The 257,704-nt window shown below is 39.5% G+C and overlaps 2 protein-coding genes, 2 long non-coding RNA genes, 1 other non-coding gene and 1 pseudogene across 9 annotated transcripts; 4 read left to right on the forward strand and 2 right to left on the reverse strand.

The window, feature by feature from the left end:
- The first annotated feature begins 11,618 nt into the window (after positions 1 to 11,618).
- Positions 11,619 to 12,498, forward strand: LOC117097986 (annotated as a pseudogene).
- Positions 12,499 to 42,409: 29,911 nt separating this feature from the next.
- LOC117098233 lies at positions 42,410 to 42,518 on the reverse strand. The gene has a single exon (XR_004443274.1). It is a non-coding gene; the product is annotated as a U6 spliceosomal RNA (small nuclear RNA).
- A 26,039-nt stretch (positions 42,519 to 68,557) lies between these two features.
- Positions 68,558 to 158,019, forward strand: DCBLD1 (discoidin, CUB and LCCL domain containing 1). 4 transcript variants are annotated; one of them, XM_033234399.1, is made up of 17 exons: positions 68,626 to 68,910; positions 91,616 to 91,828; positions 107,302 to 107,436; positions 109,014 to 109,065; positions 112,847 to 112,919; positions 119,497 to 119,630; positions 124,564 to 124,604; positions 125,846 to 126,061; positions 126,484 to 126,608; positions 127,868 to 128,015; positions 128,120 to 128,227; positions 130,281 to 130,368; positions 131,685 to 131,734; positions 132,638 to 132,757; positions 135,068 to 135,626; positions 156,949 to 157,118; positions 157,239 to 158,019. In XM_033234399.1, exons 1-15 carry the CDS (start codon positions 68,658 to 68,660, stop codon positions 135,598 to 135,600), a joined length of 2,289 nt encoding a protein of 762 aa, XP_033090290.1. In that variant the 5' UTR covers positions 68,626 to 68,657; the 3' UTR covers positions 135,601 to 135,626; positions 156,949 to 157,118; positions 157,239 to 158,019. The 4 variants fall into 4 exon arrangements, with proteins under 4 accessions (XP_033090292.1, XP_033090291.1, XP_033090290.1 ...); XM_033234401.1 differs by lacking the exons at positions 156,949 to 157,118; positions 157,239 to 158,019 and having other exon boundaries at positions 68,558 to 68,910; positions 131,689 to 131,734; positions 135,068 to 136,949; XM_033234397.1 differs by lacking the exons at positions 156,949 to 157,118; positions 157,239 to 158,019 and having other exon boundaries at positions 68,629 to 68,910; positions 131,667 to 131,734; positions 135,068 to 136,949.
- On the reverse strand, positions 147,410 to 189,694 carry GOPC (golgi associated PDZ and coiled-coil motif containing). Of its 2 annotated transcripts, XM_033234402.1 has the most exons (9): positions 189,146 to 189,694; positions 167,557 to 167,721; positions 166,108 to 166,131; positions 162,767 to 162,942; positions 161,064 to 161,229; positions 158,449 to 158,544; positions 157,191 to 157,355; positions 154,185 to 154,365; positions 147,410 to 150,517 (listed from the first exon to the last, which is right to left on the reverse strand). In XM_033234402.1, exons 1-9 carry the CDS (start codon positions 189,428 to 189,430, stop codon positions 150,387 to 150,389), a joined length of 1,389 nt encoding a protein of 462 aa, XP_033090293.1. In that variant the 5' UTR covers positions 189,431 to 189,694; the 3' UTR covers positions 147,410 to 150,386. The 2 variants fall into 2 exon arrangements, with proteins under 2 accessions (XP_033090293.1, XP_033090294.1); XM_033234403.1 differs by lacking the exon at positions 166,108 to 166,131.
- On the forward strand, positions 158,801 to 167,291 carry LOC117096983. The gene is made up of 2 exons (XR_004442742.1): positions 158,801 to 158,896; positions 167,022 to 167,291. It is a non-coding gene; the product is annotated as an uncharacterized LOC117096983 (long non-coding RNA).
- Positions 189,695 to 218,045: 28,351 nt separating the features above from the next.
- On the forward strand, positions 218,046 to 237,968 carry LOC117096984. The gene is made up of 3 exons (XR_004442743.1): positions 218,046 to 218,144; positions 223,831 to 224,731; positions 236,365 to 237,968. It is a non-coding gene; the product is annotated as an uncharacterized LOC117096984 (long non-coding RNA).
- The last annotated feature ends 19,736 nt before the right edge of the window (positions 237,969 to 257,704 follow it).

Genomic DNA, 257,704 nt, shown 5'->3' on the forward strand with positions numbered 1-257,704 from the left:
ACCCCTGCCTCCCAGGTTCAAGCTATTCTCCTGCCTCAGCCTCCAAGTAGCTGGGACTAGCAGGCACAGGCCACCACGTCAAGCTAAGTTTTGTATTTTTAGTAGAGACGAGGTTTCACCATGTTAGCCAGAATGGTCTCTACCTCTTAATCTCGTGATCCGTCCACCTCGGCCTCCCAAAGTGCTGCGATTCCAGGCGTGAGCCACTGCGGTACACCAGGCCAACCTCCTTATTTGCTTAAATAAATTATACTAAATGTAACTTAAACTTTTCTTAATGATATAAGGTTCTCATTAGGAGTAACACATGCATGAGATTTTGTTTTGAGCTGAATGTCTTTTTGATTGGATTTTTGTTTGTTTTAATTTTTATGGGTACATAGTAGGTGTATGTATTTATGGGGCACAGGAGATGTTCTGAAACATCCATGTGCGATGTGAAATGAGCACATCATGAAGAATGGGGTGTCCATCCCCTCAAGCATTTATCACACTGAGTTGCAAACAATCCAAGTATGCTCTAAGTCATTTTAATATGTACAGTTATTATTGACTATAGTCACCCGTTGTGCTATCAAATAGTAGGTCTTATTTAATCTTTCTGCATTTTTTGTACTCATTAACTGTCCCCATCTCCCATTCCCCACCTCACCCACCACTACCCTTCCCAGCCTCTGGCAACCATCCTTATACTCTCTTTGTCCATGAGTTCAATTGTTTTGATTTTTAGATCCCACAAAAAAGTGAAAACATGCAATGTCTGCCTTTCAGTGCCTAGCTCAATTCACTTAACGTAATAATCTGCAGTTCCATCCATGTTGTTGGAAATGACTGAGTGTGGCTGAATAGTTCTCCGTTGTGTATATGTACTACATTTTCTTTATCCATTCATCTATTGATGCACACTTAGGTTGCTTCCAAATCTTAGCTATTGTAAACAGTGCTGCAATAAACATTGGCATACAGATATTTCTTTGATATACTGATTTTCTTTCTTTTTTTTTAATTACCATATGTAATTTTATTTTTATTTATTTTATTTTTTATTTTATTTTATATTATACTTTAAGTTCTAGGGTACATGTGCATAACGTGCAGGTTTGTGTCATGTTGGTGTGCTGCACCCATCAACTTGTCAGCACCCATCAATTCATCATTTACATCAGGTATAACTCCCATGCAATCCCTCCCCCCTCCCCCCTCCCCATGATAGGCCCCGGTGTGTGATGTTCCCCTTCCCGAGTCCAAGTGATCTCATTGTTCAGTTCCACCTATGAGTGAGAACATGCGGTGTTTGGTTTTCTCTTCTTGTGATAGTTTGCTAAGAATGACGGCTTCCAGCTGCATCCATGTCCCTACAAAGGACGCAAACTCATCCTTTTTTATGGCTGCATAGTATTCCATGGTGTATATGTGCCACATTTTCTTAATCCAGTCTGTCACAGATGGACATTTGGGTTGATTCCAAGTCTTTGCTATTGTGAATAGTGCCACGATAAACATACGTGTGCATGTGTCTTTATAGCAGCATGATTTATAATCCTTTGGGTATATACCCAGTAGTGGGATGGCTGGGTGATATGGTACATCTAGTTCTTGATCCTTGAGGAATTGCCATACTGTTTTCCATAATGGTTAAACTAGTTACAATCCCACCAACAGTGTAAAAGTGTTCCTATTTCTCCACATCCTCTCCAACACCTGTTGTTTCCTGACTTTTTAATGATTGCCCTTCTAACTGGTGTGAGATGGTATCTCATTGTGGTTTTGATTTGCATTTCTCTGATGGCGAGTGATGATGAGCATTTTTTCATGTGTCTGTTGGCTGTATGAATGTCTTCTTTTGAGAAATGTCTGTTCATATCCTTTGCCCACTTTTTGATGGGGTTGTTTTTTTCTTGTATATTTGTTTGAGTTCTTTGTAGATTCTGATTATTAGCCCTTTATCGGATAAGTAGATTGCAAAAATTTTCTCCCATTCTGTAGGTTGCCTGTTCACTCTGATGGTAGTTTCTTTTGCTGTTCAGAAGTTCTTTAGTTTAATTAGATCCCATTTGTCAATTTTGGCTTTTGCTGCCGTTGCTTTTGGTGTTTTAGACATGAAGTCCTTGCCCATGCCTATGTCCTGAATGGTATTACCTAGGTTCTTCTAGGGTTTTTATGGTATTAGGTCTAACATTTAAGTCTCTAATCCATCTTGAATTAATCTTCGTATAAGTAGTAAGGAAAGGATCCAGTTTCAGCTTTCTACTTATGGCTAGCCAATTTTCCCAGCACCATTTATTAAATAGGGAAACCTTTCCCCATTTCTTGTTTCTCTCAGGTTGTCAAGATCAGATGGCTGTAGATGTGTGTATTATTTCTGAGGATCTGTTCTGTTCCATTGGTCTATAGCTCTGTTTTGGTACCAGTACCATGCTGTTTTGGTTATTGTAGCCTTGTAGTATAGTTTGAAGTCAGGTAGCGTGACGCCTCCAGCTTTGTCCTTTTGACTTAGGATTGTCTTGGCAATGCGGGCTCTTTTTTGGTTCCATATGAACTTTAAAGCAGTTTTTTCCAATTCTGTGAAGAAAGTCATTGGTAGCTTGATGGGGATGGCATGAATCTATAAATCACCTTGGGCAGTATGGCCATTTTCACGATATTGATTCTTCCTATCCATGAGCATGGTATGTTCTTCATTTGTTTGTGTCCTCTTTGATTTCACTGAGCAGTGGTTTGTAGTTCTCCTTGAAGAGGTCCTTTACATCTCTTGTCAGTTGGATTCCGAGGTATTTTATTCTCTTTGAAGCAATTGTGAATGGAAGTTCATTCATGATTTGGCTCTCTGTTTGTCTGTTACTGGTGTATAAGAATGCTTGTGATTTTTGCACATTAATTTTGTATCCTGAGACTTTGCTGAAGTTGCTTATCAGCTTAAGGAGATTTTGGCTGAGACGAGGGTTTTCTAAATATACAATCATGTCATCTGCAAACAGGGACAATTTGACTTCTTCTTTTCCTAACTGGATACCCTTTATTCTTTCTCTTGCCTGATTGCCCTAGCCAGAACTTCCAACACTATGTTGAATAGGAGTGGTGAGAGAAGGCATCCCTGTCTTGTGCCAGTTTTCAAAGGGAATTTTTCCAGTTTTTGCCCATTCAGTATGATATTAGCTGTGGTTTGTCATAAATAGCTCTTATTATTTTGAGGTACGTTCCATCAATACCGAATTTATTGAGCATTTTTAGCATGAAGGGCTGTTGAATTTTGTCAAAAGCCTTTTCTGCATCTATTGAAATAATCATGTGGCTCTTGTCTTTGGTTCTGTTTATGCTGGATTATGTTTATTGATTTGCGAATGTTGAACCAGCCTTGCATCCCAGGGATGAAGCCCACTTGATCATGGTGGATAAGCTTTTTGATGTGCTGCTGAATCCGGTTTGCCAGTATTTTATTGAGGATTTTTGCATCGATGTTCATCAGGGATATGGTCTAAAATTTTCTTTTTTTGCTGTGTCTCTGCCAGGCTTTGGTATCAGGATGATGTTGGCCTCATAAAATGAGTTAGGGAGGATTTCCTCTTTTTCTATTGATTGGAATAGTTTCAGAAGAAATGGTACCAGCTCCTCCTTGTACCTCTGGTAGAATTCGGCTGTGAATCCATCTGGTCCTGGACTTTTTGGTTGGTAGGCTATTAATTATTGCCTCCATTTCAGAGCCTGCTATTGGTCTATTCAGGGATTCAACTTCTTCTGGTTTAGTCTTGGAAGAGTGTAAGTGCCCAGGAAATTACCCATTTCTTCTAGATTTTCTAGTTGATTTGCGTAGAGGTGTTTATAGTATTCTCTGATGGTAGTTTGTATTTCTGTGGGGTCAGTGGTGATATCCCCTTTATCATTTTTTATTGGGTCTATTTGATTCCTCTCTCTTTTCTTCTTTATTAGTCTTGCTAGCGGTCTGTCAGTTTTGTTGATCTTTTCAAAAAGCCAACTCCTGGATTCATTGCTTTTTTGGAGGGTTTTTTGTGTCTCTATCTCCTTCAGTTCTGCTCTGATCTTAGTTATTTCTTGCCTTCTGCTAGCTTTTGAATGTGTTTGCTCTTGCCTCTCTAGTTCTTTTAATTGTGATGTTAGAGTATCAATTTTAGATCTTTCCTGCTTTCTCTTGTGGGCATTTAGTGCTATAAATTTCCCTCTACACACTGCTTTAAATGTGTCTGAGAGATTCTTGTATGTTGTATCTTTGTTCTCATTGGTTTCAAAGAACATCTTTATTTCTGCCTTCATTTCGTTATGTACCCAGTAGTCATTCAGGAGCAGGTTGTTCAGTTTCCATGTAGTTGAGCAGTTTTGACTGAGTTTCTTAGTCCTGAGTTCTAGTTTGATTGCACTGTGGTCTGAGAGACAGTTTGTTATAATTTCTGTTCTTGTACATTTGCTGAGGAGTGCTTTACTTCCAATTATGTGGTCAATTTTGGAATAAGTGCGATGTGGTGCTGAGAAGAATGTATATTCTGTTGATTTGGGGTGGAGAGTTCTATAGATGTCTATTAGGTCTGCTTGGTGCAGAGATGAGTTCAATTCCTGGATATCCTTGTTAACTTTCTGTCTCATTGATCTGTCTAATGTTGACAGTGGGGTGTTGAAGTCTCCCATTATTATTGTATGGGAGTCTAAGTCTCTTTGTAGGTCTCTAAGGACTTGCTTTATGAATCTGGGTGCTCCTGTTGGGTGCATATATATTTAGGAGAGTTAGCTCTTCCTGTTGAATTGATCCCTTTACCATTATGTAATGGCCTTCTTTGTCTCTTTTGATCTTTGATGGTTAAAGTCTGTTTTATCAGAGACTAGTATTGCAACCCCTGCTTTTTTTGTTCTCCATTTGCTTGGTAGATCTTCCTCCATCCCTTTATTTTGAGCCTATGTATGTCTCTGCATGTGAGATGGGTCTCCTGAATACAGCAGACTGATGGGTCTTGACTCTTTATCCAGTTTGCCAGTCTGTGTCTTTTAATTGGAGCATTTAGTCCATTTACATTTAAGGTTAATATTGTTATGTGTGACCTTGATCCAGCCATTATGATATTAACTGGTTATTTTGCTCGTTAGTTGATGCAGTTTCTTCCTAGCCTTGATGGTCTTTACATTGGCATGTTTTTGCAATGGCTGGTACCGGTTGTTCCTTTCCATGTTTAGGGCTTCCTTCAGGGTCTCTTGTAAGGCAGGCCTGGTGGTGACAAAATCTCTAAGCATTTGCTTATCTGTAAAGGATTTTATTTCTCCTTCACTGATGAAACTTAGTTTGGCTGGATATGAGATTCTGGGTTGAAAATTCTTTTCTTAAGAACGTTGAATATTGGCCCCCACTCTCTTCGGGCTTGTAGAGTTTCTGCCGAGAGATCTGCTGTTAGTCTGATGGGCTTCCCTTTGTGGGTAACCCGACCTTTCTCTCTGGCTGCCCTTAAGATTCTTTCCTTCATTTCAACTTTGGTGAATCTGGCAATTATGTGTCTTGGAGTTGCTCTTCTTGAGGAGTATCTTTGTGGTGTTCTCTGTATTTTCTGAATTTGAATGTTGGCCTGCCCTACTAGGTTGGGGAAGTTCTCCTGGATGATATCCTGAAGAGTGTTTTCCAACTTGGTTCCATTTTCCCCCTCACTTTCAGGCACCCCAATCAGACGTAGATTTGGTCTTTTTACATAATCCCATACTTCTTGCAGGCTTTGTTCATTTTTTTCTTCTTTTTTCTTTTGGTTTCTCTTCTCGCTTCATTTCATTCATTTGATCCTCAATCGCTGATACTCTTTCTTCCAGTTGATCGAGTCGGTTACTGAAGCTTGTGCATTTGTCACGTATTTCTCGTGTCATGGTTTTCATCTCTGTCATTTCGTTTATGATCTTCTCTGCATTAATTAGTCTAGCTATCAATTCTTCCACTCTTTTTTCAAGATTTTTAGTTTCTTTGCGCTGGGTACGTAATTCCTCCTTTAGCTCTGAGAAGTTTGATGGACTGAAGCCTTCTTCTCATCTCATCAAAGTCATTCTCTGACCAGCTTTGATCCATTGCTGGCGATGGGCTGCGCTCCTTTGCAGGGGGAGATGTGCTCTTATTTTTTGAATTTCCAGCTTTTCTGCCCTGCTTTTTCCCCATCTTTGTGGTTTTATCTGTCTCTGGTCTTTGATGATGGTGACTACTGATGGGGTTTTGGTATGGGTGTCCTTCCTGTTTGATAGTTTTCCTTCTAACAGTCAGGACCCTCAGCTTTAGGTCTGTTGGAGATTGCTTGAGGTCCACTCCAGACCCTGTTTGCCTGGGTATCAGCAGCAGAGGTTGCAGAGAAGATAGAATATTGCTGAACAGCAAGTGTACCTGTCTGATTCTTCCTTTGGAAGCTTCCTCTCAGGGGTGTACTACACCCTGTGAGGTGTGGGGTGTCAGACTGCCCCTAGTGGGGGATGTCTCCCAGTTAGGCTACTCAGGGGTCAGGGACCCACTTGAGCAGGCAGTCTGTCCCTTCTCAGATCTCAACCTCTGTGTTGGGAGATCCACTGCTCTCTTCAAAACTGTGAGACAGAGTCGTTTGTTTCTGCAAAGGTTTCTGCTGCTGTTGTTGTGGTTGTTGTTAACTGTGTCCTGTCCCCAGAGATGGAGTCTACAGAGACAGGCAGGTTTCCTTGAGCTGCTGTGAGCTCCACCCAGTCTGAGCTTCCCAGCGGCTTTGTTTACCTATTTAAGCCTCAGCAATGGCGGGCACCCCTCCCCCAGCCTCGCTGCTGCCTTGCGGTTAGATCGCAGACTGCTGTGTTAGCAAAGAGGGAGGCTCCGTGGGTGTGGGACCCTCCCGGCCAGGTGTGGGATATATTCTCCTGGTGTGCTCATTTGCTTAAAGCGCAGTATTGGGGTGGGAGTTACCCGATTTTCCAGGTGTTGTGTGTCTCAGTTCCCCTGGCTAGGAAAACAGATTCCCTTCCCCCTTGCGCTTCCCAGGTGAGGCAATGCCTCACCCTGCTTCAGCTCTCGCTGGTCAGGCTGCAGCAACTGACCAGCACCGATTGTGTGGCACTCCCTAGTGAGATGACCCCAGTACCTCAGTTGAAAATGCAGAAATCACCGGTCTTCTGTGTCGCTCGCGCTGGGAGTTGGAGACTGGAGCTGTTCCTATTTGGCCATCTTGCTCCGCCCCCCTGATTTTCTTTCTTTTAGGCATATACCCAGCAGTAGAATTGCTGGATCATACGGTAGCTTAATTTTTCGTTTTTGGAGGAACCTCCAAACTGTTCTCCATAGTGGTTGTATTAATTTACATTCTCATCAAAAATGTACAAGGGTTTCCTTTTCTCCACATCGCCACCAGCATTTGTTATAGCCTGTCTTTGGATATAAGCCATTTTAACTGGGTAAGATGATATCCCATTGTAGTTTTGATTTGCATTTTTCTGATGATTAATGATGTTAAACACTTTTCATATGCCTGTTTGTCATTCGTATGTCTTCTTTTGAGAAATGTCTATTCAAATCTTTTGCCTATCCTTTGACTGGATCATTAGATTTTTTTCCTATAGAGTTGGTTGATCTCCTTATTTATTCTAGTTATTAATCCCTTGTCTGGTGGGTAGTTTGCAAATATTTTCTCCCATTCTGTGGATTTTCTCTTTACTTTGTTAATTGTATCCTTTGCTGTACAGAAGATTTTTAATTTGATGTGATCTCGTTTGTCCATTTTTGCTTTGGTTGCCTGTGCTTATTGGGTACTGCTCAAGAAATTTTCACCCCAACCAATGTTCTGGAGATTTCCCCAATGTTTTTTGTAGTAGTTTCATGGTTTGAGGTCTTAGATTTAAGTCTTTAGTCCATTTTGATTTGAATTTTGTATAAGGATAGAGATAGGGGTCTAGTTTTATTCCTTTGTATATGGATATCCAGTTTTCCCCACACATTTATTGAAGAGACTGTCTTTTCCCCAGTGTATGTTCTTGGCATCTTTGTCAAAAATGAGTTTACTGTAGGTGTGTGGATTTGTTTATGGGTTCTCTAGTCTGTTTCATTGGTCTATATGTCTATTTTTATGACAGTACCATGCTGTTTTGGTTACTATAGCTCTGTAGTATAATTTGAAGTCAGGTAATATAATTCCTCCTATTTTGTTCTTTTGCTTAGGATAGCTTTAGCTATTCTTGGTCTCTTGTGGTTCAATATAAATCTTAGGACAGTTTTTTCTGTTTCTGTTAAGAATGTCATTGGTATTTTGATAGGGATTGCACTGAATCTGTAGATTGCTTTGGGGAGTATGGACATTTTAACCATATTGACTTTTCCAATTAATGAACATGGAATGCTTTTCCATTTTTTGTGTGTCCTAATCAATGTCTTTAATCAGTGTTTTATAGTTTTCATTATAGAGATCTTTCACTTCTTTGGTTAATTCCTAGATACTTAATTTTATCTGTAGCTATTGTAAATGGAATTACTTTCTTGATTTCTTTTTCAGATTGTTCACTCTTGACATATAGAAATGCTACTACTGATTTTTGTATGTTAGTTTTGTATCCTGAAACTTTACTAAATTTGTTTATCAGTTCCACTACTTTTCTTGTGAAGTCTTCAGGTTTCTCAAAATGTAAGATATGTCATCTGCAAACAAGGATAATTTGACTTCCTCCTTTCCAATTTAGATGCCCTTAGTATCTTTCTCTTGTCCGATTGCTCTAGGGGGGATGTCCAGTACTGTGTGGAATAACAGTGGTGAAGTGGGCATCTTTGTCATGTTTCAGACCGTAGAGGAAAGGCTTTCGGTTTTTCCCCATTCAGTATAATACTAGTTGTGGGTAGGTTATATATGACTTTTATTATGTTGAGGTATGTTCCTTCTATCCCCGGTTTTTTAGTGGTTTTTATCATAAAAGGATGTTGAATTTTTTTTTTTTTTTTTTTTTTTTGAGATGGAGTCTCGAGTCTCGCTCTGTCACCCAGGCTGGAGTGCAGTGGCGAGATCTCGGCTCACTGCAAGTTCCACCTCCCGGGTTTACGCCCTTCTCCTGCCTCAGCCTCCTGAGTAGCTGGGACTACAGGTGCCCGCCACCTTGCTCAGCTAGTTTTTTGTATTTTTTAGTAGAGACGGGGTTTCACTATGTTAGCCAGGATGGTCTGGATCTCCTGACCTCGTGATCTGCCTGCCTCGGCCTCCCAAAGTGCTGGGATTACAGGCTTGAGCCACCACGCCTGGCCTGGGATGTTGAATTTTACCAAATCTTTTCCAGCATCAATTAAAAAGATGTGCTTTTTATCTTTCATTCTTTTGATATGATGTAGCACACTGATTGATTTGTATATGTTGAATCATCCTTCCATATCAGGGATAAATCCCACTTGGTCATGATGAATGATCTTTCTAATGTATTGTTGAATTCATTTTGCTAGTATTTGGTTGCAGAATTTTGCATCAGTATTCATCAAAGATTGGCCTGTACTTTTCTTTTTTGGTGTGTCTTTATCTGGTTTTTTGTATCAGGGAAATACTGGCCTCATGGAATGAGTTTGGAAGTATTCCCTCCTGCTCTGTTTTTCAGAATAAGTTGAGTAGGATTGGTATTAGTTTTTCTTTAAATGTTTTCTAGAATTCAGCAGTGAAGCTATTAAGTCTCAGGCTTTTCTTTACTGGGAGACTTTTATTACAGCTTCAATCTCATTACTTGTTATTGGTCTGCTCAGGTTTTGGATTTCTTCCTGATTCAATCTTGGCAGGTTATATGTATCTAGGAACTTGTCCATTGCTTCTATATGTTGCCATTTATTAGCATGTAGTTGCTCGTAGTAGCCACTAATGATCCTTGGAAAACCTGCAGATATCAGTTGTAATGTCTCCTTTTTCATTTCTGATTTTATTTATTTTGATCTTCTTTCTTTTTTTCTTAAACTGGCTAAAGGTTTGACAATTTTGTTTAACTTTTCAAAAAATCTTTGTTTCATTGATTTTTCTGTTTTCTCCATTTTTTTCTGCTCTGATCTTTATTATTTATTTTCTACTACTAATTCTGGGTTTGGCTTGCTCTTGCTTTTCTAGTTCTTTAAAATACATCATTAGATTGTTCATTTGACGTTTTTCTTTTCTTTTTGATGTAGGCACTTAGAGCTATAAAAATCTCTTTTAGTACGTCTTTTGCTGTATCCCATAGGTTTTGTTATATTGTTTTTTCATTATCATGTGTTTCAAGAAATTTTTCAATTTCCTTCTTAATTTCTTCATTGGCTCACTGATCATTCAGGAGCATATTGTTTAAATTCTATGTGTTTGAATAGTTTCCAAAATTTCTCTTGTTATTAATTTCTAGTTTTATTTTATTTTGATCAGAAAAGCTACTTGATATTATTTCAATTTTTTAAATGTTTTAAGATTCGGTTTTTGACCTAACATCTGGCCTATCCTTAAGAATGATTCATGTGCTGAGGAAAAGAATGTGTATTCTGGGCTGGGCAGGGTGGCTCAGGCCTGTAATCCCAGCACTTTGGGAGGCTGATGCGGGTGGATCCATGAGGTCAGGAGATCAAGACCATCCTGGTTAACATGGTGAAACCCCATCTCTACTAAAAATACAAAAAAATCAGCCTAGCGTGGTGGTGGGCGCCTGTAGTCCCAGCTACTCGGGAGGCTGAGGCAGGAGAATGGCGTCAACCCGGGAGGCGGAGCTTACAGTGAGCCGAGATCACGCCACTATACTGCAGCCTGGGTGACAGAGCGAGACTCCCTCTCAAAAAAAAAAAAAAAAAAATGTATTCTGCAGCCCTTGGATGAAATGTTCTGTAAATTAGATCCATTTGGTCTATATTGCAGATTAAGTCTGATGTTTCTATGTTGGTTTTCCATCTGAATGATCTGTCCAATGCAGAAAGTGGGGTGTGGAAGTCTCCTGCTATTATTGTATTAGAGTCTGTCTCTCTCCTTAGCTCTAATAATATTTGTTTTATATATGTGGGTGCTCCAGTGTTGGGTGCATATATATATTTAAAATTGTTGCATCCTCTTGCTGAGTTGACCCCCTTTATCTTTATATAGTGACCTACTTTTCTTCTTATTGCTTTTGTCTTGAATTCTATTTTGTCTGATATAAGTATATTCCTGCTCTTGGCATGGAATATTTTTTTACAACGCTTTATTTTCCATCTCTGTGTATCTTTATAGGTAAAGTGTGTTTCTTATAGGCAGAAGATCAATGGGTTTTTTGGTTTTCGTTTTTTTTGTTTTTTGTTTTTTGTTTTCATCCATTCAGCCAGTATATGTCTTTTGATTGGAGAGTTTAGCCCATTGACATTTAAGGTTATTATGGACAAGTAAGGACTTATACCTGTCATTTTGTTGTTTTCTTATTGTGTTTTGGCCTTCCTTCTTTCTTTCATTCTTGTCTTCCTCTAGTGAAGACAATTTTGCCTGGTGATATGATTTCAATGTGAGGTTATCATGATGCTTGCAAATACTATTTTAAAACTCATTATTCAGGCATATAAACCAGCCAGAGTGGCAGTGGCAGAGGCAAGACCCCCATAGCACCAGCAGTAGCAACTCAGAGAAAGCACAGAGCAACACCGACTGCAGAGACCTGGTGACAGCATAAGAGGTACTAGGTTTTAAGAAATTTGTATCATGCTTGAGTATAAATTAGTCATTCTTGGCTCAGGAGGTGTTGGAAATTCTGCTTTGACTGTACAATTTGTACAACGAACTTTTGTTGAAAAACATGATCCTACAATAAAAGATATTACAGGAAGCAAGTTGAAACAGATGCACAACTCTGTGTGCTTGAAATATTGGATACTACAGGAACAGAACAATTTACAACAATAAAGCGTTTGTACATAAAAAAGGAAAAGGCTTTGTATTAGCTTATACCATCCCAGCACAGTTCACATTTTAAGATTTACAAGATCTGAGAGAACAGATTCTTCAAGTTAAAGACACTGATATTGTCCCAATGATGGTTAGTAATAAGTGTGACTTGGAAGATAAAAGAGTTGTAGGGAAGGAACAAGGTCAAAATCTAGCAAGACAATGGAACAACTGTGCATTCTTAGAATCTTTGGCAAAATAAAAAATAAATCTTAATAAGGCCAGGCATGGTGGCTCATGCCTGTAATCTCAGCATTCTGGGAGGCCGAGGCGGGTGGATCACCTGAGGGCAGGAGTTTGAGACTAGCCAGGCCAACATGATGAAACCCTGTTTCTACTGAAAACACAAAATTAGCCAGGCGTGGTGGCACATGCCTCTAATCCCAGCTACTCGAGAGGCTGAGGCAGGAGAATCACTTGAACTCAGGAGGTGGAGGTTGCAACGAGCTGAGATCATGCCATTGTTTTCCAGCCTGGGCAGAAAGAGTAAAACTCTATCTCAAAAATAAGGTAATGAAACTTTTATGACCTAGTGTGACAATTAACAGAAAACCTCCAGTGCCTGGGAAGGCTTGCAAAAAGTCATCACGTCAACTGCTTTAATATACTAAATGCACTGTAGCTCTGAGCCAGGTCTGAAGAATGTTGCCCAATTCAACAGTGCCTGAGCAATTCCAACTTTGTTAAACCTACCAACATCTTAAGTGGACTCTCTTGTGGTGGTACCCTTTAAGAGACAGATGAAAGATGCCATATCAGTTTGCACATTCTAATAACTTTCCAGTAGCACAAGAGAGATTTTTACTTGTCTAATAGTTGTAGAATATGCAGCTGCTAAAACCAGAAGCTACATCCAGTATTACTGCTAAGAGACATTCTTCATCCACCAGTGTTGTACATGTATGAAAATGGTGTACTGTATACTTGAACATGCCCCATGCTTTGTATTGGAGAGTACAATAATGCAAATTCTAAAACCACCACTATTTTAGCATAATAAGAGAAAGTCCAAAGAGATCCTATACAGACTACTCTAGATACCTTTGTTTTGTTGATACTTGTAGCTTATCACACTTTTTTTAAAAAAATTCAAGATCATTATCATTGTACAAAATATGCATTTTGATTAACACAGCTATATAGTTTTTTAATTTTTTAAAGAGAAACTATGAAGCAGTGATCTTGTCTTTAAAATATGATAGTCCTTTCAGTATAATATCTTAATTTGAAGATGTTGCCTTTAATATCTGTTGGGAAAGAAATGTTCAGACTTTTCAAATCTCTTATTATATTTTTCCTTTTTTGTTTACATAGGAAAAATGTTACTGTACAGCTGTGTGTACAGTAAGAGTCTACAGGCCGGGCGCGGCGGCTCAAGCCTGTAATCCCAGCACTTTGAGAGGCCGAGACGGGTGGATCACGAGGTCAGGAGATCGAGACCATCCTGGCTAACACGGTGAAACCCCGTCTCTACTAAAAAATACAAAAAAATTAGCCGGGCGAGGTGGCGGGCGCCTGTAGTCCCAGCTACTCGGGAGGCTGAGGCAGGAGAATGGCGTGAACCCGGGAGGCGGAGCTTGCAGTGAGCTGAGATCTGGCCACAGCACTCCAGCCTGGGCGGCAGAGCGAGACTCCGTCTCAAAAAAAAAAAAAAAAAAGAGTCTACAATAAGAAGTGGATATTTTCAAACAATTTTTTAATGGTTTAACAATTTTTCTAAATCTTTCAGGCTTCTGCAGCTATGGATTCTCACTGTGAATCCCTTGCTTGCTCATGCATAGTGTATTTGCAATACAAAACATACAGGTTTAGTATTTTTGCCTGTTATTGATTGTTTCACATGTGTAATATTTTGGTTTACATGTTAAATGGTGGATGAGTACTGTGGACTTGAATGTGGGAAGAAATTTTAATCATGTGTAATTGGTCACAAGGGCTAATTTGCAGTAGCTGTTGTTGTTTTACCTAACAATGCCTTGTTGACTTGTATGCATTAATGTTTGGATGTAAAGGCTGTATGTCTATCCAACAAAGAGCCACAATATTTAAATAGATCAACTTAATGCTACAACTACTTTGAAATGCCCAAATGTAAAGTAAAAGCCCTAATTAAGGTGGTGCAACTTTCCATAACTTAGCATCAGTAGTTCAATAAATTTGGATTGCCATGCAAGGGTTTGCATTATTAAAAAATAAAACACACACACACACTCATTATTTTAACCTGATAACAACTTAACACTATTTGCATAAATAAGCAAAAAGAAAGCTAATAAAAAGTCACCTTAACTTTATCCCCCTGCTCTTTAACTTTTTGTTATTTCTATTTCTATTTTATTGTACTATGTCTTGAAAAGTTGTAGTTATTACTTTTGATTGGTTTATTGTTCAGTCTTTTTTTGTTTTTGTTTTTGTTTTGTTTTGCTTTGTTTGTTTGTTTTTTGTTTTGTTTTGTTTTTTGTGACAGAGTGTTGCTCTGTCGCCCAGGCTGGAGTGCAGTGGTGCAATCTCGGCTCACTGCAACCTCCACCTCCTGGGTTCAAGTGATTCTCCTACCTCAGCCTCCCGAGTAGCTGGGATTACAGGCAGGCGCCACCATGCCCAGCTAATTTTTGTATTTTTAGAAGAGATGGGATTTTACCAGTTTGGCCAGGCTGGTCTCGAACTCCTGACCTCAGGTGATCCACCCACCTCAGCCTCCCAAAGTGCTGGGATTGCAGGCGTGAGCCACCATGCCCAGCCCTATTGTTCAGTCTTTTACTTAGGATAAGAGTAGTTTACATACCACAGTTACAGTATTATAATATTCTGTGGTTACTATTATACTTACTATTAACAGTAAGTTTCGTACCTTCAGGTGATTATTTATTGCTCATTAATGTCCTTTTCTTTCTGATTGAAGTACTCCCTTTAACATTTCTTGTAGGATGGATCTGGTATTATCGTAGGGTAAAAGGTTTTTTTCCTTCAGCACTTTAAATATATCACGCCACTCTCTCTTTGTAAGGTTTCCACCAAAAAGCTTGCTGCCAGACAAACTGGAGCTCCGTTGTATGTTGTTTCTTTTCTCTTGCTGCTTTTAGGATTCTGTCTTTGTTTTTTGCTTCTTGTTTTTTGTTTTGTTTTGTTTTTTGTTTTTTGAGGTTTTGTTTTGTTTTGTTTTGTTTTGTTTACACAGAGTCTCACTCTGTCACCAGGCTGGAGTGCAGTGGCACAATCTCAGCTCACTGCAACCTCCACCTCCCAAGGCTCACTGAACCTCCCTCCTGAGGTTCAAGCGATTCTCCTGCCTCAGCCTCCCAAGATGTTGGGACTACAGGCACTTGCTACCACTCCCAGCTAATTTTTGTATTTTTGGTAGGGACAGGGTTTCACCATGTTAGCCAGGATGATCTCGATCTCTTGACCTCGTGATCTGCCCGCTGTGGCCTCCCAATGTGCTGGGATTACAGGCATCAGCCACCGCACCCAGCCTAGGATTCTTTCTTTATCCTTGACCTTTGGGAGTTTGATTATTAAATGCCTTGAAGTAGTCTTCTTTGGGTTAAATTTGCTTGTATAACCTTCTTATACTCAGATATTGATATCTTGCCCTAGGTATGGGAGGTTCTAGGTTATGATCCCTTTGAATAAACTTTTTACACCTATCTCTTTCTCTACCTCCTCTTTAAGGCCAATAACTCTTAGGTTTGCCCTTTTAAAGCTATTTTCTAGATCCCGTAGGCATACTCCATTGTTTTTAACTCTTTTTTCTTGTCTCCTCTGACTGTGTATTTTCACAGTAGCCTGTCTTCAAGCTCACTCATTCTTTCTTCTGCTTGATCCTTTCTGTTACAAAAGACTCTGATGCATTGATCAGTATGCCAATTGCACTATTTAGCTCCAGATCTTCTGCTTGCTTCTTTTTAATTATTTCAATCTCTTTGTTAAATTTATCCGATGAAATTCTGAATTCTTGCTCTGCATTATCTTGAATTTCTTCGAGTTTCCTCAACACAGCTATTTTGAATTCTGTGTTTGAATGGTCACATATCTCTGTTTCTCTAGGATTGGTTCCTGGTGCCTTATTTAATTCATTTGGTGAGGTCATGTTTTCCTGAATGGCGAACATTGAGGCTAGCAGATATTCTTTGGTGTCTGAGTATTGAATAGTTAGGTATTTATTGTAGTCTTCATTGTCTGGGCTTATTTGTAGCTGTCCTTCTTGGGAAGTCTTTCCAGACATTTGAGAGGACTTGAGTGTTGTAATCTAAGCTGACTTTAGGGGGCACCCCAGTCCCAATCACACTGCTGTTCTTACAGACCATAGAAGTACTGCCTTGATGGTCTTGGACGAGATCCAGGAGAATTTTCTGGATTACCAAGCAGAGATTCTTGTTCTCTGCCCTTACTTTCTCCCAGACCTACAGAGTCTCTCTCTGTTCTAAGCCGCCAAGCACTGGGGGTAGAGTGACAAGCGCATCCCGGTGGCCACCAGCACTATGACAGTGCCACGTCAGACCTGAAGCCAGCACAGCACTGGGTCTTGCCCAAGGCCTGCTATCACCACTCCCTGGCTGCTGCCTATGTCTGCTCAAGTTCCTGAGGCTCTACAACCAACAGGTGGCAAAGCCAGCCAGGCCTGTGTCCTTCTTTCAGGGAAGTGAGGTTCCCCCAGGATCCAGGTGTGTCCAGAAGTGCCATCCGAGAGTCAGGGACTAGAGTCAAAAACCTTAGACGTTCACCTGGTGTTATACTGTATTATAGCTGAGCTGGCACTCAAAGTACAATATGTAGTCCTTCCCACCTTTCCCTTCCCTTTCCAAAGGCACAGGAGCCTCACTCCAAAGCTACCACCACCCTTGGCCATGAGGAGTACCGCCAGACTAACACTGATGTTCTTGTAAGGCGCAAGGTCCCTTAAGTCACCTTGTGGTGAATGCTTCCTGGCCTGGGGACTCACCCTTGAGGGTACTGGGCTCCCCTCTGTCCCAGGGCAGGCCCAGAAATGCTGTCTAAGAGTCAAGTCCTAGAATCAAGGACCCCAAGAGCCCACTTGGTGCTCTGGCCATCTATGGTGGCATTGGTACCTAAGATGCAAGACAGTCTCCTTTACTTTTCCCTCTGCTTTTGTCAAGCAGAGGAGTTTTGCCCTGTAACCACCATGACTCATAAAGTACTGACTCTGACTTGAAGCCAGCAAGTCTCAGAGACACAGCCAGGCCCCTGATGCAGTACCTGGGTTTCACTCCTGGTTATTCAGAGCCCAAGGACTCTTCAGTTAGGAGGTGATTAATTCTGGCAGGACTGGGTCCTTTTCTTCAAGGCAGTGGTTTTCCTTCTGGCTGTGTATATAGAAATGCTATCTGGGAACTAGGCCCTGGAATGGGGGTCTCATGACTCTTACCAATCCCCTATCTTGTTGTAGCTGAATGAGTATCCAAGATGCAAGACAAAGTCCTTTCCACTCTTCCCTCCCCTCTTCTGAAGCAGAAGAAAGGGGTCTCTTTTGGAGCCATGAGCTGTGCAGCCTGAGGAAAGGGGAGGGGTGATGCCAGCACTCCCTTGGCTGTCCCAGCTCATGTCTCAGAACATCACATACCCCACCAGTCCACTGTCTTTGGGCCTAGTTCAGCCCTAGGACTCACCAGGAGTTGCAGTCATTATGGACTAGACTGCCTTTCAAAATTACTTAGCGATCAAGAGCACTTTGGCCCTTAGTTGTGAGAATTGTGGGCATTCAAGTTGGACCACTGGGATCAATGACTCCCCTCTGGCTAGCACTCGTTTGTGCTAGCTCTTCTGTGGGCTCCTTCTGTGGGCAGGTGTCAGCTGAGCTCGGTCTGGTTTTCCTTTCTGCTTTAACAGAACAGCACTGAGTTCACTGCATCACAGTTGCTGTGTTCTCCCTCCTCCAGAGCTCAGATGCAGCATCTGCCAGGGGTCGGGGAGTGCGGTGTCAGTGATTCAGGACTGTTTTTTCTATCTCTTCAGCGCCTCCTTCAGTGACATGAAGGTAAAACCAAGTACTGTGAGTGCTTACCTGATATTTCGTTCTTATAAAGGTGTTTTTCTGTGTAGACAGTTGTTAGCTTGGTGTCTTCACTGGGAGCTTGATCAGTGGAGCTTTCTATTCCCCTATCTTGTTCTCCCTCCTGAGCTGAACGTCTTTTAGTAAAGGTTGACAAAACTATTGTAAAACTAGATGCTGAGATGACTAGATACTGACCCCAGAATTGATCCCTGAAACTTGTTTTCTTGAAGAAAATGTTCTGTTGCCTGCTTGTTCTTCGCCCATTTTTTGCATTTTTGGGAATATAGATGAAAGAATACGCAGCTTCTCAACTTCTAGGTCAGAGGAATGTGGCCGTCTTTCTACAAAATGCCTAAGAGATTTTCTCATCCCAACAAAATGTATCTCCTCACTTTTGCCTTACTAATATAAGAAATAATTGTAGCTTTTACTTCACTAACAAAGTGGACTACCAAATATGTTTTTCAAATCCTAAATTCATTCTTTATCTCACTTGACCTAACTTTATTTGTGGGTTGTGAAAAAGAAGTATCCTTCCAATTATAAGATTCAATGTTTATTCTGCTTTTTGGAATTTACTGGCACACAAATTTGCACTTGTGCAAGATGAAGTGGAAAACAAAATGTGTTTCAAGATACTTGCTGCAGAAACATTCTTATCACGAAAATATTGAAAACAGACTAAAAGTCCAATAATGTAATACTAGATCTCATAATTCACTCACATAATCTCCTCCATGTGGCTTTTCCACATAAGTTTGTTTGGCCCTCCTTGCAGCATGATAGTCTCTGGGCAACCAGACTGTGTACCTGGTGGCTTAGAGCTTGAGGGAAGTATTCCAGCTCTCGAAGCATAAGCCATATTTTATTTTATGACCCAGCTATAGAAGGCACAGTTACATTTGCTGCATTCTATTTATTACAAGAGAGTCACAAACCTGCCCAGATTTAAGGAGAAAGGAATTAGAATCCTATCTCTTGATGTGGGAAAGGCAGGATTCTAGAAGTACATGTAGGATGGAAGAGATCATTGCACCACTTTTGGAAAATCTAATCTGCCATCACAAAAGTAGTCATCGTTTGCGTGGTTCTGATATGCAGATATTTACAATATCACAGTTTATTTAAATAACACATTTCCCAACAACACATTTCAAACTTTAGTTCCCATAATATATTAACTGTGAATGACTACCTAACAGTCAAACTTCTCAGCTATCCCTTGGTCACAGATTAGCTCTAAATAATAGATGGGCATTGTGATCAGAAGCCAATCATGTCACTTCTTTCAATGTCTGTTAGTGATTGGTCATGGCACATCTGTCATTTAGTTCATGCACAGACAGCAAAGCAGATAGTTGTGTTGCCTCCTTGTTTTCCAGTGGTAAATCCATATGACATTTTACAAAATGATATTAAGAAAAATAGATAATTGAAAGGAGAAATTGATCAACAAAGATAAAAATGCAGCAAATAAATGAAAAAATAATAAAACTAAAAGTGAGATTTGAATTAAACACAAATGGAGTTATATTCCCTTAGAAATTGCTGACCATGACAGTCTTCATATTGCTACTTTCTAACAGACTCTAGACTTGCAGTCAGAAGAATTAAGTGAAGATAAATTGATGAACATAAATGAGGAGAGTGGTTGTGATGAAAAGGATGAAGATGTTCCAGAGGAAGTCATGCTGGCAAAAAAGTTCACATTAAACATACCTCTTGGAAATATTTTATGACATTAAAAATGCAAAGGATAAAATGTTGAACACTGATTCAAACTTAGAAAGCAGTTGACAATTTGCCAAGACCTAGAAAAGAGGTTCTCTCTGAATTAAGTTGTAGGATGAGAAAAGGATAAAGGACAATTGTAATTTTTCCTACCCATTATTAAGATTATTAAGATCACTTTGTACGGTTTCAACTTACAAGTTTTTTTTGTTTTTTTGAGACGAAGTTTCACTCTTGTTGCCCAGGCTGGAGTGCAGTGGCATAATCTCAACTCGCCACAACTTCCGCCTCTGGGGTTCAAGCAATTTTCCTGCCTTAGCCTCCTGAGTAGCTGAGATTACAGGCATGCACCACCACATTTGGCTAATTTTGTATTTTTAGTAGAGACGGAGTTTCTCTGTGTTGGTCAGGCTGGTCTCGAACTCCGAACCTCAGGTGACCCGCCCAACTCGGCCTCCCAAAGTACTGGGATTACAGTTGTGAACCACCACGCCTGGCCAGGTTACACATTTTGGATAAAGATTGCCTGTATAGTAAACCACCATTGGGGTAGAGGGTCATAGTTTACAGGCAACTGGTGGTCTCCTCAAGGGACAAAGAAAAAGATTTACTGACTACCTAGTATTATGGTTGAATTTTGTACTATGAGCATTAGAGATTCAAAAATAAATTGAAAAATAACAATTTTAAAAATATTCTGCACTACGATTTGAAACAATAAGACGTATAAGCCTCCTAATTTATCTCAAGTTAGAATAAGATATTCTAAATATATAACAAAAGTTCAGACCAAGCAAGTTCCTCTGAAGTGTCTGAACAAAATTTTAAGTGAAAGTATTAAAATGTCCTAACAAACAAGATTGAAACTTCTGCACAATCCCTTATAATAAATCAAATTTTCCATAGGATCAATTCTACAATTAAGAGATTACATTCTGACACAATGGCCTTTTTCATAAACTGCATCAGCGAGGTAGCTTTGTGAAAGAGCAAATTGTTAAAATGGTTCCCATCATCTAATTCTAATCTTGCTTCCTTGAGATGAGCACTACAACTGGTTAGCAACAGAATCGATTTTATGTCATCAGATACATTTATGAATTTTGAAATTGTATGCATTCAAAATATAAAGTGTATATCCTCAGACTCAGTTGTATGCAAGAAATATCATGACCCAAGGAAAGTTAAATTTTACAGTCATAAAAAAAGAGCACCGCATATGGACCCACTGCCTTTTTACCATTAGGCTAGAGAGGAGCCATGTCAATATTCAAGAACTAAGAATTTTACGTGCAAGAAAATTCTTACTCAAGCACATACTTCTGCCATCATTTCTCTCTCTTTTTTTTGAATTGACACAATTTATGGGGTACATAGTGATGTTCCCATGTGCATAATGTGTAGTGATCAGATCAGGGTAATTAACATAATCATCATCTCAAACATTTATCATTTCTTTGTGTTGGGAACATTCAATATCCTCCTTCTAGCTATTTGAAACTATGTCATATATTGTTGTTAACTACAGTCATCTTAGAACGGTATAGAACACTAGAACTTATTCCTCCTATCTAGCTGTAATTTAGTATTCTTTAGCAAATCTCTCTCTATCCCTCTGTTCTCCCTACCCTTCCCACTCTCCCATATCTTTCTTTCTACTTTTTACTTCTATTACATCAACTTTTTAAACTCACTTCCACATATAAGTGAGAACATACAGTGTGTAGCTTTCTGTTCCTGGCTTATTTCACTTAACCTAATGTCCTCTAATTCCATCCATGTTACTGCAAATGACAGAATGTCATTCTTTTTGTGGTGGAATAGTACTCCATTGTGTATATATGCCACATTTACTTTACCTATTTATCTGTTGTTGGATACCTAAGTTGATTTCGTAACTTGGCTATTGTGAATAGTGCTGCAATAAACACGTGGGTGAAGACGTCTCTTTAATATACTGATGTTCTTCCTTTGGATAGATGCCCAGTAGTGATACTGCTGGATCATATGGTAGTAGTTCCATTTGCAGTTTTTTTTTAAGAACCTCCAAACTATTTTCCATGGTGGCTTTACTAGTTTACATTCCCACCAATTGTGTACAAGGGTTCTCTTCTCTCTACATCCTCGCCAGCCATTGTTATTTTTTGTCTTTTTGATAATGGCCATCCCACCTAGAGTGACATGATATCTCAATGTGGTTTTTATTTGCATTTCCCTAATGATTAATGATATTGAGTGTTTTTTCATATATTTGTTGGCCATTTGTATGTCTTCTGTGAAATGTCTTCTCAGATCATTTGCCCATTTTCTAAATCAAATTGTTTGATTTTTTGCTGTGGAGATGATTGAGTTTCTTGTATATTCTGAATATTATTTCCCTATCAGAGGAATCGCCTGCAAATGTTTTCTCCCATTCTGTAGGTTATTTTTTCACTTGTTGATTGTTTCCTTTGCTGTGAAGTAGGTTTTTAGTTTGATATAACCCCATTTGTTTACTTTTGTTGATTGTGCTTTTGAGGGGAAGAGATGATACCACAGAGTACAAAGAACAAAAATAGTTTCTGGTCTGCAATTTGTTAATATAAAAATAGTTTCTGGTCTGCAATTTGTTAATATAAAAATAGTTTCTGATCTGCAATTTGTTAATATAAAAATAGTTTCTGATCTGCAATTTGTTAATATAAAAATAGTTTCTGGTCTGCAATTTGTTAATGCTATATAATTTTTAAATTAAAATGTTATTTTAGGCTAGGAACTTGGCTGTTGAAATGCAGAAGTGGGCTATTTGACATTCTTGTTCTCTGCATTCCATCCCTGAGGCTTGAAGATGAAAATGGGATCAATCACAGCATGCCTTTTGCATTACATGATGAAAAATAAAATCACATTGTAAAAGGCATAATTTAGGGCCTTTTTTTTTTTTATCATCCTCAAATATTTACTTCTGAGTGCTCAGGGGATGTTTTTATCATTGTCATTGTTATTATTATTCAGAACATTTTTCCCTGCCACTTTCAAGTCTGGAGCTTTTTCAGAAGCCTAAAGTTCTAAAAGGCTGAATTTTAAGTGGTTGCTTTTTCTTTGAATGAGTATATTTAATAGTCATTGAAAATCAGTGTCTGGGAAGCTGAGCTAGGAGGATCACTTGAGCCCAGGAGGCAAAGGGTGCAGTGAGCACTCCAGCTTAGGTGACAGAGCGAGAACTTGTTTTTAAAAAAAAAAAAAAAAAAATCAGTTTCATGAAGAATTTTTAATGACTTGAGGAAATTAATACTATGATATTAGGTAGAAAGAAGTGCAGTCATAAGCCACTTAATGATGTTCCAGTCAATGACAGACCAGATATATGGAGGTGGTCCCATTGGCTGTAATGGAAGTGAAAAGTTCTTATTGCCTAGTGACGTTGTAGCTGTCATAACATCGTAGTGCAAAGTATTACTCATGTGTTTGTAGTGATGCTACAAACACATGGTGTAAATAAACCTACTGCACTGCTAGTTGTATAAAAGTATTACACATACAATTATGTAGAGTATATAATACTTGATCATGATAATAAAGGACTATGCATTTGTTTATGTGTTTACTAAACTATACTTTATTATTTTAGAGTATGCTCCTTCTACTTATTAAAAAAAAAAAAAGTTAACTATAAAATGGCTTTAGGTAGGTTCTTAGGCAGAAGGTATTCCAGAAGAAGGCCTTGTTAAAAGAGATGGCCGCTTCATGTGTGTTATTACCACTGAAAACTTTTCAATGGGACAAGATCTGGAGGTGGAAGACAGAGATACTGGTGATCCTGATCCTGTGTAAGCCGAGGCTAATGCGTTTGTGTTCTAGCTTTTAACAAGAAAGTTTTAAAATAAAGAATTAAAATTTAAAAAATTAAATAGAAGAAAGCTAATAGAAAAAGGATATAAATAAAGAAGATATTTGTGGACAGCTGTTCATTGTGTGTGTTTAACGCTGTGTTACTATAAGAGTCAAACCTTTTTTTAAGTTTATGTGGTAAGCTAAGGTTAATTTATTATTGAAAAAAGAAAAATATTTTATAAACAGTGCAACTGAAGTATACAGTGTTTATAAAGTCTATAGTAGTGTACAATAACATCCTTTGCCTTTGTATTCACTCACCACTCACTCACTGAATTACGTAGATCCACTTTCAGTCCTGCAAACTCCACTTGTGGTAAGTGCCCTGTATAGGTATATATTTTTTTTATCTTGTATGCCATATATTACTGTACCTTTTCTATGTTTAAATATATTTAGATGCACAAATTCTTATCATTGTGTTACAATTGCCTACATCTTCCAATATAGTAACATGCTATATAGGTTTGTGACCTAGAAGCAATAGTCTATACCATACAACCTAGGCATGCAGTTGGCTATACCATCTAAGTTTGTGAAGGTACACTCTATGATGTTCACACAAAATTGCCTAACAATGCACTTCTTAGAATGTACTTCATCATTAAGTGATGCGTAACTGTATATAAAACCATATATTTTTATAATGATCTCATCTATGTAAAATAAAATAGAAAAAATTGATAGAAATATATCAAAATATTTTTCTCTGAGTGGTTTAAAAAATGAAAACTTCTGTGTCTTCACATGTTTCCCTAGTTTACATATTTTCTGCAAGACAAATGCTACAATAACAGCAGTAGTTTTATTACTTCCAGTATCATCTTTAGAGATTTGTTTATACAAATTTCATAAAATCTTTTGTCTATTCCCCTGATTCCCAGCACACATAGACCCCAGCTTCTCTCGAGTGACACCTCCAACAGGTAACTCATGTGTGCCTCCAGGTTTGGGCTCTCACTGCTGCCATTGGTCAGAATTTAAGGCACCTTCACTCCATAGATGAAGACTGTATTGGGTCAGTTTTGCTCAATTTCTCATTTTAGCCTTGTGACTCATTTCCAACTGTTGAGTCTCTGGCCAGAGTCAGGGCTCCATAAACTTCTGTTAGACACATCTAAATTTGTATCTTCACAAATAATCTGCATACTGATGACTGGTTCTCATTCACTGGCTACTAGCTGAATTTTCTGCATCACAACCACTCGTCTCCAACAATATTACTTGTGCCTCATGCACTGATATTCCTATGGTTTATCTCGACCCTGCTGTCCATAGCTTCAGTGCAACCTACCACCGCTCCTTCTAGAGATCCATTGCCATTGCCTTCTTAACTCCTCTTCTTAACAAAAGCATTGCCTTTTATTTAATTATCCCAAGTATTTGCATTTTTGAGCCTTTTAAATGTAATAGTAGACTAAAAGACATTGGGTGTCTTAATGGAAACTATTTCTAGAAATTGAGACCAGATATTGGATGACCCTCTACACATTTTACCTAAAGTAGCCCTGAAGTGAAAACTGCTCTAGTGGTAAAGGTAAGAGATTTTCAAAAGCAAAGCCAGGCTTCTGAGCCTTTTCTTTTTCTCCCAGGCTCCAGAGATACAGGAGCCAAAGTTGAAATAGGGTTTTCGTTGTTTTTCTTCCTTGTGAATACCCCCAACCATGTACTCTATGCAGTTTCTCCACTCCCAGTATACTGAGGCCCATGAATCCTACACGATACCATTGCAGCACCAGTCACTGTGGTAGTCACTGTGCAGACTACCCACCTCATGGAGGCTCATGGAGGAAGAGAACCTCAATGAGAGATGGGATTAGGTCAAGGGGGTGGGGACAGAAACTTTTACCCTCGAGAACCAATTCTTAGGAGAAGAAAAGGAAACACTACTAAATACATCACTTATCGTTGTTTACCATTTATGATTGATTAGTCTGAGCAAAAAATCAACTCTGAATACTGAGTTCAGACTAAAAAACTGTCCTTCCAAGTTACCTTAAAGTTCATCTAGGAACAAGAAGAATGAGAATCTTTCAGGTTTCTTTGCTTCAAAACTTATTGCAGTGTTAAAGTGAGGTTCTTGACAAATCAAGAAATGGTTTTTGAACTTTAACATGTATGGAGAGTTTATCAGGTGATAGAACATGTTGTTAGATACTTTGATGCACTTTATTTTTCTTATCCCCTACATCAGGCCTGTGGCACTAAAGCCTTGACCGTTTCTATTGTTAAAAAAAAAAAACAAAAGTTAAGACAAATTAAACAAAGTTTATTTGAGCAAAGAATGATTCATGAATCAGACAGCACTCAGAACCAGGAGAGGCTGAGAGAGCTCCACCTAGCAGCATGAGCAATGAGCTTTTATAGGCTGAACACTGAAGAAAGTATATAAGTCATCTGGTTGGCTACAGCTAGACAGTTGCCTTATTTGGGCATGGTGTGATGAGTCTTTTGACTTATTGGAGCATGGTCTGATCAGTTGCCAGCCCATGACTGGCTGAAGCTCAACTGGTTTTACAAAAGTGTGCTTCTAAATTAAGTGTTTATTTATTTAAGTACTAAGCTATGCTGCAGTTTATTACATAAAAACTTAAAGAATGGAGATAGCCTCAGGCCAATGGCCTCCTGCTTATTTATTCTGATACCATCTCCTAGAAATAATACAGTAGTTACACCATGGACTCCCATACTAGTCAATGTTCAACCCTGATGTCACCACTTATAAGCTAAGTGACCACGGGAGTTAAACTTAAGTTCTGTCTGCCTCAATTTTTTCATCTGCAAATGGAGGTAATAACTGATTCAACCTCAAAATTTTGGTACCCGCCACTTGGGAAATTCCTAATAAATTACCTCACATGTTTTAAAATTTTGTACTTTTAGAAGTTCATGTCGTTTAAGTTAGAAGTTAAGTTAGTCATGATGATTTGTCACATAAAGATTTAACAGTTATTTAGTGCCTGCTATTTGCCAAAGACTATGCAAGGCACTGTGAAGACAACAGCGAACTAAACAGATAAAAATCCCTGTCCTCATTGGGTAGGGCTGGGGGAGGAGAGGGCAGACATAAGCAAGTAAAACATATAAGTTATTATATGGTGAAAAGCATTAAAGAGAAAAAAGGACAGGCTTGTAGGGATTGAGGGCCAGGTGTGCAGGCTGCTGTTTTAAATATAATATTACTTACACCTTACACAATTTTATTTATTGTTAGTGAGATATTAAATTTATGATTTTAATTAAATCCGTGAATTAGTCTTTCCTAAGTTAACAAGGTTATCTGCTCACAAATTCAAAACATCTACACAAACTTTTGTAGCTATTTATATTTAATGAAAAAGTTTATCAGTATTTCTCACATATTTTCAATGAGAGCACTTTGACCACTTACAGATGACAAGTAAGCATAAAGTGTCTCATTTTAGAAGTTCTATCATAATGATAGAAATACTATTTAAACTCATAGAAGGTGGAGTAGGAAACCACGACTTCAGACTTAGCAAAGATCCGCATTTCTTTGTTCAATCAGCTAGCATGCATTTGCAAATATTGCGTAATACATTTCAGACAAAGTTTTCAATTGTGCCCTTTGATACAAAATTTCCCAATGCAAAATGGTTGCAAAATTCCTCCAACATATAACAACACAATATTTACTTTACTCTCAAAGACTGGGCTTCGAAAACAGGTTAGTGCAAACCACAGGCATCAGAATATTAATACGAGAGAGTCTAGAGAGTGGACCTCAGTGCAGAGCTGCAGTATCATCAAGAAAGCAGGCTTGTGTGCCCATTGCCTGCCTAGTCAGTGGGAAGTAAACTGCTTTGGGAGCTTCTTTCAAGATTCCTATTTAAAAAGGTCATTATTAAGGTAAAAAGAGTCTGCAGCAAGAATTTTGAAGATATGCTATTGTATCAGCCTGTTTTCATGCTGGTGATAAAGACATACCTAAAACTGGGAGGAAAAAGAGGTTTAATGGACTTACAGTTCCACATGGCTGGGGAGGCCTCACAATCATGGCGGAAGGCAAAGAGGACCAAGTCACATCTTACATGGATGGCAGCAGGCAAAAAGAGAGTTTGAGCAGGGAAACCCCCTCTTTTCAAAACCATCAGATCTCATGAGACTTATGTGTTATGATGAAAACAGCATGGGAAAGACCCGGCCCCACGATTCAATTACTTCCCACCAGGTGCCTCCCACAACACGTGGGAATTCAAGATGAGATTTGGCTGTGGGGACACAGCCAAACCATATCAGCTATTTAAATGTTTACATAACATATCAAAGTTTAATTCCCTTGTTTTGAAATAGACATGTAATTCAGAATGGTTCTGATGGTTTCTGCCTTTGACATAGAATCATAGTCATTTTGAAACAGACATGAGGCATGTTCTCTTAAACTTAATGAGTGTTTACTACTCACTGGAGAATGGTTTATGAGTATTATCTTGTTCCATTCTCTTAAGATTCAATAAAATAACTGTTACCATATCCATTTACAGTTGAGAAAATTGAGGCATAAAGAGGTTTAAAAGTTTATCGGGTACACATAGATAGGAGGTAGCAGACTTGGAAATGAAACCCAAGTTTATGTGACCCTAAAGTTCATAACCTTATAACCTTAACATCAAACTGCCATTAGCCAGATAATGTTTTAAATGAGTCATTAGTATTCTTTTCATTTTAGGAGGCTGGAATGTGTCATTTGAACAGTTCTGCTCCTTTTAAGAAGGAAATTTATTTTATGTATAACTATGACTTCAAAGTTTAGAATAACCCCTACCACCATAAAAAATAAAAACAAAAACCAATGAACAAACACAGTGGAGAAACAATCCCTGAACTACAGGAAATTGTATTCTAAGGGTTGCTATAACTAAACATCTCTCGGTTTTGAACTGCGAATATCAGGGGTAATGGTAATATTTTAAGTCTATTATTATCCATTGTAATAATAATACTTCTTAAATAAATATTTAATAATAGGCTTAGATTCCCAGAGTCACTGGCACATTTCTTGTTCTCTTCCTATAATCTAGTTTCTAATCTTCCTCTTCAATTTTTAACCTTCTAGAGCTGCCCCTGTCCAGTATGGTAGCCACTAGTCACATGTGGCAGCTGAGCATTTGGCAGGTAGCTAGTGTGAATTGGTACATCCTGTAAGTGTAAGCTATCTCAATTGTTAATATTGATTACATATTTAATGATATTTTTGATATATTGGGTTAAATAAAATTAATTTTATTTAATTTACATTGTATTAGGTAATTCTCAGAAAACATGAGATCTACTGCCTATATTTCAAAGGAGCTACTAAAACAGAGATCTAAGATAGAGTAGGTCTTGGTTAGTATGCTAAGCTTTGGTTTTTGGGGAACTAAAATTATCCCTATGATCTTGAATTGGGGCTTTCTTATTTACCTAAAAACATATCATTTGGTCAATCAGTTTAATCAGGCTATTCTTCCCTGATCTCTAGAATTCTGAAAAGTTAATCCTAACTAAATCACTTTAACATGTGTGAAAAACTAGACTTGAGTTGTCCATTCTAATCATGAAGACCACTGTGTTGACAGGATTATTGAGCACTGTGTCTTTGAATCTTTGCCCTGGGAGAACCCTGACAGTAGAAGAGCATTAAGGGTTAAGTGGAGGTGATGCCCATCTCTAGATGTGGGCTTTGAGTTTTGAGCTTTGAGCTTTGCAGGAGCTCAAATTTTCTTCATAGCTCCAGTTTTGGTTTTAAATTCATGCAAACTTAGGGTTTTACTCTAAACGTTTTTAATATTAAAATTAACACTGGATCCACTAACTTCCAGACTTCTTTAAGTGATCTCAGGTTTGTGTTAAGACATTTTCAGTTTGTTATGTTAATTCTTAGTCAAGAACCTCTCAATTGATATACTATAATAGAAGCAAGAAGAATATAAAATGTTAACAACAAAAGATGAAGCCTAACACCTTGGATGTAGTAAATGTTCCAAAAATGTTCATGGATGATAAATATAACTATCAAATGAGAAAAGATTTAATGTCAAAAATATCCCCCAAAAAAGTCTGTTTTTCTGGGAGCTTATTTCACTAACAAATGCAGGATATATCCCAATTAAACCTCAGGAGCACATGGCCTTTATTTACCAGTAAAGTTTGTCCCAGATACTACAGTCTCGCTCAACTACAGTTTACTCTCCACAACCAAGACACCTATATTTTCCCATAGTGTATGTAGTGTGGATGACACGGTTAGTGTAGGCATTTTTGTGCTTTTCTAGTTGCTTTTATATCTGCCCTGAATTTTTTCTGTGATATTCACTCCGAAACCCTTGCTCAATTGATTTCAAGAGGATTTCTCAATAGCTGGTATACCCCAAGCCATTTATTTCAAGTTACAAGAAAACTATGTTCTCTTCCTAACCCCACTTGCCTCCTAAACTTCTGCTTCTGTCTCTTCCTCTGGGAACTGAATAGTCAGGGGTTCCCAGGGGAGTAAGAGAGCCTGGAAATGGGTCTCAAGAGACCCAACTGTGAGGGCTGTGTTAAGATAACTGGCCTGCGGTCCCCAGGACAAGCACTGGCCTCATCAAGAGTGAATATTCTATCTAGAAGGAGAGATACACATTTTTTTTGCTCTCCGAAGACTTGAGTTGCTGGACACCAGCTCAAACTCTGGACACGTCATTCTCTTCAGATCTTACTGCAACACATGGAAATGTCAACATGGCAGTCTACCAAATCTAATTCTATACCAACACACTGTGTAAAGATCAGTTGTTCCCCTTCTTAAAACATTTTGGTTCCTTTCCATTTTCCTTAAAACAATCTCTGAAATCCCTAAAGTTGATGTGGTGTACAAGGACTTCCCCAGCCTACCTGGTCATCCTCTCCCTCTCTGACCTTCTTCTCCTACATCACCCTTCAACCAGCCAGACTCCTTCTGGTCTTTCCCTCCCCCATGAGCCTTTCCTATAAATCTCCACTGCCTGGAAAGCCCACGCCCCCCATCAGATTCATCCCACCCATCCCTCACATCACTTGCCCAGGGGCACCTTTTCCAACCCCCAGGACTAAGTTCTTTCTTCATTGTATGGTCCCAGGGCTCCTTGCATGCTTTTTTTGCCTACAGTTGCCACACTTATAATTATTTTGTTGTCTTGTATAACTTTTGATTATTTATTTAAAGGCTTTATTTCACACTAGATTGTAAATCCCCTGAGATTAAAGAAGGTTTCACTGCTGATTCCTTGAACAACAATTTTGGCTGATAGATTCAACCATGCGAAATGGCTGATAGTCCAACATCTTGACCTTAAAAAAGTCAATTTTAGGCTGTGTGCAATGACTCATGCCCGTAATCCCAGCACTTTTGGAGGCAGAGGCAGGTGGATAACTTAAGCTCAGGAATTCGAGACCAGCCTAGGCAACACAGCAAGACCCTGTCTCTAGAAAAAATAGAAAACATTAGCCAGGCATGGTGGTGCATGCCTGTGGTCCTAGCTACTTGGGAGGCTGAAACGGGAGGATTACTTGAGCCCAGGAAGTCAAGGCTGCAGTGAGCTGTGATCATCCCTCTGTACTCCAGCCTAGGTGGCAGAGTAAGACTCTGTCTCAAAAAAAAATGTCAATTTTATATGATCCAATTCAATAACCATTCAATAAATATTTATCAAATAAATGCATTAATAAACCATGCACTGTGGTTTTAGGTGCTGTGTGAGTGCGTGTGTGTGTGTGTGTGTGTGTGTGTATGATCAGCTATTAACGTAAACTTTTAATTTTAAAAGAAACTCCTTAAGTTCTGCTAACTTTTTAAATGTATTTCATTGGGTTTCATAGATATTTCTCAAAGTCAAACACAACAACAAATTTCAAAAATGGTCCCTACTAGAAATACAAGTCTGGCAATTTCCCTCAGCTCCTTTGATCTTAGGTTAATTTTCTGTTCTCCTGAGTTTTCTTCATTCTTCTGTGAGATTAAATTCAGCTGCCTGTTGAGCTCTCTGAATCCCTTGCAGGTGAGTTCTGCATGACTTCCTTCCGACCTATGGAAGGAGGAACAAGGAACATTTCCAAACTTTGCACCGCCATCCCCTTCCCACCCTGAGCATTAGGCTAGACAATAGTGGCCAGAAGCACTTCTTGATTCTCTCCTCCTGAAACTGATTCAGCCTTTTAAGACTATAACTGTTCTCCCACACAGAAACTCCTCTCCAGAAATGCTTTGGCCCAAACTCCCATAACATTTGTAACTGTGTATAACTCTTTTCATTCAAGCACAACAAAAAATGAGTGGTATGGTGATGCCAGTTTTGAGGTATCATAGTTGAGCCATGCTAAGGCACTTTAAAAATATTCCATTTTATTCCTCCCACAGAGTCACCCCGTCTGAGACTCTGGATGAGGGGAATATTGAGGGAGGAAAACATACAGAAGAACAGGAAAAGGCAGTGACGTAGGATTTGAAAAATACTGCACAGAATTCTGCCTTCACCCCAAAGGCTGATTGTTATAAATTAAACAGTTTGCCTACCTCAAGCAAGCATTCAACAGGCACATCCTATGTGCCAGTCCTGTGATAATCAGCACCTTAGAGGCACTGGCATCCCGGCTCATGAAGCCCAAGGAAGGTAAAGAAGAGATGATTTTCCAAGCACGGTGGCTCACGCCTGTAATCTCAACACTTTGGGAGGCTGAGGCAGGAGGATCACTTGAGCCCAGTAGTTGAAGGCCAGCCTGGCCAACATGGCCAAACCTCATCTGAACAAAATATTTAAGAAACTAGTCTGTCATGGTGGGTGCATGCTTGTAGTCCCAGTTACTTGGGAAGCTTATGTGGGAGGAATGTTTGAGTCCAAGAGGTCGAGACTGCAGTGAGCCATGATCGCACCAGTGGACTCCAGCCTGGGTGACAGAGGGAGACCATGTATCAAAAAAATAAAAATAATTTTAAATAAGAAAAACAGATGATTTGATGATACAGAGAAAAATAGGAATGATCTAAAAGAAAGCAACTGAAATGGCTTGCTGCTAAAACTAAAACCTTTGCTAAGTGCCCATGCTTTGGAGCACTAGAGAATGCTTGCTTTACATATAGGACAAGAGAGGTGTTATGCATCATGAAATAAAATGATGCCTGGGGTTAACCAGAAGTAAAGAAAGATGAAGGAAGAACAAGTGGTATAAGAAGAAAGGAGCAAGTCCTTCAGAAAGAAGGTTCTTGAAAACATCACACCCTGTCCCTCATCCCACCTCAGGAGCTGCTTGCGATCCAGGACGCCTGAAACCCTCTCCAGGGAGCTCAGGGTGGAAAGCTCTCCCAGTAACAATCTGCTGATTTGAATTTCTGATGAATAGCAGCTCTGTGGAACTTATCAACATAGCCAGACCACAGCCACTCTCCAAGGGACAAAGAGCCAACATCGCCTGAGAGGAGAAGCTTTCTCTCCTTCACCCAGACTCAGCACTTGGTCTGTACCTGGCAACAATAGGAAACAACAGTAACAATAGGAAAAGGAGAGTGTGCACGCACCACAGTCACAGTAATCCTGCCTTGGAAGGCCAACCACATCGCTCAAGATCCCCACTGCTTTAATCCTTAACGCTCAATTCGGTGAGCACAATTACCAAATCTATTTTACAGGTGAGAAAACTGAAGCTTGATTGATTGAGCCTGAGGTCAAACGCAGATGTGTCTGACACTACATCTCCAAATCTCTATATCTGCAAGCATTGCATCTGAAACTCATGGCTTCCTTACTCTCTTAAATCATTTCTAAGTTAATTGATTCCACTGTTTATAGACCTGAAAGTAGTTAATCATGGAAATGTTGAGAAATAAAGTAGTTTTTCATACACTGTCTTTCTACTCATCATCCCTTTTGCTGACAGTCTGCTGCATTGAAAACATGACACCAAGGATCTATTTACTTTATTTTTAAACAGCTGTATTGTGATATAATTCATATACCATACAATTCACCTATTTAAAGTGTGCTATTCAGAGGCTTTTAGTATATTTACAGAGTTGTGCAACCAGCACTGCTATCGAATTCCAGAGCATTTTCATCATCCAAAAAAGAAACCCCGACCCATTAACCGTCACTCCTCATTCCCCCTCCCCACAGTCCCTGCTAACCACTAATCTACTTTCTGTCTTTACTGCCGACTCGGGACATTTCATATAAATGAATCATACACTATGTGGTCTTTTGTGTCTGGCTTCTTTACTTAGCACAGTGTCTTCAGGCTATATCCAGGTTGTAGCATGTCTCAGTACTTCATTACATTTTATTTCTGAATAATACTCTATTACATGAATATGCCACATTTTCTTCACCCACTCAACAGTTGACATTCGGATTGTTCTCACTTTTTGACTATAATAAATAATATTGCTAATAACATTGGATCCATTTGCTTTTAATTCATCAGACTTTCCTTTTACCCTAAGGGTTACTGTGAGTTCCCATAAGTCTGTAACAAATTGCTAGAAGCAAAAAAGGCTAAAATCCCTGGGCAAAACAGTCATATGTGTGTCATATGTATCACCTGTGCCCAGTTTGCCCACAACTTTCCCATTTTTAGGCTTAAAGTCCTGGGAAAACTTTGTCCCAGGAAAAATGGAACAGTTGATCATCCTAGACTGGGATTTAGCTCAGAAGACAATTCTAGAATATCTATTTCCTGGGATGTTTTGTGGTTTCTGATAAAGGTGTAGTTATATTTAAAGAAACTGGCTTATGCAGTAACCCTCATTTTGCATACTTTCATTTAACAGGAAACAATTATTTTTAATTCTTACATAGTGATCAATGCCTAACATTTTCATGTATACTCATTTTAGAGTTACAATCGATGAGGCTATTTGCCTTGCATATTTTTTAAGTGGAATATACTAGTTACACATTAAATGGCCTTGTTGGGGCTGGGCACAGTGCCTCACACCTGTAATTCCAACAGATGGGAGGCTGGGGTGGGTGGATCGCTAGAGCCCAAGAGTTTCAGACCAGCCCGGCCAACACGGCAAAACCCTCCATCTCTACAAAAAATATAAAAATTAACCTGGGCTGTGGCACGGGCCTGTAGCCCTCTCGGGAGGCTGAGATGACAGGATCACTTGAGCCCAGAAGGCGGAGGTTGCACTGAGCAGAGATGGCACCACACTTCACTACAGCCTGACAGAAGCAAGACCCTGTCTCAAAGAAAGAAAGAAAAAAAAAAAAAAAAAAAAAGCCTTGCTGGAAGCTGAAAAACTTATGTCCACAGGGTGGCAGTGTAACACTCTACAAACTTGGAATTGAAGTAAAAGCTAGATTAATCAAACTTCCATCTTTTATTTGAACTATGTGATTTTATGGGAAAATGAGTAAGAACAACCAACTACTTGTGAAACCAGTGGCTTTATTTTATATTGATAAACAGCCACCTATGGCTAACTATTGATATATCTGAACCACAGGGTAAAGACAAGAAATACAAATTGGATGCCTTTTTTGAGCTTGTTTTTGAAAATGCTTTTGACAGAATTATAGAATCATAGAAACCTTAGAAATCACACAACTCAGTATTTTCAGACATTTTCTCACCAAAAAAAACACAGGTCACATTTTCTAGTGCTATATACACCTATAACATTTAATAGAATGCAACATCACCTCTTTCCCTTCACTTAAGAAAGAATATTCAAATTCACATGAGTGACTTTAAGGGGAATTATAAGGGTAATCTCAACTCTTTATTTTTAAATTAACGACTCCTTGGCTTCCATCCTTGATTTTTAGAAATAAATTACTTCTATATGGTTTACGGCGGTCAATCCCAACACATGAGTGTGTCAAACTCCTTAAAGTGAGAAAGTATGATCATAGCACAACCTCTTATCGAATGCTGGACCCACTCCTACAGCATCCTTAACAGATATCTACCCTCAGGGAAATGGGCATGAAAGCAATGACTTTTAATGTGCATTGGCACCATTAGCATAAACCCAGTGTTTGCAAGCCGGACATTTATTTTGCATATTTTTTTCTTCTAAATTCTTTTTTCCTTTCTTCTAGACTCTTTTTTCTCTCCTGGGGAAATGTACACATTTTCTAGCAAGCAGCAACAGACTTGGAATTTAGAAGTTATTTTAGTTAGTTCATGTGATTAAAGGTAAGGGAAAATGTATGCAGCAGCCACTTACATGATTCAAAAACAACACTGAAATCTCTGAGAAAAACAGCTTCTCTGTTATGGTTTGTAATTGGCACCCCAGGCCAGCTTTCACCTTCTGTTAATAATGAGGCACTATAAGCTCAACAGCTGAGCAAAGATAATTTAGCAAAAGAAAGATAAACACAAACTAAATTTGAACTCAGTGATATATATTTGTATTTTCTTCCCTTTTTGTGTCAAATCATGATGTCCATGGAATAAAAAGCAATTTGATCTCAGGGCTATTTCTGCTATTTTCTGTTTTCTTCTAGGAGTCTTCAGTTCAATCTTAGTCGTGTTTTATTTTAACTACGTTGATTCAGACATTTATGATGGCATTGCTGATATCCAAACACGTAGGCAATGAAAATCTAATCTAGGAGAGACTAAAATAACACATGTTTAAATTATCTACCCTGTTCTGTCTACGAACTTTTGTTTTGACAATCTAAATGCCTACTTCTATAACTCTTCTAAACAAAACTACTGGATAATAACAATTAGATTGATCTGAGTTGTTTTTGTTTGTTTTTAATATTAACAAGTGCCCTCCAGGACTGCAATCCTCTTGCTGCAGAGGATCTTTGAGGCATAAAATATATACCTAGGAGTGTGAAAACTCCTGTATTCGTCTGAGTTAAACAATCTTTTCTCTAAATAGTATTGCCTGATATGTGTGAAGTGATCCTTTGCTAATTAGTTAATACAATTACTCTCTTTTCCCACAAGGCCAGGGTCTTCCCACTTGGAGAGTTTCTCAATAGATCCTGAAGTTTGCATAATAACATCCTGTTTGGTAGAATAGGCAATACAAGCACTCTTCTGAGATGAATGATGCTTTTGAAAACTAAATCTTCAATGTTTCTTTTTGGGATGGTTGCTTCCCTTTGTAACAGTTTTCAAAGGCCCATGAAGGCAACCTGTCCGTTGTTGGTTGCTCTGGCATGCAAAACCAGCTTTCTGAGCTCATTAAGGTTTGTCCACAGGATCTTCCCCTAGAGCTGCCTGTGCTGACTTCTGAAAATCTGGGTTACTATTTTTGAGGTCCTGAAGTTCAAACTAGAACTACCTGACGGTGGCAATCACAATAGCTTCCACTTACTGAACTCCTTACTACCAAGGCTAGCTGTCTAATCCTTGCAATACCACACAGCGGTTTTTATCCACAGGTGCACATGAAGAAACAAACTGGAAAGCTCAGTGACCTACTCAGTGCAGAGCAAGGTTTGAACCTGGGCCTGATACTGACTTTGACCTTTTTCCACCGAAGCATCCTGCTGTCCTGGGCCTCTTTCCACAAAGGAGGACAGAGGCTAATACGGGAAATACCTGTATGGCTAACCCAAGAAGCAGTAAGGCCGTGACTTGGGTCCTAACGCAAGTTAGAAAGCTGGACAGCTTTGGCCCCTGCCTTAGAACTACTGAGACAGAACTACTTGACCTCCATCAAAAGGTCATCAGTGGTTTTTTATTATAGATATCTCGACTCTTATCCTTCCCTAACCTTGCCTCATTTCAAGGCTTTTTCTGCTTTACTCATTTTTATGTTGTTTGGAATTTCCATATATCTATTACTTTTGTAATTTTTAAGGCAATGAAGATACTCTTTTTGAGACAGTCTCACTCTGTCACCCAGGCAGGAGTGCAGTGACACCATCTCAGCTCACTGCAACCTCCACCTCCCAGGCTCAAGTGATCCTTCTGTCTCAGCCTCCTGAGTAGCTGGGACTACAGGTGTGTGCTACCACACCTGGCTAACTTTTGGTGCTTTTGTTTTCTGTAGAGACAGGGTTTTGCCCTGTTGCCCAAGCTGGTCTTGAACTTCTGAGTTCAAGCAATCCTCCTGCCTTGACCTCCCAAGGTGCTGGGATTGCAGGTATTGAGTCACCTGTGCCCGGCCGAAGATACAGTTTTAAAGTGTTGCAACAATGTTGTCCAAAACTAACATTATAGAGGTATTTGATAGCTTTAAGTGTGGTGTGTGATACAAAGTACTGAGAGAAGTTATAATTATAATTATAATAATTATGATTATTATCTGAGATGGAGTCTCACTCTGTCACCCAGACTGGAGTGGGGTGGTACAATCATGGCTCACTTCAGCCTTGATCTCATGGGCTCAAGCAATCCTCCTGCCTCAGCATCCCAAGTAGCTGGGACTACAGGTGTGTGCCACCACACCCGGCTACTTTTTTTATTTGTTGTAGAGACAGGGTCTCACTATGTTGCCCAGGCTGCCCTTGAACTCCAGAGCTCAAGCAATCCTCCTACCCTGGCCTCCCAAAATGCTGGAATTATAGGCATGAGCCACCACATCCAGCAATGAGAGAAATTATGAAATTGAGTCATGGCTTCCTGAGCAGTTTGAAGTGAAAATGGGAATCAGCACATTGTGGTCCAAACATCCCTCCCACCATCACCTGTCTTATCTATAATAGACATTGTTAGGTTTCCTAACAATGATTGAAGCAGGTATGGTGAACAAAGGACCGCTGGTTACACATGCTCTGGCAGCAAGTGTCTGTGCCTCACTCACCCCAGCCCCTCCTTGATCCTAACACAAAGGTGATTTAGTTATATACAGGATGACACTCAAGTGTGTTGCACGCATTAGTTAAAACTAAGAACAGATAAAAGTTCAATAACTCATTTTTTAGGACTCTAAAATGGTCGCATGTCAAAACAACTGTCAAATTATCGTATGTTCCTGCCACTCACTATGTGACTTTGGGCAAGTCACTTAACATCTCTGCTATCGCTTCCTCCTCCAAAAATGAAAGGGTTGGAATGGATAATGGTACATTCTCTTGTAGAGTTAACATTCTAGAATTTTAAGGTGCACTTTCAAAATTTCCATGGGCCCTCAGGTTGATTGAGAGAATCAGCTCCAGAATGATCGCCAGCATGAAACAATCTATGGTAAGGCCAGCTCTGTACAGCTGCCACTCCACACCATCTCTCACTGCCCTCTCCTGTTTTCTCACCCCACATTGCAGCACTTTCTTTCTCTTCTGTCCACCCTTCCTCACTTCCAGCACTCTTTCCTATACTAGAATCAACTAGACCAAATATTTAGATATAGATTTATCTTGGCTTACCAACATTGACTAATTTTACATCGTGCAAACACAATGGTTGCACGAAATAAGGAAAAGTCTTCCGTACTTCTGAAAATGTGTCTTTACCTCACTGAAATACGTGTAAGCTGGGCATGGTGGCTTACACCTGTAATCCCAGCACTTTGGGAGGCCAAGGTAGGAGGTTGACTTGCATCCAGAAGTTTGAGACCAGCCTGGCAACATAGTGAGACCTTGTCTCTACAAAACATCAAAAATTTGCCTGGGTGCGATGGCTCACACCTGTAATCCCAACACTTTGGGAGGCCAAGGCAAGCGGATTGCTTGAGCCCAAGAGTTCAAGACCAGCCTGGGCAACATGAAGAAACCGTGTCTCTACAAAATATACAAAAAATTAGCTGGGTGTGGTGGTGCAAGCCAGTAGTCCCAGATCACCTGAGCCGAGGAGGTGGGGGCTGCATGTTAAGATTATACCACTTCATGCCTGAATGGGCAACAGAGGGGGTTGAAAAAGTGAAAGGAAGAAAGAAATGCCTGTAAAAGTGACCTTAGAACTGTACTACACTGTAGAATTACAAAGGCTTTCAAGTATAATATTTTAATATTCCTGATGAGTTTGAGAAGTAGGTTTTCATTATCTCTCTATGACAGATGAGGAATCCAGCACTGAACAAAAAAACAATTTGATCAAGAACTCACAATTAATAACTATGTATGCAAATCCAGTTCTATTAAATTGAGATCCTCCAGGGTAAGGTCATTAAATACAAATGTCTATCTTGAATTTTAATCTCCAAGACAATTTACTTTAGGCTTGTATAAATCAACTTTATGACTTTTTTCTTGAGAAATATTACCCTAAAATATCCACTTCAAGAATTGTAACTAGACTGTTGATGTTTACCTTCTTGGAGATGCCATTGGTGTTTTATGTTTTGTTTCATTTTGTCTTAATATCCTCTTACATGCCATGCCCAGAGAAGGTATTTAAAAAGTATTTTTTAAAAGAAGGCATGGGTAGAAAGATGGATGGACAGATGGATGGATAGATGGACAGTTGGGTGCACTAGTCAAACATCAGATGAATGAGTGAATGAATGAATGAATAAATGAACTTGGAATCATTTGTCTTTTCAATTATTGATGAGAAAATATTGCAACATTTTTATTAGAGCCACTTTTTGCTTCCATTTATTTAGTAAGCACTTTTATGCATTTATTTAGTATTTGCTTACTTTAACCAAGCATTGATAATTGAAAATATAAGACTGAAAATTACTCCACTACTTACGTTCATCCAACCCTATTTGATGTACTTAAAAGCATGAAATGACAAATTGTTAAGCTTTTTATTTATTTAAGACCCAAAAAACTTGGCAATAACCATCTCCAAAGTATTCAGTCTGTCAGACGCAGAGTTCAAGCTACTATACTAGTTGACTTTTTTCTACAAAGAAGAAAAGTAGAAAATCAATTTATCCTACAATTATTAAAAGTTAAATATATAGATATTGCAAAAACAAGTTTTCACTGGGTGTATAATAATTTGGGGTAAAGATGGATTGAGCCTGGAAGACTGTGGGAACCAGGAAAAACAGGCCTAACCAGCTCTTCCGGTACAAAAGAATTGAATTTGAAATGAGTCAGGTTTAACACTGTAAAATGATTCCTCAAAGTCCCTATTATAACTTTACATATATAAAACCACATTTTATCTGCATTTAAAAACTTTATCTGTATGATGGTCAGTATAGTCACAGTATAATAATTATACTTGAATAGCAACATTCCTGTGCCAAAAACCAAAGCCCCGTTTTGGAAGTTCTGAAGGGATACACACAAAATATAACAGTGGTTATCTGAGGAGGGTCAGGAAAAGGAATCAAGAAGACACAAACCTAACTCTGTCCTATACTTTTTAAATGTTTACCTTTATAGAATAATCACATATTGCATTTTAAGCCTAAAAATATTTAACTTTTTTATGTTCAGTTTCTGGAGTATGTGATAAATAATTCTCAGCAGATTTCTACTCTGCAATGTAAAGATATCTACTCATATTTATATTGATTCCTTCTAATTCAGTGTGCATGAAGATCTAAGCATTTGAGTGAATATAACGACTCCAGAGATCAGATGTATGTTTCTAACACACTGGAAGATGTGTGTTCGAATGATCTTAGAAGCATTACTGCCAGCCAAAGTTTTCAAACACCCTCACAGTTTCCTCAAACTAGAATGGAAGAAATTAAAAGTTAAAGTCATTATTATCATTATAAGATGGAAAGAAGTTTTGCAAACATGGCTGTATATGTAATATAAATTTATTACGGATTACTATTTAACTATGTTTCACCTGATCAAAGTCTACCACTGCAAAATATAAAACACACATATTGCAAATGCACAGCATTCTATAAAGCCAGAGAGCATCTAGGATAATGGTCTAAATTGAAGATACTTCTTTGTTTAACACACTTACACGTTTAACTGGATTTAGAAAAGACCTTAGAAGTACAAAGCATTCATAACAATAAACTTGGTTTTATTACTTAGATCACTATAGAGAGGAATAAAATGTACATTTTTAGAAGAGTATCAAAATTAGACTTTATAAATATATAATCATTTTAAGATAGCCATATCAGACCATATCTCATTTATCAAATAAGACTGAGGGATGAGATATTGCACATTAGCGATTTTTCAAATAGTTGAAGTTAGCCATTTCAGATGCCTTTTTTAAAATGACAATCTATTGAAAATGGATTAGATATTTTCTCACCTAATGAGCAGAATATGGAGCAGAAATTTGCTTTGTCCTGAGGCTACGGATGTCGGTTGTTGTACTGGACAAGGCTCTCCCCGATGGCTAAGGTTTCTAAGCGCTGTTTGACTCTCTTGCTGCCTCTTGCCCATTATTCCCAGAATGTCTGCAGCCCTATTTTCATTTTTCCTTCTAGAATACCCTTCCCTAGTAACATAGTAATAATTGAAAATGTCCAGCGAAAGCCTGATAAGCAAGCTTGTTTAATCTGTGAATTTAATTTTACACACAAACCTGAGTCAACAGATTCTGATAGGAAGCTCCGATAACAGCTACACTCCTCTCTAGTGGTGAGAATAGTACCTTTACTCCTTAGCGCAATACGCTGCTTTTAAGTCCAGGCTGTACCTTGACCCAGGTGGATAAGATGATAGAAAAATTGGCTGGCAAATCATCATAATAACAAAGTTCAGGTTACTTGCGTGCCTGTGAAAGCTGTAGTCTCCAAGAAGGGCTCCCAATTAATAGCATCCCTCTTACCTACCCAGTGATAAGCAATTTGAGTAAGAAAGTAAGAATGGAAGTCTTTACTAATTAAGTTCAGTTGGAAGTGTGGAACCCAAATGGACCTACCAGCTAAACCACAGCATTAAGATTTGCCCACTCAATCCTAGAGGCCCAAACCCAAGCGAGACCTCACAACGGAGGCTGGCTCCGAAGAGAAAGATAAAGAGCTGAGTTATGCATGTTTCAGGTGTCTTTCTAAATTTACCAATACCTTTTTTTTTTTTTCCAGTGGACAGGGAGAAGTTATCTACTAAATGAGTAAATGAATGTTTGCATGAATGAAGAGTAAATTTGGTTCTTCCTGGTTGATGAGTGGAAAATTTTAAAAAATGTGGAAACCTTCACAAATTTGCGTGTCATCCTTGCGCTGGGCCATGCTAATCTTCTCTGTATCACTCCAATTTTAGTATATGTGCTGCTGCCAAAGTGAGCACTGAATTTACCAATACCCCTTAGCTGCTGTTTACATTCAATCTACCCAGCTTTCAACTCCAGATAACCAGCCTTCCCTTACTTCTTCATCTCTTCCTCCTTTAATTACCTCTGGTGCCAGGATGGAGCTAACCATACTCATTTCAAGGCCCGGTATCATCAAGGTCCGTACCCAACTCATTTTTGTTTATTTATGTATATACTATTTATCTCCCAACCCTGCTCTCTTTCCAGCTACAGGCAACAGTTGTAATGTGGTTTATATGCTTTCTTGAATTTGTGTGCAACCTTGTAAAAAAAAAAAAAAAAGTATTGTTGTTTGTGTATGTTAAACCCTTATATAAAATTACATATAATGGTTCCAATCTGCATCTTACTTTTCTTACTCTATACCATGTTTTAAAGATCTGTCTGTGCTGTTACATGTACATCTAGTTCATTGCTTCTAAATGTGATATTGTGCTCCATGGTGTGCATCACTAAGTTTTACTTGCTTATTCCAAGTGATGGACATCCTAACTCCTCTACTTCCTCATTCATGTCCTGTTATGATCCTGGCAGGGTAGTAGAGCTATGGGTACGTAATGTGGCTGAAGACAGCAAAATCACTGTCCATAAGCTATACTAGCCTACATTCCCTCCAGCAGTGCAGAAGGTTGCCTGTGACCCGCCACCACCACCAAATGTTGTATCATCCAACTATTTTTGCCATTCTCATCAATGTAAATCGGTGTCTCATTGCATTGAAAATTCACATTTCTCTTATTACTAAGACATTTTGACAACTCTTATACACTCGTTAGGCATTTGGATTTCTGTGAATGATTGTCATATTTATTTTGCTCATTTTAAGTAACATTTTCTGTATTTTTCTGAGGAATTTGTAGATACAAACATGTTGCAAACATTGGTCCCTCGTGTGTTTAGGAGTTACAAATATCTTCTCCCAATCTTTCCGTCCTTCTATAAATTTTGTCCATTGCATCCTTTGCAAAATAGAAAACTTTAATTTTTTTGCAAGAAAATTCTGAAATGATATTGCCTTATGGTTGCATTTTTGTTCTGATACGAAAATGAGCCTATATTTCTTCCTATGACAGCTTAGGATAGGCTATTCAGGTTTATTTTTGCCCCTCACAATCAAGTTACATGATGAGTTTATCTACGAACTCATTAATAAAAGGTTCATATAACCTACATATCTACATACAAATAATACCTTTTTGCTTTTGGTGAAAAAGGGGTTGGTTGGTTTTAGTATTAAGGTTGTGTGGGCAAACAGACTTGGTAACTGTACAGGATAGGAGTTGAACAAGAATCTCCTCCCCTAACTTCTTCAGTGGATATGAACCACATTTCTCTAAGCAGTAGATTAATAAATGGGAGGAGACCTGTCCAGAAACCCATAAATCAATCCAAGTCTAAATCAGGCCTAAGCCCAAATCTCAAGGGCAAAGACTCAAACTAATTTAACATCTTTAGATTGACATGGAAATTGCAAGGTCTTTCATTGTAGTCTTGCTATGTGGTCCTCCAGCACAGTGTATATCATCAACAACCTTTAAAAAATGTTTTAACTTTTAAATTTGAGATAATTTTAGATTCACATGCAGTTGTGAGAAATTATGTAGAGAGATCTAGCGGACACTCTTTACCCAATTTTTCCTGCTGGTACCATCAACAAACAATTGTGCAATATCACTACCAGGATATTGATGTTGATACAGTCAAGACACAACCATTTCCATCACCACTAGGATCCCTCATGTTGCCCTCTTACAGCCACACCACTTCCCCACTGCTGCCCTCTACCCCTTACCACCTGGCAACCACCAATGTACTCTCCATTTCTACAACTCTGTCATTTCAAAAGTGTTATATAAACAGAAACATATAGTATATGACGTTTCGTTATTGGCTTTTTTCATTCGGTACAATATGGAATGAATCTGGCAATTTACTCAAGCTGATGTGTGTATCAATAGCTTCTTGCTTTTTTTGCTGAGCAGTATTCCATAATATGCATGTGGCACTGTTTAACCACTCATTCGTTCATTGAAAGACATCTGAATTGTTTCCAGAATTTGGATATTATGAGTAAAGCTGCTATAAACATTTGTGTACAGGTTTTTATGTGAATATAAGTATTCCTTTCTCTGTGATAAATGCTCATGAGTGTGATTACCAGTTTGTTTAGAGCTGCAAGTTTAGTATTTTAAGAAACTGCCAAATTATTTTCCAGAGTGGCTGTACCATTTTATAATCCCACCAGGAATGAATGAGTGATCAGTTTTCTATGTCTTCACCAGTATTTGGTGTTGTCACCATTTTATTTTAGCCATTATGATAAGTATTACTGATAACGTATAGTCTTAACTTGCACTTCCCTAAGCGATAATGATGTTCAGCATCTTTACATGTGATTGTTTGCCATCCATATATCCTCTTATGTCATATGTTTCTTCATGTCTTCTTCCCATTTTCTAATGGGATTTCTCGGGTTTTTTACGGTTGAATATTGAGATTTGTTTATATGCTCAAGATACCAGTCCTTTGTCAGATATGTGGTTGGAAAATATGTTTTGCAATCTGTAACATTTTTTTTATCCTCTTAGGCTTTTTTGTTTGTTTGTTTTTTGCAGAGCAAATTTTTAAAATTTTTATGTAGTTCCATTTATTGATTTTTCTTTTTATGGATTGTGCATTTTAAGTACCCAGTCTAGGAATTTCTACCTAGCCCTACACACTGAAGATTTTCTCCCATGTGTTTTCTAAAATTTCATAGTTTTAACACTTAAGATATAATCCATTTTGAGTTAATTTTTGGATAAATTGTGCTTCTTAAGGTTCTTGTTTGTTTTTGTTTTTGTTTTGCCTGTGGATGTCCAGTTGCTTCAGCACCACTTGTTGAAAAGCCTCTCTTCTCTCTGTTGAAATTCTTTTGCACTTCTTTAACAAATAAATTGGGCATATTTGTATAGGTCTATTTCTGGTTTGTTTTGTCCCATTAGTCTTTGCGTCTATCTTTCTACAAGTGCCATATTATGTAGCTACATATTAAGGCTTGATATGGGAAAGACCGATTCCTCTCACTTTACTGGTCTTTTTCATAATTGTTTTAGCTATTCTGGTTCCTTTGCCTTTCCATATATATTTTAAAATAATTTTATCTGTGCCTACAAAAAATATTTTTTGAGATTTTGATAGGAATTGCATTACACCTATATAGCAATTTAGGCAAAGTTGACATCTTCAATATGCAGAGACTTGCAGTTCATCAACATAGTGTGATTCTCCACTTAAATTCGATCTTTTTTGGTTTCTTCCATTTGGTTTATTTCATCAGCTTTCTGTAGTCATCAGCATGCAAGTCTTGTACACATTTTCATAGATTCACACCTAAATATTTTATGTTTTTCACAGTTGTAAATGATTTTATAGTTTCACTCTTGACATCTACCGTTTACTGCTAGCATACAGAAATATGATTTTTGAATGCTTACATTATATCCGTCAAATTTCTTGAGCTCACTTATGTGGCCTAGAAAATTTTTGGTCGGTTCCTTGGAATTTTCTATGTAATCAATTATGTCATCTTCAAATAGACACAGTCTTATTTTTTATTTATTCCTTTTCATGTGCCTTTTTAAAATTATTATTATTATTTTGCTTGCTTTGGTTATTTATTTATTTATTGTTTTGTCTGCTTTGTTTTTGTTTTTGCCTTACCAAACTGGCTAGAACTTCTAGCACTCTGTTGAATAAGAATGGTAAGAGGAGAAAACATCCTCACCTTATACCCAGTCTTAGGAAAAAAAGCATCATACTTTCGCCATTAGGTATAATGTTAGCTGTAGATTTTTTTGTGGATGTTTAAATCAAGTTGAGAATGTTCCCCTTTATATCTATCTTTCTGAAAGTTTTTTTCATTAGTGGCTGCTGAATTTTGTCAAATGTCTGTCCTGTATCAATTAACATGACCATGTAAATTTTTTCTTAAGTCTGCTGTTACAGTGAATTACATTGATTAATTTTCAAATATTGAACCAGCCTTGCATCCCTGGAATAAACATAGCTATGGTGTACATTTTTAATATATTGCTGAATTCTCTTTGCTAGTATTTTATTAAGGATTTTTGTATATATAGTCATGAGAAAGACTGGCCTGAAAGTTGTTTGCTCTGTTTTGTTTTGTATTGCATGTTTTAGTATGAGAGTAAAATTAGCTTTATAAAATGAATTGGAAAGTGTTCCCTCCTTTTCTCTAAAGATCGTGTATAATTGATGTTACTTCTTCCTTAAATTCTCCAGTGAAACCTTCTGGGCCTACTGACTTCTTTTTGAAAGCTTTAAAATTATAAGTTCAATTTTCTTAATAGTTAAAGGGCTATTTAACGTATCTCTTTCACATTGGGTAAACTGTAGTAATTCTTGTTTTCCAAGGAAGTAATTCTTGTTTTCTACATCTAAGTTGTCAAATTTATGTGTGTAGAGTTGTTTATAGTAATGTATTTCATCATTTCCTGTTGATGTCTGCAAAATCTGTAATGATATCCCTTGTTTTATATACCGATACAGGTAACCTATATATTCTGCCTATTCTTTCTCTCAGTCTTGCTGAAGGTTTGTCAATTTTGTTGATCTTCTCAAAGATCCAAATCTATTTTACCTATTTTTTCTATTGTTTTTCTGTTTTTATTTTTTATTTTTTATTTTTTTGGACAGGAGTCTTGCTTTTGTCACCCAGGCTGGAGTATAGTGGTGTGATCTCAGCTCACTGCAACCTCTGCCTCCTGGGTTCAAGGGATTCTCCTGCCTCAGCCTCCTGAGTAACTGGGATTACAGGCATCCACCACCACACCCAGCTAATTTTTGTACTTTTAGTAGAGACAAGGTTTTTCCATGTTAGCCAGGCTGGTCTCGAACTCCTGACCTCAGGTGATCTGCCCGCCTCGGCCTCCCAAAATGCTGGGATTACAGGCGTGAGCCACTGCACCTAGCCTTCTGTTTTTAATTTCATTGACTTCTGTTCCTATCTTTATTCTTTTCTTCTTTCTATTTGCGTTAGTTTTAGTTTGCTCCTGTTTTTCTAAGTTCTTGAGATATTTCTGCTATTGATTTTTAGTTTGATTTCATGGTGATCAGAAAACATATTCTGTATGACTTCAATTATTTAAAGTAATTGAATTTTGTTTTATGGCCCAGGATATGGTCTATGTTGGTATATGTACTGTGAGCACTTGAAAACAACCTGTGTTCTGCTATTAGTTGGTGAAGCGTTCTATAAATATTAAATAGATGCTGTTGATTGATGGTGTTGTTGAGTTCTTGTATGTAATTTCTGACTTTTTGTACAGTTGTTCTATCAATTGCTGAAAGAGGGGTGTTGAAATCTCTAATTATAATTATGTATTTGTCTATTTCTTCTTTCAGTTCTATCAGTTTTTGCCTCACACTTCTTATGACTCTGTTGTTGATGTACACATATTTTGGATTGCCACATCTTCCTGTTGGACTGATCTTTTTATCATTATATGTGTACAATGTCTTTTTCTCTGATAATTTTCTTTGCTATAAAGTCACCTTATTAGATAAATGGCCACTCTTGCTTCTCATTGATTAATGTTTGCATGATATACCTTTTCCATCCTTTTACCTTCAACCTGCCCATATCATTATATTTGAGGGGAGTTTCTCATAAACAGCATATAGTTGGTTGATGGGGTGACTTAAGTTTACCATTATATTTCTTCTTTTCTATTTGTTCTTTCTGTTTTACATTTCTCTATTTTCTTTTCCCTGACTTTCCATGCATTACCTAAACACTTTTTAGAATTTCTTTTGGATTTATCTATAATGTTTTTGAGTGTATCTCTCGATATCTTTTATTCAAGATATGGAGAGAGAGAGATCTTAATCATAATCTACTGGTGCCATTATTTTTCCTGTTCAAGTGAAGTATAAAAATGTTACCTCCTTTTACATCCTTTTACTTATTTCATTTATAATAAGATAGGCTTATACAGTATATTTCTTCCACATACATTTTTAAACACATCAGACTCTGTCTGAAATAATAATATTATAACATTGTATTTTTGCTGTACCTTTTTAATGTTCAGATATGTTTAGATACACAAATACTTACCATTGTGTTACAATTGCTTACAGAATTCAGTGCAGTAACATTTTGTACAAGCTTGTAGCCCGGGAGCCATAAGCTGTACCATGTAGCCTAGGTGTGTACTAGGCTATACCATCTAGGTTTATGTAACCTATACACTCTATAATTGTATTATTCATTTTCACACTGCTATAAAGAGCTACCTAAGATTTGTGTAAGTACACTATATAATTGTATTGGTTCATTTTCACCCTGCTATAAAGAACTACCTAAGACTGGATAATTTATGAAGGAAAGAGGTTTAATTGACTCACAGTTCCACATGACTGGGGACGCTTCAGGAAACCTGCTATCATGGCAGAAGGCAAAGGGGAAGCAGGCATCTTCTTCACAAGGTGTCAGGAGAAAGAGAGAGCAGTGGGGGGGGAACTGACAAACACTATTACACCATCAGATCTGAGAACTCACTCACTCTCATGAAAATAGCATAGAGGAAAAGAGGAAAACACCCCCATGAGCCAATGACCTCCCACCAGGTCCCTCCCTTGACGTGTGGGGATTACAATTTAAGATGAGCTTTGGGTGGGGACACAGAGCCAAACCATATCAAAAATGTTCAAACAATGATGAAATCACCTACCAATGCATTCCCCCAACATTAAGTGACACATGAATGAATTATGTTATGAGACCCAGGAATTCATTTATACTTTCTCTTTTAGCTGGCTTTCTCTCTGATGCATCTCCAGCAAAAGAGTGATGTACTGACTCACAGAGCTCTCAGGTGGAGGTAGAAGTCCAGGTTCCCCACTTGACCTCCTTGACATTTGAGGTGGAGAGACATTTGTGGAGTCAGTGGAGACAAAGTGGAGGGGATGTTGGGATGCTTTGTTACGGCCTCAAGAGGGTGAAAGTCTAGGTGCCCCACTTTGCTGGTGTGAGTGACAGTAGGGCCACCTTTTGACTATGGTGTTTGAATGGATTAGAGCAGTTACCGTCTAAAAGTTTTATCTCACGCTGTGCTGACCCTTTTCTGATCCTTTGACTAGAGAGGAGTGGCTTTTGTTGCTTTTTATTTTGTTGTTTTTGTTTTGTCTGTGCCTGCTGGTGTTTGCCGGTTGCAGGCTTATTCAGCTCTAAGTCTGGTGTATGTAAAGCAAAAAGAAAACCTAGGCTACTCATCACTGTGTCACTTCTCAGGCCCCAATGTCTCTAGGCAGTCTGCCTTCTCTCTCCCTTCTGAAGTCTTATGTTTGTATTATATATAATATTCTGCATTTTTAGTTACTTAGTGGAAGGAATAAGGAAAAGTGTGTGTACTCCATCTTCCCAGAAGCTGAAGTCTAATAGCTTCTTTTTATATAACACATTTTTAGAACACAGCACATTGTATATTTCTAGAGCAGATTTCCCACAGAGCGAATTAAGAGGGTTATGGGATTTTTGTGATATGTGAACATACAGAAGAACAAGGGAGAGATAGGCTTCGCCATCATGAAAGACAGGAAGGCAGAAAGGAAACAGTTGTCTCTAAAATAATAATCTAGTCACTCTTGTGCACTAGCAGAAGAGAGCCAGTGACCTAGTATAGTGTGCAGAAGTATCTGGCTGAGACTCCAACAAAAGCTTCAATTCCTCAGCCTGTCATTCCCAGTGTTGTGCTTTTATTCTTTGAGCATAGAAGCTTTCTTTTAATACCTCAGTCAGACATGCATGAGAAGCATTACAGGGGCCTTACCATCCCACATGAGTAGATTTTTTGGTCCCCAAACCAGACTGTTTAGTTTGCTTGGCTCTGGAAAACCCAACCCTGATTCTACTTGTGGCCTAGTCTTGACATTTTTCTTGGTCTCAACAGTTTTCAACGATGTGCCATTTTGTCTTTGGCAGTTCCCTGTTATGTCTCTAACTGGAGATCAGGCAGACGAGCTCCTTTCAAGGAAAAGCAAGACCCTCTTAGTCTCCCAGGGAGGGTCTGGTGACTCCAGAAACCCTAAGCTTATGCTCTGAATTCCAGTTTTACTCGATAACTAGAAAAAAAAACTTAAGAATATAGGTACGAAGACGTCGTGGGTCACAGGCCCCGAATCTGATGAACAGTACTTAATTCCAAGTCCCCTTGTTAGTGAGGAAGAATATCAAAGGTGTCCCAGCACTCAGGGGAAGTCTTAGGAATAAAGCCAATTGGGTTCACCTTCAAGGAGGGACAGAAAACCTTGGCTGAGGAAATGAGACAGGATTGATATTGTTTTCAATAGCTCCTCTTGAAATAGAAATCTTTGGTAAGATGCGATCAGTTACCATCTCAAAGAGATCTCTGAGCTGCAACAAGAGAGCAAAGCTTTATAAAAATGGGTCATAGAATAAGCATGGAGCACCCTTTAAAACTGCAAAGAGGAGGCCGGGCACGGGGGCTCACGCCTGTAATCCCAGCACTTTGGGAGGCCGAGGTGGGCGGATCACGAGGTCAGGAGATCGAGACCATCTGGCTAACACGGTGAAACCCCGTCTCTATTAAAAATACAAAAAAAAAAAAAAAAAAAAAAATTAGCCGGGCGTGGTGGCGGGCGCCTGTAGAGCCAGGGAGGCTGAGGCAGGAGAATGGCGTGAACCTGGGGGGCGGAGCTTGCAGTGAGCCGAGATCGCGCCACTGCACTCCAACCTGGGCAGAGTGAGACCCCGTCTCAAAAAAAAAAAAGAAAACTGCAAAGAGGAACAGTGTGGAAAGGAGGTGGAGGAGAAACTGTTTAGCTCATATTTTAACCACAGTCTGCCAAATTTGTCTCCTTAAAGATCTCCTTTGGTAAGTTTGAGAAGGCAGTAAAGAGCAGGGTGCCAAGACAGGGAGCAAGTGGTGGCACACAATTGTGGTCCTAGCTACTCAGGAGGCTGAGATGGGAGGATTACTTGAGCCCAGATTGAGGCTGCAGTGAGCCAGGATCACACCACTGCCCTCCAGCCTGGGTGAGAGAGCAAGAGCCTGTCTCAAAAAATAAAGAAAGAAAGAAAGGCGGGGGCAAGGAGGGGAAAAGGAAAGTGCCTGGGATCAGACTGCTTGGCTTCCAACAGGAGTTCTGCCAACCAAGTGTCAGGGCTTCTGGATTCCTTATAACCTGCCTCTCAATCTCCTAATTCTATACTCTCTATCCAAATAGAAGTTCCATTAACTAAGAGAATAGTTGTCTGACTAAAGACTTTGGAATTAAACCTCATAAAGGATTCCTTATTTACTTAGAAATCTCTGCTAAAATAGATTATTCAACTTCTTGATTTCAAGATATTTATCTCTCTTGTTTTTCTCTGAACTTTGATCATCTTCATTTGGTCTGGAATCATGAAAATGTTTAAATCACATGACACAACATTAAGATTTTCAGAGAAAATGGAAAAAAAATCTCTTTGAAAGGCAAAGCCTCACTGCTCTCAAACAAGCTGAAATTCAATCCTTCATGTATTTAACTAAACAAGGACCTTTTCTCAGGACACAACTTGTAAATGTAGGAGATAAAATGCTTTAGAAAAGCGGATGATAGGGTTTTTTTAATTAGTAAAATTTACTTTTAGAGCAATTTTAGATTCACAGCAAAACTGGGTGGAAAGCACAGAGTTCCCATACACTCCCTTTCCCCACACACTAACAGCTCCCACATTAGCAACATCTGGCACCAGAGTGACTTCTGAATGGATACTCTCATTTGTCCCACGCTTCATACCTTTCCTCTCTGTGGGCACTGCAGTGTTCGTGGATGTTCTATTCTTGCCCCATCCATGTCAGATACCTGTATTTGGGAACTCTCAGATCTCAGGTCTGAACATCTGAGAGTCACAGTGGGAGGCCAGGGGATGGGAACCACATTTTTATTGTTTCTGTTATTTTTTAAGCTTCCAGTAACACTTTCCAGAGATCCCAAGAGATTGCCTCCACTTCGTTGGAGTCTCACAGCATCCTGACAGTCACGCGGGAGGTGATCCAGGTCATCCATGCCCCCTTCTTGTATAGATGAATGAATTGAGGCTGAAAGATGGGGAGGGGTTTGCACCAGGTCATGGAGTTGTGGAACCAGGGCTAGAACCCAGTTTTCTTTGACTGCCTGTCCAGCACCTTCTCACTGTGTCATATATCACATGAGCATAGCAGTTGAGGGCAGGAGCAAGGCTGTGCTCAGGGCTCTTCAGTTCTCCTACTCCCTCCTCTCAGCCTCCCCTGCTCTGACCATATTGGTTTTAATTTCTCAGAGGTTTGAATCTCTCAGTTCAGCCTAAAGGCTGAAGGTCAGTATCGGGTTCAGTATGGGAAGACCCTCCAGCCCTCTACGCAACCAATGGTATCCTCTGCCTCCTGCTGCCCTCTCCCTGCTAACCACTTGCTCTCCAGGGTCCCTCTCCAGCTCTTCCTACTTTGGTTCCTGGTTCAGATGGAGGGACCCAGAGCAAAAAGGGTGAGGCACTGGAGCCTATTAGCTGAGCCTCCTGAGACTCAGCTTCTGGGTCTGATTCCAATGCTCAGGTCAATAGTTTGTGGCAATTATGAGTGAAACGGAGAGTTTTTCCATCTTTATTTTGTGGGCTTTGAATGATGGTTGTATTGTTATAGATGTGCATGACTCCAGGAGAATTCTCCCAGAGTACAAGGACCCTAGCTCTGCCTGACACATGGATGTTGAGCCTCCACGTTCCCCTCCTCTCCACATTACCCAGGTGAATGCCTCAAGGCACAGTGGAATCCTAGCCTCTGAGCAAGAAATAGAAACTCTGAAGACAGTAAAGCCTGGAACTCTCCTCCGGCTTGCTTTATCAAGCACTGCACACTTGTCTGTCCCTTCAGTTTCAATTTCTTTTTCTTTTTTCCACTTATCGATTTATTATAAAGGACATTGCAGAGGATGCAGATGAAGAGACACATAGGGTGAGTTATGGGGGAAGAGATGCAGAATTTCCATGTCCTCCCTGGCATGCCACCGTCCAGGAACCTCCACATGTTCAGCTATCCAGAAGCTCACTGAACTTTCTCTTCTTGGGTTTTTATGGAAGCTTCGTGATATCAGCATTCCTTCCTCCAGAGTATAGGGTGGACCCTCTCATGAGAGGGCCTTAAGACCCATAATCAGAAAAGTGGGGGCACATTAGAGTGAAAGGAGGGCAGAAAAAGGTCAGAGGCCTGCCCCTGAAGCCTGACAAACCCAATATTATAACAAAAGATTGCAACAAGGATGATGGGAGTTGTGAGCCAGGAACTATGGATATAAACCAATACATATCATAACACCACAGCCTCCCCACGCTGATTTTTTCCCAATAATTTTTGGGGAACAGGTGGTGTTTGGTTGCATGGGAAAGTTCTTTGGTGGTGATTTCTGAAATTTTGGTGCATCCATCACCAAGCAGTGTACACTGTACCCAATGTGTAGTCTTTTATCCCTCATCCCCTCCCACCCTTCCCCTAGTGTCCAAAGTCCAATTTATCATTCTTATGCCTTTGTGTCCTCATAGATTAGTTCCCACTTATACGGGAGAACATACAATGTTTGGTTTTCCATTCCTGAGTTACTTCACTAGAATAATGGTCTCCAACTCCATCCAGGTTGCTGTGAATGCCACTATTTAGTGCCTTTTTATGGTTGAGTAGTATTCCATGGTATATATATACCACATTTTCTCTATCCATTCATTGGTTGATGGTCATTTGGGCAGGTTCCATATTTTTGCAACTGCAAATTGTGCTGTTGTAAACAGGCATGTGAAATATATATTATACACAATCATTAATCATTAATCCAGTTCATCAGATTGTATGAATGTCTCCCAGGATGAGGCCACTCAGGTTTGCAGGCTTCCTCTCAATCTTGTCAGCTTCCAAAAGCAACAGTGATCATGCGCCCTTTCAGGCATTTGGGATAATTGAACTAAGAGACAATATCGTCTCTTGCTCTGAGACTATTTTGCCTTGTTAATATAAAATTAAATTTTTCTCAGTAACCCATTTATCCATTTCTTTACTCTCAGCTACGATTTCTCCTTCTCTCCATTATTACCCAAACTTTTGCCTTTGGAGGGGACACTAGAATCACCACTGTGCTGGTCCAGATTGTAGGGAGCAATACAAATCAATCAACTAGCTCCTCCTCAGTTCATTCCCATTCGGACAGGGTAAGGTCACACAGGTGCAGAACTAGTGAACTATTTTTACCACCAGGCAATATAGCTGCATTCACTCCTAGCCCCAGTATTGCTAGAGGGAGTAAAGGCACAACCTACCCCCATTATGCCCTTAGGAATTTTGACATAAGGTTTAAAAACATAGTTACAGTTTTTTGCTTAGAAATCATCCCTGCTGTTGCAACTTGCAGTTGCAGCCCTGGTCTTAGGACCTCAGCATCAGGTAGAGGGGAAAAACTAATCTTTTTTCGAGGTGACCAGGAAGAAAGAAAAAACTGTAGTCGTTATACCAATGTACTCCTCTCTTGGCAAGAATTGCAACATCATACCAGCATCTTCCCCACCTCCTCTTCCCCAGGTCAATCAGAAAAACAGAGAAAAAAATCTTGCAGCACATTCTAGTCCCATTCATGTTGAGTGTGAGCACCCACCTGTGAAGATGTGGAAGCCAGCCCTTCATGCTTTTATTTCCCCTTTGTTTTAGACAATCAATGTTTCAATTGCCCATTCTACTTTTCTATCAAACTATTACTCCAACATGGATAACTCTCTGTTCATTGTTAGACTTTATGGGTTGTACAGTGAGTTCCTCAGTCTGAAGAAATGATGGTCAGCCATCCAAACAGCCTAGCAATATCTTCTGTTCCGGTTTATTTTTTATGGCACTCTGAGCATTTTCATCTTTCATTGAATAAGCAAAACTTACTCCAGAGGCACTGTCTATTCCTGTAAAGACCCATCTGTAGCCCCACAAGGCTACCAGACCAGTCTTAACTGCCTACTGTGTTCAGGGCCTTCCCACCAGAGAATGTGCCTCATAGCCATCAGCAGTCTCTGTCACTCTTGCTGAGAAACAGAATAGGTCTTCCTGGCATTTTGTGCCTGAGAGGGTGCAAAAGGAACATGACTAGATTCAGCCCATCTCTTCACTGCTGTAGTAACCACTCATTTCACAGACCCAGGTAGCTACCTCAAGGGAAAACATGGGGATATCTGCTTGTCGATTCTAGTCACCTTCTGAACCTGGAAGTTCATTCTTCTTATGGGCATTGATTTGTTCTACATTAGTACACCCCTCACATTTCCATAGGGCTTGTTCCATATGGGCATCCTTTTAATAGGCCAGGTTTCCATAGCCCTCTTCCATGAGTATGGCCAAGCTATTGGTAACTGCCAATGAGTCAGTAAAAACTCAAATTCGGGGGCTTTTACCACCGCTCAATTCGTCCATCACTGTTAGAAAAACAGCATGCAGTTTAGCCCACCAAGCAGATATGTTTCCACCTTTTTTGTCAAAGTAGCGACCTCTCAGACAGGATGGTGTCCATTTGCCTTTGAATTACCATCCACAAACCAAGCAACTCTTGGTTGGTCAACTGAGAGCTGTTTATTGGGCATTGTAGAATCCAGCAGTTTCTTACACAGTTTCAGAGTCAGTCCTAGGAGAAAAGAAACTCCCTGCTGCAGCGTATCTCCTCCTTGCATTCCCTAAGTAGCAAGATCCTCTACAAACCATCTCCATTTTATTATGGAACTCCTCTGGGCACTGCCATCCCCATTGGAATGTTTCTCTGACATCACTCAAGATGGCATGGGTATTTCAGGTGTCACAGGGTAGCTTCAGCTAACATTTCGTAGCGAGGCAGTAAATGCTTCTCATGTGGAAATTCTCTAGTCCAGTCTCTCAGTAGGTGTCGTTGGGAGGAGCTCAGAGGCTTTTGCCATAAGCTCCAGGAAATGCTCCACAGAAGGTTATCAAGTGGAGAATTTGTCCCTAACAGCACTCTACGTTCTGCTATGCATTGTGTGCGCTTGGACAATCTCACTGGTTCCCATTAAACAGACCTTACGGTGGCTTTTACCCAGTCCACCAGGCCAGCTGTTCTCTCAGGAAAAACCTCCTGTGTGTCTGCATCATATATTCATCTGCAATTGTTCAGTGGTGATCTGATCCCAGCCTAGCCACATGGGCTGCTTAAAGGGCAGATTTACATGCCTTCCGTTTCATGGCACCTGGTATGGGAAACATTCCCCAATCAGATACAATGTTCATTCCCACAACACAAGCAGGTAAAAGAGATGTAACCACTTCTCTTGAAGTGTATTAAAATATACCAACTTTTTTTTTTTTTTTTTGAGACGGAGTCTTGCTCTGTCACCCAGGCTGGAGTACAGTGGTGCGATCTTGGCTTACTGCAAGTTCCGCCTTCCAGGTTCATGCCATTCTCCTGCCTCAGCCTCCCGAGTAGCTGGGACTACAGGCACCCACCACCATGCCCGGCTAATTTTTTGTATTTTTAGTAGAGACAGGGTTTCACCGTATTAGCCAGGATGGTCTCGATCTCCTGACCTCATGATCCGTCCGCCTCGGCCCCGCAAAGTGCTGGAATTACAGGCTTGAGCCACCGTGCCTGGCCGACTCAAATATACCAAGTTTCATAATCCTGTCAACCCTTACATTTTTATATCCTAGTTTCAGGAACATCTCTTCTCCACCCCCAAACCAATTTACCCTCTCTTGTGCAAAAGGCTTTGAGTCTTCAGCTAAGGGGGACTCAAAGGGCTGAACCAAAGGAACCTGGCCCTTTTGTCCATCTTTCTTGATTAGTGGGCCTGACTATTGCCCTAGGCAGTTTCAAATCAGATTTTTCATTATAATCTCTGTCTTCCAGGTTTTAAAATTTCTCCAAACTGGGAGAAATACACCAAGGTGGTTTGGGGCCCTTTAAAGATGGTGGACAAGACGGGGCTCCCTTTGGTCCACCAAACTTTCAATGTGTTATAAGTCCTTTGTTCTAACCCATCAATTTCCATTTTATTCATTTCATTCCTTAATAACCATCTAGAGATCTCCATCCTGCTAAGGTGAGACCCGTGATTCTCCCTTTCTTTTTCTTCTTAGTTTTACCCCATCACTACTTTCTTTATTCAGCTTATTTCTTAATAACTGTTTAAAAATTTCCACCTTCCTGAATGAGTTTTTGACTCTCCTTTTTGCCTTTCCCAATTCTCTTGTTAATTAACTTAGTGTTTTTCTTAGCATTTGTAAGACTTGGCAAGCTGAGACAGCAAATTTGACAAGGCTTCTCGAACTTCTTGAACTTCTAGTCCTTCAATTCTGCAGGACTAACAACACATGGGATACCCATGTAGAAGGGGCCCCCTTAACCACAGCGTTAACCATGACTTGGGTAATAGACATATTCAGCAGGTGAACATTCCCATCATCATAAAGCCAGTCCCACATGGCTTGCATACAAAGCATATCAGCTACCTCATCTGGGGTGTTCTACTTGGCATTTTTAGGTGGTCTTGGATAATCCCTCCCTCAGAGTAAACAGACCTTAAGGTGGCTTTTACCCTGTCCACCAGGCTGGCTGTTCTCTCAGGAATAACCTCCTGTGTGTCTGCATCATATATTCTTCTGCAGTTGTTCAATGGTGAGCCGTGGGTCCAGCATCAACCCAAACACACTCTTCCACTCTGCAGTATTTAAAACCGAAAATATTGCCCCTACATTAGCCACTCTCATAATCCATTTTATTATAGCACAGGTTCCACAGGAAATTAATGATACCAATCTGCAAAACAATCCCTTCATACTGTGTCCTCTGGTTTCAATAGTTACTTGGTTTTGCCCTTCTCTCACATTGATTGCTCTCTTGGTAACCACAGGTCTTAGAGGTACTTTCTGTTGTTCCTGCCTAATTCTGCCCTTGGGGGGCATCTTTGAGGCTGGTGGGCTAAGCCCAGATTGAAATCCAACACAGCATTCTCTTTTAATTTCATTTTAGCTGTTATAGATAACAATAACCAAGAGATTGCAGATTTCATTTTTTCATTGTTAGTTTGCATTTCCTTATACATCTAGTGAACCAACTCCTGGGAAGTTGGACCCTCTCTCAATTCCTCTGGTAACTTTTACCTTTATCAACTGATCTCAACACATTGCAGCTTCATGCCACTGTTACTGGAAAGGGTCCTGGATCCAGACCCCAAGAGAGGGTTCTTGGATCTCACACAAGAAAGAAATCAAGGTGAATCCATAAAGTGAAAGCAAGTTTATTACAGAAGCAAAGAAATAAAAGAATGGCTACTCGATTGGCAGAACAGTGGCATGGGCTTCTCAGCTAAAGATACTTATAGTTATTTCTTGATTATATGTTAAAAAAGAGGTAGATTATTCATGAGTTTTCTGGGAAAGGAATGGGCAATCCCTGGAACTGAGGGTTTCTCCTCCTTTTCAACTATATAGGGTAACCTCCTGATGTTGCCATGGCATCTGTAAGCTGCCATGGCACTGGCGGGAGTGTCTTTGGCATGCTGTTGTATTATAACTAGTGCAAAATGGTGTAACAAGCAGTGAGGACAACCAGAGATCACTTTCATTGCTATCTTGGTTTTGGTGGGTTTTGGCTGGTTTCTTTACCACGACCTGTTTTATCAGCAAGGTCTTTGTGACCTGTATCTTGTGCTGACCTCCTGTGTCATTCTGTGACTAAGAATGCCTAACCTCCTGGGAATACAGCCCAGTAGGTCTCAGTCTTATTTTACCAGCCTCTATACAATATGAAGTTGCTGTGGTTCAAACGCCTCTGACATATTTCTCCCTTCCCTTTTACAAGGGAACCCTTCATCCTAAGAGTTCTGGAGAGATGAAGATTCGTTTTCCGTAACTTCTTCAGACTGAATGGGGCAATTATATTCCTGTCTAACTATTAGGGTCTCTTGTATTCAGGGTAGAGAGGAGATCAGTCAGAAAGCATCGGTACGTCAAGGGCCACTCATAACTCTTGAGCTCTGACAGAAAGTAATATCAGGAAAATTAATAAGTGTTTGATTTAAGAGAACATTGATTAAACTTATCCTGCATTCCTACGCATAGAGTACAATAATAATATATTCCGCAAGAGTAAAGCTAAATAAGTAATACTATCCCAAGTAAACTAAATAAGAAGGCTTTCCATGAACTGGACAATTGCTGAAACCAAGCTAATACGGAGTCACTAGATGATTCCAGTATGTGCCCAGAATTACAATACTAATCCAGATTTTTACGTTACCCATCTCTTTTGTTTCTTTTGAGCAGCAGCCAGAGATCACTTGTTGGTTCACAAGAATAAGCAGGGTTAATCTGAATTGCAGGAAAAAAAAAAAAAACAAAACTCAAAAACAACTGATGAGACTAGAATCTAATAACAGGTGTACCACAGTTTTTGAAACATAATTTTTCTCTCTCCAGTCTCCCATTTTTACTAAACACAAATCATGGTAAGATCAATATGCTTTGTTCTCACTCATAGGTGGGAATTGATCAATGAGAACACTTGGACACAGGGTGGGGAACATCACACACCGGGGCCTGTCATGGGGTGGGGAGAGAAGGAGGGATAGCATTAGGAGATATACCTAATGTAAATGATGAGTTAACGGGTGCAGCACACCAACATGGCACATGTATACATATGTAACAAACCTGCACGTTGTGCACATGAACCCTAGAACTTAAAGTATATATATATAAAAATAAAGACCGGTATGCTTTTTTATACTTGGCCTGATTATTTGTATACAGTACAGCAAGAATAATTATTTTTCACATAGGCTTTTTCAATTGACTTTGGTGGAACTCATTTCATAAGGAATCTCAGAAAATACTTTTTTTTAAAGCCAAGCCCAGCCATGGGTTTGTACCCTCAAATACGTATGAATTGGGTAACTTCCTCTCCTCTTGAGTTCCCAAGATAACCTGAGGTTCCTGGGCCTGTCAGAAAGTGACATTCTTTACCTACCACACATCAGGAACCCTGAACAGGGACTGTGTAGACAAGGTATGGGGCCAGTTTTCCCAAGGGAGTTTTATTGACTCTGGAAGTCAAGTTAGATTCCTTAAAGGAAAACACACAATTACAGTCAAAGCCTTGGAAAAATAATCAGTTTCGTCAATTGTGTCCTGTTGCAAAATAAAACATTCTTATTGTACTTATGCAAATAATTATATTTCCATAAGTTAAAGCTATTCACAAATAGTCTTCAAATTCTGGAAAAATCAGGTACAAAGAAACAAATATGCTCCAAATTTTGTTTATGTGAGTGTACTTTATTCAATTGTTAAAAGCTGCCAATAGCTCAAAAGTTCTCTTGACTCTGAAAAACAAAACCAAGGATCTACAATATTTTAAGAAAAAGCAAAAAAAAACCAAAAAACAAAAAACTTCAGTCTTCTAATTGGTTCAGTCCATGCAGTTAACTCCTGTTCTGATTGATATTCATGAACATTCCAGGTCTCCATGAAAGTCCTGAATGTTTTTCCTCTATTCTAATGTCACAATCTCCAAAATTATTAGAAACCTGCATGCAAGAGCACCTGTCAAAGTCCTATAGCTGACTATAAACTATCATTTGAAGAGAATCTAAACAAGATAATAACTGTCTGTGGATGACAAAAAGTCCTAGGACAGCCATTATTAAAACCACAACTGACTAGAAATGTTGGTTACTTCTGTGGCATAAAACAATTTTACATAACAATGATAATTATCAATAACATAGGCTAAGTCATATCAGAATTATAGGAGTTTCCCATAATTTTGGAACACATAGTGATAACATATTTATACAATACAACCCAAAGAAAGTCAAACACTGTTTCATATTTAACAATGCTTCCTGTATGATTTTTATGCCAAATAAGCCAAATGTCATTTTTAGACAGGGACCCCCTAATATCTAAACGATTAACTTAGGTCAGAAAAAGTCACAATTTATAATTTGATTTTGGAAAGTTTGTCAACTATCAAATCCTAGGTTACCATAAGTCATTAATTTAGCCAAAATGGGAGCTCTTGTTGCCCAGGCTGGAGTGCAGTGGCACGATCTCAGCTCACTGCAACCTCCGCCTCCCGGGTTCAAGCAATTCTGCTGCCTCAGCCTCCCGAGTAGCTGGGATTACAGGTGTCTGCCACCACGCCTGGCTAATTTTTGTATTTTTAGTAGAGATGGGTTTCACCATGTTGGCCAGAACTCTTGATGTCAGGTGATCTGCCTGGCTCTGCCTCCCAAAGTGCTGGGATTACAGGCCTGAGCCACTGTGCCAGGCCACAAAAATTTTTAAAAGACAAAACATTTACTCATCAATAGAGGGAAGACTTAGCTTTCCAAACAGTCTGTCATTTTCCTTTCTTTTTTTCTATAGTTTATTCAAAAGGGTAGGCAAAAAAAACTTTCATTTTTTAAAACATTACATGAAAATCTTGTTCAAGAGAGAAAGCCAAATTTACCCTTGCCTTAGTGCATTATTGATGTCAAACCTAATTCTTGATAAAACCTTATAGACAAATGTGTCCAATCTTAATCATTATGGCCATACGCTAGGATTCTTATAAATCTTTTGTAACCCTTTACAATTTTTGTGACAGAGCAGACCAGTGTTGTAAGAAAAAACCTGTTGTGCTTTTATTCCAATTTTCAATTTATGAAAAATACTAAATAATACTCCTTTAACTTTAGCTAATATGTTCATATACAGAATTTCTTTTACAAGATTAATTTTTCATTAACATTCCACAACTTGCCCAAACCTTCAGCTTTTTCCTATCTAACTTAAAACAATCATTTAACCTTTTTATCTAGGCAAAAAATCCACATTCCCATGATTTTTTATATAATCTTTAACAAAAACACATTTCACTTTCCTTACACAACGTGCATGTAAAACTGTTTTTATTTCCCAAAGATTACTTAAGTTATGTGAACTAAAAGGCATTACACTTCTTACTTTTCTGACAAAATGTTTGATTTAAGCACTTATTATTTTTAAGCCAATTAATTAGAACTCTTGTATATATAAACATCACATGCACAACACATATAAATAGAAGAAAATCCAGTAGTTGTAAGATTTTTAATTTGCCAGTTTCTTAATTGAATTACTGGCTTCAGGGTGGAATAGGAACAGGAAAAGAGGCAGTTTGTACAGCCTAATAAGCAGGCACAGCTGTAAGGCAAAACAAATACCCCAAAATTATAATCCCCCAATTATAAAAAGGGTCCCATTTTATACCAGATCCTGAATCCCCAAAAAGAGAAATGCTACGGAAAAAAGACAGTACAATGATTTTACTATGCATTTCATTGCAAAGCAATCTAAAGTCAATCATCCAATTCTGTCATTAGCCCATCCCTCATAGAAGTCTTATCCCTGGGTGTGTGGGGGCTGGGGAGACACATCTGCATACCTTCCAGGTGGCCAAGCACATACTTCTCTAACCCAAACACCAAAGAGCCAAGTATTCGCCCATAACTGCCATTAGCCTTTCCTAAAAGTATATTTCCTACCCAGTTATTATACACAAAGTAGTTTTTGATACCCCCAAGAGTTAAAACATCAGATAACACAACGCAATGCAAAACAGAACAGAGCCTAAGATTTTGGCCGGGCGCGGTGGCTCAAGCCTGTAATCCCAGCACTTTGGGAGGCCGAGACGGGCGGATCGCGAGGTCAGGAGATCGAGACCATCCTGGCTAACACAGCGAAACCCCGTCTCTACTAAATAATAGAAAAAACTAGCCGGGCGAGTTGGTGGGCGCCTGTAGTCCCAGCTACTCGGGAGGCTGAGGCAGGAGAATGGCGTAAACCCGGGAGGCGGAGCTTGCAGTGAGCTGAGATCCGGCCACTGCACTCCAGCCTGGGCGACAGAGCGAGACTCCGTGTCAAAAAAAAAAAAAAAAAAAAAAAAAAGATTTTGAGAGGGATCTATCCACTTTCAATTTCTAGGTTCTCTGAGGAAAACGGAGGTTTTTCTCAACACTGGGTCTGTGGCATCTCCTCTATTTTTCCCAAGGAGTCCCAGGCTGTCAGAACTTGAATATCCATTTTTAATCAAGCTGACTTTTCACCATAGCACTCTTTTTCTTTTTTTTAAGTCCTTTTAAATCTCTTACTACCACCTTTAGCCATGTCAAACTGCCAATATTTCTGGCTTTTGAACTTTACCAAAAATAACCTCACAGGTGAAACCCATAAGCCTTAACTATTAAGCTACAGCATTGGGAAGTTTCCATTGCACTTTCCAGAAGGAGCCTAGAGCAGCCAATTTTGAGCTTGCAAAGGCATAAACTTTGGGAATAACTATGACATGAACCCCCAAATTCCTGTTCCCTGGATGGCGGAGACCAAGAGAAAGTACCGCCACATGGTTACAAGGTCAATCAAGCTCCCAAGGACATTTTTCAACATGTGGTCTCTGAGCAAGATGAAAGAGTGGACAGTTAACCTAACAGAAAAGTTAGAAAAGAGAAAGAAGAGAAAGAGAAACACAGTTAGGAAACAGCTGTTTGGGGGTTGTCATAAGAACCAACTCAGATCGAGTATATGAAATTTCTTTAAAAACTATTTCTTGAAAGGACACAAATGTATCGCAGGTAGTACAGAGGCAACTAGAATTTAAAAATAGGGCTGGCCCTGGAAAGCTATACCATAAATCAATGAATACTGAATCAGACACAATGACGGAATAAGGGAGAAAGCCTGGATAGGAGATAGCCTGCTTGCCTCAATAGAATTCCTAAAGAAGGAATCGCAGGACAATGGTAAATTTTATCAGAACTGAAAGTTAGAGAAAGGCCGTTTTGGGAGGGAAGTGTTGACTGTGCCCTGCTGAGCTCTGCTACAGGGAGGGAGGGGTCTGACCTTTGTAGCCTAGCTGTTTAGTGCTTGTGGCAAAAATATCCACATGGGGGTGACAAAGACTCTCTGTGACCAAACAGTCAAGCTCCCCTGAGCCTTCTTTTTATCTAGGCTTTGTCCTTGAACCCTGTCTTTGGCCTGCCTAGTCCAGCTTTAGCAAGAATTCTGCTAAGTTAGTTCAGAGAGAAGCCCCCACCCTCTATATTGGATCAAGTTTCTCCTCCCTTATCTTTGACATATAAGTCCTTGAACCGGAATTCAGCAAGAATCCCATTAAGCCACTTTATAAGAATCCCCTCTATCGCTGATATCTCCTCCTAGTGATTTTTTGTCACGGACCCCCTCACCCTGCTTACTGGTTAGAAATTCCTGAATTCAAAGTTGAGCCTGATTGCTCCTCTATTGCCGTAATCTTGACACCTATTGCAATGCAAATCTGAACAAGTTTCTACACTTGCCCTGCTTCCCATTACCCCTGGGAACCCTCAGATCCTGCTCCTGCCTCTCACTCTGTATTCAGGCTCAATTTTGATGAAGTAGGCTCAATTTTGTTTTCATTTGTTTTGTTGTTTTTCAGGCAGAGTCTCGCTCCCGCTCTGTCGCCCAGGCTGGAGTATGATGGCGTGATCTCGGATCACTGCAACCTCTGCCTCCTGGGTTCAAGTGATTCTCCTGCCTCAGTTTCCTGAGTAGCTGGGATTACAGGTGCCCACCACCATGTCTGGTTAATTTTTGTATTTTTAGTAGAGATGGGGTTTTGCCATGCTGGCCAGGCTGGTCTCGAACTTCTGACCTCAGGTGATCAGCCCGTCTTGGCCTCCCAAAGTGCTGGGATTACAGGCGTGAGCCACTGCACCTGGCCAGGTTCAATCTTTATAAGCACCCTGTGATCTCTGTTTCTGAGCTTTTAAAATAATATCTTTTCCTTGTCTGACAAACATTGTTTTCTTTCTAATTAATATCTTCACCTCTCTCAGGCCCTGCTAGACTTTTAAAATCCAGGTTATATGCCCTTCTTCTGTGATTCCATGGTACCCTGCACCTCTTCTATCATTGTGCTTGTCAATCTATATAATTCATTTTGTCTGTGTAATTAACTTTCTCAAATTTTTATTATCAGATCATAAATGAGGAAGAGAAGGTAACTGTATTTATTTTTATTGTACTGTCGTCATGTTGTTTTGCATATGGAAAATGTCTAAAACATTGAGAATTACCATTGAACTTGAGATTTGGGTGGGGACACAGATTGAAACCGTATCAGACATCTATAAGGGCTTCAGTTTTATAGCTGAGATAGTTTTCCTCGTAGAGTCTCAGGCAGGGTTACTAAACGTTAAGGATAGATTGAAGTAGGTCATTGAACTGAACTACAATCTATTTTGAAGCTATCTAACTGTTTAGAATCATACTAGGTTTGCATTTCTGTTTAAATTCTGTCTTACCTAAGCAAGACAGAGCACATAATTTATAATATAAAATAAGGCAGCTCCTGACCAGCTGTTATGTATTTTTACAGAAGAGCTGGCAAACGTAAGCATAAATTGCAGTAAGATATGCAAAATAAAGACTGGATGGCAAGGGGGGGATGGGTTAGAAGTGAAATAGCCTATGAGAGACACTTCCCTAGAGATATTTCCCATCTCAGTATGTGAAATGTTTATAGATAGATCCTAGTAAGTATAATTTTCTTAATGGAACTTGGTTCTGAGATTCCATCATGCATCATTTAAAAAAATCAAAATGGAATCTTCTCAAGATTAAAACAAGTATATTAATTCAACAAGGCTTATTTCATTGTATACAAAAATATACAGTAGTTCCAGCTACTCAGAAGGCTGAAGCAGCATGATTGAGCTCAGGAGTTGGAGGCCGTAGTGCACTATGATCAGGCCTGTGAATAGACACTGCACTCCAGCTGGGCAACATGGTAAGGCCCTTTCTCTAAAAACGATATATACATATATATATGTGTGTGTGCATGTGTATATATATATCCAGGTATATATATTTGATAATCTGTTGTATTTTTACATTTTTCTTTTATTATGATTTTCTTAACTAGAGATTTTGTATTTCAAGGAAGGAATGGCATGATGAAACCAATAAGATCTGGCTCTTCTTTCTGTTTCTTGTTACCAGATCCTAAATCTTTCCCCTTATCTGGCTCAGGATTCAGGTGTACAGCAGATAATTCCATTCCCATCAAGGTATTGACTGAGATTTAAAAAAAAAAGGGGGAGGTCACCCCTGAAACCCCACCTGCCTCACATTATGAATTCCTCACTGGCAAACAATACTCCCCATTGTCTTTGCTTCATTCATAGCTCACCGTGTCAAACCTGTTAGAGCCTGGAAGCAGCTGCCCAAACTCACTTAGACTGCAGTGAGCTGAGATCTGGCCACTGCACTCCAGCCTGGGCGACAGAGCGAGACTCCGTCTCAAAAAAAAAAAAAAAAAAAGAAAGAAGAGAAACAAGAAAAAGGGTAAACTGTAGTTAGGAGGAGATTCAGTGTATCAAAGTATCATTTTATGTTTTTGAGTGTAAGAATACTCAATATTCTTATGGGCGTGAATTTACTTTATATTAAAAAATGATAAAACCTACCATGTATTAGGTACTTTACATACTACAACTTATTATACACATTCAGTTAGGTACTTTATCTACATGATAGAAGTTAATATACACATTCAGTATACACTTAATATACACAAATATACCGAGTTTGATTCCGGACCTCAGCTCTTCAACTTCAATCCATTTAAAAATGGATTCCCTCCATTTTTAAAGCCCAAGTTCTTTCCTCTAACATATGCTGCCTCAGAGAAAGCAAAGCCCCAAAGACAATCTCATTTGAGATTTTATCAGCTTGTTTATTTAGTTAAGAAAAGAAAGAGAAAAAAAGGAACGCATGTATGAAATGAGTCTGTCCAGGGTATCCAAAGATCACAAGGCGCCAGTATTTGCCACTGGAGGGGCTGTTTCTTCCTCTCCGCCTCCTTGCTTCCCTGCGCTGCACCTCTAGGTGAAACTTCAGCGTGCCGCGCGGTGGTGCAAAGATGACGGCAGTGCGCAGAGGAAGTAAATGGGGACTGCAGGAGACCAGAGACGTGAGATAGTCCTTAAAATGCATATTTAATCTGTCCTCGTCACTTTCCACAGCCACCACCCTATTCAACTACACGGTAATAACCTTGTAATTCTCCACTCTCCAATCTGCCCTCCCCAAACCCTTCTCGGTAGGCAACTCCTCAGAGGATCACAGGGTGGAGTCCTTCTCCCTTCTGAACCTTCCGTGGCTGCTCACTGCTCCGAGGACCAAGTTAAACATCCTTGAGGTTGTTTAGCTGCACGTCCTGGCCCCTACTCTGTACAGTAGCTTCTACATCTGACCGTGCATCCAGCTGTTCACCGTGCTTCAGTCACCTGGCCCTTTCCTCCTTCAGCTTCTTTACACAACTGGTCTGTTTTGGCTCCTGCTTTAATCTCAGCTTTGATGCCACATAGGCCTTTTCTAGCTGATTCCCGCCCTCACTCCCGTTACCCGCCATCTAATTAGAGCTCTCTAAATGTGCTTCAACAGCACCCTTCATGTCACTGATTGCAATTTGCATTGAATACTTGCCTGATTATTTTTAACGTCTGCAAGTGCCACATGGGTTTAGCCCTGCTCCTGACAAGCACACTGCTGAACTGAGTAACTTTTGAATGAATGAATGAGTGAAGGTCCTACTTGGCACTGTCATCATCCTATCATCAAAATATTTCGAGTCCCTCGGTGTTGCTATCCTTGGCATGCCCATCCCCGCGGGCTGGCAAAACCCTGGAGGGGGCAGCCTTCCAAGGCACCGCCGCGGACTCAGCCCCTCCAGGAAGGACTCCCCCCGCACCATGCGGCGAGGGGCGGGACCGGCGGCGAGGTGTCCTGCTGCCTAGCAGGTTCACGTGTACCGGTGCAGGTGGGGAGGAGGGGAAGGAAGGAGCGCAGCAGGGAGCGCCAGATACGTGGAGGGGAGCGCGGGCGGCGCCTGGATCGCCTCCGGCCTCGCCGTCGGTCACTGCCTGGGAGCGCGACTTCCTCCTCTGGGGGCCGACGTGCGGGGCGGGGAGGGGAGGGGCGGGGCGGGGCGGGAGACGCCCCCGCAGGGCTGGGCTCAAAGCCGCCCCAATGGGATTCGGTGCGGGGCAGCGGCTGCGCCCCGTCCCGGCGCCGCGCTCGGCCGCGGAGGAGGCGGCGCGGCCCCGGCAGCTGTGGCGCGGGGTCCGTCGAGGGGAGGCCGAGCCTGCCAAGCTGGCGCCCAGCGGGGTCATGGTGCCCGGCGCCCGCGGCGGCGGCGCGCTGGCGCGGGCTGCCGGACCGGGCCTCCTGGCCCTGCTGCTCACGGTCTGCGCCCCGCTCCGGCTGCAGGCGGAGGAGCTGGGTGAGTGGAGCGCGTCCGGCTGGCGGCGGGACCCGGGGCGCCGGGGGCCGGGCTGCGGGCTGCGGGGCGGGCCGGGCCGGGCCGGGCCTCGGAGGACGGAGCGCGGGAGGAAGTCGGGCTCGCTGCCTGCCACCCGCGGAGTCCGGCTCTGCCCGCGGGGCTGGGGGCGAAGTAGGTTACTGCATTACGTATCGCTCCCCCACCAAACTCCTTCCTTCCCCCAAACCAGAGAATCAACCTGGCGTCTGCACTTTCTCTCTTCGCCGCCCCCCAGCCCATTTCACGTAGTTTCCAGACTTCTTGACTCTGCTGGCCCCTTGAGAAGTGACCTGACCCCGAGGGTCGCCTTAGGGGACAGCCGTGTTTAGGGCGGTTTCTCTCCAGCCGCCTTTTGACAAAGCCGCTCCTCTGCCGGCGCTGGGCCCTGCACTCCCTGCCACTGCTCCTCCCGCGCGGAGTTGGAATCCTGGCGTGTGCGTTCGGGGCTCGTGCGGAATGGCCGGGGCACGTTTGCCGAGGTTGGCCTTGGACGTGGGCGAGCAGGCGGTGCTGCCACCTCCTCCCGAGTGTCCTGCTGGCGCCGCAAGTTGGAATCCGGTGGCTTCCTGTGTATCTGAGCGGGTAGACTCTCAGCCAGGCTGCTTTTTCTCTGGAGCTGGTCTTTGACTTGGAGTTAGACCTAATTAACCCACAACCGAGTTTACACTCTTGTTTGTCCAGCAGATTAAAGCAGCAACCCCCTTAACCAGCCCTGGGTGTCCCTGTTTCATTCATCCTCATTAATTAGTGTTTTTTTTTTCTTTTTTTTTTTTCATAGCAAGGGCCGGCTTTCTGCCGAGTTGTTTCAGTGTTTCCTCTCCTCCCTTGCTCCTGGCCCTATATGCCTGAGCTTATTTAATGGCTCTGAGTCTATCCGGAGTACTTTGACAGCTCCCCCAGCCACCGTGCTTTCTGGTGAAACAACAATCAAGACTAAAACCTGTGCTGGCATTTTTTTTTTTTTCACTGAACTATGCCTCCATTCTGAAACGTTGATACTCGAGATGTTGGTGGTGGTTCCTAAGTTTATGTGACATACCAGTTTGTTTAAAAAAACAAAATCCCCAAAACCCTGAATTTATTTTGTCTGGTACTGTAGCACAGTACTAGGCAGACTGTAAAATTATAACAAATACGTACGATTTTGTTAAATGCGTAGGACTTTTATAATGGATGTTTTAAATATTTTTTTTCTCAATTCACTGTTTGAAGGTGCACCTTTAATACTATATGTCTATGAGAATCATTCCAACAGTATGTTCCTGTACTAATCTGGCCAAAGCTGTCACTTAATCTTTCCTAATAAAGTTTTAGATTTTGTATGGTCATCCAGGCTGTTAACTGGGCACTTCGTGAGAGCAGTTCTCTAGGAACAAGTGTGATTGCTTAGATTCTTTTTAAAAAATTATTATCATTATTATTATTTTTGAGACAGGGTCTCACTCTGTCGCCCAGGCTGCAATGCAGTGGCACCATCTCAGCTCGCTGCAGCCTGAACCTCCTGGGCTCAAGCCATCCTCCTGCCTCAGCCTCCTGAGTAGCTGGGACTACAGGGGCATCCCACCACACCTGGCTAATTTTTGTATTTTTTGTAGAGACAGGGTTTAGCTATATTATGCAGGCTGGTTTTGAACTCCTAAGCTCAAGTGATCCGCCGCCCCCCGCCTCCCAAAGTGCTGGGACAACAGGCATGTGGTTGCTTAGATTCTTACTGGGCTTCAAATCTGAAACTTTATTGCAGTTGACTGATGGAAGAAGATAGTATCATTGGAGTTTCCATGAAACATCCTATATATTCAGGATGTTAAAAGAACCAGTGAAGGACCAGGTATTCAATCACACACAAAGAGTAAAGCTTACATTTGAGACATTTACTGAAACACATCTAGGAATTCCAGTGCTTGATACTTCTTGAGTGAAATATCAATGACTTTTGAATATTATTTTTGAATATTTCTCACATCTGTGATTTTCCCAACTAGCACTTGGTCACTTATTTTTTGAGTTTTCATGGAGTTGAGCGTGCACACCTATTTTTAGATCTTGAGATATACTTTTGGCTATATCATTGGATGGTGGTCATAAATGATACTAGTGCTTTCAGTGTTTAGGAGAGAGCAGCTTTGTCTGTTTTTGGCGAGAAGAAAATAGCGATTTTTGCATTTAAGTTTCATTGTTTTTGTAGTCAGCTTAGCCTGGTGCTTCTTGGTTCTCCCAAGCTTCCCAACCTATCTGAGCTCTCATCTCCCTGGAGATGTATAAAGTTCCCACCCCTTATTTTGAATCAAATTCTAGTGGGTGAAGCTTGGGAATATACACTTTGAAAAAGTTACCTCAGGTAATTCTGATTCTAATCAGCTATGAGACCGTGAAAACATTTTATAATGTTAGGGTTGTGATAAAATGCTACCATCTGTGTTATAAGCAATTTCGTGTTAGACTTTTATTTATTGTGTGGTTTTAGGAAACAAATGCCATAATTTAACCTCAATGTTTATAAGCCTAATCAGTACAATTAATTAAATATTTTTGTGTCAGAGTCTGATGACCCCATAAAGCTATACTGGGTCCTTTGTAGGGCAACTGTTTGCTTATCTGGTGTTTTTCTTGAAGTACATTTTTAAAAAAGTGTCCACCCCTCCGGTTGTTTGCAGCCAGCCAGGTCCCAGGCATTTGGGTTTAGTGGCCAGAGCTTGGGATTATTTCGGCTCCTTATGCCCTGTTCCTCTGGATCCACTTAACTAAAGGTACATATTTACATAGATTGTTTCGCATAATTTTGACCTTTGATAATAAGACATTAAGTTGATCATTAGTTTTTATTCAACTTGTATAAATTCATAGGTTTGGATTTAGTCCAAATTTACTTTGACATAAATTTTTGTAGAATAAAATACCCTTCATTTGTGTAATGAATTTCTGCAACCTAAAACTCTCTGCTTCTCTGTCCACCACAAGATTTGCAAATGGTTATTAGCTCAAGTTTTCCCCCTTGTGATATAAATGAAGAATCAGAATGAGCGCTTGACCTCTGAGGAAACTTCTAAGTATAGATTCAAATCTTGCATACTTAAAAATTCTTCAGAACCCTCTGCCCAACTCTTAATTTGTTATTTAGAAGATCTGCTGTTAAATCATCTGTTGTTTATTTTGGGTTAGACATAGGATCAACTGATAGATGATGTTTTAGGTGAGTGGCTTTTTCAGAAGTCAGCACAAGTTTATTCAGTCACCTACTGTACCAGTGTGTGCACTTACCCTTCTCTTGTCTCATCTGGACAGCCAGCCTTGTAGACTCTAAGATCCTGAGGGCAGAGACTGGGACTATATAGTCTTTGTCTTCCTAGTATCTGACAAAGGTGCTCAGTGTTCCTTGAGTTGAACTGAACAATCTCTTTGTGTTTAAGAAATATTTTCAAATTACTTCCTAACTAGTGGAAACCAAGTAATAAAGAGCCTGCTGACATTCTTTATAAAGGTGTACATCTGCTGCTTCTACTAATTAATTTTGTTTATCAAGCCCAGCTCTCTTGGCATGCTTATTTCTATATGTAAGGATGCCTTTTAAATGAAAATACAGCAGAAAAAAGGGAACAAGCCAGCAGAACAATATGTACAATATCTTTTGGCTCTAGTAGATATAATTTGTACACTCAGAAATGGTAAGTTATATATTAATATTTCAGAGAGGAAAGAGGTTATATTAAAGAATTCATTAAACAAATCAAATGATATGTTTAAAGCAGAATTTGAACTCTGAATAATGTCCCAAACGGCTTTTATTAACTTTTCATGTTACAATTTGAACCCTTTAACCTTGTGGAACTGCCACAGACTTGAAACTCATATTACAAAAAAAACCACAACTTGGAAACAAGTAAGGCGTCTGACATTTATGAGGAATTATGTCTCATTTTTAAGACACATGGGGGCATTAATTTAATTGCAGCATTTATCAAAGGTTTTAGTTGTGTTAAAGCAGAAAAAAAAGTTCGTTCTGGGAAATATATCCCATGGCGTTTCAGAACTATTTCTGTGTGTGTCTTAAAGCATGAGGTCAACTCTGTACGTATTAGAGCAATTAGTTATTTTTCTTTATTAAAATAAATCAATAAATGTTAGCTATCCTAGTATTCATTACTGTTTATTACTATTGATTTGACAAATATTGAGGCCTCTTTGTTCTGTCCCCTCTACTGCCCCTCTGACCTCATTCCCTGAAATGCTCCCCCATACTCAGGCCTCTAGCCGTTTTTTTTTTTTTTTTTTTTTTTCTGTTTCTCCAAAATGACAGGCACCATTCTACTTCAGAACCTTTGCACATGCTGTTCTCTCTGCCTGGAATAGTCTTCCCCCAAATATCCACAAAGCTTGCTCCTCCTTCAGTGTATGTTTAGATGTTGCCGTCTCAGGGAGAACTTTCCTAACCACTTGAAACCCTCTCTTCATTCCCAGAACTCCATATTCCCCTTCTTAGCTTTCAGTTTTATCTAGAGCAGGGATCTCTAAGCCCTGGGCCGCAGACTGGTACCTGTCAGTGGCCCGTTAGGAGCCGGGCCACACAGCAGGACGTGAGCAACAGGTGATGGAGCATTACCACCTGAGCTCGCCTCCTGTCGGATCAGCCAGGCATTGGATTCTCATTGGAGCTTGAACCCTATTGTGAACTGCATGTTTGAGGCATCTAGGTTGCCGTGCTCCTTGTGAGAATCTAATGCCTGATGATCTGAGGTGGAGTAGTTTCATCCTGAAACCATCCCCCTCCAACCCAACCCCGTAAATGGAAAAATTGTCCTTCACGAAACTGGTCTCTGTTGCCAACAAGGTTGGGGACCACTGCTCTGGAGCACTTACCCTCTTCCAACAAAGTGTATAATTTACACTTTAAATTTTCTGCCTTCCTCCTACTAGAGTATAAGGTCCATGAGGAGTTTTGTGCCTTGAACAGTGACCATACTGGGAGCTCAATAGGGGATGGGGACTTAGTGAGGATGGGGTAAGAAGGCAGTGAAAACACGATTCCTGCCCTGTAAGACTCAAACCTCACTCTAGTTAAGAAATCAAAACCGGCCGGAGGTGGCTCACACCTATAATCCCAGCACTTTGGAAGGTTGAGGCAGACTTGACCTCAGGAGTTTGAGACCAGCCTATGCAACGTAGCGAAAACCCATCTCTAGTGAAAATACAATAAAACTAGCCAGGTTTGGTGGTGTCCTGTGGTCCCAGCTACTTGGGATGCTGAGGTGGGAGGATCTCTTGAGCCTGGGGGACAGTGGTTGCAGTGAGCTGTGATTGGGCCACTGTATTCCAGCCTGGGTGACAGAGCAAGACCCAGTCTCAAATAAAAAAAGAGAAGAAATTAAAACCTGGACACAGCGAAGTAATGAAATTGTATGTCTAATCTAACGTTGAATGTAAAAGTCTGAAAGTATGTATGCAAAATAGAGAAATTCATTCTGGCATATTAGAAATTTGGCATTGAGGGTGAAGGGAAAAATATAGCCAGAATTTCAGATTTTTTTTTTCATTAGACCGAGGGGTAGTTTTGCTTTTTTGCAAACTGAGGAGTCATGTGGATGTCATCTTCCAGATGTTCATTGTCTGCTTTGTATATTAAAAAAATAGTTGTTTGCCTTACTGGATGAGGGAGACTTAATTTATGGGAAAAATAAAACAAACCCATGTGATGACTTCTTACCCGATGTGGAAATAGAGTCATGACTGTGAGCCCTGGTATGCTGAATCTAGAACCAACTGCCAAACTTGCCTTTCAGTGGGAGTTGAAGAGGAGGGGTTTTGAGGGGTTGGAGGATAAGCATTGCAGGATTCCCTAACATCCATGAAAGCAGAGATAAATCTCAGCCTCTTCTTTCACCACTAGCACCCAGTACGGTGCCTGGCACATAGCTGGCTCCAGATAACTAATTCCTGAGTCAGTGCATGAATGCTGTGGTTGAGGTTTGAAAGAATTGAAAGGAGGGTAATATTCACTACGTTATTTTAAACAGAAATTGTATATATGGCTATTGTGGAGTGTTAGGAAACACTGTGCATGTATTTAAGAAAATAACTAGGCCGGGCGGGGTGGCTAACTCCTGTAATCCCAGCACTTTAGGAGGCTGAGGTGGACAGATCACTTGAGTCCAGGAGTTCCAGACCAGTCTGCGAAACATGGCGAAACTGCCGTCTCTACAAAAAAGACAAAAAATTGCCGGGTGTGGTGGCACACGCCTGTAGTCCCAGCTACTCGGGAAGCTGATGTGGGAGGATCCCTTGAGCCTGGGAGGCGGCTGTTACAATGAGCTGTGATGGTGCCACCATACTCCAGCCTGGGCAACAGAGTGAGACCTTGTCTCAAAAAGAAAATAACTAAATTCAACTCTGAAAAGAACCGGGAATCTCCGAGACCCTTTTACAGGCAACAGCAGGAAAACTGCCATGAGTGAGGGACTGGCAGTCTTGAGATTAGAGGGAGGAACAAATGATCCCCTGATTTAGACCAGGGGTCCCCTACGGTCTGCTAATGCTTACACATTCAGGGCATCAGGGGCCTACTTCACCTCAAAGATCATTTGGGGACAGTGTCTAGGCATTTGTGACATCAGCACTGTGTTAAGCCATATTGTCGTGTATGACTTTACTGTTTACTGCCATTTCTACTTGATTTATTAATCTCATTCTTATTAGCTGTTTCCTTAGGAGCTACATGCTGTGTAATAATACACCCAATATTTGCAGAAATGTCTTGTGTCTTGTATATAATTATATATGATTGTATTAGTCTGTTCTGTGTTGCTATGAGGGAATATCTGAGGCTGGGGAATTTATAAAGAAAATAGGTGTATTTGGCTCAAGTTTCTGCAGGCTGTACAGGCATAGCATAAGCATGTGGTTGGCCTCTGGTGAGGGCCTCAGGAAGCTTGCAATCATGACAGAAGGAGAAGGAGAAGCGCATGCATCACATAGTGAGAAACAGAGCAAGAGAGATGCTCTTGACCATCCAGCTCTTGTGTGAAGTAATAGCAAAAACTCACTCATCACCAAGGGGATGGTGCCAAGCTGTTCATGAGGGATCTGTCCCTGTGATCCAATACCTCTCACCAGGCTCCACCTCCAGCATTGGGGATCATATTCCAACATGAGATCTGGAGGGGACAGAACATCCAAACCGTATCAACAATAATTGTAGGCTAGGTAGATTTTTTTGTAGGAAAAGCTGCAAAGGATAATATTGAAAGAAGGTAACAGCTTAAGCAGCTCTGTGTTACCCCCATACCACCTCCCTTTTAAAAATAGAGCTGTGCTTGAGCTTCTTTTTTAAAAAACAAAAAAGAATAAATTTCTCTTAGGTTGGAGCTTTCTTCCCTACTTTCTCAATGATCTTCCCTAATGCTTACAACAGAAGCAGAGTAGTTGTGAAACAAAGTAGGGTGTCAATAAATAACATTGTCCTGATACATCATAATCTTGGAAAATGTTACACATGGAACCATTGAGGACATGTTTTGGTTCTATATATTTTTGTAAATACACACACACACACACCCCTATAGCAAATACATGTGTGTACACACACATTTACTATTGTTTTTATTAAATATTATGTAGACACAAAATTATAGACTATGAATAAAGGTATAAAGAACAACAATAAAACTAATACCTGGGTTCCCCCCTCTGCTACCTAGTCTGTGTATGCTTTTATATTCTGCTATTTTAAACCTGTGTTTTATTGAAAGTTTTTGTTACTTGGAAAAATTCCATCTTTATATTTATTTTAGAATTTGCCTTGAAGTAAACCAAAAACTTATTTCTAAGTCATTTATTGCTACTGAGAAATGTCTAACGGGAAAGTGGAATTTTTGTCTGGGCAAACTTATAATCGATGTGTCTTGTCAGTGTTTTTGTTTTATGTTATTCAAATAACTCTTTCTTACTAAGGGAGTCAGAAATAATTTGCCTGTTCATACTGTATTTGAGAAAAGCACATAAGTTTAAATATACTAAGTGTCAGAAAGGTAAGGTGTATTTTTTTATCCTTCTTTGGTGAGATTCTTCATTTGTATTGAATGGATCAGGCTTGTTCTTTGTTAGACTATTTGGGGTTTATCTTTGTTGAGACCCACATTCGTTTTTATAGTCAGCATCTTCAAACTCAAATTATAACTGCGATTGTGGCCTTTTTATTCAGTGTTCAACATATTTACATTTACTGAAAAAGAATAGTCTTTATTTTCTTTCATCACAAAATTAAAATCCTTGAAAACTAATAATATATATAGCTCCATTTTTGCATTTGAGCACTTTTAGTGGCTGTGCTTAAAGGTGATGTGTAAATGATTTTTATGAAGCACAGTATTCTTGAAAAACAAAGGAAAGAAAAACTTTATTTCATTATTATTTCTGACAGAAAACAAGACAAAAGGATATTAAAAGTGTGATGTCCAGTTAAATTTTAATTACCAAGGCATAAACTTTCCTACAGGGAAAATAGATAAACATCTGTGCGTCTGTTGCCTAACTTTTAAATGGCTGAGTGGATTTAATTCGGCCTTTTTATTGCTTTTCACAAAAGAAAGTTTACCTCATATGAAAATGTGGTTGATTTCAGCCCAAAAGAGAAAACTGTGGAGACTTAATGACCCATGGGACCACTGGAACATGAGGTTCATATACTGAATGCTTCCATTCTGAGGATTTTAGAATGGAGGCTGCTTATTTTGAGAATAAAATGAACCAAAGTTTGCCCCCACCCCGCCCACCATTTTTTTGGGATCCCTGGAAAGCTCCGGGCTTTGCCAAGAGACTAAAACAGGAGATGGCTTATTGCAGACAGAGAAATGGCCCTGTACCTACTGTTGCTGCCAGCTCAGAAGGGTCTACAAGTCTTTTGAGACTTCAAAATCTGTTAATAAACTAAAAATTTATTAAGGATTTCTTGACTTTTTTCCTATTTCATTTGAATCTCTAAATATTTTCTTGCATAGCCACAATGTTTGAGCACACCTAAGAACACTAATAGTTGTTCTTAAATATCATCTAATACTTAAGTCATATTCACATTTCCCAAGCTGTCCTAAACATGTCTTTTAACCTCTGGTTTGTACAAACAAGGATCCAAACAAGGTCTACATATTAGTTATTATGTCTCTTTAGTCACTTTTAATCTATTGCTGACCCCCACCCACATACTTTTTCTTTTCCTGCAAGGAAACCATGTTCAGTTGTTCTGTGACACAGCTCACATCCTAAAGTGTACTCACCACTTTGGAGTAGTTTATCTTTTACTTGGTGCACTATCTCTGTATTTCTGTATAAGCCCGAAATCTGACCTAACGACTTGATTAGATTCAGACTAAGTGTTTTTGGTGAAAGTACTCTAAGGTGCTATGTACTTCTTTTTTTTTTTTTTTTTTTTTTTTTTTTTGAGACAGGGTCTCGCTCTGTCGCCCAGGCTGGAGTGCAGTGGCCGGATCTCAGCTCACTGCAAGCTCCGCCTCCCGGGTTTAAGCCATTCTCCTGCCTCAGCCTCCCGAGTAGCTGGGACTACAGGCGCCCGCCACCTCGCCCGGCTAGTTTTTTGTATTTTTTAGTAGAGACGAGGTTTCACCGTGTTAGCCAGGAGGGTCTCGATCTCCTGACCTCGTGATCCACCCGTCTCGGCCTCCCAAAGTGCTGGGATTACAGGCTTGAGCCACCGCGCCCGCCCGGCCAGTGCTATGTACTTCTAATTGTATCACAATAGGACGCATATATTATTATTATTGTGATTATTGCTTCACTTTTAGTGATGCTCAGAATCACCAGTGACTTTAAGAAGTGGTACATTGATCTCTCCATTATAAAACTGCCATTTCTTTATGACTTACAAGTAATTTTTGGAATGTTAGTTTCTTACTCAATAAAAGTCCTTCCCCATCAACAGTTCACTCTATGGTTTAAGCATCCAGTCACTGTTGTTGCTTGTCCAGTCTGGTTTTTCATATAGACAAATTTTAAACCTCTATCTTCATATGTATTTTGAATCGTTGTATGTTTTTTACATCGAATTTAATCCCAACAATTCTGAGAGCTGTTGAGGGAACTGAGATTCAGAGAAACAATTATTTACCCAAGACACATTTACTTTATGTGTCCGAAGTGGAACCCAGGCACATACCTTACAATTCTAAATGCCTTGAAATGGTTTCCTGCCCTTTGTCTCCAAGGATACCCATCATATGTTCCTATCCAGGGGAGAAAAAGAAAAGAAGTCATGGGGGAACACAGTTTGAGGGGGTTACTTATGCAATTAAGCCTGAAATTCACAGTCTTTGGTTTCTCTTAGAGGTGATCACATTTGCCATAGAAATACTAAGATTTTTGTAAGTCCCAGCTGGCAGCTAACCATTGCTTTTAGAGCATTGCAATACATCCAGCAGTGCAGAATATGGAATGTGCAAAAGTAGTACAATTTTCAGGACTGGACCGTGATATGAGTTTTATGAGATTTATTTTTTCTCTCTCATGTTTCATACCTTATTAGATGTATGATAAGATACCATCTGTCTCCCTACTGAGATTTGCTATTTTCTTGTCAGTAAACCTTGATTGCTTGTTCCCTGAATATGGTGCATAAACCTACGCTTGCACAAACCTTCTCATCCTATTTCTTTGTTATTTTCCACAGTATGCTCAAGTAATTCCTGAATTGACACTTTTATCCAGGTTTCAGAAATGTCATTTTGGCTTAACTATAGATCCTGGAACTTATTGTTGTCTGTCCTAGACATACAAATGAAATCTGGAGTGAAAATAAGTATCAGATACAGATGTGTTCCAATTGTAGGAATAGATACTAAAATTAAACCATAAACACTTTTATCTTGAGGATTTTCTTTCACTTTAAAAAATATTCATGTGGCCGGGCGCGGTGACTCAAGCCTGTAATCCCAGCACTTTGGGAGGCCGAGACGGGCGGATCATGAGGTCAGGAGATCGAGACCATCCTGGCTAATATGGTGAAACCCCGTCTCTACTAAAAAATACAAAAAACTAGCCGGGCGAGGTGGCGGGCGCCTGTAGTCCCAGCTACTCGGGAGGCTGAGGCAGGAGAATGGCGTAAACCCGGGAGGCGGAGCTTGCAGTGAGCTGAGATCCGGCCACAGCACTCCAGCCTGGGCGACAGAGCCAGACTCCGTCTCAAAAATAAATAAATAAATAAATAAAATAAAAATAAAAAATATTCATGGCAATAGACTATATCTTACAGGATCCAATAGAATAGTCACTAATAAGAGCTTTTTGGAAATGTGGTATTTCCAGACCCTGCATTTTGACAAGATCCCCAGGTGATTCGTTTGCATACTGAAGTGTGAGAAGCAGCACTTTAATACACTGACACCTTCTTTTACAAAGCATCTTTCAGGAGCTAAGCAAAGTGAACAACCTTTGTTGGAAGTAAAATAGGCACCTCTCATTAGACCTTTCCCTTAACAGTCTAGTAAAGAGTACTTCTATGATTAAAAAAAGGGGAGGATAGAGCTTCTCATAACATAATTTTTACAACAAAAAAAAAACCCCTCCTAATTAAACATGACTATTTTTCTCACATTAATTTTGAGACAAAAAGAGTATGACTACAAAAAACTAAATGTCAGTGATGCTGCTCAGCAGTAATGTGAGGTTGGACAATGTCTTAAATATCGCTACCTCAGTTTTGTCACCACTTAGGCAATAGTGGCCTTAGAGCATGTCATTCCATTCCATTGTCTTTGAAGTCAGACTAGTTTCAGTTAGGATCTGATCCCAGCCCAGCCACATGGGCTGAGTTGCTCTGCATCTCAGAGCCTTGACTCCTTCATACACAGAATAGAGATAATAAGAGGGATGTGTGGTGAAGAAAGGGTATTGTGGGCTTCAGTTTTGTTGTATAGGAGATGTCCTATCTTATAAGCTACTGGGTATACACTTTGATGTTTGTGAAATTACTCTTTGTATATGTATATCTATATATATGTGTGTGTGTATATATATGTGAAATAATTTGTAATCAATTTTTAAAGACTATCATCATCAGATATGGTTGTCATGAAGGCTAAATAAGGTAATATAAAGTCCTTAGAACACTGTATCTGCTACTTTTTACCATGAATTTCTGGTAAATGCTAGTTTTTAGTAAGGGCCCTTTCATCATTTTATTTTTTTCCTTTCCCAATAACTTTTGGCTCTCAATTTTTAAAAAACTACTATCTGTGAAAGTGAAGACTCACATCTATGTGCAAAGGAGAAATGTTTACAGTTTTAATTTATAAAACTCAGTTTAACTGTGTCTTTACTTGGTAATATTGGATTTTCTGGACTCCATAGAGAAAAGTCAATATCAATATTATACTTTATCTGAATACTGGCAGTATGCATATTTAACATGAAACCAAGGTTAGATAGATAGCATGTTCTAGTGGCAGGAAAGATTTCTTGACTTAGCTTCAGCTGAAGCAGTGGCAGCTTGGATATTACATCAACATCCTGACATTAGTAACAAAGGTCAGCAGCCTCTTTTCTCTGACTTCCTTATTCTAAGCATCTATTGAACAGAGATAAAACAGTTCTCTTAGAATTGTTCTGCTATACAAACAAGTTTTTTTTTCTTAAAAGTCTTCTTTGAAATTAAGAAACTTCTCTTAACCAGTGTGTCCAATTCATTGTAGATGCCCACAAAGCACTTATAACTTAATAACAACAGTGGGAAAAGTCTTGCTTTTGAATCGAGTCACATAATATAATTTCAGTACCATTTTTAGAACTCCAGAGGCCAGAGTCCACTTCTCCACATAAGATCTTTAATCCCAGAAGCCCTATCATAGGACGTCTCTGTGTGTCCCACTTGCGAGAGTCTAACCCAGGAGTTTACCAGTATGTCTCACAGAACACTACTCCCAGGAGATGCCCCAAGAGGAAAGAGTTTTCTGGGAAATGCTGTAAACTGCAACATGCATCAGAGCTTCCCTGTGCACTCTAAGGGCTTTGAGATGTTCTGTGGTAAAGAAAAAGGTGGGATTCTGCAAGCTTACTGACCTTGCAGCTCTTTTGAGGAGGATGAGGGCATAACCTCCTGGTAAACCGCCCAGACTAGTACCACAGTGTCTACTTCAGGACATGCTGACATAGCAGTAAGTGGGCATTAGATAAATACTGGGAAGTGCATTCTAATTAGACTTTCTCAGCCGATTAAAGCACACGCACACAGCCTCATTCATCTTCACCACACCCAGTTATGGCTGGTAATTTTACAGATGAGAAAAATTGATAAACACTAGATGGGGGATTTCTTAGGATCATACAGCCAATGGGTAATGGCATTTGGACAAAGTCAGCTAATTCAAAGCAATATTTTTGATACTTTAATAATGTGTAGAATTTTAAGATAAAAGTAGTAGCAGTTAATATATTGAACTTTTACTATCTGGTTGCCTCTTTGCTTGATACGTTGCTTTTATTAGCATTCTCCCTTTTAATGCTCATGAAGTTGGGCACTATTGTTGTCTTTATATTGCGGATAATGGAATTCAGTTTTACCTTAGAGAGGTAAAAAGACTCACCCAAGGCCACAAAACCAGTGTTAGGCAGGGCTGTGCCAGAATCCAGCTTGTAACCATTATGCTCTGTCACCTCCCAAGTATATGGAAATAATTTATGAATTAGGAAATGATAGGTGTGTCAACTCTCCTCCCCCCCATCCACAAGCCTTCTACTATTCTTTTGCTTTTCAGCAGAAGTCTGAAGACTGGAGAGTGACCAAGAACTGCAGTGTTCACTGATTTTACATATAGCACATTAAAGAATAGCATTGGCTGCATTTGGGGATTTTTTTCCATTGGCAGCAAATTATGAATCTTTTCAATATTTTAACATGGTAATCATCGATGTCTTTGGACACTGATGGAAGTAATCCCACATTATTTAGGGAATCAGAGAGGAATCATAGATAGGACCTCTTGAAATGATTTGGTTCATTTTCATACATTCAGATTGATTTGTTTTAAGTGATACTTTTAGCTGATAGGAATGCTGAAAGTTTCCACGGAGAGACTTTTGACAAATTCCTTGTGTTTCCTTTTATTTTACTTTCAAATGTTTCATCTGCTGAGTCAACAGCATTATCAACCTCATTAGATCACTAGTCATATCATTAGCATCTATTTTGTATGTGGTGAGAATAAAGTTGAAAGAGATTGTCAGTTTTCTAAAACATGGCCATGTGCTTCTAGTCTATAGCTGTAACTTCTTTCAGCATAGTATCATTATCTGTATTCCTTTCAGAAAAACTAACTATTTTGAATAATTATTTGGTTTTTTCATTACAAGTTCTGTTTTGCCTTTGTTCCTTCTCACATAGCAACTGAGGCCCTTTTGCCCCTGTTTTTCTTTTGCTTCTGGCAGCATACAAGGTAAAAAGCTAAGCACAATTGAAGAAGAGCAAAGTTTCTAAGGCTGAGAATGGAATTAATGATACCTTGGAAAATCGGTTTGCCCTACCATCAGACAAAACTCTGTCATAACTGCAAGCTCTCCTTTGTGGTTGAAAAGATTGTAGTCATCAAGAGCTCACTTGATCCTAGACATGGGAAGAAATGTTCTCACACCCACACATGGATGATTGTATATGTGTTGAGACTCGTTGTAACTTGAATATTAGAAGAGCAAGGATACAACTAATGAAATCATGTTTTTAGAAATGGTTTTACTCTTTTGATATTTTAGAGCGCTCTTTCCCAAGTTGCAGGTTGAGACCCATTAATAGGTGATGAAATCACTTCAGTAGGCACAACCAGTATGCTTTAACAAAAACAAAAATGAAGCCTAATAGAATAGGAAATAATCACAGTGCATTACGTGTAATAAAATCATTGTATCACTTAATTTTTGTTCATTGTTTATGCATGTGTATGCGTATGTGATTACTCGGGGTGTGATAAAAACATATCTGTGTTCTAACTATAGGCCATAATAATAATTTTTTTAAAAAGCTTGAGTTTTCTGTCTTACTCTAGGGACTGGTTAATAATCAATCTAAAAAGTATATATGCACTATTCATTTTACTCTACCTAAATCATTCTCCAAGAAGTACAATTTGGTTACAAGTTTTCTTTTAAAGTCTAATCATGCTTTCTAGTATTGCAGAACTTAGTCCATACCAGGTATATCTTATTTTTTGCTTTTCTTTTAGTGGAGCATGATTTCTTATGAAAGGGAAGTAGTCTTTTAGGGAAGTTACTGTTTTCCTTTCGTAGTGGGTGGAATTAAAGTAGACTAAATAAAGGATTGGCTTGTGTATACAGGCATCTAGGATTTGTTCTCAGCTTATTTAGAAAGTAGCATGTATATCCACAATTCCTGAATAGCCGATGTTAAAGGCTAAAAGGTAGAGACCTATCCATTAATTTCAGGCATTTGGAGAATAGATACTGAGTCCGTATCTCTGTATTTGTACATGTCAAGTTAGTCTCAATAATTTACTTGTTAATGTATGTTTCTCCTCTTGACTGTGGACTTCTTGAAGTGAGAACTACAGTATACTATGTTCCTAGCTGTTTGTTTCCTGAAATGTTAATGACAGTCCGAGACTTCGTCCTATCTGTATTATGAGACTAATGTTGAAAGTAGCCTAATATCCAGAATCTACAAAGAACTCAAACAAATATACAAGAAAAAAACAAACAACCCCATCAAAAAGTGGGCAAAGGATATGAACAGACATTTCTTAAAAGAAGACATTCATACAGCCAACAGACACATGAAAAAATGCTCATCATCACTCGCCATCAGAGAAATGCAAATCAAAACCACAATGAGATACCATCTCACACCAGTTAGAATGGCAATCATTAAAAAGTCAGGAAACAACAGGTGTTGGAGAGGATGTGGAGAAAGAGGAACACTTTTACACTGTTGGTGGGATTGTAAACTAGTTCAACCATTATGGAAAACAGTATGGCAATTCCTCAAGAATCTAGAACTAGATTACCATATGACCCAGCCATCCCACTACTGGGTATATACCCAAAGGATTATAAATCATGCTGCTATAAAGACACATGCACACGTATGTTTATTGCGGCACTATTCACAATAGCAAAGACTTGGAATCAACCCAAATGCCCATCTGTGACAGACTGGATTAAGAAAATGTGGCACATATACACCATGGAATACGATGCAGCCATAAAAATGAACGAGTTTGTGTCCTTTGTAGGGACATGGATGCAGCTGGAAACCATCATTCTTAGCAAACTATCACAAGAACAGAAAACCAAACACCTCATGTTCTCACTCATAGGTGGGAACTGAACAATGAGATCACTTGGACTCGGGAAGGGGAACATCACACACTGAGGCCTATCATGGGGAGTGGGGAGTGGGGAGGGATTGCATTGGGAGTTATACCTGATATAAATGACGAATCGATGGGTGCTGACGAGTTGATGGGTGCAGCACACCAACATGGCACAAGTATACATATGTAACAAACCTGCACGTTATGCACATGTACCCTAGAACTTAAAGTATAATAAAAAAATTTTAAAAAATTAAAAAAAATAAAAAGAAAAAAAGAAAGAGGGGATGTACTTTCTAAAGGGAAAAAAATAAAAATAAATAAATAAATAAATAAATAAATAAAAAGCAAGATAAAAAAAAAGAAAGTAGCCTTTAGTGTTACAAAGAATGTTAGGTGAACTTGGTAGGTTTAATTATATTATTTTTCTGCTTTATATGTATTCATATTATAGAAAATTTAGAAGATAAGTGTATAAATAAAATGAAAATCACTTGTAAACTTATACCATAGAAGTAAACACTTTAAATATTACATATCTATGCGTGTACAATATATTCTGTTTTAAAGTGTTTTTATGTCAAATATTCTTCTAAAACATGAGTAACTTCCTTAACATCATGTTGCTTGGAGATACCAGTTTGGCTATTCTTTTCTAATTTAGATTGTTTCCAAATGTTCAGAATTAAAATCTGTATACTTAAATTCTATACATAGATCACTTTGGGAGTTCTAAAATACTCATGAATACTTGCACCTTTTTACAGAATCTAAGCTTCATATATCCAGTTTTATTCTTGTAAATTGTTTTGAGGAAGTAGTGGTCAGTGTCACAAACCAGCTGTGGCTCCAAACAGACACCAGGATTTAGGCCCATTACAGAGAGACCACCCTGCAAGTATTCTATAGTCGAGAGGAGCTTTCAGTCTAGAAGAGGAGGAAATGATACTTAGTTTAGTCATCATGTGCTTTGGCAAGAAATTACAGTCGAAAGGAAGGAACAGATAAACATTGTGTAGTAGCCACTTTGAAGAGTGGTCAAATTCCGTATGGCAAAACCTCCTCCTCCCCTTTTCATTGCCCGTTCCCCCTATTTTGGTGTTAGATAGGTGGCACTTTACTGTGTCACTGCCCACAACCCTACTTGGGGTTTAGTCATAAGACCGTGGTTTTATTTTTTTCCCTTAAAGATGGATCTTTATTTTTTTTAATTTTTAATATTTTAATTTAATATTTCTTTTAATTTGTAATTTTTAATTTTAATATTCTTAGAACCGTGAGCCCTCATCATTCAGCTCTAGCAACTGTCAACATTTCTCCATATTTTTTCATTTATTCTGCTTCTCCTCTTTTTTTCCAGGTATTTTAAGGCAAATCCTAGACCTTAAGTCATTTCAGCCCTACATATGTCAATAGGCATCTCTCAAAAAAATGGCATTTTCTTATGTAGCCTCAATACTATTATCTCACCTAATAAAATTAATAATTATCTGAAATTATTTAATATCCCAGTTATCTATTTAAAAGATTTTATAAGGTTGGTTTTTCAAATCAGGATTCAAGCAAGTCTCACTTAATTGTTATGGCATATAAGTGTCTTTTAAATCTAAAATAAACACTTCTTTGTGTGTGCCTCTTCATTTAATTCAATCCTGAAGAAACTGGGTCAACTGTATTTCATAGAGATCTTTTTATTGCATATCTGTTTAAATGCTTTAATTAAAAAAAATGTAGGCCAGGTGCAGTGGCACACACCTGTAATCCCAGCATTTTGGGAGGCCAAGGCGAGAGGATCGCTTGAGCCTAGGAGTTCCAGACCAGCCTGGGCAGCATGGTGTAGCCCCCGTCTCTACCAAAGCAAAAACAATCAGCTGGGTGTGGTGGTGTGCGCCCGTAGTTCCAGCTACTTGGAAGGCTGAAGTGGGAAGATTGCTTGAGCCCCAGAGGTCGAGGGTGCAGGGAGCAGTGATCGTGCCACTGCATTCCAGCCTGGGTAACAGAATGAGACCCTGTCTCAAAAAAAAAAAAAAAAAAAAGAGAGAGAGAGAGAAAGCATACAGGATAACAAAATACAAAGAGTATAAAAAAGTATAAAATAGAAAATGTAAAAGCCTCCTCGCTTCCATCCCCAGCCAGGCAAACTTGATTGACATTCTTTTTTCAGTTCTTTAATTAGCCTTTTTATTTTCAGATCGTTGTAGATCACATGCAATTGGAAGAACTAACACAGAGAGATACTGTATACCTTTTACCCAGTTTCCCTCAATTATAACATCTTTGCAAACTGCAGTACCATATCACAACCAGGATACTGACATTGATACATAAGACAAAGAAGATAAACGAATAGATTTTTAAGTAACTTTTGTCTTCTTTGTCAGTGATTGTCAATTAGAGAGTCAGGCTATGAGAGGTAGGCTACCTGAGTGTCAGAATGAGGTCATAAGAATAATGCTTCTCCCCATCTCTACTAAAAATATAATTAGCTGGGCACGGTGGTGCCTGCCTGGAATCCCAGGTACTCAGGAGGCTGAGGCAGGAGAATCACTTGAACCTAGGAGACAGAGGTTACCGTGAGGCGAGATCGCACCGTTGCACTCCAGACTGGGCAACAGGAGCGAAAATCCGTCTCAAAAATAAATAAATAATGCTTCTCTATTGGTTTTCATGTGTATGCATCTCCCTTCTTCAACACATGACACTGTAGGCATTTTGTCTCCCTAGCAGTTTTTCATTTTACCCTTTGGCATCTTTCTACCTGATCCTTTGAAATCACCCAAACTGGTGGGAAATTCCTGATGTGGTTCATACCCATGGAATAAACTTAATATATTAGTCTTGCCACAGCAAACTCCATGGATAGTCTACTTCCATAGGTTAGAGTGATATTAGAACTTCTGATGACAGTTCGCTTTTTAATAAATTAGGACTCAGCACTTATTTTGCCATTCAGGTCTTTGGCAGAACAAAGACTCGTGGGGTTTTGTTCTGATAGTTAATGGAAGAGAGAAATTTTCCCAAGGAGGTACAGATCCCCAGGCAAAGTAACGATGGAAATGTTGACGATTTGAACTTGCCTGCATCGTGACAGCATTGCTGGGTAAAGAAGTTTCCTCTTGGGCCTTAGAGTGAAAGTGGTGGAAGAGAAATATAATTACAGGGCTGAATAAAAGTGATACCCTGGCTGGGTGCAGTGGCTCACGCCTGTAATCCCAGCACTTTGGGAGGCTGAGGTGGGTGGATCACGAGGTCAGGAGATCGAGACCATCCTGGCTAACACGGTGAAACCCCGTCTCTACTAAAAATACAAAAAATTAGTCGGGCATGGTGGCGGGCGCCTGTAATCCCAGGTACTCAGGAGGCTGAGGCAGGAGAATGGCTTGAACCCAGGAGGCAGAGGTTGCAGTGAGCCGAGATCCTGCCACTGCACTCCAGCCTGGGCGACAGAGCGAGACTCCATCTCAAAGAAAAAGGTGACACCCTAAGATTTTCCCTTGCTGACACATGTTACTTTAAAAAAATAAAATTTAGAATATGATAGTCACATGTAGATTGATTCATATAATTGCTCCTTATTTTATTTAACTGTGTTTTCTGGAAAAAAAGTTTTTCTCTTCTTTTATGAAAGGAGAATTTCATAGTCCTAAGAAAAGTGACATTTAAATATTTGACCAGGAGATTTCTTGGTGGCCTGGAGAGGTTGTGTGGTGTTTATATTTAGATGCGTATTTGTTTGTACTAATTACTCTAGGATTGCTTTATGGGGGTGCTCAAAATAAATGCTTACAAAGGTAGGGCAGGTAATAGAAGTGAGTAACAAGGACCTGGCGAAGAACTAAGGTGTTTGGCTCCTTTCAAGGGACAGCCGCTGTATCACTGGCCCTGTGAGAATGCCCGATCATGTGGTTGCCACGTCTTTCAGTTTTTGTTGTTGTTGTTGAGATGGAATCTCATTCTGTCACCCAGGCTGGAGTGCAGTGGCATGATCTCAGCTCACTGCAACCTCTGCCTCCTGGGTTCAAGCGATTCTCCAGCCTCAGCTTCCCAAGTAGCTGAGATTACAGGCTTGCACTACCATGCCTGGCTAGTTTTTGTATTTTTAGTAGACACAGGGTTTCACCATGTTGGCCAGGCTGGTCTTGAACTCCTGACTTCTGACAATTCGCCCACCTTGGCCTCCTGAAATGCTGGGATTACAGGCATGAACCACCACTCACAGTTTGTCCTTCAGTTTTAGAGAAACTATAAATTGTATTTTTTATTAAAGCCCTTTAAAGCCGACAAATAATTCAGATTTTAAATCAAAGCCCTGTGCACTGTGTGCTCCTGCAAAGTATGCTTCTCTCTAGTATCGTTTTCATTTAATTCTTGGCAATTTTATGTTTACCAACTGCCAGGGAGCCCAAGGAATTTAGCTGTCACCTCAAACTTAACCAAACTTACAACCTTTATCCCTAAACCTGCTCCCTCTCTGGACTCTTTTTGCTGTTTATATTGGCCTCAGTGTTCCAATCATTTCTGGACTGAACAAGGCCTTGGTGTTTTTTCTTCTCTTGTCCTTCCCACTATAATTCCCCAAAACCTGAGTCTGTTGATTTTGTCTCAAGAATTTCCCTGTTTTCTGTTCTCTTCCTTCCTGTTCCAGCTACCCCCATTGCTAGCCCGCCTACTGCTTCTCTGATCCGGATTCTGTCCCCATTCTAGTTCCTGTAGCATTGTCCAGCCAGGTTGATCATCTTTTTCTATTACCTCTTTTGTTATCTTCCTACTCCAAAAATTCTATGTATCCTTGTTGCCTACCATGTAAATTTCACTAATTCTGCCTAGATCTCGGGGCTTCATAGTAGTTTTATCTTGGCTGTCTAAATTTCCCCCCGGCACTCCTTAACCCATTGGTCCATTAAAGCCAACTCTACTTCCCCAATTCAGCCCCCTTCCAGGGGCTGCCAGGAATCTTGTGGGAGTTTCTGGATAATGGGTAGATCCTTTCCCTAGGCCTTGGCTGTTGAGATGACGTAGATTCTGGAGTTTTTAATTTTTTTTTTTTTTTTAATAAACCTCTATTACCATTTGGCCCCAACACCTCAAGGCAAGAAGGAAGTGGAATAAAGGAAGACTCCAGGTGTATCCAACTCTAATTGGGTTAGAGGCTGGGAGGGAAGAAGGCTGCTTTGAAGTCTTCAGATTCCCAGTATACCCAAGTTGAGGCTTCTCCATCAGAGACTTTGGGATGGAGAGGTCTTATTTTACTACCTTTGAGAGTTCCTACTTCAGCAGCTTTCTGCTTCTCTCCCTCCAGCTGAGACCAGAAATTTTTGCTTTGAAACATGAAGCTATACTGACCACAGGCATTTTGCAACCTAAATGCAACGTATGCTCATTCTTCTTGCAGCCCACCTTGTTGTGCATGTCCTTAGACAGTTGTGTGATCGACTTGGTCACTTTAATCAACTAGAACAACTTGTAGGTTTACAGGTGAACTTCCCTATTCAGAAAAGTCTTCAGATAATGTCTTGTTTTGATGAAATGCTGGTAATTTGCTGAAACATTCTTTCTTGCCTCTCTCCTTTGCATTTTGTTTAGACCCCTGATGTATATAACACATAACACCTAGAATTATAGTTATCTGAATGTGTGACTATTTGCCATTTTACTCTGAGTTCTATGAGGTAGCAAGGTGCTGCTTTTGTGTTCCCAGCTTTTAATACCATGTCTGGTTATGAAAAGCACTCAACAGAGTAGATCCTTGACATTTTCTGATTGTACATCCCAAGTCTATGAGGAACCTTAGAATCTGTGACTATCATTAACTACGACATATATTTCAAATGATTATTAGGCCCAGTCCCCAGCTAAATAACTTGCAGCTAAACTGAATTATGTCAGCTTAAGCCTCAGATTCTAACAGGAGCATTTTCTGTACTTTATCTCATTTAATCAGCGCAACCACCTTCTACAGGGAATAATATTTTTTCTCCATTGTGAATTATTATATGACATCGACTTTGGAAGTGGCTTGGCAAATGCATGCAAGGCCTGCTAAGCAAGTTTGGATGGGTGAATAGATAGATTATTAGAAAAAAATAATGATTAAATGATTTGTTTCCTAAGGGCTTTCCATTCTAATATGTGAAACATTTTGATCAACAAGAAGATAAAACTGGAAAACAAGAGATGAAATAACAATAGATACTGTTTAATAATTCAATCTTCTTTTTTGTTTTTTGGTTTTCCTTCTCCCCCAAAACAATAAAATACATAACTTGAAGATTGTATTGGACTCTCAGTCCTCAGTAAGAATTAATTACCCTTTCTTATTTTATTCTCCCCCTGCTTTTTTTCTTTATCAGGTGATGGCTGTGGACACCTAGTGACTTATCAGGATAGTGGTACAATGACATCTAAGAATTATCCCGGGACCTACCCCAATCACACTGTTTGCGAAAAGACAATTACAGTACCAAAGGGGAAAAGACTGATTCTGAGGTTGGGAGATTTGGATATCGAATCCCAGACCTGTGCTTCTGACTATCTTCTCTTCACCAGCTCTTCAGATCAATATGGTAAGAAAAGAGACCTGGGTTTCTCTGAGCATCAAAATTTTCGATATTTGCAGAGAAGGGCAAGTGGTGTGTTAATGAACACTATATCCCGAGAAGATTAGAAGAGAAACTTGCTTGTGTAAACTCTTGTGGGGAACTTAGAAGAATACATTTGCTTCATAAGCTGAACCAGCAAAAGACATCTAAGGAGATGTGAACCTTGTGTATGTCTCAGAACCTTTGTTTGAGTGTCAGTGCTGCTGGGGAGAGAATTGGAGATATGTGACATTTGGTAAACCATCTACAGTTCATTATTCATTTGACAAACATTTATTGAATAGAACAGTGACTGTGTTTCAGGTACTCTGTCAGGAACTGGGATGTAACAGTGAAAAAACAAAGTTCCTTTATGAAACTTGCGTCTGCGGGGAGAGGAAGGCAGAAAGTAAGCAAATGCATCTGTAGTATGAGAGATGGTGAGAAAGAAAAGGAATAACGAAAACCAAGGCATCCAAAAGGCCTGCCTTTGTTTTTGTGCCACTTCCAATGGGATGGTAGGGAGGCATCATCAGTAAGTGGACATTTGAGCAGAGACCCAAAACGAGGTAAGGGAATGGACTGTTTAGGTATGACTGGGTTCAGAGTTTTCTGGGGAAGAAAACGGCAAGTGCAAAGGTCAGTTTCCTAAGTAGCCTTTGAAATTTAGTGTTTTGTGCTTTGAGATGTGCTGTTAGCCCACTGGAACCTGAAATCACGGTCACAATGACCCTTTGATCCTAAGCCCAAGGAAACTGGGCAGTTTGAAAACGATAACAAGATCTTGAATACATTCTTTTGAGTATAGAGATTTTGTGAAATTCTCTGTGCACACAACTTTAAAAATGATACAAGTTTTAGGTGAAATCCTGTCTGCCTGCTAGCCCTGCTGATAATTTCTCAAACACTCACAGCTTTCTCACCTGTCTTGACCTTTGCACCCAGAGTTGCTTCCTCACTCCTGCTGCCTATTCCTACAGTTTAGAAGCCCAGACAAGCCGTGTGGCGATTCAGAGATCTAAACCAGCTCCCATGGGATAAAAAGATCTAAGACTGTTTTTTCATCCCTAGGAACATTGTCTGTTTAATGATGGTTGAGTTACTCCGACAGAGTCAAGATGGTAATTTCCATATAATTGTTGGTAACTTTTTCACTGTAGTTTGACTCAAATGGGCAGGATGACACTTCCAGGGATGCTGAAGGCCCCTGGGAACACTTACTGTTCCATTACCTCTGGTAATCTGATGTGTGTTAACTTATGGAGGCATTTGTCAGGGAGTCCCTCAATAGCCAGGAGGTTTCTTTCAGATTTTGAGGAGGGGGTGAGTGTCAGAGATGCAGTGTGAAAAGTGATGCAGAGTGCTGCAGGGCCGGTAGCAGCTTTTCCACACGGGTCTCTTTGGGGAAGCATCTGCCTTGCCAGGAAGATGAGCATTTAATTCCACCTGCTGACATAACAGTGGCGGAATCATTCTGTTGCATAAGACTGTCACGTCTGAGGCTGGAGTGAGAGCAACCCAGGGAAGCAAATCCTCCCAAAGCAGGATGTGGAGAATGGATGTGGCTTTCCCACACCAGGGAGTTTCCTCCATCATCTGTGAGGTATATTCATAAATATACACAAAGGCAGAAAAGGTCAGGGGCGGTGGCTTATGCCTGTAATCCTAACACTGGGAGGCCTAGGAGGAATGATCGCTTGAGCTCAGGATTTCAAGCAATCCAGCCTGGGCAACATGGTGAGACCCCCATCTCTACATTATAAGAGAAAAAAGACAGAAAATAATGGAATTAACTACATATCTCAAGCTAGCTTGCAAGGTGATCATGATCTGCCTCCTCTTTTCTAGATTCTTGAGCTTTCAAGCTTAGATGCGTCACTAGAAAATGAATAATGAATTGCAATTCATTCATAGCGATAAAGCTAAGTAATTTTTCTCCTTGAATTTTTTTCTGTATAAATTGAGTGTTTGTCTTTTGGAAATAAAATGTATACTCATTATATAAATAAATATATGCAGTGCCTATTGTATGCCAGGCACCTGCTTGGCTCTTAAATATACTGTCTAGAATCCCCTAATCCACCTTCCAAGGTAAATAGTCAGTGCCTTCCACAGATAGGGAAACTGAGGCACAGTGTGATTAGGTTAACATGCCCAAGATCCCAAGAGTGTACAGTTGGGGTGAAAGAGAGATTTATATCTGTGTCTCTGTGGCTGCAAGACACCTACTCCCACTGCTGTTGTCTCCTGGTTTCACATCACCAAAAAACCACCTTGCACTATCATCCTTCCCGGGTGGACTAGCCCATTATTACATTATGGGGCAATTTCGTCTAAAACACAAGAAGTAGGTAGTATTTTTGATTGAGGATGTGCTTAAGATAAACTATGTAATGATGCTCAGAATTTCTCTCTTTTGTGGCTACCTTAAAGATTTCCGGTAACCAAAAACACTAACCCGACCTATATTTTAACGTAGTTAAATAAACCCCTGGTCTGTTTGAACATCCTCCAGGAATGCAGAAGGAGGAGGAGACAGAAGTGCTTTGTCTTTCAGGCTGGCGCTCAGAGAGTGGACATTCCTGTGCAGCTGTTGCCCAGCTTCCTGGAAGCGTGGAAGGGTGGGAGGCAACTCTGCAAGCTGATGTGGCCACAGGATCTGGCATGGCTGCGGAAGCAGGGCCCTAGTGCCCTTGCAGACTCCCAAGGATCTAGAGCTATATTGCCTGAACCAGTGAGAGAGGGGAATGTCTGCTGAAATTCAGCAGGGAGAGAATGCATGTTATGGAATACCACCTTTAATTCCAAAATATGATGGCTTCTAATGATTATATGTGTGGCAGAAACAGCAGAATCGTTTTAGTTTATCCTGCCCGATATTTTTTGTTAACCAACTAATTGTTAAAACCCACTGCCAAAGGATTTTAAAACTTAAAACTATCAGAATTTGAATATGGAGTAGATGTTTTGAAAAAGAATAATGTTTCCTGGCATTAATGTTTGCAAGCTCTGCCAAGAGTGGACATACTTGTGATTACACCAACCATTGTGAATATGCTAAAGTTGTATAGTGTTCATCATTATGCAGTTAATGTTTAATGGTTCCCCACCATGTCAATTTTGTTTTAAATATTTGGTTTATATACTTTGGGTATTTTGATAATTCACATTCTTGCTAGCAAAAATGCGTTGTAAACAAGTGTAAACACCCACAACAACTTTCACAGTAATCTGGCAAAATATGCACTTGATCTCACTGTTTCTTAATACAGACAAAATGGGATTATTATTCTTCTGTTTGTCATATGATTACGGCTGATCTTTCAGATTCAAGAATCCATTAGAAGAATGTACTTGTATGCCTATGACTGAATTAAGACACTAAGATATGTGTGCTATTAATATTATGCTGGCCAAAACAAAACAAAAAAATCTTTAAGAAGTATCATACTTTTCTTAGTAGACATCGTTTTCACTATAGCTAAGGGAATTCTAGGTTTTTGTTTAACAGACCAAAGTAACTGAGACTCCCTTTGAAAAAATGCTAATATCCGTTTTCCAGTCTGTGGTCCAATTCAGGATCATAAAGCAGTTATTTGTCCTGACTTCTCAGTCTTCCTTTATCTTTTGAGAATACTGACCAGTTATTTTACAGAATGTCTGTCAATTCAGTTGGTTTGATGTTTCCTCGTGATTGAATTCAGATTATGTATTCTGGGCAGACATAATACTACTACTTTTTAAAGAAATCTTTAAAAGGCTTGCTTATGACAGTTCCTAACATTAGAAATTATGAGGTCATGTGTCCCTTCAAGAATGAGAACTAAATCTGCATTAAATTTCTTTGCTTCCCTCTTGACTATTTGATTAAATGACTCTTTTTTCAATCAAAACTGCATTGATTTTTAGGTTATTTCAAGCTGAAGTGTCTTCCTGGGGGAGTTCTTTGTTCTTCAAAGAGGCCCATGTAATATGAAACTTTGAAAAGACTCAAATATAAGGTGTTGCCTTTTTGTAGAAGACAATTTTGGAGAAATCTGGGCACATAAGATAATAGAAAGTTGATTAAGGTGCCTACCCAGGCTGTTCTAGGATTGAACACACTTTGAAACCTGGAATTTGAAGATTCAGACAAGTAGTTTATTAAAGAACATCTCTTTAAATTTAAACATATTGTATAAGACATTTAAGATGACTGCCTTGGTCCTGTTCTCAGTTCCCCCCTCCCTCATTTTACATATATGTGGTAAAATAACAGGAGATTAGTTATATAAAACACTGAAATATCTTAAACTTTGAGGAAAAATGGCTGCTGATTCAGGCGTTGTGTCACACTAATATGCACAAATTTAAAATATTAAATATATAATGTTGTATTTATTTAGAACACTGAAGAGGGAAGGCTTTGCATTCATACTGAAGATACTACTGTTAATTTTACAGCCCTTTAGTGACCATGTAACCTTGACTTGCCCTCTGAGTAAATTCCATTTCTAGTCTTGCTGACTAGAATGGACTTAGAGAGACTGGAATATTCACTCAGAGGTTTGTTTTTGCCCCCACTGCCTGTAGGGGCCTCAGAGGAGGGCATTTCTGTTTTCCTGATCTTTCAAGAAGGTTGAGTCTTGAGTTGTCCCCTGAAGGGTGACCTCCACACTGGATGGAGTTCAGGGTGGTTCGGGGACTGCCTGAAGAGCTGTTGGAGCAGTCTTGGCAGGAACCAGACACTGGCCAGTCTTCATAGGCATCTCAGGGTCTCAAAGGAGCTTGTTCTGATGGAGACTCTAGACTTTCCCACCTGGATCAGTGTGGATCAATAAAACCAGGCTGGCCTTGAAAACGGATTGAAATTTGTGTTGCTGCCTCGATATTACACTTGTGTTTAAGAGCACAAACTCTGTAATTAAACTCCCTTGCCTCAAATTCCTGCCTACTCACAGGTGTGAGCCACCACGCCTGGCCTTTACTGCTTATTTCTAAATTGCTTGACCTTGAGCAAATTATCTAACCTTTCTGTGTCTCTATTCCCTCATATTTAAAATGGGCAGGCCAGGTGCGACGTCTCATACCTGTAATCTCAGCACTTTGAGAGGCTGAGACGGACGAATCACTTGAGCTTAGGAGTTTGAGGCTAGGCTGGACAACGTGGCAATCCCCCGTCTCTACGAAAAATACAAAGATTAGCTAGGCGTGGTGGTGCATGCCCATAGTCCCAGCTACTTGGGAGGTTGAGGCAAGAGGATCACTTGAATTCAGGCGATCCAGGCTACAGTGAGCCATGATCGTGCCACTACACTCCAACCTGAGTGACAGACGGAGACACTGTCTCAAAATAAAACAAAATGGGCAAAATAATAGTATCTACCACATATAGTTGACTGGCACACTTATATATGACTTTAAAGAATGATACCTGGTACATAGTAAGCACTTAGTAAACGTTAGCCATTATTATTCCTCCTCCTCCCCCCCATCCTCTGCCCCTCTACTTTACTCTTCCTTTCCCTCTTCCCAGTCCCCTCTTCTTCTTCCTCCTCCTGAGTTGTCTTGCATACTGTTTATTGTTTGTCTAAGATGCCCCTTGTTCCCCTCATAATACCCTGAGCACTCTCTGTTCACAAAACAGAGGCTAAGCTCCAGCAGCACACCCTACCCTACTCCTCCTGGTGGATTCCTGGTAATCCAAGAGTTTGCCCAAATCATGCCAAGCTGGTGGCAAGGGTTCACTGAGCCAGAACTAGCTCCATAAACAGATTTTCTACAGCCTCATGAGATGAACAGAGAACACATATTCTCCAAGCAACAGTATATTCAGTTTGGCTATTTTGTTTACTTCACTGCCACTGCCAGTCTACATCTTTGCATCTTTTTCTCATTGAAGAACCTCTTGATTTTTCTCCTCTCTGCTTCCACCAGTCTCAATTCCTTCCAGGCCATTTAATGTTGTGTAATTAAATACAGTTGCAATAATTTCTTTCCTTATCTCAAAAATTGTTAATTGTGCCCCACCGTCTATAGAAACTTGCTAGCTTAGTGTTGACGCATCGTCTTGCTTTCTTCTTCACTCTCATTTCTAGCCTCATTTCTGAGTCCTTCATCTCCATGCCGTTTCCCAAATGCATCATACAGTTTCATGGCCTAGTACATTTTTACAGTCGTCGATGTTATGCCTTCCATGTCCCCCTCTTTTTCTTCTTTTCCTGCTTTTTCTGTCCCTTCTAATACACACCCCCACACACACACCCACACACACATGTAAAAGTAAACCCTTCAAGTTTCAAATTCAGAGCTGTCTGCCTTAGAACCTTTTCTAATGTTCATCAGTTTGTCCCTTTTCTGTGCTCATGTTCTCTTTCTAAAGTTTCAGTAGAGCATCAGTTTCTGGTTGGGATAATTATTTTAGCTTCTCTGTCAGATATAGGGTGCCCTGAGCCAGGAATTACATTTTATTCATCCTGTTTTATTCACCTGTTATTTAGCATAGTCTTACAATTGCAGATGCTCAGTCAGTGTTCAAGGACTGAGATTATAAGTAGCTTGATTTTGGCAAACATATTAAAAAATCTGGGTTTTTACAAAAGATAAATTGGAGTGTCAGTATTCACATTGTAGGGAAATTTACACTAAGATTCCTCTATAAACATTCCCTCTGCATTTAAAGAAAGCTTTGGTTTACATAAAATTTTAAAACTATGCTTATTATGTGGAAAAGACCAGGTAATGATATGGAAGGTGCCTATGAGTGAGCATTCAACTATGTGCAATGCACTGGGCTTAGTACCTCAGCGTTACTAACTCATTTAACCCTTATAACAGCCCTGTGAGACAGGTCCTATTACCAGCCTTTACACATAAGGAAACTGAAGCTCAAAAAAAGCCAACTAACATGCTTATAAGATCACTTAGCGGATTGGTGGAATTTGGGACCTGGGATTCAAGTCTGGGCGTTTGAGGCCCTGCTCAAATGGAAACTTCTCCAGGCCTCCCCACAGGAGTATCCAGAGAATAAAGTGGGAGTCTGAGAAATCACTTACATAGAGTTCCAGTATAAGTTTAAAGTTCAAAAAATGTTTCTTAGTCAAAATTCTAAGAGGAGGCATGGTGGCAGTGACAGAAAGAAACTCTTTACTATAGGATCCTAATTGTAGTCAGTTAAATTGGTTGTGTTCTGCATAATGATTTATACCAGGAAGTTCAAAAATTGTTCTCCTACATTTTCTGTACCTCCACTTCCAATCACTATTTTTTTAAGCTTTGTCAGTGACTTACAAGTACAATGATGTGAAGTCAGCTGTTAATGTTTGTGGTACGCTAGGAATGAGAGAAATAGGAATAGTTGGAAATAATACTAAGTGTTCAGACTCCTAATCACAACAGGTTTCTGCATGTCATTTTTTAGAATGATACCTATCTGACATATTGCAGTAAGATCGACTCATTACATCTTTGTTGAAGTTTTTTAAATCCCAAGGAGGGAAAAGCCCAAGATTGACAGTCTCAGTTTTACAAATGGTCTATATGTCTCTCAGACATATTATGAAGTAGAATGAAAAATGTTTATGGCTTTTAAAGATACAGCAAATAGACTTCAAAGAAATTTCCAGCTCACAGAGACTTGTTTTGGGCTGCAAACACCCTAGAAGTGCGTACTCCTCTATGGTTGAGGCTACTTTGGTGGAAATTATTGAGAGGGACTGCTTTTTCTTTGTTTTGTTTTGCCTTTTATGCCAAGATAGAATTCAGAAAGAATCTTGAACGTATAAAATGTTATATCAACCAGAATGCTTTACTCTAGGTATTTTTTTTAACACAACCATAAGCCTCAAGGAGAAAAAGCTATTGGGTTCCTCCTCCTCTTTCCCCATAAATACTTCCCTGGAGACTCACTGTGATTCAGTTTCAGTAATTGCCATCTTTCATTGGGAAAGAAGTAATGGCTTAAGTGGGTAGTGAACTCCCTGCGTTGACACACTTCTTGACCTGGGTCCTGTAGCCCCAAGGAAAGCTGCACCTTTGTCTAAGAAGCCGCCTGGTTCATTTATCATCTGTCACTGATTTTTGTGCGGGAATGAGAGACCAAAATTCTCCAGGGATACCACTTACTGTTACGTGACTATGGTTTTAATGGCACAGTCCAGGAATATCCCTTTTTTATGCTAATTTCTCTCCTTTTCAAAGAAAATGGCCTTGACAATTCTGTAATTTTGTACAATGACCCTACTGCAATTAGCAACCAAGGACAAATCCGCGATTTGACGGCATCAGAGAAACACATCGAAAATGGACACAAATCTAGTGGTGTTTGCAGCTTCAGCATTTCTAGAGATTGTTTTATCAGCACGCCTCTGAGCACAGATCTGGGCCACGAGGAATACCACTTTCCTGGCAGCCAAATATTCCATGTGGCTGGCTCCACCCACATGTACTCCCAGGGAGGGTCACTTAGGTCAATCAAGCATGTTCTTATCTGTCATAAGAAAGAATTGTGTGCTTCAGATGATGCTCCAGAAGGTTTACGAGGGTTTGCTGGAGGTTTTGTGTTGTTGTTGTTGTTGATTTATGACAGATCTTTCAGGAGTTAGGTTTTTATTTGATCTCTCAGTGGTTTTTACCACTGACAGTATGGTAGTTAAAAAAAAATCAGAAGTAATACTACTAAGAGAAAGAGGTTTCTTTATTTCTCTAATGGCATACATACTGTTTTTTAAACATGTCTCTTCTATAGATAAAACAATAATTTAGTTTTATCAGTTTTAAGATAAAAACCTTATACTCATCTGAAGTGACTTGGAACAAACAGTTTTTAACCAAACCATCATTGCCTTGTAATGTCCAGAGTCTTGGGCACACAGTCCAGGAGAATAGGGAAGTACTATACATTGCTGTACAGACTGTCAGATTGCCAGAGAATCAAGAGGATTTCAGACTTGGCTTGTAGCAGACAGTTTATTCTTCCTTATAGGACAGTTTTCTTTTATTCACACATGGAAAGATAAAGGGTTTCCCTTGCAGCTGCTAATGAAATAGTAGCCCCAAACAGGGAATGTGCTGAGAGGAACTGGCCTACTGTGCTCAAAGAAGGCAATTCCTGTAGTTCCTGGCCCTTTATTCCCTTTGTCCAAGGAATCAGCCCATTGTCTGCTGAAGTCTCGTGTCTGGTGCCAGATGCCACAGGGCTGTTCCATTTGGTATCTCTGATAGTTCTTCCCACAATATAGGGCCGCCAGTTACATTCCACAAAAGATAAAAGTTTTTCTTTTTTCCTGATTTTTCTGCCTACTTGATTAACTGCTGTGCCCCAGTGTGATGGGAATTTGTGACTGCAAAGTAAGATGGAACCTGCCTTGCAGACAGATAGATAGAAGTGAGAGAATGTAGGAAGTTAGATGGCAAGTGCTATAAAACACATAGCACTGCTGGTTCTGAAGCAAACATCCATGCCAAATTGTGTGTCCTATTTTTAGGGAGGGGTTGGATTTCAGTCTGACTGGACTGAAGTACGTTTGCCAATCTAAACACTGCCTGAGCCCAAGAATATAACCACAATCAAAGTTAGAAGTCACCGAGCTCTCGTGTGGATTTCCAATGAAACCGTCTTTGTAAATATTTAAATATAGGTGTAGATCCTTTTTAAAAGTCAGGAGACCTTTGGAGAGGACCAACAGTGAAGTATATCACGTGGGCAGGGGTGAATGGAGAAAGATTTTCTTTTCAGAAGACGAGAGAGAATCTTTAAGGAGTCTGGCGGAACACTGAGGACATAGCTTAGGACAGACTCCCAGGATCTTTCCATGGTTTCCCATTAATTATTTTTCCCCTCACTGCTATCATTTTTCCATTTTTCTCTCTTGCCTTTTAACTCTAGGAATGTAATTGTTAACTTCTAGTCTATGAAAAGGAATTTTCATCTGTCAGACCTTGAGGCAGGCAATAATTTGGATGTTTTGCCATAGGCAATACTACAGCCAGTATTCAACTCCTGTCCCCCACCCTGAATTAAAACTCACTATTCTGATGTTTGTAATCATGATGAAATGATCAAAATAACTCTTCAGGCCAGGCACTGTGTCCCATGTCTATAATCCCAGCACTTTGAGGAGGCTGAGACGGGAGGATTGCTTAAGGCCAGCAACTTGAGACCAGCCTGGGCAACATAGTGAGACCTCATCTCTAGAAAAAATCAAAAAATTAGCTGGACATGGTGGCACACACCTGTAATCCAGCTTCTTGGAAGGCTGAGGTGGAAGGATTGTTTGAGCCCAGGAGGAGCTGTGATCACACCACTGCACTCCAACCTGGGTGACAGAGAAAGGAGAAAGACCCTGTCTCAAAAAAAAAAAAAGAAAAAAGAAAAATATCCTCTCAATGATGATATTTATACAGAGAGGGTATCTCCTACCCCCTCTAGAATGTACTTACAATTTTGCAGCACAGTAATAAAAATATGAAAGGGACTGATGTCTGTGTGGTAAGGGTAATTAAAGGGGTATGTGTTTACGTTTTCCTTCTTTGATCTGCTTCCAGAAATATTTACATGCTTATCATAACTGGATGAAACCAAATTAGAGTTTCACTATATTTATATGTTTTTGGTCTAGGAAATCATATATATTGCACAACTTAGTAAGATGGTATACACTCTTATTTGTGTAAAATATGTATACTTTTCGCAACTTTTCCTTTCAACTGTTTCATGAAATCTTAAAAAAAAAAAAAAATCTAAACAAGTTCTCGCTGATAATTTAGACTTGCTTACCTTACAGTTTGTGTTTTGTGGGGGGTTTTTTTTTTTTTTTTTTTGAGATGCAGTCTTGCTCTGTCACCCAAACTAGAATGCAGTGGTGGGATTGTGGCGCACTGCAGCCTCCACCCCCCAGGTTCAAGCAATTCTCCTGCCTCAGCCTCTGGAGTAACTGGGATTACAGGCACCCACCACCATGCTCGGCCAATTTTTTTGTGTGTTTTTAGTAAAGATGAGGTTTCACCATGTTGACCAGGCTGCAGGCTGGTCTTGAACTCCTGACCTCTTGACTCCGCCCACCTCAGCCTCCCAGTGTGCTGGGATTACAGGTATGAGCCACCGTACCTGGCCACCTACAGTTTTCATTAGAACTCATTGGAATGCTATAGAAATGTAAGGAGAGATTACTATCATCACCACCATTTGGGGAGGGGTGTATTAGTGGGTTGATATAAAAAATGTAATTTTAAAATATTCTAACTTATTAAAAGCAACAAGTTACAGTTACTTCATAATATTCATCCTTAGGTCTACAAAGCAAGTATCTTCACCCCTCTTATCTGTGCAAAGAACAGAGGAATTTCAAACATATCTAAAACAAACAGAATAAGTTGGAAAAGTCAAGTATAGCTATCTGACTCACCTTAACTTTGCAAAAATGCTTATCATTCTACTTATTTAGTCTGCATTGCTTATCTGCAGACACTTCTCTTCCTGACTTCTGCATGCTATTTCAAAGTGACAAGATTAAAAATGTTTTACGAATCTCTTAGTTGAATTTGGCTTTTAGAAACTGTTGTAAAAAGAGCATTTCTACTCAATTCAAACAGTTTTTGGGAGGCTGTCACCTGCCAGGTACTATACAGTCTGTTGGAGATAAAGGGATGGATATAAAAGTTCCTTGCACTATGGAACATAGTCTAAAGAGAAAATAGGTATTCCTTATTTTTAAATATATTCATTTATTTAACAAGCACTTATATAACTCTTAGTATATGCTAGGTACTATTCTAAGTAATTTGAAAGTATTAACTCATGTAAGTAATTACATATGATGAGTGCTTCTAGAGGGAAGTGAATGTTTTTATTTAGATTTCACTATAATTTAGTAATAGGAAATGCTAGAAATTTGGCATGTGAGGTCAAGCATAAAGCATTTCTTTCTTACTCTATCACATCTTCAGAATGTGAAACTTAGAGAGAAATTGGATCCTTTATACCGGGAGGGCAATGCTTGGTTGTGTAATGATCTTCTGACTCTTCAGCAAGTGTATTAGTCCGTTTTCATGCTGCTGATAAAGACATACTTGAGACTGGGCAATTTACAAAAGAAAGATTTAATTGAACTTACAGTTCCACGTGGCTGGGGAAGCCTCAAATCATGGTGGAAGGCAAAAGGCACATCTCACCTAGTGGCAGACAAGAGAAAAGAGCTTGTGCAGAGGAACTCCTTTTTTAAAAACCATCAGCTCTCGTGAGACTTACTCACTATCGTGAGAACAGCATGGAAAAGACCTTCCTCCATGATTCAGTTACCTCCCACCGGGTCCCTCCCACAACACGTGGGAATTCAAGCTGAGATTTGGGTGGGGACACCCAAACCATATCATTTTGACCCTGGCCCCTCCCAAGTCTCATGTCCTCATATTTCAGAACCAATTATGCCTTCCCAACAGTCCCCCAAAGTCTTAACTCATTTCAGCATTAACTCAAAAGTCCGCAGTCCAAATCTCATCTGAGACAAGGCAAGTCCCTTCTGCCTATGAGCTTGTAAAATCAAAAGCAAGTTAGTTACTTCCTAGGTACATTGGGGGTACTGGCATTAGGTAAATACAGCCATTCCAAATGGGATAAATTAGCCAAAACAAAGGGGCTGCAGGCCCCATGCAAGTCTGAAATCCAGTGGGACAGTCAAATCTTAAAGCTCCAAAATGATATCCTTTGACTCATGTCTCACATGCAGGTCACGCTGAGGCAAGAGGTGAGTTCCCATGCTTGGGCAGCTCTGCCCTTGTGGCTTTGCAGGGTGCAGCCTCCCTCCCCACTGCTTTCACGGGCTGGTGTTGAGTGTCTGCAGCTTTTTCAAGTGCAATGGATCTACCGTTCTGGGGTCTGGTGGCCCCCTTCTCACAGCTCCACTGGTTGGTGCCCCAGTAGGTACTCTGTGTGGGGGCTCTGACCCCACATTTCCCTTCTGCGCTACCCAAGCAGAGGTTCTCTATGAGGGCCCCTGCAGCAAACATCTGCCTGGGCATCCAGGCATTTCCATATGTCTTCTGAAATCTAGGTGGAGGTTCCCAAACCCCAATTCTTGATTTCCATGCACCCACAGGCTCAACACCACATGGAAGCTGCCAAAGCTTGGGGCTTGCACCTTCTGAAGTCATGGCCCGAGTTCTGTGTTGTCCCCTTCCAGCCATAGCTGGAACAGCTGAGACACAAGACACCAAGTTCTAGGCTGCACACAGCACAGGGACCCTAGGCCTGGCCCAGGGAACCACTTTTTCCTCCTAGGTCTCTGGGTCTGTGATGGGAGAGGTTGCCTTGAAGACCTCTGACATGCCCTGGAGACGTTTTCCCCATTGTCTTGGGGATTAACATTCGGGTTCTTCATTACTTATGTAAATTTCTGCAGCTGGCTTGAATTGCTCCTCAGAAAATGGGATTTTCTTTTCTATTGCCCTGTCAGGCTGCAAATTTTCTGAACTTTTATGCTCTGCTTCCCTTATAAAACTGAATGCCTTTAACAGCACCCAAGTTACCTCATGAATGCTTTCCTATTTAGAAATGTTTTCCACATGATACCCTAAATCATCTCTCTCAAGTTCAAAGTTACACAAATCTCTAGGGTGGGGTCAAAATGCCACCAGTCTCTTTGCTAAAACAACAAGAGTCACCTTTGCTCCAGTTCCCAACAAGTTCTTCATTTCCATCTGACACCACCTCAGCCTGGACATTATTGTCCATATCGCTGTCAGCATTTTGGACAAAGCCATTCAACAGATCTCTAGGAAGTTCCAAATTTTCCCGTCTTCTTAGCCCTCCAACTGTTCCAACCTCTGCCTGTTACCCAGTTCCAAAGTCACTTCCACATCTTCGGGTATCTTTTCAGCAGCACCCCACTCTACTGGCACCAACTTACTGTATTAGTCCGTTTTCGTGCTGTTGATGAAGACATACTTGAGACTGGGCAATTTACAAAAGAAAGGTTTAATTGGACTTACAGTTCCACATAGCTAGGGAAGCCTCAAATCATGGTGGAAGGCAAAAGGCATGCCTCACATGGTGGCAGACAAGAGAAATGAGCTTGTGCAGGGGACCTCCTTTTTTAAAAACTATCAGATCTCATGAGACTTATTTATGAGAGCAGCACGTGAAGCACCTTCCCCCATGATTCAATTACCTCTCACCAGGTCCCTCCCACAACACATGGGAATTCAAGATGAGATTTGGGTGGGGACACAGCAAAACCATATCAAGGAGTTTTGTCCCTATTGGTTCTGGTCAATATAACCCAGTTTTATTCATATTGACTTGGAGCAGTCTTTTTTTTTTTTTTTTTTTGAGACGGAGTCTCGCTCTGTCGCCCAGGCTGGAGTGCAGTGGCCGGATCTCAGCTCACTGCAAGCTCCGCCTCCCGGGTTCACGCCATTCTCCTGCCTCAGCCTCCGAGTAGCTGGGACTACAGGCGCCCGCCACCTCGCCCGGCTAGTTTTTTGTATTTTTTAGTAGAGACGGGGTTTCACCATGTTAGCCAGGATGGTCTCGATCTCCTGACCTCGTGATCCGCCCGCCTCGGCCTCCCAAAGTGCTGGGATTACAGGCTTGAGCCACCGCGCCCGGCCTAGTCTTTTTCTTTTATTCTTCTTCCTTGATCATGATTGTTGTTGCCGCTATTTCCATACTGTTTTGAGAGAAGTTAATAAATAATACCTCTTTTCAAAGTTTGCTTGCTAATCCCTGTTTCGTAGAGATTGTCCTGCATATGTTACTTTCAAAATGACAATTTAAAAGCTGAACTTTAGTTTGCATAGTCTTAGGAAGAGTTTTTGTTATTTTAAGCTCCAAATGTAATTTTGTCCTTTGAAAGTTCATTGAGTTCCCTATTGCTTTTCAAGCAACTTATTTTAGAAACAACGTTATACCCTTAATTGTATAATTTGTACTATAATATTTCAAAACATGTTAGAAGTTATTCTGCTTTTGTATACGTTTTATAAATCAAAATGAATGGGGGGGGGTTAACCAGAAGTTACTGTAAAGGAAATATCAATGTGTATGCTGCATGTGAATAAAATTCTTACCATGCTTTGCCAAGTCTTTTAACTTCAAAACTTCCCTGAAAAAAATGATTTTTTTTAGTTTATTTGAACAAATTTAGGAGGCCCTAAAATAACATTTTTTAATACAATTTTCTTTACTACCTAATGTGTTTAACGTTTGTCTTTTTACAAAAACCAAAACCTCTCTCTTGGGTTGCTCACGGTTAACTAGTTCCAGCCTATTGCTTGTCTAGAGTAAGCCACTTTCCTCTTAGTTTACAATCAGTCAGAAATTATGAGTCCGAGCATCAAGCTACATTTCAGTTGGTAAAGATTATAATCATACATATGTATTGTCTAGTATTTTTGGCCTTTAAAGGAAAAAAAATGCCATATACTAATCATTTGTGCTGGTATAAATTTTGAAATGTGCCACAAGTGTGCTTTGTTTTTAGGTCCGTACTGTGGAAGTATGACTGTTCCCAGAGAACTCCTGTTGAACACAAGTGAAGTTACTGTCCGCTTTGAGAGTGGATCCCACATTTCTGGCCGGGGTTTTTTGCTGACCTACGCGAGCAGCGACCATCCAGGTATAACAGAAGAATCAACACACATGTCTAAACCTTATCTGTGTAAGAATTCCTCTTGCTACTTATCACCATCCCTGGACATAATTGTGGTCTCCGATGCAGAATTAAGATATGAGGGAGAAGAGGAACATTGTATCTTTGTAAATGGTTAGGTCTGAACTGAATCATGTTGTAGCACAGGGGTGTCCAATCTTTTGGCTTCCCTGGGCCACATGAGAAGAAGAAGAATTGTCTTGGGACCACACATAAAATACACTAACAATAGCTGATGAGCTAAAAAAAAAATTGCACAAAATTTTATAATTATGTTTTAAGAAACTAGGAATTTGTGTTGGGCTGCATCCAAGGCCATCCTGGGCTGCATGTGATCCAAGGGGCATGGGCTGGACAAGCTTATTAGCATGTTTGATTGATCAGTTGACTTATATGAGATAGGTTTCATCTCATTTTTCCTAAAAACCTTAGATAGCACACCTTTGTGTTCCCCTTCTGATCCTTCTGTCCTCACTATTCTCTGGAGTCCTCCCCCAACCTCCTTCCTAGCTCAGGGCAAGCCTTTTCACCAGTGAGCCCCTCCCCAACACACACCAGTACACCAGCACGGGAGACATGCACAGTGTGTGCAGGGTGAGGAAGTCAGTGTCACACAGTGTAATAACTGTAAAGCTGAAACTTGTATGGGAGAGAAGGGAAGGGAAACACGAACACTGATGAGAGAGAGAAGCATGGGCTCCCGTCCTGGGCTCTTGTGCTTCAGAGTAATTACTGTGCAGCCCATACCATGTCTGCCTATGGTCATAGAGGTTTCTGCTCTCAGTCCTCTCTGGCAGAAAGACTCTGGGAATGAGGTGTGCCATTCATTTTCCTCTTAGCCGATCAGCTCTGACTAATCACAGCAGATGGCCTGCATGGCCAGTGTTCACCATATAATGCTTCCAAAGAACTATTACAGTAAGTGTGAAATATTTTGGAAACCATACTATGTTGATCTAAATGCATCGAGATCCACTGTATCTTAGCCTCTATTGCAGAATATTTATTTCGTTCTGTAAATTACTCCAGAGAGCATCTTCTTTTTTACAATGCTTGGTCCTGGTTGATGAAAGCTTATATGCTATAGGTTTTCTTGGTAAAGGTCTGCTTCTGTGTCACCAGATGCCACTGGCTAAATTATTGAATTAAAATGTTTGTGGGAACCTTCTCTATGAACTATGTTGGGCTTTTGAAATTGTTTTCTTCCTGTCAGGGGACATTATACATATGGTCTTCGTAGGCATATAGTGGGTAGCAACTAAAGAGTGTTGTTGTTTTTTTCTTCTGTTGACTATAGATTCTGCTATCATTTACTAGATGATTGTGTTGAAAAACTGTCGTTGGTGGCAGAAAAAAGAAATGAAAGGAACTCATTAAATACTGGAGATGGTGATTCTCAGTATTTATTTTTAAAAGGAAAATTCTGATAACTATGTAGTGAATAAATGCTTTTTCAAAACTCTCTTTTATTTTAAAAGAAAGCTTTGCAGCATGAGTGTCCTAGTTTTTATTCATTCTATTAATTGCAATTATCTTTATGACAGATTTAATAACGTGTTTGGAACGAGCTAGCCATTATTTGAAGACAGAATACAGGTAAATATAGGTATCCTAACTGTGTTGCAGTAGTTGTGTATTGCTGAACATTTTGTTTTCCTTCATGTTAAACCAGATACGTTTGTGCTTAAAGCTCTTTTTAACCATTCATGTTGTAACTAATGAAGAATATTTGAAATAGTTTCTTATATAGCAGGAAGTCAGCAAACATTTTCTGTCAAGGGGTAGATAATAAATATTTCAGGTTTTCCAGGCCATACAATCTCTGTTGCATTTATTCATATAATCTCTGTTGCTGTTGTAGCAAAAAAAAGCAGCCATAGACAATGTATTCACTAACAGACATGCTGTGTTTCAGTAAAACTGTATTTACAAAAACATCAGTAGGGTGGATTTGGTCCACAGGCCATAGTTTGCTGACCCCTGAGTTCCACTATAGGGCTGGTGAATCATTACCGAGTCTAGACTGTATTTTTTTTTCCTGGCTGGTATTTGAGAGTGACTTTTACAATTCTTTCATTTGGGAGGAGGTGCATTTTGTCTTTACCACTAGAGAAAAACCTACTGCAAATAAGAAGATGAAAATTTTCAACCCAGCTTTAACCTGAAAAACTACTTAGCCACTTTGATGCACATTTCCTTATCTATCAAGTAAAACAGTCTAAAGCAGAATTTCTTAGCCTTGGCACTGTTGATATTTTAGGTCAGATAATTCTTTATATTGCAGGGCTGTCCTGCGCATTGTTAGATATTTAGCAGCGTCCCTGGCCTCTATGTCCTAGATGTCAGTTGTGATAACCAAGAATGTCTCCAGACATTGCCGAATGTCTCGTGGTGGGCAGAATTGCCCCCAGTGGAGAACCACTGTCTAGAGATCATTGTCAACAACACTAACAAAAACTGTGACTTTTTTTTTTTTTTTCTGAGACACGGTCTTGCTCTCTTGCCCAGGCTGGAGTGCAGTGGTACAATTATAGCTCCCTATAGCCTCAAACTCCAGGGCTCAAAGTATGCTTCTGCCTCAGCCTCCCAAGTGGCTGGGACAACAGGTATGCACCATCATAGCTGGCTGATTTTTAAATTTTTAAAGAAATGGGTGTCTTTCTGTATTGTCCAAGCTGATCTCTAACTTCTGGACTCAGCTTCCCAAAGTGCTGGAATTACAGGTGTGAAGCATGGCACCCACCTATGACTCTCTGGAGTGCTTTCCTAGTGCCCGGTATAGCTCTCTGCACTTAGCACAGAGTAAGTCGCTCTTGTGAACATTTCAACATGTCTGCAAGGAAGGTTCTGTTACATCCTAAAAAACAAGGTACAAACCAATTAAGACTTGCTGAGGGCTACATACCTCCTAAGTGTAGCCAGGGAGTCAGGCTTAAGAGCCCATGGTCCTATCTCAGACATTTGGACATTCTAATGAATGAGATTATTTTATGTGCAGAAACAACTCTAGTGTTAACTAATATTAAGTCTAATAGGGGGAATAATTAAAATGAGCAATAATTAAATGTTGCTTTTAAAGTTACTGTTCATCCAATATACACATATGCCAATATTATCTCTTCTAGCTATACCTCTACAGTCCCAGTTGGTGATAGGGCCTCTGGGTAGCAAATGGTCATTTCCTATTCTCCTAAAGGGAATATATCCAAGCTTACAAGGTGGCATTTTGGTGCCAGACATCTCAGCTTTAGCCCAGCCATTTTGTAGTATTTAGATTAAATAAAAGGCCTGGTGACTAATACAGGTCCACAAGCGCTCATCTGTAATTATGAAGTATAGAAAGTTTTGAAAGCCTTTTGTAGCTCATTTGGTGGTGATTGTTGATTACTGTGACCTTAAATTAGTTTGACAGCAAAATTGGACTAGGTTAACATGAGACCATTTAATCTTTACATATGTTATTTAATATGACTATTAAGGCATTTGACACAGGTATTTTAATGTTTTTTATTAATGTCTGCAGACCCCACCAGTGTATCATGTCATATACATCATTAGAACTGTTTTACTTTTCTAGAAGCCAAGAAATTCTGAATTCTGAAATACAGCTGATTCTAAGGGAATTGGCTCTAGGGAATTGTTACCCTGTAATGGGAATTCTCACTATTTTTATTTCTTAATTCCATGAGTACTGCTGCAATGCAGGGACTCCAAAAGGTCAATGGGAAAAAATTATGGAATGTTTATTTGGATAGTTTTGATAATTACTTGTTACATATATAATTTGCCAAGTCAGCAAGAGGACACTGAGAGGAAATGAAATAAAAACAACTTCTGTTCTGGAATCTGTTTGGGCTGGTACACTCTTTTTAAACAAACCAAGTAAACATTATGTAAAGTGGTATATATATAGAAGTAAGGGCACATGGCATGCATCTTCAAAGCTGACAACATTCTTATAATACTTTGGCTTCCTTTTTGTGTGTTTTTTATAGATGTTTATGGCTGTCTTCATATCTTGTTGATATGTTGACACTTGAAGGGACTAGAGATGAAGAAACAATCTAAGAGAGATTATATGCAGTATCAGGGTCCCACTGCTAGCTAAGTAGTGCCGGAGACTGGGCCTCTCTGCTCCTAGCACTGACACCCTTTGGCTGCACCACATGCTATGACATATTTCTGGAAAGTTTTATGAAAAATGACTATTAAGTAAATTGAATCCTAATTTTTTTTTTTTTTTTTTTTGAGACGGAGTTTTGCTCTTGGTCCCCAGGCTAGAGTACAGTGGTGTGATCTGGTCTCATTGCAAACTCCGCCTCCCAGGTTCAAGCGATTCTTCTGCCTCAGCCTCCCAAGCAGCTGGGATTACAAGCATCTGCCACCACACCGGGCTAGTTTTTCTGTATTGTTAGTGGAGATGGGGTTTCACCATGTTGGCCAGCCTGGTCTTGAACTCCTGACCTCAGGTTATCCACCCACTTTGGCCTCCCAAAGTGCTGAGATAACAGGCGTGGGCCACTGTGCCAGCCTTGGAATCCTAATTTTAAAATATATACTCTTTTTCTGATTGCAAAAGTATTTCATAATTAATGTAGACCAGACCATCTAATATGGTAGCCACTAGCCACGGGTAGCTAATGAACACTTGAACTGTGGTGAGTGCAAATTGAGATGTGTTGTATAAAATGCACCCCAGATTTTGGAAGTTAAAAAAAGAGAAAATATCTCACTGGTATTTATTTCTGTTTATTACATGTAGAAATGATAAAATTTGAACATGCTGGATTAAATAGAATATATTGTTAATTTTGCATGTTTCTTTTTACTTTTTAAAAATATGACTACTCGAATATTTAAATTTGTGTATGTGGCTCCCATTTCTATCAGACTGTGCTAATATAATGGCAATATTACAGTATATATAACATGGAAAGTGAAAGTTCCTCACAATCTTACTGCCAGAGAGAATCTAGGGATATTCTTGTCTTTTTTATCCATAGAAAACAATATTGTTACATATTTTGAACATTTCTTATAGAAACAAGATTATACTATATATAATGTTTAGAAATGTTTCTGTTTCTGAAAAATATTTATTGGTTGTCTTAGAATCAAGTAAAACGCATGAGGGAAGCTCATTGTTTAATAGACTTTATGGTGAATCCTTATATAAAACAAAGAATTATTGTGTAAAAGTTACCTTCAGATGAACGTTGTAGATCAATCTGTATTTTCACAAATCAGGTTTCTAATTTGCCGTTAAAGCAAGATATTATATGGAGGGCAGAAAATACTTTAAAACTTTAAGTACAGTTTAATATTTTTTGGTTGTGTAATTTAATAAAATATAAATTATTTATTTTTCTTTTTCCAGCAAATTCTGCCCAGCTGGTTGTAGAGACGTAGCAGGAGACATTTCTGGGAATATGGTAGATGGATATAGAGATGTAAGTAATTGAGGGTAATGGCAGAGAATGAATTAAAAGGAGTAAGTGCTTTACTCTGTGTAAATTAATTACTGAGTAAAGTCAAATGAGATAAAAAAAAAACTCTAGATAGATGCATGAGTCTCTCTTCTCTGAGAATAAATGAAATAAGTATAAAAACCAAGGTTACCCATGCATTCATTCCTATTTCTAGCATTTCCAGCTAAGCTTATTATAAAGGAAATGAAAACCAAAACTTTACCATCTGACAGTGTTATTCCATTCACTTTTTGTAAGAGGTTATAGATTTGCATCCTTTTTGTTATGGTTTATTTCTTTGACATTCCAACTGGTTCCTGTAATAGAGCAAAGGACGTGAATGGCTCAGGCGATTCTTAAATGACTACAGGGAATTAAGAGAAATAAAAAGTTGACATTTTTCCCAGCAAAAGAAAGTTTTATTTATTATTTTCCTGTTCTATGCAAGAAATGTAAGAATTATGTATAGTAAGAGAAATAGCATAGTTTTTTCTTACTGTGGATGTTTATCTTACCTCCTGACAGAGCTATATTTTTTAGCATAACAGGTAAATGATTTCCTGTGTGGTAGATGGGAGTACATGATCCGTAAATGCTGGCAAACAGGTTTCCTATTTGACTCACTAACTGATTTTGCACTATTTGCTTTTAGAATGATTTTATCTGGAAGGAAATTTTGTGTTTCGAAAGCTACTCTCTTCGAAGAACTCGGATTAGTGCCTTTTTGCATATGTCAGTGTCATGGATGTATTAAATACTTATTGCTGCATAATAATATTACCATAAACTTAGAGGCTTAAAGTGGCACATATTTATTATCTCATTTTCTGTGGGTTAGGAGACTGGACATGGTTTAGCTGGGTTCTCTGCGTCAGGGTCTTATAAGGGTGCAGCAAACATGTCAGCTGGGGCTGCAATCTCATTGGAGGCTCAACTGGGGAAGGATCTGCTTCTAAGCTCATGTGGTGTTGACAGCGTTCAATTACTTGTGGATTATTGGATTGAAGGCCTCGGTTTCTTCCTGGATTTTGCCTGGAGGCCATCCTCAGTTCTTGCCATGTAGACCTTCCCAACGTGGCCACTTGCATCCTCAAAGCAAACAAGGGAGAGTCTTTGAGCAAAGGCATCTCCTAGCAAGATAGATTACACTCTTACATGATGTTATCATGGGAGTGGTATCCCCTCACTTTTGCCATATTCTTATAGACTTAGAAGAAAATCTCAGCTCCCATCCACACTCAGGGGGATTCAGAGGAATCCCACAAGATGGGATACAGGGAGCGGGGATCAATGGGGATTATCTTGGAGTCTACCTCCACAGTGCCTTCATCTTGGGAAATGTGTTCAGTTGTAGCAAGTCTTTTCAGAAGAATTTTGCAACATCAAAGCATATCCTGTAGGTCAGGGTAACAGAATATGTAAAATAAATAATTAGAGGAGCTGTTGAAGAAGTAGGTACCCTGTCTCAGGGAAGAATATATTGTCTTACAGAGCTATTGTAGAAAAGGTATTGGTTTATTCTGTGTTACTCCAAAAGGCAGAACTGGGATCAATGGATAAAAGTTATAGGGATGCCAATTTCAGCTGCATATGAGGAATAATCGAACAATGCAAAATGGGATAGGCTGTCTCGAGAAACAGTGATTTCCTAGTCACTGGAAATGTCAGGTGTAGATGTTAAAACCATTTGTCAAGGATAGACTGTCTTTGTGTGGGAAGGCTGCTGTGGAGTAGAGACAGGGGTGGTCTGTCAGGAGGTGTGAGGGGGGAACTTTAAAGGCCTTTTTGAATTTTTGAGATTAGGTAGTTCTGTCTCCTACTGACAAATTTAGGCATCCAAATTGGTGTATGTTTCCAATGCCAGGGAAGGAATATGGGCTTAAGATCTGCCTCACCTGCCCCCAGAACAGTTTTTCTTTTGGCACCTTCTCCCCAGCCTGCTAACTAAACCATCTGTTTTTAAGCAGAACACATCACTTAATTAATTTGTTTCAGCAATTCTCCTCTCCCCAGAATGTTCAAGAAGTACTGTAAAATAGAGACAGTAAACATGTAGTGCGCTGCAGTTTAGGAGGAGAAGGGGAGAAACTGGGCCTCTTGTACACACCCAGAAAAAGCCAGAAGGAAATACATTATAATGGCAAGTGATTATCTCTGGGTAGTGACAATATGAGTGATTTTTTTTTTCATTATTTCCAACATCTCTATAAAGAATGCAAATTTTATGAAGAAAACATTGATATGGTAATTAGGACTATAACAGCACAGAAATAATTCATATTATGGAAAGAGGCATATATTTGATAATTTAACATTTTGCTATCATTCCACCAACATTTTTATGCATGTGCTTTATTCTACCTTACTGGTTTTGGTTCATATTTTATTAAATGCAATCTAAAATGTTTACTTTTTTGTTACACTTCCTTTTAAAACATTGTCAACACTGTTTTAGTACAAGTTGATTTTTCCTAAAGGAAGAGTTAAGAAAATGCTGGGATGATTTGATAGTTGCTTGAAAGTCATTTAGCCTTAGTTCACACTGATCTATTTGGCCATCATTTATGGCTTAGTGAGCTTCAGAGATGTTTATTGTAGATGATACCATCCACCTCCAATTGCCTGAGCCATGCAGGTATTCTCTTCAGCTGGCCATTGCATTCCCTTTCCTAAAGAATTGTTACATTTACATTATTCTGTTTAAGTATATTTTGTTTAGGATAATTTACTAATTAAAACCATTTGTCAGGGGTAGCTGAACGTCTTAGTATCAAGTAAAATTCATTAGGGAAGCTCGTCATTTTGTTTGTTTGTTTGTTTGTTTGTTTGTTTTTTGAGACGGAGTCTAGCTCTGTCACCCAGGCTGGAGTGCAGTGGTGTGATCTTGGCTCACTGCAAGTTCCACCTCTTGGTTTCACGCCATTCTCCTGCCTCAGCCTCCTGAGTAGCTGAGACTACAGGCGCCTGCCACCATGCCCCGCTAATTTTTTGTATTTTTAGTAGAGACGGGGTTTCACCGTGTTACCCAGGATGATCTCGATCTCCTGACCTCATATCCATCTGCCTTGGCCTCCCAAAGTGCTGGGATTACAGGCTTGAGCCACTGTGCCCAGCCAGGAAGCTTATTGTTTAATAGACTTTATGGTGAATCCTTGTATAAAACAAAGAATTATTGTGTAAAAGTTGCCTTCAGATGAACATTGTAGATCAATATGTATTTTTTCACAAATCAGGTTTCTAATTTGCCATTAAAGCAAGATATTATATGGAGGGCAGAAAATACTTTAAAACTTTAAGTACAGTTTAATATTTTTTGGTTGTGTAATTTAATAAAATATAAATTATTTATTTTTCTTTTTCCAGCAAATTCTGCCCAGCTGGTTGTAGAGACGGTCTGCTCTACAGAACAGAATGTACATAGGCTAAGTACATATGCTAGGTAATATGTACCCGTGTACACAGGCTAGGTAATACGGCTTTCCAATATTTACATTTCAGTGAGACTTAGACTTCAAAATACCTAAAAAATAAAGGCATAAATTGTGCCATCTCTTCCAAAGGGAATTTTCAAAAGTCAGGTTCAATAAATGTGAATTTTAAAAATCAGTACCAGCCGGGCACGGTGGCTCACGCCTGTAATCCCAGCACTTTGGGAGGCCGAGGCAGGCGGATCACAAGGTCAGGAGATCAAAACCATCCTGGCTAACACAGTGAAACCCCATCTCTACTAAAAATACAAAAAATTAACTGGGCATGGTAGCGGACGCCTGTAGTCCCAGCTACTTGGGAGACTAAGGCAGGAGAATGACGTGAACCCAGGAGGTAGAGTGCGCAGTGAGCCGAGATCGCGCCACGGCACTCCAGCCTGGGTGACAGAGCGAGACTCCGTCTCAAAAAAAAAAAAAAAAAAAAAATTCAATACCAAAAAAGTGGCAACTTAAATAAGCGTCAATTTTCTTTAAGTTGCACGGATGAGGGAGTGACTGTTTTGAAGAAAATAATCCTGGAAAATGCTGGTAATTTTATCATAATAATATGATAGTGAAACTTTATGGCTAGTCTTTTGGAGATGTATCCTATAGCCTACAATTAATATTAAAAGAAATGGCAAAAAACCACAATTACTTTTGCAGCAACCTATTATGGAAAGCCATAGCTGCAATTAAATAAAATTTTTATAAAAAGGGTATACACCATTGAATTCCTTCAATACTGGGTACTGTGAGAAAGGAGAACATTTGTTGGCCAATGATGCTGTTAGATCCTGTTGCTCGTTGGCCTGCGAACCTGTCCTCTTACAGCCAAGGAGGCTCTGGAACATTCCAAGTCCATTGAGAGCTCTCTATAGGCAGGGTTCCTAGGATGAAGACCAGTGATCCCAAGGACAGTGGGAATAGCTGCCCAGCAGACCACTGAACCAATGTGGTTTTCATTCCGGGGTTTAGCAAGGAAGACAGGCCTGCATGTGTCCTGTAAAAGGTGCACTGGGTACCCTTTAGAATCACAAAGTGACAGACCTTCAGAAAAGACACTAGACCAGCAGTCCCCAACCTTTTTGGCAACAGGAACCACTTTTGTGAAAGACAATTTTTCCACAGACTGGGTGGGGGATGGTTTCAGGATGAAAGTATTCCACCTCAGATTACCAGGAATTAGATTCTCATAAGGAACACACAACCTAGATTCCTCACATGCGCAGTGCTCAGTAGGATTTGCACCCCTGTGAGAATCTAATGCATTTGCTGATCTGACAGGAGGTAGAGCTCAGGCTATAATGTGTGCTCGCCCACCCCTCACTTCCTTCTGTGTGGCCTGGTTCCTAACAGGCCACTGACCAATACCAGTCCACAGCCTGGGGGCTTGGGGACGCATGCACTAGACTGCATCGAGTCTAGGCTTGTCGTTGTCCAGAGGAATGGGAAGCCAGGTCAGGAGCGGTGGAATGACTTGCATATACCTCATGGAGTTAGAGGCAAAGCCAGGATGACAAGATAAATTGCTAAATTTAAATTCTGGACTTTTCAGTTGGTTCCTCCATTTTGTTTGGACCCAGGAGTCCAAACTGATGATAAGGAAGCTTTTTAATGAAAGAAAATTCAGGAAAAAATACACAGAAAATTCAGGAAAGATAACAATGCAAGCTGCATTCTTATTAAAGAGTACAATCTTTTTGTCTTCTAATTTTAATTATTTTTTTCCTCCAAAATTAGGGAGGGTAGTATTTGCATCTCTGCTTCAGCCTTATCATGTTTTCTCTTTTTTTTCTATTGTGAAATCTTTCTTTTGTTATGATAGCAGTTATTGCAAAACTGACTCACTTTGCCAAACCTAATCTAGTTTGGGAAATATGAACTCTCTAAATTGACTATCACAAAGTTCTCAACTATATTGCAAATATATTAACTGCAAAATATGATTTGTCTCATTAGTCCTCATAGTATTGTAACTTAAGTCTAAGGGAACTTTTCCATTGTAAATAAGGTAAGCAGCATTGTCATTAACAAAAACAGAAATTCTTGAGTCCAGTTATTGAGACACAATTTCATGAGCTGCCTTTCTATGTTGGCATTAATACTCATGAAGAAGTGGAGCATAGCTAAGGTTTATTTAGGAAATTATGTTTCTTATCCCCTCACTCCTGGATCTGAGTGCCTTATCACCCTTCCACAGAGGTCTTTGCTTGGGGACCTACAGGCCTGGATACCCCATAGAAAGTTCTAGTCATTTCTGTAGCCCCAGTTCCTGACAGAGCCAATTCCAATCCCACAACCACCTATAAAGCAGAACCAGTCTGCTGCTCCTGCTGCATCTGTCAGAACAGCCAGCAGCCTGCTGACACCTCACATCGAACATCGCAGGGCTGAGCTGGCACTGGCTTTTTGATGCCTCCTGAGGGGATTCAGGAAGTGAGATGGAGGCCGTCAGCCCTGAGTTGCTCATCATCCCTCTAGGAACTTCGTTAAGCTTTCTGTTCCATTTAATGTTCTGTGGCTGTCATTACCGTTGTCGTTTTGGTACCTTGATAAATCTCTAAATTAATTTAAAAATGAATATGTGGAATTGAAAGTTCAGCTTCATAAATGATAACTTGGCATGTGTGTCTAATAGCCTAAGTATAAGAAACTGGATCTGTTATCGATTTCTGCTTAACAGGCCACTCCAAAACGTAGTGGCTTGAAGTAGCAGCCACTTTATTTGCTGATGAGTTTGAGGGTGATCATTTGGGCTCCACCCACACTGAATTGGATTAGTAAGCTCCCTTAGCCTGGAATCACTCTTGTGGCTACCATCATATGGCAGATTAACTGGGGCTCAAGAGTCTAAGGTGGCTTCAGTCACATGTGTAGCGGTTGGCTTGGCCCTGTTATCTGCAGCAGAACAAAGTAAGCCACATGGCCCAGAGTCAGTGAGGGAGGTGACCACTCCAGGGCATGGCCATTGGCAGGCTTTATTCATTGGGGCTACTACTATAAATTACCACAGAAACAAAATAGAAAACGCCAACTATATTTTAACTGTGTTCTTTTAAGTTCTGCATAATAATGTTGCTGTTTTTCAGACCTCTTTATTGTGCAAAGCTGCCATCCATGCAGGAATAATTGCTGATGAACTGGGTGGCCAGATCAGTGTGCTTCAGCGCAAAGGGATCAGTCGATATGAAGGGATTCTGGCCAATGGTGTGCTTTCGAGGGAGTAAGTACTTTTTTTCAGTACCGTTTGTTCTGAGTAGAAGGTAACCCTGAAGGATAATTAATCAGCTCACAACTTTGAAAAGACAGCAGGGATGTGATAGCAAGGGTTTGTCTACTGGAAAAATATGCATGAGTGCTTAGAGCAGCATTTCTGGTCTCTGCGTGGATGATAAATGTAGCAATCAGAAAGCTCACTGCTTATGCTGACATGTAAATTAAAATGGCGCACTCTGAAGCCCTGGGGCAGAGGAATATTTTTACCCTCAGGTGCTTTTGTGGGAGAAAATAAAGGCTTAATCCTTTTTGGGTTTTTACAACTTCAGTAAATTACTGGTTGTCTCCAATATTATCATCAGCTGAAACCCTTACAGAACCACTGAGCTCCCTGAAAGACTCCTAGAGACAGTCGTTCAGTGATGAGTTTGGGAAGTGAAAAAAGGTGGCCTTTATTAACACTGTTTAAAAAGATGGCCTTTGTTAACGTTATATTCTTCATTTGTTTTTATCCTGTGCTCTTTTAGCTTCATGAGAAAAAAAAAATGTGTTAAGTGCTTTAAATGGTTCAACTTCAGCTTTTCATATTTTCAGATTTCCTCAGCCACTAGAAAATGTACAACTAGAGCTGTGTAAAACTCAATGTCAGCCTGCCTTGTGGTCCAGACGTCCACACATATAAACAGGCAGCTCAGAATGGCCAAGTGGGAGACACTCCCGGAGTGGAAACCTAGTGAGGGAAAAGTGCTCCTTGAACCACTGTATTTCTCTCTCTCATTCTCTCCTTCTGCCTTCTGCAACTCTGTTTCTTGGACAGGTTTTCACATGGCCTGGGTTCCAAGAATAAGGCACAAGACAGAGGTTTTAGGCGTTTTGGGATCCGTAAGTCGGGGAAAAAATGTCAGGACCTATATGTTCTGTCACTCATTAATCTGTATGATGTTCTCCCCCTGCCCCTGCTAGTTTGCCCTAGCCCCCTCTTGCATCAGAAGGAACATGGTCATACTTTACTGTTCCATTTTCACAATGGATGGTGGGCCATCTTATCTTGGATAGGTTCTCAAGCTAGTCAGCATAGATATGGTGACTCTGATGTTATTTTGATAATTGTATAGTAGTGTTTTCCTTCCCCCTCCTACTTTTTATTTAAGTGTATTATAGTTAGCAATGTCATAGATCAAATAGATATCCTGACCACAAGTTGTGACATTGCTTTTGTTGGAAAATGTGTCTTAAGTTCTGCAGAACCAACTTATGAACTCACATATAAACTTTGGGCCTAACACCCATTTCATGATTGGGGTTGTTGGCTCATGCTCATAGGCAGTGGCATTTGGAAGCAGTAACTGAAGTTAGGGGAGAGGTGGTTAGGTCATCTTCACGAAGAAGGTGAGTCTTGTGTTTGATGGAAGGCAGGAACAATGCTTAGAGGGATTATAGGGGTAGGGTCAAGACTGAGGAGCAATGTTAGAGAGGGGTGGTGGTTAGAGAGCATGGTGCCATTGGCACACCATGCTCGTGGCCAGCATGCTCGCGGCCAGGAGGCTGGCTAGTGGGTGTCTGTGGAGAAAAGGCAGAGCCTCTCACTGGCAATTCTGAGTTCAGGGTCAGGGTGGGGGTAACTACAGAAGATGTTCCAACATAACTCTTTCACAGGCAATGCAAGTCGTACTGTACGTAATCCACAAAAGACTTCCATCCACCAAGGACAGCGGTGCGTGCCGGGCACTTGGACATGCAGGCTTACCTCACGATATTTGTGTTCTCTGCCTACCATGACCCTCCCATTTACTTTCCCCTTTTGGATAGATTTTTAGCTATGAGAGGACACAAAGTGTTCTTTTCATATTACCTGAACATTCAAAGACAAGTCTCTAAATTTGTGCCAAGGTTTAAGATGCAAAAGTTTAGTAACAGTATGCTATTAGAAACTAAAATCTTGACTCAAATGAATAAAATGATACATATATACTCACATATATGTAACATTTTTCACAAATATTTGCCACATACGTTTCAGAACATTAAAATTTCCTGATTTATAGTAAAAGTGATCACTTATGAACAGTAAATCTTTAAATACCAACTTGACCTTGACTTTTGAGAATGTATTCTTTTTTATGTTTTTTGATAGTTTCTTCTGTTGATACAAGGGTGCTACTTCAGGAAGATAACAGGCTCTAGCCTGAATTTGTTAGGTGCTACCACCTCCAAGCAGGAACGAAGAACTACCCTTTGGCTTTCAATCTGTTTTTTGGAATCATTTGTCTGTATTTGTATACATCTGAATGCTCTTTTTGTAGGAAAACAGGATAACAAAAAGTTTAACTTGGATTTTATCCTACTTTTGAACAAGCATTATTAAAACTATTGAATAAATTAGACTTTATGTTCTCAGTTAACTTCTGCTACGTCGACTGGACTTAATACATACATATATAATATATTTTATATAATTTGAAAAGTATATATTATTTTATAATATATAATTATATAATTTTATATATATAATTTGAAGTTAAACTTCCATGCAAAAAGCAGAGTACAGAAATCTAAACCATTAATGAATTAGAAAAGGTTTTCCTTCATATTCCTTATAGTTATTTGTACTAATTGTCTGATTTTTATTTTGGGAGGAGTATAGAAAGTTCAGCATCATATCAAGATCTCTTCTTATTTCGAGGTCTGTGATTTTGCACTGACTTTTTGCACTGAGCAAATAGTTAACTGTATGTTCACACAGCCTCTTCCACTCATTTAGATTTGAAATCTTCAGGGAGCAGTTGTTTTTATCTGTGTTGTTTTGCTCTTGGGGAAACACTGTACATGCGGTCATTGAACTTATGTTCCCACACATGATTGTTTGGCATTCAGGAAAAACCAGAGAAGGAAGCATTGCAGCTGAGGAAGGAGTCCCTAAAGTAAATATCCAGGGCTCTTCTGGGATTCATCTCCGGTCAGGTCATTTCCTTGATTTGAAGAGACCAGAATGGTATCAGGAAGAGGGACTGACCTCATACAGAGAACGATGGTGCTAACCATCAGAAGCGAAAACCTTCTTTCTGTTTCCATCAGATGATTCTTGATTGCTTCTGTAGCCCTCTGGGAAGGCTCCTTACTCCTGTAATCTGATTGAATTCATTCACTCTAATGTGTGAATGCTTCAGAACCCTAACCTCCCTAGGGTGTTTTTATTTTTAAAAGAATAGGCCTATTAACCTATAGAATTCTTTAAGTGGTCTGTATGTAATTCGTTCAATGGAATTAAATGGAAAAACATTTTCCAGTTGATAACGGAGGAAAGCCAGACAGAGAACTGTTAGAAGCAGAGCTTCTCCTGGTTTCTTCTCAGGATTAACTCTAAAGTTATCCTTTCCATACTTTTTGGTCAACAACAAAACGAATATTTCATGGCAATGGGAGTGAGCTTAGTTTCTTAGGGTTGTCGCAGCATTATTTAGGCTTATTTGAGCCACATTTCAAATTTAACAGCATAGGAACATTAGAGAAAATGGAAAAAGAGACAAAAGAGAGGTTCTACATAAATCTTAATACAATTTTAATATGAATAGCGCCTTTCTTTGTGTGTCAGGAGAGTTGAGTTCTCATCCAAGCTTTTTTGCTAACTGTGAACTTAGGCAAGTCCCAGGACCCGTGTGGGTCTGAGTTTTTTCATGTAAATAATGATTGGTGCCTGCATTATGTTCAATGCAGAGATTATAGAAGAACCTATATGTAGAATACCAGGGTTTATGGAGTCTGCCAAGCATAGACAATGTGAAAGAGAAAATCTATTCTAGAGAGTTTCACTACCCATTACTTCTAAAAAGAGCTTTTGATGGGAAGGTACTTATACTCTTGGCCAGAGTACTTTTGGGTTCTTTGTGGATTTCATGTTTGAGTACTCTCAGTGTCCATTATTCCCATCTCTAATTCAGAATTAAACATTTAAAATAATAAGCAGCACCGAGATTGTCAAATAGTTGTAAAAAGTTGGGCACAACCGGGGCATCTGCCTTTTGGTGTTTACCTCTAGTATCTAATACCGTGCACGTAAAGCTAATGTTGAGGCCCCCAGATTTTCCATTCGTTCTATGTATTTTTCATACCACTGACTTTGTGAAGGATTTTTTTTTTTTTTTTGAGACGGAGTCTGTGAGGGATTATTTTAAAGGTTGATCTGGTCTTCAAAGGTAGATAAGGACATTCCTGTGGCCTTAGGAATCTCTTCTGCACTGAAGGAGACAACTGCAGAATGAGGCTGATGCGATCATTTCTCGTGTGATAGTGATAGAGGCAGCAGTGAGGCCAGCTCACTGACATGCTGTGTGTTTTCTCCAGCTGTTCCTTGTCATCCAGGAGCAGGAGCTGGTTCAAGGCTTGGTGCTGGTTGCTACAGTAGGTAGGAGTATGGCTGTGGAGAGAGAGACAGGGCGGAGACTGTCCCAGAGTAACACTGCTGAAACAAGATGCTCAATGAGAGTCGAGAGATCTGTGGGGAAGGCAGATGGAAATGAGTGGGACACTTTAAGGTGACTGCTGAAACAAAGGGAGATTTCAGGGCAGTAATCCTTTCTGTCTTCATCATCTTGCATTAATTGATTGAGATGTAAGGTTATTCCTGAGACTGTATATCTACACATTCCTTTCCAATAAATTCAGCATGGTGGAAATAGCACAGGATTCTGATTCAAAAGCAGCATCTCAGAGTCCTAGCCCCTTGTCACCTGTATGAATTTAGGAAAGTTGCTTACCTTCTGTGGGTCTGAGTTTCCTGTTCTATAAAATACTGATGATGAAGATAATACCAGTAGGTTTGCAGGGGTGCTGTGAGGATCATGTGAGGAAGCACAGGTGGGAAAGCTCTGGGATGTAGCTATATTAGTCACTAAGATCTAGGTAAGCAACTCACCTTCTCATGTTTGTCTTTATTGTTTCAGTGGTTCCCTGTCAGACAAGCGATTTCTGTTTACCTCCAATGGTAAGGATCATGTTTTCCTTAAGAATTTGATATTTTCGGTGGCTCACACCTGTAATCCCAGCACTTTGGGAGGCTGAGGCAGGTGGATCACGAGATCAGGAGATTGAGACCATCCTGGCTAACACGGTGAAACCCCATCTCTGCTAAAAATTCAAAAAATGAGTGGGCTTGGTGGCGGGCGTCTGTAGTCCCAGCTACTTAGGAGACTGAGGCAGGAGAATGGCACCAGGAGACGGAGCTTGCAGTGAGCCGAGATCGCACCACTGCACTCCAGCCTGGGTGACAAAGCGAGACTCCGTCTCAAAAAAAAAAAAAGAATTTGATATTTTGAAAGTCTCAAACTCCTGGGCTTAAGCAATCCTCTTCCTTCAGCCACCCACACCAAATCTTCTTGACTTAACCATCCATAGGACAATAAGCCTAATTAACATTAAGCAGAAAATATGTTTCTTTGTAATCTAAACTCTCTCTCAGACTTTTGCCAAAAATAGTAAAAAGTGAAGTATTTATTTTAAGATAAATTCCTTTATCTTAGATTTTAAGAGAAAAAGCTTTCAAATATTGCAATTTGGTTTGTTACTATTTTGAATAAAGTTACTGAAAATGAGTATACAGAATAAAGGCTTTTTAGCTTCTCCATCATGGAATGTATTCTACATAAATATTCTCTCTCAGCATAAACCATTTCAAGGAAGACACTACGAATATTTCTTCTTTGCCTTTATTTGCTGACTTCACATTGGCATATTGGGCATGGTATAGTTAAGGTCCTTTGGATGGATATTGGGTACAACATACTGATCTTCAGAGGACTTAGACACATCTGCTTTTCAAGTACGTGGAAAAAATGGGGTTCCCCTCTTATTCTAAATATTTTAAAGTGAGAAAGAACACAGCATTTTAAACCTTTAATACAGGTTGCACTTTGTTGAAATCAGGATGAATTTAGAAGGTTAGAAAATGAAATCTACAGTGGGGACGAAAAGGTCTCACTTAAAAAGGATGTGACTTGGAGGTCTATTAAAAAGAAAAGCAGTAACAGCTTCAAGACGTGGTAGTACAAATGAGTGAAATGCAAGTCTGGACCATTTAAAAGCTGGTAATTAAACACTAGATTCCATGGCAGAATAAAAGTCAACCAGTTGAATATTTCTAGGTGAGATGGGGTACTACTTTTTTTTTTTTTTTTGCTGTTATTTTATGTCTGTATCTCAAATATCTTACTGTACTCTTTTTTCCAGGTTGCAGCAGATCCTTGAGTTTAGATCCTGACGGGCAAATCAGAGCTTCTTCCTCATGGCAGTCGGTCAACGAGAGTGGAGACCAGGTTCACTGGTCTCCTGGCCAAGCCCGACTCCAGGACCAAGGCCCATCGTGGGCTTCGGGTGACAGTAGCAGCAACCACAAACCACGAGAGTGGCTGGAGATCGATTTGGGGGAGAAAAAGAAAATAACAGGTGCAGAAAATAACACAAGTGCAAAGTGCAGGGGTAGTTTCCTGACTGTAAATGACTTGCAGTTGAAAATATGCTTATTGTTTACATAGGTGCCTCTCTGCCTACCTCCAAGTTCTTGAAATATTTGAAAATGTAACAAATCTTTACATTCTTTCTGTGAAAAGAATCTGTATGCAAGTTGTAAATATGGATATATGGATTAGAGAGATTTTTTTTGTCAATGGTGAAACCTTTATATGGTATATTGTCAGTGTGAAAACATTAATCTGTGAACAGATTTTTAAATGCAACTAATATAAGTTGGCCTGTGAGATGATTTGAGGTTTCAAATGAGGGAGAAAAAAAATGAAACTTGAAATCATAATACATGTTATATTTAACAAACTTTTTAAAATAGCCTGTAAATATTATTTTCTTACAAGGAATTAGGACCACAGGATCTACACAGTCGAATTTCAACTTTTATGTTAAGAGTTTTGTGATGAACTTCAAAAACAATAATTCTAAGTGGAAGACCTATAAAGGAATTGTGAATAACGAAGAAAAGGTAAGAGGTAACCCTGGAGGCAAGAGAACTCAGTAGGAGAACAGGCCTCTATATATTTTCGTCAGTGTGTTTACATTGAATATCTCATTAATAAAAGACAGTGAGACCAGGCATGGTGGTTCATGCCTGTAATCCCCAAGCTTTGGGAGACCAAGGCAGGAGGATCATTTGAGACCATCCTGGGCAACATAGCAAGATCCCACCACTACAAAAAAATTTTTTTTTAATTACCTAAATGGGGTGGTGCACACTTGTAGTCCTAGATACTTGGAAGGCTGAGGCAGGAAGAACACTTGAGCCCAGGAGTTCAAGATTACAGTGAATAACGATTGTGCTATTGCACTACAGCCTGGGCAACAGAGTAAGATCCTGTCTCTAAAATAAAATAAAATTTTTAAAATGATGATGGGCTGGTCGCGCTGGCTCACGCTTATAATCTCAGCACTTTGGGAGGTCAAGGCAAGGGGATCATCCGAGGTCAGGAGTTCGAGACCAGCCTGGCCAATATGGTGAAACCCTGTCTCTACTAAAAATACAAAAATTAGCCAGACCTGGTGGCTGGCGCCTGTAATCCCAGCTACTTGGGAGGCTGAGGTAGGAGAATCATTTGAACCTGGGAGGCGGAGGTTGCAGTGAGCCGATATTGCACTCCAGCCTGGGCGACAAGAGCGAGACTCTATCTCAAAAAAAAAAAAAAAGGTGTTTTCCTGGCATGCAAGAATAAGAAATGTGTCCATAAAAATCTTGAGAGATCTTTGTGATTTAATTATTTTCCACTTCAGGAATGAAATACTTGTGATTTTCTTGGGAAATGATCATTGGCAATGTGAAACGGTTGCTTCAGTATAAGCATGGTGGATGTTTGAGTTGGACATTTGTCTTGGGATCCTGTTAGTGGCAATGAGAATTTGGAAGGAAACAGCAAAAGTGAGAGAGCTGAAGCCTTGCGCTCTTGAGGTTGCTTGTCTGTAGCACCAGCTAAATGTAGAAATATTAAGGTCAAATAATACAACAAGGCAATTTTAGCTTCTTTATCCAAAGTGAAATTTAAATCAGTAAACAGATGAGCAGCATGACCTTAGTTAGATAAATTGGCCCTTGTTTGCAAAGCCTCGTATCTTTAATATGGTCAGTGTCTAGAAAAATGCAACAGACATAGAATCCTTGCCTTGGTTTCATATAACCAGGTATAAGTGGGATGATAAACATCTAAAAACTAGCTAATAGAATCTTAAGGTAAAAATAACTTCCTTCTATAGGTGTTTCAGGGTAACTCTAACTTTCGGGACCCAGTGCAGAACAATTTCATCCCTCCTATCGTGGCCAGATATGTGCGGGTTGTCCCCCAGACATGGCACCAGAGGATAGCCTTGAAGGTGGAGCTCATTGGTTGCCAGATAACACAAGGTAGGGCTCAGGGCAAGCCAGTGAGTTACTCAAGTTTGATCATATTTTTTTGTTTGCCTATCATTGTTACTAATGTGGTTTTCCCAACATCCCTCCTCTCTCAGGTAATGATTCATTGGTGTGGCGCAAGACAAGTCAAAGCACCAGTGTTTCAACTAAGAAAGAAGATGAGACAATCACAAGGCCCGTCCCCTCAGAAGAAACATCCCCAGGTAGAGCAGTGATTGTTTTGTGGTTTCATAAGAAGCATAACTAGTACCCCGCTCAATATCAGTAACTTCAACAAAATTTATTTTTCTCTGTCATATAAATGCTGGAGGTAGATGATCCAGTGGTATTGGCGCATATTGTAACATGATGTATGTTTACAGCTTTTTGTTGCAGTATTATAAATAGAAAAAGATTAGGAATGAACTTATGTGCCCTTCAAACACTAGGTACGTATTTTGTGGAAAAATAAAATGTTAGCACATTCATGCAGTGGAACACTCTGCAGCCACAAAAGAAAGAATTGGTAATATAAAAAGCTCACTGAGATATAGAGGCAACTTAAAAAAAAAATAAGCAAAATACAGAACTATCTAAGTAGCACGCCACCCTTTCTGCAAAAAGGAGAAATAAAGAATAAATATCCATTCCATTGTCTCTGGAAAAATGTCAAGAAACATAATGCAGCTTTCTGTGAAGGAGGAACAGAGGTAGGAGGGACACATTCCATTCCATACTTTTGTGTACTTTTTGCATTTTGAACATGTAAGTGTATAATCTGTTCAAATAATGAACATTAAAAGTACATTTTTTCAGAATATAAAATAATTTGCATATCAATTTTACAAGATTTGGAAAGATTAGAAAAACACAAATAAGAAAACAAAACAGTATAAATCAGTATCCATAGATAATCACCAAATCTCACTGTTTCTAGTCAACTATATTTATATTTCTAACTTTAAGACAAAAATGGTAGCATATTATTCTGTTCTGCAGCATATATTTTTCATTTAACATTGTATCATGAGCATTTTCCAATGTTATTGGAAGGTTGAAAACCCCAGTTATTAACGTCTTTATAGTATATTTCACATGGATAAACCATTATTGACCATTTCCCTGCTGTTGGATGCTGAAGTTGTTTGATTTTCCCCAAATTTTCACTCTTAAAAATAACACCGCTGCTGGGTGCAGTGGCTCACGCCTGTAATCCTCGCACTTTGGGAGGCTGAGGCGGGCGGATTGCCTGAGCTCAGGAGTTTGAGACCAGCCTGGGCAACACAGTGAAACCCCGTCTCTAATAAAATACAAAAAATTAGCTGGGCTTGGCAGCATGCGCCTGTAGTCCCAGCTGCTTGGGAGGCTGAGGCAGGAGAATTGCTTGAACCCAGAAGGCGAAGGTTGCCCAAGCCGAGATCACACCACTGCACTCCAGCCTGGGTGACAGCGAGATGCCATCTCTAAAAAAAAATAACATTGCTGTTACTTATACACAAATTTTATTTTCATCTCAGTCCCTTTTCCCCTTCTTCATGAATTGCATTTTTCCATTCCTAAGCATCCCTTTATCTTCTTCCCAGAGATCACAGAAGAGAAAGATGAAGAGCAAATATTTTTCCTTTACTTTGTGTATTTTCTATAAACTTGGGGCCTGCCTTGGTGGCTGTCAAAGTGTTCTTTTTTTTAGAGCAGAAAGAGCTGTAGGAAAACATGACGAGGTGTTTCATGCAACATACTGGAAATGCTGTTTGAGGTCATCAGGCTGTACTTCCTGTTAGTCCGCAGCCCCAGAGCTCTGTAACGAGCATCCCAGTTTTCCAGGCTACTGTTATGATCCAGGTCCAAACCCGCCTGCCATCTGGGGAAATGGGTTACTTGAGCCAAAGTAGGAGCTCCAGACTGTGCTGAAATCATTTACCTGTCTTAAATAGTTCTCACCTGAGGGGTGGAGGGGGGTGGTTAAACTCCCCCCTCATTTCAGATTTTTGGAGTTTAATATGGGCCAAGCAACAAGCCCAGAGTACCTGTTAGTCCCTGAGGAACATTGAAAACTGTCTCTAGGGGACTGGGGGAGAAATTTTATTTTCCCAAACTTTAGCTAAGATTTTGAATCCTTTGTTTTTGCTTTCCAATATCGGTAAATGCCTAGCATGTGTTCATTTTCCCCCTGCATTAAATACTTAAAGACTTTTCAATTCCATGTTCAGTTTTAGATCATGAAATGTGGTTGTCGGTCATTTATGTTGTAACGTGATGGCTTTCCCTCTTCTTTAGGAGTAAACATTACAACGGTGGCTATTCCATTGGTACTCCTTGTTGTCCTGGTGTTTGCTGGAATGGGGATCTTTGCAGCCTTTAGAAAGTATGGTGACTTTACATGTTTAAATTTCTTCTCTAATTATGCAAACAAAAAACCAAAATGTTTATTCTTCAGAAATGCATACGTACAAAAGCAGCATGACTTCTTTCAAAATAAAATGTTAACTTATATTTTAAAAACAAGTTAGATAAAAGAAATAATCAAATGTTACTTTATTAATCTTTTTTTATAGACAGGGTCTCCCTGTCTCCCAGGCTGGAGTGCAGTGGTGAGATCACTCAAACTCCTGGGCTCAAGCAATTCCCCTGCCTCAACCTCCTGAGTAGCTAGGATTACTGGCATGTGCCACCATGCCCAGCTAATTTTTTATGTTTTCTAGAGATGGGATCTTGCTTTGTCACCCAGGCTGGTCTCAAACTTCTGGCCTCATTTGATCCTCCCCACCTCAGCCTCCCAAAGCACTGGGATTACAGGCATGAGCCACCGCATCCCACCATGTATTACTTCATAAGCAGTTCTTGTCATTTAGAGACCTTTGGTAAAGACCTAACCTTTGAGTATTGTTGAAGTATCCTGAAATTGACATATTGCTTTAGAAGTATCTGTGCTTTTCCTCCCTGAAGAGTAAAAGGAATATTAAATAGGCTGCTTGGGGTATCACCAAGCTGCCCAATAACTCAGCCTCCCCAAGCCTCAATTTCCTTATGTATAAAATACAGTTTACCCAGATGAGTTCTGAATCTCTTCCAGAACCCTAAAATCCATGTATATTTTAACAAATGTTAGCTATTGGATCTAAAAAAAAATGGAAAGTATTCTGAAGTTTTCTCTTTTTATATTTTAAGCAACTTCAGAATCTATAATGTGTATATTAGTAAAAATAGAATGAAGAATAGTTTCTGCCATCATGAGAGAAGGTACAAAAGTCTCTGGTTCAGGTAGATACTCATAAGCTAAAGCATGCCTCAGTGTAATGTGCTTGTATGAAATGCTTTTAAAGACACCCACAGTTTTGGACTGGAGTATAGTAGAGATGAAGTGAGACCATGTGGTCATGAGGAATTGCTTCAGGATGACTGCATGAGCTAGTCATAAACTAAAGGCATCGATTTCTAATATGCAAAATAAGATTAGTATATATTCTTGTGAAATCTTGTGACCTTTCTTATAAATGAGATAAATTTATAGATAATTCTACATATTTGTATGATTTTCTAAAGCACATGGCAGCTGCCATCTCATTTAATTCTCACATCAACCCTGTGAGGTAAGTACTATTATGATCCTCATGTTACATAGTGAGAAAGAGGCAGATACGGTGGCTTATAAATATTCAGTAGGACTTTCTGTCTTGATAGGAAGAAGAAGAAAGGAAGTCCATATGGATCAGCAGAGGCTCAGAAAACAGGTTGGTTTAAAACTCTATCTACAATTTTATCTGTCTTTGAGGAAGGGACAGGATCTGCTGATTGAAAGCATAAGGAGGCCAGTGGCCTGCATTTATTTGGTTAAAAGACATAAGCCCTGTAGCCTTTAAAGTAGCATATCTATAGGGAAGGAATGTATTGTGCCCTGTCTCTTTATTTTAATGGCCACTTTACTTTTGTTCAATGTCATCCCCTATCACTTGTCAACATCCTTTTTTCTTGGCCACTGGAGTTTAGGCCACGACACTGTCTGCCACCAAGGAGGTATGACAAAAGCCTTATCAGTGAACTGAAGTCGGCCCGTGTTGTTAGCATCTGCAGGCCTGTGCTGTACTTTCCACCCTGAGAAAGTGAGAAAAAGACCAGGCAGGGCCGGTGTGCAGGTTTCAGATAATCCCGCACACCAGCCCTGCCTGGTCTTTTCCTCACTTTCTCAGACACAGACACCCAAACAATGAGTTAGCCATGGTCCAGAGAGAGAAGGCAGTGGGGCAGGACCCCTGAGAATGCTCAGGGACCATTTGCGGCTCCACCTCCCCAGGGTCTAAGACACACCAGCTGCAGTGTCTCCTCTGTGTCACAGATGCCATGCCAGTGCAGATTGTGGGAGACCATAGCCAGATGATCTCACAAAGGGAGAAGCTGGGATCTGATGAGGGCAAAATACCTTTTAAAGGCACAGCGGAAAGCATGATTAGAGTAGTGTTTGCTGTTGTGGTTAACGACCTTGACATGCTGTTCTTAGCACACACACCTGAGGAGGACATTTATCACTGTCAGCTGTCAGGAGGCAGCTTGACCTCTGACTCATCAAGGAACATGTTCTGGGGGATGCGCATTACATTTCTGACATCTTCATTTGTTTCATGTTACCTTTATTCCAGACTGTTGGAAGCAGATTAAATATCCCTTTGCCAGACATCAGTCAGCTGAGTTTACCATCAGCTATGATAATGAGAAGGAAATGACACAAAAGTTAGATCTCATCACAAGTGATATGGCAGGTAAGTGTCATATTTCCAGGACAGTGCTGTTAGATTGGAGGTGCTGCTTGTGGGGGAGGGAGACAGGAGAGAAATAAAGCAAAATCCTTTTCTGTTTAGATAGGGTCCAATAAATCTGAAATGTGTCTTTTCTGCATTCTGTACAGAATTACAAACTGACTCTGAGATATTACCTAAAAGCCCTATTCAGCCAGTCTCTTCACCTGCAGGGGATATAGTGACATCCATAGTGATAGCCCTGATGTACTACTAGTATCTGGAAGCCCTGAATCTATTTTTGTTACCAAAGCTTTGATTAAGGCACCGGGAAAGAGGGACTAGACGGAGGAATTAGATACAGTTCCTGCCCTGAGGAAGGTGAGATAGGAAATAAAGGAACCCTCTCAGTATGAGAAGGGCCTCAGTGTCCCTGACAAGCCATCATCAAGAGTCAAGCTTCCCTAACCATCTATGGAGAAATGCTTTTTGTGTCTTTTTAAAAAATTTCTACTTCATCATGAATGAATACACTGTAAAATGCAATATAAAATACTAGTAATAAGGAAATTTTAAAGACATACAAAACACAAAACTCTAATTTTTTATTAGATTAAACAGACATAAAATTACTCTGAGAGTGACAAAGAGTAACTTAAGAGTAGTTTCTTGACACTTAATCTCAATTTCTGCATCTGTCTCTGTGGCACTGCTAAAAACAGTTCTCAGATACATAGGACTCTGTGGGGCATGCTCTGAGTAGCACTGTGCGCTCTCGCTTCTCCCTCCTCACATGCAGCCTGAGGACTTGCAGTAGAGGCATCACCTGGGGGCTTGTTAGAAAGGGAGGCCATAGAACCGGAGGCTCCCAGGTGATGCATGTGCACATCAGTGACTGGGTGTTGTCAGCGTAAGGGTTGGTTGAGCCACTTTGTGGGCAAGGAGAGCATCCTCTGCAACCAAAATCCATCCTCTTGCTCCTTGGAAGTGACATGAAGGGAGAACCTATTTTCTGTTCTCTTACTCCTTTCATTCTCCTTCAGCTTCTAATTCACTTCCTCCTTCCTCGCTGAATGGTCCTTCTCAGGCTCCTTAAATGTGGAATGGCACGGGTTCTAACCTCCACTCACCACAGTCTCTCCCCTAAACAGTCCCACACCCTCCCCGACTTCCAGCAGTGCCCTTCCATGTATGTCTGTCCATGCTGCTTCTCACACCCAGACTTCCCTCTCAGTCCCCAGTCCATCATTCTCAGCAGCCTGCTGGATGCCTCCACCTGCAGATGTCGCGGTTCCTCAGCACCCGCAATCGAATCCATTGTTCCTAACCCTCAGCACACATGCTCTGTGCATTCCTTGTCTAATGGCCTCTCGACTGCACATCCCAGCCTCATCCAGGCTTACGCTCTGGAAAGGGTCCTTGCCTCCCCTCTTTCCTCACATCCCACCTCTCATTGGTAACAAATTCCTGATTCCTGTCCCAAAGAGTCACTTTTCCTCTTTCTAGTTTGTGATCTCTTTGCTTTTTTACCTCTCACTTTTCAATCTTTTCTTCTTCAGTCAACCTCCACAGTTACCTCTGAAAGTGCCAGTCTGTCGTTTCCCATAGAATTAAACCAGACTTCCTAGCAAGACAATCAACGCTTTTCCATGCTCTAACGTGTGGCTAACAGGATGTGTGTTCGAATCCTACTCCATCGCCCCATTGTGCGACCTAGGAAAAGTTAATTAGTCTCTCTCTGCCTTGGTTTCGCATTTGTAAAATGGAGTAACAGTCCCTACCTCAGGGAATGTTTTTGAAGATTATTAACATTTTGCTCTTGGAATAGCGCCTGGCACAGAGTAGGAGCTCTATAAATGTGAGCTCCTAGCTTCATCCTCACTCACCACTAGGCCCTGACCTACTGCTTTGGTCCTCATAGCCTATTAAACAAACTACTCTGTGTCCCTCATACTCTGGCCATATCAGACTCTATTCTCGGGGCCCTTCTTTTCTCCATTTCCACACTGTGTGACTTCCACCTCCATAGCATCTCCAGAGCCAGTTTCAGAGCCACTTCCTCCCTGAAGGATCTCCCCATGCCCCAGGACGTGGTCATCGCCCCCATCTCTGAGAAGACCCTGCGAGACTCCCTGAGCAAGCGGTGCGGTTGTGTACTGCCTGTGGGTGACTTCCATGGCTTTCCCATCAGGGTTTTCCCGCAGTGCCTGGGACACCTGAGGGCCCCCGGCGGGAGCGTCAGTCACCACAACCTGAAGCAGAGTATCCCCGTCTGCCACCAAAGGCCGGCCCGTGTGCGGTGCCTGCTAACTGCCATCTGCCCTGTGGTTTCAGATTACCAGCAGCCTCTCATGATTGGCACCGGGACAGTCATGAGAAAGGGCTCCACCTTCCGGCCCATGGACACGGACACCGAGGAGGCGGGGGCGGGCACAGACGCCGGCGGCCACTACGACTGCCCGCAGCGCGCCAGCCGCCATGAGTACGCGCTGCCCCTGGCGCCCCCGGAGCCCGAGTACGCCACGCCCATCGTGGAGCGGCACCTGCTGCGCGCTCACACCTTCTCCGCACAGAGCGGCTACCGCGTCCCCGGGCCCCAGCCCGGCCACAAACACTCCCTCTCCTCGGGCGGCTTCTCCCCCGTAGCGGGTGTGGGCGCCCACGACGGAGACTATCAAAGGCCACAGAGCGTGCAGCCTGCGGACAGGGGCTACGACCGGCCCAAAGCCGCCAGCGCCTTCGCCACGGAAAGCGGCCACCCTGACTCTCAGAAGCCCCCAGCGCATCCCGGGACCAGTGACAGCTCTTCTGCCCCCAGAGACTGCCTCACACCCCTCAGCCAGACGGCCATGACTGCCCTTTTGTGAACACAATGTGAAAGAAGCCTGCTGTGGTACTGAGCATCGGGCTGTCGCAAGGCACTGGAAAAAGGGAGCCTGCTGGTCCGGAGTGTGTGTGTGCGTGTGTATGTGTGTGTGAGAGATTCGGTAGGATCCTAGAGACAACCTGTCATACTGTTTACAAAATTGTACAGCTGGTTTCGTGCTGACCCTTAGGGTGCGTCTGTTGGGTTTTGTTAGGCTAGAAAAATGAAAATTTTCTGATGGCTTTTTCATTCCTCTGACTGTGATATTGAGCTGCTTTGGTGTTAAAGGTGTAATCTGTACAGAGTTGTATTTAACAAGAATAAAAGTAACTTAAGTTTGCTCTATCAGATTTTAGTTCTGCACAGAGGTTAAGTGGGAAAATGCAGCTGTTGCAAAACGTATATAAATAGTATGTTCATGTTTTTCAGTATATTATCTGATACTGTGTTAGCAGCAGGTCTGCTTAAACCTAATCTTGTTGTTACTGTGAGTCATTTCCTCTCCTTTGATAACTAGAACTAAAAGCATTTTTAACATTCTTCTCCTGGAAGAAATGAATTACTTGAAGCATGAAAAGCACACCAGGGTGGTTGTTTATTTAGCAATTATGACTGTAGATTTAAAAACAAGCAAAGAAGGATCACCTCAGCAGCTGCCCGTTTCCTTAGTCTCCACTTCAGAGGGGGATGCGAAGAGGTGGGCCCCGCTCCCGTGACCATGAAGGTGGCACAGGAATTAGTGTGAATGGCTGTGTCAGATGTTTTCGTACCTCAGATTAAAAATATTGCTGAGGTCAGATGCGACACTTTTCATGACTTTCTTCAGAAGTAGCACATTTTCGTGACTTCCATTGTCCTCTGAAAAACAAAGTTATTTGGAACATGTTCATACAAAAGTGACTCTGACCAAGTCTAAATCGAGCTTTTCTACTGACATGAAACTGTTGGAAACTGATCTGACTTTATAAGAAATTATTTTCCCCCCAAGGAGGTGTCTGTAATTCCAGAACAGCCCAGACCTCAGCTGTACCTCATGTTCAGTAGTTTTTATTTGGGTTTGTTTTGTGAGTTAAGTATGGGGGATTTAACCTCTTTTGCCAAAGAGGAAAATGTGTGTGCGTGTTTTTTAATAGAAAATATGGACCAAAAAATTTTTTCCCTACAGAATGTATTATAACCCTATTTGTATGGTGATTACATCCTGTGAAATGTATATATGTTAAAATAATGGGGGTGCTGGAAGGTCATGGCAGACTAACTGCTGGTTAGTGTGGAGGGTAAATAGTTTACTTTGTGGAGTTTACATGGTTTTATGTGCACACTAATTGTAATAAACTATGCCAAACCAAACTGCCCCTGACTCTCACTGGTCAGCCCTGCTTGCTGGGGTGTTAGAGGCACTCAAGGCTCAGCCTCCATAAAAAGGCAGGTGCCACAGTGGAAAGAGCAAGGGCTTGGTGCCAGATTAGGCCAGACCCCAATCTATCACAGAAGAGTTGAGAAGTCTTTGGCTGCTTGTATAATGATGAGACTCAGTTCCTCATGTTTGAAAATGGTGTTGCCATGCTTTCTTCCTACAAAACTTACTGACAAAAATTAGTTGAAACATTTATCAAAGTGTTTATTCTATAGTAGGTCCTTTTTTCTAATGTAAAGCCTTCAGTGGGCTGTTTACAGAATTTTAATATTGGAATATTAGACCATGAGTATAGGCTTAGATCTACAGCCCTTCTTTACAATAGAGCTGTCTTCGTCTATCACGGTTCTTCTGCCACATTAGTGATCTAATCATGGCCAGTGGGAGAACAGGACTTTGTTTTGGATCAGCACTTGCTCAGGGTAGATTCATTGTGTAGAAGAGGTTGGGTGAGTGGAAAGGTCTGATAAACCCTACACAGCTAAACCTAAACTAGAGGATAAAGGCAGAAAAATATTACCTCTTTCTTTTTTGGTGTTTTGCAACATCAGCATGTGATAAGGCGTGAATGAGACAATTCTAATTGATTTATGTTATCAAATCCTACTGGGAGGTAAAGATTGTATTCTGCCACTTACATTTGTGGTTGAAACACATTTGCTATGACAAGCAAGACTACACGTATACAGGCTCCAGAAACTCTGCTCTGGGTTTTATCATTGTTATTTAAATTTTCATTAACATTTATAATCGGCCTAGGAAATAGAAAGGATGTGAGAGATTGTTTTGTGTTTATTTTATACTGCTTTGGATTCTTAACAGAACGTGAAATCACATTTATAGGCACAACTGTATATACCATGAACAGCTATGAAGCCTTTCCCCACTCTGACCAGTCACAGCAGTCCAAGTGTGGCCACCAGGTTGGCCTCACTATTCCTAAAATGCTTACCTTGCATTCATTCCCGTACCAAATAGTTACTGAGGTTCTGAGAGCAGTGTTTACCCTGTACTTACTTGAGTTGAAAGAGAGGATGCCTAGTCTCTCCCCTAGATCTGAGAGCAGTTGAATCCCTCCAGTGAGAAACTACGGTGAATACAAACACTCACCCCAACCTGCAAGTATTTCCTGCCCAAAACACAGCCCATGCAGTCACCCCATGCCACATTGCACACCCACCAACACTGCTGTGTTCACATCCCACTACAGATCCCCCGTCTCCCACTGATCTCGCTCCCAGCTTCTCCCTGTTCTGGAATAAATTCCCCTAGAGGCTTTAAAGATTTTTATTTTGTCTTTGGTATTCTGCAGTTTTACTGCTCTATGTGTTGAGCTATGAATTTGTTTCTGTTCACATTGCTTGGGACTTGTGCCTCTTGAATCTTAGGATTTATCAACTATGAAAATGATCAGCCCTCTGTTTTGGTTGTTTTCTTTATTTTCTCCTGGAAATCCTATTGGATGCTCATTGGAGCTTCTCATTCTCTTTGGTTCTGATACCTGAATATTTCCTTTTATTTCTCATGAGATTAGCTAGGCCTTGTAAAGAATTCTGATTTATTTTGTCTGACATTCCTAGGAATTCATAGTAGACAGGTTTTCTTATGTAGTCTGCCATCTTGCTGGAATGATGCCTCCCCAACAGAAACAAGAAAGCAGATTTATTAAAAAAGCAGGCCAGTCACGGTCTCTCACACATCCCAGCACAAGAGTCTGAGGCAGATTGATAGCTTGAGCCCAGGAGTTCGAGGCCAACCTGGGCAATGTAGTGAGACCTCCTCTCTACAAAAAAAATTTAAATCAGCCAGTTGTAGTGGTGCAAGCCTGCAGTCCCAGTTACTGGGGAGGCAGGAGGATCACTTGAGCCCGGAAGGTGGAGCTTGCAGTAAGCCAAGATCACGCCACTGCACTCCAGCCTGGGCAACAGAGCAAGACCATGTTTTTTGTTGTTTTGTTTTGTTTTGTTTTTTAAAAGAAGAAAATAGCACAGGTTTAGAATCATATAGAACTTGGTTTTAACTGGAGATTAAATCTTTGTAACTATGTGATTGCAAGCACATTACTGATGCTTTCTAAATCTACTTCTTTATTCCCAGAGTGGAAATTATTACGAAAGGGATGTTGTGCAGACTATATTACAGAGTTTTGCATACATTAGATGACCAATAAAATTTGCTCCTTTTCTCTCTGCCCAATCTGAAGTCATCCAACACCATTTCCCTTAGAGTCCTTTTTATTTTTCAAGTGGAGACTGCCTGTCCTCCCAACCAATGCACTTAACTGTGGCACACACCCTTCTCCTGATAGACCACTTCCACATCCTTTCTCACTCTTTAACTGCTGTTCAAAGCTCTCCCTTTTTTCTCACCTAGCTCTACCGCCTTTTTCTTTTTGCTGTGACACCTAATATCTTCCAGGCCACTTTTTTCTATTCGTTGAGGACATTCACCTAAGTCTAGTTCTTCTTCATTCCTCCTTTGTAATCATATTAGAGAATGAAGTGTCCAACATGGTCATTTTTGTGGTTTCTTGACTTCCACTCTAGTAACCTCCACTCTATTTAAACCACTCCCACACATGTCCACATTCTTGTTGTCAGCAAGAGCCCCAGTACTGTAAACCTAATCTCCAGCAATTCTCTCTTAGCTCAAAACCCCGAGATCTTCGCCTTTCCACCTGCTTAGTCACTGATCTCATTTAGATACCTAACCCCCAGATCCCATCATTTTCCTCTAGTTGTTAATCTTTTTAGGTTGCATTTCCTTCCCTATCCATCATTGAACTGTTTTGTCTCAGCATTTTCGCTCCATTTTCTTTCCAGGAACCCCAAACCATGAGACCCCAACAACATAATTCCCCTTGAGAATACCATCTCTCCATCTTCATCACAGCAGCAGGGGAACATTGCAAAACTATTCACACTGTGGCTGTTACAAAAGCTCAGCTTCCAATTTACTGGGGGCCCATCACTCCTCAATGCTTTTATTTATCTTTGATCCCTTTTTCCCTACCCCTCAGCAATTATTCCAAAGCAGTGCCACTTTTCACACTCTCCCTTACTCTGATCTTGCCACTTTCTTCACCTAAAAATAAGTCATTAAAATCAGAACAACTTCCTGTTGATTCCTCTTCCCACAGAACCTGTATCCACTTCATTCCTTTCCTCATTCCTTCCTGTGTCAATGGAAAAAGTGTTCTAAACCTTCACCTGTGATCTTAAATCCCACTGCCTTCCCCTTATCTCTTTGCTCCTATTCTCCCTTTTTCCTTTATCTTCTCCCTTTCATTGGAGGTCTCCCCTTCAGCCTTTCAACTTCCTCAAATCTCTCCCAAGTATAAAGAATTCTCCTTTAATATCCTAAGCCCTTCTAATTACCTGTTGTCTTTCTTCCAAGAGGGATCTCCTCTTGGAATTTTCGTATGCCTTATTTCCCATCCATTCTTTTTCTAATGTGGTTTTTAGACAGTTATATAGGTACACAAAACATAGTATCCCTTTCCATTTGTTCAAACCCCTTTTGCATCCTTTCAGGGGATTTTAAAGGGTGCTCACATAAGTACTGCATATTTTTTGTTTAATTTATACTTACGTGTTTTTTGTTGTTGCCGCCATTGTAAATTGTCCCCACCTCCTAAGTATCAAGAACCAGTATGGCCTAGTGGTAAAAAGCATGGATTCTGGGGCTTAGGCTGCCTGGGCTCAAATTCTGCCTTAGTTGTGACCAAGAAGGACTTACTTTCTATGACTCCATTTCCTTATTTCTAAATGGAGATGTTAATGGTATATATACCTTATAGGGTTGTGATGAAGATTACAAGGCTTAATATACATAAAACCCTGACGACAGTGTCTGGCCCATGAGAAGTGCCATGTGGTGGTAGCTATTATATGCAGTCTTCCTGTTTGATTTCTGTGACTAATTTGTGTGCAAAATGTCTTTACTAAATGTCCTTATTATTCCTAGTAGCTTTTAGTTGATTCTGTTAGGTTTTTCTGGAATTTGATCACATTTGCAAATAGTGCTAGTGCTATCTCCTTTCCAATGTTTATGTGTACATTTAATTCCATTGGCAATACCTCCAGTACCATATTAAATACTTCTGGTAGCTCCCACCTTAGCATGATGCTGGCTTTTAGGCAGAGATAGATTTATTACATTGAGGTAAATCTTATTATGTTAAGAAAGCATCTATTTATTCCTTTTCTTTTCCCCTCGCAAGGAATGTGCTTAATTTTGACCAAAGCCTTTTCAGCATCTATGGAAAATATGATTTTCCTCCATGGGACTCCTCCCTAGAGCCAGTCAGATGATTAATCACATAATTAGATGTCCCAGTGTTAAACATCTGGTTATAGTATATGAATCCATTACAGTATTAAATTTGCATGGATAGGATTTTACTTAGGATTTTTACATTAATATTCTTTTGTGGGTCAGGCGCGGTGGCTCACGCCTGTAATTCTAGCACTTTGGGAACCCAGGAGGGTGGATCATGAGGTCAAGCGATCAAGACTATCCTGGCCAACATGGTGAAACCCTGTCTCTACTAAAAATACAAAAATTAGCTGGGCGTGGTGGCCTGTCCCTGTAGTCCCAGCTACTCGGCAGGCTGAGGCAGGAGAATCGCTTGAACCTGGGAGGCGGAGGTTGCAGTGAGCCGAGATCGAGTCACTGCACTCCAGCCTGGCAACAGCGCAAGACTCAGTTGCAAAAAAAAAAAAAAAATTTATATATATATATATATATATTTGTGAATCAGGGCTTTTGTTTTCTTTCTTTGTGGCAATCTCGATCAGATATTATTAGCTTGACAGAAACAATTCAGAATTTTTCTTCCCATTTTTGGTTCTCTTGCTAAGCATTAGAGTTAGCTGTTGTTTAAAAGTTTAGTAGCATTGCCCTGTGAAATCACATATTTTGGTAATTTGTGGGGAGAGCACTTTGATAATTTCTTCTATTTTTGCTATGGAAATTGGTTTGTTTAGATTTTAAAACTTCCTTGGAAACAGTTTTGGTAAATTACATTTTCCTAGAAAAGTTTTCAAATTTATTCCTATAGAATTGAACAAAGTAGTCCATTATTATCCTTTTAGTTTTCTCTTTTATGGGTATTTCTCTCTTATTTCTTATTTTGTATATTTGCATTTACTCCCTTTTTTCATGACTAATCAGCAGTTCGCCTTTTTCCTCTGAAAAATCAGTTTTTAAATTTTTGTAGTTACTTCTACTGTTTCAGAAGCCAACAACCCGTTCGTTACTGCCTTAGGCAGAGATTAAAAATGCCCTCAACCACAGTGAACATGACAGTAGAGGGCACCTAGTGAGCATGACACATCCTCAAATGTCACAAAAGGACACAAATATCCTTGTTACAGTATTGCTTCCTAAAGAATATGGGGACAGTATGCACACAAGCAGGAAATAACCTATTCCGTAAGTATTTGGTGGGGCAGGGGAATGCTATAGTCTTGACAATCTAGAAATCTACTATATAACTCTAGGAGTTCTCTCATTCTACATTACTCCACTACAGCCAAACAGTTTCTTGTGAAATTCAAACCCAGCACAGTCATCATTTTTAGAAATCAAAACTGTATCAAACCTAGGCTCCATCAAACCTTGTACCCTTTAAGAAAATTTTTTTTAAAATTCTACTGCAGTTGGCAAGCATGGAAAGAATAAAAATAATTGTTGGAACAGGAAGACTGAAAGCTGACAATTTTATCTGTATTTCCCTTTTCCTTCTTTGTGGCCTATTAAAGTAGAATGAAGAGAGGAATTTGAGTCTTGGCTCAGACACTTAACTAGCTGTGTGACCCTGGAAAAATTAGCCTTCAATTTATTGATCTTCATAGGAGTATTTGATTTGATTTTCAAAAAGCCTTACACCACTAATAAAAGTAAAATTAATAATGCACCTGGAATCTGCTACCCCCTGTTGGCAATTTACCAAATTGCAAATTCTACCTTTCCAATGCATAGACTCCAAGTTTTAGTGTTGGCCTATATTTTATCTAATTTTCTTTGTTATAGTCCATTACCTATCTTCCTTTTTAAAAATATATTTCTATTTTTATAGATTTAGGGGGTAGAAGTGCAGGTTTCTTACGTGCATATATTGCGTAGTGGTGGAGTTTGGGCTTTTAGTGTATCCATCATCTGAATAGTGAACATTATACCCAATAGGTAATTTTTCAACCCTCACCCCCCTCCCACCCTCCTATCTTTCGTGGTCTCCAACGTCTGTTATTCCACTCTGTATCTGTCCATGTGTACCCTTTATTTAGCTCCACAAGTGAGAACATGTGGTATTCAACTTTGTTTCTGAGTTAGTTCACTTAGGATAATGGTCTTCAGTTCCATCCATGTTGCTGCAAAAGACATAATTTCATTCTTTTTTTCATGGCTGAATAGTATTCAATGGCATATATTTACCACATTTTCTTTATCCAGTCATCCATTGATGGACACTTAGTTTGATTCCATACGTATCTTTGCTACTGTGAATAGTGCTGTCATAAACATACGAGTGCCAGTATCTTTTCAATATAATTTCTTTCTTTGTTTTGGTATATGCCCAGTAGTGGGACTGCTGGATCAAATGGTAGCTCTATTTTTAGTTCTTTGAGAAATCTCTACACTGTTTTCCATAAAGGTTGTACTAATTTACATTCCCACCAACAGTGTAAGTGCTCCCTTTACTCTGTAGCCTCCCCAACATCTGTTTCTTGACTTTTTAATAATGGCCATTCTGACTGGTGTAAGATGGTGTCTCATTGTGGTTTTAATTTGCATTTCTCTGATTAGTGATGTTGAACTTTTTTTTTCATGTTTATCATCCACTTGTATGTTTTCTTTTGAAAAATGTCTGTTCTTTTGCTCACTTTTTATCCTCCTACTTAGACGCCAGAGGTGTTTCTCTTACAACCAAATGCCCTCTTAACTTAAAACTTTAAATCAAGCTTGTTGTTCAAATCTTCCCTCTTTCCTAATTTCCCTGAGTGTTGTTGCAATCTCCCACTATGATGATAGATTCAACATTGTAGTAAATTGATTAAGAAATTAAGTAACCTTTATCCCTAATGATTTTTTTCTTCAAGTCTGTTTTTAAAAAATATTAATGTAACTGTATCCATGTTATTTTGGAGAAAATATGCCCAGTGTATATTCTTTCTCCTATCACTTTCAAATTTTTTATGTCCGTATGTTTTTTTTTTTTTTTTTTTTTTGAGACGGAGTCTTGCTCTGTCGCCCAGGCTGGAGTGCAGTGGCCGATCTCAGCTCACTGCAAACTCCGCCTCCCGGGTTCACGCCGTTCTCCTGCCTCAGCCTCCGGAGTAGCTGGGACTACAGGCGCCCGCCACCTCGCCCGGTTATTTTTTTTTTTGTATTTTTAGTAGAGACGGGGTTTCACCGTGTTAGCCAGGATGGTCTCGATCTCCTGACCTCGTGATCCGCCTGTCTCGGCCTCCCAAAGTGCTGGGATTACAGGCTTGAGCCACCGCGCCCGGCCGTCCGTATGTTTTAGTATGTTCCTTTTAAACAACATATTGCTGGATTTTTCCCAATTTAAATTAAATGTTTTCCAGTTTCAGTTCTTTTAATGAGTTTAGACACTGATCAAGCACTCTCAAGATTCAATTCTAGACTGGACATGGTGGCTCCTGCCTGTCATCCCAGCACTTTGGGAGGCAGGTGGATCACCTGAGGTCAGGAGGTTCAAGACCAGCCTAGCCAACATGGTGATACCCCGTCTCTACTAAAAATACAAAAATTAGCCGGACGTGGTGGCAGGCACCTGTAATCCCAGCTACTTGTGAGGCTGAGGCAGAAGAATCACTTGAACCCAGGAGGCAGAAGTTGCAGTGAGCTAAGATTGCACCATTGCACTCCAGTCTGGGTGACAAGAGTGAAACTCCATCTCAAAAAAAAAAACCATATATATATAAAATAAAAAATTCAATTCTAGGAGTACTCCTTTGACTTTTGCCAGAATATGCTAGATAATTCTTACACTTTTTGTGTAGTTTCTTTTCTCCTTTATCAGACCCAGCACATCTCCCATCCAGGCTTTATTAGGATTTAGCCCTAGTTACAGTCCTGGCAGCAGACTAGGTAGGGGGAGGTATTGCCTTAGGGAAGTGGTTAGTAGCAGCCTCTGTAACATCTTGGAGCATAGACAAGGTACAAGGCCTTACTGGAGAAGCGTGGGCTACTTCTTAAGACCAGACAGTCCAGTAGAGACTGCAGTCTCTCAGGTGCATCCATCCAGATCTCCCCATGGTTCTAGGTTTTCCTCACCAGGGCCTTGACTTTCACAAAACAAAAGGGGGTTGGCAGAACATTCAAGTATCTGAAACTCAGCAACTCTAACACTTACGCATTCAGCCTGAAGCTCAGCTGTTTCAGTCCCTCCATTGTAGGAGGTAAGGCCTCTTTGGGTGCCGCCCCACCCCGTTTCTGTAGGTCATCAATACAATCCTGCTGTAACCAGCCAACTCTGCTATTCTTGTAGATGTTGTTCTCCCCATATTTTTTAAATGTCTGCATCATTGACCCTCCTGGAGAGTTCCCCTCTCCATAAGCTACTATCTGGGTCCAGAATCTCTAAAACTCCCCCCAAGTTGAGTGAGTTGCTAGGACTCATCCGATTAAGCATAGTTTTATTCACAATTATGACTTATTACAGAGAACGCAAAGCAAAATGAGGAAAGGGAAAAGGCATATAAGCAAAGTCCCAAGAAAATCAGGTACAAGCTCCAAGATTCATCTCCCAATGGAGTCACACAGGACATGCTTAATTCCTCTAGCCGTAACGTGTAACAATACATCAAGTGTTGTCCACCTAGGAAGCTTGCCTGACTGAACCTAGGAGTCAAGGTTTTAGGGGAGTCAGTCATGTAGGTACCCTCTGCCTAGCATGTACCAAAATTCTAGATTCCCAGAGGAAAGTAAGTGTTCAACAAAATCCTATTGTTTGTACAAACATTTCAGGCACAGTAAACCACACTTACCAGCGAGGGGATGATGGGAATACTCCTGATATCGAAGTTGCTGGACGCTAGCCAAGGTCCAACCTTGCAAGCAGACCTAAAGACAACAGGTTCAGGCCTGTTCTGTTAACTCTTTTCTGCACACCATTTGTGAAATAGCCACTGAGCCATGATTTTGTGTCAAGGACTAGATAAACTGTACTTACCAACCAGATGTCATTGTCTTTGCCCTTTGGGTGGGTTCCTAATGCCCATCTTATTACCTGTTTCCTCAAATCTCACTCACGGTCACTTGTGTTAGTCTAGGCTAAGAAGCAGACGCCAACACCAAAAAGGGATCTGCTGTGCAACAGATTTATTAAGGGCAATGCCAGTGAGGAAAAATAGGTAGGGAGCTGGGGTTGAGGGGAGGCTGGAAGGCAATGAGACCACGATGGAGGTAAGACCCAAGGTGAACGAAAGGAGGAAGCAAGGCTGGGTGCCAGCAACTTGGACTACAATGTAATCCTAAGGGAGTTTGGCAAGACCACCATGGAGTGCTCAGCTAAAGTTGAGGAGTCATCATATAATATCCCTGTCATAATCAGTCATTGACTGGCAGCAGCGTGGAGAAGCATAGCCTCACCACGTACACAGGGATGAATTTCAGACCACAGTAGCTGGGCTTTTAGTAAGCTACGCTCCCTCCTGCACGAGAACTGACAGACGCATTCTCATGACTGCCGCCATGGTGGTTATAACTCTCAAAACACACCTGAAAAAGGTTCACTATTAAACAAATATTCAGCACCAACAGCGCATGGTAATTTGCAATACTTTTAAAGTTGTTTTTTTTTTTTTTTAACATTACAGTTATAAAACCACCTAAAACACTGATTAACAATGAAAATGCAAGTTCTCTTTAAAATTTCATAAACTGACCAAAAAAATCATAAATTGACCAATATCCTATGGGGTTGTATTCTGGGGAAAAGGCATCTTTTCAAATCACTTGGTGAATCGGGAGCTTAAATCAACACACAGAAAGCATATACGTATTAGCACTGAATCAAGATTAGTCAGTGACAAAAATGTATTTCTAATGTTCATAACATTTCTAAACGTTTATAACTCAAGTAATTCATTTACAAGTATTTTCCAAAAATTACTTTACATATAACTTAGGAACTTCTAAATTATATATACTTAGATGTCAAAATGGAAGAATATCCTTTTAAATAGTATCTTAAAAACAGGATTGATTTTCTAACTTTTATCAATGTTTTCCTCAATATTTGTAACACAATATTATAACACAATATTTATAACACAAAATTAAGCCAGGTCCTTTGCACAGACTTTATGACATGTTGGTACAAATAATAGAAGCTACTATAAATAAATAATAAGCCAAAATATTTAATGTAGAGGAAACAAAATGTTTATTTAAAAAAATGAGATCAGTATCATTTTAATGTAGAAGATGCCATCTTTATTTACAGGCTAATAAAAAAATATTAAACTCAACTAGATATAATACATTATCATAAATGCAACAGATTTGGGGCCAACCATAAGTGTAAGACTGGATAGATGGAATAGGGATTACATAATTAGGATGTCAAATACTATGCATCTTACACATGAATCACATGAAACCTTTTTGTTTCTAAACATGAAAACAGAGTAAGTCCACTGTGGTGGGGAAAAAAAAACAGCACCACAGACAAGTTGTGCTAACTTTCGATAGCTGTTGACTTGTAATTATCAAGACTCACAAAATTTTCATCTTTCTCAAATGTATTTTAACAATAGTCTCGCTGCCAAAATGTTGCTTTTCCATCAAATTCATAACTGAGGTACTGTAGAAGAGAATTTTAGAGGTTAAGTGTAAATATATACACACATACATACAACTCTCACATTCTATTAAAATGTTTTCTCAACCATTCTGTTTGTGTATACATGTGTGTATTTCTCCTTCTGTCCCTTTCTCGATGAAATGCTTTTGCAACAGTTCCCTCCTTGTTTGGTTTTGCCAAGTTTCAGGGACATATGAATTTCTTTCCTATAAGTGTGAAAATATTAAAATTGGTTCTCAGTCCTTTGGAACTAATAACTAATTCTTAGTTCATCCCCAAAAACCATATATTCTAAAATGATCTTTTAACTAGTTACTTTCTAACACCTGACAGGAAGCTCACAGCAGCATCTGAGCAATGGTGCTCTCCCGTAGGCTTACAAACCACGGTGAAGCAGGAATGAAAAGGAAACTGACCTGTGGAGTTTTAAACTACCTGGAAACTTTTCATTCTATTTATCAGTCCTTAAAAGGAATTTATATCATAACCATCTCATACAATCCTTCAAATTACACAGTGACCTCATAAAAATTCTAACTTGAGGTTTTAAAAAACAAACCACCTCTTCATACACTTATTCGGTAGTTCTTGAAAATCAAAGGGTTACTTCCTAAGGATTCAGTCATAGCAGATAAAGGATGTTCTCTGAAAAAAATGCCATGGTCATTCCATCCCAGGCTGTGTTTTTAGAAGATAAGAATGACATGGTTCCATGTCACAGCAAAAAGGTTTTCAGGTCTGCTACAATGGACACTTTTTTTGACTAAATAAATACAGTGGCTAAAATTCAGTTTGCAGATCTCATGTCATGCATGGAAGGTATGTGTTTGGCATAGGAGATACATAAGGAAAAAACAAGTTGTTTTTTTTTCCTTTTAAGAGGCCTACCCTTTCAAGAGCAAACAATTAACATGTAACTTGCTTATTCATTTGTACAATTAAATACTAGCTTTTGCTCAGAGGCAAATGCTATAAAGTATTTTAATATCAGTAACAATATATACTATGAAGTGCACTTCTATTTCAAATTAACATGGTGATATACAGATGAACACCACCACCCAAAACAAACCATAAATGAGCAACAGTTAAAACATTAAATTTATAAATAGCAAAACCACAAAATAAAGTATATATATTTTATAGATTTACCCTTGAACAAATATATAGTGTATCTGGGAAAGACAAAAAAAAATGTGTTTTATCACATAACATCTGAATACCAGAAATTAAGATACTGATAATATTCTACAAGCCTTGTAGGCTTTCTCCCACTTAATATTCCCTTAACTGTGTATCCTTTAAAACAGTGATATTAGCAAAACTATCACCTCTTTAATGCAATGTTTGTTTTGACTTTGCCTAGCAGGTTACAATGACCTGTAAAATATTAAATCAGAGAGGAAGCGCTCCATGTTTAATCATAGGACAAGAGACCTAATAAATTTATAAACCTGCATGTGAAGAGAGTTTTAGTCAAACATAAACTGACATGAAAACCCAGCCAAAACAATTACTGTATCAAAATGTCTTTATCTCTTCTTGCACACCTTTTAGATGATTGGAAAGCATTTACTTAGAAAGAAAACGGCCGTTTGATTTGAATATACTGTGTTTCATGACATAGTAATAAATCTGAACTTTTACTACCAGAAAAATTTAAGTGCCAGGACTATCACAAGACAAACTATATGAACAACTCAAAATGTATAAAACTGTCTTTTGTGGATCCCAGAAAACAAGCATTTGAGACTTAACATGAATGGGTAAATGCTCCAGTACCGTGCACACAGATCAACATAATTGAGAACAGATGTTTTACACTCATCTGCATTTCTTTTAAAAACCCAAAAAAGTAAAATGTTTAGTAACTTTTGAGAATCTATTTCTAGTGCAGCATTGATTGATAAAGGACTGCCTAAAGAAAACTATTTCGTACTGCATTGAATAAAGCTGAAATGCAAACTCATTACAATAAATGATCATTAATAATTGGTTTAGATTTCAGGATGCACAATAAATTTTTTTTAAGTCTAAAAAGCCTTTCTTTCAGTTTCAAAAATTAAGTCAAGCCTGTATTTATACAATTCATTGAGTCAAGCTCTTTCTTCTGAAACACCACAGTTAACATTCTAGAATATAAAATAGGAATTCACTTACTCTCTGTAAGGGTATTTCTTATAAAATTCCAGTTAGCACCGTCCTCCTTCTAAAGGGAAAACAAACCAAATAAAACAGTAGGGTTTCATTTGGTACTTAACAGCCCAGTAATACGCCTTTGGGAACACATGCTTTGGTGCTTACATGTTCAAGAAAATCAAAATTGCTTTACATGCAATAGCTAATCATGGTCTACCACAGAAAACAGTGTGTTTTATGCATTTAGAATTGTTCACATGAAGCCCTGAGGTACCTGCCTTTCAATTAGGCAACAAACAGCCTCCTCTGATTTTGTAGTCTTTGTCACCATCTTCCCCAGTGCCCCAAATTCAGAATAGTCTGATTAACAATCTTGTCTGGAGATACGGTCAATTTAATAAGATTTTTTATGATACAGAGTGTGCAGATCGTCTAATTTTGAAGCACTGTCATCTAGCGGAGTTTCACTTGCAGTGCCCAGGTCTCCATTTTCATGTGTGTCAGTTACTGCCTTCTTATTAAATCCTGAAAGAAAGGAGAAAAAAAAAGCAGATACTTTCTGGTTTAAAAAGTTAGTTTTGGCCAGGTGTGGTGGCTCATGCCTGTAATCCCAGCAATTTGAGAGGCCAAGGTGGGTAGATAACCTGAGGTTAGGGGTTGAGACCAGCCTGGCCTACGTGGTGAAACCCCGTCTCTACTAAAAATACAAAAATTAGCAGGGTATGGTGGCACATGCCTGTAATCCCAGCTATCTGGGAGACTGAGGCAGGAGAATGAATCACTTGAAGCCAGGAAGTGGAGGTTGCAGTGAGCTAAGATCGCACCACTGCACTCCAGCCTGGGCGACCGAGTGAAATTTAAAAAAAAAAAAAAAATTCATTCTATTTATCAATCCTTAAAAGGAATTTATATCATAACCATCTCATACAATCCTTCAAATTACACAGTGACCTCATAAAAATTCCAACTTGAGGTTTTAAAAAACAAACCACCTCTTCATATAATTATTCGGTAGTTCTTGAAAATCAAAGGGTTATTTCCTAAGGATTCAGTCTCAATTAAAAAAAAAAAAGTTAGTTGTATAATTTCATTGCATGAAAAACAAAGGAATGCCCACTGTAATTAACAGTAGTATCTAAGGCAAAAATAGTGCCTTATATTAATCAAATCAGCAATTCCTAACAGGAATTCTTCCTTCTTCCCCCTTATGGCAGGTATCAGATCCTGTACAGATTTTAAAATATTATATTAGGCTTATATAAAAATTGTATTAAGTTTCCTATCAAGTTTTCTTTTCCTTTTTTTCTTTTTTGAGACAGGGTCTCACTCTATTGCCCAGGCTGGATTGCAGAGCTGCCTTGACCTCCTGGGCTCAAGCAATCCTCCCACCTCAGCTTCCTGAGTAGCTGGGGCTATAAGCATGTGCCACCATGTCCAGCTATATTTTTAAAAATTTTTTGAAGAGACAGGGTTCACTATGTTGCCCAGGTTGGTAACTCCTGGCCTCAAGCGTTCCTCCTGCCTTGGCCTCCCAAAGTGCGAGGGTTATAGGCATGAGCCACCATTCCTAGCCCCTATCAAGTTGTCTATAAGACTTAGAAGTAATACATATAATTTTAAAATTCAGTCAATTCTACTTATATAAATATCTACTGAACTGTGAATTATATTTTTATTTCACATTGTTACTTTCATATTACATTAACTTCACTTAATTGAGACATATACTAGTTAATTGCTTAAAATGTAATTTGTTGGCAAGATGATGTCTAGCTAAGATTTAAAACGAATTCTGGTCATCTATAAAATAAATAATAGGCTTATAAATAAATAAGTGTTGACTATATCACCTATTTATTGAGCTATAAAGTACAGACGTTTGAAACAATAACCAATAGATACAGTTTTTAAGTAAGTCAGTTAAATGTGATACATACACACAAATTTTTAGGTATCTGAGTCACATTTTAAGTTTCTGCAATTTGCATAAGTGACGGAGAAGCCTTTAGCCTCAGTTACAAAAAAAAGAAGAGACAAGCCTTCTAATCCTGACAGAAAACAACAAAAAGGGTGAAACACAATGAAACCATCTGGAGAGCGCCCAACAGTGTAAGTCTTTGACATATTGCCACAATAGTTTTGTTCAAGATGCACAGTGAAAACAATAACTGCTACTGCTATCTTTGTGCAGACAGTTTACAACACACAACTTTATCAGAAGTGTAACAGTTTATCAGTTCACCATAAAACTCCATGCCAGGAGTTCAAAATTTTGTCTCAGGAGGTCTTTATACTAAGCATTGAGGACTCCAAGAAGCTTCTGTTTATGTGGATTATAGTTACTGATGTTTCCCATATTACTAAGTAAAACTGAAAAATCTAAAAAAAATTCATGTATTTGTTAAAAATGACAATAATAAATCCAGAATGTTAATATAAATAACCTTTGTCTAATGACAAATAACTCTATGTTCCAAACAAAAAAAAAAAATCTAGTTAGAAGAGTAGCATTATTTTAAAATTTTACAAATCTCTTCAATGGCTTTATAGATGATAGCTGTATTCTCATATATCCGCTTCCATTCAATCTGTTACAAATATATGAAGAAAGTTCAACCTCACACAGATATGTAGTTGCGAAATGGAAGAGTATTTTAACAGCCTTTTCAGATAACTGTCAGTATTGCTCTCTGATATTATACAAAATTTGACAACGTGGAATTTGAAACCTTATCAGTGAACTTTTCACACTCTGTTATATTAAAACCCATTTGTTTATCTTGCATTCTGAATGGATCTTTTGCCCATGCAGAATTTTATAATATCATTTACTGGTGATTTGAAAATATTGCACTATGAAGTTATGTAGCAATTCCAAAAGTTGACAAACTTCACTTTACTGTACCAAAAAATCACATTCATTGATATCATCATCAATCTCATCAGAAAAGCTCTTAAGTGTTAGGAAGCTGTCAAGCTCATGGTGATCAATTCATGTTTTACAAAGTTCTAACTTTTACTTGCGAGCTCACATTTTATCATTGGCAATAAATATTATCAGTTGTCTTTCTGAAATGATGGACTTTGTTCATTTTTAAGAAAATGGCTTCCAAATAGTCTGAAAAATCATACTTTTTAAGTCATTCTTTCAAGTAAAAATTGTCTTCCATGAAGAAAAATGGCTAGTTCAGTCACTTATGTACTTTCCCTTGAGAACAGCATCTTTGTTCAGTATGCAGAATAAGTGCTTTATGCATACTTCCCATCTCATCACAAAGAATATTAAAAAGACATGTACTCAAAGGTCAATATTTAAAAATTAACTGTTATTGCCATTTCATCAAAGGTATTTTTAAGCAAAATTGGTATCTTCTTCTTCTTCTTTTACTATGAATGGATGGCAAGGAAGAAAACAAAGATGACTAGTACAGTTACTAGTATTAGCAACACTGCCTTGATTAGTGCTAAGGCAGTTTTACCCCAATTGCTTTTGCACCAACCCAATACCATAATTGCAAATATCAACACAGCAAAAAAAGACAAATGATGTCTTAGTATTATTATGAAATGCTTTGACCTCATGAACTCTGCTAAAATATCTCAGAGACCTTCAGAGATCCCTAGATCACAATTTGAGGACCACTGCTCTATGTAAAAGGAAGTGCTAGAGTTTTTCCTTAAAATATGTGTAAATGATAGCAAAGGAACTAAACCAAACATCCCGAAGATAATGTAAGTTGATTCTAATAGCAATCATAAGACGACAGTATACTTCATACTTATTCATAATTAGCTTAAAATTCATTGTATTATGAGAGATGAATTTGCATCAAGACAGAGAGACAATGTAGTCTACAAGACAGATCTACTCAAAATAGTATGTTGGTATTTGTTTCAGAGTCTAGAAAAAATTTTATTTATTTTTGAAGGATCACTTGCAGTAGAGTAACTGGTAATGTACTTGTCTTAACAGTCCAAGATGAATATAGAAGAACATATGTGGTAAATAAACTGTTCGCATAATGTACAATAAAACAATAAACAAGGGAAAGCTCTTCATTCCTTTGATTTCCTCACAGTTAAAACAGTTTTACTGAAGAAATTCCGAGGCCTTCACATTTTTCAACATTTAAACATTTAATAATAGTTTAATAATAATGAATATGTTAATAATCTTTAGAGTGATTTTTACCTTGTAATACTTTGATTTCCCCACTTGTGTCTTTGCAACTAGCACCAGGGTTACCACCTCCTTCTAACTCATCAAGGTACAAACGGTAACGATGTCCACTCTCATCTTCATACTCTACGTTTTCATCATCAGAATCTACTTCAGGAGCCACATAAACTACTTCAAATTCAATCTCTCCTCTCTAAAACAGGAAATGAAAATGAGAAAGTCAAGTTATTGTAATTGTAATTTTAAAAGGATTTCCAGATTCTTTGTGGGAAGGCTTAGGGGTGGAGAGATCTAAGAGATAGCTCATTTCCAGAAAACAAATAATAAAGTTCTAGAATCTAAACAGGTAGTGAGGCCATCATGTCTAGATCAGCCTCATGAATCCTCTCTATAGTTCCTTTAAACATTTTAGTAGCTCTTTCTACTGACCATAATCTTTTTGCTAATAGATCTAAAATTTGAAAGGATGCCTAATTATTAAATTTATAGAATTCTGGAACAAGGATTCAAAATTATTTGCTATTTTGTATTGCACACAGCAATTCAGCAAATACATCTAAATAGTCAGATATTAAATAAGGATATCATACAAAACTTTCCTTAACTAATTCAAGAAACCCCTACAAAATGATTTTATACACTGCCATAAGGTCATCATACAAACCTTTCCTTAACTAATTCAAGAAACTCCTACAAAATGATTTTTTGTTTCTTATTCAATAGGTCTTGAATAAGAACTTACACTGAGTACCAGACACAGACATAGTGTTAATCAAGGTATTCTGTCTCATGCTAATAGTAATTACTATATATGTTTACTATAAATTATAGCTTTCAATCCTCAGAATAATCGTATTATAGTGTCTTTTACATGAATGAGAAACCTGAGTGAGTCCTGGAGAAAGGAGATAACTTTCCCTACATAATGAACAAGAATAAAGAAAAATAAAAGTTTGACTCTGAAGTCCTTGATCTTTATATTATGCTAGATTAATTGTGTAATAGTTGTACTGCCATTCTTTAACAATGACACATTCAAGTAAAAAGTTACAGATCATGCCAGGCATGGTGGCTTACATCTGTAATCCCAGCACTTTGGGAGGCTGAGGCAGGTGAATCGCTTGAGCTCAGGAATTCGAGACCAGCCTGGGCAACATGGCAAAACCCATCTCTACAAAAAAAAAAAAAAAAAAAAATTAGCTGGCCATGGTGGTGTGCACCTGTAGTCTTAGCTACTTGTGGGGCTGAGGTTGGAGGATCTGTTTGAGCCTGGGAGATTGAGGCTGCAGTGATCCACAATTGTGCCACTGCACTCCAGCCTGGGTGACAGAGTGAGACCCTGGCTCCAAAAAAAAAAAAAAAAAACAAGAAAAAAAGAAAAAAAGAAAAATTCCAAGTTATAATTGTCATTTAATAAGAGACTCCAACCACTACATATAAGTGTGGTGTTGGCAACTCTGAAAATTATGGTTTGTCTTTGCTCAAAAGAAAACATGCCATTTTTGACTGCTACTCACTAAGTTAGTCTTGTTGGTGCTCTTCTTTCCAAGTAGTTTAAGGTTATACATCAGAATTTTATATGTGCTTAGTTAGCATTTTCTTAAAACTTATGACTGCCCATTGGTAGCTCCTTCACCAGTTATCCCACTCTTTTACTACTGGATGACAGTCAAGATGGGCTGATAAAACACTAACTTAAGAGAATAGCATAGCATTCTTAGATCTCTCGTCAGATAATGCTTTAAAAATACCATTTTGCAGAAAGAGACAGATGATGTAGTGGTCTTCAGTAAAGTTTTAAATGACAGAATTAGATCTGTGAGTAGCTGTCATGGAGATACAGATTTCAGGCTTAATATGAGAAAAAGCTTTCTAAAAATCAGTACTGTATAACAATGGAATGGACTGGTTGATATCAGCAAGTCTTCCTTTTAATATAATTATTGAAGTAGTGATCTTGCAAAGATTTATGCATCATATAGAATTGAACCAATGAACTATATTCACTTTCGACTCTGAGATTCAATTCTACAGACGCATACCACACTGATAATCCAAGAAACATCTCAATGCACTACCAATGCCTCTAATTCCCTCAACTCTATTCTTGAAAGAAATAAACAAAATAAAACAACATTTTAAGTACAACTGTATGACAAATATGACTCCTGAATATGAAGCTCAATTCTCTAATTTATTTGCTCGGCAACTTTGAGTAAATCCTTTCATCTCTAAGAACTTTAGTTTACTCATTTTAAGAGTTTTGGGGCCGGGCGCGGTGGCTCAAGCCTGTAATCCCAGCACTTTGGGAGGCCGAGACGGGCGGATCACAAGGTCAGGAGATCGAGACCATCCTGGCTAATACGGTGAAACCCCGTCTCTACTAAAGAATACAAAACACTAGCCGGGCGACGAGGCGGGCGCCTGTAGTCCCAGCTACTTGGGAGGCGGAGGCAGGAGAATGGCGTGAACCTGGGAGGCGGAGCTTGCAGTGAGCTGAGATCCGGCCACCGCACTCCAGCCTGGGCGACAGAGCCAGACTCCGTCTCAAAAAAAAAAAAAAAAAAAAAAAGAGTTTTGGGCTAGATAGTTTCTATGTGTGATTTCAATTTTAATATTCTAATCTGCTTCTAGCACTGTCTTTTCTGTAATACCTTATATATAGTGTTTTAGGCATTAAGGATGTTGTTTTTTCAGTCTCAGGTCCTGTTCTGAGTACTTTACATGTATTAACATACTTAATCCTCACAGCTTTCTTTTAATCCCTTCCACACAGGTGAGGACACTGAGGGACAGAGGACTTAAGCAACTTGCTCAAAGTTATGAAGTAAACAAAATGGAATGGTCCATTTTCAGTAAATTTGACTGAATGTCATCTATAAAAGCATTAAATCAAAGGAAACAAGATCTATGTATAAACACTTTACTACTTTAGAAACTCTGTAGGTAAGTATACAGTGTTCAATAGATTCATAACCAATTGAAAGATACAGTTCTAATTATATGAAGGGAATTTACCTGCTGAGAAAGAATGGTTACAGCTTCTTTATGCTTTGTGTCCCTTAGGTTAACTCCATTGACTGCCAAAATAGCATCCCCAACGTGCAGCCCTCCACATCTATCAGCAGGTTGACCCGGATGGATCTCAGAGATGAGGATTGGAACACCATGTTCTTTCCCACCCTAACAACAACAGCAAAGGGCAGTAAATTATTCTTTGTAAAGTACAGTTACCTATTACTCTAGAGATAAAATATTTTCTTAAAAATATCTTTCATTAAGCACCTATGCTGTCTCTATAAATGCTGGGTAAAATTTTATTTGCTACTTACGTAATGGTAAAAATTATCAAAGAATATTGAACAGTAAATTGGCTAAATTCTTAAATTAAAAAAAAAACTTATGTGTTAGTACTCCATAGCACCATTCCATTTTATCAAGTCTAAATCACTACAAATGACAAGACCAATTATTTTAGGTGCCACAATTTCAAAGAAGTTAAAATGTGAAAATATATGCAATGTAGAATTGAAAAAAATGCAGTATTTGGTACCTATCACTCTCTAGCTTGTATCATTGTTGTGTGTGGGTGGGTGTGTGTGTGTGTGTGTGTCTTATTTGTACTGCTAAAATGTATACTCTTTGAAGGCAGCACATTAAAAAAGGTAAGTATTCAAGAAATACAGATTGGATGAGCTTTTTATTATAAGAAACATTTCTACATTAAGCAATACTAAAAAAACAAATGAACTTGCTCAGTGCCTAAGTATTACCAAATGAAAATTAAAGCCACCTTGTTCATTAAAGCACTGAGACTACAACAAAATGACTCCTAAAGGCATCGAATTTAAAAAAAGAATATATAATATATGGACCCCAGAGCCAGTGAAATCTGACAGCTAATAAATGAGACAAGAGAAAGATATACATACTTGGAGAGAGAACAATACAATCTGAAGCCATTTAACCTATACGAAAACAACCATATCTATTCCCAAGGGCTCCTAGAGGCATCACACTATATGGCACTGAACTATGAAGTGAGTCATCATAAAAATGTTAAACTATGCTTACTAAAGGTATACTTAATAGCTGCTAGGAAGATTTATTTCTTAAAAAAATGTTTACACAAAAGCAAACATTTATCCCCATGGGGATACATTTTAGTTATTTAAAAAATATATCCAGAATATTCTGTTCCCCAGTGATGTCCAACAAAGGACTATGATTCTACTAGATAACCGCAGAAAAGGAGAATGGAAGCACTACTTCTTACTGTAATTGAAATGCCAAGGCCTTCGTGATCTTCCTTAAGGAGGAGAACTTTTCTAATTGGACCAACACCTTGGCTTTTCTTTAGGGAATCTTGATCCTAATTGGGAGGAAAAAAGAAGAAAAATTAGTATCATTTAAATAGCATACCAAATAGAGTAAACTCATACTATATAACTTGCTTTTACAAATCTGTATTAACTTCCTGGAATGGATAAACAGTATATGGTTAAGAAAGTAACAGATAAAATGGAAAAATGAAAATAGCTATTCTATTGATGCAAAATGTATAGATGATGTTCTCACATTTCTGCCAATAATGTTTAAAATATTGATACATTTATTTTTAAATTGTAGGACATTATAAAAGAAATTATTTCCAGGAATTAATTGAGGAACAAATATCCTCAAAAAATAAAAGTGACTGTCTATCTTCACTGGATGTCTTTAAAGTATACATTGATTTTAGCTGAGTTGTAGAGTTGAAAAACAAATTTCTAACTGGATCATTAATTACTTATACATTCCTTGGTGCTCTGGAGTCTACCTCTTAAATAAAGGGCCTTGATCCACTAATGATTCTTTCTCTGGTACCCTTACTCTTTCTGTCTCTACTAAGCTGTTTTCCTACTCAGCAGATAAATGAATTACAAGCCTTTTCCAGTTTTAAAATACTGATCATGTGCAAACGCAAAACAAAACAAAAAAACCTTTCAAACCTTCACTATCTTCCTTAGCAACTATCATCCTCTCCCTTTCCTTAACCTCCACACGAAGTTCATCCTCATCATATCTACTTCCTTGCCACTCAGATTCAGTCCTCAGAGCTCCATAATTAGTTTTGCCCCTACATGCACAACTGGAATTTTCTTTTCTGTGCTCACTAGTAATCAATATTGTTACACACAGTTAACACTTTTTGTCACTACCCTACTTCAAACTTGCAGAAAGTTGATACTGTTCACCAACCCCTCCTTGAAACCCACTCTTTCCGTTGGCTTTTATTACACTACTTTCCTACATGTCTTGTATCTGACAGCTCTATCCCAGGCTCCTTCCTTTAGTGATCCTTTTCCTTCTCCCACTCCGTAAGTTTCTATCTTGGCCTCCTATTCTTTTTACTACCTATATACTTTATATATACATATATACTTGGAACTGACTTAATCAGTTCCAAGATTTCAAGTATAATAGATGGACAGTTTCCCTAACATTTCTTCAAATCAGATTTCTCTCCTGAAATCCAGAGTCATATATCCAATTGGATGTATCTTGGACATCCCATTGTCACCTCAAACACTACTTGTCTAAAACTGATCTCATCATCTTTTCCCCAAATCCTTCCTTTTCTTTTATTTCCCTTATCACTGAAGGCCAGATCTCACTCAGTTGCTCAAACTAAAAGTCCAGATTCTTCTTTTTCACTATTTAACCAAAAGCAGTTAGTCACCAATCAAGCCCTTCTGATTATAATCCTATCAAATCTGTCCTTCTTCTCAAATGCCACTTCTGTCCTCATCACTTTCTCCTTGGATGACCACAGTATCTTCCTATGTCCTTGACTCCAACTTGGTCCTCTTCACTATACCAAAATAACTATCAAAAAATGTAAAGTTTATGAAGTCTGCCATTTTATTTAAAACTTCCATGATGATCAGGTTAGAGTTAAAATTCCTCTATTTAGTATAAAATAATTTATATAATCCAGCCACTACCCAAAACCTCAACCTCATATTTAGCTAATTTCACAAGCATGCTTTTATCACTCAGACACATCTGACACAAACTACTTTGTCTTCCTCCTAACCGTGCTACTCCATTTGCCAAATCTACTGGACCTAGCAGTTAACGGGGACCACCAGTGTCCTAGAGAAAACAATGGCATAAGTGCTTATCGTTATCCCCACTTCTCTTCCACCAACTCTATGTGCATATCGATTCTTCTTATAAAAATCTTTGCAGAGGCAACAAACTATTTCACTATTTAACGCCATACATTATCTGGTACTAAGATATGTGAACCCTTGGGAGACATGCTTTCATATATTATGGTCTATATTATCAAGCAGCTGTTATAATAAAATTCAATAAAGATTTATCCAGATAGAAGCTTTTATACAACAGTGGCTATAGAAGCAGACAACTGGCTACAGATCTCAAATTCCATCTTAATCCAAGACCAAACAGGTGTAAATGTTAGTTCAGCATCTACATTTGGATTCAGTTACGAAAAGTTCCCTTAAAAAACTACCCCAAAATATTTGCTGAATTATCAAAATGACCACACACTCTAAGCTAAGATTAAAACAAATTTAAGCATGCCCAATCATGATCCAGGAAAAACTGGAAATATGATCCAACATACTAGCAATATGCATTTGCTAACAATGGCTCACTGTCTGCAAAAATATCACTCTCAGAGCATTAGTAAGTCTGTGAAGAACTACTAAAATTTCTACGGGTGTTGAAACTTTATCTACTTTGAATAAGTTGAATCCCATTTTTACTTTTTAAATAAAGGTTTCAAACAATACTAGAATAAAGGAAAGAATAGAAAGCAATTGTGATTAAAGAAAGAAAGAAGAGGCTGAGTGGGAAGCAGCAGCAAAGCAAACATACATGGCCTGGTGGTGCTTGCATTGGTCGTTTCAAGTCATTACGTCCTCTGCAGGCTCTGATCACAGTTTTGTGACGATGCAAATGTATTTCAGCTTCTAACTGGTTCCAAAGCTTATCATGAGCAGGTCCCTTCATATCTCGTCCTAGCAATTGTATTTGTTGGACCCTTCATATTGGGAAAAGAGTACATTGAGTTGATTTTTCATTATGTTCACTATAGTGAGAATTCAGAAAAATTACTGAACGTAAGTAGCTTTTGCATGAATCTCAAATTAGTGATAAAACTAATACTCAGGAACTTCTTGATGTCTCTCAGGTATAAAAAAATATGAACACTTTGAAAAGAACAGGTATCTTGAAGGGAAAAACCAGTAAAAAAAATTTTTTTAAAGGACTTAATGTGAACTCTTTTAGTCATATACTGAATTCAAATAAATCTAAAAAACAATTGATGAGATTAATGTCAATCTGTTTTATGTCTTGCATGCAAAGTCACTGAACTCAGATACCATTAAATGTTAGCTTTTAGATGAGATTAACTGTACAAAAATATTTCTTCTAATTAGAGTTTCTTTTCACAAAATGATTATTTTAAATGTGGTTAAAAGTTACTAGAACCAGCCAGGGCAACATGGCAAAACCTTAAAAACAATTAACCAGGCCTGGTGGCATGCCTGTGGTCCCAGCTACTTGGGAGGCTGAGGTGGGAGGATCACTTGAGCCTGAAAGGTAGACGTTGCAGTGAGCCAGCGTTGCACCACTGCACTCTAACCTGAGTGACAGAGTGACACCCCATCTCACAAAATTAAAAAAAAAAAAAGTTACTAAAAAATTTGTACTTCAAGATGATATAGATTTTTTTTTTGTTCCATGTTTTTAATGTGACATTAAAAGAATATGCACAAAATGATTCAGTACTAATAAATCACCAGAGTTAATAATTTACTTAATAAATACAAGTAGAATTCTGTGTATGATTATGATAAAATCACTGTCATTAAATACCAACATGTCTTTTTGAAGGGCAAGAAAGACTGGGTTTCAGTGATCATAAAAAGAACTCCTTATGGAAGTTCTGCTATGCACGTGAATATCGGTTGTACTGGTCTCAAGGCACAAAATAGTTGGAAAATGCTGCTCTACAGAGCTGTTAGCATTTCACAGTAAGATACTATCAGTGTTTGTGTGTGTAAACTAAACATATTAGTATGGATAAATAGATCTGCAATACATAATGCTGTCAGTATTAATTTAACAACAGTAAGTTAAAACCAACTGTAAAATAATTCTGAGGGAAAAGATTAATGCTGCATTTACCGTAAGAAAAAAGAGTCAGCCAAGTGCAGTGGCTCACGCCTATAATCCCAGCACTTTGGAATCCAAGACAGATGGATCATGAGGTCAGGAGTTTGAGACTAGCCTGGCCAACATGGTAAAACCCCATCTCTACTAAAAATACAAAAATTAGCTGGCTGTGGTGGCAGGCACCTGTAATCCCAGCTGCTCGGGAGGCTGAGGCAGGAGAATCGCTTGAACCTAGGAGGCAGAGGTTGCAGTGAGCCGAGATCATGCCACTGCACTCCAGTCTGGGCAACAGAGCAAGACTCCATCTCAAAAAAATAAAAAAAGAAAAAGAAAGAGTCAACCTCATTAAATATCCAATTTGTCACTTAAGAGTACAATAATACCCATTTTTTACACACCTTCCTGCCAGTTCCTTATCCAAGTACTTGGCAGCTAGTCTCGCCCCATATACTTCAGCCTGGAGAACAGCTATATGTCTACGAAGGGCTTCATTTTCTTTTCTCAACAATTTCACTTCAGCTTCAAGTTGCGCTTCTTTCATTTTTTCTTTTTTGTTTGCCTCAAGCTCTCTTTCCTATGTAATTTTTAAAAGTATATAATTTAATGAAAATAAAAACTCTTTAGCACTAGACCATGTTCTTGAAAATGCACAAAAGCCTACAGTTCAACAATGTATCATCTCTATAAAATGGAACACAAAGATCTGGATCTAGTTCTTTTGAACTAGTACCACAACATCTTGGAACTACTTCTAGATAAAATAATTGCATGCCATGGGTTACCCTGATATGGAGGATAATAAGAAAAGTAGTCTACTCTAAGCTCATGTTATCACATATTAGTAAAAGTGACTTCAATGGGTAGTTAAATCTGCTATCTACTTCTAAAACTGACTTAGAAAACTAGACTAATATAAAAATAATCATTCTGATGGTTGTTCCCAAACATTTAATTAACTTTAATGCAACAAGTCTATAAAGTAGACTTGTCAGAACTTGCATGCAAAGTTATGCATGTCTGTCTTAAAGTCAGAATCATTCAGTTACACAGATACATTTTATAGCTAATTTATCTTAGAGGACCACAAGAAACTTATAACGAATAAACTAGAGGATATACTAGTTTTTTAACAGACATTTTATAGTCATGAAAAACTGCTGGTAACAACTGCATTAAAACATTTACACATTACAAAGTTTCTATAGATTAAGCACATCTATGGAGTGGATTACCACTGAACTTTGTAATCCGGTTCATCTATTTGTCTGTATGTTAAGAGTGAATGCAGAACTTTTTTCTGAGGAAAACACTGGCCTCACTTGCCTCCTATGTTCCTCTTGGTAGATAGTCCATATACGTGAACATAAAGGCGTTAGCCAGAGACTTTAACTGCAAGATCTTCACCATTAAATTTTTATCAGAAGTTCATATATGAGAAATAATGTTCAATTTACCTTAAAAGCATAAAGTATAATCTTTCCTACAGATCAAGGGTTGCAAATGTAAATGCCTTCAGGATCCAAGTGCAGAAACAGGCAGGTACAAGACAAAATAGAGTGCAAAATGGAAGGTACAAAAAATTCTGCCCAAAGGCAGGCAAATTCAAAATCAAACACACACACAAAACTATATGGCCAAATAAAACCCTTTTGAGAGTTAAGGGCCCCAACAGACATTTTAAGTGTTATTTGTAGATCAAAAAAACCACCTAAACACTGAAAACTTGCATTTATCCTGAGCAGAACTGCTTTTACAGAATCCACAAATCCTATGAAAACATGGTTACATTTGTTCATGATATGTGGAAGACATTATTCCCTATACCACCATGTCCCTTTTGTGAGGATGTAAATAAAAACCTACCTTAGCACCAGAAAAATTGTTTCTCTTGAGGAAATGATGAATAGTATTGTTTCTATTGTATGCACTGATTATTTTACATAATTATTTCCCTTTTTATCCTGGATATTGAGAAGCTAAGAAACAAATTTAAGCATATTTTCAGCAATTCATGGAATATATTTTGGTACTAATTTAACGTGTCTCCTTTGGTCTACTGTTTTGAACAACATCAAAATAGATATATTTGAATACTAGTCAATAAATACCATAATCCTAAAAAAAAATTTACATACACACACAGAAACACACACACACATACAAGCTAAAACTAATGACAACTACCAAATGCTAGATATATTTATCTCTGATTAAAAATATTTGTTATATATATGACAAACATATGAAAGATTAGCAGACTCTTTCAATTTCTGGAAAAAAAAGATTAGAACATAATTTCTAGATACTGGTTTTAAAGGATTTGAAAAACTCAATCTAGAATCCTCCTTTTAACATAATTTTGGAATTATTAAAATCTTTATTTCAGAACCTATGTCCTAAAAGGGCAAGTATCTGTTTCAAAAGAAACCAGTTTGGAGATATGAACAAAAATCTTTCTTATGACATTTTAAAGTTGATGCAACTTTTAAAAAAGCATTCCTAGGCCGGGCGCGGTGGCTCAAGCCTGTAATCCCAGCACTTTGGGAGGCCGAGGCGGGCGGATCACGAGGTCAGGAGATCGAGACCCTCCTGGCTAACACGGTGAAACCTCGTCTCTACTAAAAATACAAAAAACTAGCCGGGCGCGGTGGCGGGCGCCTGTAGTCCCAGCTACTCGGAGGCTGAGGCGGGAGAATGGCGGGAACCCGGAGGCGGAGCTTGCAGTGAGCCGAGATCGCGCCACTGCACTCCAGCCTGGGGACACAGCGAGACTCCGCCTCAAAAAAAAAAAAAAAAAAAGCATTCCTAGAAGACCAAGATTTCTTTGGCTTATGGGCTAAATAAACTTTACGTTGATGATTACCTACTTTCAATTACTTTAATGAGTTATTTATACTACATTAATGAAACATGGGAGATGTACTAAGCTACCACTGACTGAGGTTTTAATGATTTAAATCCCTAATGAATCTGACAAACTCTCAGGCCTCAAATTAACAGAGGTAAGCAAGAATAAGACTAAGAAAACTGAAGTTAACCATCTCTAGATTTCCAGAAAAAAAATTTTTTTGGTTCTTAGTTAACCTGTTTGTTACTAGGTAACACCCAAGATGTTCATTTTACATTTAGATACCAAAGATTGTATCTTCAAAAGAGGTAAAGCCATAAGACAAATTGGAACTTGATTAGGTTGGGGTAATGTGAAAAATATTAAAAATGTATTGTTATTTTCAAAAATAACTTCTGTTAAAGCATTTCAAAATTCGATTGTTTCAAAGGCCACAAGATTATTCTCAAGACTCTTGAAAAGCCATAACACATGCAGCAGATGAAGAAGAAACCAACATGCACATTCTTTTCTGGAAATAATTTCAAATAGAAACTTAAGGGGGTTAAAAACTAGACCTGCTTGATATATCTTCAATACCCTGAAGTGGGAAAACCAATGGCTCTTTGAAGTAGAGGTGTGAGCAAGTTACAAGGCTCAAAAATTGTCAAAAATTGACAGGCTCTGCAAATAATGGCTACATATCACAAACAAAAGAAAAATGTTTAACAACATGCAGTGAGAAAAGAGCAATGGGCCATCCACTGAACTTTTCAGGTACTGGAACATTAAAAAATTGCCATCATTAATGCTATTTTCAAATACAATGAGTGACAACATATAATATGCAAATAAAACACTAAGAACACTTCAGCGTGACATATTAAAGCAAAACAGAAACAATATACTTACCAGCTCCTCCACAGAGGGGCCAGACTTCAGATATAAGAAAAAAGTTTTATAATTAGAAGAAGATCAAACAAATGATTTTATTTAGTGGTATAATCATTATAAGGAAAAACCCCACATGTTGAATATCATTTGGGTAAAGTTCATTAGAACAAATATATTTGCAATCTATAAACAAGAGTCACTGTAATAGCATTAGATTAAAATTTTTTGTTTTATCAAAATTAGCATAACGAGTACAGTGTTCCTTTCACCATACTCTTTCAAATTCTAATGTTAAAACTTCACGTAAATTATTTTCTAGAGAATTTTTAGGTTGTTTCTGAATGTTAATGTCAAATAGCTCAAAGAAGCAGTTATGAGCTTTTATTTCAGTTAAATAAAACCCTTTTAACACAGATTCACAGACTCTGAAAACTTAAGAGTTTAACTTAAAATTATTTTCATGAATTTTAACACATCAGTACTAGGAACTAATTAACCAAATGAAATTAACTGAAAACAAGTAAAACTTATAAATGTATTACTCTCAGCATATCATCAACATCATTTCATGTCCTGCCTCTGCCAAGCAATAGCGGTCTTATTTATTGCTGTGTTCCACATAGGAAAAAAAAATCTGATATCTCTTACACGCTTAAAACATATGTGGTACACAGTGGCAGGAAAAATGCTTACAATATATTAAGAGTAAAAGAAAAGAATGTGCTACTGGCTGGTACCCAATTCCATTTTTCACTTCTTCCTTATTAACAGACTCCAGTTTTACTGTAAGTGGCCATATGACCAATAGAAGACTGACATGCAGCTGGGGATGGTCAATGAAATGCTGGCAAAAATTACTGAGAAAGATTTCATAATAAGTAATTTAAAGAAGGCTAACATAACAGAGAAGCATCTTTTTGCCCTTTCCTTAGATTAACCCTTCTTCCTGCCTGAAATGCAGACATGAAGAAATCCTGAGGATGGAAACCATGAGCTAAAAATGGCAGAGCACAGTGATGGAAGGAATCTGGATCTCTAATATCTGTGGAGCTGCCGTATCAACTCTAGACTGCCGGTCTCAGATTTCATTTCAGAGAAAAATAAGCACTATTCAAGAATAATCCCAGTGTTACTTGGGATTTCTGTTATATGCAGCTGAATTTAATCCAACTGATACAGTAAGGCAAAAAAAAAATCTTCTATGTTATAATCACAAATATCTTTTAAACATATTTATACATGTATTTTAAATAGGAAAAATTCTATCAGTTGATTGTTGATATCACTGATTATTTATAGGTGATGAGATTGTAGACTATCATAACGATCATAAACTTTATATTTCTTATATTTCCTAAATTTCCCACAATGAGCACATACATTTGATAATTTAAAAGTCTCATTCAAAATTGTCCTCTCCACCCTGTAAAATACATGCAAGGGCATGTCACTCTCTAAACTACTTACCAATTTTGCCTTAATGGTACCAGAGTCAACACTTTGACCAGTTTTAGCATGAAGCTGAAGTTGAATAGAGTGCAGCTGTAAAAGCTGATCATGTACTTCTTTCTCCAAAACAACTTTCTCTGCTTGAGTTTCCGTCAGTTCAGATTTCAGATCCACCAACTGTGCCTTATAAAGAAAACAATAAAAGAAATTAAGGATGCTTAATTTTCTTTATTTTGACTAATAATTGTTATTCAAGAATGACAACAGAGAGACTACCTTTGAAATAAATACACGAACATTAGAATACTATTATCTAAGATACAAGACATCCATCTAAACTGACAGAAAATCAATAGTGTAAGTCAAGATATTTCAGTAGCAAGAGAAATCTATAAGCTATATCTTCTAATAACACAGAATGCTACTTCCATTTTACTTTGTTTACTTTAAGAAACCTTTTTACTGTTTCACCTTTATCTTCAAAGCTTATGAAAACACAAAACTATGAGGTGGTTCGCCATGTGGTAGAGACAACGTGTGCTGTGGTGGATCACTAACATTAACAGTATTACAGAAGATGCCAGTGAGTGAGTTGTGTTCTGTCTTCAATCCAACGAATACTAGCCCAAATCATCCCAATCATTATCTAGTAAAGTTATTTTAGGTGCTAAGGTATCAACTTCTGAGACTACAGTAAGCCTGAAGATCAGAGTTAACTGTTAAGTCTTCAGCTTTAGCATAGCAGAGCAACTCATCAGGACCACCTACCAATTCAGTTTGAGGTTTTCATTTTTGCACAATTGATATATTGTTTTACAGTTGTGCACAGGATGTGTCCTTTGTGTTTTTGGTTTTCCCAGCTAGCTAGTAGATTAAAGATCAAGACATGCCTTTGTTTCCTACTCAACTCAACATAATTTTGCTAAGCATCTAAAGGCCCAGAACTATGCCAGCACAATGAGAAAAAAAATTGTAGATAATATTTTTAAAAATCAGAGATAATTTATGCCCTTGACAAGCTTTCGTATCTACTGGGTTGATAAATACACATATGTAGACCAACTAAAAAATGTGGCAAGTTATATATAGAGAGAGAACTGACCCAGTCCCACGGAATTCAAACCGAAGGAAGGATGAAGGATCCAATTCATGGATGAAGGATGGTCAATGCAGAGAATTTTATTGAGTGAATGGAAGTGGCTCTCAGCCTGAATTCACATTACCTCATTCTTCTTGGGCACCAGACAAGAATTTGGGACTCATCAAGTGCAGGTACCCAAAAAGGCTATCACACTGGCCCTCTGCCCTTACTGGCGGAGGGCAGCCGCCCCACAAAAGGCAAAAGGCCCAGTGAGCTGATAATACAGTTCTGTCCAGCAGAGCTAAGAGAACCTTGTAACATGCCCTCTGGGGCCTTGGGTCACAGGCACCCCGACCTGGATGCTGCCACAGGGCCTGCATGGAGTTTGTTCCTGCTGGTGCTAAAGCAGCTGGCCAGTTCCTACACCTGCTTGCCTACACACTCCCTCCCATGAGGGGTGGAGTGCAGCGGACCCAAGTGAACCCAGTTTGCTCCTGCCAATGCCAAAGCAGCCAACCAGTTCTCCCATTCGTTCGCTTGCGTGCTCCCTCCTGCCAGGGGTTGAGCGGGGTGGGCTGAGTAAACAGGGAACCCCTGTCGTGAGTACTGTGAAGGGGTCAAGAAAATATCCTGCATCAATATGAACTCCTTTATTGGGTATGAGTTACAAATACCTTCTCCCATCCCGTGGCTTCTTTTCACTTTATAAATGTGTATTTCAATGAACAGAGTGCTTAATTTTAATGCAGCTCATTATGTTAATAGTTTTCTCCCCAACAGTAAATGCTTTTTTGGCACGAGTTCTACCTTATCTGGTATCAAGTTTGCAACTCCTAGTTTCATTTTATTTGCATTTACTCAGTATAATTTTGTCTGATCTCTATTTTTAACCTTTCTTTTTTTTTTTTTTTTTTTTTTTCGAGGCGGAGTCTCGCTCTGTCGCCCGGACTGGAGTGCAGTGGCCGATCTCAGCTCACTGCAAGCTCCGCCTCCCGGGTTACGCCATTCTCCTGCCTCAGCCTCCCGAGTAGCTGGGACTACAGGCGCCCGCCGCCTCGCCCGGCTAGTTTTTTGTATTTTTAGTAGAGACGGGGTTTCACCGTGTTCGCCAGGATGGTCTCGATCTCCTGACCTCGTGATCCGCCCGTCTCAGCCTCCCAAAGTGCTGGGATTACAGGCTTGAGCCACCGCGCCCGGCTAACCTTTCATCCTATTTGCCATGTTATGTTTGTATGTAACATAACACACATGTAAAGTCTTCATTGCTCTCTTTGGTGGCTTTAAAAATGTACTTTTTTTTTTAATCTTCTGGAAGCTCTGTATCTTTGTTCTAATGATTACTGTGATATTATATCCTAATTTCCTCTTTTGACTGTATTTTAAGATATTATCTTTAAGGTATTATCCCTTCTACGAGCAGTCATGAAATTAGCTAATTAACATCTCACTTCCCTCACTCTTCTCAAACATTTAACAAAGTGTTACCCTTCAATTCCCAGCTAATAACTAAGAGTGATCATCAAGCTTATTTCACATTTTCAGAATACTCTTCTCCCATTTTGAGAATTGAAAACAAAATCTATATTGCAGTGCATATAGCATTCAATATTATTCCATCATCTTTAACTCCAATAGTCTTTGTTCTGCTATCAAATATATTCTATGCTCAGTACCAGACCTTTAACCAAAGCTACTCCAATGATTTCAGCTCATTCCCAGGAATAGATTTATCAGAAAGGTTTCTTTGGATTAGTGGGAAAACAACCACAACCTCAAAGTGTTTTTCCTATTCTCTCATTCCACAACAATCATCACAGAAACTTCTGTGACCAAATGTGGGGGATTTCACCCCACCAACAAACAAGCAATCAATTTTGCAGCAGACATCAGTTGGCTGTCCTCCAATTCAATTTTGACACTATCTACCTGGAGATACTGCCAGATCCCACAGATTGAGGGCTCTGTCCCACAAGACTGCTCCATTCTTTTCAGACACTAGTTGCAAGTCTATGCTTCCAGAAGTCCTGACTGAATGGCTTCAAGTTGGGGTTCCCACATTTCCCTTTTTCGGTTCAATTAGTTTGCTGCAGCAGCTCACAGAACTCATGGAAGCACATTTACCATTTCATTATGAAGGATATTACAAAGGATACTGATAAAGAGATGCACAGAACAAGGACTGGGGTAAGGGACACGGAGCCTCCATGCCTTCCCTGGGGGCACCACCCTCCATGAACTTCCATGTGTTCATCTATCCAGAAGCTCTCTTTACCCTGTCCTTTTAGGTTTTTATGGAGGCTTCATTACACAGGTGATGTGGTTTGGATATCTGCCCCCTCCAAATCTCATGTTGAAATGTGATTCCCAATGTTAGAGATGGGGCCTGGTGAGAAGTGACTGGATGGATCATGGGGTAAATTCCTCATGAATGGTTTAGCACCATATCCTTGGTGGTAACTGAATTCTCACTCAGTTCATGCAAGATCTGGTTGTTGGAAAGTCTGCAACCTTCCCCATCTCAGTCTTGCTTCTTTTCTTGCATGTGATCCATCTGCTCCACCTTCGCCTTCCACTATGACTGTAGGCTCACTGAGGACCTCACCAGAAGATGCTAGCTAGCATCATGCTGCCTGTACAGCCTGCAAAACTGAGCCAATTAAAATTTTTATAAATTATCCCCATTTTATATTTCTTTATAGTGACACAAAAACAAATTAACACAAAAGGCATAACTGGTTAAAACACTGGCTACTGGTGATCAACTTAACTCTAAGCCTTCTTCACTCCCTGGAGGTTGGGCACCAAAATCAAAGTAATTTTTTTATTCAGAGTTTCATATTAATCCACTTGCCTAAACTTTAATCCTCTACCTGTATTATTTTCTAAGAATACACAACAACTGCACAATTTTCATTTTAAATATAAGCAGAGTTTTTTTTTAACTGTCTTATGGATAAATACTCCTATTATTTTACCTTAAGCACCCCTCAAAAGCCTCATGTTTTGAAGGAGGAGCAAACTAAGCCAAGAAATTTGTGAACATCAAGTTGCACAGCAGGAAAATTGGATCCAGCTCACTCACTACTTTTAGCATGCCATAGAGCTCTTCTGATAAAGTTTTAGAAGGTCCAAGTTAACAACCTAAAACATCTTTATTTTACACATGAAGAAACTGAGACCTAAGAGATTATGTGAGATGCCCCAAATTACAAATTGCATGGTATTAAAACTCAGACCTCCTCCTGACATCCATTGTAATTCTGGCAATAATAAAAAAAAAATGGGGAAGATGTAGTCCATGAGCTCCAAATCAGAGCACATTCCCCAAATATCAGAACTAGACAAAGCTTTAACTGAACAGGAGATTCTGAACCCCATACACACACCCCATACTCCTACACATGCACAAAGATAGGCACTGGTACATGTGAGCATACACAGGCATGAATACACAGACATACCTGCAGGAATGCAAACAGCAACAGATCCAGGTACAGATATGCAAGCAAACAAAGCACACATTCCCCAAGTTGTTTAGGAATTATAAAGAAAATAATTGACTTCACATGGCAATTTAACTATAATGAACTACAGCACAAAAAGCTGCTGATAAAGATGTAAATATTATGTCACATCTACCTATAACTGCTTCTACACCTTTTGTTTTAAAGTATGTGTACAAAAAGTAATCACTTCACCTTTTAAATATCTGTATTCTCTTTATGTTTTAAAATGTAATTTAGGATGAAAGTACAGATTGGAATTTAAATCTCTAGCAATTATACCATTTAGTGCCAATATCCCAAATTTATCATAGACATCCATCTACTTTTCTCATATAGTCAAAAAAACAAAAATGCAAAAAATAAAAATCATATAGAGATGGCAGGATAACACTATAAAAAATACTAACGTATTAGTTACTGAGTACTATATTAAGTTTAATATAGTAAACTGAGCTTCCAATTAATAAGAGAATCTTTACAGATTATACAAATCCCCTTTTCTCATTAAAGAAAGCAAGCAATTCCATTTTATCTGGCAAAATTGTCTTTTTTCCTGAAACTAAACTTTTAAAAGAATACATCACAGAGACTTTTTTTTTTTCTTTTGAGATAGAATCTCATTTTGTCGCCCAGGCTGAAGTGCAGTGGTGTGATCTTGGCTCACTGCAAGCTCCGCCTCCCAGGTTCACACCATTCTCCTGCCTCAGCCTCTGGAGTTAGCTGGGACTACAGGCACCCGCCACCACGTCCAGCTAATTTTTTGTATTTTTAGTAGAGGCTGGGTTCACTGTGTTAGCCAGGATGGTCTCGATCTCCTGACCTCGTTATCTGCACGCCTCAGTCTCCCAACGTGCTAGGAACAGAGATTCTTACATAAAAGATCCTAAGCTACCTGACAGACAACAGAGGCAGAACCATTCTTCATAAGACTTTTCTCTTGTGACAAAAGTCAAGAAGAAAATGTAACTAATGAAAGCCATTTTGATTCATTCCTTTTCTTGTACACCTTCAAAATATCATTTAACTCATTCATTTTATTATAAAAAAATCTCCCTCTATTTTTTCTCTCCTCTATGTGCTTGAGGTGGTCAAAATCACAGAAATCTAATGAGTCTTATTCTAAAACACAAGACTATGACCAAACAGAAAATATACTCAAAGGTCAAATTGAAAATCTCTGCCATCCTTCAAGACAGGAAATAATACTCCTCCTTACTTAAAGTCAGCTCTTGAACCAGTCATCTGGTCTATGAAAGTTCTGTGAGAAAGCTGTATCTGTTTACTCTCTATTTTCTATCCAACCATAATGACCACTAATTTCATCTGCCATTAGTTCTCCCCCAAAAGATACCATTCTACGGTCTAGACAAGCATATATAATCCTCATAACATACTCTGAGAGATGCACTTTTTATCCAGATATGACAACTGAAGTATGGAGAGGTTAGGTAACTTCACCATGGTCATTAAAAAGCCAGTAAACCAGGTGTACATAACTACTAGAGAAGCTAAGGCAGGAGGATCACTTGAACCCAGAGTTTGAGACCAGTCTGGGCAACACAGCAAAACCCCCATTTCTTAAAATAACCAACCCTCCCCAAACAATATATATATATATATATATATATATATATAACTACAAATTGTAATGCGCTGTATGAAAGAAACTAAAAGAATTAGCAGAGTGGGAGTGTATGACTATTCTTCTGGGAAGAGTTTTGGTTATTACTAAAGCAGCAGGTCCCAAAGTCTATGGGACATTTTCAGGGGATCTGAAAGGTCAAAACTATTTTCATTACAATAAAACATTATTTGTCTTTTTCACTATGTTGACATACTGAAAGTACAAAAGTAATGATGAGTAAAATGTTGAGATTTTAGTACAAGTCAATGCAGTGGCACCAAACTCCATTGGTAGTCATTGTAGTCTTTACTGCTATGCACTTGCAGTTTTTGTTGCTGTTGATGTTTTGTTTTAGTTTTTTTTTCGAGACAAGGTCTCACTGTGTTGTTTACGCTGGGCTGCAATGGCATGATCACAGCTCACTGGGGCCTTAGAACTCTTGAGTAGAAATAATCCTCCCACCTCAGCCTCCTGGGTAGCTAGGACTATAAGAGTACATGGTCATTTTTAAATTTTTTTGTAAAGATAGGTCTCGCTATGTTGCTCAGGCTAGTCTTGAACTCCTAGTCTAAAGCGATGTTCCCACCTTGGTCTCTGTATTAGTCTGCACTGCTATAAAGAAATACCTGGGACTGGGTAATTTATAAATACTATTATTTTAAACAAAAGAGGTTTAAATGGCTCATGGTTCCACAAGCTGTACAGGAAGCATGGCTGGGGAGGCTTCAGCAAACTTTTCTTTTTGAGACATTGTCTTGCTCTGTCACCCAGGCCAGGCTGCAGTGCAGTGGCATGATCTTGGCTCACTGCAACCTCCACTTCCTGGATTCAAGCGATTCTCCTGCCTCAGCCTCCTAAGTAGCTGGATTACCAGTGCCCGCCACCACGCCCAGCTAATTTTTGTATTTTTAGGAGAGATGGGGTTTCACCATGTTGGCCAGACTGATTTTGAACTCCTGACCTCAAGTGATCTGCCTGCCTCAGCCTCCCAAAGTGCTGGATTACAGGCGTGAGTTATCCTCTATAATAAAGACAGGAATTTAAAGGTTTGAAAAGATATAAAACAATGCTATTCTTCTAAAACATTTTTTGGTTTTAGAAAATATAATTACATTTTAATTTAAAATCATTTATATTAACATGCAATGAGTTTATTCTAGTTATTTTTAAATGATGTAATAAAGTTTTCTCAGTTTAATTTCCAATACAGTAAATTCTACATTTATACTTTTTTAATATTTTGTGTATTTATATATTTATACATATAACCCACATTTTTTAAAAAAAGAGCTCTTTGGGATTCTTAAAATTTGTAAGAATGCAAAGGGGTCCAGGAACCAAAAAGTTTGAGAACCTTGACTTAGACCTTCTGAAAAAAGGCTCATGTGGCTACACCATATAGAGTAGGGGTAGGCAATCTTTGGCTTCCCTGGGCCACACTGGGCGAATTGTCTTGGGCCACACACAAAATACATTAACACTAATGATAGCTGTGAGCTAAAATTAAAAAGAAAAAAACAAATCATGCAAAAAAAAGCTCATAATGTTTTAAGAAAGTTACGAATTTGTGTTGGGCTGCATTCAAAGCTGTCCTGGGCCACATGCAGCCCACAGGCTGTGGGCTGGACAAGCTTGATATAGAGTAAGAGGAAAGAATGGTAAGATACATCACAGGGGCCGGGCGCGGCGGCTCACACCTGTCATCTCAGCACTTTGGGAGGCCGAGGTGGGCGGATCACAAAGTCAGAAGATCAAGACTATCATGGCTAACATGGCGAAACCTCGTCTCTACTAAAAATACAAAAAATTAGCCGGGCGAGGTGGCGGGCGCCTGTAGTCCCAGCTACTCGGGAGACTGAGGCAGAAGAATGGCGGGAACCCAGGAGGCGGAGCTTGCAGTGAGCCGAGATTGTACCACTGCACTCCAGCCTGGGAGACAGAGCGAGACTCCATCTGAAAAAAAAAAAACAGTCTATCATAGGAGGGATACCCGAAGGTCAGATCATGCAGAGCCTGTCTGCCAAAATTAAGAGTTTGAATCTTATTCAAAAAGCAATTGATGAATTTATGTTTTTTAATTAATTTATTTATTTTTATTTATTGTTTTGAGATGGAGTTTCGCTCTTGTTGCCCAGGCTGGAGTGCAATGGTGTGATCTCGGCTCACTGCAACCTCCACCTCCTGGGTTCAAGTGATTCTCCTGCCTCGGCCTCCCCAGGAGCTGGGATTACAGGCATGTACCACCATGCCTGGCAAATGTTTTAATTTTAGTAGAGACGGGGTTCCACCATGTTGGTCAGGCTGGTCTCGAACTCTTGACCTTAGGTGATAACGCCCGCCTTGGCCTCCCAAAGTGCTGGGATTACAGGTGTGAGCCACTGCTCCCAGCCCTAATTTTTTTTTTTAAAGGCAGTTATGTGTAATATGAGAGACAACATGAATGAACTGAGTTGGGGATGTGAAATGGAAACCAGTTGATAAATCTGACAAGTAATTTGCTGTAAACCTCAAATGAAGATCCAATCAATCAAAAATGTTTCCATTTTCATTTCAAAGCCCTCAGTTGTTCTATGATCAAACTAGAGATGGGGTGGGGAGGAGAATCAACCTACCCAATATTTTAGGAATATCACAAGTACTAAATCCATACTCAATATTCCTATTTAATGTTTAAAGTTATTTTCAATCAGTTCCAATTTTTTCCCAAAATAAGATACCATGAAATATTAACTAACAAATTATATGCTTGTGAATTACATGCCAGGGGAATAAATGAACCTGCAGATCAGTCTTTCAGCAATGGGGCAGGCACTGTACACATGAATATAGAGTCAACAAGACAGATACCATCCTAGCTCTCATGAAGCTTATATTACAGAATGATTGTGGGTGATCTTTGAAGATTTATAGCAGAACACCAGATGTGTTTCAAAAAATTCATTCATTCAAATAAACATTGAGTACTCACTGTATACCACAATCTGGGGACAAAAAGACGAATAAGACATGGATTCTAGAAGTTCCCTGTCTATTAGGAAAAACTAAGAATATATTTCCAGGCTGGGCATGGTGGCTCACACCTACAATCCCAGCACTTTGGGAGCCCAAGGCTGGTGGATTGCTTGAGCTTAGGAGATCGAGACCAACCTGGCCAACATAGGGAGACCCTGTCTCTACAAAAATTACGAAGAATTAGCTGGGCATGGTGGTACATGGCTGTACTCCCAGCTACTCAGGAGGCTGAGGTCAGAGGATCACTTGAGCCAGGGAGGTCAAGGCTGCAGTAAGCCATGATCGTGTCACTACACTCCAGCCTGGGCAACAGAGTGAGACCCTGTTTCAAAAAAAAAAAAAAGAGGCCGGGCGTGGTGGCTCAAGCCTGTAATCCCAGCACTTTGGGAGGCCGAGACGGGCGGATCACGAGGTCAGGAGATCGAGACCATCCTGGCTAATACGGTGAAACCCCGTCTCTACTAAAAATACAAAAAACTAGCCGGGCGAGGTGGCGGGCGCCTGTAGTCCCAGCTACTCGGGAGGCTGAGGCAGGAGAATGGCGTAAACCCGGGAGGCGGAGCTTGCAGTGAGCTGAGATCTGGCCACTGCACTCCAGTCTGGGCGACAGAGCGAGACTCCGCCTCAAAAAAAAAAAAAAAAAGATAAAAAGATTACATTTCCAATTGTGATGCAAAGTGTGGTAAGCACTATTTGAAAGACATGTGTGATGTACCAATTCAAAAAGAGGTAAGGGGAGGCAGTTAGAAAGAAGTTCCCTGAGCTTTGAATGGAGATCTGCTAATATAGGGAGTGGAAAGGGAAAGGTGAGATATGAAAACATCTGACAGGTGAGATAGGGAGTAACCAGATCAAAATGACTGGTATTTAACACATCAGTTCCAAATTTCCCTTTTTTTTTTTTTTTTTTTTTATTGAGACGGAGTCTTACTCCGTTGCCCAGGATGGAGTGCAGTGGCGCGATCCCAGCTCACTGCAACCTCCACCTCCCAGGTCCAAGCGATTCTCCTGCCTCAGCCTCTCGAGTAGCTGGGATTACAGGCATGCGCCACCACACCCAGCAAATTTTGTATATTTAGTAGAGATGGGGTTTCACCACATTAGCCAGGCTGATCTCAAACTCTCGACCTCAGGTGATCTGCCCACCTCAGTCTCCCAAAGTGCTGGGATTACAGGCATGAGTCACGGCACCCAGCCTCAAATTTCTAATTTTAAAAAGGGGCCAAATACCAATTCTGTAATCCATGTATAAACCAATCTGATATCTATACCAAAGGAATTACTCAGCAATGTGTTTTGGGAGCACAGAAGCAAAAAATACAAAAAGAAACAAAAAGCTCCTAGAAACCAAAATAGGTTCACAAAAAGATAATGCTACCTTCTAAATCAGCTTCACAAAGCATTTGATGGTTCAAATTATTTCCCCTAAAACATGGTTCTGACCTTCAAACAGCTTACATTCTAGAGGTAGAAAGATGTGGTAACTGCTAATTATAGTACAATGTAACAAATCTAACAGTACAAGTAAGTTCAAGGGCTTAGTGCAGCCTCTGCCTATAAAGAGCAGAGAGGAGTAGAGTAAGGAAAGCCCTCACTGAGATGGTGATGTAAGTGGAGTCTTGAAACATGAGTGGGTGTTTGATACTGTAGACAAAGGGTACAGAGAATACATTATACACTAAAGCCTATGTGAAAGTACAGGTGCCATAAAAGAGCAAGACCTATTTAGAGAACTGCAAATAGACCAGTTTTATTGAGGCAAAAGCAGTTTAGAAGGGGTGATAAGAGATAAGGAGAGACAGACAGGCACACTGATCACTGGGCCAAAGAAATTGAATTTTAGAGAGATACAGAAAGAAGAATGACAGAATCAGATTCATCTTTTTAAATACAAACTACTAATATGAATCACTCTAGAATGATCAGGCAACAAAAGGGTGGTTTGGAGGGAATAATAATTAGGAGACTATGTTAGGAATATGCAAAAAGCATAAGGACCTTAATTATGCAGAATATCCTAATCTTATCTCCTTATCTTTCCCAGACCTGCTCCTCCTTTTCCTGTATTCCTTACCTCAGTAAATAGTAATGTATTAACTTCCTAGGGCTGTTATAAAAAATTAGCAAAAGACTGGGCACGGTGGCTCACGCCTGTAACCCTAGCACTTTGGGAGGTCAAGGCGGGAGGATCACTTGAAGTCAGGAGTTCGAGACGAGCCTGGCCAACATGGTGAAACCCTGTCTCTACTAAAAATATAAAAATAAGCCAGGCATGGTGGCTGGTTGCCTGTAATCCCAGCTACTTGGGAGGCTGAGGCAGGAGGATTGCATGAACCCAGGAGGCAGAGGTTGCAGTGATCAAGATTGTGCCACTGCACTCCAGCCTGGGCAATAGAGTGAGACTCTGTCCAAAAAAAAAAAAAAAAAATTACCACAAACGTGGTTGCTTAAAACAACAAAAATTTCTTCTTTCACATTTCAGGATGCCACAAGTTTGAAAGAAGGTATTGACAGGGCTGGCTCTTTCTGGAGATCCTGTGCCTCTCTCCTAGCTTTTGGTGCTATTGGCAATCACTGGCATCCTTTGGCTTGTAGATACATCACTCCAATCTCTGCTTCTATCATCACATAGCCTTCTTCTCTGTTTCTGTGTGTGGCCTTTTCTGTCCCCTATCAGCACACTTCCATTGGATTTAGGGCTCCCTCTAATCCACTACAATTTTATCTCCATCTTTACATAATTACACCTGCAAAGACCCTCTTTCTAAATAAGGTCACGTTCTAAGGTTTTGGGTGGATATGAATTGTGGAGGGATACGATTCAACCCACTACAGATCCTGATCAATACACTTCCCAAACAGAAATCTGGCGTTATCCTTAACCCTTTCTCTTATCTTCTGCATCTACATAATTATCAAATCCTGTCAATTCTCCTTCCTTAGTCTTCAATTTATCTCCTTTTCATAAGCCCCATTACCACTTTTCACTTCAATAACACACTTCTCTATAACAAACTCCTTTGCTATAACATTGAATGAACCTAGCTATTACTCTCAATACTGTGCCTGTACCTAAACCAATATGCATTGCTAAAGAAAGTCACACAACAGTACAGCCCGGTTGCACCATACTTTATGATAACTAACCCCAAGCCGGTCCTCAACAATGCCTGGCAGTCCTGTTTCTCTGGCCAACTGGCTCTCCCACTCTTCCATAACTATTTCAAACCTCTTCTACTAGACTCATGCTCTTACTCTCACCTACTTTCAGCAACTCACCTGGGCTCCTATTTCACAGAAAAAAAAAAAAAAGCCATCAAACAAAAACTTCCACAACCTCCTACTGTCCACTCTCATTCTCTCTGCCTTCTAAGTAGCTGTTATTACAAAAGCTTACTAATTACCCCACTCTTTTTCTATATTTCGCTTTTCTCTCAAGTAGATGCTTCTCACAGACTTATGTTTTTTTATTTAAAAACAAAATGAAAACAAAACCTCCCTTGTACCCTACACTCTCACTTCTTGCTATCTATTCAGCCACACTCACTCTTTCTGTCTGCTTTTCTCTCCACCTCATCCATCCCCCATCAGACATAAATATGTGTTTGTGCAGAGACTGATTTCTCTAGCTCCAAAGCCTCAGGCCTCTTACTTAATCCCTCTAAAGTTGGAATAACCATACTAATAAATCTGTCTCACAGGACTGTCGTGAGAATTGGATGAATCAGTCTATGTAAAAGACTCAGAAGAGAGCTTGGCCCATAGTAATTGATCAATAAAGTTGGCAATATAGTTATTGCTAATAATCTAACACATTCATCTATCTATTCAGGCAACCAGCTGCACAAGATTGTCACTTGGATTTCTCCTGAACTCCCTCATCCCTCTATTGCAATGCATCTCTAGGTTTTTTTTTTATTTTCACCTCTCCAGTCACTCTTGTTCTGAATACTTTCCCCTACCTCCATTATCTTACTCCATACTATCATAATCTCACATAAACAGAAACCTTCTAAACAATTTTCTGCATTCACTCATGTCATTCTCCCCAACTTTCTCCATAGCATAGCCAGAGCGAACTGTTCTAACTTCATATCCAAGGCTACAAACTGGTTTAAAAGCCTTCCCATGATTATGATAAAGCCCCAAATATGTTTGCATGGCCTATAAAGCCATGTAGAAACAGTCCCTCCCTGTCTGTTCAAAGTTATCTTGCATCTTGCTTCTTTTGCCCTCTTCTCTTGTAACACATACCAACTGTCTCTCGAATCTTCAAATGCACTGTGCTCTTGCCCATCACAGGTGCTTTTCACTTCCCATTCCCTCTACTGCAATGTTGAATGGCATTCCTATTTCTTAGCTTAATTCATTCCTATTCACACATAATCATTTTATGTCTTAGCTCAGTAACTTCCTCAGGGAAGCCTTCGCTGACATCCCAAAATAGGGTCTCATTACTCTTTATGTACCTCTCACAGTATTCATCAAAGTTGCAATTTCTCATTTACATGATTATTCTCCCAACAAATTCCTCCAATATAATCCAAACTCCATAAAAGCCATGACTGCAATCCTTTTTTGCTCTCCATTGTATCCCAAGTGCCCAATACAGCATCTGGCACATAATTCATGTTCATAAGTGCATACTGGATCAATACTAAACTTCAGCTTCAATGTTGCAAAACAGCCTGTTTAAAAACAGGACAGATTTAAAGCAGCAAAGGGACCAGCATATCACGAGTTCATTATCAATGTGGCTCTAGATCAAAATTAAAAGTTTCTCTACTGATGGCTATAAACAGTAAATCACTTCAAAGAGATACTAATGAAGCAACTGCTGAGGGGAAAGGAGGATGTGACAGAAGGTGTATTGTGCTGTTACTCTAAAAAAAGGAGTAAAAGGCAGAACACTATTTCAAGGCAGAGGTAAGTTTTTTAAAGCATTGGTTCACAACGTTTGTATTCCAACACACCTACTACTGCTACTATTACTATTCCTACTGTAAACCTAAAAGGAAAAGGCTGAGGCACAAAACATACTTTAGTTTACCTGAGCCAAAATGAGGAAAGCTACCCAACACATATTTCCCAGATGCCTGGGGAGTGCTCTGGCACCTGAGTTACAAGCAGATTTTAAAGGGAAAAAGGAACACGGCAGACACAAAGTCGCTTGATAAGAATTCTCACTGGTTTACAATCACTGATTAGTGACTAGCTATTCATTTTTGCACTATAAGGTATGACTTACGGTGTCCAGCGTATGGTATTTTATGGCTACTTGGCGTCAGTTACTCTAAATCCTACATAGAAGGTGGCTTCAAGAGATAACTACTTAGGTCAAAAGAGAGTGCCATAACTGCAATTTCATTCCAATGCCTCTCTGGGCCTGACAATGGAAAGGAACTCAGGAGTTTTTTTGTTTGTTTTTGTTTTTTGTTTTCTTTCAGTAGGTTTCTGGGGAACAGGTGGTGTTTGGTTACATGAATAAGTTATTTAGTGGTGATTTCTGAGATCCTGGTGCATCCATCACCTGAACAGTGTACACTGTATCCAATGTGTAGTCTTTTATGCCTCATCCCCTTCCCACCCTTTACTCCAGATCCCCAAAGTCCATTGTATCATTCATATGTCTTTGCATCCTCCTAGCTTAGCTCCCATGAGTGAGAACATATATTTGGTTTTCCATTCCTGAGTAACTTCACTTAGAATAATGGTCTCCAATCAATTCCACCCACGTTGCTGCAAGTGCCACTATTTCATTCCTTTTTATGGCTGAGTAATATTCCATGGTGTCTGTATATATATATTTTTTAATCCACTCATTGATTGATGGGCATTTGGGCTGGTTCCCTACTTTTCCAATTGTGAGTTGTGCTGGTATAAACGTGTGTGCAATTATCTTTTTCGTATAATGACTTCTTTTCCTCTAGGTAAATACCCAGGAGTGGGATTGCTGGATCAAATGGTAGATGTACTTTTAGTTATTTGAGGAATCTCCACACTGTTTTCCACAGTGGCTGTACTAGTTTACATTCCCACCAACAGTGTAAAAATGTTCCCTTTTCATCATATCCGTGCCAATATCTATTATTATTATTATTTTATTATGGCCATTCTTGCAGGAGTAAGGTGGTATTGCATTGTGGTTTTGATTTGCATTCCCCCGAGCATTAGTGATGTTGAGCATTTTTTCATGTTTGCTGGCCATTTGTATATCTTCTTTAGAGAATTATCTATTCATGTCCCTAGCCCTCTTTTTGATGGGATTGTTTGTTCTTCCTTGAGTTCCTTGTAGATTCTGGGTATTAGTCCTTTGTCGGATATACAGATTGTGAAGATTTTCTCCTACTCTGTGGGTTGTCTGTTTACTCTGATTATGTCTTTTGCTGTGCACAAAGTTTTTGGTTTAATTAAGTCCCATCTATTTATCTTTGTTTTTGTTGTGTTTGCTTTTGGGTTCTTAGTCATGAAGTCTTTGCCTAAGCCAATATCTAAAAGGGTTTTTCCAATGTTATCTTCTAGAATTTTTATGGTTTCAGGCCTTAGATTTAAGTTTTTGATCCATCTTGAGTTTATTTTTGTATATGGTGAGAGGAGGATCCAGTTTCATTTTTCAACATGTGGCTTGCCAATTGTTCCAGCACCATTTGTTGAAAAGGGTTCCTTTCCTCACTTTATGTTTTTGTTTGCTTTGTCAAAGATGAGTTGGCTGTAAGTATTTGGCTTTATGTCTGGGTTCTCTATTCTGTTTCATTTGTCTATGTGTCTGTTTTTATACCAATATCATGCTGTTTTGGTGACTTTGGCCGTATAGTATAGTTTGAAGTCAGGTAATGTTAGGCCTCCAGATTTGTTCTTTTTGCTTAGTCTTGCTTTGGCTATGTGGGCTCTTTTCGGTTCCACATGAATTTTAGGATTGTTTTTTCTAGTTCTGTGAAGAATGATAGTGGTATTTTGATGGGAATTGCATTGAATTTGTAGATTGCTTTTGGCAGTATGGTCATTTTCACAATATTGATTCTACCTATTCATGAACATGGGATGTGTTTCCATTTGTTTGTGTCACCTATGATTTCTTTCAGCAGTGTTCTATAGTTTTCTTTGTATAGGTCTTTCACCTCCTTGGTTAAATATATTCCAAAGTATTTTAATTTTTTAGCAAGTCTTATAAAAGTGGTTGAGTTCTTGATTTTATTCTCAGTTTGGTCACTGTTGGTATATAGCAGGGCTACTGACTTGTGTACATTAATTTTGTAAGGTGAAACTTTGCTGAATTCATTTACCAGTTCTAGGAGCTTTATGGATGAGTCTTTAGGGTTTTCTAGGTATACTATCATGTCATCAGCAAACAGCAACAGTCTGACTTCCTCTTTATCCACTTGGATATCCTTTATTTCTTTCTCTTGTCTGATTGCTCTGGCTATGACTTCTAGTACTACACTGAATAGAAGTGGTGAAAGTGGGCACATTCTTCAGATAAAAAGTTTCTTTTCTTTTTTTTTCTTCCACAGTGCTACTACTATTCCAATCAATGCCTGTGATTCCAGCATAGCCATTATCAAGTGGCTCACCACAGCAAAAATTCACAAGCAGGTGGAAACTATGAGAGATGTGAGCAATTTGAAATGCCCCACCTCAAAATATACTGATATTCTCTGCTATTCCATTCTTCTCTGATATGACTCTTCCCAAATATTGCTATGGCAAAAAGCAGTCACATGAGTATCATTTATAATTTTAAGATGTAACCTATGTTCTCAAAAAACTAAAAACAGAACATATACACTAGGTATATATGCCCCCTAAAAAGGAAATCAGTATGTTGAACAATATGTGCACTCCCATGTTTATTGTAACACTATTCACAATAGCCAAGATACAGAAGCAACCTATATTTCCACAACTGATGAACAGATTTAACAAAAACAAAAGTGGGACCGGGCATGGTGGCTGACACCTGTAATCCCAGCACTTTGGGAGGCCGAGGTGGGTGGATCATGAGGTCAGGAGATGGAGACCATCCTGACTAACACGGTGAAACCCTGTCTCTACTAAAAATACAAAACATTAGCCAGGCGTGGTGGTGAGCACCTGTAGTCCCAGCTACCTGGGAGGCTAAGGCAGGAGAATGGCGTGAACCCGGGAGGCGAAACTTACAGTGAGCCGAGATAGTGCCACTGCACTCCAGCCTGGGCGACAGAACGAGACTCTGTCTCAAAAAATAAATAAATAATTAATTAAAAAATAAAAATAAAAATAAACTGGTATATGTACACAAAGGACTACTACTCAGCCATAAAAAAGAACGAAATCCTGCATTCAAGACCACATGGATGAGCATGGAGGACATTAAGTAAAATAAGCAAGACACAGAAAGATACATAATGCATGTTCTCACTCAAATGTAGAAGCTAAAAAAATTGATCTATTATGCATGGTGGCCCACATCTGTAATACCAGACTTTGAGAGGTTGAGGCAGGAGGATCTCTTGAGCCCAGGAGTTCAAGACCAGCCTAAGCAACATAGTAAACCCCATCTCTACAAAAGAAAAAATACAAAAATTAGCTGTGTATAGTAGCTCATGCCTGTACTCCTAGCTACTTGGGAAGCTGAAGCAGCAGGATCAACAGAGCTGGGAGTTGGAGGCCACAGTGAGCTATGATCGCACCACTGCACTCCAGACTGGGTAACAGAGTGAGGCCATGTTTCAAGAAAAGAAAAAAAAAAGTGGATCTCATAGAAGTAAAGAATAGAACAGTGGTTACTCTAAGTTGGGAAGGGTGAGGCAGGTAGGAATATGTTGGTTAACACAGTGTTCACCAACCTTTTTGGCATCAGGGACTGGTTTTGTGGAAGACAATTTTTCCACAGGATAGCATGGGGAGGGTTTCAACAATAGACATTATACTCTCATAAGAAGCAGGCAACCTAGATACCTCGCATGTGCAGTTCACAACAGGGTTTGTGCTCCCATAAGAATCTATATGAGAATCTAGTGCCACCACTGATTTGACAGGAGCCAGAGCTCAGGCTGTAATGCTCTCTCGCCCACTGCTCACCTCCTGCTGTGCAGCCAGTTCCTAAGAAGCCAGGGACCAGTACTGGTCCACATCCCAGGGTTGGGGACTCCAAGGTTAACAAAATTAAAGCTAAATAGGAAGAAAAAGTTCTAGTATTCTATAACACTGTAAGATGATTACAGTTAATAATAGCTTAATGTATATTTTCAAACAGCTAGAAGAGCAAGTTTTAAATTGTTTCTAACATGGATAATGTTTGAGGTGATGGATATGCTAATTACCCTAATTTGACCATTATTCATTATGTGTATCCAAATACCACACTGTGCCCCCTAAACAGGTACGATTATTATGTCAAATAAAAACAAAAAAGAATCTATAGCCCTAATAGCCTATTCAAGTAAAAAAGTAACCTATGATTTTTTTTGCAGCAAAATTTAGTATTTTAACAATAAACATAGTGTTTAATGTTAACTACATTACAAATTACCCAAATTGGAGGTGTTTCTTCATTATATAAAAATATTTTATTATAGCAGTATGATTTAAGGTATTAACCTCTGAAACCACTGAATGTCACCACATTTGTCATATCAAACCATAAGTGGTCTCAAATATGTCTTAATGTCCATATAATTGAAACAATAGAACTAATTCAATCCTTTTACTAAAAAGTAAAAAAGAGCAAGAAAATACGGAAATAGTTTCAAGATTTCAAACAATATATGGAGCAACCACTGAAATTCTGTAGATGGTACAGCAGCAAGTCTACTTTGAAAGGCACTGCTGACAGTGAACCTCTTTACACAGCAATACACAATTGATTCCAAGAAAACGGCAGAAGCTGCTAAATGTGTACAGAGTAACACCAAAGACAAATAAGTCGACTGTAACTCAAAACACACAAACACACAAACAAACAAAAATCAGTAGGATTTTCCCCTCCCCATTTTCCTAAGATCTTTAAATCAAGTGTTTCAAGCATGTTATAAAACATGCTAACATTGTGATATGCTAGCATTTCTTATTTTGAGAAATAATGCAACCTCCTAAATCACAACCTGAGTCAGAATGTGCGATTTTAATTTCTGAAAAAAGAACATGCATAATTTATTACAATTCTGAATACTCACCTACAATATTTAAAGACAAAAAAAATGGAGCACAACCTCCTACTCAGAAAATTATCCTTCCTCCCAATTTCTATTTTTATATCTGACATAAAAAAAAAATCCCTGTTTAAAGTTTCCTTAGGTCATTTTAAAAATAAATAAAATATTGTTTCATTTTTAAAAAGTTGTTAATGCCCAGCTGATACTGCAGTTGTAAATGATATGAAATTTCTCATGTGGTGTTTTAGTCCACTTTCTGTTGCTTATAACAGAATACCAGAAACTAGGTAATTTATAAAGAAAAGGAATTTATTTCCTACAGTTACGGAGACAAAGAAGTCCAAGGTCAAGGGGCCAGATCTCGAGAAGTCGGGAGCCTTCTTGCTGGCAGGGGATCTGTGCAGAGTATGGAGGCAGCATAGGGTGTCACATGGCAAGGGGGCTGAGCATGCTAACATGCTTACTCAGGTCTGTCTTCCTCTTCTTATAAGCCACCAGTTTTACACTCCTATGATAACTCATTCATCCATTAATCCAATAACAAATCAATCTATGAGTGGATTAATCCATTCATAAGAACTGAGTACTCACGATCCACTCTCCTCTTAAAGGCCCCACATTGGAGATTCCGTACTGTCACATTGGGGATTAAGTTTTCCATACACGAAATTTGGGGGACACATTCAAATTATACCATGTGGCAAAAGCTGCTCTTGATCTTTGTTGTTTAAAGCTAGAGAACTAATGACCAGGCACAGCGGCTCATGTCTGTAATCAAAGCACTTTGGGAGGCCGAGGCAGGAGGGTGATCACTTGAGGCCAGGAATTCAAGACCAACCTGGGCAACAAAGCACTCCATCTCTTTTTTTTTAAAATACAGTAAGATAAAATAAAATGAAATAAAGTTAAAGTACTATTTCTATAAAACATTAAATGTAATTTCACTATCAGAAAAATAGCTTTCTTGTGGAAATTACTACTAATAAAGAAATCAAGAGATATTTTCATTTACCTACAGTAAGAAGTGATTACCTTCATATTAGCACTTTCTAATCTTTTCAAAAAGGATAGAAGAAATTAACAGTTCTTGCAGTGGAGAAGAGCCACAATTCTTGGATATGTACATCTATGTTAATCAAGGATTAATTATGCCACACACTTAATGGCTAATAGGAGAGAAAGAATGCTGACCACTAAGCAAGGATAGGATGTTTATCTGACATTCATATTGATATAGATACAATGGGCACTCTCAGTGACAACGAGTAATGATTTCTTAGGAAAGCTAATGTTCGAAGAGTTTTGCACATCACTGATTATCCCACTTTTATCTATTATACTTTTCGAAAAGAAAGACCCATTCTCTTAAATTGCCTAGTTAGAAAGTACTCTTTATGCAATAATGTTAATCTATCTTGATTTATAAATATTGTAATAATGCCCTTTTTAAATTTTCTGCACAACGTGATAGTTTTTTGTTTTTTTTTGAATCACAGCCACTCCACCCTCACCCACACCTAGCATCAGAGATTAAAGCAAATGATGCTTTATACTCTCTCAAAAATAAATCTAGACTTTGGAAAATTACACAGTAATGTACAAGCATATAAAAACTCAATGTCAGAAGTAATTTCAGTAATTGCAGGGAGCTCTCTGGAGGTATCTGCCTGTAATTTAAGGACCAACTATGGATGTAAACCGAGACAATGATACTATCGTTATGCACCACGAAATTTTCCTAAGAGCTTTGATCAGATTCCCCTAAATAGTTTATGCATGTCTCTGTATGCAATAATAGGCGCTGACCTGAAATAGTTAAAATGAAAATAGTCAGGGCTGTATCTGTCTGAACATATACAAATTCGATTTAAAAATGTGAAAGTAGATCTGCAAAACTCAATTGTCAAAAGGTGGCCTACGGTATTTTCATGACAGAGAATCTTTGTTAGGTTTGTTAATGTAACATGTAAAAGGGGGGCTAGTGTATGTAATTAGTTTCCTCCTCGAGAGAGATACTAGGAAGGTGGACGACAGTACCCCGAGGAGACTCACGCGTCGGTCTAGGGCCCTTTTTGTCCCCCACCCTCACCTCACTCCTTTGCTTCGCACACACAGACATGCACTCTCCCATCACATTTGGGAGCCCCGGTGGGCAGTTTTCTAGGGTCGTTTCACTGGAGCGTTAAATGGGATCTGACGCCACCGGGCAGCCTGGGGTTGGATGCCATAGCCCCCAGCGCCCACGGCTCACCTCCAGCTTGTGGTTGATTTGAGACACAGACTGGGCTTTGTGGCAAAGCTGTGCAAAGCAGGAGCTCAGGCTGGTCATCTTCTGTCGCCCCTCATAAGTAATGTCCGCCTGGTCTGGATCGATCTCACCCAGGAGCAGATCCACATCCACAAAAGCCTTGTCGAACTCCTTCTCCAGCACCTCCAGCCACCGGAACATGGACACCCCGCCGGGGGCCCCGGCGGAGCAGGAGGCGCCCCCTGGGCCCCCTCCGGCTGCTGCTGGGCATGGACCGCCCGCCGACATGGCGCCGTCAAGGGCCTCACCCGACTGCTGAAGACCCTCGCCGTCCCACCCGCACGAAGGGAACTGCTGGGACTGAGGGGACCCCCGCGCGCGCGCGCACCTTCCGTCACCTCCCTTCACCTCGCGCCGTTAACGCCAGCAACGCAGCCACAGAACCGCAGGAGTAACGAGGCTGAGGCTGAGGATGAGGCGGCAGCGGCGGCGACACACGGAAGATTCGGTCTGTCCCACCTCCCAGCTTGCCCACCCTGCGCATGCGTAGCGAAGAGCTGGGCGGACGCAGCCAGGAGGGACAAAATGGGCGGGGCCAGGATGCGACCTTGGCCTATGAAAGGCCTCAGCTTGGGGCCTGCCTGTCAGCGGCCATATTAACAACTGGCAAACTACGGCTTGAATCCCTGAGAAACGGAGGCGCGTGGTTTCTGCATCCTGGTTGGAAAGGCCCGAGGATGAGAAAGGTGTCCACGTCGCAGAAAGGAAGGATTTCCGCCGGTTTGACTTAACAGTTGGTGGGAGCCATTCCAAAGTCCTCCCAGAAAGTTGCTGCGGTGGCGTCTAGGGTCAGGGAGGGGAGAGCAAGGAAGGGCGGTGTGAGCATGCGCAATAGCCACGTTTTACCTTTTGGATTCCAGTTCCTGGTGAGGATGGTGTGGGTGTACACACTGGCTGTTCTTGGGAAACCAACCCCAAATTCCAGGTGTGGACTGCCTAACGCTGCGCATTGAAGCGGCTGACCAGATTTTGCGGAATTAATAGAAAACTTTTTGTATGGTGATTAAGAGTCAGGTAGACCTGGTGAACGTTCAGTTGTTACCCTCTCTCACATACTACCTGTGTCACCTTACATGTCTTAGTTAACCTTGAAACCAAGTTTCCAAATTTTACTTAACTCAGTTGTAAGATAAACTCTTAGCGTCACTTCTTGGCACATGGTATTCCTCTTAATACGCCATAGGTCACACATTTCAAAAGCAACTACAGTAATGCTTCGCTTAAGATGGGGATATGTTCTTAGGAATGTGTCCTTAGGTTAATCATCCCTTAAGGAACATCCTAGAGTGTATTTAAACACAAACCTAGATAGTATAGCCTACTACACACCTAGGCTGTATGATGTAGCCTGTTGCTCTTAGGCTGTAAACCTGTACAGTATGTTGCCATTCTGAATACGGTAGGCAATTATAATACAGTGGTAACTATTTGTGTATTTAAACTCATCTAAACATAGAAAAGGTACAGTAAAAACATGGCATATACTCTTATAGGGTCACCATAGTTTATGTGATCCATTCATGGCTGAAGCCTTGTTATTTGGCACATTTGAAAACGTACAGTGTTCCCACACGTGACATTTCAGAAAATCAAAATTGTGAATTCATATATTTACAAATATATTGAATGCAGATCTCTGTTGCGACACTGAAGACACAAAAATGAATGAGACATGACCTTTACTCAAGCTAAGACAGGCTAGTGAGGCTACTAACTCTCAACTATAACTTTAACTTGAATTTTTCAGTGCCTTTAAAAGTATTCAGCAACTCCTCCCTTTACATTCTGCCTACTCCCACTGCAAAGGTAGACAATCCTAGAAAGGGAAAGAGAAACCTATGTGATTAGAGTAGGCTGGTGGAAACTCCTGCATTACCTAGAAACATGTTTAGATGAATGCAGTCTGCTGTAATCTGTTCTTGGGACAGACCCTTCCAGTTAATCACCACCCAAAGCCTGCACTGTGTGCCCTTTGCCAATGCAAGGCCACTGAGGAGCAAGAAATCACAATTTTAGTTTTGCAGTCTTTGTACTATAGGGCAGACTGGTTAGCATGAAGCTATAAAGTCCTTTGGCTTGAGCAAACTTAGCTAATCAAAATGGATCATGAGATCCTGACCTTAGACTTAAGTAGGGACCTTCACACAGGTTTTAGTACACAATAAATAATGTAAAACTAAAATTTGCATCTTTCCCCATTCCGTTCCAAAATTAGATTTATTTTCATCTACAATATTAGCAAAAACATCATTGCTACAACTATCAAGCTCCCAGCCACTTTATCTACACATAATACAGTTAGCAATGCATTTTCAGGAACTCGAAATAAATAATTTAAAATTAGCAGGGCAGGGGGAGAATACATTGAACCACAATTATAATAGCTTTCAATTATTGAGTCCTTACTATGTGTTAGGCATTATGCTATTTTCTTTACTTCTCTGATCCTTACAAAATCCTGTGAGGTACGTATGACCACGTCTTTTATTGTTGTTGTTGTTGAGAAAGGATCTTGCTCCATTGCCCATGCTACAGTGCAGTGGCACGATCACAGCTCACTGCAGCCTCACTTTGTTGACTAGACTGGTCTGGAACTCCTGGACTCAAGTAATCCTCCTACCTAGGCCTCCAAAAGTGTTGGGATTACAGGTGAGAGCCACCACACCCAGTAATCACTTTTTAACAGATGAAGTCACAGACAGTTTAAGTGTCTTGGTAAGGTCACAAAGCTAGAAAGTGACTGAGGTAGTATATCCATGTAGGTGTCTTTTTCTCCTAAGTTGTTGCTGTTAACCATGGAATACAGAAGAATGAAGGAATCTATTTCTTCTTGCATAAGTTAGCAGTATAATAAACTAACAAGTCAGTTCCAAAAGTTCTTTTTAATTTCTTCCTAGTTAGAAACCGTATACAAATCTATTAACATATAAGAAATATTACCAAAAAATTGTAGTAACTCATTTTCTGTTACTTGTAACTCTAATTTATATGAACCACACTTGAGTATAAATTTCATTTCTTTAAAAAAATCAACTTCCACCTACATTGTGTGGGTGCAGCTGAGTGACATTTTAAGTGTTTATATGTTTCCAGTGCTCTAATGGTTTGTGGGTACCCCCATTTTCAAGATTGCAGAACCCAGCTTCATATCTATTACAACTTTTACAACTTCAACAAGTCATAGACTCATCTATGTCTCAGACAAGTTTCATGTCATGGTGTCCCTTCTCATTACCATAGTATGGAGACATACTCTTTTGCCCACCTTTACTGAGGCTATGCAAATCTGCAAGTCACAGCAGAACATGAATGTGAAAAGGAGGGCTTATCATCAGGGCTTAATGTTCAAGTGCTGCCATCTGTTGTCGGTGTACTCTATCTACACTTGCTGCCTTATCCTTACCTACTCTGGAATTTGAGATTGTATGTAATGTCAATACTTGAGCGATTTGTTTTTCCACAGATATTAAAGTCTTGATACTTCTATTTGCAGTTGGATAGGCAGAAGCTTCCAATCACTGTTTTATGAATCATGCTTATGTGATTTTTAAAAAACATAACTTAAATGTGACACTCTTGTTTTAGGAACTTATCCCTACAGAGTTTTGTCACAAGGCGTTACTAAGAATAAATTGGGTGGAGACTGAGGAAGTTGGGGAAAGAGAGATGATGCTAAGGATTTGATAGGTACTGGTAATTAACTGTGGGGTCAGTGTATAGTTTAAATATTTATGGAGCATCATTGATTGCAAGGGCACTGTAATAAAAGGGTGTATAAGACCCACCTTGGACTAGAGAGGGAGATTATCACTTATTGAACTCTGCTGTGTTCCAGGCCCTGTACTAAACTTCACATGTTTCATTTAGTTTCCAGTAACCCTACCAAGAGAAAGGGTTAAGTATGCGCTGTTGGTGGCTATAACAAGTTGTATGTATGGTGAATGAAGAAAGTAAAAATCCACTAGCATTTTACTTAATCAATGTAGGAAAGTCTTGGAGTATTGTATTCATACATATTATTTATATTTATTAAATTTATTATTCATATTTACTAACAGTTTTGAAATTTTCAGATACATATGCTAAAGAAGTAAGTTTAGGAATCCAAAGGGATTTATTAGCCTTTTTCCCCTGATTATTTCTCTTGTATAAACAAAGGGATCTGGGTGTGGTGGTGTGTACCTGTAGTCTTAGCTACTTGAGAGGCTGAGGTGGGAGGATTTCTTGAATCTAAGAGTTTGAGACCCTCCTGGGCAACATAATGAGATCATGTCTCAAAAACAAACAAAAAACAGGACAACTGTTTGCTCTCTTGTTTTTTAAACTTGAGAATTTTGGTGCAGTGATTTAGAATTAGCTCAGATACCTCCTCTTCCAGGAAGCCTTCCTTCTTTCTCCTCATAGGATGCTATGGGCTCCATCCTCAATTAGCTTCCTGAAAATATCTTTTACAGCGTTTATCATATTATATTGAAGTTTGTTAGACTGTGAGTTCCTTGGCAACAATAACTGTGTCTTACTTATCTTTGTATCCCAGGTCCTAACGCAGGACCTAGAATGTGGTAGGAATGCTGTAATTATTTGTGGGATAACTTCAATAATTAAGGCATTCGAGCATTCTACCTAGGAAACTCTAACAGTCACTTCACTTTTCAAGACATACTTGTGATACATGCTAGAGAGCATAGCGAAGTATTAATCTATTTTTATATTGCCTCAGAGATTAGGATATCTATAAATTACGTATTAGTCTTTCTTTTTCGAAACCTAAAGTTTTATTTTACAATGATCTGGCTTATTTGACTAATAAATACATTATAATTTAGGCTTCAAGGATTCTTTTGCTTATTCCATTGTCAAAATTTACTAGATATTACATTTTGTATAGTATATTCAACCTAAAACCAAAACATAACAAGTTTTTTAAAAACCCTTGTTATTATATTTTTATTTCCTTACACTATCAAAGCTGGACTATAACTGCTTTTCCCCTTTTCCCCGATGTACATTCTTCATCTACCACTTCCCACAGCTCCAGGGTTGCTTCAGCCTTGTCTGAAACCACCATTTATCAACAGTAGTATCAGAGTTTCCTACTCATTTTTTCTTCTTCTTTCATCCCCTGTCAAGTCACTGTTTATTTCTCAAGTGTCAGACTTTACATACACTTTCCCTCATCACCCTCTGTTATTTATGTTTTTTATAAATTAGTCTACTAAGGGCCTCCCAAACAGTTGTATTCCAAATACCCTTCAACAATAATTATTTTTTCAAATTTTGACTGAAAAGTATAAATTATCTAATTAGAAATTTCAGCTGGGTGCCATGGCTCGTTCCTATAATCCCAACACTTTGGGAGGTCAAGGCGGGCAGATCACCTGAGGTCAGGAGTTTGAGACCACCCTAGCCAACATGGTAAAACCCCGTCTCTACTAAAAATACAAAAATGAGCCAGGCGTGGTGGCACGCATCTGTAATCCCAGCTACTCAGGAGGCTGAGGCACGAGAATCGCTTGAACCCGGGAGGTGGAGGTTGCAGGGAGCCGAGATCGCACCACTGCACTCCAGCCTGGACAATGAGAGTGAAACTCGTCTCAAAAAAAAGAAAGAAAGAAAAAGAAACTAAAAATCAGAAAAGTGTAGTGAAACTATTACACAAAAAACCCTATCACAACAATTGTTGGAGATAGTATTTGTTTTGTCCCTAGTTGATTGTAACTCACTCAGAATTTGTTTGGCTTTTATGGCCATGGTGAGCAGAGAGAGTTAGGACGAAAAGACTTCTATAGTGAAAATTTGTCACTACACATGGGATACTCTCCATATTTGAGCTCCCTCCCTCTAGGGAATTTCCCGTTTTATGTTACTTGGTGAGAGAGAGAATCCTTCTTCCATAATAAGCTGAAAATGTCAGATAATCACTTTCCTGGCTCTGTGACAGGTATGTGACCTGGACTTAGCTAACTAGAATTTTCCACCTGAAATTTTTAACATGGAGATAGTGAGGCAGGATTGGGAGAATTCCTTTTGGTAGGGATTGGAGAGGGAGGGGAGATAGCAGTTTCAGCGGCAACCATGCTAGTGATGGTGTTGTGCTAGATTCAGGTTTGTGGCAGAGGCTGGTACATTCATGTTGTGTAGTGGCAGCAGGAATGGTGTCCTCACTCAACTGAGGTGCAGTTTTGCAATTTTGCTTGTGATTTTGACTATGCAGCCTTCCTTTATTCTTGGTCATTTCCAATTCACATTCGCCAGGCATTCTTATACTTCATTGTGTTACCCAGTTTTCTTTCAGTAATTCTTTTTCTGCTGTAATTGGCCAGAATTTGTTTCTGTTGCTTGCAATCCATAACTTAAACTGATACACCAACTATCATTTGTTGAGATCCTACTTTTTGCCCATCAACTTGATAAAATTTAGTTTGCTTCATCTATTCCTTTCTGTAAAGTGGAAATTATTTCCCCCATTTTATCTTGTGGAAGAACAAAAATGAGGCTTAGAGAAGTTAAGTAGTAGAAGAATTCAATTTTCTGTGTTACTTTAAACATATGCTCTTTATGCAACATGCTTTAGAAGGAACAAATATATTTTTAAAAAATCATATACACAATTTGTTTAATCTTTAAAATGTCTTTTATCAGAGACAGGGGTTTTCATTTTATAAAAGTCTTCTGTTTAGCTTCCAGAGTTTTATTGCAGGAATAATGAGCTGATGCTTGTAATCCCAGATCAGGGAGAATTTGGGTTAGTTCGTTTCCTTTTTGGAATTCAGTTTCCTATGCACAATGGAAAATGTGATGTTGATTAGATTATCTCTAAAGTCCCTTCCAATGCGGACATCCTATGAAAGTAATAAAAATGATCAACACATCAAAAACAAAGGTAAATACTCCTTCCTTTTTTTGAGACTGAGTCTCACTGTGTCACCCAGGCTGGAGTGCAGTGGCACAGTCTTGACTCACTGCAACTTTTGCCTCCTGGGTTCAAGCAGTTCTCCTTGCCTCAGCCTCCTGAGTAGCTGGGATTACAGGTGTGCGCCACCAGGCTCAGGTGATTGTATTTTTAGCAGAGACAGGGCTTCACCATGTTGGCCAGACTGGTCAAAATCCTGACCACAAATCCTGACCTCACACTCCCAAACTGCTGGGATTACAGGCGTGAGTACCTGGCATGACCAAATTCTCCTAACTACAACAGAAGTTTCTGCATATTTATTTATCCTGGTATGATATGCCTTGTATGGTAATTACTCTCAAAATACTACATACAAGATATTAGGTAACTTCAGAGTTTAGGCCAATTATTTCTTGCCCTTTGCTTTTAATAAATCAGGGAAGGCCAATGTCCATCTCATAGAGGTACACATTTGTATATACTGCAGCATTTTTAATGACGGCACTATTGACAGTTTGGACTCCATAATTCTTCATTGTGGGGGCTATCCTGTGCATCGTAGCCCCCAAAATGAAGCAGCATCCCTGGCCATTACCCACTAGAGGCCGGTAACACTGCCTCTCTCCCCAGTGTTTTAATGATAATCAAAAATAATGTTTCCAGCCGAGAACATGGTGGCACCCCTGTAGTCTCAGTTACTCTGAAGGTGTGAAGTTAGGGAGGTGAAGGTTGCAGTGAGACAAGATTACATCACTGCACTGCAGCCTGGACAACACAGAATCTGTCTCAAATAAAACAAAACAGAAAAGTTTCGGGAGAGAGAGGGAAAATAAGGATAAAGAAAGCAAGAAAGGGATATCCCAGCTACTCGGGAGGTTGAAGCATGAGAATGACTTGAACCTGGGAGGCAGAGGTTGCAGTGAGCCAAGATCCTGTCACTGCATTCCAGCCTGGGCAAATAAAGCGAGACTGTCTCAAAAAAAATAAAATTAAAATTAAAACATAAAATGAGAGGGAGTATCCAGCCTAGAGAATCTGAACAAATAATCTACTCCAATCCAAATTCAAATACAAAGCATATTTCTTGAGATTGCTATCTTTCTTATGTTGAAAGACTAAAGCTAGATTCTGAGCTCTATTTTGAACACAGTTGCTAGGCGTGTCATTGAGTTGCCATACTTGAGAGACACCTTTGTTCCTTCACTTGGTTTCCCCTTACCCAAAGGAGTCAAGTAATAACAATCATGTAAGGTGTTGTTAAAATCTTTGGAAGAAAGTACTGCATGCTTCACACTTAGCCTTATGGACCCACAAACTCCAGAGATAAAAACACCAGAGCTTTATACTTATGGTCCTTAGTCAATGTGTGAAAACTCCAAAAGCCAGCAGAAAGTGAACTAGAAGCTGAGCAATGGTGGCAGCTCCTGTATTGCTCCTAGCATAACAAAGATGAGACAGGCTTGCCATCTCCAGAAGAGGAACAACAAAACATGTGTGTCCTTCAAGCATGCAGGCTGTACCTTTGTTTTATATTTTTTCTGTAGTCTATAAGTTTCAACAAGACTTTGCCTCCTGTCCAAAAAAAAAAAAAAAATTGACTTTTCAGCTTAGCCGAAATAAATAGGTATGTTCTGGGAAAAGACAGATCTTTTATTCTTCAAAACATTCTGAAACTTTTTATGATCAAAGTTATTTACATTTATAATGGTAAAATCAAAAAACAGCTTAAAACTCCAATAGTTAGAAAGTAGTTAAATTATAGACAATACTTTTGATGGACTATTATTTTAGACATTTAAGTTTTGATTTACAGAAACTGAAATAATATGGAAAAATATAATAGTGAAAAGAGGGAAATGTAAAGTTATATATGAGTATGTTTACAACCTGAGGAAATAAAACTCTTCACAGTGTAAAATATTAGAAATAATGCCAGAATTGCAGTAAAGCTATAGAACTGCCATGGAAAAGAAGAAAAAAATTATATAGTATAATTTCAAGGCTCAAAGAAAAAGGAATCCTATGGTCACCAACAAAGGATGAAGAATGGAACTCATCACTGTGCTGTATAATAGAAAAATTTGCTGTTATCAATGGCAGATGAGAGGACAGGATTTTGCAAGCATTTTTATTTCAAGTAACTGGATATGAATTTACCTTTATAGTAATGCAGAAACATGTGCAATAAGTATTATTCTTTGTCTTTTCAAAGCCTAAACATAGAAAAGAAGAAACTTGAAATGTAATGTTTGACTTTGGGATGTGACTCAAGGTGACTATTCTTCCCTCCTTGCCGTTTTTTTTCCAAATTTTCTTTCATTGAGCATTACTTTGATTGTTAGAAATTCTAAAAATCAAAAAGAAATTATATTACTCAACAAAAGAAACAACAAAGTGTTCGGAAAGTCAGAATAGTGACCAAAATCTCTTTACCATTCCTTATCTGTGATAAAGAAAACAGAGGAAACTTTTAGCTTCTGTGAAAGGAAAATATCCTGGGCCCCCAAAATCACTAAGCTAAAGGGAAAAGTCAAGCTGAGAACTGCTTAGGGCAAACCTGCCTCCCATTCTATTCAAAGTCACCCCTCTGCTCTCTGAGATAAATGCCTATCTGATTGCCTCCTTCGGAGAGGCTAATCAGAAACTCAAAAGAATGCAACCATTTGTCTCTTATCTACCTATGACCTGAAAGCCCCCTCCCCGCTTCAAGTTGTCCCGCTTTTCCAGACTAAACCAATGTTCATCTTACATGTGTTGATTGATGGCTCATATCTTCCTAAAATGTATAAAATTAAACTGTGTGTTCTGACCACCTTGGGCACATGTCATCAGGAACTCCTGAGGCTGTGTCATGGGCGTGTGTCCTCAACCTTGGCAAAATAAGCTTTCTAAATTAACTGAGACCTGTCTCAGAAATTGGGGGTTCACATTTTGGTAACCACGGAGGGATTCTGGGTGTAGGTGCCCCTCACCTTTGACAGATCTCCTATGGGTGCTTGGTACCAGCTTGAGCAATCTTTATGGCTCAAGCCAATAGAACAATTTGCTGAGGCCTGGAAGCATCTCCTCCAGAGAATCCCTGATCTCCCAAAATTTGGTTGAGAACTAAAGTTTATTTTGATGTACAACTTTTTTTTTTCTTTTTTTTGGAGTTTTACTTGTTTCCAACACAAGGAAGGCAAGTTTTTCTGCTTCCATGACGATGGTAGGCAGTGTTATATATAAAGTTTATATATAAAGTACCACAAAAGAAATAGCACTCGAATATAAAATTTTCTTTTAATTCTCAGCAAGGCAAGGTACTTCTATAGAAGGGTGCGCCCTTACAGATGGAGCAATGGTGAGCGCTCACCTGGACAAGGAAGGGGAAGGGGTTCTTGTCCCTGACGTGGCCCCTGCTCCTGTGTCGTTCCCCTATTGGCTAGGGTTAGACTACACAAGCTAAACTAATTCTGATTGGCTGGCTAATTTAAAGAGACCTACAGAGTGAGTGCTTTGGCGGAGTCAGTGCAGAGCTGGTAGCAGGTAATTGGAATGAGCTAGGGTGGAGCAGGTGATCAGAATGAGTCAGGGTGGAGTACGAAATCGAAAAATGTTGCTTTACGAGGAAGTTAAGTTTGAAAGTAAAAGGCAAAGAAGTGAACATACTCACATATTAATTATTTGAAAAGAAATTTAGAACTCGTATCTAATAGCAGGTAACTCCTTTGGGGAGTTTGAGCTTCCTTCCAACAGGGAAGACGAGGTTTTCTTTCCCTGCTTCTAGGGTGGTAGAGAGCAATCTTCAGCTTGAGACCTACTGCTAGATAAGTAAGTGAATTGCGGTCTTGGCTAAAGTTAGTTAAGGTTAACAACCAGCTGGTCTTAATATCTCCTTACTATTAGAGCGCTCAGTAAATATATAAGTTGTGTGATCATTTCTTTTGCTTAACTTTTTTATTTGTTGCTCTTTGGTTCTGTTTTTGTTGTTGTTTTGGTCTTTTTACCACCAGGTTTGATCAGCTCCATCCGACTTGATTAAATCTGAAGGGAAGTTCCAAATTCTGGGGAACAAGGCCTCTGAAGTGGCTAAATTCCTACCAAAAAAAAAAATGGTGGTGTGGTCGGGGGAAAAAGGCCAGCAAAGGGGAAAAAAAAAGAGGAAAGATTTTTCATTTTGACTACCAAGGGGCTTTATTTACAAAACAAGGCCACCTTTTTACTAGCCAGACCAAACTGAAAGAGCAATGGCTGTACTTCTGAAATTGCAACGATTTGTCCTGAGGAAAGAGAGAGACCCTCTCATATTGTTTTATACTCTACCTGTTTTAAGAAAAAGTGAGGAAGAGAAACCAAAGACAGGCAGCCCGGCGCCAGGCCCAAAACCTGGCCTGGGCCTGCCTGGCCTAAACCTAGTAGTTAAAAATCAACTCATAACTTAGAAACCGATGTTATTCATAGATTCCAGACATTGTATAGAAGAACATTGTGAAGCTTGCTGCCCTGTTCTGTTTCTCTCTATCAGTGCATGAAACCCCTGTAACGTATCCCCTAGATTGCTCAATCAATCACGACCCTTTCATATGAAATCTTTAGTGCTGTGAGCCCTTAAAAGGGACAGAAATTGTGCACTTGGAGAGCTCAAATTTTAAGGCAGTAGCTTGCCGATGCTCCCAACTGAATGAAGCCCTTCCTTCTACAACTTGGTGTCTGAGAGGTTTTGTCTATGACTCGTCCTGCTACATTTCTTGGTTCCCTGACTGGAAAGCGAGATAACTGACAGATGGACAGCTGAGGCAGCCCCTTAGGTGGCTTAGGCCTACCCTATGGAGCATCCCTGCAGGGGACTCCAGCCAGCCTGAGTGATGCGATCCAAAGAGCTCTCGGGGTAGGCAATTGTCCCAGTAGAACACCTCATCAGAGCAGCGCATAACAGGCCCCCACAGAGGATTACCACAGTGGCTGAACACTGGGGAGGAACTGGCACTTGGAGTCAGAACATTTGAAACTTGGTAAGACTAGTCTTTGGAACTTGCCCCACTCCATCTGAGTGGAAGCGTAGCCTGATTACCCACGGTGTGCCTGGATTGGCACTTTTGTTCTGGTTTTGACTGACTTGATTTGGTAAGACTAGTGTTTGGAACTTGCCCCTCTCCATCTGAGTGGAAGCGTGGCCTGATCACCCACGGTGTGCCTGGATTGGTACTTTTGTTCTGGTTTTGTCTTGACTTGAATTGCTGGATACTTTGGATTTGGTTTTGACTTGGCTTAAATCTCTTGGTACTCGGATTTTGAATTTTGTGGTATTCTGATTTTGGTTTGATATAAATGATAAAAGTGTGTGTGTGCCCTCTTTACCCGTTCTTTGTTTTGTGGTGAGTGTGTGTGGTGAGAGCGTGGTAGTTTGTCTTGAAAAAACATGGGTCAGGTGCAAAGTAAGCCCACCCCATTGAGAACTATGTTGAAAAATTTCAAGAAAGGTAAAAAGGGGGGAGGCAGAATTTATATAAAAAGAATGTTATATGGTAAATTCTTGTCCTGAAATAAATTAACTGGTTGTTTAAAAAACAAATGTTTGTAATAAGTCAAAAAGTTGAGATATGTCAAAAAAAATTGTCTGTGGAAGTTGTAAAAGAAAAAAGTTATTAAAAAATTTGTATGCAAAAAATGTTACATAATTTAAAAGTAATAAGGCCTCCTGAGTACTCTTGAAAAAACAGTTTATGTGCAAGGTATAAAAAAGTAAAATATACCTTTAGTAAAAAGATTATAATGAGGCATAAGAACGTAGATTTTTGGCCGGGCGCGGTGGTTCAAGCCTGTAATCCCAGCACTTTGGGAGGCCGAGACGGGCGGATCACGAGGTCAGGAGATCAAGACCATCCTGGCTAACATGGTGAAACCCCATCTCTACTAAAAATACAAAAAATTAGCCGGGCGAGGTGGCGGGTGCCTGTGGTCCCAGCTACTTGGGAGGCTGAGGCAGGAGAATAGTGTGAGCCCGGGAGGCAGAGGTTGCAGTGAGCTGAGATCCGGCCACTGCACTCCAGCCTGGGCGACGGAGCAAGACTCCATCTCAAAAAAAAAAGAAAAAAAAAAGAATGTGGATTTTTACCTACATTAAAATGTTAAAAAATTATTGTTTTAAAAGTTTAAGCAAGTTTTAAAACGTTAATTGTAAAAAAAAAATTCTATGTGTGAACATATTAGCTAAAGTTAAAAAGGTATCATCCAGTTTTTCTGTAAACTAGACATTAAAGTAAAAATACAACAGGTTTTCCTTACAGCATCAATCTGCTCTTTAACAAAAATTATAAAAGGTTAAAAAGAGTCTATAAAATCTTACCTGATAGCCAAACATAAAAAATTAAATAAATATGTCTACAAGGATTTATTAAAATTAATAACACACTAATATAAAGGTAAAATTTAGCTTATCTGGTATAAAAATCATACAAGAAGCATTATTAAATAGAAAACGGTATTTAGCTTTTTTTTTTGGTCTAAAAACTAATACAAATAGGTGCTAAAGAAAACATTCATTTTACTAGAAGATCATAGAAGTTAAAGACTTAAACTTTGGCAATTAAGACAGCATACCAAAATGCAAATAGCTGGTTGAAATGGATCAAATGTTCCATCTGCATGTTAAACAAAAGCAATTGTTATGCTTGTGCACATGGTAAGCCAGAGGCCCTGATTGTCCCCCTTCCACTAAGGTGGTCCTCCAGTCAACCAGGCATGGACTGCATGGTAGCTCTTTTCCAGGATTCTACAGCCTGGAGTAATAAGTCATGCCAAGCTTTCTGCTATATCCCAAAGTCCCTGCGGGTCAGCCCCCGAGGGCCATCCAGCTTCCATCTCCCAACACCAAGTTCACTTCATGTCTTTCATGGCAAGGAGGAAACTTAGTATTCCTTGGAGACCTGAAGGGATGCAGTGAGCTTAAGAATTTTCAAGAGCTTATCAATCAGTCAGTCCTTGTTCATCCCCAAGCAGATGTGTGGTGGTATTGTGGTGGACCTTTACTGGGCACTCTGCCAAATAACTAGAGTGGCACTTGTGCTTTAGTCCATTTGGCTGTCCGTTTCACCCTGGCATTTCATCAATCAAAATAATAATAATAAGAAGAAGACATCGTAAAGTGAGAGAAGACCCTTATAGGTCTTTCAACTCTCACATCTATTTAGATGCAATTAGAACCCCACAAGAAATACCAGATCAATTTAAAACTTGAAATCAAATAGTTACAGGACTTAAGTTAATATTTTGGTAAATGACAGTCAAAAAAAATATAGATTAGATAAACTACATCTATTACAACCAACAGCAACAAGTTTTTCATGAGTTAAAAAAACTCATGTCGGCCCCAGCCCTGAGGCTGCCTGACCTGACAAAACTCTTTACACTCTATATGTGAAAAAAAAAAAAAAAAAAAGGCCATTGGAGTTTTAACCCAGACTGTAGGGCCCTGGCCAAGGCCAGTGGCCCATCTCTCAAAACAATAGACCAGGTTTCCAAAGACTGGCAGCCATGTTCAAGGGCCCTGGCAGCAATGGCCCTGTTAGCATAAGAAGCAGATAAGCTAACTCTTAGGCAAAACCTAAAGTCCCCCCATGTTGTGGTGATTTTAATAAATACCAAAGGACACCATTAGCTAATAAATGCTAGACTAACTAAATACCAAAGCTTGCTCTGTGAAAATCTCCACATAACCATTGAAGTTTGCAGTACCCTAAATCTGCCACCTTGCTCTTGGTATCAGAGAGCCCAGTTAAACATAACTGTATAAAAGTACTGGACTCAGTTTATTCTAGTGGGCCCAACCTCCGAGACCATCCTTGAACATCAGTAGACCAGGAGCTGTACATGGATGGGAGCAGTTTTGCCAACCCCTGCAAAGTGACTCTGAAAAAGATGACAAGCCCTGCTCCTGTCACACCTGGAAGCTGACTGGTCCACACACGGCCGAAGCATGAGGAAACTCATTGTGGGACTCATTTTCCTTAAAATTTGGACTTGTACAGTAAGAACTTCAACTGACCTTCCTCAGACTCAGGGCTGTTCCCAGTATGTACATCAAGTCACTGAAGTAGGACAAAAGATGGCTACAATCCTATAATTTTATAGTTATTGTAAGTGTACCAGGACTCTAAAAGAAACTTGTTTGTATAATGCTATTCTATCCAAGGTATGTAGCCCAGGAAATAACCAGCCTGATGCCTGTTATGACCCTTTTTAAGCCTCCCATGATCACAGTTTTTAAAATAAAATTAAGGACTGGTCCTTTTCTTTTTTTTTTTTTTTTTTTTTTTGAGACGGAGTCTCGCTCTGTCGCCCAGGCTGGAGTGCAGTGGCCGGATCTCAGCTCACTGCAAGCTCAGCCTCCTGGGTTTACGCCATTCTCTCGCCTCAGCCTCCCGAGTAGCTGGGACTACAGGCGCCCGCCATCTCGCCCGGCTAATTTTTTTTGTATTTTTTTAGTAGAGACGGGGTTTCACCGTGTTAGCCAGGATGGTCTCGATCTCCTGACCTCGTGATCCGCCCGTCTCGGCCTCCCAAAGTGCTGGGATTACAGGCTTGAGCCACCGCGCCCGGCCAGGACTGGTCCTTTTCTAAGTGACACAAAGTAATAGCTAGATCAGAAGAAAGAGGGGTCCCCAAAAATGTAACCTTAAAATTTGATGCCTGTGCTGCTATTAATAGTAAGCAGCATGGGATAGGATGCCATTCTCTAGATTAAGAAAAACGTTACACAGCAAAAATTAGTATATCTGTCAAGAATCTAATTTATGTGAAATGTGTCAATACTTGTCTTGTGTCATTTGGGCCACTTAATAAAAAATAAAAAATAAATCCTGTTCGGCTCCAAAAAGGAAAAGTCAGCCCCTCCTGCATGACTGGGAGCTGCAACCCTTTAGAATTGGTAATCACAAACCCTTCAGACCCCCCCCCCCCAAAAAAAAGTAACATTAGGCATAGATTAAAAGGAACTAGATCCTAGTGTAAGCATCCTAATAAAAGGAGAGGTTCAAAGACACTCTCCAGAACCAGCATTTCAGACTTTCTATGATCAACTAAATGTGCCAGTACCAGAGACTCCAGGAAACACCAGAAATTTGTTTTTGCAATTAGCCAAGCACGTAGCCCAGTCTCTAAATGTTACTTCATGTTATGTTTGTAAAAAAAACTATAATAAGAGTTCAATGGCCATGGAAAGCTGAAGAATTAGTTCCTACAGACCCAGTTCCTGATGAATTCCCAGCCTAAAAGAACCACCCTGACAATTTTAAGTCTCAATTATTAGACAGTATTGCATAGCTAGAGAAGGAAAAGGATTCACTCATCCTGTAAGGCGGTTTAGTTGTCTTAGGCAAAAGCTGTATTATAGCACCACAAAAACAATCCCACCCAGAATTCCACCAGGACTAGACTGCCCCCACTGGGTTATACTGGATATGCAGACATAGAGCCTATGCTAAGCTGCTTGACCAGTAGACAGGTGGTTGTGTTATTGGCACTATTAAACCATCTTTCTTCTTACTGCCCATAAAAACAGGTGAACTTCTGAGCTTCCCTATGCTTCCCATGGAAAATGAAGCATAGCCATAGGTAATTTAAAAAATGATAACTGAACTCCTAAAAAATTATATACAATACTATAGGCCTGCCACTCAGACACAAGATGGCTCATGGGAATACTGGACCCCCATTTACATGCTCAACTGAATCATACGATTGTAAGCTGTTTTAACAATCATCACTAATAAAACCGGTCAAGCCTTGACTATTCTGGCCCAGCAAGAAACTCAGATAAGAAATGCTATCTATCAAAATAGATTGGCTCTCACTACTTGCTAGCAGCTGAAAGAGAGGTCTATAAGAAATTTAACCTTACTAATTACTGTCTATACATAGATAATCAAAGGCAAGTAGTTAAAGACATAGTCACATGTGCCCGTACAGGTGTAGCACAAATTCGACCCTGAAGCCATGTTTAAAAGTTAATTCCCAGCACTAGGAGGATTTAAAACTCTTATAATAAAAGTTATAATAGTAATAAGAACCTACTTACTGCTCTCTTGTCTGATACCTGTACTTGTCCAAATGATAAAAAGCTTTGTTGCTACTTTAGTTCACCAAAATGCTTCAGCACAAGTGTACTATATGAATCACTATCAATTTATTGCACAAAAAGACATGAGTAGCAAAAATAAGAGTGAGAACTCCCACTAATAAAAAGTGAGAGTCTCAAAAGGGGGGAATGAGGAAAGAGAGAGACCCTCTCATATTGTTTTATATTGTTTTATACTCAGTACCTGTTTCAAGGAAAAAACAATACTTCATAAAACCAAAGACAGGCAGTCTGGCACCAGGCCCAGAACCAGGACTGGGTCTGCCTGGCCTAAACCCAGTAGTTAAAAATTAACTCATGACTTAGAAACCAATGTTTCTGACATTGTATAGAAGAACATTGTGAAACTCTCTGCCCTGTTCTGTTTCTGTCTGACTACCAGTGCATGAAACCCCTGTCATCCCCTAGATTGCTTAATCAATCACGACCCTTTCATGTGAAATCTTTACCGTTGTGAGCCCTTAAAAGGGACAGAAATTGTGCACTCGGGGAGCCTGGATTTTAAGGCAGTAGTTTGCCAGTGCTCTCAGCTGAATAAAGCCCTCCCTTCTACAACTCAGTGTCTGAGAGGTTTTGTCTGTGGCTCATCCTGCTACAGTCCTAGTTGAAATATGGTAATGAGATTTTAAAAGATTTTTTTAAAGGAACTCAATGGTTAAAAGTCAGCTTAATTAAAAGCTAACATCCAAGATGTGTGTATGTGTATGTGTGCATATGTGTGTTTCCGTATTTAAAAGGCCTTCATGTTTTTGTTTTTGTTTTTGTTTTTCTCCTAAAACCATATCTTTCTTTGAGCAAAAGTTTTTCTTTCTTTCTCAGTTGACTGAATTCTGTTTTCTTTATTTACTTCCGCTGTCTCTCCTTTCTCTTGCACCCTCTGCTGCATGAGGGACTTAAAATAGTTTATAATAGCCTGGGACTCCTTAAAGAAAATGAAGGCACCAGACTCCCTTTGGGGGAGAAACCTGTTTTTCTTATGGAACCCCAAGAATATAAATAGACAAGTTCATCTCAGTTCTTAAACTGCTTAATTTTGTATGGTGTTAACGGTTTTTTTCTTATTTTTGACTAAAATAATTACCACAAGAGAGGTTACTCGGGTTTTTAAGGAAGATTGTGGTTTAGACACTTTAAAGTGTCTTTAAAAAATTTTTTCAAGTGTAAAATTGTCACATGATCTAACTTCATAATAATTTTCCCTTGTTGAAGATTCACAATTCAGTGTGGGCTCTGCCCAGAGCTCAGAGATCCATAGGTAGTCCCTATTTAAATAAAATTGGTCTCCTTATACAATCCTATGATAGATTTCTATAATTTTATGTTTGATTTGGCATCCGCCGTTAATATCCCTGCAGCACCACCAAACTTACTCTTTCTGTAGCTTATGATGTAAATTTTGCTATTTGAGTTTCACCTGAGTTGTTTCCTTTAATATGCAAATTTAAGGCTATTTAGCTGACTACTGCCTAGGGCTGTGAAACAGGTTATCAAGAATCTGAGTCTCAGGGAAAAACAAAAGGTTTTTATAAATCTATCAAATGTTCTTCTATTGGCATGCCTAATACATCTAGGTATTTATGCATTGTGAACACAATGTTTCACTACTGATATAAAAGAGCTCTAATTAATTGGCTTAAGAAAATAAAAACATGGATTGCTACCTGCGCCTTCGCTGACCATGCTGTCCCGGGTGGTACTTTCCGCCGCCGCCACAGCGGCCCCCTCTCTGAAGAATGCAGCCTTCCTAGGTCCAGGAGTATTGCAGGCAACAAGGACCTTCCATACAGGGCAGCCACACCTTGCCCCTGTACCACCTCTTCCTGAATATGGAGGAAAAGCACAGCCGGTTATGTAAATGAATCTATCCCAATTGAGACAGCTAGAAACAGTTGACAGACTAAATGGAAACTAGTCTATTTGATGAAGTCTTTCTGTATTGATGTCTACTGAAGTTATAGTTTACCCTTCCTAAAAATGAAAAAATTTTTTCATATAGTAAGAGAACAAAATCTCTATCGGCCAGTCAGATGTTTCTCATCCTTCTTACTCTGCCTTTGAGTTGTTCCATGATCACTTCTGAATAAGCAGTTTGCCTTTATAAAAACTTGCTGCCTGACTAAAGATTACCAGATTAGGCCGGGCGCGGTGGCTCAAGCCTGTAATCCCAGCACTTTGGGAGGCCGAGACGGGCGGATCACAAGGTCAGGAGATCGAGACCATCCTGGCTAATACGGTGAAACCCTGTCTCTACTTAAAAATACAAAAAAACTAGCCGGGCGACGAGGCGGGCGCCTGTAGTCCCAGCTACTCGGGAGGCTGAGGCAGGAGAATGGCGTAAACCCGGGAGGCGGAGCTTGCAGTGAGCTGAGATCCGGCCACTGCACTCCAGCCTGGGTGGAAGAGCGAGACTCCGTCTCAAAAAAAAAAAAAAAAAAAAAAAGATTACCAGATTATAGTTTAAATTTGCAATTAATTCTACCATCTTGCAATAAAGTGACAATTGAATGAAAAAAAAAGAAAATAAAAACATTTGAATCAGATACTTTATCAGGAAAAAAGAAAAGACTAGTCAAATGCTTTTTCATTTACATAAGTAAAATCTTTAGTAAATAAGCTAGCTTTAAAATTATTGGTAAAGTAATATTAGAAATGTCGTAAGAATTGCCAGCATACATTTTTGTTTGCATTTATTAATCAAACAATTTCATACTTATCCCTGCCAAATACTGTAAGGTGTCAAAATTAGTCATGGGGTTACAAAACTATAAACCTAACCCAAGACAGAATGATCTTTGCTTGTGTAATTTTTAATAAATAAGACATTAATATTGGTTTAATAAAGATAGCTACATCTTGAATTTATTAAGATTACCATAACTTCTAATCTTGTGGCTTTAGCCAGTCTAGTCCACAGACCTTGTAAAAAGTAAAGCAGAGGTTCCTCTTCAAAGACCTTCCTCCCCATTTAATTAAGAATAAATGGTAACTTCTCTTAGAAGCAAAATTTATTCAAAGACTTGTGCTAGCATTCTTAAATATCTGCTAACCATGATAAAGAAATCAATGCACTTTATGTTCTTAGCTCCCACAATTTAGCCTAAATATTTGCCCTGGCATGCTTATACTGGTCCAAGCAAGCATTAGGTCATAGCCTGTTCCTCTTGCTTATTTGAAGGTGTTTTTACCTTTCTCAGCATTCCACAAGTAACTTCCTCCTTCCCTTGTTTCCCTCTACTTTTGCCTCTTTTAAAAAGTTCTAAATTGCTAGCCAATCGGGACAAATACAGAATGTAAGGTCCCATTCCAGCCAGTGGAAACTGGACACAGCAGTAGGGTGGACATGTCAGGTTATAAATGACTTGTCTGCTTCGTTTGGTGTGCTCTCATGGCAGAACTGCTGGCGAGTGTACCCTTTCTGCAGAAAGTATAAAAATGGCCTTGCTGAGTAAATTAAATTTATGTTCAAGTGCTATTTATTTATGGCACTGGGGAACAAGCATTTCAAACAATTTGGTGACAATCCATACGGGGATATATTCTCCTCCAGGGGTGGTCTCCAGTCCTCTCTTAGGAGGGAGTGTGCTCTTCTGCCTCATTGCAGTGGCCTCAGGGATGAGAAATTGAGACCTACCCGGTGTGACGAATAAACTCAGACTCTCAGCAACGCAGAGAGAAAAAAAGAAAGCAACTGGCCAGCAACCTAGCCACATACTGTGGCGACAACTCTCTGCACAGACCAAGCAAGGAGAAGCTGCAGGGACTGGTAAAGTATTTCGTTGGTGGTTGGGACTAAGGAAAAAGCTGCAGGACTGTAAAGCATTCCTTGGTTAGGACATACCAAGGAAAGAGAAACTGCAGGGGCGGTAAAGCATTCCTTAGTTGGGGCTAGGGAAAGAAAGCCAGGGCAGGGCGGTGAAGCATTCCTTAGTTGGGATGTCTTGCAGGTTAAAAAGAGGTGAGAAATCCCCATGGGGTGGGTTCTGTAGCAGGACGAGCTGCAGACAAAACTCCTCAGACACCAAGTTAAAGAAGGAAGGGGTTTATTCGGCCAGGGGCATTAGCAAGACTCCTGTCTCAAGAGCCGAGCTCCCCAAGTGAGCAATTCCTGTCCCTTTTAAGGGCTCACAACTCTGAGGGGGTGCACGTGAGAGGGTCATGATTGATTGAGCAAGCAGGGGGTACGTGACCGGGGGCTGCATGCACCAGTAATTAGATAAGAACAAAACATGATACAGATTTTCACAGTGCTTTCCTATACAATGTCTGTAATCTATAGATAACATAACCGATTAGGTCAGGGGTTGATCTTTAACTACCAGGCCCAGGGTGTGGTGCTGGGCTGTCTGCTTGTGGATTTCATTTCTGCCTTACAGTTTTTACTTTTTCTTTCTTTGGAGGCAGAAATTGGGCATAAGACAATATGAGGAGTGCTATCCTCCCTTAGTTGAACCTCAGACACAGGTGAGAAATCCCCATGAGGCAGGGTGGAGGACTGGGTTGAACCTCAGAAACTGAGGTGAGAAATCCCCATGGGGGGGTTGAACCTCAGAAACAGGTGAGAAATCCCCATGGGGGGGGTTAAACCTCAGAAAGAAGTGAGAAAGCCACATGGGGGGCTTGAACCTCAGAAAGAGGTGAGAAATCCTAATGAAGGGGGTTGAATCTCAGAAAGAAGTGAGAAACCCCCATGGTGGGGGTTGAACTTCACACAAACCTCCAGTAGTAAGAAAAATATTCAGAGCCCCCCTTTCCTTTCCTCTCAGGGAAGAAACAGTAGCTCCGCTACCACCAGTCCCTAAGAAGAGGGGAAAACAGCAGCATAGGTGGCTGGCAAAGACAAAGGAAAGACCAGTAGAGGAAGGAAAAAGAAACGAGGAGAGGAAGTCAGAGAGAAAGAAAGCAAAAACAGCAAGCCCAGCACCAAACAGGCAGGCAGGCACACCAAGAGTTAAGTCCCACTTAAGTCCCACTCCCAAGCCTGGCTCTATGTGAAAAAGAGGGCAGGGACCAGTGCTAGGGGGGAGCAGAGAAGGTGAAAGGGGCATAATTCTTGCAATTTGCAGCAGGCATCTGCCAAGCCTCTGGGCTGGTGATGGGGCCCGGACTGCAGCCATGCAAATCCCACCCAGCCCAAGAAACTAAGTAAGAAGAAAGGAAAAAAGCAAAAGGGGGAATCAGGGGAAAAAAAAATAGAAACAGATGGCAGCACGTGTGGGAGCGGGTGGGACCATGCCATGGCCGGGCGCTGCTGGTGGCAGGAGTGGGAGAACTCAGGAGGGGAAAGGGAAACGGGATGACAGAGAGATAGAGGAGAATAGAGTGCAAATGAAAGAGAGAGAAACAGTGGGAAAGAGTAAGGAAGAGAGAAACTGGAAGAGACAGAAATCAAAAGAAGACACCGAGGATAAAACGAGGAAAAGAAATAGTGTAAAAGGAAGGCAGAAAGTTACGACATGTTGAAGATTGTCTGTAAAAGTCGTAAGAAAAGCTATAGAAGGATATTTATGTAAGAAATGTTGTATAATTTAAAAATAATTAGGCCTCCTGAATGTAAAATTATTTTTAAAAACCCAGATTATGTACAAGGTATGTAAGAAAAATAAAATATACTTTTAGTAACAGGATTATAAGGAGGCATAAAAATATGGATTTTTACCTACATTAAAAGGTTTAAAAAATTTTGTTTTAAAGGTTTAAACAATTTTTAAAATGTTAATTGTAAAGGAAATTCTTTGTGTAAACATGTAAACATATTGGCTAAAGTTAAAGGGGTATCCAGTTTTTCTGTGAACTGGACATTAAAATAAAAGCACAATAAATCTTTCTTAAAGCACTAACCTGCTCTTTAACAAAAATTATAAAAAGTGAAAAAAATCTATCAAAGTCTTACCTTATAGTCAGACATTAAAATTGGATAAATAATGACTACAAGATTTTATGAAAATTAAGTTTCACATTAATAGTATATTAATATAAAAGTAAAATTTAACTTATCTGGTATAAAATCATACAAAAAATGTCAAATATAAAATGGTGTTTTTTTCTTTCTTTCTTTCTTTCTTTTTTTTGAGACAGAGTCTCACTCTGTCACCCAGACTGGAGTGCAGCGGTGTGTTCCTGGCTCACTACAAGCTCCCTCTCCTGGCTTCACACCATTCTCCTGCCTCAGCCTCCTGAGTAGCTGGAACTGACACCATGCCCAGCTAATTTTTATTTTTTATTTTTTGTATTTTTAGTAGAGACGGGGTTTCACTGTGTTAGCCAGGATGGTCTCAATCTCCTGACCTCATGATCCGCCCACCTCAGCCTCCCAAAGTGCTGGGATTACAGGCATGGGCCATTGCACCCGGCCCGGTGTTTAGCTTTCTTAAGGCCCAAAAGGCAGCCAGGTAAGTCACCAGGGCCCTCATCCCCAAGGCCACAGTGTACAGGGGCAGTGAAGGCCACAAGAAGACCAAGACATTAAGAGGAGGCAGGGCTGCAGCGTCCCCTGGGTGGCGCTGAGCAGGAATGGAGTGGGAGGCATCACCATGGGGCCTCAAGCCCCAGGAATATGCAGCAGAAATCATATACTTAATTTATCTTCTACTTTCCCTTCCCTCAGAACTAAAAGTCTTTTAGCACAGGTACCACCCCTAGAAATGCCAGTACACAGGCACCAGCCTGAAAACCGTGTCCTCATCAAAAGATAGAAAGAAAAACCTCGAGCCAGCCTGGGAAGAACCCTATTTTGTGCTGTTAATCACTGAGACTGCTGTCCACACAGCTTAGAGAAAAATGGACCCACCATACTCAAGTCAAGAAAACATCTTCCTGTCAGAATCATGCATTACTGTACTAGGATCAAGCTCTAAATTAAAGAAAGCTTAATTTTCATATACCTTCTATATTGCTTCCTTTCCTTTCCTTATTCTGTCACTAGTTCCTTTGTTATTAATGTAACTAAGTCTGGCACACCTTAGACCATTGCTTTTAATGCTTGCTCTGTCATACCTTGTGGAAATGTAAAAGATCAACAACAGCTAGCCTTTTCACACAAATATTTATGTCCCAGCCCTCTAATTGACACCGTTTGCCATAGCACTCATTGTTGTAATGACCTGAAGCCAAGACGCTGATTTTCTACTCCTACAGCCTGGCAACTTTGTAGTAAATGAGACTGCATCCTTTAAACTACTCAGGAGCAAAGTTGGAATTCCAAGAAAAAGATTTGTGCAGATCTAAAACCCCTCATCTATTGCACTAAAATGACTACCCCTTGTAACTGTCAGCCTTATCAATATAACCCTGTCCTTCTCTGTATCACCACCTCCACCTTAACTAACTCTAGACCTGCCCTTAGTCACTTCTATGGTATGGAGATTGACATAAATGTAAAAGACCCCCTAGTATTTTTAAAATACGCATTATTCCCCCATCTTCAGTAGCCTCAGTTCTAGATCCCACACGGGTTGCTCCTACATCTAATAAAACTAGGGTGTCTACTGTAAAAATAAGAGCTCTAAGAGAGATCTTCGCCATCAAGACAAAATATCAAGATGCAAATGCCTGACTGGAATGGATTAAATACTCTGTTCACACTTTAAATAAAAGCGATTATTACACTTGTATGCATGGTAGGCACAGTGGCCCAGAGGCCCAGATTATCCCCTTTCCACTTAGATGGTCTCCTCCTCAACAAGATAAGGACTGTATGGTGGGTCTTTTTCAGAATCCCACTGCTTGGGATAATCCATCATGCTGAGCTCTCTCTGCAATTTCCTGAAATTCAACACCCTGCAGGTCAGCCCCCAAGGGCAATCCAGCTTCCACCTCTAAATGTCAAGTTTACTTCATGCCTCTCATGGCAGGGGGAATATTTGGTGTTCCTTGGAAGCATGAAAGGCTGTAAGGAGCTCAAGTCTTTCCAAGAGCTTGCCCATCAATCCATGCTCAGCCATCTCCAAGCAAATGTATGGTGGTACTGTGGAGGACCTTTACTGGACACTCTGCCAAATAATTGGAGCATTACTTGAGCTCTAATTCAACTGGCTATCCCCTTCACCCTGGCATTTCATCAATCTAAAAAGGTAAAAACAAAACACTGCAGGCCAAAGGAAACTCCTTATGCGTCCTTTAATCCTCAGGTTTACATAAACGTTATTAAGGTCCTGTGAGGAGTACCAAATAAGTTTAAAGCACAAGATCAAATAGCTGCAGAATTTAAATCCATATTGTTCTGGTAAGTAACTAAAAAAAAAAAAAAAAAAAAAATAGACTAAATAAACTATATCTATTACAATCAGCAACAATTCAAAAATTACACTAGAGATGCCATCAAAGAGATAGCTAAGCAGTTAGGACCTACTAGTCAGATGGCCTAGAAAAATAGAATACCTTTAAATATAATATTAGCAAAAAAAAAAGTTGTTTGTGTCATAATTAAAACTCAATGTTGTACCTTTGTTCCTAATAATACTGCCCCAATGGAACTATAACAAAAGCACTACAAGGATTAACAGCCCTATCTGATAAACTTGCCAAAAATTCTAAAAAACCCTCTTTCTAAAATGATGAAACATTGGTTCAGTGGATAAAATGAAATTTTAACATCAATTCTCACCTTGTTTGCTCTTGTTATTGGCGTACTTATTCTTGTAAGCTGTTATATTATTCACTGCCTTCGAAGTTTTATACAAAAAGTTGTCTCTGCCACTCTTACAGAGTTAACTCCTAACTCTCCTCCACCCTACTTGGAAAAATTACTTCTCTTAGAAGGACAAACAAAGCAATTAAGTCAAAATATATTAAAGAAGTTTGAAGAGGAATTATAAAATAAAAAGAGAGGGAATTGTGAAAAGTAAAGTAGACGTTCCTCTTCAAAGACTTTCCTCCCCATTTAATTAGGAATAAATAGTAACTTCTCTTAGAAGCAAAATGTATTCAAAGACCTGTGCTAACATTCTTAAATATCTGCTAGCTGTGATAAAGAAATCAATGCACTTTATGTTTTTAGCTCCCACAATTTAGCCTAAATATTTGCCCTGGTAGGCTTATACTGCTCCAACCAAGCATTAGGTCATAGCCTATTCCTCTTCCTTATTTGAAGGTGTTTTTACCTTTCTCAGCATTCCATAAGTTACTTCCTCCGTCCTTTGTCTTCCTCTACCTTTACCTCTTTTAAAAAGTTCTAACTTGCTAGCCAATCGGGACAAATACAGGACGTGAGGTCCCACTCTAGCCAGTGGAAACTGGACATAGCAGTAGGGTGGACATGTCAGGTTATAAATAACCCTGTCTCTTTTGTTCGGTGTACTCTCTTGGCAAAACTGCTGGCGAGTGTATCCTTTCCGCAGAAAGTATAAAAATGGCCTTGCTGAGTAAATTAAATTTATGTTCAAGTGCTATTTATTTATGGCACTGGGGAACAAGCATTTCAAACAATTGTAAGGTTTGTTTTGGGAAAAAAACTGTTACTGTCTTTGTTTCAAAGCTAAACTGTACACTAGTTTCTCCTGTTAAAGCAAACTAAATATGGCCTGAGAAGGGACTCTGTACTTCCATATATGAGTCCATATGGACGAACTGCAACCTAATTTAATAGACAAGATTGAAAACCTAACTTAGGAGTATGTGCCCGTAACAATAGCTGAGTCTTGGCCAATCCCAGTGGCCATACTTCAACCATTCATACACTGTTGAGTATTCAAACTGTGTTCAAATAAGGCAAATGCCAACCTGTAACCAATCCAGTCATTCTGTACCTCACTTCTGATTTCTGTACATAATTTCCCATTTTTGTCTATAAATCTTCTACTATGTTGCTGTGCTGGAGTCTCTAAATCTGCTGTGATTCCAGGGGCTGCCTGATCCATGAATTGCTCATTGCTCAATTAAACTCCTTTAAATTTATTTTGGCTGAAGTTTTTCTGTTATCAGATGGTGTCAGAAGCGGGATCCAAAGTAGAGCTTCTAGCAAGCACTTGGAGCACTGAATGAACAAACAAGGTACCTGCAGGACCCACTTTTGTCGATTAATCTCTCATAGCAGCTGGGGATCACGGGTAAGCTCTCTGTCTCGGATTTCAGAGCTCCATGGATTTGTGCTTTTAGCTCACTGTTTCTTCAAGCAAATTTCTGATCCAAACTGGGTTTGAAGTCACGACAGAATCTGGGCTGGGTCCAGGATTTGATCCAGGAATTAACTGACTTGGATCCAGTTAGAGGCTCCACATATCTGACTTGGTCAGAAAGGAACTGGTATTAAGCAGTAATATTGCAGGGGTTATAAAATTTGGCTTTTGAAAATTCATGAGGATTTTTGTGTTCTACCTTTTTGTTTCCTTTAGCTTGCATGCTTAGGTAGGAAAAATCATTGGCTAAGTCAATCAAGAGAACCTGAGATTAAAGCCAATATTTTGGGCAAAAATGGGATCCTTAATTTCTGGAAAACTGAGTTCTTTCTGGCATATACATTATGCCCAGGAGGCAGTGAAGTCTTACAGAAATGGCAAAATCTTACTAAAGATAACTTAAAATGGAAAATTCCAAATGAATAACAATTCATTGAAGTACATTTAAAAACGAGGGCTCTCAGTAAAGTCCCTTTCGGCTAAGAATGGGTTTGGCACTATGGTATATTAACTGTTATTCTCTTTGGATCAATCTGTCTTACACTTTTTGCTGATAGATATGGGTGACAGGATAAGGCATTTACAGGACCATGGGATATGGGGAGCTTTTTCCTCCCCAAAAGGGGAACCTTGAAAGCCGATGGGACTGCTGGAAAAGATCCCTTTGCTACTGACAAGCGGCTGCCTGAACTTTTCAGTGTCACTGCAGTGGGTGGGTCTTTATCTGGCCTCCCTGAGCTCTTCACCTTCCCCACCCTGCCACAGGCAATACCTTTCTTTCTCTACTTTGCCTTTTCTATCTTTTCTGTTACCCAGGGCAACCATCTTGCCCAGAAACCATGTGTTGAAATTCCTAGTCAGAGGTTGGATTAAAGATGACGGGGCTCATCTGAAGGCAAATTTAAGCCTTGCCAGTTTGATATTGGGAGTTAAGCAGAGTGGCTAATGTCCACATTTCATCGCACATATTTTGCTCCGGGCAGAACAAAAAAATGATACTTTTCCTTTATTATGCGACTTGGCCCCCAGGTTGATGGTGCAGCAAACTGGGTCACTAGGGCTGCTTGCATGCTGGCAAAAGGGTTAGAATTCCTTGGCAATCAGATTTCTAGCTTTTCTCCCTATTTTTCTCTGTAAAAACTGGTTAAATGAGTGGTGAAAAATACTGCTTATCTCCTCTGTAAAGTTTTGGTTAATATGAAAAAGAATTCTGAGGCTGGTTTTAAGCTGTAGTGAATCTGGTGTGCTTTGTGTGTCTTTCTGTATTGTGCTGTCGTAAAGAGTGGTACCTTAGGATTAAATGCATGTCTAAAACCCCATAAGCCTGATGTTCAAGATGGCCCAGGAAAATGGTCAGTTATGTCCTTGGGAGATTGAACTTGTAACCATGTGGCTGTGCTTTCTCTTTTCACAATGGCGTCCCGAGTTCAGGGTTCAATCCCTAGCTTAGGGGATGAGCCTTTCTGGTTGATATTTGGGTGAACTTTGCCATTTTGTTATTCTTTTCCTCTCCACCAACTGTCTTGATTTTTCCTTTCTCAAAGTACCTATGAGGTTACTTTTGGTAAAGTTTAAAAGCCAGAAATACCAGCTGTTTGGCCTGGCTAAAGATAGGTATAAGAAATTTGAAAAAGATTTTGTTAAAGAATGCTATGGTTAAAAGTCAGCTTAATTAAAAGCAAATATTGAAGCTCTAAGAGCCTGGGACTCCTCAGAAGTTACCAGTTGGTGTAATGCTTCAGACTAACAGAGGTACCATCAAGTATTCCTTCTGTCATCAAGAGGCTCTACATTAGCCATAGAAAAATTCAACACCTCCAGGTAACTATATCATGTGGCAATTTATTATTATCAAATTATTGCAATCTTATTTCGTGAGACAGTGTGAGGGGCAAGTGTGGGGTTGTTAAATTTATTTTAAATAATCATAACTTAAATGTGCTAGTTATCAAACTAGGGTAGTTGAACTAGCTACCTGCTTGCTCTGTAGTATTGAGATGGGTATATGCCTCTGGATGTTTATTTTTAGGAAAACAACAACAAAAGTCAGAATCTGTAGTTAATGATATTCTATTTTAATCTTTATTCAAAAACATTCAGATCTATGTTGCTGCAAAGTAAAAATGACTCTTGCTTAACAAAAAGTATACTGCTACTTTATGTCCCCAGGATTAAGAATAAATCCTTTCAGGGGAAAGTGTAGTTTTGTTTATTCCATGGATGGAAGATGATAATTATGACTTTTATTTTTATGCCCACTTATGCAGATGGCACTGAAAAGAGTGCTATGGATTTGTCTGACTTATATAATATAAATGAACTTTTATTTTTGATCTCTGATATTTTGAAAGTTATCAAGAGACTAGAGTTCTCATCCCAGTTTCCCCCCTAATTAGAGATATGACTATCTTAGGCTGGCTGTTAAAAAAATCTTGGGGCAGCACCTTTATGAAGTGCGAAGGTTAGATTAGATAGGTGATCCCAGGCCCCTTCCAGATGGAAAATTCGATGGCTGTCTAATTTTCCCTTTACTATGCACTGCTTCTCCCTTAAAGATCTGAATCCTAAGATAAAGAAATGCCTCTCTGTGAGCCAGGTGCAGAGAGGCAGCAGGTGAGTGTACCTTACCTTCAAACAGAGACACCATCCCTTTAATTTGGTTAAGAAATGTTCATATGGGTGTCCCATAAACACATAGAGTTTAAAATATGTAGCATGGTATTTAGATCCTGGCTTAATAAACACAGTTGTCTCGTCTCCATCTGTTTGCTTTCCTCTTCTAACCCTGTAGTGCCTAACACCAGATAGCAAGTCTGACCCCATTAAGTGTAAATTTTCAAGCAAGACACCTGGTTAAAGGGTAAGCTACTTCAATATTTGCCCTGAGGACTTGACATGTTTATTGAAAGCAGAATGTCAACTAATCCTAGTAATGATTACACACTGGTACTTTGTAGCCAATAAGATAAAATTATACCTCTTATTAAATTCAGTTATTGGATGAGTCAGTTTGTCATTGGTTTAGTTTTATTGAACAGCAGCATTGCCACTTCCCTGACTTTAAGTTAGGTAATTATCTCATGTAAGGACTGTTCACAACAGAAACATAATAAAAGACAGGATTGTTTTGTTAAGGAAAATGAAAGTTCTTTTTGTTGATGAAAGTTCTGACCAATGATACTTCTCTTTTAAAAATACTTAGGTTTTAAGTTACCATATCTCACTTGCATAGATTTTAAGTGACCGGCCGGGCGCGGTGGCTCAAGCCTGTAATCCCAGCACTTTGGGAGGCCGAGACGGGTGGATCACGAGGTCAGGAGATCGAGACCATCCTGGCTAATACGGTGAAACCCCGTCTCTACTAAAAAATACAAAAAACTAGCCGGGCGAGGTGGCGGGCGCCTGTAGTCCCAGCTACTTGGGAGGCTGAGGCAGGAGAATGGCGTAAACCCGGGAGGCGGAGCTTGCAGTGAGCTGAGATCCGGCCACTGCACTCCAGCCTGGGCGACAGAGCGAGACTCCGTCTCAAAAAAAAAAAAAAAAAAAAAAAAAAAAAAAAAAAAAAGATTTTAAGTGACCATATCTCATTTGCATTTGGTAAATACAATGTACATTCTGTTTATTGGGTTTGAATTTACAGAATCATTCAATATGTTCCAAAACTTCAGTAGAGTGTTGGGTTGCATACTCAATTCCTGCTATCCTAATTCTTAATGAATAGCTGGCTTCCCATTTTATTGACAAATCATGACAAGACTTGATCTCCTTCAGTTCCTGCTCACTGTGTACAAATTTGTCTCCATCCACTTTTGCAAACTCTTTTCTCCAGAGAGGATATGTCTCTCCTTGTATTCAAGGCCCTTGATTCCATCCTTCACACCTCTCCCCAGACCTTGCTCTCTCACTTTCTGTACCCCCATATATTCAACTGCTTTTTCTTTACTAGTTGCTCTTTACCTGCCTTGGCCTCCAGAGTGCCAAGAGCTACAACACCTGACTTTTTTCTTTTATCACTCATGCATTTGGCGTCATATCTAAGCTAGCTTTACCTAATTCAAGTTCATGAAAATGTAATGCCTATATTTTATTCTAAGAGTTTTACAGTTTTAGCTTCTACATTTTGGTCTATGATCCATTTTGAACTAATTTTTGTGTATGGCATAAGAAAGGAATTCAGCTTCATTCTTTTGTTTCCTCTGTCCTGTTCTGTTGCTATGCACTAACTCAGACTTTAGTCTCAAGCCATGATGAACTGCTTGACTGTGTTGAGTGAAATACACAATGAACAGCTGATTACATGTGATACCAAATGGACAGTGTGCTAGGTGACCCAAGTCACTCCTGTTTAGAGGATTGTAGGTTTGGTTCAGTACTTTGTGTCCACATATGTAAAAAATCATTAAGTTTACTTCACTATTGCCATTCAAATGGATAAGCAAAAGTGATATATTGTCTTCAGAGGTAGAAGACAAATGGGAATGTAGTTATGGTAGCAGTTAGTTAAAATGATTGTACTTCTTTTGTGGAAGAGAAGCTTCTTCAAATTCTTCCTAAGAAATATATAAACAAGGATTCATTACTGAATAGGGGGATTATGGGTTATTTTATACTCTCTATATTTTCCAGAATTTAAAAATTGTTTGGAGAGAACAAATGTTGCTTTGATGATCAGGAAAAAAATCCAGCATTGTTTTACAAACTCCTTCCTGGCTTGGTTCACACAGGTCTGAAACCATCACTTTGTGTGTATGGCAGTTTCGTTGTACATTGGATCTATAAGGAGCCAGAAAAGGGTGTGTTCCCTTTACTACTTGCAGCAGGGTCTGCCCCGGATTGAAACCAGAAACAAAGCCTCTCCTGGGAAAGCTAGCAGGAGCTATCCTGTGCCTTACTTCATTTTACTGGCCTTCCTTTTTAAGCAATATTGGAAAAGCTGCCGGTAGCCCCAAGGTTAGCTCTAGGGCAAAAGCATCTCTTTCCACGTAATTGTTCGAGGTCCTGCTTAAGCCATGGAAATGGAAAAATGGGTCTGGCAGAAATTTTTCCCTTTGTCAGCTCTGCAAACCCAACTGAAAAGTTGAAAGTCAGCAGGAGTCTTCCTCATTGTTATGTGGTACCACACCTCTGTTTTCTTCAGCTAAAGGATGTTATAGCAGTAAGGCTAAAAATATATGCACTGGGGTAAGATAAACCTGGGTTAGTAGCCCAACTTTTCCACTAGAAAAGGATATACTTGGACAGGTTATTCCACCTTCTTGAGCCTTAGTTTCCCTCTCTGAAAATGGAATAATTATGCTTATGCCTAGGGCTTTGTGAAAATTAAATATAGTAAATATTTCTAAAATTGTAGCCATTTTAATTAATAATCAAATGTAATCTCTGTTGACCCTCACAAAAAAAAAAAAAGGAAAGAAGGAAAATGCTTTCTATGCTTAATAATATTCATTTAAGAATATGAAGTCTATTTAGGCCAGTCGGTATACTTTATAAATAGAAATCAAGACAAACTGAAGCTTTGACACCATCCCTTGCCCATTCCCAAAATAAATTGCCCATTCTGATCCGTGTCATCTCTGAGACTTACTGCATAGTTAGTAATCATTTTTTGTGTATAGTCACTCAGATATAAGTGGAAATATAATACCCAGTTCTTTTTTGGGAATCTCAACAGTCCAAGACATAAAGATGTACGTCTAGAGACATTTCTGACTTTATATAAAAGATATAAGATATAAAGCCTACAAAAAGACATTTCAGAGTGGGGTGTAAAGAACACTGAGTCTTCAGCGAGTTATTTAACTTTTTTGGTCCTGAGATTCTTTATTCCTGAAATGGGAGATTTAGATTAGATAATCCCTAAAGTCTCTGCTTTTCTAAAGCTCTGTGATTGGTGTCTAGATTTTGAGCCTCTTTTGAAAAACATTAATTACAGGCCAAATGCAATAGAAAATGCTGTAGAAAATGGTGTAGCTAAGGAAGAAAGGGGTTTGCAGTTCAACAGACCTTGCTGAAATTCTGAATTCTTTCACATTCTAGTTCTCCTAGTCTCCTCATCTAGAAGCCAGTGTTGATAATAGTAAACTTGCTGGGTTATTAGGAGATTGGTGATAATACATAAAAAAGCACTTGGCACTCATAGATACTCAACGAATGCAAGAATAAAATCTCTATCATTATTGGGACTAGGACTATTCAATATAACTGATAAATCATTAAGAAAATATAAAATGTTAGCAGCAATATGTAACCCAAGGCAACTGCCAAAACTATTATGATTAAAAATATTCATTTATGGAAATTTTAACTGGAGAGTCCGTAACATATTAGGAGATGTTTAAAAATACATGATAATTCACATCACATATCCTCCCAGAATATAAGTACCTATAATAAATATATGATACAAAATTAACTCACCTTGAAGGTGTTAACCATGTATTGGTATTATGGAAGTGCTCAACTGCATAATTAAGTCAAATATTTAAAAACTGTGGATAGTAAGACACATGAAATTGTATACTGAAAACTCCAGCTTCATTGAATTCTAAGGCAGATTGAAAACTTTGTGAAGATTTATCAACCTGAAGAAAACACAGAACAATTCCTTTTTCTGCTTAAACATAACCTTACTCCTGGCACCAAGTAAAGATAATTACATCATTGAGAAAAAGACATGGGTATTAAGCTGGGAGGTTGGCAGGCATGTAGAGAGATAGGGAAACTTGCGAAACATGAAGAAAGTATATTAGATTTGGCAAATATCTAAATTCTAGAGGAAGAGTGGCATTAGGTCTGGGATATATGCACAAATGAACTCTTTGCTCTACAGAGACGGAGGGAGACAACATGTACACATTTGTTTATGATTTTTTTTTTCATTGGTGAAGTGAAAATTGGGTATAGGAAACAGGCTCATTTTCCAAAATACAATATAGTTGAAAGTGTTTTCAGTAAGTGCATCCTAGTGATAACAGACTGGGACATTTACATTTTTATAACTTTTAATGCCTTTTTAAAATATGTGATTCATAATGTTAAATGATGCAAAATGTAGCTAGTGAAAATCCTTTGTAATCTTACCCTCTAGATTTAGAAACTACTAACAATTTGGTAAGAGATTTCCAGATTGTTTCAATTTATGGCTATTATGAGATGATACAACAAAAAACACCCTAGTGCATGAATCATTTTGCAATTTGTATCTCTTCCTAGAAGTAAATCTGCTGGGTCAGAGAATATGTAGTAAAAGTTGGCCAATATTATGTGTCTATCAATAATGTGTGAAAGTGCTTAGAATAATTTTCATACCTTACACTTATGTTATCAATCATAAATAAAAATATTCAGGATCTGAGTTTCAACCCTTTTCCAAGAGATAATTTAAAATAGAACCCGAAGAGAAATCTGAAGTATTATTAGTATTGTAATGACAGTGTATACGGTATTTTTTAAACAATATTAATTTATTGCTTTTTCTTCCCCTTCCCTGCCTCCACATTTTTTGTAGCTGTCTGACTTCACCCGAATGTTGGCTGTAGAAGATTCTATTCTGCTGGCCAGTGGAACAGAGTCAGTAGAAAATGACACCTTCAAAGCTCTGAGTATTTTGAAGACCTTAGAACTCTGGAAAAAATAAGTTAAGATGAGTCCCTAGTGCTCTCCCAGCCAGTCTTGAAGTGTTAAAACTAAATGATAACTCAATAAATGTCACGTATGGATCAGATTTTGAAGGACTGAAGAAATTAAAAATCCTTGAACTTAAAAACAACCTGATCTCTTCCTTCTCTCCCAGTACATTCTCCTCCCTTGTCAGTTTGCAAAGTTTGATGTTGGATGGTAACAGTATGGAGGCTATAGCTGGACCCCTGATACTTCCCCATCTGACACACTTGAGCCTGGAGAATAATAAGTTACATCTTATATGATAGCTTTTTTATTTCTCTATAGTCTTTGCAATTTCTCAGTTTCAGTGGTAACTTTCTGACTGAAGTTCCTGTCAATCTACCCAAATCCTTGCTATCTTTAAAGATGGAAAGAAACTAGCTCAGAATGGTAAGGTTTCGAGACATGAAACACTTGAAGAATCTTTGCCATCTTTACCTGTCAGAAAATTTATTCTCTTCCATCAATGGGGCACAGCTCCTTACCAATTTAACTACTCTTGAGCTGTCCCCAAACCACCTCCAAATGTTGCCCTTCAGACTACCAGTAAAGCTACAAAAACTTGATTGCAGCGATAATCTGATTCAGACAGTTACAGCATAAGACTTCCAGGACCTCCAAGACTTGAAACATTTGTTTTTGAGCAACAACATTGTGAGTTTGTTCCAAGCTGGAGCCCTGCAGAGGCGTTCTCAGCTCTCCAACCTGGCCCTGGAGCAGAACCTGCTATTGTCCATACCCCTAAGGTGAGTATTTTCATTTATTGTAGCTACCATATAAAATTTCTGAAGATTGGGACAATTCAGCACATCATATAAGCAAGAGAATTAGAGCAAATGTGAATTATCTGATCAAGGCTACACAAGGATTTAGGGATAGAAGTTTTAAACAGAGGTGTTGAATCTCCAGCCACCAAACTCACTCCTACACTAACTTTATCTATCTTGCCTATGGGACAAGACACCAACAGGTGATATCTCTATTAGCAAACAATATGAAGATACTGCAAAGAATGTGTCTCTTTTTTTTTTTTTTTTTTTGAGGCGGAGTCTCGCTCTGTCGCCTGGACTGGAGTGCAGTGGCCTGATCTCAGCTCACTGCAAGCTCCGCCTCCCGGGTTTACGCCATTCTCCTGCCTCAGGCTCCCGAGTAGCTGGAACTACAGGCGCCCGCCACCTCGCCTGGCTAGTTTTTTTGTATTTTTAGTAGAGACGGGGTTTCACCGTGTTAGCCAGGATGTTCTCGATCTCTGACCTCGTGATCCGCCCGTCTCGGCCTCCCAAAGTGCTGGGATTACAGGCTTGAGCCACCGCGCCCGGCGACTGTGTCTCTTTCTAAGTACTGTATATGTCCTGGATAATCAACAGTCAGGAGGCCTGAACTTAGCCACTAGCAAAACAAGCACACCAGGAAAAAATGAGGGGGGAAATATACTAAGATATTTATAGTTTAAAATGCATTGAAGTAGTAGTTATTGGGGGAAAATTAAAACTTTACAATGTAATATTGTATTTATTTTGAATTACTTATTGGGGAGCCTCATATTCTTTTCAGTGCTATGATCTTTAAAGGGCTTAAGCTGGCTTTGCTTATTTCTCTTTGTGTCTCTCTGTATGAGTAGGTGAGTCCCCTAGGTTGGTCTTACCTTCTGGTTTTGGTTATCTCTTCAGTTCTCCCCCCCGCCCCCCACCCCGCTGCCTTTCTCTCTCTCTCTCTCTCTCTCTCTCTCTCTCTCTCTTACACACACACACAGACACACACACACACACACACACACGCCCTCACACTCGGACAATTTCTATTCCCAAATATCCCTCCCTCTATACCCAACCTGCTGCACGTGTTCCCCCTAACTGCTCATAATTTATAACTAATGCAACATGTGTTTATATTAATTGATCCTATTTCTTAAACTTTATTTTATGTTCTACATTTTACAGTAGATAAATTTTTAAAAATATAGGATGAAACACTATTATTCTCTTTAAAATGATACTATGTCTGTCTATCAGTGGATTCTTTCTTTCCTTTCAGTACTTTATTGAAAAAATAAAAGACTTCTTGCCCTGGCTATTAGCATTATCAAATTTCTCATAATTAATATACCAACTTCTGGTTTCTGTAGAATCTTATGGTACTCTATTTACCTAATTTTATTGTGTTTTATAATATATATATATACATTTTTTTTTTTTTTTTTTTTTTTTTTTTTGAGGAGGAGTCTCGCTCTGTCGCCCAGACTGTAGTGCAGTGGCCGGATCTCAGCTCACTGCAAGCTCCGCCTCCTGGGTTTGCGCCATTCTCCTGCCTCAGCCTCCCTAGTAGCTGGGACTACAGGCGCCTGCCACCTCGCCCGGCTAGTTTTTGTATTTTTAGTAGAGACGGGGTTTCACCGTGTTAGCCAGGATGGTCTCGATCTCCTGACCTCGTGATCCGCCCGTCTCGGCCTCCCAAAGTGCTGGGATTACAGGCTTGAGCCACCGCGCCCGGCCAATATATATATTTTTAAGACAGGGTCTCACTCTGTCACCCAGGCTAGAGTGCAGTGGGGTGATGATGGTTCACTACAGCCTCAACCTCCTGAGCTAAAGCAATCCTCTCTCCTCAGCCTCCTGAGTAGTTGAGACTACAGGCGTGCACCATGTCTGGCTAATTAAAATAATTTTTTTTTTAGAGATGAGGTCTCGCTACTGCCCAGGCTGGTCTCAAACTCCTGGGAGAAAGTGATCCTCCCACCTCAGCCTCTCAAAGTGCTGGGATTATAGGCATGAGCCACTAATTAGAGGCCCAGCCTATAATAAATTTTTTATCAATAAAAACGAGAAAATTATCTTTGATATATAGATATGTTCTTTTTTCTAGTTGAAAAGGGGATTTTTAAATTATATAGTATGGTAACTGTACTCAGTGTAAAACATCAAAAAGCGATGTTTCCAAAAGAAATCAGTATTTCAAAATATATATTAAAGGTGATTTCAGAGTAATTAATTTCTTTTACTGCATAAGCATGAATATACAATTGCTTTAATTTAATCAGTAAGTTTTGAGCACTTACCATGTGCCAGGTATTTTACCAGACACTTGGGATACATCAATGTAATAAAAGAGATAAAACTTCCTATTCTGTACAGTTTAAAATCTAGCAGGGGAAGACTGACAACAAACATAATACATAAGTAAAATTATATAATATTCAGACTATATTAGGTATTATAGCTTACAACAAAAAAGGGCATGATTACCAGGCTCAAAAGTGTAGTGGGTGAGGTGGCTGGTTTCAATTTTAAATAAGGTAAGAATGGTAACCCTCATGAAAACATAACCTTTGAGCAAAGACTGGAAGAAGGTGAGGGATTTAGCTGTGAAGCTATTTGGGAGAAACAGTTTTCTAGAGAGAAGAACAGCCAATTCAAAGGCCCTGAGGCAAAAACACAATTGCAGTGTCTCAAGACTCTACTACTTGTTATTTAAATAACTTCTTGACTATGTTACAAGACTTTTTTTCTTTTTTTTTCTTTGAGATGGAATCTCGCTCTGTCGCCCAGGCTGGAGTGCATTGGCTCCATCTCAGCTCGCTGCAAGCTCCACCTCCCGGGTTCATGTCATTCTCCTGCCTCAGCCTCCCGAGTAGCTGAGACTACAGGTGCCTGCCACCACGCCTGGCTACTTTTGATTTTGTATTTTTAGTAGAAATGGGGTTTCACCGTGTTAGTCAAGATGGTCTCGATCTCCTGACCTTGTAATCCACCCGCCTTGGCCTCCCAAAGTGCTGGGATTATAGGCGTGAGCCACCACGCCCGGCCACAAGCCTTATTTTTAAATTACTGACTACCCCAACTTCAAGGAAAAAAAATAGTGTATAAAATAAGAACTCATACAACAGGTTAGACAGTAACTACATCATGTAAAAGATGTGACAGCAGGCTATGACAGCCATGGGCAATATTGTGAACTTGGTGGGTTTTTCTACTCAAGTGACTTTTAGAAAGCATTTTGTTGAGTAATCAATCATGCTAAGTTTTAAGAGTGGAAAAATTAGCTTAATTATTACTCTTTACACTCTTAATTAAAACACAAGAGTACTTGTGTTTTAACAAGTGACTACAGAAAGCACAATGTTTTACCCAATGGAATGTATAGTGGAATTGCAAGCATGAACTAGCCATAGTTCTCCAATCTGGCTTCACATTAGAATTATCTGGAGAAGGCCGGGCGCGGTGGCTCAAGCCTGTAATCCCAGCACTTTGGGAGGCCGAGACGGGCGGATCACGAGGTCAGGAGATCGAGACCATCCTGGCTAACACGGTGAAACCCCGTCTCTACTAAAAATACAAAAACTAGCCGGGTGAGGTGGCGGGCGCCTGTAGTCCCAGCTACTCGGGAGGCTGAGGCAGGAGAATGGCGTAAACCCGGGAGGCGGAGCTTGCAGTGAGCTGAGATCTGGCCACTGCACTCCAGTCCGGGCGACAGAGCGAGACTCCGCCTCAAAAAAAAAAAAAAAAAAGAATTATCTGGAAAAATATTTTTTTAAAAGCATACTTATACCTAGGCCTCACGTCAAACCAATTAAATCAGATGCCCCTAGACTCAGGCATCACTAGTTTTGAAAAGCTCCCCAGATGAATTTAATGCGCAGCTAGGGTCAAGAGCTACTTTGCAAGGACAATGGGGCCAGTAATACGAGGTGGGAGTGGGCTTTTCCTGTGAGGCTTAAATTAAGCAACACAACTGTCTGCTCTGTCAAAGTACTCGGCCAGCTATGATAGCAAAGTTCTTGTGACTTTGAAATACCCCATCAACACCGCCTGCACTCCTCAGCCCTTTTTGTTTTGATTGACAGTTGGGAAAGACCCAGAAAGGTTTCCCTGTGGTTCTCCTCTCATTAAAAGTTAAAACATGGTTGGGCACAGTAGCTCATGCCTGTAATCCCAGCACTTTGGGAGGCTGAAGCAGGCAGATCACTTCAGCCCCGGAGTTCAAAACCAGTCTGGGCAACATAGTGAGACTCCATCTCTACAAAAATTTTTTAAAAACTTAGTTGGGTGTGGTGGTACATGCCTGTGGTCCCAGCTACTCAGAAGGCTGAGGTAGGAGAATTGCTTGAGCCCTGGAGGTCGAGGCTGCAGTGAGCCATGATTGTGCCACTGCACTCCAGCCTGGGTGACAAAGCAAGACCCTGCCTCAAAAAAAAAAAAAAAAAAAAAATTAAAACTTGAAACATGATACTATTCCTTATATTTTAATTTAAAATTATTTATTTATGGCTTTTAAACATTACAACTTTTAAAAATTTGCATGCTGCTTCTTCATACACAAAATCTATAATATACAATTCAGTTTTCTACAAGTAAACTATTAACACAGGCAACCTGCTTCTATCACCAATGATATTTTGGCATATCTTTTCTTTTGCCACCATCCTCCATTCCACATTTCATCAAGAAAACAGTAGTATACGAGTATATGGTTTTAGGTACACATACGTTCAAAGCCCTACTACATTTGCCTCATTACACTAATGGAGATAGAAAATAATACCTAACATTTATTAAGTGCTTATTAAAATCAACAGTGAACTTAGAGACATACAATAATTCTGTGAAGGTAGGTACACTGGTTTACCTAATAATTTACAGACTAGAGTGTTAAGGCTTACAGGTATTCAGAAACTTGGTCAACGTCATAGTCAGAATTTAAACACAGGATTTTAACTCCAGAGTCGGAGAAGTTTAGACACGGCATAGTCCTGCCTCTAGGATTTACTCTACTGTCAATAAAATAACTATACTACTTCAAATGCTCAGGAACTGGACTTCAATTGCTGCTGCTTCAGATTTCATCAATTTGCAGCTTAGTGAATAAATATAAATTAAATTATCTCTTTTTATCCACTCTTCAGATGATGGAAATCTAGAATGGCTTCTTACAACCTAATGCAGATAACATTTTATCTTACACCCAAGTGCTATCTACTGCAAAATGGACTGTGCCCCTTTTTACTCTAAAAAGCAATAGCTACCCAAAGAACATGATAGCATTTCTAGAAAACTGTTTATTTTCAAATCAGAGCTACTTTAAAATATAAATCAGACTTATAAAGACAAATTATATCAAAGCAATAAGTGGCTGTCAGAAAGTCACAAAACCAGGATAAATGGTGATTTCTCTTACAATGTCATTTTGGTGATGACTTCCATACAAACAAGCAAGGGAGAAAAAAAGGCAAGCCTAAGAATAGGCACAATTTTTGGATACACATCCAAGAACTGGATAATTGTATTTGTTTCGTAGAAAACTTGGCTTGCTCATTTTCATTCTCTAACGTTGGTTATGGGACTTACGTGTAATGAATGGTGCATCTGTAGGGTGGAAAATTAGGATCTTTAAGAAGCAAAATGACTTACCTAAAGCCACGTAGTGGTAAACAGAATGGCTCAAGTTAGAACGCAAGTCTTAATACATTGGGACTTTTTGACACCTGTTTCCTCTAGTGCATCTTTCCCGGTAAGGCTTCATTGTCCTCTGCAATGGGAATGAAGTCTTGTTTACTACTGCACAATCCAACAATAGTCGATTTTTCCTTGGCAGGAGGGAACCTACACATAAGAGATTTTCTGTATACCATTTAGAAATTCACCTTAGATAAGCTGGTATGTGCACAAAATTTTATTTTCTTGGAGATTAACTTTGAGTTGAATTTAATTATCAAACTGTTAGAAGGCATAAAGTGATCTTCCCTGGTAAATTAATCTACTTTATTACGTAAAATTTATTCTGTCGGCCGGGCGCGGTGGCTCAAGCCTGTAATCCCAGCACTTTGGGAGGCCGAGACGGGCAGATCACAAGGTCAGGAGATCGAGACCATCCTGGCTAACACGGTGAAACCCCGTCTCTACTAAAAAATATAAAAAACTAGCCGGGCGAGGTGGCGGGCGCTTGTAGTCCCAGCTACTCGGGAGGCTGAGGCAGGAGAATGGCGTAAACCCGGGAGGCGGAGGTTGCAGTGAGCTGAGATCCGGCCACTGCACTCCAGCCTGGGCGACAGAGCGAGACTCCGTCTCAAAAAAAAAAAAAAAAATTTATTCTGTCTAGGAAGAAGATACTTTAAATGATTGAGTATTTTTACTCAAAAAGTATAAATACTTGTGTATACATACTACTGTATAGTCTAGGATATGATTACAAATATACAATGACAAATTTAGTTTAAAAAAGAAAACCCCAAAGGCAAAATGCAGGCCAAGTGGCAAAAACCCAAAATACGGACCTTTTGGAATAAAATTCATGTAATAATAATACTATAACAAGCAAAAGGTAATATTGGTATAGAATATGGCTAAACTTATTTGTTTTCTCTTTTTGATATAACAGTTATATAGCTGGGACTGCCACAATAAACTACACTGAATACTAAAATTCATGACTATATATCCAGTATGTTCACTTTGTATAAAAATAGCATTCAGGTGGTATGTCAATTTGAAGGGCTTCTTTTCCCTATTAAACTTTCAGATGTTTTGTATTTCATAAAAAGGAAAGCACTTACTACAAAGTTTCCGTGTAGGAAAAAGAGTTTCACGTTCACCATGGTGATTCTTTTCTATTTTTTCAATCAATAGGCATGACCATGACATTTTTCAAATTGGTATTCACAGTTTTAAAAAACCTGTTTTGTCTTCCTGGTTATAAAGCAATAGCTGTTCAAGCTTGAATACTTAATATGCTGAAAAATTTAAAAATCATCCAGAATTGTTCAACCAGAGCCTTTGTCTGGACATAAGCACATAATTTGTTTTTACATATTTGGGATCATTCAATTTTGTATTCTACTTTTTCCACTTAACATAATGTTTTTTTTCTCTCCCTCTTCCCCTTTTCTGTTTTTTTTCCAAGTATCACTATGGACCCATGGATTTTAATTTATTTGGTATGTTTTGATCATTTACAGTTACTAGTCTCTTTTGGTCCCAAATTGTCACAAATATGGCTAGTGGGAGCCCCTCCAAGGTAGTTCCTCTGTTCATGAGACACGACTCCATTAATCTTTTTTTTTTTTTTTTTTTTTAGTTGTGGTAAAATACACGTAACGTAAAATCATCTTTAAATGTACATTTCCGTGGTGTTAAGTATGGTCACATTCTTTTTTTTTTTTTTTTTTTTTTTGAGACAGAGTCTTTCTCTGTCGCCCAGGCTGGAGTGCAGTGGCCGATCTCAGCTCACTGCAAGCTCCGCCCCCTGGGTTTACGCCATTCTCCTGCCTCAGCCTCCCAAGTAGCTGGGACTACAGGCGCCCGCCACCTCGCCCGGCTAGTTTTTTGTATTTTTTAGTAGAGATGGGGTTTCACCGTATTAGCCAGGATGGTCTCGATCTCCTGACCTTGTGATCCGCCCGTCTCGGCCTCCCAAAGTGCTGGGATTACAGGCTTGAGCCACCGCGCCCGGCACAAAACTACAACTCTATACCTATTACAAAACTCTCCATATTCCCCTCCTCCCAGCCCCTGACAACCACCATTCTACTTTCTAACTTTAGGTTTCTATGAATGTGACTATTCTAGATATTTCACATAAGTGGACTCATACAGTATTTGTCTTTGTGATTGGCTTCTTTCATGTAGCATAATATACTATCCTCAAGATTTATGTATGCTGTAGCATGTGTCAAAATTTCCTTCCTTTTTAAGGGTGAATAATACTCCATTGTATGTATATACCACATTTGGTTTATTTATTTGTCTGTAAATGGACACTTGGGTTGCTTATATCTTTTGGCTATTGTGAAGAATGATGCTATGAACATGGAGGTACAAATATCTCTTCAAGACTCTGCTTTAAGTTCTTTTGGATATAGAGCCAGAAGTGGAATTGCTAAACGATATGCTAATTCTAATTTCAGTTTTTTAAAAATAAAAATTTATTATTTTCACAGCAGCTGCACCATTTTACATTCCCACCAACAGTGCAAAAGTCTTCCAGTATCCCCACATCCTTGCCAATACTTTTTATTTCTGTTATTTTGACAGTAGTCATCCCAATGGGTGTTCCATTAATCCTTAAACATTTTATCACATTCTGATAAATGTATCACACGGCTGACAAACTCTATGAGTTTTTTTCCCTAGGCATAGAATCAGTCATTTCTCCAAGAAGCTCTGGTTCTTTCCAGTAAAGATTGGAATTCAGCAGCTAAGATCTGTGTGCTTGGTGTGCTCATGTCATTGGGGTAGCATTGCTACTAGAATATAATATTGTTTCTAGGTCCTTTGAGCAAACAAGAGCTAGAAAATATATTTTTTAAAATTATGAATTCACATTGACATTTTCAGTTCATATTTAACATCAGAGAGGGTTTTCTTTATTTTATTTTATATTTTAATCTTTTTCTCTTACAATGAAAGTATAGTTTCCTTATGACATGAATGTATTTACTTATTTGTTTTGCCACATAATATTCATAAACAATTTCAAAATTTCATTATTAACATTAGTATTTTTTTTTTTTTTTTTTTTTTTTTTTTTTTTTTTTTTTGAGACGGAGTCTCGCTCTGTCGCCCAAGCTGGAGTGCAGTGGCCAGATCTCAGCTCACTGCAAGCTCCGCCTCCCGGGTTCACGCCATTCTCGTGCCTCAGCCTCCCGAGTAGCTGGGACTACAGGCGCCCGCCACCTCGCCCGGCTAGTTTTTTGTACTTTTTAGTACAGACGGGGTTTCACTGTGTTAGCCAGGATGGTCTCGATCTCCTGACCTCGTGATCCGCCCGTCTCGGCCTCCCAAAGTGCTGGGATTACAGGCTTGAGCCACCGCGCCCGGCCCTATTAACATTAGTATTAACAATAAACATGCTAAGAGAAATTTCGAGATCTTTTTGTCCTTAGAATCTAAGGCTTAAATATATCCATCAAGAATGTTCAGTCAGAGTACTTTCTCTTTTCTCTGTATGACTATGTTACAAATATAAATATTTGATTAATTAATTAGATATGCTTGTTCCTGTTTGTGTTCAGTTTTAGGACTTGATTTTGTTTTTGTGAACATGTAAAGCATTAACATAGTGGAAAAGTTAAAATCACATGGAACCAACCATTCCCTATAACCATTTTTATCGATTTCTGGTTTATCATTCTCCTTCAGTTGCCCCAAATAAGTCAACATGTATATGTCATTCTTTTTTTTTTTTTTTTTTTTTTGTTGTTGAGACGGAGTCTCGCTCTGTCGCCCAGGCTGGAGTGCAGTGGCCGGATCTCAGCTCACTGCAAGCTCCGCCTCCGGGTTTACGCCATTCTCTCGCCTCAGCCTCCCGAGTAGCTGGGACTACAGGCGCCCGCCATCTCGCCCGGCTAATTTTTTGTATTTTTTTTAGTAGAGACGGGGTTTCACCGTGTTAGCCAGGATGGTCTCGATCTCCTGACCTCGTGATCCGCCCGTCTCGGCCTCCCAAAGTGCTGGGATTACAGGCTTGAGCCACCGCGCCCGGCCAACATGTATATGTCATTCTTATTTCCCCTTTTCTTACACAAAAACTAGTGTACTATATATACTGCTCTGTTTCTTACTTTTTTTTTTCTCTTTAACAATACTTTCTGGAAATCACTTCATGGTAATTCATAGAGACCAGCCTATTTTTTTTTTATTATTTTATTTTTTTAAGGCTTCATAGTAGTTCTTTACTCATGTACTGGGTTACTTCCAACCTTTTGCTGTTATAAATAATATCATAATAAATGCCACATATACTGTTTATATTTGTAAGGTCATATCTTCAGGGTGTATTCCTAGAAGTAGGATTGGTGGTCTAAAGGATAAATATGTATTTTTTTTTTTTGTTAGGTTTTGCTAAATTTTTCTCCAAAGGGGCTGTGCCATTTTAGACTCCCACTAGAAATATATGAGACTATCTATTTCTTCATAGCTTTGCTCACAGGCCAGATTGCTAAGGCTTAGAATTTTTACCAATCTGGTAAGTGTTAAGTGGCATATCTGTGTAGCTTTAATCTAATTTCTCTGTCCTGTGTAAAGTTGATGACTTGAGGGCCCTTTGCTTTGCTTTTTATGTGAACTTCCATTTGTTATTTTTGCCCATTTTTCTGTTTTATTTTTATAATCTTCTCAATTTTAAGGGCTTTTTGTATATTAAGGAGATTAATTCTTTGCTATAAAGTGCAGACATCATACTTATCCTCAGTTTATCATTTGTCTTTTGACTTTGCCTGTCTTTTGCTATACACAATTTCTTTTAAAATTTGTTTTAATGTTGAAACTTTATCAATTTTTATAGCTCCTAGATTTTTTTAGTCATAGTTACAAAAGCTTTTTCATATAACTGTTATTTTAAAAATTAGTTTAAATAGTTTAAATCAGGCCAGGTGTGGTGGCTCACACCTATAATCCCAGCATTTTGGGAGGGTGAGGTCGGTGGATTGTTTGAGTGCAGGAGTTCCAGACTAGCCTGGGCCACATGAAACCCTGTCTCTAACAAAAATAGAAAAAATTAGCCAGGTGTGGTGGTGTGTGCCTGTGGTCCCGGATACTCAAGAGGCTGAGGTGGCAGGATCACTTGAGCTGGTGAGCCAGAGGTTGCAGTGAGCCGAGATCTCACCACTGCACTCCAGCCTGGGCTACAGAGACAGACCCCGTATTAAAAAAAAAATCAAAACCCATGGTTTTGTAATCACATAATAGTTCATCGTCTCATAATTTAAAATCATTGAGTATTAGTCTATTTTTGCTGTTATAAATATCAAATATGTGACAAACATCTTTGTAAATAAATACTCACTTTTTCTATAATTTCCTAGGTCAAAAGGCATGCTATTAATTAAATTTGATACATATTACTAAATTGTTTCCTAAATGGTACCAATTTACACTCCTACCAACAGTTTTTACTATACCCACAGCAGTAGTGTTTTAAAATTAAAGCTATGTTTTAATTTGCTATATTAAAACATTGCATTTTTTCATTTGCCTTTTATATTCATGAAGAACAACACTTTTTCATACTTTTATTTGACACTTTTACTGCTTTTTCTGTAAATTACTGATTAATGGCCTTTGCCACCTTAGAAATTGGGAACTTAGTGTTTTTCTTATCAATTTGTTTGAGTGATCTCATTTCACAAGAAAAAAAAAGTAAACAGTTTATGAATAGGAGCCAGAAAAATCAGAAGGTTAGAATATAAGATCTATGAGAAAAAGTTAAAGATCCATAGAATAACACTGAGATTTGTGCTTATAATTGATTTTCTCAAATAAATCTTGTTTCCTAGCTTAAGAAGAGACAGAGCTGTATGAAAAGGCAATGCTCCTCAGTTACTGTTGCCCTGACAGTTGTGGAATGATGGACATGGCCTCCTCTCACATCCTGTTTCCATGCTTTGCAGGCTCCCAGGGACCTTAATCAGGCTGGACCTAAAAGGCAATGTCATCCAGAATATTGCTGAATGGGAGCTCAAGGACCTCAAACAGCTTCATGTTCTAAACCTGAGGAACAACAAGATCTCTGCCTTAGACCTAAAAGCTTTAGAGGGTCTGCCTTGTCTCAGGCACCTGTACCTGGATGGAAATGCCTGGAATTGCACCTGTAGTCTCCTAAAAGCAAGAGAAGTCCTGATGGCCAAGGGCACAGATATAAGGGGAGGACAAGGTGCAGCACCAGCTGAACAGCAAGGGAAGAGCTGGATGTCTTCCAAGATCATGAGGCAATGTGAGCATCACTTTCATCTGACTAAGAAAAGCAAAGAGACTAAAAATAAATAAAACCTGAAGACCTCTCCAGCATCAGAATCAACATGGATGATGATTATGACTATGAAATAGATTAAGTATGAACTTTGTTCACAGTTCAGAAAGTGTTTTTTAATGTTCAATCTCTTAAGTAGAAATGTGCTATACACTTAGATATGCAAGACTCTCTTTTGTAGTGGTTCTTATTTTTGTTTGAAGAATGTTTTAAGAATGAGGGTTAAGATGAGATGGGGGAAGAAAACAGAAAAGAACAATGGTAAGAAGATGTAAGATTCCTTCCATTTTAAAAGTAATTTGTGTGGCTGGCAAGATGGCTGAATAGGAACAGCTCCAGTCTGCAGCTCCCAGAGAGATCAATACGGAAGGTGGGTGATTTCTGCATTTCCAACTGAGGTACCTAGCTCATCTCATTGTGACTGGTTAGACAGTGGGTGTAGCCCACGGAGGACAAGCCAAAGGACGGTGGGGAGTCACCTCACCCAGGAAGCACAAAGGGTTGGGGAAATCCCTCCCCAAGCCAAGGGAAGCCATGAGGAACTGTGCCATGAAAGACAGTGCATTCCGCTCCAGATATTATGCTCTTCCCAGTCTTCGCAACCTGCAGACTGGGAGATTCCCTCAGGTACCTACAGCAACAGGGCCTTGGGGTTCAAGCACAAAACTGGGCAGCCATTTGGACAGACACCGAGCTAGCTGCAGGACTGTAGGAGTTGTTTTTGTTTTTGTTTTGTTTTGTTTTGTTTTGTTTGTTTTTTTTTTCATACACCAGTGGCGCCTGAAACTCCAGTGAGACAGGACCATTCACTTCCCCGGAAAGGGTGCTGAAGCCAGGGAGCCAAGTGGTCTAGTTCAGCTGATCCCACCCCCACAAAATCCAGCAAGCTAAGATTCACTGGCTTGAAATTCTCACTTGCCAGCACAGCAGTCTGAAGTCGACCTGGGACACTGGAGCTTGGTCGGGGGAGGGGCGTCCCCCATTACTGAGGCTTGAGAAGTGGTTTTCACTTCACAGTGTAAACAAAGCTGCCGGGAAATTCAAAGCGGCAAAGTTGCTGTAGCCAGACTGCCTCTCTAGATTCCTCTTCTGAGGGGAGGGGATCTCTGAAAGAAAGGCAGCAGCCCCAGTCAGGGACTTATAGATAAAATTCACATCTCACTGGGACAGAGCACATGGGGGAAGGGACGACTATAGGTGCAGCTTCAGCAGACTAAAACGTTCCTGCCTGCTGTCTCTGAAGAGAGCAGCAAATCTCCCAGCACAGTGCTCGAGTTCTGCTAAGGGACAGATTGCCTCCCCAAGTGGGTCCCTGACCCCTGTGCCTCCTGACTGGGAGAAACCTCCTAGCAGGGAGAGTTCCAGCTGGCATCTGGCGGGTGTCCCTCTGGGATGAAGCTTCCAGAAGAAGGAACAGGCAGCAATCTTTGCTGTTCTGCATTCCCCACTGGTGATACCCAGGCAAACAGGGTCTGAAGTGGACTTCCAGCAAACTCCAGCAGACCTGCAGCAGAGGAGCCTGACCATTAGAAGGAAAACTAACAAACAGAAAGGAATAGCATCAACATCAACAAAAAGGAGGTACACAAAAACCCCATCCGAATGTCAACAACATAAAAAAAAAGGTAGATAAATCCATGAAGATGAGGAAAAACCAGTAACAAAAGGCTGAAAATTCCAAAAACCAAAACACCTCTTTTCTTCCAAAGTATTCCAACTCCTTGCCAGCAAGGAAACAAAACTAGACAGAGAATGAGTTTGACGAATTGACAGAAGTAGGCCTCAGACGGTGAGTAGTAACAAACTCCTCCAAGCTAAAGGAGCATGTTCTAACCCAACACAAGGAAGCTAAGAACCTTGAAAAGCTGAAGGCCCCTGTCTTTTCTCCATGGACCCCAAACATTACAAAATACGGTTTCTTAGCCCTGCAAAGAGTCAGAACTGAGCCATTGCCTGGTCGTATACAGTCTATGGGCTGCTCCCTTGGTAATACAAATTCTGGTTGGAGACTTTAAGTTGGTCCCTGCAAGGGCTTGCTTGTTCTTAGATGGACTAATCTCCCATTTAGCCTTGGGTTAGTGGGTGAGAATGTCATCCCAGTTTGGAACCTAAGAAGCAAGAGCTGAAATAAATGAAAAGGAGCTAGTGCTTTTTTCTGGCATACAAACGGTCTCACTGGAAATTACTGCTTTGATCAGAGCTGATATTTCCACTAAACAGCATTCTTAGTATCTACACAGAATTGTTCAAAATTTATCAACTTTAAAGGGTTTCTTTGGCCAGTTTTTAAATTTCTGCTATGCAACATATACAATGGCAGGAAACGCTGTAGACTTATCTACTTCTGATGCGGGCTTTCTGCTAATGCCTTTGCAAAGGAGCTCAAAAGTCTTCTCTAAATCTGCTTAGTTGTACCTGTGAGTCTCCTCCCTTACTTCAGAGAGAGGATGTTCATGGATGTCTTGGCTGTAGAAGGGAAGTTAACTTCAAGGCTGATGGTCAGAAAACTCTCCTTCCTTAGAAGGAATTGTTTTTTTCTGTATAGGTGTTTACTATCTCCCCTCAGCAAATAATGCTCTGGTGTTGAGGCTATAGCCGAAGAGTCTGCTCTCATTATAAAACAGCCATTCATGTGGGGGAAAGGAGGTTAGAAGGATCTGATGGCATTTAGCTCTTTCATGATTTTTATCTGTAGATTATATGAGTTTCACCAACACTAAGAAACTGAATAACAATTTTTTTTTTTTTTGAAATGGAGTCTTGCACTATTGCCCAAGCTGGAGTGCAGTGGTGTAATTTCGGCTCACTGCAACCTCCACCTCCTGAGTTCAAGTGATTCTCCAGACTCAGCCTCCCAATTAGCTAGTGTTACAGGTGCTCACCACCATGCCCAGCTAATTTTTTGTATTTTTAGTAGAGATGGGGTTTCACCATGTTGGCCGGGCTGGTCTCGAACTTTTGACCTCGTGATTCGCCTGCCTCTGTCTCCCAAAGTGCTGGGATTACAGAATAATAATTTTCTGAAGCTCTCTTTGTCATGTGTCATGGCTCAGTTATGTCACTCATCGTTTAGTTAAGTTGATATTTTGCTCTTAGCTAAATTTGCTTAGCCAAATATGCACACAAATGAAAGAACTGCTGTCTTTATAAGTCACCCAGAAACTCAATGTTTTTGCATCACATACCATAATTGATGGGGAATTAAATTGGATTCCTGCTGGCATATCAGTCTGAAACCCCAGGGAATGGTAAAAGTGCCCAAAGCACAGGTTTGTGAGAATTAACTTTATGGAACTGGTGTCGTCCCAGTTAATAAAAATGGATTATCTTAATGGTTTGATTCAGGGGGATTACTGGCATAGTCTCAGCCCTAGGATTGCCTTTATTCTAGGTGGTATCTGTTTTTGACAGGACAGAGGTGGTGTAATGGATTTCCCCATCTTTTTCTAAAGCAAGATATTATTTTAATATTCTCTATGGGTTTCTACAAAACACGGTTTTTAAGCATCCAATATAAAGGATTTTATTTAATACCTATTTTCAACATTCAAAAGTCGCTGATGATTACCTTCAGAGTAGGAGTGTTCTTAACCCAATCAATCTCCATATTAGAAAAATACTTAGTATATAGTCATTTTGCTCAATCTATTCTCTTCCACACCACACAACCCCACAACTGCCACAATCTCCCTCACCCTGGATTAAATCACTGTTATTCAGGCCTATAGTACTAATTTCTTATTTAGAATTTATCAACCACTTTTTTTTCCCTCAATTCCCAATGTCACTGAAAATTGTCTGAATAGGCAATAAATTTCCATGTATTGTATGAAAAGTAGCTCATGATTCACCTGGAAATGTAATGAAATTCCAAACTGGGATCCCTGTGTTGGTTATGTGTTTTTTGTTTTATTTTGTTTTTTGTTTGTTTGTTCATTTCTAAGAGACAAGATCTTGCTCTGTCACCCCGGCTAGAGTGCAGTGGCATGATCTTGGCTCACTGCAGCCTTGACCTCCTGGGTGTCAGGCCTCTGAGCCCAAGCTAAGCCATCATATCCCCTGTGACCTGCACGTATACATCCAGATGGCCTGAAGCAAGTGAAGATCCACAAAAGAAGTGAAAATAGCCTTAACTGATGACATTCCACCATTGTGATTTGTTTCTGCCCCACCCTAACTGACCCAGGTACTTTGTAATCTTCCCCACCCTTAAGAAGGTTCTTTGTAATTCTCCCTACCCTTGAGAATGTACTTTGTAAGATCCACCCCCTGCCCACAAAACATTGCTCCTAACTCCACCACCTATCCCCAAACCTATAAGAACTAATGATAATCCCACCACCCTTTGCTGACTCTCTTTTCGGACTCAAGCCTACCTGCACCCAGGTGAAATAAACAGCCTTGTTGCTCACACAAAGCCTGTTTGGTGGTCTCTTCACATGGACGCGTGAGACACTGGGTTTAAACTATTCTCCTGATTCAGTCTCTCGAGTAGCTGGGATTACAAACTCTCAGCACCATACCCAGCCAATTTATTTTTATTTTTATTTTTTTGTAGAAGTGGGGGCTTGCTCTGTTGCCTAGGCTGGTCTTGAACTTGTGGCCTTAAGAGATCCTCCCACCTCAGCCTCACAAAGTGCTGGGATTACAGGTGTTGTAGCAGGACAAGCCGCAGACAAAACCTCTCAGACACCAAGTTGTAGAAGGAAGGGCTTTACTCAGCTGGGAGCATCGGCAAGCTACTGCCTTAAAATCTGAGCTCTCCAAGTACACAATTTCTGTCCTTTTTAAGGGCTCACAACACTAAAGATTTCACATGAAAGGGTTGTGATCGATTGAGCAATCTAGGGGATACATGACAGGGGTTTCATGCACTGATAGAGAGAAACAGAACAGGGCAGCAAGCTTCACAATGTTCTTCTATACAATGTCTGGAATCTATGAATAACATCGGTTTCTAAGTTATAAGTTGATTTTTAACTACTAGGTTTAGGCCAGGCAGGCCCAGGCCAGGTTTTGGGCCTGGCGCTGGGTTGCCTGTCTTTGGTTTCACTTCCTTGTTTTTTCTGAAAACAGGTACTGACTATAAAACAATATAAAACAGTATGAGAGGGTCTCTCTCTTTCCTCATTTCCCCCCTTTGAGACTCTCAATTTTTATTAGAGGGAGTTCTCACTCTTATTTTTATTACTTATGTCTTTTTGTGCAATAGATTGATAGTGATTTATATAGTACACTTGTGCCGAAGCATTTCGGTGAACTAAGGTAGCAATGAAGCTTTTTATCATTTGAAGAAGTACAGGTAGCAAACAAGGGAGCAGTAAGCAGGTTCTTATTACTATTATAACTTTCATTGTAAGAGTTTTAAATCCTCCTAGTGCTGGGAACTAATTTTTAAACACGGCTTCAGGGTCAAATTTGTGCTACACTTGTATGGGCACATGTGTTTGTTGTGTCATATTTTTAACTATGTCTTTAACTACTTGCTTTTGATTATCTATGTGTAGACAGTAATTAGTAAGGTTAAATTTCTTATAGACCTCTTTTTCAGCTGCTAGCAAGTAGTCGAGAGCCAATCTATTTTGATAGATAGCATTTTTTATCTGAGTATTTTGTCAGGCCCGAATAGTCAAGGCTTGACTGGTTTTATTAGTGATGATTTTTAAAACAGCTTGCAACCATATGATTTGGTTGAGCATGTAAATGGGGGTCCAGTATCCTCATGAGCCATCTTGTGTCTAAGTGGCAGGTCTAGAGTATTGTATAATTTTTTTAGGAGGTCATTTATCACCTTTCCAATTACCTATGGCTATGCTTCATTTTCTATGGGAAGCATAGACAGGGAAGCCCAGGAGTTCACCTGTTTTTATGGGCAGTAGGAAGAAAAATGGTTTAATAGTGCCAATAACACAACTACCTGCCACTGGCCCGGCAGCTTAGCATAGGCTCTATGTCTGCATATACAGTACAACCCAGTGGGGGGCAGTCCAGTTCTGGTGGAATTCTGGGTGGGCCCAGACAGTCTTCTACCTTGGAAATTTACTGAATGGATCTCTTTCTGTGTAATTGGAACTCCACCATGTAACTGTTTTTGTTTGTTTGTTTGTTTGTTTGTGGTACCATTATATAGTTTTTGCCCCAGACAACTAAGTCATCTTACAGAATGAGTGAATTTTTTCCTTTTTTTAGCTATGCAATATTGTCCAATAATTGAGACTTTTAGAATCTAGAGATGATCAGGGTGATTTTTTTTTTTCGGGCGGGGGGGGCAGGAATTCATCAGGAACTGGGTCTGTAGGCACTAATTCTTGGGTTTCTTGTGGCCCCTGATCTCTTATTACAGTTTTTTCATGAACATAACATGAAGTGACATTTAGAGACTGGGCTACATGCTTGGCTAATTGCAAAAACAAATTTCTGGTTTTTCCTGATGTCTCTGGTGCTGGCACATTTAGTTTATTATAGAAAGTCTGAAATACTGGTTCCAGAGAGAGTTTACAAACCTCCTCTTTTACTAAGATATTTACTGTAGGACCTAGTCTTTTCCTATTGATGCCCAGAGATACATGTTCTCCCTTTTTTTTTTTTCTTTTTCACCTTGGGTTAAAGGGATTTGTAATTATTAATTTCAAGGGGTTGCAGCTTCCATGCATACAGGAGGGGCTGCTTTCTCCTGTTTGGAGCTAAACAGGATTTTATTCATCCTTTTTTTAAGTAGTCTAGATGACATATGACCAGTAATTACACACATTTGCACATGAGCTTAATTCAAGGCAGATATAATTATTTCCTGTCGTGTAACTTTTTTTTTTTTAAATTTAAAGAACTGCATCTTATTTTATGCCGATTGCTATTGATAGTGGCAAAAGCATTAAATTTTAGGGTTATATGCTTGGAGACTCCTCTTTCTTCTGTCATAACTATTACTTTGTGTTGCCTAGAAAAGGACCAGTCTTTAATTTTATTTTAAAAACTGTGATCATGGGAGGCTTAAAATGGGTCATAACACACATCAGGCTGGTTATTTCCTGGGCTACATACCTTAGATAGAATAGCATTATACAAACAAGTTTCTTTTAGAGTCCTGGTACACTTACAATAACTATAAAATTATAGAATTGTAGCCATCTTTTGTCCTACTTCAGTGACTTGATGCATATACTGGGAACAGCCCTGAGTCTGAGGAAGGTCAGTTGAAGTCCCCACTGTACAAGTCCAGATTTTAAGGAAAATGAGTCCTGTGATGAGTTTCCTCATGCTTCGGCCATGTGTGGATCAGTCAGCTTCTGAGTGTGACTGGAGCAGGGCTTGTCATCTTCTTCAGAGACACTTTGCAGGGACTGGCGAAGCTGCTCCCATCCACGTACAACTCCCAGTCTACTGATGTTTAAGGATGGTTTCGGAGGTTGGGCCCACTAGAATAAACTGAGTCCAATACTTTTACACAGTTATGTTTAACTGGGCATTTTGATACCAGGAGCAAGGTGGCAGGGTATAGGGTGTTGCAAACTTCAATGGTTATGGGGGATTTTCACGGAGCAAGCTTTGGTATCTAGTTAGTCTAGAATTCATTAGCTAACGGTGTCCTTTGGTATTTACTAAAATTACCACAGCATGGGGGGACTTTATGTTTAGGTTTTGCCTAAGAGTTAGCTTATCTGCTTCTTATGCACCAGCCTTTGGAAACCCTGTCTTGTTGTTTTGAGAGATAGGCCACTGGCCTTGGCCAGGGCCCTACAGTCTGGGTTAAAACTCCAACTGCCATTTTTTCTCTTTTTGACACATAAAGTGTAAAGAGTTTTGTCAGGTCAGGTAGCCTCAGGGCTGGGGCGACATGAGTTTTTCTTTTTAACTCATGAAAAGCTCGTTGCTGTTGGTTGTAATAGATGTAGTTTATCTAATTTCCATTTTTATTGACTGTCATTTACCAAAATATTAACTTAAATCCTGTAACTATTTGATTTCAAGCTTTAAATTGATCTGGTATTCCTTGCAGGGCTCCAGTTGCATCTAAATAGATGTGAGAGTTCAAAGACCTACAAGAGGCTTCTCTTGCTTTACGATGACGTGTTTTTATTTTTTATTTATTTTTTCTTCTGGTTGATGAAATGCCAGGGTGAAAGGGATAGCCAAATGGACTAAAGCACAAGTGTCACTCTAGTTATTTGGCAGAGTGCCCAGTAAAGGTCCACCGCAATACCGCCACACATCCACTCGGGGATGAACAAGGGCTGACTGATTGATAAGCTCTTAAAAATTCTTAAGCTCACTGCATATCTTCAGGTCTCCAAGGAATGCTAAGTCTCCTCCTCCCTGCCATGAGAGATTCAAAGTGAACTTAGTGTTGGGAGATGAAAGCTGGATGGCCCTCAGGGGGCTGACCCACAGAGACTTCAGGATATAGCAGAGAGAGCTTGGCATGACTTATTACTCCAGGCTGTAGAATCCTGGAAAAGAGCTACCATCCAGCCCATGCCTGGTTGACTGGAGGACCACCTTAATGGAAAGGGGACAATCAGGGCCTCTGGCCTGCCATATGCACAAGCATAACAATTGCTTTTGTTTAACATGCAGATGGAACATTTGATCCATTTTAACCAGGCATTTGCATCTTGGTATGCTGTCTTAATTGCCAAAGTTTGTTTTAAGTCTTTAACTTCTATGATCCTCTAGTAAAATGAATGTCTCCTTTAGGACCTATCTTTATTAGTTTTTAGACCAGAGAAAGCTAAACACCATTTTACATTTAATAATGCTTCTTGTATGATTTTTATACCAGATAAGCTAAAATTTACCTTTATATTAGTGTGTTATTAATGTTAAACTTAATTTTAATAAAACCTTGTAGACATATTTATCCAATATTTTATGTTTGACCATAAGGTAAGATTTTATAGAGTCTGTTAAACCTTTTATAACTTTTGTTAAAGAGCAGGTTGATGCTTTAAGAAAAACCTGTTGCATTTTTACTTTAACGTCCAGTTCACAGAAAAACTGGATGATACCTTTTTAACTTTAGCTAATATGTTTACACACAGAATTTTCTTTACAAATAACATTTTAAAACTTCCTTAAACTTTTAAAACAATAATTTTTTTTAACCTTTTAATGTAGGTAAAAATTCATATTCTTATGCCTCCTTATAATCTTTTTACCAAAGGTATATTTTAATTTTCTTATACACCTTGCACATAAACTGTTTTTTCAATAGTACTCAGGGGGCCTTATTACTTTTAAATTATACAACACTTTTTGCATAATTTTTTTATAACTTTTTCTCTTTCACGACTATTGCAGACAATTTTTCAAGATGTCTTAACTTTCTGACTTATTACAAACTTTTTTTTTTTAACAACCAGTTAATTTATTTCAGGACAAGAATTTACCATATAATATTCTTTTTATGTAAATTCTGCCTCCCTCTTTTTTTCTTTTCTTGAAATTTTTTAACATAGTTCCTAGTGGAGTGGGCTTATTTGTGCCTGACCCATGCTTCTTCAAGACAAAACACCACGCTCACACCACACGCACATCACAAAACACAAAACAGGTAAAAAGGGCACACACACACTTCTGCAGTTTACACCAAACCAAAATCAAAACCAAAATCAGAATATCCAGAAATCTAAGCCAGGTCAAAACCAAAACCAAAGTATCAAGCAATCCAAGTCAAGTCAAAAACAAAAACCAAAGTGCAGGTACAGGCACACCGTGGGTGATCAGGCCATGCTTCCACTCAAATGAAGTGGGCAAGTTCCCAAGACTGGTCCTGTCAAGCAATTTGAACCAAGTCAACACCAAAACCAACACCAAAGTGCCAATAAAGCCACACTGTGGGTGATCAGGCCACGCTTCCACTCAAATAGAGTGGGCAAGTTCCAAAGGCTAGTTTTTCCAAGTTTCAGATGTCTGGAATCCAAGTGCCAGTTCCTTCCCAATGTTCAGCCACTGTGTTAATCCTCCATGGGCGCCTGCTATGTGCTGCTCTGGTGAGGCTTTCCACCGTGGCAACTGCCTACCCAGGAGAGCTCTTTGGATCTTGTTACTCAGGCTGGCGGGAGTCCCCTGCAGGGATGCTCCACACGGCAGGCCTAAGCCGCCTAAGGGGCTGCCTCAGCCATCCGTCAGTTACCTCACTTCCCAGTCAGGGAACCAAGAAATGTAGCAGGATGAGCCACAGACAAAACCTCTCAGACACCGAGTTGTAGAAGGAAGGGCTTCATTCAGTTGGGAGCATCGGCAAGCTACTGCCTTAAAATTTGAGCTCTCCAAGTGCACAATTTCTGTCCCTTTTAAGGGCTCACAGCACTAAAGATTTCATATGAAAGGGTCGTGATTGATTAAGCAATCTAGAGGGATACGTGACAGGGGTTTCATGCACTGAGAGAAACAGAACAGGGCAAGGAGTTTCACAATGTTCTTCTATACAATGTCTGGAATCTATGAATAACATCGGTTTCTAAGTTATAAGTTGATTTTTAACTACTAGGTTTAGGTCAGGCAGGCCCAGGCCAGGTTTTGGGCCTGGTGCCGGGCTGCCTGTCTTTGGTTTCACTTCCTTGTTTTTTCTTAAAACAGGTACTGATATAAAACAATATGAGAGGATCTGTCTCTTTCCTCAGTGTGAGCCACCGTGCTCAGCCTATTTTCAATTGTAATTAATCCCACCAGATAATCGTACAAAGATTACTTTCTCCAAATGTATTGACTCACACTCAAACTCTAACAGCAGTGTTGTTGGGTCCCTGTTTATGTGCAGTCATCAGCATCTATGTACAGTCTTTACTTTTTGCCAATCCGATGGGTGAAAATAATGGCATCTCATTAATTCATTTTTTACTTTCCTGACCACTAGTAAGACTGAACAGGTTTTTACATATTTTTTGGGCTTTGCATCTCCTCTTCTGTTAATTACCTATTCATACTTTGCCCATTAAGCAATCGAGCTCTCGTCTTTTCTAAAGATCAATTTGTAAGGTTTATTTTATAGTAGGAATATTATCTCTATTTTGTCAGATATATTAGTAGCATTTTATCCCAAAATATTTTCCATTTGACTTGCATTATGATGTCTTTCATCTTACAGAAAAGATTATCCTGGCCAGGTGCAGTGGCTCACACCTGTAATCCCAGCACTTTGGGAGGCCAAAGCGGGTAGATCACCTGAGGTCAGGAGTTTAAGACCAGCCTGTTTAACATGGTGTAACCCCATCTCTACTAAAAATACAAAAAATTAGTCAGGCATGGTGGCGGGCATCTGTAATGCCAGCTGCTTGGGAGGCTGAGGCAGGAGAATCGCTTGAACCCAGGAGGTGGAGGTTGTAAGATCGCACCACTGCACTCCAGCCTGGGCGACAAGAGAGAGACTCCATCTCAAAAAAAAGAAGTTATCCTGTAGCAGGACGAGCCGCAGACAAAACTCCTCAGGCACCGAGTTAAAGAAGGAAGGGATTTATTTGGCCGGGCGCATTGGCAAGACTCCTGTCTCAAGAGCCGAGCTCCCTGAGTGAGCCATTCCTGTCCCTTTTAAGGGCTCACAACTCTAAGGGGGTCTGCGTGAGAGGGTCGTGATCGATTGAGCAAGCAGGGGGTACGTGACTGGGGACTGCATGCACCGGTAATCAGATCAGAACAGAACAGGACAGGGATTTTTACAATGCTTTTCCATACAATGTCTGGAATCCATAGATAGCATAACAAGTTAGGTCAGGGGTCGATCTTTAACTCCCAGGCCCAGGGCGCAGGCACCCGGCTGTCAGCCTGTGGATTTCATTTCCGCCTTTTAGTTTTTACTTCTTCTTTCTTTGGAGGCAGAAATTGGGCATAAGACAATATGAGGGGTGGTCTCCTCCCTTAATCCTTCAAATAATCAAATTAGTCAATCTTTTATATACAGAGCATACACTATAAATACATAGATACATACAGTAATATATATTTGTGTGTGTATATACATTTAGTGTGTATTTATGTATGGTTATTTAGATCTGAGTTTCTAACCTATCTCATTTGCCTTCTCTCTGAATAACTTCTTTTAACATTCCTTGTAAGGCAAATCTACTGAAAACAAACACCCTCAATTTTTGTCCAAGTTTTCTTTTTCCTTCACTTTTGAAGTATAATTTTGCAGGGTACAGAGTTCTAGGTTGGTGGAATAGATATACACACACTGAATGTATATACATATACATATGTATCAATATGTATATATAAGAATATATGTATATATATGACCAATGTTTCAGTATTCTATGTTACTTATAAGTTATTGATGCAACCTATATCAATTACTCAATTAACTAACCTGATTTCATATTATTCCACGTCTTAAAGTTAATTAAAGATTTTGGAAATTCTGTTTAAGATGATACATTACAGATCACAATTAATGTTGATATAAAAAGTTTCTCAGAATTTATATAGTTCTAAACTGTTGAGTTTATAATTTTATATTTTTCCTAATGGAAAACATTATATGGGAGCAAATGTATCTGATCAGTAACTCAGTGCAAAAATTCAGGAAGTTTATCCTGACTAGTTTCTTTATGTGAAGATAAATCCAGGGAATGAACTTAGACATTTTTTTAAAAACCCAAACTATCAAGCCGGTGTGATTTACCTAAGGATTTTGGATTGTTAAATAAAAATGCTTGTGACCTAGTAGTTTTTCTCAAAACGGGATTTCACCCCCTAAAAAACTAGTACATATTAATAGTTTCTTATTATCTGGGAGTTCTAGGAATATTAGATGTATATAATACTTTTTAGCCTCTAAAGCCAATAAGAATAAAGTTCCTTTTACTGAAGACACTTTATAATCTAAATCAGGTGTTGGCAAACTTTTTATGGGTACAACCCAATATATATATATTTTAGACTTTGTGGGCCTTGAGTTCTCTGTTGTTACTAGTCAACTCTGCCATAAACCACTGTATTCATAAATGAATGGATGTGGCTGTTTTCCAATAAAACTTTACAAAAACAGATACCTTACAACCACATTACCAATAGTATATATACAGCAGTTCCTTTTACCTAGCACATCAAGTCTGGCTATCAACAAAAAATTGCAAGGCATACTAACAGCCAAAATATACAGTTTGAAAAAGAGCATGAATCAGAATCAGACCCAGATATGGCACAGATGTTGAAATTATAAGACCAGGAATTTAAAACAACTGTGATTAATATCCTAAGGACTCTCATGGATAAAGTAGACAGCATGCAAAAATAGATAGGCAATGTAAGCAGAGATGGAAACTCTAAGAAAGAATAAAAAAGAAATGTTAGAGATCAAAATTACTGTAGCAGAAATGAAGAATGCCTTTGATGGGCTCATTAGTAGACTGCACATGGTTGAGGAAAAATATCTCTGAGCTTGAGGGTATACCATTAGAGATTCCAAAACAGAAAAGCAAACACAGAAAAGATTGAGGAGGAAAATAAACAGGATATCTAAGAACTGTTGGGACAACCAAAAATTGTGTAACTAGGTTAAAGAGAGATTCCAGAAAAAGAAGAAAGAGAAAAAGAAAAAAAAATATTTGAAGCAATAACTGAGAATTTCCCCCAAAGTAATATCAGATGCCAAACTACAGGGTCAGTAGGCTCATAGAATACCAAGCAGGATAAATGCCCCCAAAACTAAACCGAGGCATATCATATTCAAACTTCAAAAAGTCAAAGATAAGGAAAATGTCTTGAAAGAAGTCAGAGAGAAAAAACACCTATGAAGGAGGAAATATAAGCATTACATCCAGCTTCTCAGAAACTATGCAAACAAGAAAAGAGTAGCGTGAAATATATTAGTGTTGAAAGGAAAAATCCCACTAATCTAGAACTCTGTACTCTGCAAAATTATGCTTCAAAAGTGAAGGAAAAAAAACTTTCTCAGACAGACAAAAATTGAGGGTGTTTGTTGTCAGCAGGTTTGCTTTATAAGAAATGTTAAAAAGAAGTTCTTCAGACACAAGACAAATGAGATAGGTTAGAAGCTCGGATCTAAATAAAGAAACAAAGAGCAATAAAGAATAAATAAGTAAAGGTAAAATAAATGAATTTATTTTTCTAATTCTTAATTGATCTAACAGGTTACAGTGGGTTCAAAATGGTAACTTCAACAATGTATTCAATTATATGAGCATATATATTTGATTATGTATGCATAGATATTATATGTGTATGTATGCATATGTATAAGTGAAATGAATGATAGGAATTATAAAAGGAAACAGGAAGAAGGAATTAGGATTATTTTGTTATTACAAGGTACTTGAACTACCCATGAAGAAGTATAGTGTTATTTGAAAGTGGACCTGGATTATTTATAAATATATATTGCAAACTCTAGGGCAACCACTAAAAACAGTAAAAAAAAAAAAAAAAAAAAAAGAGGTATGACTGGTATGGTAAGAGAGTATATGGAATCATATAAAAGGCTCAGTTTAAACCATAAGAGACAGAAAAAAGGTGGAAGACACAAATACAAACAAAAAACAAGTACAGCAAATAGACAAAAGGAACAAATACAGTAAATATTAATTCAGCTGTATCAGTAATCACTTTAAACATGAATGGTCTAAATATAGTAATTAAAAATCAGATACTTTGTTCCTCAGTTGGGTCAGTTAAAAAAAAAAACAGAAGGCGGGCGCGGTGGCTCAAGCCTGTAATCCCAGCACTTTGGGAGGCCGAGACGGGCGGATCATGAGGTCAGGAGATCGAGACCATCCTGGCTAACACAGTGAAACCCGTCTCTACTAAAAAATACAAAAACTAGCCGGGCGAGGTGGCGGGCGCCTGTAGTCCAGCTCCTTGGGAGGCTGAGGCAGGAGAATGGCGTAAACCCGGGAGGCGGAGCTTGCAGTGAGCTGAGATCGGCCACTGCACTCCAGTCCGGGCAACAGAGCGAGACTCCGCCTCAAAAAAAAAAAAAAAAAAAAAAACAGAGATTGTCAAAGTGAATCTAAAAACAAGATCCAATGATATACTTTCATAAGACGCCCACTTTAAATGTAAATATACATAAATTAAAAGCAAAAAGATGGATAAAGCTATACCAGGCTAACACTAACCAAAGAAAGCAAGAATAGCTATAATAATTTCAGACAGAGGAGACTTCTGAGCAAGGAAACTTGTCAGTAATAAAGAGAAGCACTGTATAATGATAAGGTCAATTCTTCAAGAAGATAGAAAAATCCTGATTATATAGGTATGTAACAGCAGAATTGTTTTGTTGTTTGAGGAGAGGAGAGGGAAGAACAAAGAGGACTTTGTCTTGCAACTTGGACACCAGCTTAGCCACAGTAGAATAGAGCACTAGGTAGAGTCATGAGGCTCCATTCTAGGACCTAGCTCCCAGATGACATTTCTAGATATACCTTGGGCCAGAGGGAATCTGCTTCCTAGAAGGAAAGGATCCAGTGCTGGCAGAATTTATTACCTGTTGCCTAAAGAGCCCTTGGGGCCTGAGTCAATTAAATTTATTTCCTTTATAAATTATCCAGTCTCAGGAACATCTTTATTAGCAGTGTGAGAACAGACTAATAGAGTAAATTGCACTGAGAGTAGGGTGCTGCTATAAAGATACCCAAAAATGTGAAAGTGACTTTGGAACTGGGTAACAGATGAGGATGGAACATTTTGGAGGGCTCAGAAGAGGACAGGAAGATGTGGGAAAATTTGGAACTTCCCAGAGGCCTGTTGAATGGCTTTGACCCAAATGCTGATAGTGATATGGATAATAAAGTTCAGGCTGAGGTGGTCTCAGATGGAGATGAGGAGTTTGTTGGGAGCTGGAGTAAAGGTCACTCTTGCTATGCAAAGAGTGACATGCAGCATTTCGCCCCTGCCACAAATCTGTGGAACTATGAACTTGAGAAACATGATTTAGGGTATCTGGTAGAATAAATTTCTAAGTGGCAAAGTGTTCAAGAGGAAGCTGAGCCTAAAAGTTTGAAACGTTTGCAGCCCGACAATGCAGTAGAAGAGAAAAATCCATTTTCTGGGGAGAAATTCAAGCTGGCTGCAGAAATTTGCATAAGTAACTAGGAGCCAAATGCTAAACACCAAGACAAGGTGGGGGGCGGAAATGTCTCCAGGGCATGTCAGAGAACTTCACAGCAGCCCTTCCCATCACAGGCCAGGAGGCTTGGGAGGGAAAAATAGTTTCCTAGTCCTGGTCCAGGTCCAGGGCCCCTCTGCTGTGGGTAACCTCTGGACTTGGTGCTCCATGTCTCAGCCATTCCAGCCCATGGCTAAAAGGGTCCAAAGTAAGAGGCTGTTACTTCAGAGGGTGCAAGCCCTAAGCCTTGGCACCTTCCATGTGGTGTTGGTCCTACAGTGTGCAGAAAACAAGAATTGAGGTTTGGGGACCTCAGCCTAGATTTTAGAGGACGTATGGAAATGTCTGAATGTCCAGGCAGAGGTGTGCTGCAGGTGCAGGGCCCTCCTGGAGAACCTTTGCTAGGGCAGTGTGAAAGGGAAATGTGGGGTTGGAGTCCCCATACAGAGTTCCCACTGGGCACTTCTGGTGGACATGTGAGAAGAGGGCCATCGTCCTCCAGACCACAGAATGGTAGATCCACTGACAGCTTGTACCATCCACCTGGAAAAGCTGCAGACACTCAACACCAGTCCGTGAGAGCAGCCAGGAGCAGGGCGATACCCTGCAAAGCCACAGAGGCGGAGCTGCCCAAGGCCATGGGAGCCAACCTCTCACATCAATGTGGCCGGGATGTGAGACATAGAGTCAAAGGAGATCATTTTGGAACTTTAAGGTTTAACGACTGTCCTATTGGATTTTGGTCTTGCATGGGGCCTGTAGCCCCTTTGTTTTGGCCAATTTCTCCCATTTGGAATGGGTGTAGGTACCCATTGCCTGTACCCCTGTACCCCTATTGTATCTAGGAAGTAATTAACTTGCTTTTGATCTTACAGGCTCAGGGGCCTTGTCTCAGATGAGACTTGGGGCTGTGGACTTTTGAGTTAGTGCTGAAATGAGTTAAGACTTTGGGGGACTGTTGGGAAGGCATGATTGGTTTTGAAATGTGAGGACATGAGACTTGAGAGGGGCTGGGGTGGAACGATATGGTTTGGCTGTGTACCCACCCAAATCTCACCTTGAACTATAATAATCCTCATGTGTCAAGAGCAGGGCTGGGTGGAAATAATTGAACTATGGGAATGACTTCCCCCATAATGTTCTTTCAGTAGTGATTAAGTCTCACAAGATCGGTGGTTTTATAAATGTGAGTTCCCTGGTGCAAGCTCTCTTGCCTGCCACCATTTAAGACATGACTTTGCTCCTCATTCACCTTGTGCCATAATTATGAGGCCTCCCCAGCCATGTGGAACTGTGAGTCAACTAAACCTCTTTCCTTTATAAATTACCCAGTCTCAGGTATGTCTTTATTAGCAACATGAGAACAGACTAATACAACTACTAAAGGCACAGTCTGTGAAAAAAAAAATTGATAAGTTTGACTCTATTAAAATTTAAACTTCGGGTCTGCAAAAGATACTATCAAGAGAATGAGAAGACCAGCCACAGACTGAGACAAAATACTTGCAAAAGACATATCTGATAAAGGACTGTTATCCAGAATGTACAAAGAACTCTAAAACCTCAACAATAAGAAAACAAACAACCTCATTTTAAAATGGGGTCTTAACAGAACTGAACAGACACCTCATCAAAGAAGATGGACAGATGGCAAATAAGCATACAGAAAGATGCCAACATCGTAAGTCATTAGGGAATTGCAAATTCAAACAATGAAATACTGCTATACACCTATTAGAACAGCCAAAATTCAAAACACTAACAACCGAAATCCAAAACACTAACAATACAAAATGCTGGCAAGGATGTGGAACGATATGAACTCATTCATTGCTGGTGGAAATGCAAAACAGTATAGACTCTTTGGAAGACATTTTGGCAGTTTCTTGCAAAACTGAACATACCCTTGCTGTATGATTCAGCAATTGTGATCCTTGGTATTTTTTTTTTCTTTTCTTTTTTTTTTTTTTTTCAGAGATGGGGTCTCACTCTGTCACCGAGGCAGTAGTCCAGTGGTATGATCTCAGCTCACTGCAACCTCAACCTCCTGGGCTCAAGTGATCCTCCCACCTCAGCCTCCCAAGTAGCTGGGACCACCAGCACCCACCACCATGCCCAGCTAATTTTTTGTATTTTTGGTAGAGATAGGTTTTCACCATGTTGCCCAGGCTGGTCCCAAATTCCTGAGCTCAAGCGCTCAGTCTGCTTTGGCCTCCCTAAGTGCTGGGATTATAGGAGTCAGCCACTGTACCTGGCCTTCTCCTTGGTACTTATCCAAATGAGTTGAAAACCTGTATCTACACAAAACCTGCACACTGATATTTATAGCAGTTTTATTTATAATTGCTAAAACTTGGAAGCCACCAAGTTGTCCTTCAGTAGGTGAACAGATAAGTTCTAGGGTACATCCAGCAATGGAATATTATTCAGCACTAAAAAGAAATGAGGTATGAAATCATGCAAAGACATGGACAAGCTTAAATGCATATTAGTAAGTGGAATAAGGCAGTAAGAAAAGGCTATATACCGTGTGATTCCAACTGTGTAACATTCTGGAAAAAGGTAAAACTATGGAGACAGTAAAAGTAGCAGTGGTTGTGAAGATTAAGTTAAGATAATGTAAAGCATTTTGTAAATTGAAAAGTGAATGAAATACCGTCCCCATAATGTTTTGGGACTTAAGGGTCTGAGGCTGGATAACTCTTTCTGTATTTTTCCGTACTTCGTAAAATTTTGGAGTGGAAGGTTAAATGGTATTTAAGAAATCCAAACATTATATTCAGAACCCCTAAGTTGCTAAATGTGCTGCATTTACTGCTTTTTTGAAATGACAAAAGAAGAATTTTCTTTAAGAGAGAGAGGACTCCATAAACTTCAGATTCCAAGTATGTTCAGAGCAAGACATCCAGTGTGGCTTTCTTGTTATTCCAGAATTATAGTCGAGAACAAAAGGCACTGAGTCCACCTCCTTCTAAGTACAGTGAAGAAGCCTGAAGTTGACAGCAACCACCAGATGCAAAGCAGGTTCACTGTGCACTGGTTACCGGTTCAGCCCACTGCATTTTGGACTGCACTTTTCCTATATTCAGTGTCCAGTGACACAGAACACTCACACACAAGTTACATGAAGTGAGTTTATTACTTACAGACAGGCAGCAAGGGACAAGAGAAGCATAAGTCATAATGACCATATCTCCCAAGGCCGAGGAAAATGGCTTAGGGAGGATGGCGTCTCATTGGCTCATGCACTGCTTGCACTGCAACTAAGGGACCCCAGAAAGCAGTTTGCTCTCAGTTTTTACCACAGGGCAATGGAATGTGCTGGGCTAGTACTAGTTGAAGGACATCCTATTTCTAGAAGACACTGAACAGAGCCTAGGCTGTTCTGGTCAGTTCCTCCTTGTCTACAGTATATTACATTCCAACACATTCTACAGTTATTCTCGAGAACTACAAGTGAGAAAAGGGGAAGAAACTGTGTTGGTTCAAGGCCACCCAGATAACTGTTCTGTATGAGACACCTCCATCCCTAGCCTACTAACAGCTGACAAAGAAGAAACGTGGTACCACTGCCCCACCACTCTTTAGGAGGTTGAACATCCTGCGAGCTAGGGGACCTGCTACTAGGAGGAAACTCTAGGAGGAAAACAAGCAAAGAAATGGCTTGGGAGAGATGCCAGGATCTGCATGTTGGTGTGTCAGATGGACATGTGGCCAGAATCCTTTTACTTGTTTGCAATTCAAAGAAATACAGAGTCTGGACGCGGTGGCTCACGCCTATAATCCCATACTTTGGGAGGCCAAGGCAGGTGGATCACCTGAGGCCAGGAGTTCATAGACCAACATGGTGAAATCCCGTCTCTACTAAAAATACAAAAAATTAGCTGGGCGTGGTGGCAGGCACCTGTAATCCCAGCTACTTGGGAGGCTGAGGCAGGAGAATCGCTTGAACCCAGGAGGTGGAGGTTGCAGTGAGCCATGATCGCGCCATTGCACTCCAGCCCGGGAAACAAGAGCTAAACTCCGTCTCGAAAAAAAAAAAAAAGAAAAGAAAAGAAAAAAGAAATACAGAAGATAGAGCCTGTTTGCGCCTGCACACCTGAGAGCAGGCCACAGGAACATGAGACTGATGTCTTTAATCTTGTCAGAAGCGATAGACATTGAGGCAAAGAAGTGGGTACTTTACAGAAATGTGGCGAGGTGTCAGCGTGGGAGGTGGGGTGGGGTCTGCAGAATACATGGCCAAATCTCAATGGGACACCGGTGTCTAGGGAGCTTCCTTAACAAGCATCATGTAGCTGCATAAACTGCAGCAATGGGCAGTGAGGAAGAAGACTGTAGCCTTCCCTGATCATGGCCTTTCGCCTCTCCTTCTTCGTCCATCGTCAGAGGAACTACTGCAGAGGAGACCAGGAGAGAAACAAGTGTGTGAAGGGTATGTCTGGTGCCCAGCCCTCAGTTCTTCGGGCTGCACTGCCAAAGGGAGGAAAATTGCACTGCGAAAGGGAGATGGACATGAGATTCAACTTTTAAAGTAAAGTTAAATGAGTCTTAGAAACCAAAATGAGACCAGTTGAAAAAGGGACAATGTTAGAAAAATGAAGTCACATAGCCAAGACGTGAACAGATGTTTCCCAGGGGGAAAAAGAGGCTCTAGCAAAGGAAGAGTAGGTAGGTATTACAAAAATGCAACTGTTTACACACACGTGTGTAAATATATGTGCATACATGTGTATGTGTAAACAGTTGCATTTTTGTAATACCTCCCTAATCTTTATATATGTACTTACAGAAATACAAGTAATATAAATATTATTGCACACACACGTATATATGATGATAGAGGATGTGGCATGTAGGATGAACCAATACCCAATACCGAGTTGGGAATAAGGAATTCAGGAGAAGAGCTTGAACA

The sequence above is a fragment of the Trachypithecus francoisi genome, unplaced genomic scaffold (assembly GCF_009764315.1).
Source record: "Trachypithecus francoisi isolate TF-2019V2 unplaced genomic scaffold, Tfra_2.0 Lachesis_group15, whole genome shotgun sequence".
NCBI classification, from domain to species: Eukaryota; Metazoa; Chordata; class Mammalia; order Primates; family Cercopithecidae; genus Trachypithecus; species Trachypithecus francoisi.

Coding starts and splice junctions, on each gene's coding strand:
- DCBLD1 (XM_033234397.1), top strand. CDS start 68,658: ATGGGATTCGGTGCGGGGCAGCGGCTGCGCCCCGTCCCGGCGCCGCGC. Junction 112,920..119,496: donor TGGTAGATGGATATAGAGAT/GTAAGTAATTGA, acceptor GCTGTTTTTCAG/ACCTCTTTATTGTGCAAAGC. Junction 128,228..130,280: donor CTCAGAAGAAACATCCCCAG/GTAGAGCAGTGA, acceptor CCTCTTCTTTAG/GAGTAAACATTACAACGGTG.
- GOPC (XM_033234402.1), bottom strand. CDS start 189,430: ATGTCGGCGGGCGGTCCATGCCCAGCAGCAGCCGGAGGGGGCCCAGGG. Junction 158,545..161,063: donor TGCAAGCACCACCAGGCCAT/GTATGTTTGCTT, acceptor CCTCCCAATTAG/GATCAAGATTCCCTAAAGAA. Junction 157,356..158,448: donor GCCTTGGCATTTCAATTACA/GTAAGAAGTAGT, acceptor TGTTGTTGTTAG/GGTGGGAAAGAACATGGTGT.